Raw genomic sequence first — 226,453 nt, forward strand, 5'->3', positions numbered from 1 at the left:
ATACAGTCCACACTGTAATCTGACTTGCATTGTATAGACAGTTTATCATCCTTTTAGTGTATATTCTACTGTGTGTTTATCAAATATCTGTTATCCTCTTGAAGCTTGTCAGTCATTATGTTGATGCACATGTAGTCATTACTTGATCTATAGTTCCTGGACAATTCTCCAAAGACGTGCATTTGGTCTCAGGCTGCATCTCTGTTCGTCTTGTTAAATGGTCCTCCCTGACAACTGCAAAAATACCATTTCTAAACAACTCAGGCCTCGACAGAATGGGACCGCGCTGCATTGCCACAAATAGCCCAGATGCAGTTTTCGGCTGTCATAGCTAGGATTAATGAGCTGTTTTTAATTGTTATGGCTCCACTGTGGTGAGCATTCACCTTTTGAAAGAAAAGTAAGCTGACTGGTACAGACAAAAATCAGCAGGAGCGAATGTTCTGCAAACTTGCAATAACGTCAACATACACTCAAAACCTTTTTAGAACTAATAAGATGCATCCTGAAAAACCCATTTATTTTCTCTGAATTCAGAGAAAAGCAGAAACATTTTAAATGGGTCAGTAAGTTTCATTCCTCAATACTATTTTTTCCGTAACATCTACTGAAGGAACTGATCACTGAGAAATGATTAAATTATTTACACTTCCGTTGCATTTTTTTCTTTTTCACAGTCAGCGCAGACAACTGAAGAAATTGTGTGGCTGCTTTTCTCTCATGTTTTTTAGATTCCTGTCTTTCAGATGGACCCAAGATGATTTGTCTAAAACTTTGGAGATTTTCCAACTATCTCCCCCCACTACTTTTCTCAAGAAATAGGTTTCATAGGCTTGCACTCCTGGGTTCATAACAAATGTGTTTTCTACTCAGACTTTCCTATATCCTGGGCCTGACAATTCCCTGTCTGGCTCATTGCAGTGCTGTTTCGGTGAAAGAAATTCTACTTCCAAAACTCTTTCCAACATTTCATGCCTCCAAAAAATGCTTTAAGAATATGAAGTATGTCTACCATTAATAGAAAAATACAAATTATTGGATGTAAGTGTAAATAAAACTGAAAAAAAACGCATTTTCAGATAATTACCAAGACAGCCTCCCTAAATAAGAAATGTTGGGCATGCTACATGTTTGACTATACAGCATACATGCACACGCAAACTGTACATGTGTGAAAGCAAATGTACATCCACGCATTTGTGTGTTTCATATAGGCAAAACACATCTCTACCATGCCTAAACTTTCTCTAGTTCACCTCTCAAACACAAGGTTGTTATTCAACACCTACTCATTTTTCTATGAAATTCTTTGCCAGAGCTCCAGTTTCCTGTTTTTAGTCTTAACCTTGAACAAATGACTCAGGGAGACTCTGTGTGGGATGTCAGCGCCAGAGAGCCTTTCTTTAGAGACACACACAGTCTGAAGGACAGTGTGACAGAAAGATATACTGTCTCACAAGGTCTGACTTTATTTGCAAGTTGAGGCTGTGATGATGATCACAGCAAGAAGGAGGTGATGCTAACTGGTCGTTTAAAGCAGAATCCACACAATTCCATCTTGATCTGCAACAAATAATTATGTGGATGTTTTAATTTTGTCTTATTTTACTAAAATGAAAATATAAATCCATAAAGTTTTGTGAATAAATTAAAGGAATGATTTAACATTTTAGGAAAAAATATTTGCTTTCTTGCTGAGAGTTGGATGAGAAGGTCAATACCACTCTCGTGTCTGTCCGCTAAATATGAAGCTACAGCCAGGAGAAGGTTAGCTTAGCTTAGCATAAAGACTAGAAACAGGGGGAAACAGCTAGCCTGGCTCTGTCCAAAGGCAACAAAATCTGCCTACCAGCACCTCTAAAGCTCACAAATTAACACCTTATATCTCGCTTAATCCTACAAACACTTAAGTGTGGAAATGACCCATTGTAGTTTACGGGGGGTTGTGTGCTGGACTATGTCTTGGCCGGAAGCAGTAACTTCCTGGAGTCTTGTCGTAAGCTTATTAAGCTTATAAGCTTATTTGCCAAAATGTCAAAAATTCGTTTAAAGAAGAAGCATTTACCTTTACAACGGGACACAGTCTTTTTTCGGTTTATGTTCAACACAGTGTTATTTAATTCAGAAACTTAGTTTAGCTTGATTGTTGGTGCAACCGCAAACAGCGCAACTTCTCCTTGAACACAGTAACATTTTAGCTAATGCTAAGCTAATTTAGTTTGTAAGAGCTATCCGAGGTCACTTCTTCAGGTATACGGAAGATCCCTTGGTAGTAGCGGGCAGAGGTATGTTATTATCCCGTTGAAGGTGTGACAGTTTGGGTTATCATGTATTTCCCAAAAAGCTCAAAGAAAAGGCATGACACCTGTAGCATACCGCTAACTCGCACAGATGCCAGGGATAACCGGAAGTTGTGCCCATAATTCACGCAAGGTGTCATGGGGCTAGGATTAGCGTGGATAGCTCTAACTTGCAAAAGTTGTCCTATGACTACTTTACTAAAAGAAGTCACACCATACTGGACATTATAAAAACAGAGCAGAAACCCTTGAATTTACAAAAATACTGTTACTGAACATGCTGCCACACACACACACACACACACACACACACTCAGGTCCAATGTTATTCAGTTTGACTTTGGCGGTGGGGCCGCCTGTGACAAGGGCAGTGGGCTATTAGTCCTCGTTTGCACACTGTTTGGACAATTTAGCTATTCAAATAGAGCCCGCTTACTGGAAAACAGCTCCTTAATGAAGAGATGGCTGGGTAATATGCCATAAATCTATTCTTTTACTCTTCCCACACACTCATAAATACACACTGCTTGTACGCATATAGAACTGCTAAATATACCTACGCATATGCACTCTTAAACACAAACTTAAACCCATAGTTTTACTCACACACACACTTCTCACACACACATACAAGGGCAGACTGATATTATAATGTGTTCTGGAGGAAACTGGGAGCAATTTTCGCCACGTAAATCAAAAAGGTCAAAATGCAAATGTCAGCTTTTCCTCCTCCTTCCTTTTTTAATTATTCTGTCAGGTTCAAAGAGTCTTCATCAGAAAGGAGCTGCTCTGACAAAGGAAGGCCTGAGCTCACAGATAAGCTCAATCTGCGTCTCCTCTTGACACTTTCTTCTCTATACTTAGCCTATCTACACTCCTCTCACGCTCACAGCGACACTTAGCATTACCTCAAAGTAAATTACAATGTATCAGTATGAACACGGTGCCAAAGAGACGGTTAAGCAATTACCAGCTGACTGCGGATGTTGAGTCAATTAATTTACACTGTGGGGTGTCATCTTGTTAGCTGGTTTTGAAAACTCAGTTGATACAAGATTAAAATCCAGTATTGTTGGTTCAGATCATGTAGAATGGAGCCAGTAACAACTTATAGATCCGCTCTCAATTATTCTGCACAGACAACTACAAAAAGATCTTCTGTGCTGTTCTAGAAACAAGGAGACAGGCCTGTGAAAAACAGTTTTACAAGACGGACTTTGTGTGGCATTTTAAATCTATTTCATTAGTTTTTCAGCTATAAAAGAATTTTAATTTGATGTTCCCAGATGAAGGCCACAGCACGGCCAGAATGCATGTGCGAGTACACATGGACAATAAACTGGACTGGGCTAAGAACACTCAAGCTCTGTATAGGAAGGGCCAGAGCCGCCTCTGAGGGCTGAGGCCCTTCAACATCTGCTGGACAATGCTGAGGATGTTTTATGAGTCTGTGGTGGCCAGTGCTATCCTGTATGCTGTTGCATGCTGGGGCAGCAGGCTGAGGGTAGCGGACACTAACATTGTGGGGGTGAAGCTGGACTCTCTGTCGGTGGTGTCAGAGAGGAGGATGCTGGCCAAACTACATGCCATCTTGGACAGTGTCTCCCACCCACTCCATGACGTGCTGGTCAAACAAAGGAGTACCTTCAGTGGAAGACTCATCCCCCCAAAAAGCAGCACAGAGCGCCACAGGAAGTCATTCCTGCCTGTGGCCATCAAACTCTTTAACTAATCCCTCTAAGTGTCAGTCTGTATGACCCTAAGTCACTAAACTGGACATTGATCATTAACATCACTGCAATATTTTACATAATTGTGCAACATTCTGTGTTAATACTGCTGTGCAATATACTCTTTTCAGTTTAAAATTCCCTATTTATTGATATTTATTCATACTTCTATTACTGCTGTTCAATATCCACCGTCTCATTCTAATCTTAATAGGCTACACTTAACTTGACAGTACTCATTATTGCACTATTACTTATATTATTACATTGTATTATACCGTACATACTTATCAACCTCTAAATCCACTTTGGTACTTACACTTATTTTAGCTTTTATACTTTAAATCCACTTATACTTAATTTATCTGACCTGTATTATAGCCTAGTATATTTTGATTTGCTTAGCACTTCTATTGCTTCTATTCCTGTGTGCATTGATGTGATAGTGAGCAGCTGTAACGAAAGAGTTTCCCCTCTGGGATCAATAAAGTATTTCTGATTGTGATTATTTTTCACATTTTCTGTTCTAAAATGTCAACATTTTTTCCTAAACACTACCTTGGATTTTCTTTCCCTTTCTTTCTCAATCTGTTTTATTCATTGAGTGCTGTCAACACAATCAAATAGGCAGTTTCTTAGTGCAGAAATGCACAACATACACAAGTATCTTCAAATACATCCATAGAGAACAAAACTTAATTAGAATACAATTAAAATCAAAAAGAAAGAAAAGAAAAAAACACTGCCACCTTCAATTCAATAATTTATTTTTGCAACCAAACTGTCTATAAACATACTGTATAAAGCATAAAAGCCACTGGGGCTGCAATTGCTAGTTTTCCTTCACTCCATGAATTATCTTAACATGTAAAACGTTTCTTTTTCTTGTGATTATTAAATGTTTCAAAATCATAATTTATTTAAGTGTAACTGCCTGTGTACTAATGGAAAAAAACATATTTTCAACTGTGGAAAAAATGCTGTTTTATATCTATGTGATTGGATGGACCTCAGGCACGAATCTGCTGCAGTCTGTCCCACTGCAGCTCATTATGTCGCTCTCTCACTTTGTGGCAGGCAGCATCCATCTGTGTTCAAACTACAATATTTAGCTTTCATCTTCTATGAATTTTCCAAATTGATCTATGTTTTTTTTTTTCATTACCAAACTTTCAGCCGAGTTGATACTTTCGGAGCTGCAGCAGTGAAAACAAGCAGGCAACAACTTCCTCCATCACTGTACCTATCATGGCAGGGGATCAGCATGTCATTTTGTCATTTAACGGTGTGCTGTTTTCCATCTTTATACAGATGTATTTACTTTCTATTTAGTTCTTCTAACAGATAACTTCATTCTTCATTGTCAGCTTATATTATGAAACATGTTACCTCTCAATGGAAACATCAATTTTATTTTTCCATTTATAAACACACTTCTACCTAGAGACTCTTCACTTGTCTCTTTGCCTTCGACTCAGTGACAATTTATTATATATTTAAATATATATATATATTTATATATATATATATTTATATTTACAATATAAACTCTCACACACTGAGAGAGACACAAGGTCACAGAGGTACTCTAGCCAGTGAATAACAGGAGGCTGGAGCCGGCCGAGGTGGAGAGTGGTCTTGCCATGTGATTCGCCACATACATCAACTCTGTTGAGCAGAAAATTGAAATGGAAATGTGGGCCTTGAAAGAGTGTGGCTCCCATTTACCCCTGGACCAGAGCTAATGATTTGTCATTTCTCTCAGGGGCACAAGCTGCTGCCCCCACTCTCACACTCATACAGCACCAGAGGGCTGGGCAGCCTCAGCATCCTCCACTGTACTCTGTGTATTTACATATGTATGATTTAATTCCATATTTGTACTGTACTGTATATGGTTTTTGTTTAGTAACTCAAACTCTAGCATGGCGATTTTGTTGATAGTGAAGCTTGAATCTGGTGTCTAATTATAGAAATCTGTTTGAGGCTTCTAGTAAAATGTGTGAATACTTTAAATATTTATTGAAAACTGCAGTCAACTGCATTCATCAAGTGCTTCAGACCAGCATCCAATAATAATAAGTCAGTTTTTACTATGTTTGCTTTAGTAAACTTTAATAGTTTATTAAGCACACTATTACAGGCCAATAAAATATTATTGAAATATTTGATGTGCATGGCTGCTGTCTATTGTAAAGGGGATATGGTGTAAAATGTCACACTTTTGTCCTGATAGATGTGATATTATTAATGTTTATGTAAACAGCAGCGTGGCTGTTATGATTCAGCAGATGGGTTCTGAATTATTGAAGACCAGAGAGTTGCTAACATGTTCTGGTCTGAGCCGTGTTCTTTTATAACTGTTTGAATCTGCCTTTTCATGAGCGTTCGTCATATCAATGGTGTTGTGAGCACAGGGGCTTAGTGTTTAAAGCAAAGCTTGATGTGTGATTTATTATTGATCTGATGGCCGTATCTGCTGGGATACGCAGACACACAAACACGCTCGCACTGCATGTTCAATGTTCTCTATTGACTGGTTGTCCTCCATGGTTTCTACCATATCCTGTTCAAAATTTCAGACTTCTCAGATATTAATTAATGACTGAATCTGAGGATTGCTTGAAGGTTGGCGTTCAGAATGCTATACAGTGATAGTAGGCGAGGTAGTACACATTTTCTCGCACGTCTCTCAGATTGACAAAAGATCTTAGTATCATAAAAGTGTTGGTGATCATAAAACAACCAAAAGTTAAAAGTAATGTAAACACACACACACAGAGAAAAGTGGATGACCTGACTTCACTCCCTGTGTGAGTTGAAGATTAAAACCAGCAGTAAAATGCATGAGACGCTTCAGTCTGACTAATCCAACCTCAACTTGAGTCTGATTGACACCAAACACGTTGGCAATTTGTGTCTGCTAAAATTTTCCTCTCAGCAAGCAAAACAAGCTCCTCTACTGAAATGGGAATTTGACAACTACTAGAAACATATACACGATGTATATTTCAAACATACAAACACACATTTCAGGATGATCACTCGCAATGTACAAATGGATGAATGTTTCACTCAAAAGAAGCGAGAAGTGATTCTGAAGAGGATGACAATATGCAGGGGTGCTTTTAAAAAAGTATGCAGATAGTTTTTTTTTATCCAATTGCCTGCACCAATAGCGATCTTCAGTAACAGACTTTGCTGGATGAATATCTTCAGTCCAACGGTGTGACAGGTCAAAGATGCTTTACCACGCTGAACTTTCCTATAAAGCATGGCTACTGGATGCTTGAAATGTTTAGGTATGTACAGTGTGTACAGAGGGGGCCTTTTGCCAATGTACATGATTACTGTTGTATTAAAGCCATATTACCTTTCTTACCTTTACGTACAACCCACACTGGTTGTTGATCACTGCATCATTTGACACGTATCAAGTTCATTCTGTTCATTCCTTCTTTCATTTCACTGCGCAGCCCTGTGTTGTAGAATGACAAAATACATTTCAAATAAATGTACCTACCTTCTGGGGGAATGCATAAGGACATCCACTAGTGGAAAGTCAAGTACTGTACTTAAGTACAATTTAGCGTATTTCCATTTTATGCTACTTCATACTCCACTTCTACTCCCAACCCTTTAGGTTTGAGACCCCTTACAAAAATGTTGTCTAGTTGGGCCTCTTGTCACATTTCAGATGTCCATGAGTTGTTTTCAGTGACACCAGAGAGACATTTCCACTCTAAACTTCTGCTTTCATTTAAATAACTGTTCAAGGCCCAAAGAGGTATACTAGACACTAGAGAAAAGTCTAACAAATATGAAATTCTCTTTCCTACCCCATTAATCATCTCACCCCTCAGATTTATCTTGTGACCCTTTGGTAAAAATGTATCTCACTGAAAGAGGCAGAACAATCACTTTTACTTCGATACTTTAAGATCATTTTGCTGTACTTTTATTTAAGTAGGACTTTGAATGCAGGACTTTTACTTGTAACAGAGTAGCTTTACATTGTTGTATTAGTACTTCTACTTTAGTAAAGGATCTACATACTTTTCCCACCACTGAGGACATCTTACACTGCTTACACTAGTTCAGCAAATCAATCTGATTGGAGAGAAATGCATTTATTCTGTGTTCTTGTGGTAACGCAGCCCAAAAGCACCAAGATGATGATGCAATTCATTTAATTTAGTACACACGAAACACAGGTAATATATGTGGACATCCAGCAGTTTGATTTAAAGCAGCTTATATGAACCATTCAGTGTGCCAATTGTTTGAATTTTTTTCTCTCCTGTATCCATTCCTTGTACGGTTGTTTAACAGACACACAGAGACCGCCACACTCAGAACATGAAAGAATCACAACCATGTGCAAAAGTAAACTAAGAACTCTTTTATTCTTTTTTGTTCAGTTTATATATCTATCTTTAGTTGTTTTTTTTTTTTTTCTACGCGAGTCCTTTAAAAGTTTGTCGTCATGCTAGGTGCAGCTTCAGTGTTGGTAGTACATGCAAGGTTGTGGATTTTGTTGGTAGAGGTTTTCACACATCGGACAACTGGAGAGAGGGAGAACGGGGAGCTGTGGCTCTGAAACCCAGAGTGGACGAACACTGACCACTCTGGAGTCACCAAAAAAATAAAAAATAAATAGAAAGACAAAGCCCACAAGGGTTAAGCAGAAGCAGTTCAGTTCTTGCTGTGATAGTTGCCATCCAATCCATAAATGGGGACGGTTTTTTATCATGACATCATCAGTTGACATCTTTAGTGCAGTCAAAAGAAAAACAAAACTCTAGGAGCAGGCAGTCTTTAGGGGGGGAATATACAAAAAAACAAACAAAACTCAGACAATTTTGTAGAGAGAGAATAGAACAGGAGAAGAACAAAGACTGGGGGAGGAGAGGGGGAGGGAAACTTCATTCAGATCCTGTTTGTGATCGGGTGACATTAAAGGAGACATCAGGAGTATTGCTTGCAGCTTTGGTCTGGGTCTATTTGTCAGGGGGCACTGGATCCCACCGATTTCTGTGATTATTTTTTGAACCAAATTTCAAGGTTTCTACCTTCAAGTCAACTAAGGCAGATTCCCTTTTCCTGCGTTTCTAATACTGACTCATAAAACAACCAAATATAAGTAAAAAAGGTACATATATGACATCACACGTGCCAGCTGGTGGATGCCACTTTTAGCTGAGGCACCTTACAGTGCATATTTTTTTTTTTTAAACATTGTTGGCTACAATGGGGATGAAGCCTGTTAACCCCGGCAGTGTTAGTGCCATGCTTTATGGTGCCCAGTGAGTCACAGAGAACCACTAATACTTACTTAGGAACATTTACATCTCCACAATCCCAGCAACAGGGAAATAGTCAAAACAGTTTGTAGGATGGGATGAACTGATTGTACAGGGAACAGAATTTGTCATTTTTGTTGTTTTGTTGTTCCTTATATACACAGAACTACTATACTGCAGCAATAATAATTGCAGGTCACAAGATACACGTGGCCACCGACAGCTACAGATGCACTAAAGAAGCCTGACAATTCAATTTCCCCCATACTGAATGGAATACACAGTTTTTGTACAAATCAAAAAGTACATTGTTCAGTGGATATACAAAAGCCAAACAGTAAAGGGTTGATTCCCCCCCCCTCCCAAAAAAATGTGTGCGATATTTAAAAAAGAAAAATCTTTGTAAGGAAAATACTGGGGCAGAGACACACATGGGCAACATCATCTTTGGTGAAGACTCCACAGAGTATGCTTAAAGACGTCTGAGCACACATAGATTTGCGTACGCACACACGCATGCACACACACACACACACACACACACACACACACACACACACACACACACACACACACACACACACACACACACACACACACACACACACACATTTCCTACAGCTGGGAATAGGAATTCACTTCAGTTACTTGGAAATATGTCCTCACTTACAAATTTAAAACACAAGGACATTTATGCACTCAGGGTGTAAAGGTGGCAAGTCAGATCACAAAGGTCTTCTTGAACTACGCAACTAACGTGTTTTCTGCAGATATAGAAGAGAGAAAGCATACAACTTGTGAGTATGTTCATACAGGGACTCCGTGTTACTTCACTGCTCCTCTAGGTGTTTCCAAAGAGAATTATGTGGAGGGATTACAACATGTTTGCATTTCAGACTATCTCTACAGACTGGCATAATGTGGCATCTAGTGAATGTAACTTCATATACTGTATGTGGCACCACAGTACATACACCGAGCCTTCTATTAATAGTTCAACTGACAGCTATCATGGATCCCTGCCACAAAGTTACATAGTTACAAGATCTGAGAGGTCTGTTTATGCTATCACTATTTTCACTGCAGTATTATTCCCGATCCTCAAATGCCCAATCTTAAGAAGAAAAAAGAAAAGAAAAGAAAATACTGTCCCTCCCCCTCCCCCCAAAACAAACAAGCAATTACAAGAAATCTAGAAAATAGAGACAAAGATTCAAAGCTGCCTGTGGAGGAAGATGCTGGCATTCATTCAAAATCATTCACTGATGGACGCTTTCCACCACGTGTTTTCTGCTCTGTAGGCCCCCCAGTTCAGTTCCCATGCAAAGCCATGGCTTAGATCAAGGAAAAATACAACGTGCAGCACCTCCCAAAGCTTGTCCCAGACCCAGGCGAGGGGAGGAGTCGGAGGTGGGTGTGGGGGGATTTTTTGGGGGGGAGGGGCTGCGATGCTCTCAACATGACCCCCCCATGGTTCAAGTATGAAATGAAAGTGACATAAAATAACTTACAGAACATATGCACAAATGAATGAACAAGACATAAAAAATCAACAAAAGTGGACTAAACTGCTGCAACACCTGGCCTGTATATGTGAATCAAACAGGACCACAGTATTTTGTAACATTTTCATCTTTAATAAAGGGGCTAAGAACATGTAGTCTCATCTAAGGAACGGACCAAATAACACACATTAAAATGTTATATAACTATAAGTTCTCTTTCTTTTCAGTACTAGATTTACATCCTGAAGATTTATGCATCTTTAAATTAAAGTTTGTCATAGTCATTCATTTTAGCAAGTATATCTTTTTTTTTTAGGTCCATACACATTGGTTTTAGTTAACAAGGAGCCTGTGTTTCTAGGCTACATTTCACCCTAAACCGGCTACACTCATTGATCAAGAAAATAGACAAAACTGTATCATTTCATTTTCCACATCTACGGCATTAAAAACACGATTTCTCTGGGAAACATAAACAACTCAGTGGTGTAAAAACCATGGATTCCAGTTTTAAAACAGAAAACAAGTAGATGAAGAAACACCATCCATTAAAATCAAAGTACAAAGGACAAAAATCAATATGATGGAAAAGACATGGTGAGGCTGAGGTCCTCTGAGGAATGAGAATGATGAGCTATGGATGGATTGTGAAACTACGCACGTTTATTTCCACAAGTACAAAGTGCACGTGCGTGCCGACACATGGGACGGAGGTAAGTGTCTCTGTAGGCTCGTTGTTAATAGGGGGGCTCTGTTGCTTTCAGGCCTGGGTCAGGGGGGAAGGAGTGGGGGCTTTAGGAATCCCTTGGTCCCTTGACTCCCTCAGGAGCTGAGGGTGAACTGGTCTTGCTCAATGGGCTTTTTGACCCAGGCCCCCAGGCCGGCCTTGTGGAAGGCCTTGATGAGCGCCTGCTTGGCAGAGTGGTACTCTGTGGCTGCCTGCTTGGCTTCATGGTAGGAGCTGGGCTTGAGCATCTTGATCCACAAGATGGATGACAGCTGAAAGGGAGAGAGACACAGACGAAAAGTAAGTTACGCTGTATTAAGTTCTGCAGTTTAAGCTCTGGATGATTTTTCTAAATAAATATAAAGCTCATAACAGCAGCTCTGCTGCTGACAGACAGATTCTGCTTGCTCTAATTTTAGGGTTAGTTTTCCCAGATGTTAACTTATACTCACAGTGTCAATTGTTGATGTTTCAGTTATTCATATTTCACCAATCAGCTCTCTGTATGTGCTCAGGGAACCATTCATCATGCTACTGCTGGAATTCAACGTCCTGTTTGACCTCTACAATCTCTCATTGATGCCGCACAAGTACCCCAGCTCTTTTCCCTTAATCCAGTTTTTCAAGGAAGATTTTAAAGCTTGCTTCAGGCTGCTTAATGTGACATGAATCAAATCTGTCACAAGATGAATCTCAGTGCAGGAAGATTGACATCTACCATAACATAGCAAATAAATTCTCAAATTGTTATCCAAACATATGACTGATTCAACAAAAACCGGAATGGATGATGAACCAGTCAAATGCGACCAGCAGAAACAAAAAGCAGCCCGTACTACTGATGAATAGGGCTGCGTATCAAACTGCTTCATGTTACGGACGGAAATGCTTCAAAACAAAAGGGTGCAGTACGTCTACCTTGGAGTGTAGGCGCACCCAGTGGCTGTAGAGGGCATTCTTACAGAGGCGTGAAGCGCGACCCATGTCGTCCTTGCCTGTGGTTGCATTGATCACCTCCAGGGCCTGGTCACCCACCGTCCAGTTCACACTGAAGTTCGGTGCCTTGCCTGGCTGCCTGGCCTCTGCGTTACTTATACCTGGAATCAGAAATGAGGGTCAAACACTGAGCAGATAAACTTAGAACCCTTTCCCAACATTATGTTAAAACCCTCAAAACATAAAAAAATAAGTAAAACAAATATCTTCAAGCTTCAAGCAGAAAAGGGACTGTGCCAGTAATAAGATACTAATTTTCTTTCTCCTTCCTCCAAAGCTTCTGTGGGAGACCCACAGGAACTGAACCTCCTGCTTCCCACTGCATGGATGTATTAAACAATGGATGAGATATCCAAACCTGGCGGCCCATTCCTTCAAATGACAGCTTCTCCCACAGCTCTAATATCTTTCAACAGCAAGTTTATTCCTTGCTTCTTCTTCTTTTTGTTGTTCTACTGAGTGGAGACAAAGTACCATCCAGCCCAGGGGGACTCTGAGGTCAGAGGCTGCTCTCTTCCAGCACACTACAGGGCATCGGCCTCCACTGTGTCTGAAGCGTAACTGGGAGATATATGAATGCCATAAATCCTGGTGTCTTGTTCTTTGTGTGTGTGTGTCTGTATTAAGCTCCTTGGTTCCATTTGGCAGCACTTGTGGCAGAAGATGATTTAAAGGGGATGAAATCCTCAGTGTTCTAATGCCACAGTGCTTCACCGCTAAAAACTCTCTAAAGCGGAAAAGGTTAATAACCCCTACTTTTATCTCCTTTACCTGCCATTTAGAGAGCAACCAGAGAGGAGGAGCAGGGGGAGCTGCATATCGCTGCGGGCCCTGTGATATGATGCCCCTTGTCATCCCCTAGGATCTAAAAAACACATGACAACATCTTCACTTCGCCTGTTTGATTTTGAGTGTTGAAGTAGCTTTTGTTGTTGTCTGGTTTGTACTTTTGCAGTCATGGATTGGGTTTTGTTTATTCTTATTTGTTAAAAATGTTGATTTGCTAAACCCTTCCCCCAAAGTTCAGTTTTAGCCTTTCATAAACCAAAAACACAAGAGAACAAGTGTGAGGAATGGAATAAACAGCTTACGTAAGGTGCAAACGTTACCATGTCAAGCTAATTAGCTTACTACCTACAGTACTTACCAAGGAGGCCACTAACTACATTAGTTTTTGGGGTTATGTTAAAAAAACCCTGTAAGGCTGGAACATCTACTGTGTAGTATTTCCCCACTGTGTGGCAACCGATCCTGGATGCTATCAGAGTTCAGGCTAATGTTAGCAGCTCTGTCCTGTTCTTTACTTGTTTTGGGGGAAGTTTACACTCCAGCAACCGCAGCCCATGTTACTTGAGATAGTCATACATTTGCTAAACACATCAGTTAGTCGTCATCCTAAAAGCCTTTTCTTTTGTAACACTGTTTGAAAATACGAACAAGTATGTAGGCTAAGCAGCCTCAGCTAAATGAGAGTTAAGAACCAAACGTGGTTTATGTAAAAAAGTTTGGCAAATCAAACATTTCTTACAGGGGAATTTTACATGCTATCGTTTTGCAAAGTCCTCTGAACAAAAAGAAGACAAAGACTGAATGCTACATCTAAAAAAGGAAAGTCAGGAAAAAAAAGGCAAGACGAAAAAAGTGCAGGAGTCCTGGTCTATATGGCCTTTATAAAAGGTCAAGTCAATGCTGAAAATTTACACAAAATGATAAAGCTATTCAAATTTCCCAGGAACTAGGTAAATGTCAGCTCAGATTAAACAAAGGAGAAAAGCAATAACTGTCTTCCTGCTGTGGACTGACCAGTGAGGTGGATAAAAGTGTTTACCGTCTTCCGCTTTTAATATTTAGATAACTGAAGTTTGATTGGCAAAGATTCACAAGGAGATTCCCTCAAAACATGAAAATGTGAACTTCAGCTTGAACTCTTGTTGAAGTTAAAATTTCAGCATCTTTCAGCAGAAATCATATCTGAATATCTTCTTATTTCCCCATCTACTCCACATCAAAGCAGGCACTGACCACTGAGGAGAGGCCTGTTGAGGGTGAACTGCTGGGGCAGGTCCTCGATATCTGCGATGCGCTGGTACATGGCCCTGGAGAGGTGGTCGGCATGGTAAAGGCTGCCAAGGATGATGCTGGAGAAGTAGATTGGTTCTGTGAAGTAGCTCATCAAAGAGCCCTGAATGCCCACCACATTCCACCTGCAGAGGGAAAACACACACACATTAGATAACCTGGAATAGGGGCTTATTTGTTGGAAATGTCCTGTTTTAACCACGTGATTATGGAGAAATTTGTTTAAATGATGTTAACCTGAAAACACACTTCCATTTAGAGGTCTGTCAGTTATTCAGAAGATGATCAAACGGCCACATCAGACCAAACCAAACACCTTGCTTCACCTCACAAGACTTTATTCACATTCATAAATATCAGAAAACATCAATTACATTCAAATGATTTGCATGACGGACACCTTGATTCCATAGCAACCATTTGCATTAGCTGCCACAATCAGCAAACAAAGCTTGGGAATGTTGAACACTTAATATATGTGTGAGCTCTTTATGATTAGCGCAACAGCAAACACCATCTTTTCTACCAAGTTGTTATTACAAACTGTCATCTCCGCATTGTCTTAACCATGAAAATATGCTTCACAAAAATGCAGATGATTTTCAGTAGACGACATGTAATGATTGTAATCAGCCTAAAAAGTGCCTGGTGAGGACTGTGTTCTGTATGACAAACATGAAAAGGAGAGAAAGTTGCTTTTGTGCATTGCCAAGTTCAGAGACTGAATATGCAAAGAAATATAATAATGTGGTATGTGTATAAGTGGACACACACATGCAACCGCACAAGCAAAATATATTAGTACATAACCAGCCAATGCAATCTACCACACACGGCCACCCACAATCCTACTGTTGTGTACACTCTGAGTATCCAATTTCATTTTCTACAAACTTCTGTGTATTTCTACGCTGTGTTATTAGCCATCTCTCCCCAGTCATTTTCCCATTGACATGCTCTGTGAAGCATCGTCTGCCCACCTCACTGAGAGAAAGAGAGAGAGAGAGAGCGAGAGCGAGAGAGAGGGTGAGTTAGAGACATGAAGAGAGAGAGGGGCAGAAACAGACACGAAAGAGGGGTGGAGAGGGAGACAGTGAGGGAGGACATGAGGGGTGAGAAAATAGGAGCAAGAGGAAAGTAGAAGAAGGGAGAGAGCAAAAGTTAGAGATGAAAGATTTAAAGGCTAAGGTTGGTGTTATTTTATATATTTTTTGTTGCCAACAAATTCCATGAAAAGACCGAAACCAACCATGATTTAGTCTCTCAATACCTTTTCCCTGGACCAAACCCATACATTCTAAGACATACTGTACATGTTTAAAAAAAGGTCACAAATACATGATTTCATAAAAAAGGCTAAATTATTTCCTAGGCACCAGCTAGGCACTGTGTTTTTAGCAAACATTATTCAAAGAGGGGTAAATAGTGCATTTGCTAAGGACTATTTTCAGCTGCGGATTAATGCACATTTGGAATATTACTAAGTATTTACAGAAACAGGACGGTGTATGTGGGATTAGCTCAAAAAAAACTACAGCGTGTGTATTCATGGTGATGAAGGAGCTTTCCGTAGTTTTTGGACAACAACAGAGCTCAGTGGCACAGAGGAATAAGCTATAAGAGATTTCGGCTACACAGACAATACTAGCAGTTAGTAGGATTGTTGGGTTTGGTCTTTTTGTTGGACACTGACAGTGTGATGATGAGCTCTTCTCATTCTCCCTTTCACTTCAGACAGACTGTTGTGAAATTACCAACATGGACCCAGAACAATGAGGAATATGCAAGCATAAGACCCAAGGCTACCCAGAGGGACCGTTGTTTCCATATGCAATATTCTCTGTGTATATATGTGTGTGTGTGTGTGTGATATTGTGTGTGAAATGGAGGGAGGGCAAAAGGAAATCTCATAGCTGCGAGCAGTAAAGCACACATTCAGCACAGTCAAACTTCATAATATTATACACCTGAAAACACTTAAGGACACACACACAGTATAGAAAAAGAACCCACAAACAAGCAAGCACACGCATTTTGAGTTATGTTTTCAGAGGCATTCAATTCCATTCCTGTCAAACATCTCTGTATTTCTTTGTTGTTATCTTATTCAATATCATGCTCTGTGCATCCACACACACACACACACACACACACACACACACACACACACACACACACACACAGACCCATGAACAGGGTCAGAACAAGTCAGAAAGCACCACGTTATCAGCTGTTAAAAAAATAACGACAGGAGGAAACAGGGCAAACAGAGAGAAATAACCCATTAAGAACTTTGCCTGTTTGCTAATGTGCCCATTAAATAGCTGGTAACAACAGACACTAAGGCAGAGAACTGCTTGTTCTCGCTGAAGCCGTGGGGCTGGGCATGTAATCAAAAGAAAATGAGAGGAGAGAAAACAATGTGTAAGGAGGGAACATTACGGGCATGGTCAAAGTGTGCCAGTCAGTTGCTGTATTAAATAGCAGCCCCACAGCTAACAATCACTCACATGGGGTACAGAAGCAGGTGGGCAGCAGATTTCTCACCTAGCTGTGTCATGACAGGGCAGAGTCAGGCAGAGGGAGAAGCCTTGCATAGTCTTTTCCTCACAGTGGAAGAGATATACTCATAGTACCAATCCCTTATCTTAACTGTGAAGGGTACATTTTCTGATGCTCTATATCCACTCAGAACTGTAACTGGTGTCAACTTTAAAATATCTCATGTTTTTCCTTGTTATCCAGATAAAAACCCCACATGACTAAATGTACGGTCTGCAACCTATTTTGCCCTCTACTGACTTGGATCGCTCCACTTTGGACAACCACACAAAATCGGAATCACTAGTACCGGTACTGACACGCTGAAAGGGCAACAACACTTCTCACACAGTGCAAACAGCATCCGCTACACAGTCGACATCTCCCTCATCAAATACACACTCAGCATTCAATCACTCTGTGCGTTCAGGCAAGGTATTACAATCCTGGACGGAGAAGGAAGGGGAAGAAGAAAAGGGGCTCGTGAGAAGAGTTATGGAGAAGTTTTACCGTTCATCACCAAGGGAGGCACAGTGTTGCCTTGAACATGGACAGAGACTAAAGACGCTATGATCTGCCTGCAAAAATGCCCTAGAGACAGGGGATCCATCAATTCAGCTGTCCCTGACACTCCCTGAAGAAAATGATGGACTTGAAATGACAAAGCGAGGACAAGATGCAATTCATTGCAGTATGAGTAAATAAAACACAGCAAAAGAGCATCATGAAATATGTATACTATATGGCTAAGGAATGGGTTAAGTATAAAGTTACAACATGAGAATGAAACATATTTACTTGTAGTATATGAAGCAAAATGTACATTCTGTTTAAAGAAATAGTTTGACATTTGGCCAGTCTTTGTACTAAGCTAAGCTAACCAGCTGCTAGCTGTACACTAGCTTCATATTTAGCTTACAGACACAAGAGTGGCATCAATCTTCTCATCTAACTCTCAGCAAGAAAGTGAATAAACAAAACAGGTTCTAGTTATAACTGAATATTAACTATAACATAAATCACTGCAGTAATACTTTCTAAGGGCTAAGTTTGAACCAAATTACCTTGCGATCTTGTCACTGCAGGACATGGTGAGTAATCTCTCCCCCTGCAGCACCCCATCCCAGGTCTGGATGGTGTTGCTGGACCTCACAGGGATGGTGCCCTCCCCCGACTCAATTTTGGTCCTTAACTGGCCCCGTGCTTTCCGGTTGGGATGTCGGTCTCCTTGGTCTGAGTGAGGCAGCAAGGGAAGAGAGGGAAAAAAAAAACTGTAAAAGAAATCACGTACTAGCTCCCTGCATCAAGACAAATGTGCCTGACTAATGTGATTGGTTTATAAAACAGCTTCACATACGATAGTAAAGGACACCTGTGCTCGAAATTTTTGATCCCTATCAATATAAAAATAAAGATTCCAAGAAGAGAAAGCGAAAAATGGCTTCCACAAAAGCATGACCTATTATTTATTATGTTATCAATGTTTTCTGCTGTTCCACCAGCAGGCGCCATCTATTCAGTGACTAATTGAATGTGGCTGTTTTCTATTCAGTCTGCCATGTGCAACGGAAAACACTTTGACAAGAGTAAGAGGGAGGTTAATCAGACAGACAGTGTGGGTGGGCTGGGTGGGGGAAAGACTGATAGAGACAGACAGCGAATGACAAAAAGCTCTAATTACTAGAGCCTTGTTTAAATGTGTCTGTAATGCGTATTTGGACATCGGAGTAAAATTCTAATTAAATGAAACCAAGCATAAGAGGAAAACCTACAAATTTAATTAAATAAAAAAAAACACTGTTGTTAAAACTGGATTGTAAACTAAGATGAGACCAAATTAAAAACATGTTGGCTGAGCTGAGGAGGAGAGATGAGGCTGGTGTGAGGCAGCGAGCGGATGCTCTGCGATCGCTCTGTACCTTCCACTCCGGCCTCGTGGGGAGAGAAGATCCTGGCGTCTCCACAGGGCGAGGTGCTGATGTAGAGGTGGAACTGAACGTTGTCCTTTAACCTGTAGCCTCCCTTGTCACACTGCACGAATATCGACTTCTGGTGGTCCTCCTTGTTGTTGCTATGACGACAGACACATGGAAAATTGAATACAGGGCTAACAAACAGCACAAAACCTTTAGCTACATTTTTTTTCATTACAGCTCATTTGACTGGACTTAAAATAAATGGTATTAGATACAGAAAAGAGCAGTGTAGCTACATGTAATTAGATTATCAATACAAGCAACCTCCCAACAAAACATTGAACTGTGCTTGAAGAAAACAAATCTTACACCGTCCACTGACCTGAGGAAGAACTCCAGCTGAGTGTAGAGGTACCTGATGAGCGAGCGTCGGGCGATTATCTCAGCGTGGCAGTCATTGAGTGCCAGGCCACGGTCGCTCATGTACTCACCGTTGATGCATTTGGTTCCCGTGGAGACACAAATGACCTGTGCTTCCTTCACATCTGTCCCTGTTGGGGGTAGAGGGAACAAAGACATATTAGTCAACCCTTGAAGTACATACTGTACATGTGCTACTGGTCTAAACTGTGTTTTAATACTCATGACAGGACAGAGTTTTCTATTACAAATAAAAATTCAGCATTGAAGTATCGCTGAAGTATCATTGGCAAAATGCAATGTATGTATCCAAAGTCAGAACAATTATATTTAATTATACTATATATTATATTATATTATTATTATTAGATTATTAATAATGATGTGTTAATGTGTGAGTAGTATTTTGCTGTGTGTTTGGTTGATACGGAGCTAATTTTAAAGTCCCCCTCCACTCAAAAATGTGTTTTGCTTACTGTTACTTCACTTTGGCCTTCACTGTGCAGAGTTTGACACTTCAGGGCTGTTTTCACATTCATCTGCTGAAGGGGGAACATTTTTCTGTGTTCACCTTAAATCTCAAATGATTTTGTGACATCACAAGGTTTAGAAGCCAATCGTGGTTCAGTATGCAACTTACAGACACTGAGAAAAGACTTTTCAGTGAAGTAGGAAACATCTTGTGTCCAGCAGTTAAAGAAAAATATGTGCATATTCATTTTTCAATGAAATGAAAGAAATAGTACATGTTTTTTTAAGATTTGTTTTTAACTTTTTCATTTCTTAAAAAAAAAAAAGAAAACCTACACAAATGATCCTTCAAAGCAGAGTATTCTGGAGTCTGGAGGATATCTTTATTATTTTACATACTGTTAGGTTGTCTAATCTAGAACAATGCATCATATTTTATAAGCCCATCATATGTATTTGCATGTAAAATCTTATTTTATTGTGTCAAGTATAGGGTGGAGTGAAGTATAACATGGCAAAGAATGGAAATGCTCAAGTGAAATACAAATACCTAAAATTTGTACTTAAGTACAGTACTTGAATAAATGTATTTAGTTACATTCCACCACTGGTGATAGGACTGAACACAAAACTGTGGCTGTTCTTTAACTCATAAATGTTGTTGCATATGCTGCAAAAAAAGGCCATTCATTTTCTGAGGAAACATTATTAGACTGAACATATTGATACTTAACTGTAAATATTGTCAACTTTTCTCTATGAGCATTGCAACCTGAATCCTCCTTTGGATAGTACTTGAAAATTGACTGTCAGTGCCGTATTTTGTAAGCATAAAAGCATCAACCACCTCTTCCCCCGAATCTACCTGTTGTCATGACGACCCCCGCTAGGACTTTCCGTCGTGCATGAGGGGAGGTGAAGTTGTCTGTCAGCTCACTGAACTTATCCACCACCAGGCGAGAGACGGCATCAGCCAGAACCTGGAATCACACATACACATACACACACAGAGACATGCACACAGACACGCAACAGGAAGAAACACACACACATACACACAGCCACACAAACACGGGCTTGTGTCAGATGTGTCAGCTTACAAAGCGCGTCTGATGTTATCCTCCCCTAGAGCACCATGTACCTGTCACAGTGTTCGCATTCAGCTCCAAACAAAAGTCAGAGTGTTGAAACGGCAACAAGTGAAACTGGGTTGACCCCCTGAGGTATACCTAACTGTCTTTCAAACAACGCTGTTTGAGTTTGGCATGACAGTTATAATTTTCCATCTCCCTTCTGACTGTGAATCACAAAAAGCAAAAACCAAACCAGTAAACCTGAGCAACAGATGTGAACAAAGTGTTCGTCGACATTGCACAAGGTTTAGAACTCTGGGGGAACCTCAAGTGAACTTCACACATCTTTTGTTCTTGGACAGCCACCTCCTCTTGCTGGCTCTTTATCCACTGCTAATGTGATGGAAAATGACGACAACCAAGAGGAGAGACGACGGCTGGATAACCACAAATTAAAGAGATTAGTCCAATATTACTTCCCTGCTACTTTGGAGTCACCCACTCGTAGCCAGATCATTTGACTGTCGAATGCCAAGGTCGTCTATGGTGCAGAAATGACTGTTAATCTCTAGGGGCACAAAAAAGTGGAAGTACCAATTACTTAGACAAAAAACACCTATGTCCAATAAATATTTCCTTTTGGGAATGAGTAAAAGAACACTTATTTTTATGTTTTTATGGTTTGAGTGTCAACAAAACCAACTCAAACTATAAAATACAAAACTAAAGTTAACATGTTCTTTACAACAGCAGTGGACTCCAACCATTTTCTCCCATTAGTTCCTTGCCAGATGGAAACAGGCTGCAGAAATTAAATACCAAGCGACAGAGAATTAATAGCGCAATTAGTGGGGGCGCTATCGTTAAAATGGGGTTCTTGTTGAATAAATCAGTTGACAAGTGGAGAGAGTAAGTAAAGGGGAAAAAAGGCTGTTGATAGTGTGTTCTGCTGATTAGCTTTGCCGACAGTGTTATCTCTCTTCACACACAGGCATAACTATGACAGTCACCTCTACAGTGGCATCAAAAGCAACTATATGCCCTTAGTCCCTGCACACCTGATGTGAATGAGGTTTTAATGACAGTTTGGAGCAGACCACTTTACAACCCAAATCCAAGACAAATCCAGGGGAGGTCGACACAGACTACGATAAACAACAATGCTGTCCTGTTTAGTTCTGGCCACATCTTCTGTCTGTCTGTCAATCTGAGGAGTAACTGACCAAATTATACTATGATGATCTAATCTAATAAACCATTCATTTTAGAATACACTCATTACAGAGAGGGGCGTAATTAATCTGAAAACTTTTGTGCTTTACCAAGATGAAAACGAAGCAAATGAAGCAAATGAGAAGCAATATATGGATCAGGTACTGGCATCTTGATTATCTGCATGACAATGATTATCTGGATCCAATGTGTAGGGTTAAAAAAGATGATCTCTTGGAGCTTTACAGCTCCATGTGCTTCTAAAACCCATTTAGTCTTTCTGATTTCTGTTCTGAAGTTCTGTCATTTTCGACTCTCTTCTTAAATTCTAAGTACTATTTCAAGCCTACTGATGATTGACAAGTTTAAGTAAATGATGCAATGACAGCTTTAATGAAGGCAGAATTTGAAAAATGAAAATTATGTGTCTGATATGCCATTGCATTCTTTTTAAAAGCAAGGTGAAAAAACTGAAAAAAGGTAGATCTGCTGTTACTTCCCCAAATAAAATAAAAAACTCGTAACTTTGAGAGTTACTGCCAGTGATTAACATTGTGGTGTCAAGAGTTTCTTAAAAACTGAAAGATTATTTAAATGTGTCCCATATTGACTGTCTTGCATTGTATCTACAAATTCATGAACCCATATCCAAAATAAATATTATATAGCACAACAGTATGTGAGGAAGCACAAGTGCTTTGTGTATCCTTCTGTCTTTCAAGGTAACCTAGCAAAGCATGACTGTGTACATTTTTGCTTTTAATTATAAGAGTATTCTAACAAGCTAAGTCACTTTTAACTATTGTAAATAGAACTTTATTATAAAGAGCTTACAGGCCTGATGCATTCTAGAAAACCTGATACAGGCTGTAACTCAAGATCACAACTCCTAGGAAAGATTTCTTTGGCTTCTTAAATTCACAAAACAATATTCATTCAAAATAATTCATACTTTCAAGTCCTAAAGCTTAAAACAAGGTAGACCTTTAATGCACTGAGACAGAAGAAAGCATCTGGCTGATGCTTTGATGTCTTGGCGAAATAAATTAAATGGTTGAGTTTCTGTTCTGATTCTACAAGTATGACAATGTATAAAGAAAATAAAAATCTTACCTGGGGCAGGTGAAGCTGTAATCCCTCTCTTGGTATGGGTTGCCGGGATGGTGTCTGGTCTAGCTGCATGTTGAAGAGAGCTGAGAGGGCGGCCTGCGCTGCCCGGGCTTTAGCCAACTTCTTGTTGCGCCCTGAACCTTCAAACGTCTGTGAATCCACTGTTACTGACATCACAAAATTCTTGGCATGACTCTCCCCACTCTCTGAGACAAAGTCATATTTGAGGCCTGGCCTAAGCTCATTGAGGATCATGACTGGGTTTTTGCCACTGGAGGGCGAGCTGAAAGCAGATGGAGGGGGCAATGGGGCCTGGACAAGGTTGCTGCCAGGAGGTGTGGGCAGTGGGTACTCCCCTAGTGAGTTTAAGGAGCTGCTACCATTGGAGCCTACATAGAAGGATTCTTCAGGTGCGGCTGGTGTCTCAAAACCATTGAAGAGCATATCTGGGAAGTCAGCTTGGTCAGATGTAAAGTCTGTGTTCACCGTTAGTGTTCGACCCATGGCCAGGTGTGCCTCAGAGGCATTAGGGAACTGGACGAAAGAACGCAGTGCTTTCTCAGCTGCATTTAGTTTAGCCTTCTTCTTAGTTGGGCCCATGCCCTCAAACATCTGTCCATTGACCTCCACAGTCATGACAAAAACTGGTGCATGGACTGGTCCTGTCTGAGACAGCAGTTTGTACTGTAGACCTGGTTTGATTTCGTTCAACTGCATCAGAGCATTCTTGGGCAGGACTGGCCCTGGTGTTTTCTTACGCTTTTTGGCCCGGAACTTGGAGTGTGTGTGTCCATTGTTTCCCTCTTCTAGGGGGCGCTTTCGACTGCCCAGGCCACTTCCATTGGGGAGCTGTTCAGCCACTCCCACCCCGTCTTTGCAGGACACGTTGTCCAGGTTTCGGTTTTCCTTAACGTCGGTGCTGCTCGAACCTGCGGTGCCCAGAAAGAGTAACTTACAACGCCTTCGTTGCAGGATCTTGTAAATGCAAAATTTATAGATTCCTTTATCACTCTTTGGAACTGAACCAATGATTTGTGTTCCTTTATGAAAGCAAGAAAAGCTGGCTTTTAATTTGATTGAACATATTAACCTATAGTCTATTGATATTACTACAAACAGTAGAACACCATTGGTACATTTACTGTTCTTAATAATATGCCAAGTTCTTAGAAATGTACCTTGATCAACATTCAAAAAAGCATTTGGAATTCATTTTTTGGACTATATTTTGGTTACATGGTATTCAATTTTGAAATTAACCTTAATCTATCTTAATCTTAATCTATTTTAATATATCTTCATAGTTAAAGTTGTAGTTATGAAGTCTTGTTATTCTAATGGTCAGCGTGAGAGAAATATATTTTCAAGTAAAATAACTACTGTACACTTTTCAGGTTGCAGTGTTAAGGGTCTCAAACATAAATGCACACAAATACGAGCACACATATCAACACTCAACATAGACACACAAACACACAGAGAGCTGTTCCTCATCCACTCTATCAATTTTTAAATCACTTCAGTGCCTACAGAGAAATTAGGTACATTTTAAGTGTTCAGTTTTAAACTGCAGGGTCTGAAATATACTGTACTGGGGAACACATATCACTGAATCCAGTTAGCAAAGTGGATGGAATATTGGCAAAAATTTTCATTTATAACATCCTTCAGCAAAGGCTTGATAGGTTACTCCTTGCGGTACTCAGGAGAAAGAGAGGCCGCAGTGTGCATGAGAGGGATTGTAGGTTGGGTTGAGGGAGTGCAGGGGAGGAGTGCAGGGGGAGGAGCTGAGGACCAGGCAAACAGGAGAATACATCAAAGAGGCAGAAGGAGAAGACTCCACCTACTGCAGGATCCTAAAGGCTTGACTGGTGACACGGTGGGAGGTTAAAATGCTGTTTATCCGTTTTACATAAGATTTTGAAAAGAAAGACTCGTATTTAAAATGAAGAAAATCTGAATTCAAAATCTGTTTCTAATGAGGTGCCATTCATAAGACCCTGCGCCTCTGAGATCCCCCCCATGGAGCTTGTGAGAGAACACTCTGCAAAATGTACTGACATGCCGTTACCATCTGCATACTACAACTGACATGTCTAAAGGCAAGAAAAAAAAGACACTTATTCCTAAGATCAAAAACACAAACTGCATATCCTTCAATTCAGAGCATATCGCAAAACATGCAATACTTTTTGGTGTGTGCTTACATTCTGCAAACTGGTATTAGAGGTTTGCAAATAAACAAGGCAAAGGAGGGACAGCGTAACTGTGCACAATAGTAGCCAAGAAGAATTTATACCTATCAAAATGGTGATAGGTGAAATTTGAGTGTTGGGCAGGGATACAATCTCTGCCAATGACCTTTAACCACCATAGATACTGAAGCATTAGTTGAGTAATTTTAGCTGTGGTGGAAAATTGTACATGAGGACTTGGACTCTCATTCGGAATGAATTATCAAAAAATTTGCAGCATGTAGTACTGTAGTTCATTATGTTTCTCTGCAAAGGACAGAATGCATACAGGGGACTTAGGGAAAGTAGAACTTTCAGCTACTGGAAATTTGGGGATTTCCATTGAATTGAATAATAATATACTTAAATACACACGTTTAGATAGCAATCAATACCTCTCCTCCAGTTATATTTGTGGGGTATAGGGACCACTAAGCCAATTAATTTTTTTTTAATCACATACTGAAAACTCTAGCATGCTGCACAGACAAATACAATGAATATAATGGCACACAGAAAAAACTGGAGCTCCCTTTCTGCATTCCAAAAGGGTTAAAATGGAAACTATTCATTTTATGGTATATTGCAGGATGATGGATATCCAGTAGGACTCCAGAGCCTAAGACCACATCAGAGGACAAAAGCCATAGAGCAACAGCCATGACACCATGCACTGAATTATAGCACACACATGCAGTTGTGGTCATTATCATGCCAGCATCTGTGTAATCAGCACCCATTAGTTATGGAAAGACAAAAGATCCCATATGCTTGGATCTTCCAGAGCTTAAATCCCCTGTGGGGTTTGCATGAACCAAATAATGCAGACAAAAAATGTATTTTATCCCAACTTTATTCTAGTGCAACTTGTTTTTTGGGCTTTTGATTTGGAATGATTCATGTGATTAAAGAATTTCAAGAACTGCTAAGGTTGTCACATAAAAGTTAAAAATGATTTCATGTTTTTCTCTGGTGTTCCCTTGGTATTAGAAAAGCAGACTTGTGTGAGCTCCGACTGTGTTTAATCTTCAAATACATCATCTGACTAAAAATGTAAGAAAGAGGCTTCAGAGGCTTTGAAAGACAACAAAGACTATTTTGCAACTCTTCTTATTTGACTTAACACATAACAACATGCTTCTCCTCGGAGCAAAAACACTGAGTATGACACTACAATAAGAACTGTTCATTTGTATTGCAGGTTAGGGCACTGCTGGGATGACAGCTCTCTTTGAATGTGAGTTCAATTGTTAAGGTGTGGGGGGAAACACATTTAGTCATGTCTTTCCGTGCCTTCTGAGGCTCAGTTACTGAGTTCAAACCAAAATGTCTAATTAAAGTTCAATAAGCTGGAGTGGAGAGGATTTTCTAAAGAGAGAAATGGAGGTAGAGGGAATCTGTAATATGACCTGAAGCCTCTCAGATATAATGATTAGTTCTTCCCTAAAAAAGTTTCAGTAAAATCAGCGGTGTGTATTTGTGTGTGTACGCACTGCTCTGTGTCTTGGCTCAGGTAAGGACAAATGATGGCTCCCATGATGCTCATGGAGGGGCAACTAAATGAGAATATAATTAGCAACACAACAGATACAAACAGTTTTTTTTTTTCATTTTTCAGACACACGTTTAGGAAACATATTTGTATGTACAGGTTTTGCATGTAGTTTGATTTGTTTTCCGTTGTATTGCATGTTACGATATTTTATAAAATGTTGGCTAGGCACTATACTAATACTTGCGTAATATAAGTGAGCAAAATGTGTTCACACTGATTACACATCAGAGAAGTACAGGAGGATATACGGGCAGACAGAAAAGAGGGAAAGAAAAATACAGGCAGACATTTAAAAGTAGAGACCAGCTATTGCTCAGGCAGGAAGACAGACAGACTGGAGAATGAGCAAAATCAGAGCCTACTCACTCATATTCTCCTCCTCATCCACATCCATGGTGACGGGTTTGTTCTGACCTGAGAGCAGCCTTGCCCCCACTGCACCTGGGGATCAGAGGACATAAAGGTGGACTGCATAAGCACGGACAGAGTCATATGCATGCATGTAAACACATTCAAGGACCTTGAGTGGTTACAGTGATGATACATTTCTTGATGCTCCAGCACGCACACACAAAGCAACACACATATTGTACTGTGTAAGTAGCCCGTGATAAAGGCATATAAATATTCAGAGACTGAGAGATATCAAGGTGAGAGAGGAGGCCAGGGCTGACAGGCCTTAATAGCAGGAGCAGTCTATTGTGACTTTAATATCCCTCCGATTAGACCTTATTTCCCACTGCCTGCTGAGAGATGTACAGCTAGTGACATGGCCAAGTTACTCCATCGCCACACACACATACACATGCAACTTATCCCAAGGTGGAGAGTGCAATTAAAGCTCCATTAAGCAATGTTTTTCACACTAACAGAATCAAATGATTTCATGCAATCTGAAATGTTCGCTCATGCTGCCAATTACACTGACAATGAACACCCAACTCTGAGGCCATATACGTTTTTTTCAGTTTTCTGCAACTGGCTCTGTTTTGCCATTTGACAATGAGTGGCTAATTAAGAAAGCCTAACATCCAGCAAGTCTTCTCGAAGCTTTTGGTCAGTGTCTGACATGGCATAAGCCAACAATGAACGGGAGGTAGGAATGTCAACTTGGTCGTCTCTCTCCGGATGGGAAATGCCAGGGGGTCAAAACCAAATACGTCAAGACTGAACTTTTAGAACATTCTTTTTTTTCTGGACACTTGGGGGCAAAGGAACACTATAAAAACACAATGCTGACATGCTGTCACTTTATAAAGTAGCTGGTCTGCACCAACTTTGGAGGGCAACAATGCTAAATTCTCCACTATGTTCACCAGCTAGTTGGTAACTTTGTCTGTCTGTCTGCTGTTTGGTGTTATAGTGTAGAGTTGTTTATCAGAGATTTTTTTTTTTTTTACTGCAAACAGCTGCCTGCTACAGCTGGAAACAACATTAATGAAAGCAGTGAGGAGCGGGCTACAGTCTGGTAAGCTCACTTCTTTCAACTCCACCCTCCATCATTATGAGCCCTCCCCAGAAAAATAGTTGACAGTACTACAACAAAATTTAAATATGACATTCCTTTAATTTATAACAAATTGTTCGAATCACAAATTTCTTTGATGATTGATGTCAACCATAAGGTTTGCTTTTGATCATCCTTTCAGCCTGCTGGACATCAATTTAATGATCTCCAAAAATATCCTTTCAGAAAAGGTTGCACCACTGGCTCATACTATACTGCTAATTGCAGAATTAATAGTTCTAAGAAAGTTTTAACGGCACGACTTCCCCCATGTCTCCACACCACATAAAAAGGCATAGCGCGACAAAAAAATATTGCTGAGAGCAGGGCAGATGAGTGCAGACTGATGAAACAGACTAACAGAGTAAGTTAGATGAAAGAAAGGGAGAGTTAAAGCAGCAAAGAGGGAAAAGGCAGACAGGCGAATGACACAAAGAGACAGAGAGAAAGCAGGAGAAAGATGGCATTGTGATATAGAACAGATTGTGCTGATTCTACTCTCTCTCTCTACTCGTCTTCCATCAGTGCCCCCATTCCTCAGCCAGACACTTTCTTAAGCTAAACTAAATGGGCTAATTAATCTGGGCTAATGGTGGGTGACAGCAAATATGCTAGCACAATTATCACCCTATTAAAGATTCATATTCCAACCCATAATTGAAAATGAAAAGGTGGGGTGAAGGGAGGATGGGTGGGAGTAGGTCCAACAGAGTGGAAGATGAGAGTAATTTTTCTCAGGTAGCAGGAGCCAGGTGCCCCCAGCCCCCACACACTCATCCAGCAACTCAAAACCACATCTACACGCAAGACTAGTTGCACTACTTACAGGTAGTTACTTCTGCAGTGCATGCTGCTGTATGATTGCATGTTTCCAGACTTTAAATTTTAACTGGCTATAAATCATTTTAACATCTGAAATTGGTATTTCACTGTCAAATAAAGTCTACTGTCTCTTCATGTTAATGGTGTGGCTAGATGTGGAATTGGGCAATAATGCATAAATGAATTACAATCAATACATCCAAATGTAAAACTAAATATTAAACAAGACTGTGGTTTTATTCACACACTTCTGCCTCCTTCATACGTCCTCCAACACACACTGCTGTGTAGTTTAATCACAACGCAACGCAAATGTGCCTGTCAGTTTTGATTTTCAGATGAGACCGCCTTGGCCATAAATCTGTAACTATTCCCGAAATCAGGTGCAATCAATGGGGAGAGTCCCACAAAGAATTCATAAAATGAGTCTATGAGTGTGTGTGTTTTGTGTATGTGTGTGTCTTGAGAAGTAAATCCGGAGGTAAATGGCTACGCAGTCCTAAAGGGCACTGCGCTTCAGAAAAAAACACCATCAGCGCATTCTGTTACCTAAAATGAAAGCTCATATTTTTGTGTTGAGTGAGATTCATGATCCATCTAAAAATCGTTCTATAATCTTAAAAAATACACCAGTGTCAATGCGGATATCAGTGTACTCCAAATTCTCAGAAATGGAGACACATGATTATTAGGAGAGATCAGTGTTGTGCTAAATGTATAGTGAGTGTGTCCTGTAAGTGTGTGTGGATGTTTATGTTTCAATGTGACATTCTTCTCTTTGACAAGGTCATCCAGGTCATGTTAAGCCAAATGCTGAACAAAAATGACACATTAGAGTAATCTAAATCCAGATGTCCAAAATATATCAAGTTGTCTGACAGTTAATAAAGGAAAAGAAATAATGTATTGCCTAAAGGAATGCCTAATAAGCTTAAAAGTTAGTAACATTTCCTTTAATATGGTCCAATATTATTTTAAGATTGGTAGTACGGCCATCAAAAATACTCACAGGTATATGAGCTGCTTTGTTAAAATGGCTGGTAAATGATTTCAGAACCAAACAAAATGTGACTGAGTTGAGCCATGCATATACTTTTTGGAACAAACTACTGATGTTAAAGAGGAATATGTATCTCTGCAACTTCTGAAGTAAATTTCTCTACATGAGAAATTTGAAGGACTGTCAGCTACCTAATGTTGACCACTGATGAGAATATGTTATGCTATCAAACAAATACGATTTACACATCTCATGGTCTACATTTGGCAATAGGGAGATTTATAACACATTACGAGCACTAGCCAACAAAATTGCTCAAGAAACGTGAAGTACAGAACATCAAATATAGATGTTTTCTGAAGGCGTTTCAGCACTTTCTTTTTTCCATTTTTGGACATTAAAGCCTGCAAAACTAATTTGGACATTTGCATGCACGGAGATTTATAAGACATTGGTCAAAGCAAGGCAGGATCCTTGATAGATTTTGGTATTGACCATTTTTGAACACTCACAACTGAAGGAGTGGATTTAAAGTGAGTCAAAAGAACCAACAGTGAGGGCTGCCGACTATCTCCCTCTATATGCATAAATGATACTGCGTCATCAAGTTGTGAAACGGTTTGGTTCCAGGTAATTCTGAGTGGACGCCAAGGGAGGCAGGGAAAAGAGAAAGATGAGAAATAAGATGAAAAACCTCAAATTCAATCTGGCACGGTGAGAGGGACTGAGGGGAAATAAGGTGGTTTTGATTTGTCTCTCATCCCTCGCTTGTGCTGTGACGGAGCGATAGAGCATCGCCACCGTGTAGGGAGCACCAGCAGCAGCCAACTGACGGGAGGAGGTGGGGTGGGGGTGGAGCGAGGGATGGAAAGGTAAAGGTGAGGGAAGAATAGAGGACGAGAGAGATAGAAAATTCAATCCTATTCCAAGTAAAAGAGAATCATTATCTCCTCTAAAACAGAAGGCGATGGAAAGGTCTGCCCTTGGCAGGCTGTGGGGTTCAAACTGTCTAAAACAAACTGCCTATGAAGGCTGGTGCAGGAAGTCAGATTTCCCATCAAAATAATTTCAGACCAACTTCAGACCTTAAAAAAATACACTGAAAGCCAGAGGCATAAATAATTAAATAAATAATCTTGCTTGCATGAAGGGCTAACCTTTAATAATTAAAAAAAAAATAATCCAAAACTATTTTGGCATGCACGGCATTAGTAGCTGCATTTACAACTGGATTGTTACGAGTTCTACGCAAAAACTTAAAAGGTAACCCGCAAATGGAGCACAAAGCTAAAATACATCGAGTTGAAAGGTCCACTGGTGCAAAGACGCAAAACTTAGCAAAACAAAATTAGCACTGTAGCAATGCATTAGCGTACGAAGCAGCATTTTCCCTTGAACTGCACAACGCACTGGATCTATAGTTTCACACAGATCCCATTCTCTGTGCAGCTCTCTCCAAGATTCCTAAATGCTCTTGTTACATTCAACCCGTCTCCAGCAAATGGTCTAGGTAATTAACAACATAAGGATTTTAAGAAACTTATGTCCAGAGCTGATGCCAAAGGGCAGCTTGTTGGGGGAAAAAAACTATAGCTGTGCACTTTTTAACCTCTTTTAATTGCATGTTATATGCCGCGGCAGTGGCAACTCTTCAATCTTGGGAAGGGGATATCATTCCCTGTAACCTCACTGACTGTCTCAGTGGCATAATGGGATTATGGGATGCTCACTGTGCTTTACTCATAAGGTAAAGCCTGCTTTTAGTCTCTGTAGTACCTTATCTACCTGACCTTTCACTGCAAATGATGAGGGACGGCTCTTAAAATGCTTGGGATGTGGATCTGCCTTGACAACGAGGGTAGCTTTTACAGAGTGCGTACCTTAACTCTGAATAACACTGAGTGCCTCTTTTCAGTGTCCTGTAATGCTTTAGATTCTAGCTTTTTCTCTACATTCAGCCTTTTTATTTGGGGGCAAGTCAGCCTGAATTTGTGAAGCCAGTTTCACCCACTCCAGGCTGGTACATTACCTCCTGCTACTGCCACTGGTATCTTAGCGTTCTGGCTTTCATAACACTGAATAGCTTTAAACTGTCCCTATATTTTATTCACCCCTTTATATTTTTTACTTTGTAGTTTTTCTAAGTAACTTGTTGTGTTTCTCCTATATGCTTGATCTCTCTTAATCTATTTCAGTGTCAACTAACTTAACTTAGCATTTCCCCTTTCTGCTGCACCCTGGCTTATACTTTGTCCGCATCTTCTTTTTGTCCCTACATTTTCCTTAGTTGTTGTCATTTTGAACAATTACCTTTGACAAGCCTGATTCTATATCAAATGTATCCTGATGAAACAAGTTTAAAAGGCATCACTGTGTTTTCAGCATGGCTGTAAACAGCGTCACTGTCTTGTTTTTGTGGTTAAAACAAAACTTTTTCACTTTCAGCAGCACAACTACCACTTATCATTGCTTATTTTCTTTTGCTAAAAAGAAGATTCTCAGGTTTAAACTCGGCTATACGTCCGAGACATATCATCCCATTCTTCTCACTCACAATTATGAAGAATCCAGCCCATACTGCATCTGCCTTTATGTGGGCACTGATTGTTTATATGTCAACTTCCTGTATGGACGAGATGATGGCAACTCTGTAGTGCAAAAATTGATAAAAGACAATGCATTTTAGTTATAGGAGGCAATACTACCAAAAGGGACACAAGTCGACAAAGTTGTAATTTGTGTCAATAATAAAATGGCGATTGGCCCACTGATGGAATGATGGTGTCTAATTGGTCCCTCGACAAGATGATAGCCTCTGATTGGTCTGACGGTAACCTTGGGTTTCTAGTGTCATCTCACGTAAAAGGTTTGCTCTTTGGTGTGATTATACAGACACCGATGAAGGCACTTGGACTTTGAAAACACTTATCTCCTTTACTTTTACTTTAGTCTTTCACCTTTCACTCAGCTATGTGGGGTCCACTGTAATTGAAAACAAACTTGTATTAAGAAAAGGCCACAAATACACTGCATGCTGGGCATTAAATGGTATCATTTGACAGTAAAATGCAGACAGACCCATTTAACTCAACTCTATTGAAAATATTTCACTTGCATCTTACTTTTTGGATGAAATTACTTGTGTGCATTTCATTCAGCATGTCTTGCCTCCCATCATTTTTCAGCTGCGGTGTCGGCAAAGAGCGTCAGTGACACCACCTAATGCTTGGGCCCAGCAAGGGATTCTACTACTGTCACCCAGACTACATTAACAGCATATTAAAAGACAAAAGCCTCCTCTTTTAAATTTTCAGAAGCCTGACATGCTGCTGTGTTGACAGGAACAAGACAGACTCTAAAAACAGCCACCGCTTAGCTCCTGTCAAAAACAGACAGGCAAAAAGCAAAGCATGCATTGTTGCACAAATACAGCCATGTACATACTTATCTCTGTGATCTAGATGTTCCTCTCCATGCTGCTGAAGGAAACTCAAACAAAAACTCCCTCATTCCCAGCAATCGTGTTGCAGCCTAGACTACTGTAATCCTTCACCTTAATGATTTTCTGACTATTAGTTACCTTTGTGATTTATTTTCTGTTCTGTAATTCAGCTACTATATTGGTGTTTGCGTTTTTATCTGCATTTATACTTTAACTAAGATGATCCTCATGTTGAAATGAGCATGAACGCCTATTTGAACTAAAATCACTACATTTACTAAACCTGCCATTATAGTTTGCAGCTTTCTGTTAGACCTTTTAGAAGAAAAAACTACAAAAAAGCTATGCAAAAGAAGGTTAAGTTGGCTACTGTATTGATCATATTAAAGGTGAAAACGCATTCCTTAAAGATGCCAAGTGTCAGTCATTATCACATCCACATTACGAGTCCTCGGCCATTTGCAGCAGACGACTTACTTGCTTAACTGACTGCTTGGTGTGACAGGCTCTCTGGGGTGTTATCGTGGCTCGCAGTAGAATGCCAGGACTTGCTGAGTAATGGACCGGTACAGAGGCTCAGCTGGGAGTTAAGAGGGAAAAATGGGCACTGCCCTCGCACACACACGATCACTTGAGCCCAGACAGAACAGCTAATTCAGAGGTGCACTGCTCAGACTTAGTTTTAGTTTTGGTGTGTGTGTGAGATTTACCTCACAAAAAGTGTCCTACAATGAAAATACAAAACTCCAAAACATGACAACTAATTAATGGAAGTAAGGCTCCAACTAACAACTAATTTGATTATCAGGTAATCTGCTTTCTATATTAATGTGTGTATACTTTTTTTCCATAAAATATTAGAAAAGAGTGAAAATTACCAATCATAATTTCCCAGAGTACTAGGTGAGGTCTTCAAGTTACTGGTTTTGTCTGACCAACAATCTAAAACCTAAAGGTATTTATTTCATTTACTTCATATATGACATACAAAAACAGCAAATCCTCACATTTGAGAAGCCAGAATCAGAGAATATTTAGCTTAAAAAATGACTTAAAACAATTACTCGATGATCAAAATAGTTGTTAATCAACGGAGGCTGTTAGTTTACTACTGTTGTACTTTTTAGCATCTCAATATGGATAAGAACCTCGGCTGAATGTCGACAATGTAATGGACTTCTATTTCCCCAAAACATGAAAATTAGTCAAAACTTAGAAAACAGAACTGCAGGGATGAAGTGTGGAAAAAGCAGAGAATCAGTCTTTTATTATGTTCCAGACTTTAATATCCGACAGTCTGTCGTTTATCATCATGGACCGCTGATGATGAGAGAAGGAAAAAGGTGGAGAAAGCAGAGGCAGAGAGTATCAATATGAATTTTTTATTTGATAGGTTTTTATAGGAGATTGCATTCAGACGGCTAGCTGAGTCAAGGTTCATGGAAGAGTGAGTGAGAGGTCAAGTCATAAAGGCCAGGCAAGAAATAATGGTGTTCCTGCGCATGAAGAACACACACTGACGCTTTTGTTTGCAACATACTATGCACTATTCCCTACTACATGTGCATAAAAAGCTGTAAATCAAAAGAACAAAAACACAGCGCCTCACATTTGTATCATTCTGCTTGAAGTTGAAAACCCCCTAAAGCATTTTCCATCTTTTGTTTCTTTAAACCCACACACACCTTTTTATTATTACACTTATTTTTCTCTCCCACAAACATACAGTACAAACTCTTTCTTACTTGTCTTTTTTTTCTCGCTCCAACACACACACACACACACACACACACACACACACACGCACGCAAACATCTGAGGCTGGGCTGGCTTCAGGTGTGGTCATAAATCATCAGAGTGAGTGGCTATGATTCCCCCAGCGTCAGCAGAGCCAGGGGAGGGGAGGAGGAGGGGGGTTGGATGGTGGAGAGCAGGGCTGGTGGGCCAGAGAGGAGGCTGCGGCTAAATGGCTGCCCTCGCTTCCTGTGTCCACCAAGGCCAGAACGACCGATTGCTCAGCCCCTGGGCGCGACACATCGCAGACGGCCGACATCAGTGACACAAACACACATAACGGTGTGAATAAACACTTAGATGGACACAGAAACAAACACACACATGAACAGAAACAGAGGTAACCAGACAAGGAGATCCTTGCTAATGCAACAAATAACACAAAATAACACTACGTGATGTGTAGGGCAAGATATAAACTAGCCCCCCCGAATCTAATTTTAAGGGTTGATTTAGTTATTTTTAATTGGGCTATGTTGGCAATAACTTAATTTATACAAACATGTATATTGCAGCTAGTTAACAACAGCAGGCCTTTCAAAGAAGAAAGGTGCCACTTTCTGTTTTCTGTTGCTGTTAGATGTAGTTTTATTGTAATTTTATTTTGTAGTTTAAGTTTTAGTTTCAGCAGTTGTGTATGATCTGTGGCGGCAACATTTTCTGCAGCTTTAGTTTGCATAGTCTTTTGTCGACTGACCAAAATAATTACCCTCACCCTGCAAGAGTATCCAATCCTTTCAGCAAGTGCCCCTAAACGACACATGTCCACATTCAAGTGAGAAAGCCCTCTAGCGGTTTTTTGAATCATCATGGTAGCAAAGGAAGTTAGATGACGTTATTATAGGTGGATCAAAGGGTCGCAAAACATCGGACTTTGACCTTAACCATTAGTGTTGTCACATCCGAAAATTGACTATTTAAAAAAAAAAAAAAAGAGTGATTTGCAGCGGTTTTGGAAGACACAAACAAATGATACCGTCCTGCTGATAGGGGCGTCAGATCAGAAGACGCTTCTATGTGTCGTTCTAGAGGGCAAAGACAAACAACGGATTTGGTTGTTTAATTTGTAGGACTTGTTGCACCCTGCTTATGGATTTCAAATTAAATTGTCAACAGTATATATCAATTATGGGGGGAAGGTTTTGTTTTCTTGTTTTTTAATGTACTAATTTGAGTTTTTATAAACTTTCCAACATACTTTTGCTCCTAACCTAATCCCTACACATAATTCAAAAACAACACAAACCGTGCATGTACTGTACACACTTCCATACACAACTGCACATCCAGAACAAAAGACCACATTTTTACTGTTCTCCAACCCACAAACCACAGTCTCTCAGTTATTCTATTCATCATCCACTTTATTCCACTCTATTTAAAATGAGAAACAGTATGAGGCCAGACATAGTTTGAGGTGGAAAATGAGGTTAAGACCAACAACTTCCACCTCCAAGGAAACCAGAGGTAAACATCTGCTTGTAATGGCTTTATATGGTCTGTTTTAGGCTGTGCAGTTGCAAATGGTGTAGAGTTTTACACATAGTAAAGTGAATGCCAGAAAGATTAGATAACTGTGTTGTTGTCTGGTGTAAGACTACCACAAGAAAATATTGGAAAGCTAGTTGGGTAAATGTCCTATTTTTCTGAAACCAACCCATACTGTATGGTGTTCAACCCAGAGTGGGGAGGACTACTACATATGTGAAAAAAAAGTTGTACTGAGGCTCCAGAGGGAACTGTGTGAAGTGTAAATTACCTAAAGTAATGTCACTTTGAGTCGGCATTGGCTGGGGCTGAAGACTGAAAGTCTGAAAATGAAAATAAATCTGTAGCCTGCTCCTCTGCATGAGGCTAGCGGCTCCAGGCTACATTAGCCGCTATTAGCATCACACACCTGAATTTCTGACCCGAACTGTTAGAGGTTGAGTTGCATTGTGGGTAATGTAGGCGCCAGGTTTTGACAAAAGGAGAATGTGTGGAATAAAAAAGACGATTTCTCTGCTGCAAAGATTTAAATCTAAAATAACTTTTTTAATTTTTATTTTGGCGCTTATTAAAAATAATAAGGTGTGTGGGTTGTGTGTCTACTAGCCATTTATGATACCGATATAGTTAAGATTCAAGCTGCCAATAAATAGCAACAGGCATGTTTGCTCTGGTCTAACTTGAAGACACAACCCTGTTTAACATTAAACCAACTCGGTCACCAGGTTAATTAGTTGATTTAGGAAAAAAACTACTGCTTTCTGAAGAGTGACCTGATGAGTGACAACTGCAGCATCTCTCATTAAGAAATAACAAATGGTGGAAATCCTTCATTAACCAATCACAGTCGAGTATTAAACAGAATGAAAAACAAACACGAACAAAGGAAGTTGGCTAGTTAAAATGTGTCTTTTACAAAACGAAGGGCCTAAGAGGAAAAACAACTTGTTTGCCAAACAGAATAGTTGGAAACGAAGGAAAAAACAGGAGAGCTTTGGTGGTGACAAAAACCCAGAGCCGGAGTAAAGAGAGGAGAAACAGATCGAACAAGACTGAGAGACCAAAATGAGGAATCTAAGATGAGGGGGAGAAGTAGATGAAAGGAAAAAAGAAGGGGCAAGGAAAGGGAAAGAAACTGGACAGAGACAAATGGCCATGGGAAATGGCCGTTGCAGGAGAGCCCGCCTACGAGACAGCCCTCTCAGCAGCCCTAACACAGACTGATAGGCCCACCGGGCCGCGCTACCACTCCAATCCATTCCCCTTCTGTCTGATTCTTCCTGCGTTCTAAAAAAAATAAAAAATTATAATCACATTTCAAGCCATATCAGGCCTACCTAACTCACCAGAATGTGGTGTTGTAACAATGTAATGTTATATATGATACTGTTTTATTTTATTACTACAATTGTATTTGAAATTGAGAATTTAAGGAATTAAAAAATCATTTAAAAATCTTTTTTCCCCATGCGATCTTGTCTGTTGATATTAGTGTGATACAGAAACATTCTTGCTTTCACTGGCAAATAACCAAGTAGCAAAAACAGATTTTTAGTTTTCCTTTTTGTTATGTGCCGTTCTTTGTCATCAACAAAAAGAGGAGCGCAGGAAACAAATATTGCTGTATCTTTCTCTATTTACTCCTTCAGCTCGTCTTTCGACTCTGCTGACTCCACTCACTATTTTGATTTATTCTGACAATGTTCAGATCATACTTTTATCCAATCCGGAAGCTGTTTGTATTGGCTGGAAGAGATGTATACTATAAAACATAAAAAAAAAACCTGTTACATTTTGACTAATTTCCCTACTTCTTAAAAGCATGCATTTGATAATCTTATGTGTGCCAAGATGGTCCAGTCAATTTCAGACATTAATCTATATGCTCTCCAGTCACGCACTATAGCAAAGGAGTGCAGGAATTTTCCTGAAAAAGGAAAAAGAACAACGAAGAGATGGATGAATGCTGCAGATGCAGCAATGAGACTTAAAAGTTGAGAAGGAGAGAGTGGAACAGAAAATAAAGACAGAGAGGGATACAAGGAGGAATACGGGGATCAGTGTTAACTGTCCATGTATGTGGTTAGGTAAGTGAGTGCTACCGTCGCCATCCCACAATCCCATTACTTTCCCCAATAAAGATTTGGCAGTCCAGTGATTACCTCAACAAAGCGAGAGAGGAAGAATCTTAATAGAAATGGGATCAGGGTTTTTTTTTTTCGTGAAGTCAGAACCTTCCCCGTCTCTCTCTCCATCTCTGTTGCTTCCTCAGGTGATGTCTCCAGGCACTGACCAGGTAATGCACCGTAATGGAGTACACGTATGGGTGCTGGTGATCTAATGGAGAGGGGTCGTGGCAGAGAGGGGAGTGCCTGTCGTGCTGCCTGATTGAAACTGATGGGCCAAGGTAAGGGGGCCACAGAGTACGGCCACCCAACATGGCCCTCCCTGTCTCATCAGACAGACACACACATGAGCACGCACGCACACACGCACACACACTTACCTCAGAGTCCATTATTCAATTTGGCCCTTCTAATGACCAGCGAATTAGGCTGCCAGAAGCGATTTGCCTTCTGAGCCTTACTGCTGGACGTACATGCTTTTCTCCACTCTGCATATTAAGAGGCAGCCATTCAGACACTGACATCCAATAAGCCTCCTACAATCAGTGCATTTAGCTGGATGAGCTTGGATGAGGAAGGCGTCTGTGACAATGAACACTTGATAAAAACAGGGTACATGTAGCAAGATTTAGAAGTATGGTATCCACCATAAATCTGCATTGCCCTCACAACAAATGGCACAAAAAGACACTAGCCCTTTTCTAATACTAATGGCCACCACTGTTTCAGATCATTGATGAAGCAAATAGACACCTGCTTGGTATTTATGTTTGTTTTAGACAGAAAAAAGTGTCTCATATTGAGCAAACATGTCCCCAAACAATTCTTTCTGCAAGGCTAACTAAAGTGTCCTGTTAATGAATTAATAACCATATGGCCACAAAGAAGGTTTCCCCCAATCTGTGATACACTGCCCCAGTTTTACCATACCTGGCGCTAGGGGTGTGTATCGCTCCCTCTCAAACGATTCTATACGTATGTAGATACACAGGCCACGATCCGATACAAAAACGATCGAGCCATTTGTAACGATGCAATATGCTCGGATTCAAGGCCAATTCAATAAGATTCGATTCCGTCACAATTAGGATTTATTTATTCTACTTTTATTTACTTTTAAAATAATAAAAGTGTTACTAAAATAAATCAATTATTTCCTCAATTTTCATTTCAAAAACTTTTTAGCCACTTTCTACGGAGTTTTTTTTTTTTTTTTTAAACTTAAATGCTGCTGCGTAGGTATCGTTTACCTCAGTTCCTGGGACAGTGTCATCCTTCTGAATTTGGCATTTTCAATAAAGCTGTTTGGGCGCTTGTCCCTGTAAGCAAAATAGCTCATGGCTTCAATAACAGTTTTGCATTCAACCGGGAGGAGCTAGGAGTCAGAAGAAGCAATAACTGCTAACGTTAGCATTACTTGCCTTGTGGTGACTGCTTTGCATATGACACATGCCAAGAGAATGAAACATTATTTTGCTGGAGAGAAAAAAGGATCGACAAAAATCCGATTTTATGGATTTATTGTAAACCAAGGATTGTATAGATGGACTGGTCAGTGCAGTTACACATCATGCTCACTCCACCAAGAAACTTTCAGTTTGTCTCTCATGTACACTCCAAACTGTCCCGTCATTGATTCCAGGTATCAGGTTTAATAATAATAAAACTCCTCTACTTTTGCTTTCTTCCATCTTTTCAAGGTTGTTGGGTGGCTGCCTCTCCTTTTTTCACTAGGAGCTGTAAAATCTATTTGACAGCTCTGATTTATGACACAGCATAGGCACAGAGCGCCTGTGGGGAAAAGAGACTATGAGTGTGTTTGGAAGTTTGTGAATGTGTGTGTGTGTGAGGGTGCGTGAGCACGCCCGACTCACAGAGGACCACCACTGCTGTGCTCAATGTTCAAGCACCCAACAGAGCACACAGGTAGGCAACTCCCGAAAAACAAATGTCCAGATACATACACCTGTGATCGCATGCACACACAACATCAACAGAACTAGCATTAACAGACTGAGCACTATACACAGAATCTAAGAAGAGCTATGCTAACTTGGAAGCCAAAACAGCCTTAAAACATTACATTTCATATGATGTTAAAGTTTTATGATTGACTTAACTCCCCCCCCCCCCAAAAGGGTTAAACAGAGTTGTCTCCATTCCAGTTGTGTTGTTATGGAGAACCAGATAAAAGCAACCATCTAACGTAGCTAATGTCTTAAAGGAATTCGAGAATATTCCAAAGAGCCTTGGGAACCTTTGGGTGTGCATGCATGAGATCTTTTTTTCAATGCAGCTGTTTACTTTTAAAAGTTGAAAGTGTTTTTGTCAGTTCTTTCCCTCTGCCTTCCTCTGTCCATCTAACCCCCACACAATCCCCTCCTCTGTCCTCCTGTTCTCCTCGCCTGGATGCTCAGGGTGCTCACAGCTAACACCGTTTGTCACATTCAAGGCCAGGTTAGGCACACTGGGATCCCGCTCTGCAAGGAAAGGGATGTGTGCGTCTGCTCGAACGTGTTTATGTGTACATATGGAGGTGGGATGCTGTGCAAGGACATGAATGTATCCATGTAGGTTCGTGTGTGCCTGCGCCTGTGACACTGTCACCTAGGAGATGAATTTCACACCTTGTGCCTTTGCTATTGTCAGGCAGAGAGGTACCGTTGATAGACAGCAAGGAGAGGACAGGGTGGGGAACCTCCGCCAGATGAAAGAGGTCGTGACAGCTGACAGAGGGAGGGAGAAAGTGTTCATACACCCTAAGAAGATGAATGTCAGAGGTGGGAGGGGAGAGGACGAGGGAGGACAGATGTACAGTCCGAGACAGAGCAGAAGAACAGTGAGGGCTACGCTACATTACAAAAAAGCAATATGAACTGTGATTGAGCTCTTTCTGTGGTAAGATTCTAAAGTCTGAAATTAATCTTTCCTCTGTGTTGCTTGCAAGGATTTCAACATAACACATTTGGGTGGGAAAATCACATCACTATATGTCCTGTTCCATTATCTCTCCACCTCTGACATGAAAGCAGTAGAATAACCAGCTGCAGCAGCAAAACATTTCAGTACCCATATCCATTTGAATCTACACTGACTATAGATCTACATTAATGAAGTTTATCTCCGTGGTGGTGGAGGGAGCCGACACAAATCCCTTCATACATCTCTAGGGCTACGAAGTAGTAGTAGTAGTAGTCTCTCCGCCGGCTAAACACACCTCGGCGGTTTGTGCATTCTCGCTACAATGCCCCCCCCCCCTGTCAGTCAGTTACAGTCATTAGCAGCATGCTAATCAAGGCTAATTACAATGAGACAGGCAGACACTCATTTCTTATCATGACAGAGTGCCGCTGTGTTTGTGGTGCCTGAAAATGTTGTGCCACTAAATAAGGCACTGCTCACAATCAACAGCTTTTTGTTGGGTAAATGAATGTGACCATGTTTTCTATTTGTTTTCTATTGTTACTGTTGTCAAATGTTAATCGGTCTGTCTGAGCTTTTGTCTGTAAATCTATTTTTTGTGTCTACATGCCGCAGCTTAGATTATTCTAAAGGGAAAGGAAACAGCTAAATCAATTAAATAATTGTATTTAGTATTATGTCAGATTATTCCAATTGATAATGATAATTTCTAGATCATTTTAAGTCAACCAATGTATGAATATGTAAATAAGTGAATAATGAAAGGAGTAAATGAAGGAAAGAAAAGTAAGAAAAGAACAGGAGGGTTGTGGAAGAAAAAAAAGAGAGGGAGGAAAGTCTTGTTGTAGGCAAAGTCTCTTCCAGGGCGATGAATTGTAAGCGTCAGGGGGTGCTGATCCCCCTCTCTGCCCCCCCATTCAAGTTACAAAAGCTCATTTTGGAGATTTTTGCTGGCATAGCAGAAAAGGCCCCTGTTCCCCATTTTCCATATTTCATATACGGCCCATTGGAAAGCATCGTCTACGAGTGTCATGGCTTGGCACATTTATGAGAGATGCATTGAAGAACTTATTACTTGGAAGATATGCTTAAGTTCTGCATTTTGGAAGTCACTGTGCACTGTATGGTAATTCACTTATAAATTATGATCATCTACATGGTTATGCCATCATTAAATACGAGTCCTACAGTATACACAACTAAAAGTTTGGATCGCTGAGTCGCAGGTTACAATGTACATAAAATTACAATGAAAAACTAAAAGATTCATTAAAAAGCAATGTAACAAAATATTAGGACAAGACATACAAAAAACAATAAAAGGTGACGATAAAATAGCATTTATTAGCATTATGCAAGTCCAGTGCTAACATTACACTGGAGCGAGATATAAAGAGCAAACAGCCATCAATAGGCCGTTTTTTGACTTGCACAGGTATTACTAATGACAGTAACGAGGGATCTGTTGTGTTCGAGGGTCCCAGTAAGTCATGACAGTGTGGCAGTGAGCCAGCATGCACAATACCAGGACCCTGAAACTGAAGCAGCTGAACGGAAATACGCCAGCAGTCATTTCATTTTTTTACACCTGTGCATTTCTTATGCTGACATGTCAATATGTCTTCTGTGAAAAAGGCTTACTTTTGGGGAAATCAATTCATTAAAATTAGGTTTCAAGGTGAGGTTTAAAAAATCTGGTTAGAGGACGTAAAACGGGTGGTGGAATGTAACTAAGTACATTTATTCATATACTGCATTTAAGTACAATTTTAAGGTACTTGTGCTGGATTTCAATACTAAGCTACTTTATACTTCTACTTCCCTACATTTCGAGGGAAATATCGCACTTTACGACATTTCTTGACAGCTTTAGTTACAAGTTACTTTGCTGATTCCGATTTTACACACAAAACATGTTACATGGTTCAAATCAGTTTATAGAATATGATTAAAGACTGCCCAACAGCATATAACGTAGTTACTAGTAGCTTCACCTCCACTAACTACAACATGATGAAGCTGCTTAAACACTAATCCATCAGCCATTTTGCACAATGAATACTTACTTTTGAAGGACATTTTGCTTACATACCTTTACTTAAGTAAGATTTTGGCCGCAGGACTTTTACTTGTAACAGTGTTTTCAAACTGTAGTATTGCTATTTTAACTGAAGTATAAGATCTAAATACTTCTTCCACCATTCTGTGATACTACATGTAAGGCTCCACCACGAAAAAAGCTCTATCATCCCCTGATTTGAACCTGGACTTTATTGACAGTAAAAAGACCTTTACTGGCCACCCTGAAAGTAACAGTATCGAGCTGCAGGTCCTGTCAACCCTAAATTTGATTCTAAGAGTAACAGCCAACATGGTTCGACAAAGCCAAAATTTGGGGAACATGTGCAAAACATTTGGACGGAAATGTACAAGGTGAAACTGAGCTACAGATGGACTACTGAGGTAGGTAATCACTGCAGAAGGATATAAAAGCAAATATAACACACTATTTCTAAAGATGCTCTGATTCTGTAATGGGCCTGCACACCCATGAAACACCCAAATAGGTGACTTCACTTATTTATCACTTAAGACTTCTCAGGACAGTGTGACTGACATCTACCTCACTTTACAGTTAGCTTTGTTGCAACTGTTAAAATTACACTTTTATCATTCTCATTAGTTCACTGAGTCTGGTGACATCACCTAATTCCCAACATAGCTCCACCCACCTTTAACCTGGTCTAATTAACCAAAATAACTGAAAACATCTGTGCTGGTGTGCAGGGCCCTTCAATGTTCCGGAGCTGGGTAAAGAATGACTGAACTCCTTTTGCATGCGAGTTGTAAGTTAAAACTACACCTGCATTCTTAGACATAGACATGTTGATAGGATTTAAGGGTCACATTTAGTTTAAAGTTCTATGTCATCAGCTCAGTAGCCATGTACTTTAGTCCCATTATTCAGGTACTTTAGTCAAAGTATTCAGGTGATTACTGTAAGTCTGAATGAAATGTACAACTCCAAGTATGATCCATATTGCTCACACAGCTTAAGGGTAATGTCCTCTTCATGTTCAAATTTAACATAACATGTTATCGAACTGAACTTTGTCAACAAAACTAGTATTTTAAAAGCCCATACACAAGTATGAAGTGTGTTCAGGGCTGCAGTGTGGATTAGTGGTTGATGGCACCTCAAACAGCTGACCCTGGTCAATCCCTGTATCGACATGTGTAAGTGTCCTTGTGGAACACTCTAATCTACACTTAATGGACTTCCCAGTTCAGTGACTGACCTCACTGACAAGGAAACCGAGCGGAGAGATTTTCTTGAGTCAGTGTCACATTATTCTACTGATGATTGTCTTAAGTATGGGGCCTCATCCTCACAGCTAGCATTAGCTGTTAACCCACTGGGCACTAAAGCTGAAGTACTAAGCAACTTATCGGGAGGCTTCCTGCACGGGGCATTAAAGCTGACTGAGAGAGCAAGAAGAGCAACATTGGCCCAAAGTCTCGCTTAGTCATCAATTCTCTCAGTATGCTTAAAAAGTGCCACTTTCATTCCCATGGTGATAAGGGAGAGTGAAAAGGCCGGAAACAGACCTGTGTAATGCTGATGGACGTAGTCAGTCTCTGAGTGAGCAGGGCTCGAGTGCGAATCGGGGGCTAAAAATGCAGCATCAGCAGTGGTGGATTTACTTGGATGAATGGACTCGGCTCGACGAGTAGGGTGGGGGTAGTTTGAAGGGTGGTGGGTGTCAAAGCAAGTGGCTGAGACATGGCTAATACTGCCAGTGAGCTGTGGCCACCTAAGTAATTACTACCTTTGCTGTTAGGCTAATCCCCAGAGCAGAGCAGCAAACTCAGGAGAGTAAGGCTTAGAGACTCTATTGGGCTCCCGTCACCCGACTTCAATTACACAGAGACGCAGACCTGTCTCACTCAGAGAGAGAGAGAGGGCAAAGAAGAGATCGTCTCATTTATGATTCTGTACTCAATACATAAATTATTTTGACTTTCTTAGAGGATGGCTAAGCAGGACACACAAACAAAAATTTGGATTTAATCAAAACAGACTGGATATATCTAAAGCTTCAGATCTGGACTCTTTTTTTTTTTTTTTTTTTTTTTAGAACTTTGGCTTCCACTGAATGTAGAATGTTCATGCATGGCTGACATATAAACGAGAAGTTAGTCACATCATCAAAAAACAGAGGAGAGATTTGTAACCTCGTCTATGTTAAACTGATTGACTGATTGTTTTTAATACACATGCTAACACAAGAGTCAAGTTGTTAACGCTTTCTGATGGTGTGCCCGGTAGATTCAGTAATTGTAACGTCCACGGTTGGATTCCTTTGTTACATGTCTTCCCATTCTCTCTCTCTCCACATGTTTCCATAAAAGCTAAAATGCTGAAAAAACAAAACAAACAAAAAAACTAATGTTTTCTGATGGCGTTTATGGTTTGTTTACGTCAGAAATGTTTGTAAACATAGGAGTAAACAGGTCTATATTTTTTTATTTATGGTCATATAAGAAAAACTTGCTTGCTTAATTTAAATTTATAGGTATGTTTCTTTACTTATATATGTGAATACACGTGCAATTTATATGCTCAATAGTTTAGAGATTGGGCTGTGAAGTAACAAGAAGGCTAAATATCTTTGCTAACATAGTTTAATGATTTGAGAATTTATCTTTCTATGGTAAATAAAACATATAATAGAAATATAAGAAATTTAAATATAAGAAATTTCTATGGTAAAACAGAAATTAAAGGAAGACTCATAAAAATAAAAAAAAATCACATTTACAGCCATAGACTTTTTTTCCCCTTTTTTGGATCACCAATTACTCGGGTCAAGTATGATGTCCACTGTAACAATTGTCTTCTAGACATTATTGTGTGATAAAATGTTAACGTCATTTTGACATGACGCATTTTTGATGAAAATGCAAGAAGAAGAAGAAGTGCATTTCTTGTAAAATAGAAACAACTTTAAAATGCAATCAATGAAACTTCTTTACATGTAAACCACTAAAGAAAACAGAAAATAAACTTTACCATTTGTGGTGTCTGACGTTCATTTATAAACATACTTTATAGGGTTACTAACCACAGAAAAACATACTGTGGAGAATTAAAAGCTTTTTAACTATAAGACACCCTCAGTTCAGTGTTTGTATAAAGAAACAACAGATTTCACAGCAGTCTGCTGAGGCTATTAACAATTTCAAACTTGACAGACAAGCGAAACAAATGGTTTTTTTACAGCAAGTGCACAGCTCTCCTCTCTTGCCAGTTACTAAACATTACAAAGTCTACAACAAGCCAGCTCAGCATCACTCTGTCTGTATGAACTGCTGCTGTGAGGTTTACCTTTGCGTTCAGAGCGTTTCTTGCGCCTCCTCTTGAACCTGCGTCGGATCAGGCAGTAATAGGAGCCCAGATTCTGTGCGCCGTTGGTAAGAAGGGCCATGGCTTGGTCAGCACTTCCACTGTTATAAAATCAACTAAACAGCTCTCTAACAGCACTAGACTAACCTGGACCAAATACAACCTCAGCTGCTGGGATCTCACTGTGAACACAAGCACATGGTCTACCTGTCCTTCACCTCTGACAGCCAGTGCTCTCACACTTGTCCAGTTTGTGCTGTCAAGCTAATGATGAATGCCCAACTCCACACACCTGCAGCGTTTCTTTGTTTCTACTTTAGTCCTTTCCTTGTATCCGAACTCTCTTTCCCTCCCTCCCTTTCCTCCTCCTCTCGCTGTTTCTCTCCTCTGTTGACTCCATCGCTGCCCTATCAGTAGTCAGAGAGGAGAGGCGATGGAGTAGAGTGTGAAAAAGAAGGAGGGGACTAGCAGAGGAGAGAGACTCGTGTCTTCATGTGGTTGTGAATTAACACAGGGAGCAGAATCAAACTCTCTACCTGGCTAATCCCAATCTCAAAGTAACTAATGTCTCCAACAAACAAGAACAACATCTCACCACCCACCAGTGAAAACACTAAATACAACTCCAATATGGTCACACACACATTCACATATGTGCACGCGTAACAGCCCAACCTGCGTTTGACATTGCAAGTCTCACCCTTGCAATGTTGAAATCCGTTTCAGGTTTACATTCCTTGTGCTTGTATTCTCACTCTACCTAGGAAACTCACCAGGAGTGTAAGGACGAGAAGCATCTCAGAAAGAAACACTCTGCCATCCTCTAGTGGTAATCTTTTGTAATGACATCTGTGATGGTACCAAACCACATCTTCCAAGCACCACATTTTAAGCCACAGGGCCCACTAGTGCCTAAAATGATGTTGACTGTGGCTGATTGATGATCGTTATTAGAGGTTCTGTTAGTTTTGTTGACAAATGCTATACAAAAAGTCTATATTAGGCCTTTTCAACCCAAAGACAGAAAGAAAAGGAAAGAAAAGTGACTGAAACAACAGAAATGGAAAAAGCTGAGAAAAACACTCACCTTTGGCTCTGTTGTGATATCTGTGATCGGAAAAACCTGATGGAGAGAAAGACAAGATGTTCCAAGTAAGTAAATAGCAGAGAGAGTTTGGCTGATGTCAGAGTTCCCTCGAAGATCTGGATTACTGACAGTAAAGGTGTGTTGAGGACGTGGTGCAACCAAGTTAGTGGTAGATGCAGAGGGCTAGGAAAGGTACACACACTAGATTCATGCTCCATTAGTAGTGATTATTTAGCCAGGTTTTCACAACAGCTGGTCTTTCCCAGCCATACACTGGCTGAATTGTCCCAAAAACTGGTGTTTCTGGCCGGTCACAGCCACTGTTGGAATACAGGCTGTAGTGTGACTGGATCTATTTATTTATTTTGTCTAATTAATTCATCGGAATATAACCTGAACGCTTCAGTGCTTCCCTGTAAGCATTGCATTTGGCAAACACAACGCCCTTATTAAGAAATTTGACGTGGTAGTTTATCTGGCCAGTTGTTACACAGAACATTACACATCTCAACCAGACCAACTTTCCGAAGAACAAATAAATATTTAACTGAAATATGTTCCTCGGAAAATAAATAGGCTAAAGGCTTGCAAAAGCTCTAGACATCAACATACCCCAATTGACAAAGCTATCCCTGAATATACTGTAAAAACCACATTGTATATCTCTCAGATAATTGAATTGAACAATTATAGTGTTTAAGTCAACAGGGCAGACAACTTGGTTATTTTTCCTACTAACCAAAGTGACTTTTAAGTCCTATAGCATCCCATATAGCCAACTACAATTTTAGACTAGATAAATATTTACATTAAATTAGATTAATGGAACTGCAGTCTGCGGCATGTCACATGGACGCTCACGTAACGAAAATGGTGATGATGATCAGTATGTAGTGACTATGAGAGTGCTGTATATCCTGCACATTCCAGTCCAGAGGAGCAGTCTTATAGGATTTTGACAGAGACATGTTTCCCTTGTTCTTCAGCACACTGGATTTGAAATGAAACCGTGACTACACTGTATGAGTTAGGGTGATATTAGAGGGGTTTGACAGTAGTAGGAGGTGTCTACATCTATAGCTCACAGTCAAACACATTGTGGTGCAATATCTATTACACTGTGCCGCTTGTTCCACTATGTAATTATGCATGTAGGTAAGATAGATATCTTCCTTTACTGGTGTAACAAAGATGAACTTGTTTCCATTTATTATGCTTTATTAATATTGTTATTTAGATTCTGACTTAGGCACATGAATGCTCCAAAATGCAAGAGGTGGATTGTGAAAAATTACTTGAATCCCACAGAATGCTAACTAAAAATAAGTAAATCTACAGGCGGGTGTGAAAAAAAAATAAATAAAAAATACATCCTTAAAGTTCCATAGCCTTTCTGGTAGATACAGCAGCTAGGGATAAAGATGATAAAAAAAGGAATAAGACACGAGGAGGGAGAGAAGAAATAAAGCCATAGAAGCTTGAGAATGAAGAGAGTGAAGGATATCGAGAAAAACCCTTGAATGAGAACGTAAGAAAAAGAATGAGGCAAAGCAAACCAGAGACGTGGAGATGAAGTTGGATGAAGTGAGGAAAGGTAAGATGAGGTGAGGAGTTAGGTAAAAAGGAAAAATGTTCCCATATAAACCCCAAGTAGTTTAAGGTCAATGAGACTGTCTTCACTGCTGCCCAACTCGTCCACAACTTGCCCCCCCCCCAATGCTTGACATAAAACGTTCTTAAACAGCAAATTAAGAGGTTTTTGGGTTGAGGTTTGCCAGTTTAACATGAAGTTAAACTGAGCAGAGAGAGAGAGAGAGAGAGAGAGAGAGAGAGAGTCAGAAAGAAGTTTCAACAGAAAGAAAGCGAGAAAGCAACTGAGAAACTGAGAGAAAATCTGAAGAAAAAAGGCAGATGGTTAGAGCAAGGAAAAGAGAGCCAGCCAAAAGATTCGGGATAAGAGTTGCGGGGCAGAGAAGTCAGCCTGAGAAAGGAGATGGTGAACTTAAATATACTCCAGACGCAAATTCATTCATGCTTCTGTGTACAAGCCAACGATAACTATGGCTGGCCAAGTCTCACCACAACTGCCTTGGCTGGGTAACTGTTTTTTGTTTTGCTTTGTTTTCAGTAAGGAAGACTAGTCAGTCCACTTCCCTTAGTATTTGAATTTATAGAGACTGTGCAAAAGCTGCAGGCATGGGAGAATAGACTCACAGCATGTGTGCATGCCCCACAGAGGCACATGTTGTTTTACCCACTACTCTCTTTCTTGGCATCTTCCACACATACTGAATGGACAAGCGGAAAGAAAGCTACGGTTATGCAGCCAAAAGTCTGTGGTTATCCAGCCTGAATTTAAAGGCGTTCCAGACGCCAAATAACAACTCAACTTCTGGTGGCCTTTGCAGTGGTTTGACAGAGAAACACAATCATTGACAAAAACAACCTCACAGGCAAGCAATCCAGGCTACTGCGGTGAGCCCATCTGTTGGTTCATACGGTAGATGTACTCACAGTCAACTAAAAAGCACAAAGCTCTAAAAATAGACTCAGTGGGAACAGTTTTTTTTTATTTTTTTCAAGCCTTTCTAAAGCTGTCCATCTGAATTTATAAGCCAGTTCCAGGGATGCAGAATTTTAAGAGATCAGCAGTAGCTGATGAACTATGATTAAATCCTGGTTCACTAGTAGTGGCTTTGGAGATTTCCTAACTTGTGTTAAACTACCAAAATAAAAAACTATTGAGCAATACACAGAAATATACTGTAATAATGTAGTACAACCAAACACCAGCAAGGGGAGACAATTCAAAAGGGGTCAGATATCAAATCTGCAGCCTCATTAAACTGAAATGTTGACATTCTTGCTTCTACTATGAGCCCCTTCACGACACCAAAATATGCTCATTAGTATTTATAAGCATTCCTCATTAAAATTGGGTACCACAAACCAAAAGCTATCCATCTAACAAGCTATTTTGAAGCAAGCAAAAACAAACTAACAAGCTGACGAAGTAATAAACATCTGGAGAAGAATATACAAACATAGAAACAAACCTCACAGTGTTCCAACAGATGTTGATGAAATTTTGAAATACATTTTTTCCCTCTTACAGACAGAAATTTACCGGTGTGTTTCAGCTGCTCTAAGCAGTTATCTCAAATCACTGTGGAGAACCAACTAAAATCTAACATGTAGAGATATAAGCGAGTCCTGCGATGCCTGAATACCTGAATATGAAGGCAGATGAAAAACATCCAGGCAGGAGTGGAGTTTCATTGCCTTGTGAGGAAGTCACGTTCCTAAAGCAACACTCACTGAACCTCATCTTGTGCACAGAGTTTGGCAAGAGAGAGAGGGAGGGAGAGACTGTGTGTGAGAGATTAGTAGAGACAGAAGGGGAGAGCCTTTCAGAGCTTTTGGGAGCTAAGAGTAAGTGTATATGTGTGTGTGGTGGTCATATTAGGGTCGCTTCTCAGGTCTTCAAAGACCTGGGAAGAGCAGAGGGTGGATACAGGGGCTTCAGTTAATTTGACATAAGGGATCGGAAAAAGACAGCAGAGGAGTAAAAAGCCATTTAACACCAGGCTGGACAAAAATGTAATTCAGAGAGGTTGATTATGAAAGAGAGACACAAAGTCAGTCAACTGCATGTGATAAGAAGAGTGCGTGACTGTAAACCTCGACTCCCGGTCTTCAGCCAAAAATTAGGCCAATGGCTTGGTAGCCGCTACACACACACACACACACACACACAGGCTAGCCAGGGTCCTGATAGCCATTAAATGCTACCCCTCCCTCTGACCTCATTTTCTCACACATACAGTGGCTTGCAAAAGTATTCATACCCCTTGAACTTTACCACATTTTTTCACGTTACAACCACAAACGTAAATGTAATTTATTGGAATTTCATGTGATAGAGCAACACAAAGCGGCGCATAATTTTGAAGTGAAAGGAAAATTCTACATGGTTTTCAAAGTTTTTTTACAAATAAAACTCTGAAAAGTGTGGCGTGCAAAAGTATTCAGCCCCTTTACTCTGATACCCCTAAATAAAATCCAGTGCAATCAATTGCCTACAGAAGTCACCTAATTAGTAAATAGAGTCCACCTGTGTGTAATCTAATCTCAATATAAATTCAGCTGTTCTGTGAAGGCCTCAGAGATTTGTTAGAGAACATTAGTGAACAAACAGCACCATGAAGCCCAAGGAACACACCAGACAGGTCAGGGATAAAGTTGCGGTGAAGTTTAAAGCAGGGTTAAGTTATTAAAAAATATCCCAAGCTTTGAACATCTCACGGAGCACTGTTCATTCCATCCCCTGAAAATGGAAAGAGCACAACTGACATGGTCGTCCACCTGAACTTACAGGCCGGGCAAGGAGAGCATTGATGGGAGAAGCAGCCAAGAGGCCCATGGTCACTCTGGAGGAGCTGCAGAGATCCACAGCTCAGGTGGGAGAATCTGTCCACAGGACAACTATTAGTCATGCACACCACAAAACCAGCCTTTATGGAAAAGTGGCAAGAAGAAAGCCATTATTGAAAAAACGCCATAAGGAGTCCCATTTGTGGTTTGCCAAAAGCCATGTGGAAGAAGGTGCTCTGGTCAGATGAGACCAAAATTGAAGTTTTTGGCAAACCAACACTGCACATCACCCTGAACACACCATCCCCACCGTGAAACATGGGGGTGGCAGCAGCATGCTGTGGGGATGCTTTTCTTCAGCAGGGACAGGGAAGCTGGTCAGAGTTGATGGGAAGATGGATGGAGCCAAATACAGGGCAATCTTGGAAGAAAACCTGTTAGTCAGCAAAAGACTTGAGACTGGGGCAGAGGTTCACTTTCCAGCTGGACAATGACCCTAAACATACAGCCAGAGCTTCAATGGAATGGTTTAGATCAAAGCATATTCATGTATTAGAATGGCCAGACATAAATCCCACTGAGAATCTGTGGCAAGACTTGAAAATTTACAATAAAGTTTACAGACACTCTCCATCCAATCTGACTGAGCTTGAGTTATTTTGCAAAGAAGAATGAGGAAAAATTTCAGTCTCTAGATGTACAAAGCTGGTAGAGACATACCCCAAAAGACTTGCAGCTGTAATTGCAGCGAAAGGTGGTTCTACAAAGTATTGACTCCGGGGGGGCTGAATACTTTTGCACACCACACTTTTCAGAGTTTTATTTGTAAAAAAAAAAAAAAAAAATGGAAACCATGTATAATTTTCCTTCCACTTCACAATTATGCGCCACTTTGTGTTGGTCTATCACATGAAGTCCCAATAAAATACATTTACGTTTGCGGTTGTAACGTGAAAAAAATGTGGAAAAGTTCAAGAATACTTTTGCAAGCCACTGTACATACACAAGGACAAAATTTTAATTAATCAGAATCAGAAATACTTTATTGATCACCGAGGGGAAACTCTTTTGCTACAGCAGCTCGCTATCACGTCAGTGCACACAGGAATAGAAGTACTAAGCAAAAAATATAATACACTATAATACAGGTCAGATAAATTAAGTACCAAGTGGGTATAAGTATAAAATTAAAATAAGTGTGTCCAACATATAATTACGTGTGTGTGTGATTGCACTGTGAGTGATTGTGTGTGTGTGTGTGTGTGTGTATAAAAATTCAAGGGAGAGAGAGAAGCTGTTCTTTCTCCATGGAACCTTGTGAATGTGTGGCAGTGTTTTTGTTCTACTGACACTTGTCCAGCAGAGGGCAGCACTGCTACAAGATAATTAAACATTATGCAGTATGTACACACAGAATGGTGAATGTTTTTCATTGTCTTGGATATTTTAATCTAATTTTCAAGTATACTGCTGTAACTGCTCACATGTGTTATTGCTGCTCTATCCTTGAACCTAGAGGAAGGTCAAATCTGTAAATGGTGGGGAAATATGTGTGTCTACTTAGTACAGCTTTTGCCTTCCTTACAGTGACAGTAGTGGCCGACATAGAGATGCACAGTCAAGCTCCCACATGTGAATTTGTGGAAGTGTAAAAATAATGACAAATTTGAGTTAAATAGGCACAAGCCAGAGCAGAAGGTGCTGACTAAGAGAACACAGGAGATTAAGCACTCTCATCACATACTGTACACATGAAGATGACAACAGGGTTTTAGGCTGCCAGTGCTCTAAAAAAGTCACACTGTTCACTGGCAGTTTTCACTTTTGAAATAAGAAGCCAACAACCAACCCACATGCGCAATGTAATAAACTGTGAGTTAACAGAAATGAACTGTCTGTTGTGGACATTTTGTATTTTTTGTCAGTCTGTACTCTTCGAATGAAAATATGTTTTATAACAGGTTATCAGCAAGGATACAACATGATACCTACAAAGGTTGTTCGAAGGCTGTACTTGCAGCATGGTTCTGTGGTTTCCCTGCACTACTCTTCTGTATTCAGATCCACGTTCTGTGCACCATTTTAAGGGAAGGATTCTGTGATGGTGAACTCAATAATCGTGGGAAGTCCATGTTAGATTGCATATTTCAGTGTTGAAAGCATTCAGGTGATGGGTAGAATTCACAACGCAAGGGATTAGAAGTGGCTATGTATTTCTAGTCCTATTTGCATAAGTGCAGGGCTCTAAGGGTTTTGCAAAAACCATTTTGGTCACATGAGGTGTAAGGAGTGGCACGGTGTCTAGAAACTGCACTGCTTTGTTAAACTTAAAATGATACATTTCAAGGTTTAGCATTACAGAGAACTGTGTTCAATCCCCGACAGAGACACTGCCTGCTTGGCTGAGCACTCCATCAAACACAATAGGCTGAGTGGGAAGCCAGTGAGGGATAGTGTCCTTGACACTGCAATAATGACCCCTATGGTTGTTTGGGGCAAATGGAATCTGCAGATCTGATGAAGCTTCTCACTGGCAGGTGAAGAAGCAGCTCGTGGCTCCACATGCATCACCCTCACCAACAGTGAGCGTTAGCAGTGACAAAAACTGCCTTGCACGGGAAATGGCCATTCCAAATTTGGGAGGAAAACAGGTGAAAACTCCAAAGAAGAAATCAATTAAAACTTAAAAGTGCGAGGTTCTTCTGCCAAAATGTGAGCACAGACTATCCATAGGCCATTTGCCAGATAGCACCAAGCTGTAGTGTATTCTATGTGGTGTCATTGAACAACGTAAATATTGTGAGGATGCGAACAGCATTCATTGTCACTGAGAGCGAGGCCAAACAAGTAGGGGGTTGCCTTCTCTAAAAACACAGTCTAATGTGAGGGAACAGACAAAGCAAAACACACAACCATCCAAGAATTATCTATAAACAAACCAGACTGCCAAAATAATCTTGTGACTTCTAGTAGCTTCCAAAAATCTGAATATCCAAATGATTTCAGAAACCTCATTGCTTATTGCTGCTATATTTTACTGCTAGACTCTCTAAACAGGAGCCTGCTTCTGTTCTAAATAAGAGGGCCTGTAAATAGGAATGACTTAATTCTTCCTATGGGAGTTCCCTTTAGTTCCCAAGCCGACCATCAGCTCCCACTGCTGGGTGTGGTCCACCTCCTTTACCAGCCTCAAGCTCTCCGCCTGGGACAGAGCCGCTCCACTGCTTGTGGCTTTGGGTTTTTGGCAGGGGCTTGACAGGCAGTGGTGTGTGTGTGTGTGTGTGTGTGTATGTACATGCATGTGAGCATGTGCCATCAACGTAAGCATGAGAACAATGGCCACCTCTGTGTTAGCCCCTCTGGCAAGATACACACCTGAAGGGCAAAGCCAACAAGCTGTAACAACGGAAGGGTGGGATAAGGGCAGCAGCCACACAGTCTAGGTTCACACTGCAGGTCTTTATGAAGTGATACTCATAACCTTTATTTCATACCAATATAAACTGACGGGGATGTTGTTACACACATGTCCAGAGTACCCATAACAAAAGGCATCACACCCCCTCCAACTCCTTTGCTGCTCCACTTTCCTTTGAGATTTGACTAACAACCTGAGGTGCTCTTCTGAATACCAATCAAGCCGAGCTATTTTGATTTTGTTCCACAGTTGACATGTCGTTCCTCATGTCAACTCTGGCTCATCCGAGCTGCTGCAAGCAACATTTTGACAACAATCTCAGGGAAATCCTACACGATTTGCATATTGTCATGGCAACACTGACAAAATCCAAGTTGGGTTTTACCGTTCCAGTTGCAGGTGGGCTGCACGGCTCTGGATGGGATTTTTTTTTGAACATTCTGATCAATTTAGTGAAAAAACTTTCTCGCTGCTTATCAGATCACAGATTCAGGGGAAAAAAACATAAACAACAAACACAGAGATACTCCCGGTTAGAGTGTGAACATGACATACTTGGGCCAGGAAATGTCAACACAAATTACCTGGCATTGTAATTCAGAGCAACTGACAACGAGCAGTGTTTTCTCTCAAGGATGCTCGAGGACGTTTTAATAGTAAATTGATGTGATGATAAACAGAGCGTGGCTAGCAGTGTCTCAAAACAAACATAACACTCAAGTTAGATGCTCATAATCTACAACAGAATTTCCATCCTGCTTCCTGTCATGCTGAACCACAGTACATTTCTCCTCACCTTTAATAGTCCTCCCTCTCTTTATTATATGTTACGACACAGATGTCAGCATTTTCTCCTATGACGAATGAGTCTCTTTTCTCAGCCAATTTATCTTTCTACCCTGCTGTGTGCCCTTGTTGATGGCACAAGCGTCCATTTCCTGTGTTACAGAGAAGAAGAGGAACACTTGAGGTCACAGGGAAAGAAATGGATCTGGCCGGCGAGGGGAAAAGGACGGGGAAAAAAGGGGTATTTAATTAACAAGGCAAGGACAGATGTACTGAGGTGGAGTGAAATGGACAGAGAAATAAGACTGGGATAGACTGATAGGACAGTAAAATGGGTTTAAAGAAATATTATAGATGCTAGAAAATCTCAACTCAATCAGCTTTAAATTTCAGTACTACCATCAAATGTTGAAATACAAGCCTATGGAAGCCTGCCCTGAAACTGTTGGATTGACTATATAACATACACTTACTCAAAAGGTTTTTACTGCACTGCAATGCGGTGTGACATTGAGGATAATGACTGCACTCACACACACACACACACACACACACACACACACACACACACACACACAGACACACGTGACTGCAGAAAAACACCTCTGAATACACAAAGGAGGTGAGCAGACATGGTCATCCACAGGATTAAAAGGAAATTTGAGTCCCTACACAGTTGAAAAGCTTTGTGGGGTCATTTGTTATTGGACTACATGTCAGGTTGTGACAGGTGAGTGTTTGGGACTGCAGCAGACTTTGGTTGATGCTCAGTATGGCGGCCAATTAGCAATAGTACTCTTACCTAAAGGGCAAAATATATTGTTTGCCTTTAAAAATGACCCATATGAGCATTCTCAAACTGACTTAAATGAGTATTTTCTGATCTGCCACTGGTTAAAGGAAAAGTAGAGATTTTAGGAATATCTATCTATTTTATATTTGTAGCTCCGGGCAAACCGTTTTATTGGTTATGATAACACTGTACTCACCAAAGTAATTGCTGACATCTTGGAACGATGAACCAATCAGTGGTCATTTTCATTCGACACAGAAGCTGCGGTAGTTGTTGCTAGGAGCTAGTTAATGTTAATGTTTTTCTCGCTGATTAAAGAAATATGCCAATTTAAAGATTTTTGTATGTTACCTTCAAACTGCCTGTATAGCTGATCTGATCTCATCCATGCTTGTTGCCATTTTTCACTGATGTAGCTAGGCAGCACGACAAGAGGTCGCCTGTCTGGAAAACAGGATTTTTTTACAGTCTGAACAAACTGCTGCCGTTTCTCTGGTGAGGACAATGAACATAAAAAAAAAAAAAAAGTCATACTGTCACAGTGGGCTATTGATGCTGATGGACTATTGCTTCACATTTCATTTTAACTTGACACACTTTTAGCTTAGCTATTTTCTATGGAGAAAATCAATGCTATGGCAACATTTGTTCCTCAGGCAGATATCTACACCAAGGCAGAGGGGAAACAGCAGGGCTGAGCAATGTCAGCATTTTCACATCATGATTTTGACTTTACAAAGAAAAAAAACTATAAGGTATGAAAATGATGCGTGAGAAATATTTCCTCCTTCTACCTCATCCCATTTTACTTCCTCTTGTTCCCACTCAGCCCATGAATTTTGCGGTTTACTTTCCCATCCGGAGTAATTATTTCTCATGTTGACTAACTACTACAGCTTGGGGAGGACTAAACATCATAACAACGTTTTTCATTATTAAAGTTATATTGCTGACACTTCTGCATTGAACCTTTCTCCGCAGTAGATCTACTGATTAAGGCCCCAATTGTGAAAACAGGAGGCAGCGTATGAAATGACGGTCTGGTGGTACAGCCTTTATCACGTTCACTCCAAAGTGTTCGATTTCCTGTCTGGTACAGAGCTCAACATCCCACAGGAGCCCAGCCCTTTTCCAAATATGGTTTCCAAAAACTGGGCAACCATTACCGTCTAACACTGCATATATTCTGGACTTCGTGCAATACGCAAACTGTAGCAAGACTTGAAAGTTGCTGAACAAACTCATAATTTCCACTTACTTCTGTGTAGTACACCTTTTAACAACAAAGAGCCATATTCTGATGAAACTTTGCTGCATCAGGAAAGTTTGAGGTCATCCCAAAATTAAGCCATAAAAACTCTCCCTTTCCTCCTTCACCTGCTCTGATGGGACTACACGAGCATCTCTGTGCGAACGGTGCCCACGCAGGTGTACCTCAGAGTGTGTGTGTATCAAAGGGAGAGTGTGTGTGCGTGCGCCTCTCCTCTCTTGCTGTGTCTATATGGGTCAACCATCTGGGGAGTTGCCAAGACCTTGGTAAAGTGGGCAGCTGGCCATCACAGCTGGCCTGCAAACACAAACACACACACAGAGGAAAGCGTAGAGCCACCAGGTAACATCTGCATTGCCACCGCCCAGAGCAAGCATCCAGCACTACCACCTGAGCCCTCATTCTGTTATCTAGAAGCCGAGGAGTGAAAGGGAGGACTTTGTGTGCGTGTCTGCATAAGGGTAAAATGCTTGAGAATTAGTCAGACTGTAATTATGGGGGAATGTGTGACTGCGTGTTTGTGTGTTTATGTATGTTTGCATAAAGGGACATGTTCCTCCAACACTGGGTTCATTCTCATTGAATAGGAATGTGGAGTTAATTGGCCACTTCCAAGATGGAGACTATATTCAGCCTGCAGAGCTTCTCCAACCTCCTTTTCTTTCAGCCTTTCTGTCGTACAGCGGTGGTTCAGGCTTTCCCACACCTCTTCTATTCAGTGGTCGCAGATAGGATTACAACAGAGGTACTCGAAAAGTAGGCCACGACATGTTGTGTTCACATTTCTGTGTGCGTGGTGTACATTGTGAGTGTATGAGATGATACAACATAACAACAGGGTATCCAGTGAAGTAGGCTAAAGCTTACACCTGGTAAAATGAGAACCATTTGTGGGAAGCCTTTATAAGTAAGGCCTGTTCCATTCAATTTCCAAACCCAATAAATGGTCTTAGGACATTTTATAGCCTCTTTCATGGGCTTCACCTTGTAATATGACATGTCTGAGTTTGTCTGTGAAATCAATTAAAAGGAGAAGTGCAGCATTTCCAGGTGAGACTGGAAAAGGTAGTGACTGCTCTGTATAACCAGCCATTTATAGGCCAGGTGCAGGATGAAAGTACACAAATAGAAAAATATTTTCAAACGCTTAATAGGCCACAAATGAAGTCAGAGGGAAGTGAGGCATGGGCAGATCTGCCTGCCAGCATACTAATAAAGCCCTCCTCTCCTCCCCCCACTGAGAGGTCCTTCATTCTCAACTGCAGTAACTCTTGCTTTTTTCCTCTTAAGTTTTCTTAAGGTCTTTATCAACAATCTTGAAAGAATGGTCTTGGGAAAGCAACAAAAGAAGTGACAGCCTCCTGGCACAAGACAGCAGAGGGGAAACATGGTTGTTGCCTCGGGCCTTTAGTGCTTTGTGTGTGTAATGGTTGTTGCCTTTTAGTGCTGTGTGTGTAAGCCTTAAATTATTGAATGCAGAAGAGTATGGTTGTACCAGCCAGCTCTCAGGTGTGAGTGTGTAATTGTATCCTAAGTGAAGTCCCTAATTGATAAATGCATGTATGTAATGTTATGTAGCCCTGTTAAAACACACATGAGCTGTGAGTCAGTATCAATAAGATGGGCTGGTGGAACATCTTTCTGGGATTTCCATCTGGCCATAGCTGCCTTAAGCCTGCTCTACTATGGACCAGTGAACAAAGCTGGTCTGACGTGCTAACTGGCTGCTTGCTATCCGTCTACATGTCTGTTGATTTTTTATTTTCTTTTGCCGACTGTGTGACTGCCTGTAGCCTTGGCAATTCCAAAAATTGCGATGCTGAAAACTGCAATTTCCAAAAACACAAGAGGCTGCAGGAATTCTTTTACAGGGAAAAGGGCCTTCAGAAGAAGAAGAAGAAGTTCTGCAGAATCAATACTATACATGATGAATAATAAAATACATGTGCTAATAAATCAATGTGAGAACTTTCAGGGGAAAAAAATATAATATGATGTCATCCTTTTATCTAATTATCCAAATTATTCAAACTGAAAACAAGTTCTTGGAATGAAAAATAACTTGACCCCACTTCAACATGTCATACTTAGTCTCTCTTCATCTCTTACTCGGTGGATAATCATTTTATAAATAAACACCAGACCATTGCCGGCCAAAATGGCCTTTTTGCTCTCAATTCCTGTTCTCTGTTTGTTTAGTAGTTGTACTCTGAGAATTATTTGAAGTCATTACGCTGCAGAACTGCATTTGAAGTCTCTTTTCACCAGGCAAAGGCCATGGTTACATAAGGGTTACTATTTTAGTTTGGTAACGAACATGCCTCTGATGGAAGGACAAAACAGATTTCTGCCAGTACTGCATCCCTAATGGCCAGTTTTAAAGTGCACTTAAAAAAACAATAGAGACAATAGAGAGACAATAGTCAGGTTTTATTATCCAAGTATTCTTTCGTTTCATTTATTAATTGTATCCCTTTTGTTTTCGCCAGTGATGTGATATTCCCTTATTAACATTATTTTAGGTTTTTTTTTGTTGTCTGTTATACTTTATTGTTTTATTAAGCATGCTACACTTGAAAAGTATGCATGGAAACTGCCTTACTCTTTAATTAATAACTGTAAGGTATTTTCTTCTGCTTTGGTGGACTAATGATTCAATGTGATACAAACATGCTGACTCAGGAGGGTTTCAATGTCATTTGCCCATTGGGTCATTCAAGGTAAACCAGGCAGAGACAAAAATAGAGAGAATGAGGGGGCAGATAGCGAAGACAATGAGAAAGGCAGAGAGCTTATGATAGGGTTGGAATGGCACTATAGGAGCAAAAGTAAATGTAAAATTGAGTGAGAGATAGGTGAACAAATTGAAAAACAGTTCACTGCATTCTCATTCTTGTGACCCTTGAAAGAGTGGGACTTAAAAGCAGTGGCTCAATAGGTACAATTAGATCATTATAACACTTAAAATTCAGATTCAGACTTACAGAATCTACTACTGTTGGGTTCAATGACCAAACAAAGTGGCCTTTGATATAACAGACACAAAAAAAAGAGTATGTTGTTAAAGGATAATGTTACCAGAGATTTCAGGGGACATGCCACACCACTATGTTGAAAAAGTGACAACAAAAACTGCAACCCGATAGTTCCCAAACTGGGGAGCGCTGTAAAGGATTAAAGGTGCCCTGTGGAGTTCATTCAGTTGTTAATCACCAAAACGCATTGTGTCTATACAAAAGGCCGATTTTTGGCACATTTTAAATTCATTCATTCATTGTTAAAGTGTGGGACTTTTACACATAAATGAATGTCCGTTCCATTCAAGCCTTTGCCAAAGGAGTTCACATAATACTGATTAAGCCTATCACGGCCAGATAAATCTCTCTGTATTTTGCAGTATACCATTTTTAAATCTGGTCTGTGGCGACCTATACGTCATAAGCACGCATCGACAGCGTAAATACTCATTGCCTGAAGGGGGAGACAAAAGTTCCGCACTGCATGTTTAACATCTATGTTTTCTAGCTTAGGCTTCTTCCCTGCCTTTGTTGGTGCATTACTATGTTTCAGTGTTGCCACCACCAACTGTCAGTAAGCAGAATAGCATAAAACCTGCATACGTATTACATCACCCGCCTGCATGTGCGTACATGTACATTGCTCCTTAACTCTACTAGTGATCAGAAACTCTGTAGGGTACCTTTAATATAGATGCTGGTACATGGTAATATGGATGGCTGGGTACTACACTGAAGCACAGCAGGGAGAAGTTTGTGAAAGGTCTAAATAAAAGAAAAGATGATGAACCCAGACTGCTTCAAACACAACAGGTACAAAAACAAATACAAGTAAACATGATGAGGCTCAATTTAGACTGCTTTGTGTAAAGTGTATGTTCAGCTGGTGATTATCAAACTAATCAATTTAGTTACCAGATGACAGCTTTAAGATTTTACTCATTTGGCTTTGCTGTGTGATGCCTATATCTTTCTCCATGAAATGTTTCATGTTTAGTGGCATCTGGCAGTGAAATTGCAGATTGCAACCATTTGAATACCGTTCGCCTCACCCTCCCCTACCAAGCGTGTAGAAGAAACTACGGTGGCCGCGAAACTCACAAAAAACTGTCCGTTCTGGGCTACTGTAGAAACATGGCGATGCAACATGGCGGCCTCCGTGGAAGGGGACCTGCTCTCTATGTAGCTATAAAGGGCTCATTCTAAAGGTAATGAAAACACAACAATTCTTATTTTCAGTTGATTATACACTAAAGAAAACATACTTATAAATATTTTGCAAATTGCAAATTCATTCTATGTAGGAAGTTGCAGCAAATTATATGTGTGCGTTAATGTCTGTATGTTGGGACATGGGAGAGATTAAAAATCTGCAAAATTAGGACCTGACAGAAGAAGTTTGGGTACCACTGCTGTAAGAAAAAGGCTCGACTGCTTTGAAAAAATATGAACTGCCATAATGTTTACATTTTTACTGATGTGTTTCTTGAATTCACTTCAACAAATCCACACTGAAACCCGATCTATCATCTTTAGTGGAGCCTGCTCAATACAAACAGCAAATGAATGTTTTGAAACCTGCAAATTGCACCTTAAAAGCTACATTAGAGCCGCAATGGAAAAGTTCACCCTTCTTAACAGTGTCTCTGGAGATTCGTCTCATTTGCTCCAAATTCTTTTGTCAGGCATGGACGCTTCGCCACTGACAGGAAACAACATATTAAAATTAAAAATGCAAACTGTCTCCTGGACAGCACCAAGTACGTTTCTGAGCTCACTTATGCTCAATCCTTTGCCTTCTCCTCTAGTCAAAATATAAAGTGATCTGGCCTGGCATTTCATATCATGTTACATGACTTCTGGTTATTGATGTTTAATTATTTCAGTTGGGTGTTTCTGAGTTTATATACTAATATACTGTATATTTGTCAAATATCTTGTCTCTCTTCATCTTTCAGTTTGCATTGTGCTTTTGCTACTTTTCACAGTGCACATGATACTGATTTCAATGACGTGTCGTAATTTTAGCCCAATCTGCATGCAAACCAGATTGACTGGATTGACAGAACAATCAGTTAGAAAAACTTCCTTTATCATCTCTATTTAAGCACATCATCACTTCACTTATGACAGTCTAATCAATTCAAACAGGCCATCTCTTGGCTTTTGGTGCTCGTGTGTGTGTGTGTGTGTGTGTGTGTGTGTGTGTGTGTGTGTGTGTGTGGTGTCACGGTATTCCTGGCACAGAGGAGCAGCAGATGTGAGAGGTAATTTGGAACCCTGAGAGACGCTCTCTGATGTGTTACAAAGCATTATGGGTACATTTGCTGTCATTGAACTTGAGTGGACTTCAATGACACACTGTTCTGTTCTCTCCTGACACACACACACACACACACACACACACACACACACACACACACACACACACACACACACACACACACACACACTTCTTTTTTAGCTAGCCTTGACCTTCTGGGTCACATTTTTGTGTGATGGTCAGATTCACCTTTACTGAGGCAAAAAACAAAGCTTTGTTCCAGATACTGGTTCACTCTCAAAGCACTCACAGGCTTTGCCAGTCGCTTATAGAGGCTGCAGAAGATCTGCATAAAGCAACATTCACTCTTGCATTAATCTTTTTTGCATTTTGTGTGCACTCATTCATTAACATATACTCTAAATCCCAAATGAAAACTGACGTAGAGGCTGCACGGTGTGTTCACACTGTACACTGTGTGGGGCTAGTCACAGGCTGGCACTGGTGTGGTAAAATGCTCAAGGCCATGTTTATATAACTAGTTTCCTAACATGGGAATGGGTCACACTCATGCTGCAATTATGACACAATAGAAAAAGAGACACGGGGGGAAAGAGATATAAAAAAGTGTAGTTAAAATGCTGACCAGCTGAACAAGGCATGATTTGTAGCATAAATGTCCTCAGGCCAGAAGAGTGGGCATGATACACTGTTGATATTACCACACACAAATGGTGCTTGTAATTACAATAGAGTGAGAGAGAGGAGTACTGTATGTAGCAGAGTTAAAATGAAATGACATAATAGGACAAACTCACATCTAAAAGGTGGGCTGTGGCAAAAGCAAGCAGGGGCCAACAGACTGTTGGTAGCAGCATTTTTGACATGATACAACAGCCAATGAGGTCGGTGGCTGCCAAGGCTGCTTTTTGTTGTTGTGGTTCTTGTTCCTGCTCACCCAGGGCCTTTGATGGCACCCATCCGTAACATAGCTTTAGCCTTATTGATAATGGCTTACTCCAGAGCGGTGATACCAACTTGTTTTCAGCCTCTCTCGATTCATTCCTCTTTCACCCAAAGAGACACTAAGGTAATGATGTTCACTCCATACAAGACAGAGTAACACTCAGACAAAAAACACACCAGCGCTGGCCTGGGGGAGATACAAAAATGGGGGCAGGAGGGAGAGAACAAAAGAAGATGCAGTCATATCCACAGTGTTTGGAGGGAGCAGAGAGGTGATTCCCTCCACCGAAAGAAAGGAGGAATGCACTTAGTCCACAAAAACCTTCCCAGTGAGGGGTAGACGATCAACTCTGCCGTTATACATGTATTATGATCATGTTTATGTCAACAGTCAACCAACGGTACATAACGTCATCTGACTGCTTAGAAGAGCACTAAAACATGCCAGCAAATTTCTGTCATTTCCTGCATGCAACATTCAAGAACAGGCCATTTGTCGTTCTACCACATCAATTTTTCATATATTGACTGAGCAGTCACAAATGGCTTGGCATTAAACTACATCACGACATGCAGTACTGTACAGAACATGTGTTTTAAAGTGAGCAAAAAAACTATAGTGGCAAAGTAAAGTAGGCATGCTCTGCCAATCTGTTATTACTAAATAAAAACAGACAAATGTTAGGCATCTCTCGCAGAAAAAATAAATGTTCTTCAATAATTTGGTGTTTCCTCTGAGGGATGATCTGCTCCATTGTCCAGAGTTTGAAATTTGGATAAAAGTGATAATAATAGGCGTCTTCAGCCAATCTGCAATAGCAATATTCGGGCTGATCAAGGCATTATTTAATGGTACTGTAACTGCTACATAAAGTCTGACTCATCTTGATCCTTTGTTTATTGTAACCCATCCGGCTCCGGGTAAAACGGCTTGTCAAATCTGCCCCAAAGTGCTCTGTTAAAAAAAACCCTGAACATTTTCCTAATGCGCAGCACTGCAAGTGCGGAGCGACACGAACAAATAAACTGCAGGAGGCAGTTTCAATGAATGATAACCGCAGCCTGCAAAGTGAGCAGAGCTGCTTTGAGCAACAAAATAGCTGTTCTACTGTGTTTGCCTCTGTTTCAGTGACACTTTGTAGATGCAGCATGCCTCTAAAGTGCTACTGTTGTTTGAAATCCTGTCCAAACCCTCATGCAACAGCAATTCCAGACATTCCTGTCTCCACGGACACAATACAAAACATTTAGGGAAACCAAAACAGTAAAGCTGGCTATATTTTCGTAATTCAGAGCTACTCCGCTGTATTATATAAATTGGAAATTGAAATTGGCTTTACCAAAAACAACAACAACAACAACAAAAAAACCCATCTTAGCAGCAGCTGAAAAAAATCATCATGTTTCTACAGGAGAAGTCAGCAAGTTGAAAGCTGCAAAAACCTAATCATGACCAAAAACCTTCTCTTCATCATGAAAACAAACTGAAATTTCACACATATATTTTCTTTGTTTACAGCATTTGCTTTCCAGTAAATAGAAGACCTGAACAAGCAAAGCAGCCCACAACAACCCATGTTCTGCCAAAATATACAAAGCTCATGAGTGACTCATCAGTGCTAATTTGCTGTGCTAATTTTATCAGCACACTTCACAGGCTTGAATAAACCTTGCTATGGCAGAATAGGTGAACAGCTTGAAGCTTAACACCAACATGGTCACACTGTCAAGAGCTGCCATGTTGTGTGTGCACTGAAATATTGATGTCCAACATATACATATTTTTTGTTTTCACATCCCCACTGATCATTGTAAGGAAGAACACAATATACCTGTGTACATAGGATGATTCAGGGTACCTAACTGTGGTAACAGCAATCAAAGAAAGAATATGCCACCATCAACACAACACAGTCTTTACAAAATGACAAAATGTGAAAACTGAGGCTCACCACTGAACTCACCTACTCTTTCTCCTATCCACAGTAATCCTATAATAATGAATAATAATGAACTTTGCTATTAAAAACATGACATATTGGTAACCGTCTTGTCTAAGCAGTATGGCTCTGACTACAGAGCCAGCCAACCAGCTGGAACATTTAGAAATATGGGTGTGCGTGTGTGTAGCAGTATGTCGATTTGGCATAGATATTCCACTTATTTCAGTTCTTACATAATGGAGATCATTTCAGAAAAATGTGACAGCAAACTCATGCCATGACGCAGTCATGTTGAAAGTGCCCACTGCTGCAGGGAGAAAACAACATCACTACAGATCACAAATGTTATTCACTGAATGGATCCAATAAAATACACACACAAGCATGCACTCGTAATAGTCCCTACGCAGACTACTGAAACAACAAATTGATCTTTAGAAATAACTACAGATGGATCTGTAGAACTTGTATGTTTTCTTTTAGCACCCGTAATGCATCTGTGCTTGTTAGCATTCACTATGGTTGTGTTTTAGTTAATAAAGTTTCAAACATTGCAAGTCTAAAGGTGAATTTTTGCAGTAGGCAGTGTGTGCCTGTGTGAGAGAGAAAGGGAGAGAATGACAGTGGGGGACAGTGAATCATGTGGTTTCAGGCACTGTATGTTTTAACATCACCTCTGGAAAACAATCTGTCATGGTGTTAGGTTGGGATTTTCCCCGCCAATCTAAATCTAAGGTGGCTAAAAAACATTACTGAAGTCAGTTTGGGACCTCATGATTCTTCCCTACTTGTGCTACTGTTACACTTCATTTTACCACATTATCCTGTAATTGTCACAGGCAAATTCTCTATGCTTAAGCTAGCACAAGCATTGGCTGGAGTTCATGGAACTGACTAATGCATTAGCATTACTGTAGGCGGGTGAACATGTGACATTATCGGTAACACGCAGCATCAAATAATTATGTGTTGAATAAAAGACCAAGAGCTAAGTAGTTAACTATGAGCTCTGATATGAGGCTTAAGTTTTTTCGATTTTAGCTTTGACTTGTACAATTAACAGTGTCTAGACAAGCTGTAGCAAGTCTAAGATTAATTTACTGAAAATAATTGCAAATGCAGTAACACAAAATTTGTTATTTTATATTTCAAACATTAAGCTATAATATAGACCATATACTCACATAGATCGTGTTACATTTGGGACTGTTTTCAAGATAGTACAGAGGGATAGGTCCGTCTCTGATACGTCACAGGTCTTTTGGGAACGCGACAGAGAAGTTTAGATAAAGTAGGGTTCACCACTACAGCCCTGCCACCGAGGTAGCTGTAGCATCTGCGTTATCTATTTTAGCCATCCTGTCCATTTGCCTGCTCTTCCATTCTGCTTGGCTACCCTTGCTCTCTGACTGAGAGGTTTGCTGTGTGGCGGTAGGGGGTGCTAAGTTAAACCTGGAGTGCACACAAATAGCTCATGCATGCACAATGTCCGATATACACTTCATCTCTATTAATATTTGAAATCCTGCAGTTCAGTCTCTTATCGCTCCCTTTCTCCCCTTCCTCTGCTACTCTGAGAGCAGCTCCATACTTTCCATCTTGTTGGTATTGACTGCTCCCTCAGTGAGGCAGGGGATAGTCAGTGATTCATTTAAGTGTAAAGTGGAAATCTCAAAATCTGTCATCATCCATGGTTGCAAAATATTTTCTAAAACCCACCCTACTGTCACATGACCTCTCCTCTTCAGGTTAGAGACAGATAAAAAGATGCAAAGAAGTTGGTCACTCAAGAGAATGCAACTGCTGCCATTGAGCAGCAATGTAGGTTTGTAGCAAATAACAAGTGACAGCCAGCAAATCTTGATGACACTGTGTGTAAGATTTGCATGCAGACGGTGTCACGCAGCAATGGAAATACTTATTCCCATCTCAGAATCAATCATCCACAAACTGCTACAAGGATGAGCAAGTCATCAAACTCAAGTGACAACCCCCGATCCATCCAACAACCAACAATAATGCAGACATTTGGCAAAACAGTGAAATATAAAAGGAACAGTGCAAGGTGGAAAATCTGTACTTGCTTGTACATGCAGTGAAATACACACGTTTAATCATGTGTAAAACCCTGTCCCTTCCCGTCAAGCTGCTTTTATAATGTGGCTGTTTATGTTTATGTTTATATGCAGTATTTATTACTAATATTGCTTCTATGGTAATGATTTTTAAAATGACCAATTATACTTATGCAGACGACACACATTTGCCACGCTCTGTCACTTACTACACTATAGTTTCATAGATCCTTTCTGCAATAATTAAGTTTGCTGACCATCATCTTAAAAACATAGCAGAAATCACAATAAATAATAATAAAATAATAAAACTTTATTTATAGAGCACTTATCAAAACAAAGTACAAAGTGCTTCACAACAAGAGAAATAAAACACCACAGTGAATGAGAGAGAGACAGATATAAAGAAATAAAATACACAAAAGCAATAAAATAAACAGTAAAATAAACAGTCAGTTCAAGTAAATTCAGGATGTGCTTTCAGATAAAAATGTGTTTTGAAAAGAGACTTAAAAGAAGACACTGACTCAGACAACCTAATTTCTTCGGGCAAGTTGTTCCAGAGCCTCGGTGCCCTGATAGCAAAAGCTCTGTCCCCCTTAGTTTTCATCCTGGTCTCAGGAACAGACAGGAGACCCCTGCCTGAAGATCTCAAACTACGTGAAAGTTCATGAGGGATTACAAGGTCTAAAATATAATCTGGGGCCAGGCCATGAAGAGCCTTAAAAGTAATCAACAAGATCTTAAAATCAATCCTAAAACCAACAGGGAGCCAATGTAAAGAGGCTAAAACAGGTATGATCTGGTCGTACTTCTTGGTCCTGGATAACAATAGTCATGTCCAAGTGTGACATAAATAATAACATGTCCATGCTTCTATTTCCAGCTGGTTGGGCTATTTCTCAGGTCTCCCAAAAAACTTCAGTATATTCAGAATGTTGTTGCTTGGGTCCTAAAAAAACCCAAAAAACAACAACTAAACACAACACACCAGTTGTCAAGTTTCTGCATTGCTTTCCACTGCTTTCATAGACTAGAGTTTAAAATACTACTGCATGTTAACAGCTGTCTTTGACCAAACTACATCTCTGACTGTGTTTTTACCATATGAACCCCGCTGGCCTCTCAGGTCATCTGGTAGCTTTCTGCTAACTGTTCCCAGAGTCCAAAATAAACATGGAGAAGCAGCATTTTGTTTTTTATGCACCACATAGCTTATTAAAACTTCCTGAAGATTTCCCAGAGTCTGACTAACTTGAAAAAGCAAGGTTGAAAATATTATATTCTTCTCTACCCTTGACTGAATGTCACCAGCATTATCCACTTTACTTTTGAACTTTTGTCTATTTGTTTCTGTATTTTCAATTTGAGTTTTAATGCTGTATTTCTCATGTAATACTTGTATGTGCTATGTACAGAACTTTAAATTCCCATTGGGTATTTAATGTGCTCAATAAATAAACTATTGTCTATAGAAGTTGAATTGAGATATAAAATATAGCGCTATGCAAGAGACGGCAATCTCCATGTGCACAGCTGATTGCTGATTGTAATGAATAATGATAGATTCAGTAGGTAGGCCTGAAAGGTTAATAAGATTAACAATGAAATAATTGCACATTAATGAAAGCTTAGTCCTAAATATATGTGCTGGGTTTCCCAGCTCTTTCACTCTGATGTGTACACTGTGCTCTGTTTCTTTTCTGATGTTCACACACTGATTCTCTGAAGATTGTAGTGATAATGACTTCAGTATCATTATTTTTTTAGGCCTGAGCCAATTCCACTTTAAAACCAATTGAACTACTTCTCTATTGCTTTTACACACTATTGTTTACATACACATATGAACATGAGAATGCACATGTACAAAGTTGTACACACATACACATCAACAAATGCACAACCATTCTTTCTTCATCACACACACACACACACACACACACACTCACAGTCCCCTATATCCAGAGTGCTAATTATAGCTTGCCCATTAATCAGCAACAGCTGTAATTATACTAATTCCAGTGTGTAATCTGATCAAGGTGAGGAAGATCAAATCACAGCCTCTCTGTCCTGCTAGGCTTTAAGGGGGTTTCAGTAATGGCGGCGACAGCGGTGAAGTTGTAAGGAAAATTGGTTTAGACCAAAACAATCTGATTTGACTCGGTATGATTAGTGGGGCAAAGTACAAGCATGTGTGTAAATACAGCTATCTCTGTTGTCTGCAGGCCATTGCGGCTGCTAAATTGCTTTTATTAATTTAACAATGTTTATATTATTAGAATCGAATGCAACATGCAAGGAAGGAAGGTTGGCTACTTACAGTACCACAGTGACTACAGTTAAAACTATGTAGTCACCGACCAATGTTTGGCTGGGCTTTGTGCAAATTTGTGTTTTGTGTATTTCTGTGTTCACTGTCCACTGGAAACCTGAGTTTTTATTTGCTTCAACTACCAGAACTTCCCAGTATTATAGAAAGAAAAAGACTGTATTTCAGGCATATATCAGTCATATTTTATTCCTATCTATGCTTCGTGTCTAGTTGTAGACCCAAAAAATGATAATAAACTATTTCTACAAATGTAAAGGTTGATATAAAAGAAAAAACACTGAATCAAACAAAGGCTTGCTGTTCTAAGTTTGGATTTTAAGCGACGTACAATGCAAACTTCTCCAGTAGCTTGTCTGTTTCTTTCTCATGTTTTGTCCTTTATATTAGATTTCAGGACACCGTGTCAAGTGGAGGCAAACACTAAATGCAAGTGAATATCTCTATTCATTTTGTTTTTTACACACAAGTCTAAAGTAGAATTGATGCCAATCTGACAGTGATGAGCCTGACAGAAATGGTCTATTTTATCTGTAGAAAGGTAATAAGATATTTCTCACTGTGTTATATGGTCTGTTTGCTATTATTCAGTGACTGTATATGAATTTCAGTGCATTTTTTTCAAACGTGTCTGTGTAGCTCTGTGCGCACACATCTCTCTGTGTTCTGAGTAGAGTCTTTTTGTCTAGACTTGAATTCATCCCCTGACAATAATGCTTGTAACGACGGATAACTAATATAGACATGCATGATGGATTTTTATTAATGTGGGGTGCTTCCATAAGTAGCACTGCATTGTTTTATCTGTGCGCCTGTGTGTAATTAATGTGTGAATTGGGTGTCAGATCAGATGGGCTGATCTGAGGTAGACTCATCTGTAATCATCTTGCCAAGCTGGTGTTAGTTGGCAACAACACGTTCTGTTGAAAGACACTATGTGAATGTATGTGTATGAATGTGTGCGTGTTTATCATTGTAATATAGAGCAGCTCAAGTCTTCACCAGCTAAAGAAAAGAATACTATGTTTTAGGCATGTGCCGATCAAGTTTTTTTGGCCCCGATCCGAGTCCTTTAATTCTGCCCGATCCAATACTTATATTTACCTAAATGTTCATTAAATATGTATCTGATGCATTGAAATAATAGCTGTAGTTACTACTGGTTCAAAACTATAAAGTTGATCACCTTAAATTATTGATAACAGAATAAAAGAAGAAAGCAACTCCTGAAACCGACACGCTCAATAATGTCCCACTGATACATCAGCATTCATTAGTCTACAACTGGCTGATATCGGTCAATTTTAGCTTCTCACATATTTGCTGATATGGATATTTTGGTATGAGCATGTACGTCTGCTGAAAAAATATGCAGTACAGCCAAAGTTTTGCAGTAATGGCAAAGATATGTTTGAGGTAATTTAGAAACAGTGTCTCCATTATATAGTTTGTCCACCAGAGAGCACTGGCAAATTGATTTTTCAACTGTAAATGTCCTGCTCAGTATTTATCTTGTCCATAATTGACAGTTCGCTATGCCCCGCCCCCCTTAATTACTGCTGCTACTGCTGTCAAGCTTTCCATTCTTGCACTACACATATGTAGTTTACAGTAATAACGGTCACTCTATCATAACCGGTAACCCCACAAAATAATGCAAAGTAGTTATCTACTGATATAATCTAGTCTTGTAAGTACTACATTAGCATTACTCCTGTAGTAAGTTTGTTAGTCAGGAATGCTAAAGGTTTATAAACATACTATTTAATCAATTGCTTGCACTTTTGCTGTAAGTTCTGCACGTGCTTTTACTGCAGTTGTGTTTTTGAAAATGTGATAAAAAAAAGCACCACCCTCCAAACTCTTTATATAACCAGAATCTCTCTATGTGGAGATATTCAGAGCTTAACAGGCCTGCTTTGCCTAGTTACAGTCGTTCAGCTATGATCAGACAATTGCTGTTTGGAGGAGGGGTTTAGCGAACAGTCATTTCTTTAATAATCAAACTTAAGGGATATTATTAAAAAATGTTGGTTATGTTCTTTGTTCAAGTTAAAAAATAAATATTGGCCGCTTTATCCCAAAAATATTGCCATTGGTATGGGCCTCAGAAATCCAGTATCAGTCAGGCTCTATTGGACACTCTGCTAGTCACATAATCAAAATGCCACAAATGTATAATCATACTCATACTGACTATGTACACAACATGTCAGCAACAAATAATAATACCTTGGGCCATCATTTATCTAAGAAGTAAACAGAACTGATGTTACAGCAAAGATACGTAAACACAACCCTGCCATCATAGTAATATGAAGTTTAATCACTGTTCCAGATGCACCAAGTGCCATCAGTAGTTTGTACAGTGTAAAACAGATGTCACTGAGACAGTAAGCAGGCTCACTCTGCTGGGTCAAAGCTACCCTATCAGTGATAGCAGCCTCTGCTATGACTACATTGTTTTCGCATCTGGTCACTGCTTCCACTTCCAGGTTCCAAAACAAATGTGGTGCTTTGATACCGGATCTGTCCGTCTCCTGGATGGAGTCGGACGGATGGAAACCAGTGTACATGTACGATGTACTTTTGTATGACAGCTAATGAGGGTAAAAAAGAACTGTGAGAGAAAGTGAGAAATAGATCAACAGAGTGTGGGTGCAGAGCGTGAAAGAAAGCAGGTATTCTCCAGATGGATTCTTCAAATATAAATACACGCTAATCAGTGTGATACAGTGTTATGAAGCACTCCGGCTACTGGATCATACAGAACATATGGTGTTGGTGCATCTCAAGAAAGTGATGCCAAAATAAAGTAACATAATTCTATTAAAACGTAACGTAATACTTATTTTAAGATATTTTAGAATGCTGATGTTGATTTTCACATTAGACCACATGACTGTGGTCTAATGAAAAGAGAAAATAGTCAAAATCAGCAGCTTTCCAAAAGCAACATTAGAAGGAAATGATTAATGAGGATGAGAATATGAGAAGAGGATAGATGTTAGAAGCAACTTTTGAACAGACGTCAAATTAAGGCATGGCATGGAGGGAGTGAAAGGGGCATCTGCATGCCGGTGTTCTGGAAATAACGTTAGTTATCGTAGTACACACAGCTCATGGATGAAATAAGGTACAGTACTTTAAAACCCTTAGCGTCTGCTTGCCTCAATTTGCATCAAAAATGGTGCTCCCCTTCAGAGTCACAACTAAACACACAGACATGATACAGTACACGTATTGTAAGATTCAGTGTGACTTACACTTTCCAAGGATACCATTATCTCTTAATTTTTCGTCTGTATCAAAGTAATCCAGTGATAGCTGTCCATCTATGGGTACACTGCAAACAGGAACTGCTAATAGCTAATTCAGCATACTTTTAATGGTGCCAATTTGCTAAAAATGCAAACAAATACAAGCGCCATTTTGTCTGAGGGGGGCCCAAAGTGTATAACTTTAGAAACCCCTGGTGTGGGACATTAATTGCAGGTAATCTTTAATTGGCAAATATTTTTTAGAAAATTATGAAGCAGAGGGCGATATCAGTTTTTAATGAAAATTATTCTTTTAATCATTTGAGGGGGCTGGAACTCAAATGCTTCAGTAACAGAATCCTAAGCAATGTGGGGAGCACATGGTCCTTCACTAATGTGGGTCAGCCCAGCAGGTTTACTATCAAAATTTTAACAGAACCTCCACATTACTGTCCAGAGGGTCAGCCGAGGCATTAAATATGTAAGCTGAGGATTTCTCTGGTGCAGTATTTTAAAAAGAAATGCTTGAACTAAAGTGAGATACTGACATTAAAATGTTTGCAATGCCCCTGGTTGCTGCTGATTGAGCATAAATCCTTGGTGATAGGTTCAGAATATGTGTAGCTACACATACACTAAATACAGTGTGTGTGCATGTGTTTCCATGTCTGCGTGTGTGTGTGTGTTTAAGTCAATGTGTGTGTTTTCAAACAGGGAAAAAGTAAAGAGATAGATGGCAAAGTAAATTTAAATCATGATTCTTAGTTGTCCAGCCACATAGCAGACCTCTCAGTTTTATACATAACGCAGCTCTTTTTATGACAACACACAATCCTGAATTATAAGCTCCAGCTGTAGGACCAAAGGTCACCATTCCAGCAGTTCCCATTTCATTGGTGCACTGCTTAGACGCACAAATAAACTGTGTGCTCATGACACCGATGAAATATTGCTGCCGGTATGAGTGTTAAATCATCGAAGGCAGCCACCTTTGTAGCAGCAACAAGTAAAAAAATTATTGCACACATCTCTCATCTACCATCACTCAGTGAGGACCTGACACTGTAACATATGATGCATCATAGCCACCAATGTAACTGGCAACATTGAATACAAGCAAAATGTACTTAGGTATGCAAACATTAACAATAGCTATTTTACAGTGGATTTATAAAGTGGATGCTCTAAATGCTCAAAAGTACCACAGAAATTGTTGAGGTATTGGGAAGCCGTTTCTCAGTTTTCCTCTCCAGATTTTCCTAGCTGGTCCAGGTATTCATAATAGCACTTTGCCAAATGCTCTCCAACCTAAAATGTGAAAAAATTTGACTTTTTTTTTCTTTTTCTTGCCAACACTGCACTAAATATTCATTACAATAATGGTGGGGAGGTGGAAGCAGGAGGGCAGGACGCCACGGGTTGTGTTTCTAACCACACAGGCTACAGGAATGTTGCTGCCATAAACACACACAAATGTCAGCACACACAGAGGACAGGACATTGGCTAAAAATTCAGCATTATAACTTAACTTAATATATAATTATATGATGGAAATTAGTAGCAGGTTTGGCAAAACAAAGTACAAAGTGCTTCACAACAAGAGAAATAAAATACCACAGTGAATGATGAAATATAAAGAAATACATAAAATACACAAAAGCAATAAAATAACAATGTTTTGAGAAGAGACTTAAACGAAGACACTGACTCAGACAACCTAATTTCTTTGGGCAAGTTGTTCCAGAGCCTCGGGGCTCTGATATCAAAAGCTCTGTCCCCCTTAGCTTTCATCCTGGACTCAGGAACAGACAGAAGACCCCTGCCCGAAGATCTCAAACTAAGTGAAGGTTCATAAGGGATTACATGGTCTAAAATATAGTCTGGAGCTAGGTCATGAAGAGCCTTAAAAGTAATCAATAAGATCTTAAAATCAATCCTAAAACAAACAGGGAGCCAATGTAAAGAGGCTAAAACAGGTGTGATGTGATCGTACATCTTGGTCCTGGTTAAAAGCATAGCAGCTGAGTTCTATACAGTCTGAAGTCGTTTCAGAGTTTTTTGATTAAGACTAGAGTACAGGCTGTTACAATAATCGAGGCATGAGGAGATAAAAGCATGTACAACAGTTTCTGCATCACTTAAAATAGATCCGATTTGCAATGTTTCTGAGGTAACAAAAACATGATTGGACAAGCTTAGTGATATGTTGCTCAAAACATAAATTGCTATCAAACAGGACATCAAGATTTCTAACAGGCTTGATATGTTGTGACAGGTTACCAGCAGATGGCAGTATTTGTTTAGTGATATGTTGGGGCCCAATAACAAGGATTTCAGTTTTATTTGAGTTGAGCTGTAGAAAAGTTATTGACATCCATTTTTTTATGTCAGACAGACAGTCCTGCAGAGAACTCAGCGTACTAAGGTCAGTGGGCTTGACAGAGAGGTACAACTGTGTGTCATCCGCATAACAATGAAAAGAAATACCATGTCTGCGGATGACATCACCCAAGGAGAACATGAATAAGGAAAACAATATTGGTCCCAGAATTGAACCTTGAGGCACACCATACTTGATATGGGAAAAGGATGACATGAAGTTATTAATGCTGACACAGAATTTCCTATTGGACAGATAAGATGAGAATCAGTCTAGTGCAGTGCCAGATATGCCCACCCAGTGCCTCAGTATATCTAAAAGAATGCCATGATCAATAGTGTCAAAAGCAGCACTTAAATCCAGCAGCACAAGAATTGAACATATGCCTGTGTCTACATTCATTAATAGTTCAGTAGTGACTTTGAGAAGGGCTGTCTCAGTGCTGTGGTGTTGATGAAAGCCAGATTAGAACTTTTCAAAGGTATTATTGTTTTCCACAGCAGCAAGAAGTTTTTTGAGAATCTTCTAAATAAAAGGCAGTTTGGAGATTGGGCGATAGTTATCCAGGAGGGTGGGATCAAGCCCAGGTTTTTTTAGGACTGGCTGGACACAAGCAGTTTTAAAGTCATCTGGGACGCAGCCAGTAGACAGCAAGCTGTTAAAAATAATTAGCAAAAGGGGCGCAATACAATCCATAATTTCCAATAAAAACCTTGGGATTTTGTCCAGAGTGCTGGAGGATACTCTCATAAGAGACATGATGTCTGTGAGTTCAGGCAGAGTAACAGCAGAAAAATTGCTCAAAGAATCCTTGAGCGGATGATGCACATCTAAGAAGGCAGAATTGGGGGTGATATCAGATCTTATTAACTCCACCTTACCAGCAAAATGCAAAAGAAACTATTCACAATCAGCATCACAATCAGCAGGGGCACAAGAAGATGCTGGGTTAACTAACTGATCCACAGTCTTAAATAGGAATCTGGGGTTGTGCTGATGGGCAGAAATAAGTGCAGAGAAATGACATGTTCTTGCATCCTTCACCTTCCTATTATAAAGGAGGAATAACTCTTTCATAGCTACAAAGTAGACCCGGAGACCTAATTTTTTCCATCTGCGTTCTGCTCTTCTGCATTTCCTTTTACAGCTTTGAATACTGTTATTTAACCATGGCTGTTTTCTAGTCCTTGAGTTTGGTCTATTTTTCAGAGGAGCTATGAGATCTAAGGTTGAAGAACACAGGTAGTTAAAAGAATCAACCAAATCGTTGGTGTTGGAGGAATCGGGAAACACATTGCCAGGAGAATTGAACAAAGTACAGAATTTGGAGGCACTATGCTCATTAAGGACACGTGTGTATGTAGAGCGGGATAATTCAGTAATAGCAGCCTGTAATTCACTGTTAAAAAATAATGCATAGGTGATCAGATACACACATGTCCCTAGTTTCCACAGATGGAGTTTTCATGCCCAGACTAAAGATTAGGTCTAAGGTGTGGCCACGGGAATGAGTTTGGCCAGACACATGTTGTTGTAAGTTAAAAGAGTTAGTGATGTTTAAAAAATCAGCAGCAAGGGCATTAGAAGAGCAACATGAATATTAAAATCACCACAAAGAACAATTCTATCATAATTTAAAACAAGACTGGATAAAAACTCTTGGAGTTCCAACAAGAAGGAGCCAGCTGGTGTAGGGGTGCGATAAATAATACCAAATATGATATTAGGGGGCCACCAAGTTTCAACACGAGCACTTCAAAGGAGGAAAAATCATTGCAAGCTATGAGGTTACACTTGAAATGCTTCCTATAGTCAGTTACAAGGCCCCCACCTCGACCACAAACCCTAGGGCGGCTAATATGTGCTTAAATTGCCAAATGCAAAATATGTGTTGTGTGTGTATGTGTGTTTGGGGCTGATACAGAAGCTAATGCTGGTCACGGTGTCCGTGGTTTAAGAGTGTCTGCTCCACAGGAGTGGAGGATGACGGAGCCAGTATGATACAGAGACAGGCAGCGCTGACAACATTGTTTTATGCCTTTCTGTACGTTTTCTCCACCTTTGCCATGGGAGAAATAAGTCTTTACAATGACAGCATGGTGCTATTACCTGAGCGCCACTGGGCACAGCCCCCATGTAGCAACCTGTGGTTATCAGAATCTTTTCAAGGCAGACGTCCTTCTCTACCTGACAGTTCCTTCCCCCTAGCACCCAGCAGGAAAATAGACTATTTAAGAGGAGTGCAAGGAGGGCGGTAAATTTCTCCTCTTGTCAATAACACCACCAGTGCCTGAGCTGTCCCTGCCTCTCTGCGAACAATAACTGCTCCATGTCACTTAAAGGTGGGGTATGCAATTCTGGAGAAATCCAATACAATGACAAATACCATGATATAGAGCGCAAAACAACACAGCAAGTTATATAACTAACGTTAGCTAGGTTGTACAGTTGCTGCTGTGAAGCTAACAGCCAGAGAGGACGAGACAGCGATACTCACAACTCTCCTGCTACTATAGCTAACATCAAAACAACAGCAAATATTGGCAAACTAGAAAGTAAGCTGAATGTCCGTGGGCAAGTCATTTCGCGTTACCCGACACACAAATCATGGCTGGAATGGCTAGAATACTGTTGTGTGGCCCGGTCCGAGCCACTTTGTTTATTTCCCATTTACAGAGCCAGGGCTGTGTACTGTGTACTGTGTTATTTTCAGCGCACACACTGAACGGACAGCTAGCGGACCGTGAGCAGATATTCACTGAATTTGACAAAAAGACGTGTATTGGATTAGAATCGCACACCCCATCTTTAAAGGGTTTAACCAAAAAAAAGACAATCATGTGAATAGGTATGCAAGAGATTTACTATTGCACTTCAATAAAGCTGACAGACCTGCGAGAGACAAAATTTTAAAAGAATGGTCAAAATTGATGCAAAGGAGGCCAAGACATCCTGACTTTTAGTCCCTAGCTCAAGCTCCAAAAACACTAGATTCGCCATTTCCCATGATGCAACTTCATAGCGTCTTTCGTTATACCCTCCCTACCTGATCAACACCGACGTCTTTCAAGCTCTCCAATCACAGTTTAACAAAAGCTTTCAGTTAAAATTTTAAAATCTCAAGCCCAAACCGAGATATGACATCACTATGACATCATCAGGGTTATTGTTTTCAGACTTTAGAAAGCTCCTCTAGAGTCACAGAGGATATTATACAACCATTTTCACAGGCCAAGTAGTACTTCCAGTGATGAGTAATCTGTCCCTTCATGTTGTGGACGGTGACTCATTCACCCAAGATGAAGATCAAAGGGACATGGGTACATACTGTACATAAATGTATTTCCATGCCCTATAATTAATCATCCTTACACAACAGAGCAAGGGTTTTAAGATTCAATCAAATGGGGGTAAGTGGAGGAGACAGGCAAAGAGAGACAAAAAGAGAGGGAAGAGTCCAGGATCCCCTGATATTTGAGCCATTCTAAAAATAGCCACACTGGAGCAGAGATATGAATTGTACTCCTCAAAGTCTTTAAAGAGCAAAAGGAAGAAAAATAGAGCAAAAACTGCATATATTCACTTCTATGTAAAGGTGAACACTAGGGGTGATGTGAGTTTGCATCAGGTGCGTGTATGAGTTACACCGCTGTTTATGAACTCTGCCTCGTACTGAATATGAACCGTCTTCATTTCTGAATGATTGGTAACGTGACTCCTCATTTGGCCTCATCGGTAACTCCAGTTACTCCAGGGTTGAAAGAGTCATGTAGTCAGCACACTGCAACTTGCACACAATGCCAAATTTGCTTTGTTCTCTTATAGTACTCATCTCATGTTTGGTCATACTCTCACTTGGTCACTGTTGCCCCTGTAAGTCACAGTATGTATGAGTGCCAGCTAATTACCTGAAATATCCCAGTTCTGAACTCACCGTTCCACTGCGTAGTCAAGGGGAATGCTGTTTTATTTGCCAGTCCTTCCCCGTCCACAAATGCCACACACCACAACTGCAGGAAAAAAAGTAGATCATTATGATATGTGTGATGTGGCTCTATACATAAAGTATTCTAGACTAGATCATACAGTATACGGTCACTATGTTAATATCTTAAAAATAAATATTAAATAATAGCTAAATATTAATAAAATAAACTTCTTTCTTCTTTTTTCAAATATGCCAACAAAAAATATTTAATTAATTAACAGGAGTCTGGCTTAGAGTGATCCTGCAGTGAATCCTCTGTACCCAGTCAACAGGAACACCCTGCTTTTAATTGTAGTGCTGAATTAAGGCTTGACCTGTGTCATGCACAGGGTGTATGATTTCTTAAAAGGAGCTGACATTTGACTTTTTTGAGGAAATGCCGCACATTCAGCCCAAAGCAGCAATGAAAAGAAACAAGGCCAAGAATCTCTGCAGGCAGATGGTAGAACGTCACGGATCACCACGACATAAGAAACTGCTTGCCAACACCCTCCTGACCCTGCCCCGGGCAACTTGACTCTAACCAGCACCAACCACAGCAATAGCACAACAAAACAGCACTTAAAACAGAGTGGCAGTGCGCAGCCAAGACATCCACAGAGACGTTGGAAAAGGGACGAGATGTTGCCCCATTGTCCAATCACATTAGCACAAGGACAGAGGGTTATCTTAAAAACACAAAATGGAGGTGACACCGGCAAGGTTTAGGTTTTGGACTGAACCTGAGTTGCAGGCTTCTAAATAAATTATAATCAAGTTACTTGTCTCACACTGCCCAACCAGCCACTGCCTTTCAACAGTGACAAACAGAGAAAAGAGCAAAAGATATAAGTTCAGGCATCACAAGCGTTGCATCAGTAGCACATTTAATGATGGATAATCATTATGGAAGATCATGTAAATAAATTTGATTCTTTAAGCTTAATACCTTATACTCTAACAGAGCAGTTCCAGGCTGAAAAGAGTTGGCTTGTCCCTTAAAAAAAAAAAAAAAAAAAAAAAAAGCCTAGTATGGTGAGCGGTGCAGACCATATGGTATCTGCTTGGGCATATGGGCAACTTGGTTGGAAAAAAAGATGCTGTCCTTCTACTGCATCCTCCGATGTACTGTGGATATCTGTGCGTGTCTCTCTCCATCATCTGTATTCAAGGCATCCACCAAGGTGCTCTACACCTCTCTGAGCTGCCACAAGGATTTCTTGCACAGGAGTCACCTTCCTCAAAGTTAGCCTCAATTTACATATTTTGCCATGAAACATGTGCCTGTGCATGTTACTATGCATATATGGCTTATGTATGTTGTATGTAAGCATACAGTACACACAGCTTAGGTTATATCAGTCATATTAGCCCTAAATGTCTAAATACTGTAGGTGAGTACTGTTTCCATACCAATGGCACAACTCAATACATTCTTATAAAACATAAATTCAAACACCACCCCTGCCAGAAGCTTCATGTTATACCTACTGAATACAAGCCTAAAAATCACTTTTTTTACATTAATGGCCTTGGAAGGATTCTGTGAATGCAAAATACCAATAAATGAGAAATGCCCTTGACACAGGCTTTACTAACCCTACACTGCATACACCAGCTTTGAAATTACTTCATTTTGTATCACCATTTTCCAGTTGTATTGCTTGATGTCAGCTAAATGCAGCAATGGTGTGCTGTCAAAAGATTAACAAGAAGTCAGCGAGTGGAACATCTACGTACAGTATGTACAAGAGTTTTGGTTGTTTTTTGTTAATACAGTGTAAGATTTGTTACATAAGTCAGCTGTGAGTTGCTATGACTCACCTTGTGTTTTCTCTCTCTTATGTTTTGTGACCAAGTAATGCAACAGAAGAGGAGGACAGGCTGCGCTAGCACTTATGCAACCTAGTCTCTAAGGACACAACTACTGCTTATTTAGCAGTAGTGAATACATCAATTTGAGTTTAAGAACATTCAGCCACAACTATTATTTGCTCTGGAGATTCTGTCTTGCCTTCTCCATGAACTATCCAGAGCAGAGGGAAAACAATCTGAGGGCTAGTGGTGACAGTTGAAGGTTGCTTGCTCTTAAACCATGAGGATGTCTATAAAGAAACACAATACTGTAACAAGGTGAAATCTCATCATAACACTGCATCAAGACGCACTATTTTGCTGAAATGGAGGGGAATAACTTCCCAGAGCTGACCGTTGCTTCCCCCCAGCAGTAGCAGAGAATCTGCATTATGTGGTTCATCCTCAGTCGTCGGTTTCACTGTGATGCTAAGTCTGTTAAAAAATTCTTAGCAGCTGCAAATTCTATTGAATGCAGCTCCTGATTAAGGGGTTTTTGCACAGACTCTGCATTCTTAGTAACTACCGCTGCAGTTTCACATGAGCAACCAAACACGGTGACAGATGTCAATCGTGATACATTAAAGACAATAACTGCTAAGCAATTTAATGTTAATGAAGCAGGAACAAAATGCTTAGGTTGCTGATTCTTAAATGAGCTTTGCACGTCATGCCGATTCTTAATTTGTGAAACCTGAAGACAAAACCATTTTCCAAGTGCCAACTGCTGTTAATGGAGCCTGCCCTAAGCTAATCCAAACTTTCATCACAGTGCAATTAACCCTGTTTCCAGAGAGGGAGAAAAAATTCAGTTGCATTTCTGACATCACATTTCTCAGAGGCAGAAACCCCAAACAGTGTTCAATGATGTGTGTTTCTCTCTTTTAGTTAGTTAAGGAGGGCTGCTGTTGCTACCAATAAGATATTGGTTCATTATTGGGTTCATTATACATCCTCAAATCATCTGCATTCTCAGTTCAAACTATGGTTAAGCCTCTCGTCTATTTTTCTGTAAGGTTGAGAAAATTAATTCAAACCCAATCTCAGTCAGAGATGTTTATGGTATCCTATTATACTCTGGGTACACCAGCAATCAACCCCCTTTTACAGACAGTGTTATTGAGCTATCAAGTGAATTGTGGAGCGCACAAGTAAACAAAAACCAGCCTTCAATTACAATTAATGATGAATGACAGTGTAAGTTGGCAAGCGTAAACATCCTTTAATTTTACATGACCTTTTTTCAGTGACCTTCCAGTGCCACTGGCAGTTATTATTCACTGTTTAGACGTATTTCTTAGAGTGATCACCCTTTAAATGTTATTTATTTTATCTACTATATTACTTATCGGCTCCAGTTTGTTCTGCTTTTAAATCTCTCTGAAAGATGCTACCGAATTTGACATTGTATACTTCAATCAATCAATAAACTGCAAACTACATAAAGACTGTGCCTAAATTAGTGACATTATGTTTTAATTATCTTTGAAAAGTCTGACATATTTCAGCAGGTGAAACTGTCGGGCCAGATGATGCTGTGATGGTGATAGATGACTGCAACAAACGTCAACATGCTTCAGCATCATTATGCAGATGGTGTGACAGCTGATGGCTTTTTGAGCCTGTTGGCTGCCAAAAAGCCTTCACTTCTGAAAACTGAAGTAAGGAATTAGGATGGAAGTCACAGATTGGGGAAATTTGTGAGGTAGAAGCGAATGACTCACTCTCACTTACTCAAAATGCTGCTGCAGAGGTATCTTTGAAAAATTAACATCTAGTCAATCCAATGGAGCTATGGCCAATAGCTGAAAGCTAGAAATGTGAGTGGCTGTGTGAATGTGAATTGTACAGCCAGTGCTAAGAATAAGTGTGCATGGTCAGCAAACCTTCCCGGGTTAATAAAGTTTTTGAGAGAAATGTAGCAGGATAAACCCCTCCGACCTTTGAATTAAAGGCATGTGATCAAAGCTGCCCTGTTAATGTCAAAATGTGATATGAACGCAATACTGACGCAACACTAGTTTGAAATTTGATGTGTCAAGCGAGAGTCATAATGAAATACTTTAAGAACAACAAAGTACTAAGCCAAGTATTTTTTATTTTACAAGAATGAACCTTCCTGAGGCTAAAGTAAATGAGAGATTTAAAACTCTAATGCATGTTTTTAAACACTCTCCTTCCTGACTGTCTACCCACATCCTTTCTTTTTCCTTACCCATCTGCTTTTCTTGCTTACTCAAAAAAAAAAACTTTTGACTCTTTTGACACCTCTGTTGACAGCTTTGTGCATCTTGCCAGTGCACAAGGCAGCAAAAGACACATTTCAGCCCAACCCCCAGAAGGAGCTACAGTATGTTCAGTTTCTGCTGATCCTTGAATAAATGGCAAAAGAAGGCATTAACAATATTTAGGGCCAATAGTCAAACGTTTGGATGAACGATAAATCGTTTAAACATTACTATTGCAAATAAGGCTAGTAAGGCCAACCATGGAACACAACATAAACCATTAAAATGATTGATAACAAAGTGAAAACTATCAAAAGGTTCCTTTTCATGATTAATCTTAAAGAGAAACTGATTTTTTAACTCAAAAGCAATAGATCCCACGCTTGCTAAATTCAAATCACTTAAGGGCTGCCCACACCAAGAACGATAACTATAACAATAACTATAAATATATAATTTCATCAAGTTGTTTGCGGAGTCCACACCACAACTATTACGTTAACGACAGTGGCGAACGATATCGTTGGGATCACTTTCAGAGCGATTTGAGGAACGATAGAAACACTGACAGCCAATCAAAATTCATCCAAATTTACAGGGAGTCACGTTCAACATGGCAGATGGCATTGCGGAGAGACTCATCATTGAGGTTCCAAAAACCCCACCCCTGTTTGATAAAACAAACAGTGTTTATAAAGATGCTATCAAGAAGAAGGGCATCTGGGATGCAATCGGGCTCACCCTCGCAATCACAGGTGAGTGTTTTGCTGTTATTACTAACGGAATGAGGAGACGCTGAAGCTGCAGGACGCACTCTGGGCTCTCCCTCCCGCAGTATACAGCCCAGCTGATACGCTATCTAGCATTACCAGTCAGTGACACAGCTGGAGCGTGAAGCACATGCTTGGGGCCACTGTTTACAGAACGTTACCATTCATCAGTGTGGATGCTCACATAGTTATCGTTATACTTACTGTTAAAGTTATCATTCTATGTGTGGACGGCCCGTAAGGGGTTTTGCCGCTATATCCTTACTTGGTCTGGTGTGACCAGTAGCTTATGGTGGCTAATGTTGTTCTTTAAAGCACAACAGTTTGTCACACCTGGTGGGACACCTCAATATTAAAGAAGATTTCTTGACATTACAACAAAAGAGAAACAAAGAGACTTCATAAATAATTGTCAACCAATCAAGACAAATCATGTCTGAGAGCCACTTTGCATAACTCAATCTGACACGAGCTACACATACTGTACACACACAAACGCACAGACACACCATCAGGCTCATCAACCCTCCGGCTTTAGTACACAGTATAGATTATGAGTCACAACCACTCATTAGAAGGGGACTAAACAGAGCGGCTGCATGAAAAGAGGTCACTCTTGGTTGACTGACTCCATCACATACATTGTGACCCCATGGTGTCACTGTGGGCAAACTGTGTGTATCTGTGCGTGAGTGTACATGTATAACTGTTAACTGCTAATGGCATGAACAAGACCCATGTATTTTGCTTTCAGTCCAGGCCATAAACTTTTCAAAAATATCTGGACACCACTAGTCTGGTATGTGCTGTGATTGAGCCCCTCTGTGTTCACTGCAGAGTCTGCAGGCTCTGCGGTTTTAATTTATTTGAGTCGTGACTGTATGCTACACTATAGGCAACAGTTAGCTGGTAGTGAGGCACGAACACACACACACACACACACCCATATAACTCCACTCCAGATAAGTAAGTGACTGAGATGTGCACTCCATCCTTGTGTAATACAAACAAGTTAATTTAGAGATAAACACTGCAGATGATTTGATGTAAAAGACATGTAAATGTGAAAGTGGTCATTTATAACAAGTTGTTCTTTATTACTGCATCATTTCTCAAATAAGTTTGTTTTTGGTGCTTTTGCCAGTCCAGTCACATCAATGTGATGATGACACTGTTAAATGAAGAAAAACAACAATCTTCAACATTATCAGTTTAACTTAGAACAAGACTAAGACACTATTGCCATGTTGGCAGGTCTGTGAGGGTGTACTTAGGCACAGCGGTGCTTTGAGCTAAATGTTAATGGCAGTATAGCAACATGTTCACAATGACAATGCTAACATGCTGATGTTTAGTAGGTGTTTACCATGGTCACCATCTTAGTTTAGCATGTTAGCATGCTAACATTTTGCTAATTACCGCTAAACACAAAGTACAGCTGAGGCTGACAGTAATGTCATTAGTTTTGCAGGCATTGGTCATAAACCAAAGTATTGGACAAATGAAAACGTTGACCTGATGATGGTGCTTGAGGAAAAGTTAAGGGACCACCAAAGTTATCTCAAATCATCCTGAAGAGGACACGAATGTCTATACCTAATTTCATAGCAATCAATCCAACAGTTGTTGAGACATTTCCCTCAAAAAATAATGGTGCTAAAGGACAAGTCAAGGGATCACCAAAGTTCTGAGGATTCATCCTCTAGGGTTCCTGAATTTCTGTATTAAATTTAATGGCAATCCATCAACAGATATTTCAGTCTTGACCAAAGTGGCGTACCAACCGACTGACATTCCCATCTCTGAAGCTGCTAGCACGGCTAAAAACAATGCCACTCTATGACAGGTAAAAGCCCAAGCAGTGAACTTGTACTTTCACTTTGAAATTTAAATATTGAAATTTGTTCAGACTCAAAGTGAACACGTTTCTGTTTAGCATGGTGTACACTTAGTAAATACAACAGATGGGTTCAGTTAGTCAACATCCTCTGTGGCCTGGAGGGTTTAGCACTCGCTCTTCCTGCACCAGTAACACATGTAAACACAGACAAATGCGGTCCTGACCTAAATTAAATATAAAACAGACCTATTAGGTTGAAATCTGGGCTTAATCTTTGAGTGTGTCTGAGAAAACATGAACTTCATAATGAACAAAACCAAGAATACAAAGATAATGTGCTTAAAGCAAGGTAACAGGGAAAAGTTTGAATCCATCCATCCACCCGCCCGTTAGTCTGTACATCAAAAACTTTAATATTTCGAATGACTCGATGATTTACTTTAACCTTATTTAAAGTCCGGCCATTCATTCTGTACAATACAAACACATCGAATGTTGAAGGGCTGAAATCCCTTTAGAATGGCTTTTATTTAGTCACATTTCATTCACTGTCATCACTTTTTCCAGATGACACAACCCTCGAGAGTGTACATTACTCATGTCACTATGAAAACCCATCAAACTGTATTTTTAAAGTTGTGTGACAGCAGTGAACGGAGTAGCTCAAGCTGGATATTTGCTGAGTAAACTTTGTGCTGAACAGGTGAGCTAAGTCAGTTATCCAGAGAGCGGAGACAGGGTCACTTCTCAATTCGACAGTCAGAAAAGGACAGGGCAAGAGGAGAGCTATACCGTAAGCAGTGAAGCTACAGAGTTCTGTGCAGCAGACTGAGAAATAATGCTTGCATAATGCATTCAAGCTGTAACACTACTTAGAGGACACTTTTCTTTCTCTGTGCAGAACATCAAGTGTCTATATTTGCACAATTGTATATAATTCCAACTTCAAACAAATATTTTTAAGAGTCTGTGCATAAGAATACTGATTTATGGGCTCATACAGTATGAAGGTCTGGGTACATCTACTGTTGTGAGCATGACCTCAGCACCCTCCAGGAGTTGTATTCTTACTTGTTTTCCACCCACGTCCACGTAAATGAGGCAAGATATACCTTTTGCCTTTGATATACTAAATCACAAATGCACAGAAGTTATTTTTATTGTCAATGGCTTTTCTAAATGCTCAACTTTGGGTGGCTGCCAAATGCCGAGAGCATCAGTTGGGATTGAACTGTTTACTAAAGCTATAAGTCAGCACAAATGTCAGAGTAGAGGACACAGTTTGGTGTTTTGTTTTTTTCCCCAACAGGGACAACCTGACAATGCTGATTCTAAAAACTTATTTTTTGTGACTGAACAAACAAGGAATGAATCTTCACTTTCCATATGCAAGCTACTCCACAAGGCAGATATAAACACAGATATGGAAAAATTTAAGAATGACGTAAAGCTAATGAAAACCACATGATTTAAAAAATCTACAACCACAGTAACAATAATGATATCATTTCAATCCTATCCCTACCTGGACCATCCCAACCAACACTAGTAGGGCACATTCTCTAACAACAGACAGTAGGTATACTTCAGTGAAGTAGCTGACAAATTGTGGCTCAGTCTGGCTGCTGGATTTTGCTATTGACCAAACATACTATACTTCCATTACTGGTTAAGGTAAATATGATAACAAGACTAAGAGTCTACAGCCATGCTAGCGGCTCTGTGAGGCTGTACTTAGGCACTGCGGTGCCTTGAGTTAAAGGCTAACATCTGCATGCTAACATGCTCACAATTAGGGGTGGGAAAAAAAATCGATATTGCAATATATTGTTGTGCTCTCTGTCGCAATAAATAATCGATACACTAACGCCCAATATCGATATTTTATTACAACACAAAATGATTAATTTACCCGTTGTCATTGTCACTGTCACTACCCAATATCTACCATTCTGTTTTGGGGGCGCTGTTCGAGTAAATAGGGGTAAAGTGGCACAAACAGCGGCCGGTGAAGAACACAAGTTAACTAAACAACAGAGAATTGCAGAAAAAGAGAAGCGAGAAGAATGGCGGAAAACAATAAAAACTAATCAAAGACCCACCCGCTAGTTTCCACTCTAAAGTGTGGAGACACTTGGGTTTTACTGAGACAGTCGACGGAAAGGCACTGGATAAAAACTATGCAATCTGCAAGAACTGCTTTGCAAAGATAAAATATAACTGCAACACTACGAATCTGCAAATGCACCTCGTTCGCTATCACGGTGAACTACTCTCAGGTGATAATGAGGGTAAACCAAGTCAGCCGACAATCACTACTGCGTTCAAAGCAAAGCTCCCCTTTGGGTCGCCGAGGGCACAGAGTATCACTAAGTCCATCGCGAATTTATTTGCAAGGACCTTCGCCCTTACAGCGTGGTCGAGAATGATGGATTTTGCAGAATGTTGACAACACTGGAACCGAGATACGAGATACCGAGTCGTCGGCACTTTACAGACAAAGTCATCCCTGCATTCAATGCAGATACCAGAGCCAAAGTGGAGGGTGCGCTCAGTACGTTTCAGTATTATGGTTTACACATGTTAATGTTCATGTTGTTTTGTAATGTTCATGCACTTTTATCTGTCTAGATGTACAGTGTTTACATTTAAGACCAGGAGGCAGTGAGTTATGCAAATGCATATTTCTTTGCACAATGTTGGAAATGTTGGCATTAATAAATGCATAAAATTTCCTTATTTCCTTATTCCTTCTTTTTCTTTTCAGTCACATATATCGTGATATATCGTTGATGAAATTTTTTCCAATATATTCAATATCGTAGATATCGCGAATCGTGATATTATCATATCGTGGACCACATATTGCCACAGAATTGAATCGTGAGGTACCTGTATCGTCCCACCCCTACTCACAATGACAACTTGCTAATGTTTAGCAAGTATAATGTTTACCAAGTTCACCATCTTAGTTTAATGTGTTAGTATGCCAATATTTGTTAATTAGGACTAAACACAAAGTAAAGCTGAGGCTGATGGGAATGTCATTAGTTTTAGTGTTGGACCTGATGATACCGCTAGATGAAAAGTTAAGGTATCACCAAAGTTGTTACAATTCATCCTGAGGAGGACCTGAATGTGTGTACCAAATTTCATGGCAATCCATCCAACAGTAGTTGAGATTTATTTCAGTATGGATCAACCAACTGACCGACAGACCAAGGTCATCATCCCTAGAGCCAAGCTAGCATAGTAGTAGTATCTTAGATTTTAAAAAAGTTTCCACATGTTGTTGAAAGCTGATTGTGGCAAATCAAGTGACTGATTATTCTGATTCTGAAAAAAATTGTTAAGATACTCAAGGCAATGAGGTGGGTTTTTTTTTTTTTTTTTGCCATCTACATGCAAAACAGGGAGCTGTATGAGAGTGTAGAGCATGGTGCCAACTGAACATATGGAAACCAGTAAGGGAAAAGGGAGCAGGGAGCTGTGTTGTGGCCTGGCTGTGGTGACGCATGTCTGGGAGACTGGACTGTTTTAAAACAGCTTCCATTTACGACCAGCCCCACCCTCGACTTCCTTGCCAACTGCGTTGGCCACCAGTTAGTGACACAGACTCTCTTGACTAGGGTCCTGCACCCAGTCAACAACAGACCCTTTGTCATCATTAACGGCTTTAATTAAGCAATATTACACGAGAGGGTGTACTTTAACGTCATTATTGGCACGAGAGTGCATTTTCACTGCGGTCACAAAACTGTTTGCTCTCCGGCTTGCAGCAATAGCTATACAAATGTTTTTCCAAAATGTGTCAGGACACAAAATAGAAAAATACAGCGTTTTGCAGGTGACAGGGTAAGATTATAACCTGTGTATGTGGGCCACCCATGGGGTATGCCAAAGGCGAGACCATGGCTAGTAATGAATAATGCAGAAACACATTTACAAAAATAAACATGAATGTGCACTATGGGTAAAGGGGGTGGAGAAGAAATAAAAACAGGAAGTACGAGGAACAACTACAAATGGGCGGAGCTGATCAGAATGATGTAGATTTAATGAGAGATTTAAGCCTGGAGATATTTTATGTGTGTACGCTCGTGTCCACTCTCAGACCCTGCAGAATTCTCACAGAGATAATTCCCTTAAAGCAAGTGTAATGCAGCGAGTTTTCCTGAGCCATCAGCTTTTTTCTCCCTCTCCTCCCTTCTTTCTTCCTTTCTCATTCATTTGATGTGCTTCCTCCTAATCTTCCCTGGGCTGTCGACCTCACAGAGACAGAGGACACACTCAACCATTCAGCCATAGCTACTCATTCACATAGCAGAGAAAGCTTTCCTTGTTCAGTGTGCTTAAGTGTTTGCCTCTGTGTGCGTGTGTGTGCATTTTTAACAGTATAATTTGCAGCATATCAGAGTCACCAGCTGCTGAGGGAAGATTTTCTATATCTAATCCATTGTGGTACCGAATTACAATTCTGTAACTGAGTGCGGTACTCTACTCAGCTATATTTTGCTACCCATGAATGGGAACTCAGTGATTCAGCAATGAGTGTTGATGATTCAATAGCTTAAAGGGGAATGTCACCCATTTTTCGAAGCAAAACGTGTTTCCTCCAACCCCTCTAGGAGCTGCCAGGCCCGGCTGAAGCAGGTCACATGACTTCTTACCTTGGATGCCCATGTGGCATGTTCCATTTTCAATGCAGAACAAGATCAAAGGGAGCTACGACAATGCAAATATGAAGGCAAACTGTGAGACATAATTACTTTTTTCTTATGAAAAAGAAATAGTAGAAGTTACAGTTAACTTAAAAACTATTTAGCTCCCTGGGACATAAGGTTTCAAAGTTCTACTAATATTATTACTAATAATATTACTGATACTATTTAGCAAGTATTTCACTGCCATACTGTACGTGCATAGATAAACAAATCTGTGAAACGGAGGCCCCTCTGCCTGAGTCCTGAGAATTTAGTCATTCCCTAGCAGCCACATTTTTGTTTGTTGTCATCGTTATGGTTGATGTACCATATGTGCACTCATTTTCATCCCTTGCCATAAAGTGTAGCTAAAAGCAGAGTAAAATTGGTGGCTGTTTGTGAAACTAAATAAGCTTTTGTAAAACAGTCAATGGAAATGATTTAAGTCATCTGGATGGAGACACTCAAGCTCAATGTTTGTTTATGACACTGAAACGGTGCATTGAAAATAGGAACCAAGGTACATAAGCGGCTTGTGATCTGACACAACTAGGCCTGGTAATTCTGGCTCTGAAAATGATACAAACTTAAGCCTCTAATTACAATGCTCTTCAAAGTTCAGTGAAAGTAATAAGTAAATAAATGTAAGTAAAGCAGGCAAATAACCAGTGGTTAGAGTCTCAAGGTCAATCAGCAATGCTTTGGTGCCAACACTTTACGCTAACTGCTACAGAGGAACATTTAGAAGAAGGAAAAATACGCAGTAAAAGTGCATTATTGTATGAAGGGAGTTGCTGGAAAAGAGCATGCACATGGTATAAGAATGTTTAAAACACTTCTCCTATTATGGCCACAGGCTTTTGTGAATCCCAACATACAATGATAAAATGCATCATTCCTCCAAAGTCCAGTCAACCATGTCAGAGATATCACTTGTGACACATGGAAACACAATGGAGAAAACCCTTGGGCCAATCGGTGTAATTGTAAAAATGCCAGGACAGAGTGGTAGAAAATAGCTATCAGTCCCCACAGGTTTAATTAAAATATGATCAATAAAATAACACGTCAAAACTAATGAAAAGAAAGGCACACAATTTTGTTCAATTTAAAAAAAAAATCATGACTCACTGCTGTGTCATGCTGCGACGTGACCACAATATAACCTAAGATGAAAGTTGGAACACAAAAGAGGCAAGGAGAAGAGAGGCTGCAAGTGACAGAGCCCTCAGAGGAAAAACACACCATGGCAGCGCCAAACGCTCCATGTCATTTATGTCCAGCAACCATAATCAAGGCATGTTCCCCATCTGTGGGGCTGTGACACAGGGACAGCCATTACATTGGAATTACTATCCAACTATGTGTAGTGCCTTGAGTGTAAACACAAACATGATAATTAAATCAATTAATATCAATTAGTGAAATGCACTGTACACCCTCAGCCAGGAGCCATTCACATATAGAACTTAAATATGTGCTTCAAAGTAACATTTCTGCTCTCAGCTCCATGAAAGAACAAGTTTAACATGGCCGTTAACAGTATCAATAAACTGTAGCTGTTTGGATTAGGCTGCAGGGAATCATGAGCCCAAGTCTATAGGCTATGTCCGGGTAAATGAGACTCTCAGAGGACAATTCAAATTAAGCTACACTTGGCTGTCTATTGTTTCTTGCTGAGCCATTACAAGTGGCATAATTAAGAGGGTAATAAAAACAGAATATCAAATGGAGCTCTTGGATGTACGCCTCGCCTGCAACACAAATGCATGTACAGTAATGTATGAATTTGTATTAAAAGTTATCGTAAGACAGTAACTAAGTATTTAAATATTACTGCACCTTCCAATAGCAGAGCATTGGATCGCTTCATTTTCCTGTTTTTCCAAAAAGAAAAGAAACAAAAAACATTAGAAATGGCCCTCTCGTTCTGGACCATTTACGTAGTGCGAACCATTTAGTCTATGTTAGCCGTTACAGTACTTATGTCGAGACATGTATTTGGGAAATTCCACAACTTTCATCTGTTTAGGGCCAAAATAACCAAACCAACCGACATGCGGGAACAACGTTTTCATTTGAATTTACAATTGCTTTTTGACTGCTCTCTCCACATTTTTTAAACCAGTCATCATCCCAGACTTTTGCTTTGCAATATCCCTGCCCTTATGTACTCTGTACTGTAAACTGAAAGTGGTTGGGTTTCCATAAGGACACACAACTGACTGGTGTAAGAAAATTAACTGTATTCCTTCATTTTACTCATCACATTCAGCACATCCCGGCTACTGTACCTTGACTACTTCTTCTGTCTGTATGATGCGTCCAGAGTGCACTATGGGCATCACTTTTCTGATGATTCAAATTACACATCACTCCACACTCCAGCAGGTGTGTGTTGCACTTTATGTAATGAAAACCATTTAATTAAAAGTTTAAAAAAAATACACATTTATCTTTTTAAGTGTCAGTAAAAACTATGAAGCCACACAGAAGTTTTGTGCTAGCAAAATAACAGAAAAGCGGCAACGCTAAAAACAGCATTACTCCAATGTACTGTGGGTGGTTCCTTTGCAATAGGAGGGAATAAAAATGTATACAAATGGCCACCACACCTGATTTATAATGGCAGATTGACCACTGCAGCAAAGGAAACTGTGTTTTTTAGATATTTTGCAGCTTACAGCAGCTCTGTTTAATTGAATAATGATTGAAACATCCAAATAGATTCATTGTTTTTTCCCCAACTAATATTTAGAGTTTAGTGCCAGAAAACACACCTCCTATTGGGGACACATTTAATACGGTCCTCTATTAGGTCTTAATTAGTAGCATTGCATACAAATTAACTGAACTGCAGCTGTGCTTATTTACATCATCAGTCCTACTACTATAAATACCCCACTGAACTGACAACACGTGGCGGCATAAAATATTGCAACCGCTGTGATTTGCAATTGTGAAATCAACCCTGCGGTGTCTTTTTTTTTCTTGCCTGACAAGCTCTTTATTTCACAGCAGAGCGTGAGTCTTTCCTCTACTGTATATCATCTTACATTAGACAAGAGCTTGTCTTGCAGGTTTGAAAAAGTCTTAGGGCGTTTTCAAACCTGCGTCGCTTAGCCCTGTTGAATTGTACTCTGGTTTGATTACACCGTTGGTACGATTTGTTTGGGCAGATTTGAACCCAGCAATCGTACTCAGGTGGGGACCTGAACAACTGCACTGAGACCCGTTGGCGTAGAGGTTTTCAAACTGTGGGGCGCAGGAGAGTTGAAGCGGAGGGAGAAATGTGAGGCAAAGATACTGATTCTGTTCTAGAAACAGTTTGTGTTCTAGTTATTTCAGTTTGGCCCATTGATTTGGCTCGCTTATCGTCATAGTGAGCAGTTGATGCTGGATCAGTTGCTGTGACACACAGCTCATAGAGGCAAATAAGGTACTTTAAAACTATTAGTGCCCAATTTCCGCACTCTGCGTCAAAAATCATACTCCTTCTTCTTGGAGTCATAACTCACCAATTAATGGTGCAAATTTGCTAAAATGTAAACAAATATAGACTAAAAAAACCACGCTGCCCCTGATGGAGCCCACAGTTAACTAACTGACTCCATGGCCACATAATACTTCCTGTTTATATCTCAAAAGCCCCCAAAACTTAGAGCATGATTATCCCCCAAACAGAGGTAAGACAAATAATAAATATAGGTGGTCGGAGGCGGTGGTCTCTGTTCGGATTCTGGCTCCCGTAGTCAGGTGTGCTTTGCATACGGAGATACAGAGAAAAATGACAGTTTCTAGAATCAATCAAGGTCTGACCTGGACTAGTAACGAAGTACGCTTCTTGGTATTTGGGCAAATAGGACATTCTTCGGGACCTTCTTCCTGTGTTTACTTTCTCACTCCCGCCCCCAGACACATCTAACCAATGAGCTGAGCGATCGTTCTCACATGGCTTTTAATGATGCATTTTGTTTGCTTGAACTTCTTTTCTGTGTGAAAAGAAACCAAACCAAGGGGAAAACGCAGCAAGTTCACAAATGCATCCACAGATTCAGACCAGAGCAAACAAACTATAGGTCTGATAACGCCCTTAATGGAACAGAGTTTCTGGTTGTATATAAGAGAAAAAAGGCATAATGTGCTTTTTCTGTCACCCTTACAGCAGTGGTAACAATGCCAAACTTCAATGAAACTGGGTTTTCTCTAAATGTTGCCTCAACACACACACACACACACACAGACGAGGCCCAGTTCATTGGTTGACTAACCACAATACCATTTATCTCTGCCATAGAGTGATCAAACATTGGCCTCATAAATCATAAAAGCTGTCTGCATTGTCTGTGCTCCTGTAAGCTGCCCACAGACTACAGACGAGTTCAGGGAAAATTAATATTAGAAGAGTCATTGAGCTGTGGGCACGAGTCAGACCTCAGCCAGCGTCACCGAGATAAATATTTCATTCTCTGTGGTCTTTTCACCAATACAGCAGAACTTAACTCCATTCAGACATGTGTCAGAGGTCTGGAAAAACAATGTGAACGACATGCCAAAAGTCTAAAGTAGTTTGCAAATACAAAACTCTGTGTATTGACTTTGTGGAGGAAAAAAAAATCCATGTTTATTAAGAGCTACTTCCAACATGTCACAAAATGTCATGGCGAGAGCATTTCATTATCTAATTAATATAAGAATGTCAATGTGCCTCACACATTCGTGCGCACAGACGAGAGGCTGCGAGTGACACACTTTCTCTGCCAGGCTCTAAGTTTGTCTGGGCCCGTCTTCCCATTGTTTCCACGAAAAGTTAGTAAGCTAAAAAATTTGCAGCAGTAGTTCATCCTTGTCATGGTCGTACAGAAGCAGGGCAGCCAACATGACCTTTTCCTTTGCAACATTCTCCAGCTTGTCCTGGGGGATACCTCTGACCTGAGTGATGTAATCCCTCCTATGCACTGTTATAATAGGTGTACATTTTTTTCTGTATTCTGATGTATACTTTGCACAAGTAGTTGGTTTGCACACTTTACTGCTCATATACATGATTATTTGGGCATTTCCTTGTGTGTGCATCCAAACAAGAACGATCCTGATTCACAAAGGTTTGCACAAGGGTATAAACAAATCAGTGGACTGCACGTGAATGAATTATACGATGGTAGAATTTCAATTCACCAATGTGGATGACAATGCATTTTAGAGGAAATTCTGTCTTAATTTTTGGCTTTAAATCCTAAAATCCATCTCACAAAAAACATCTTTTACAAATCTGTGGCTGTGGTATTGAAAAGCAAGGTCTGTCCTCCAGAACCGCATGCAGTCATGATGGTGAACTGTTGAAACAGACAAATGGAAAACATGGGAAGACCAAGGTGAGTGATGCCTGCCGGAGGCGCAGGTTAAGTTAGAACGCTATGCCCTTGACATCTATAATAGGAGTCATCCTCCATGTAAAAAGGTCACTCTAACTCCACAGTTGGTTCAAGTTGAGCAATGAAGACTCAAGGCTCAAATGGATGACAAATGGCTCCAGTTCAACTGTCGCTAAAACTTCAGTTGAACTGACTTCTAGATACAAGTATTTGATTTACAGCATGCCATTCTCAAACAGACAGCAATGCCCTCAAGGCTGATGAGCGTACTTCCAAGTGATTGTACAATGAGTCAACACCAAATTTGATGAATGCCAAGGAATTCTCTTCATAAAGTGTAATTTAGTGGGTGGGGGAAACGTGCGTTTGGGCTTGCCAGGCCGCAGTAGTGTTTCCCCTTAAAAAAAAAATAAAAAGAAAGAAATTTGATATTAAATTCAATTTTAAATATCACGCATGCATAGAGAAGAAAAGCACAGTTTAGGATTAACATTTAGTAGGTGATAAAGTGATAGACTATTAACAATGCTGTAGCTAAATAACTCACTGTTCCCCGACATGTACTTTGCCAAAACACAGGAGGTGTTTTTTGTAACAGACAAGAAATTCCCCAGCATGATGCACATAAAACCAGTTACAGGAAGGCAGACCACAGCCTCGCATGAGCTGTATCTGACATTACAAAAGCCCTTTTGATGGGCTTGCAGATTTCTGTTGTCTTAATGGCATTTCTTTTTATTTTTGGTTGTTCCCTTTATTGTTTCGGCTTCCATATAGGGCTGTATGTCGATGTAAATGTCTTCATATCCATCAGGTTATTTTAAAATTTACATTAAAAAATAAAAATTTAAATGTAATTAATACTTTTGAATAGGCACTATTAGTACCAACAAGTAATTAATAGGGAGGGAAAACATAAAGAAAATTAAGCATGTGTCCTCCATTAATCGTTCAAGCAGCCCCAAAAGACTGCCCTGCTTCCAACTGAACTACTGTGTTTTGAACTCACCAACTTTGTCAACGCTGTCCTCTTTAAAGCCCCACAATCCTGCAAGCAGGGGGAAACAGCTTTAGTTTGTCATTTAAACTCTAGTCAAAGAATCCTTATTTACTCTGCTATGAACCCATCTCTCCTATACAACACAACAGCAGTCTGCAGGAGGTAAATATGAAACAGTACGCTCAAACAGAAACCCCAGCAGTGCCTGCGACAGTTAACATCACTGTATCTAAAGACAAAAACTAAAGTTGGGAATAAATTAGCCCTGAGATCTAAATTAATATTCCACCAGCGCATACCATAACACACCGTCGGGAAAGCATTAGTTTTCTTTTGGGACAACTTGTTTTTATATCATTGCAGACCAAATTAATAAAGTGAAATGAAATGGCTATCCAGTCTGATTATCAGGCTATGGCTGATACTCCTCATCTAAACCTTTAAAAAGCAACCATCTTACCAGACTCCAAACTGCTATTTTCACTGAAAATATTTTTCCACTTTATACTCCCTTTAACATATTGCATCACATTAAAGCGTTACCTGTATTATTTAATATTCTTTTCACATAGTCTAGTGACGATCAACACAAATTCTGAATTGTTTAAAATGTCTGATTTTTAAAAAAACAACTTCCTCAGCCATTCTATTGTAGCTACCATAATTTCTAACACTTGAAATATAAGCAGCTGGCAGTGTAGGAGACACTTTCTATAAGGAACTTGACTCTACATGAGCAGTGGATGAGCTGGATATCAGCTACAGATTAATTCCAAAATTCTGGAGGGATTACCCATTCTCAGCCCAGCCAACTCAAGACATTCAAGCATGCAGGGAACTGAAGACACTGACCAGGACTCCTCTGCAGATCAAGTTTCTAATTCTGAGAGCTCGCACACAGCAAGGTAGCAGACCAGTGTGAGCATCAGGAATGCAAGCCCATCAAAATGAATTGAAAAACAGGTCACACACTTCTCAAAGCCACATTTTTCTCTTTCCTTAAACATTTTCGACTACACTGTCTACCTTGAAGAGTCTTGAATTATCAATTCATGTGACTATATGAAATTGTTGTTTGTTATTGATTGATCTGACACAGTGAAATAACAGCTGTCACATGCTGACTTTTACAACTGATTTTCATAAACTACATTCCAGATAATGGAGTTCCTGATTCAGAACTATGATTGATGGTTATGGTTAACTCCAGTACAACATATTGATTTGTTATGCATAAAAAGTTTAACAGGGACTCTCCTGTATTTAACCTGCCACGTCTATATAAAAGAGTTGCCACGATGTGTCTTTTCACTCACAGATAATCTTTGGCAGAGTACAGTAGGAGAGAGCACATTAACCACCAGCCAAAACTTTCAGTGCAGCTGTTATGGAATTAACATTAATTAGCTACAGCTGATATAGTCTACCGCCGGTGACATTGGTCATTTTAACTGCCGAAAGCAACGGTCAGCGCCGGCTATAAATGAGAAGCCTGCTAACGTTACCTGCGTGTTTTCAACATTGGTCTTTGCTAATAAAAAATAACAAGGAGAAATGAAAGGTTTTATGAGAACGTTTTTTGCCAACCAGGCACCGGATCCAAAATGGAACGGGCTATCGGAACCCAACCCTATCAGTAACAGACAGTCATCAAAGTCGATGTCTCGTGAGTGCAGTTAATCCAAACCAGTGTTTGGAAGCATGTCAAGTGCTTCTTTGCCTCATGTATAAGTATAAATACCAAAGCCAGCTCTGATTTGCTTGTAGCCAGAGCCATAATTTGCAGTTCTTAAAGCCCTGAGAGATGTTGCTGCAGCAACACTTGATACTCAGTGACACAAAGTAAGTCCCCTGAAAATATCATTCCCCTTTTTTTTCTTCAGGGCAAGTGGCCTTCAATCACTGAAGGGCTGGTGCCCACTTGAATTAAATCAGTGGGTTTCAATGGGCTTAGTCCAATATTCAGAAAACATATTTGACAGGATCTTATAAGTTAGTACACATATAAAACATGCTTGATATTGCAAAACCTTGCTGATCTGGTAAATGTGGCCTATGAAATGTCACCTGTTTGTTACGTGTGTGTCTCCCTGCTTCCTGACTGCTGCTGAGTTTTACCTGCTGCTATTTTTAATTAATTCACCTAAAATTAAATAAGGACCAAATAAAGTTTCAGTTTCTGTTTAGTTTTACTTTCTTACTTGGTTTTGAAAGTTAAATTTACATCATTAGTTTCAACTTGGAGGCCAATGGTGAAACACATGATCTTGTTTTAAAGGGGCAATATGTAACATATGGCAAGAATTTTAGTTGAAAATATTCAAAAATTGAACTAACCTTATCAGCAGAATGTGAAGAATGAACAGTTCTGACGTTATGTCAAAGAAGTTTATGTATTGTGTTGCAGAGATATCTATTGAAATTTGCATGCTAACCAGCTAGCCCCGGCTCGTCCTGTGTTGCAATACCACTTGTACCTCGGGAGGCGATAGTGAGTCACTGTAGCGTCTGCCCTCAGACCAAAATGAGAGGACGAAGAAGTAGAGCTGCTCTGAGGGCTCGTTGTCAATCACAGCCAAAGATGCTATAACCCGGTTAGTGTCAAAGAAACACAGAGATGGCTGAAGCTCTTAGGAAGCGACTTTTATCGGCATCCCAACCACCTGCTCCCGGCAAGAAACCATCTTCCACAGCAAAGAAAAGAAGCAATACAAAAGACAAAACAGGAGTAAACATTGGCGTGGCTTTCCACCACTGGAGACAGCTCTTGGCTGAACTGAACTCTGAACTCTGCTGAACTCGCACCGTTTCTTTTAGACTGGTAAGTAACATCTAACGTTGGCTATTTAGCTAAACGTATCTTTAGTGCAACTAATGACAACACAATGGTCTTGCTAAAACTGAGCTAAGCAAGATCCCACAAGTGAAGATTATAAGATAGCAGTGTTATTTTGACCTGCTGTCAGAGCTTCAGCAGTTTGGTCGAAGTTTGTGATTCTTGCCCTGCTGTTAGTTAGTAGTTGGCTTTTATATATATATATATATATAACTGATGACTTTAAATTGAGATTGTATGGACCCAGTAGTAGACCGACTGAAAAAATGTCGATCACCATATTGTAACCACTTGTCATTACTGTTATGAGATGAGGCATGATAGGAAGTTTGGAAACTTCGCTGTACATTTTTAAGGGCATTGGTTTATTACGTGTGACTAACTGTACTATCTTTGAACAAGTATGTGTACCTGCAAAGCATCTACATTTTTTATGTGTTATCCTGTGATGTTAACATCTTTTCCTGTTTTCCCACTGTTCTAGCGTCAAGGCGTACATTATGTTCAGCAAATGGCTTCAGAAGAAAAATGGTTATAGTTGTCTGTTTTTGCACATTATCGTCCCTCTACAACTGGTAACTGGATCAAAAGCCTTTATAGCCTTGAGAGGGGATTTTCCTCTGCTGCCATCTCCTAATAGATAGTTACAGTATAACGAAACAGTGTTACATGTACTGTATATAATAACTGTATTTCCCCACGTACAATTTTCTGGACCGCCCATCCAAACAGATTGCTCCAACCTAAAAACATTTGCTTTAGTTCTGCATTTACTGAGCCAAGACAAGAAGAGAGGGTATGATCAAAACTCCACAACAAAGTGGTAAAAGGTTATAGCTCGTCTTTATTCTACAGATGGTAGTCTAGTTTTCAGTCAGCAAGGCCAAAAGCCTCCCCAAATGTAACAATGGCACTATCATAACCAATTCTTGTTTACTACATGAATGCTCCCATTAAGTAAGCTGCCTTTGGTAGTTTCGACTGTATCAATTTGTCTGGAGTCCTCCAGAATACAATACACCTGACCTTAGAAAAAGCAGCTTCTTGTTTTGCAGCTCTTCACACACCCACTTTAAATAGAATTGCACTCAAGCCATCTGTAAACTGCAGAGCCCAATTATCAAGGTATTATAGCTGAAAAGCTGGTGAACTGCAGACCAAACTGCATTTCATCTTCCACCGTCCTTAACGGACGACATATGAAGCTTCAATAAAGGCTGGTAGGCATGTGACCTCTGCTATTCCATCACAGTGTTAGAAAGTTTAACACGAAAACTGCCATGGGGTCAAAGTCTTCGTCTCCCCACAAGCATGTTCGGCCATTTTCACATAACAGCTTCAGTTGTTTCACACAAGAGTCATTTTATTTCTTCACAATTAGCCCACACACAGAGAAAAAAGCAACACACATTTAAACCAAAATAATAATAAAAGAAGAGGCGAAAAGGCAAGTGTTTGTGAATGATAAGCTGCATATGGATCCAGATTTTAGTCCCTGGATTAAAACACGGTTTTGAGCTCACCTGGTACCCTTTCTGTTTATTCAACACATTTACTAATGTTGCCAGGCTTGTTATCTTATTAACATTGAAATTTTTCGGTATATAAGGTTATGAAGCCTGCCTTTGTATGTGTTTTCTGCTATTTCTTTTTGTTTGTTTTTTCCATCTTCCCATTTCCCTGTGTGGACATAAACATCTGTGTTATAATTATTTTTTTATTCAAGAATCAAGAAATTAGAGAATCTATTGAGGTTCTAATATGTCTGAGTTACAGCTTCAAGCTTCAATTGTAATGATTTAGCTGACAAAGAAAAAAAGGGGGGAGACATTTTTACATTGTAGAGATCAAGATTATGTTATATATTGTCTACAAGAAATTCATTTTACTCAACTTTATAAAATCAAGTAGAAAAAAGAATGGGGGGTGAGATATACTTTTCACATCGATATTCAAATTGTAAAGGCGTAAAGATAATGTATGAAAGGGGGGTAGATATTGTGGTTAAAGATACAATACCACACAGGTTGATTAATTATAAAAGATATATTAATGTATAGTCTAGAATTTTTATTAATATATCTGTACGCATCTGATTCTGATGATCCACTCTTCTCTAAAGACATTTTTAATATGTTGCAAGATAAAAGGCTACATGATAAGAATTTGATAATGACAGGAGACTACAATACTGTACTGGATGTAGATTTGGATCAAAAAGGCATACACACTAAGAGTTACATTTCTAGAGCATATACTGCGATTTCTCATGAGCTCACTGAATTGACACATAGAGAATGCAGAATCCTAAGCAAACACGATATGGAGACGAGGAAATCAGGCAAGTAGATTAGATTATTGCTTAACGTAATTTTCATTGACTCCGAAAATTAATAAAGTTAGGATTAAAGAGAGATCTTGTATTTTTAAGTATCAGCACCATCAAGGTTCATAGGGGCCCAGGATTTAAACCAGTTATTAAAAGATTTCAAGATATCACAAATTCATTCAAGATTTTTTTGCACTAAATAACCAAATATGTTTTACATCCAAATAAAATACTTTGCTAAAAAGGTGTGCAAATATTTAATAGCCTACAAAGAGACGCTACCCACTGCATACTGACACCTCTCCAAAACCAGACACCACATGCTCAGATCTTATTGCAATGCTTGGACTCCCTACATTCATGCACATTTCATGTCATCCTAATTCCATATTACTATGACACTGTGCTGGAGTGTTTCAAAGCAAACAATAAGTGTCGCTAACACAGGAACTAAAATGCACACTGATTAAAGTATGGGGACACATTTTCATAGTACCTGTACCGTTCCATTGACCAAATACATTTTGAGGACTCGCTATGCCACACCTTTGTCCTGCAGGAAAAACATTTATAGTATATGCAGGTCAAAATGACCCAGTGGCGATTTTTGAATATATGTAATCCAGCCAGTTCCAGTGTTAAATGTGGGAGCACAGCCTGCAAGAAAGAACACTTCATACTTTGAGCAACCACATCCATCCATCAGCTTTTTGTAACCTATCCCTGTGGCACACTGGCTTTACCCTTCACCTCATACCCTGTGGGGAAGATTACATAATGCACACAGTTTTAATTCTTTTTTTTTTGAAGACACAGACACTCTTTGGCATTAGGCATATGCATCAACAGACCTGACAATATGACAGGGAAGACTCCAGATTCACAAGGTCATACAAGAGTACGAGGAGACAGATCGGGGAGCATCACAAATAGAGCAGCACAAGGGCAACAGGAATAGAGACTGACTGCAAAAGACGAGGAAACTAGTTGGCGAGGGGGAATGAATCAACAAAACTGTGCTGTCAGCATCCCCGGGGCCAGCAGGGAGCATTAAGTGAGTTGACGTGGGCCGCTGAGTCTCCCCCTTTTCTCCTTCCTCCTCTCCTTCCTTTGTCTTTCTCTCTCATCCATATGGCAGATTCCACCTCTTCCCCTCCCCCTGCCCTGCTACGCACTCTATTGAAATGGCCTCTCTCCCACACACAAACCCACACTTGCTTGCACAAGCATCCAACATCCCCTGAGCCATGTCTTATTTACGGTTCGATTACGGCCGACCGCCCTCCAGGACGAACGCCCTCCTCCGCCTTCTCTCTGCCTTGTGCCCAGATGTTGTTCAAATAATTAGGGGAAAACCTGTTTTGTCCACTGGGGTCATAACAACATCTGTGGCAACTGCAGCAAGAAAGCTGCAGCAGCATCATCACATCACTGGTGTCGGAGGAGGAGAGAAGGATGGAGTTCTGACATGCATACCTGTGGCAGATTGATCTAAAACACACAGGAGCATTTTTAGAGGTTGATACATTACAAAAATGCACCTCAACCAGCACAAATGCTACTGTAAATACAAAAAGCAAATCCCTGCGCAAGTTAAGAGCAGAGGGTTCTGCAGCAAGTGCACGCACACCTCCACAGAACAAGGTAATAAAGTGTGCGCCAATGATTGAACAGAACCCCTGGGAGGCACAACGCAGCACTATCCCTGCTACAGAGGTGAGTAATAGGACTGCTACATCTTCCTTCAAAAAACCACTAGCGCTGCCTGCCTGCTTGCTGACGCATTCCACTGGAGTCTGCAATACTCTGCTGCACTGTAGCCTGCAGCAAACTGTGAGGATGCAAAGCTCCTCTGCAGGATACAGACACCTCCTTCATATGGGCTGGTGAATGTAGCAGCCAGCCTTAATGTGACATGCTTTTGATGAATATTAACAGGTCTTTTTTACTGCTGACTCTGGGTGTACCACTGGGTCAGGGATTATAACAGATACAGAGAGTATTCACAAGTTACAACATATACCATGACTAATACATAAAGTAAATAAAAGTTGCAAATTAGCAGAGTGAGGGGTATGATTTGAAATTGATTCAGTTCAATTCAATTATTTTTATTTAGCGCTAATTCATAACAGAAGTTATCTCATTGCGCTTTTCCTATAGAGCAGGTCTAGACCCAACAAATCCCACCATGAGCAAGCACTTGGCGACTATACCATCGATTGATTTAATAAATCTTTAGAAGGCCGTCTTTCATCACTTTGTCTATACCCACCTAAGACTAAATAACATGAGACCTGTGGGAATGTCAAATCAATCGTTTATAGAATGAAGGGAAATACAAAAAAATTACCCAAGAAAAACAGCACATATTTGCATTTGAGAAACTGGAACCAGTGACTGTCTGGCATTTCTGCCATTAAAAAATTACTTAAATTCCTCGATTATCAAAATTGTTGCACATTTATTTTATATTTATCGATAAATAGAGCAAACAAGAATTGAAGACAACAGGGTCAGTCCTATGTTTTTGTGTGTATTAAAATACTCTTAAAGGTTTTGCCTATAAACAGACAGAAAATAGTGAAAAATTCCAATTATATATTCTTCTTGTTTGGCATCTTTGAAAAATGACTTAAATTTTTTATCGATTATCAAAATAGTGGCAAATTAATTTTCTGTCAATTGACTAATCGATGAATCGACTAATTGTCGAATTAGAAATTCCTACTTCACACAGAAGTCTATAACAGCACAGCTTTCTCTAATGTGATACTGTTGTCTTCATGGGCTCTCTTTGTGGTTTGTTTTGCAACTATGGAAAATCCAATGACTTAAAAAATGGGTTAAATTCAAGGATAAATGACCCTTTTTCCATGAGAGGTGAACAGACAGGGTCACATAGCTGTGGATGGGAAGTGTACAGTGGCTGGCCATCAAGTCCAAACAAAAAGCTTTGTGTTCTACTGGGGAAGGGAACAAGTTCCAACAAAAGCTACTCACGGCACAGCACGAAAACAAAACAGCCCAAAAAGCAAGTGGCAGACATTCCTTCACTTGAGACTAAGCACTCCTGAAGTGTGGATGTCCCGTTAAGAGCGGCAGATGTATAATCATGTCATGTTTGAAGCCTGCGCAGTTTTACTCCCTAACTCTTAATTCTTCTCCACCGCCCTGCTCTTTTTTAAAAAACCATTTAAGCAACAGAAGTATTTGTAACAGAATTGCTCGGCTATGGCTTTGACCCCTGCTCACTTAAGTAATTGTTGTTTATTTTACTACTGTTAGTCTCTCCAGACAAGTGGATCAGCAAACTGCCAAAAACGTAATTTAAAATGGGAGTGTACGGAGAAGCAGCCATCTGTCCTGCTAATCCCAAACAAACTAGAGTGTTACTGAAAGTGTTGTTCCCAGACATTCAAATGCCCCTTGCTGTTACACTGCCATTTAAAGGCAGGACAACACTTCTTGTGCATGCGTGTGTGGGTCATTGTTTCGATCCAGTCCGCCTGACAGCACTCCCTCTCCACTGTGTCTATTTAGGTCATCAGGTTGGGTTACGACACAGCTCAATAGTCTCACCTAATTGAAAGACAATCCTCCTGGTAAATGCATTTTGTCTGTAGTGGTTACTGTCTTCAGCACAGGGAGCATTACAGGATATTATTTATGGTTTGCCATACAAATAAGCCGGGGTGTATTCATCCTGAATCGTTCGGTACAGGTTGCTTCAGTTCGGTATGCGACTTCCTCGGATTGGTACGCCCTGTGACCCAAACTATTACTGTCAAAATAGTCTATTTATGTCTACCACTCGCACGCATGGACAGAAATTCTAGAGTGCGAGTTTTACCTAAAAACATTTTGGCAGTGCACCGGTTGCTGTCTATCAGCTGTAGCATGCTAGTCGGCTTAGCCCGGTTAGCCTTAGCGAAGCTCATGCAGTGTCACAGCCTCCGAATGACAAACACAGATGAGAGACCAGAGCAGGAGGATCCTCCCGTGACATAGATCCACATTATGGGGGCATTACGGTTTCCCAGTTAGTTACGATGGGCAACGATTAGTGTCAAACTGTATGCCGACATTGTTCAACTGAAGTCGGGTTTGTCTGTGGAAACACTTCAAACAAGTCATTTACGATGGCATCAGCTGAATGTGTTGATTAGTGGAACGAGACAAAAACAGACTGGAAGGCGAGTCCTTGTCCCCTCAGTGTTCAGGCAGCCTTTCAATGCAGATTCGGACTGTGCCATATCAATAACTAATGCTATAGGAGTATTTATCGCTGCAGATATGCGACCATACTCAGTTGTAAAGAATACAGAATTTAGGCATTTGGTCAAAGTGCTTGAGCCCCGCTACAATGTGCCTTCACATGTGCATTTTAGTCAGTCCGTTGTGCAGCTCTGTATAAACCAGCAGAGTCATACGATGGAGCATTACTGACATTTGTGTTATTTATTTGTGTTATTTATTTTTTCTTATTGACAATGACAGTATTTGAGTGCATTAACGGTTACAGTAAGAATCATGGCCAATGAGCCACTGTTGAATGTTTACATTTTTCAAAAATAATTTACAAAAATAAAGCAGTACCTACCGAACTGTGAATTTTGTGTAGCGTTACACCCCTACAAATAAGGCTCGACTCTGAGATACTCTGAATCTTATTGAGTTCATAAAGGTTTTCTCTTTTGCTGTTTTTGTTTCACAAAACAGCAATAAGATGGGTGACTACACTTCAAAATTGATGTTACAATATGTAAAACACAAGTGGTGAAATACTGTACATTTTTATGTAAAGCTGGTATTCCAGTTATGGCAGAGTCTTAAATAATAGCCAGGGGAGGGCAGCACAAACAAATAGCCTAAATGGTGGTCGCCAACAACAATGGCTCGCATGATGAATTCAGCATAATGTTCCACAGCACTAATTTTATCAGTACAACATTTAGGCCATACTCATTTTGCTGCTCTGAGTTTCTGTTTTTAACAGAAACAACTGTGTCATTAACCTACTCTTTCAATTTTTTTTACTTGTCCATTTTCTTGATCGACGTTAAGCTGCCGTCAGTGAAACTCAACACTTCCTGTTGATTTTTCACATTAAAAGCCTACCAATATAACTGGAATGCTGGAATATTTGTAATGTGAAAAATTTGCTGGAAGTGTTGAGTTGCATTCAGGTTAGCTCAACATCGATCAGGAAGAATGGAAAAGTAAAAGTGATGTCAATAATTGGAAACTGCATTTCTGTCAGAGAAGAGAAACTGAGAGCAGCAGAGACATGACTCTTGTTCTGATGGAATTAGTGCTGTGGAAATATAGATAATACTGAATTTGTCAAGACGACAGGTAAACATGGAGGAAGTATTGAGTTTGCATTAACTGTGAAGCAGGTGAAATTAGGAATAAAAGCCTCTCTCTAATATAGATTCCAAATAAAGGTCTGGTTCTCTCCGCCACTGAGGTAAATAAAGAAATTTAGGAATTAACGGTATGTAATTTTGTTTTTCTGTTTTGTTTTGCACAGGCATGTCTTTCTGAAATCCATACTTTTTTAAGAGCCTCCTTCAGCTACATCAAAGCTGAAATTGTTAAGTATCCAAATACTTGTTGGATTCGGGCCGTCAGATTGAATGCCAATATTTCTCACTACCCTTCCACTACATGACATCAATAAATAGACCACTGACTCTATGCTGCTAGCCTGTGGCATAAGAGTTCAATTTAATATTCACTAATACTCTCTATGAAACGCAGATTTTCACTTATGAAAAACAAAAGCACACAAAGGACACACTTGCAGACTTAATTACAAACGGCAATTCAAGGTGTTGCTGGAAATGTAAGCCTCTTAAAGAAAAAAGCCGCTAATGAAAAGTTCAGCACCATGCAGTGCAGATTTGAAAAGTGTAAGATTTGGGAGAGGTGCTAAAAACTCACACCTGCCGCTGGTACAGCAGAACATTCTAATTTAAGCCCATCTTTCATCACCACTTGGTCTAAGTGAGAGAGTGTGTTGCCTGGAGAGAAAAATTCTCAACCCTGGGAATAACAGCATGTGCATCTGTGAGTGTGTGTGCGTTTGTCCATGGAGAGATGTCTCTTAGGCATACAAGCAGTTGAAAAACTGACAGAAGGAAAAACCCAAAGTGACACTACAGAAGCTTCCTAACAGAGAAATAAAACACAAGAGCCCGACCGATGTGGGATTTTTGAGGCCAATACCGATTTTAGAGGGGAAACGTTCACTGATTACCGAGTGTGATCCAATTTTGCACCGATATGCCTATGCAAAGGTACTTAGAAAAATTAAATAGCTAAATAAACATCAGTACTGTTCCGTATCAGTCAGTTGCTGAAGTAGCAGAAAATGCCATGGAAATACTCAAGTAAGTCAGTAGTCCACTTCTAAATTGTACTGAAGTACAGTACTTAATGCACTTAGTTACATTCCACCACTGTTCTCTACTAAACCACATATTCTCTAGCTTACTCTGTCAAGCTATGAGATTCATGCTGCAGCCTTGTTCCGATTCTGACATTATTTCAATGAACTGAACTCCAATCAGAAATGCTTTTTTCTTGCTAAATCAAAACATGTCATCTGTAGCAATATTTCACTGTTGATGTAACGGTCACAAACATTAACTCATGGTTTGCTGCTGCCGAGCCAAGAGAAAAACAGCGCCTCTGCTGTAAACGTTCAGGGGAAACGTTCAGCGTATCCGGTGGAGAAACAGCCTCCTGTGACTCCAATATGGGGATGTTATTTATTTACTTTCCAGCATTGCATCTCACCAACTCTGTAACAATGTAGTGTGAAGTCAACACTCAACAGACTCAAACCACCACTGCACCGTCGTCTGCTGAGCTGCAGAATGAAGAAGAGATGCTTTGACGCTTACCTTTCAATCTGCTGCTGAATGACAAAGTAGCTGGCTAGCTACATCGCTAATACAGCAAACGTTATGATAAGCATGAGTGATGTGATGGTTGTCAGGGACAGGGTTATATTAGTTATATTGAAAGGGGACAAATGATGGGTTCATCGTTTATTAACTTTCCAGCAATGTATTTCACAAACTAGTTAGCAGCTTACCGTGAACACACCGCTTTGACGCCACTATGTCTGCTCAGCTGTGCACACGGCACTCTACTACATGTGCTGCGCGGTGCTGGGAGTATTGTAGCGATAGCGAAAGCCCACATTTCCCAGCATGCACTGCCTAGTGCTGAAAGCAGTTTGTTAAGTTAGCTGCCTCATGCTCCAAAATGCAGATGTTACTTTTTGTTAGTGTTTGTAATGTGTCTGTTCAGAACATGGTGGTTTATGTTGGTAGTTTGTACTCTGTGTGCTGGTTTATAGTTTCAGCTGTTAGTGAGGTGGCTGTTGCATTTCATGACACCGGCTGTATTTTAGTGGTAATGCGAGTTCTCGAGAGCTGCTTCTTCTCTGTCATGTGACACTGGTGCTACTGTAGTGACAGCACACTCTGCTGGATTAACTTTGTGGTGACACACATACATCAACAGGCCTTTCTTTCTGCCTAATATGTAAACAGTTTTGTATCTGCTCATCACGGTTAACATATACGCCGATACCGATATATCTGCAATAGGTCAATATAGGCTGCTAATATCGGTCAGGCTCTATAAAACACTGATGAGTCATGTGATTCACAAATAATACCAGTGTTTCACTGGAAGCTTGGCTGAACAAGCACCAACACAGGAAAAAAAGGGGACTATTAGTGTGAAGACTCTCATTTGACTGCAAGTGATGAACTTTGATATGATCCTACTACTGACACACTTGTCAGATGAGCACTCGAAGGCTGAGAGCCAGAGCTAAACTGACAACATAATGAGCGTTAACCCAAAACTACTCAACAGCAAAGCCACACTGGGAGTCCTACAGTGTTCTGTAATTATAACTTTATGAAGATTCTTCTTTTATCATGAGTGGATGTGAATTCAGTAGAGTCACACCAATTTGGATACCTGCAAAGATGTGGCTAGTATATTAGGATAAGCATTTCAATTATTAAGGTATATCGTATATTTGTGGCTGTGGTACCGAGTGTCAAACAAATGACAAAAAGCCAGAACAGTGATCTGACAGCACAGCAGACCCGGGCCAAAACTGACACAACCTGGAACAACAAAGCCACGTTTCTTACACAGACACATGCACACACTCTGCAGACTGTCCACAGGAGATGTGCAAAGGAAGTTAAGGCAAATTACAAAACAGTGGGGATGGGAATCTTTGGGAATTTTACAATTAGATTTTTATTCTTGGGGTCATGTTTCAATTAAAATATAAAATCTTGACTGTAATTGATATATAGATAAAATCAAATAAATCTATGTGCAAAAGGATCTGTTTTGTCATTTGATACTAAAGATTCTAAATGGGACAATATGTAACAAGATGTAATGAATAACTGTAATGAATGTCATTTCAATAATGTCGTTATTAGTGTGAGTAGATATATTAATATGTTGGAGTAGCAAGTCAAACTTTGAAAATAACATGGGTAATATTAAAAATGGCAACAGAGTGGAGGCTTTTGCAGGTTGCCTAAAGCTTTCTGTGAGGAATCTTAAAAAACTAATCAGTCGGTAATCAGTAAAGGATCAGCTGATTGCAAAGACATTAAAAATAGTCATCAGTATCAGTTCTTATCAGACTGATTGTCTGAGAGCTTCCATACCCACTGCTGTGGTCTATTAATTAGAGGGAAACCCCTCACTGTAAAGAAATAGCAAAGGAAATATGTGCATAACCAAATTTCCAAATATATAGTTTTTAAAGGAAAGCAGACCTAATCTAACATGACTATGTAGTTCTGTCAAAAATCATGTAATCAGTCCTGCATGAAATTAATGAAATGCAAGCCTCAGTTTTAATTTTTTTTATTTAAAATGGATACATAATGTGCTATGGTGGAATAAAATCTTGTTGTGATGATTTGCTTTTGCAGAGCAAATGACCTGCAACTTTAGGCACGCAGAGAGAAAACAGAGAACATTCCACTGTGGTGTACATGGATTTTCCACTACTGAAAAAACAATACTGTCGTTATCTGTCGCAAATGCAGGCTGCATGCTGAAAAAATACCAGCAATTAAAACACGTGTGTTAAGTATACTCAGAATGAATGAACATACATTAGATTAATATCATGTCTTCTGTATGGCATGGTGTCATTTTTTGAGTGTTCCAGGTAAGACAGATCCCACTATTGCCTGCTATTGACTGGTAGTGTGTGTAAAGACCGCCTAGGTGACCAAACAGTTCAATTATATGGAACACTTTACTAAGAAATTTCCAAAAACCGAGTGCGTGTTTTGATGACGCCTGAAAACACCTGGAGCTGCACCGCTCCTGCATCACTACAGCGGTTTCTGTACATGCACTGACACAAATTGCCCAGGGGTAGAACAAATCTTGACCTGTTTTATAGAAACAAAGGGATCAAATTAAAACGTTCCCACTGAGTGAGCAGAGTACACAAATATGCCCCCATGGGCCAGTAGCACCTGCTCCGCTCTGCTCCCGGCAACCACCCCATTATTCTGAACCGTGTTTAGATCCACTGTAGCATCTCTATCAGTTCTAAAAACACCTGGCCAGAGAGAGACACTAACTTCCTTATCCACAGATCAGCGTGGCTTATTAACATCAATAATGGGCTCTATAACAAAACAGGTTTTGCTCAATTCTTAAACTTCATAGACATAATAACAAAGGAAGCTAGGTGCCGGCTGTTCTTTCACTAAAGGTATTTAGCCAGAAGGTATTGTGGTTAATTGAGGAAGTCTATCTCAGACTGCCAAGGCTTGACCTCTTCACCCTGAGTCACTCCAGCACAGACAAAAACAATCTGCGGGCTAAATCTGAGCTTCATTAACCCCTTCAAACAGGATCGCTGCAGCGAGATCCCCAGGACAGCACACTAAAAGGCCCTCTATTTTTCTTAATCTTGCGCCTCCTTTTCCTTCTATATTTAGCCATATCACCAAGGGCTCTGTGCAGAGCTCCATAGAATATGAAGGACGACAAGGAAACGGAGAAGGTTGATGAATATGAAAAGGACAAGCAAGTGGATGAGAGGGGTACGTCATTCATTTATCCAGCTACAGACTCTCTTCAGACATTCTAAAGTTTAAAGAACAGTTTGTTGTTCACGGGCAGTGGATTTACTGTCTGACTATACCTTCTATTAAAGCACAAAGCCAAGCAGCAAAGTAGAGCTTACAGCTACTCCATGTGGCCTGCATTATTGATGGGCTTAGCCTAATCCACTGTGAATACATGTACAGCCACATCATGACACAATCCATGTTTTGGGGGTGATACGCACACAGTGAACTGCTATGACGGGAACCTTTGTGTGGATGTCTGTTCTTGTGCTTATGTTCACAGAGCCGCCCTGAGACGGTGTTGGAAAAAGCACACTGTGGCTATACTGAGTGGCATGGCCACTATAGCCATACCCTAGGGCAATGTGGCTTTTTCTCCAGTATGCTGGAGATCTACTGCAAGCTCATGTAAAGGCAATGAGAGGTACACTTCTGTCTCAAGTGTAAGTACATCTGGGAGATATGAAGAGCAGGGGTGTCCTCTCACAGCTTGAAAGGGATGTACTGTATGCATGCTTTCCAAAAGTTTTTTTTTTTCCAACTTAATAGTAAATGGATTGCGTGGACGCAAATGACGTTTCTAGAAAGGGAAAAAGGCTGGCCTGGTACAAGCTATGTGGTGTAAAAGGGCAAAACGGTTGTCCAAAACAATTTTGATGTAATTTTAAGAATTTAAGAATAGTATCTCTGGTGTTTGAATGCTGTATGATTTATATCTGGCAAGGTAAGGGTAGGCCTAATAATTTTGGTGTCAGTCAAACATTTAGTTTCACTTACTGTACGTTAAACCTTACCTCTAATATCAGTTGTTTTTATTGAATTCAGCTAGTTTAAGTTATTGGCTTAAGTTATTTCTAAGTTGATAGATTCACATTAAGTTCAACTTAGAAAGTTTTAGACTTACCATGCACAAAATGAAGGAGAGAGGACGTGGAAGGGAAAATAGCCTAGATATTAACTTGGGAAAACAGCGCAACAATAATCAGAGCTCTCTGTAGGACTATCTCTGTTTTCATAACTTTTCTATGTCCCTAATGAGTTCAACTAATAACCACTAAATTAGTATTTCATGTACACAACGGTCCTGGCAACACTTGAGTACATCAGTTGTGTACGGCTATTAGTTCAGCTATTAAAACTAAACAACTCACTATGGAAAGCAAGGCTGCTCTTTATGACAAAAGACATTTTATTATATTTTACAAATATTGATGATTTGGTAAAAAAAAATATTAAAGCATAACAGACGTTGTCATGGATAATGAAGAGTTTGACTTATTTCCATTGTCCCTGATGATCTTACAATTAGGGCCAACTTCAACTGTCATCTTCCAAAAGGTGTGATATGTAGGAAGAAATTGGAGTTTCCAGTGCTGCCACATGCTCAAGGAAATAACAATATAGATGCAGAGTCAGTTGTGTGATAGAAAGCTAGCATTTAGCACTATCAACCTTTACCATGACCAACATGCTTCCCTGCTCATAAAGTACCAATTAGATACCCTACATCATTGCATTTCACCCCCCCACCTACTCTAGTGGAGCAGCTATGTGGTTCATTTAGCAATAATATTTCATTGACATCACCTAAAAGCAGTGACTCCTTTCAATGCTGCTTCATGACAGCCTTCAGTGTGGGACTCCAAAAATGGCAACACAGTAATGGCAAATCAGTAACACACCCACACAAAAATGGTCTCATAAGGAGCACACACGTGATTTTCAACCCAGCAGGAACACTATACTCAAATCAGAGTGACTGAAGCATTTTCTCACCAATATTCTGTGCCATGTGCCTTTTCTTGCTACAGCAACACATCATCCTATAATGTTGCATATATTTGCAGTGCAATTGACTATTTTTTAGCATTATTGAAAAATGTTTTCTCAAAGAATGACAACGTGCTAGCCTACCTAAATAAGTAAACTGTTGGCAAGCTTGCGTAATCTGCCAATGAGTGGTCCTGTCAACTCTGACCGAGCGTAGTCCTGGTGGTTTCATGGAGGCCTTGTCCTGCCCTTTGTGGTGCTAACTTGTGAGTGTACGGCATTGACTCTTAAGTCACATTCACGCTCTAATGCTAACCTTTTCTGGCATGTGCATTAGCCCTTTCTTCTGTTTTCACTGAGAACTCATCTCCAGTAACAGTGAAAACTTTTTTTTTTTTTTTAAAGGAAGGTGTAGACTGTCCTCATATTCACATAGGGCTGTCTGTGCACACTCACAACAGTACATACCCCAACAGCTACACTTTTAAAAGTTATTGTTTTCCCCAAAGTAAAGAGTGACACATTATGCATTCACGAGTCGCAATCTTAATGTATACTGCATGAATAACGGCCACAACCCGCGGATTCCTGCTCACCGCAATTTGGTGACAGGGGTGATGGGGCGGCATTTATGTGGCCCCCCTCAGGGAAGTGCAGAATGTCTCAGTCAAGCAAGCTGGGGTCATGTTGCTTTATTTGCACAAACCCCTACCCCACACCATCATCACTCCATCCTCCAAAATTACAGCCAGTTATCCTGTACTGAAGTATATTTATCACTGGTCTAGACAATCTGATAAGGAAAAATCCTCTATTTGGGCTTCTGAGTCTGTATCTTATAGTGAAAAGTCTAAGATTGCTTTAGCAGAATGTCAGTGGCTACTCGGCCTAGTTTGGAAGTTTGATGTAGCCCCATAGTCGAGTATAGCATAAAGAAAGAGGTCGGATCCCCACGTGATCCACAAATGCTTAGACTGCATGAGACTGGCAAGGTGGAATGGGTAAACACATCTGCACATGAAGTGTTTTGTTTTTTGTTGGTCTAAAATGCAAAGTGCACTTAACATGGCATGCCTTGCAGGACAAGGGGAACTGTGTTGCTTTAGTACACTTTGTGCTTTTTAAAAATGGCACGATAGATAGAAAATGAGTCTTGCTACAAAATGCGAAGGCTCTCAGCAGATATTGGCTGACTTTCCCCTTTTCTCCAAACAAACTTTTAACTTGTACTGGAAATGGTGGTGAATTAAAAAAAAACAGCCTTGTTATAAGCTTGGTGCTATTTCTTTTAAAAGATATTACTACTGTATCTTTGGATACTATCTGGAGACCAACAGCAAATAAAGGAATGCGAACATTTGTAAAAATCGGTCAGTAATGTATTCTCTGAAGAGTGTTCTTTCATTTGGTAGAGGAATGTCTCCATCAAAGGTCATACGCCGTAGATATGTTGAGTTTTAGGGTGCTTCTCCATGCGTCTCCCAAAGGCTTCAATAGAACTGGCACCAAGTGTGGCACTAAGCTGAGTATTAAAATGTTATGATGATGTAATGACCCTTCCTTCTTTTTTTAGTTTCCTTGGTGGTGTGTAGTACTTTCCAGTGTTAAATTTCACAAACAACAATAAACCTGTAGCAACTACAGTGAATAGCGAAGCATCGAAAAAATTGGTTTGGTTATTAAACCAAACAATTTTAAACAATATCCAGTCCTTAACAAAGCTCAAGCTAAGGATTCTACAGTATGATGGGAGCACAACGCCTTGGAGACAGCTTTGTTCAAACAATCATTATATCTGTGCAATACACCATAGACATTTATACCCATAACCCTTTACTTTCCAGTGGTTCAGCAGAACAGTTTGTAATTCAAATTGATAAAGGCAACCACAACTGCCAAACAGAAAATGTAAAAACATCATAATATGCATCTTGTATAAATCCTGTACACAACTGTGAGTACATGATTTTCATGCTAACATACATAGATACATATTTAATATCACCCAGTTCATGCCTCTCCAAGGGTCTCTTTGAGACCAAAGCTCGTAGTTAGTAACAGTAGCCTTGAGCAAACATATATTACAGTATGTTTACACAGACTGATTCATTGATTGAAACTGGCCACTCACGTAAAATTAAGCAAAAATCCATTTCAGCTCTAATTTGAACTAGAGAACGGCAGCATTTAAGGACGATTTCTGACAGTCGCAGTGAAACATGAAACAGCGAGGTCATCTTGTTAATACTCCTGTGCAATATTTAGTTTTTCCTATTTATTATTCATACCTCCATTACTGCTGTTGCACTACTACTTAGTACTTATATTATTACATTGTATTATTATACCGTATTATCATCATCAACCGGTAAACCCACTTGGTACTTCACACTTATTTTATTTTCTACTTATACCCACCTGGTACTTAATTTATTTTCTGACCTGTTTTTATAGTGTTTTATAGTGTATTGTATTATATTTTTTGCTAGTACTTTCTCCTGTGTGCACTGACGTAAAGGCGAGCTGCTGTAACAAAGAGTTTCCCTTCGGGGATCAATAAAGTATTTCTGATTCTGATTCTGATCTGTAGGCTCATTAGTTTGTGGCAAAAAATGTGAAACTCACATGGACTGCACGGTACAAGGATTGTATTTAAATTGTGCTTTTCAGGCTGAGTAGGACAAAGCGCTTTACAAAGCCTCTTAATCACCCACACATCCACACACATCACTGTCACTTCAGAATTCCCATAAAAGAACAATAACAAATCAACATGTGATCAAAGAAAAAATATTTTTTATTTATTTATTTCCTTTCTGCCCTACTTCAATCAAATATCAGGGCACATGACTGCTGGGTACAGAGCAACAAGTGCACATGGTGCCACAACAACAGATTTTAAATAACTCCACAGTTGGACCACATTAGGTAAAGCCCCTGAACACCCCTGATTATTAGCAACAATCAAAGTTTTATAAAACATCTTTATTTATTAAGGAATGTCAACGGCATGAAATACTAATTGCTGTTTACTTAAATCAATAACTATGTGAGAGAGAAGAAAACAGGATGCCTGGTGTGTTTCAGGAAAAGTACACAGGACAAAGGATGAATAGTAGTAAGCCAAAAATGGCATGCAAGTGGCCACTGATAAGGAGCACAAGGGAAGTCAAAAGAGGGCCCCTCCTGTTCAAAAGCGCAGTTAGACAAGAAAAAGGCTCGATCAGATTATAGAGGGACTCCTGCTTGTAATTAGAACAATGTTAATTGGAGAACCATGCATTCCTGCAGACAGGCAGCTTGTGTTCATCCACATTACTGTTTATGGATTTGTTCATGACACCTTGTATAATCAGTCTTTAGCTAAGGGAAGTCAAATTAACTAAAGGTGGTCCTACCAACCTTGCGATAAGACTAGACTGACGTTTGTTTTTGCAGCACTAACAATATCCTGCTGGGGAAAGCAGCACATATGTTCAGGAAGGCATCCAGAGTTGAGGCAGCCAGAGCGATCGCATTTCATCCAACCTATGCATTCAAATATTTTGCTTGCAAACAATTACTGGCCAGTCTAGCAGGTGCTCCCTCTCGCCGAAGGGACAATTTGCCCAAATTTGGTGCTTGGCAGAAGTTTGTTTGGTCTGCAAACAGCTAAATTCCTGACAGTGTGACAATCATAAAAACATCAAACTAGCTGCTATAGACACTGTGAAGGGTAATCAAAGTTACACCAGCTGTCAAACAAGACATGTCCTTTCTCTGAAGGTTGATTATCAGTTTTAGAGGTCATGTTTAGGTCATCAATCATGTATTTTTATGCAGGATTATATTTGCTGAAGGTGAGCTAAAATACTTGCATTAGAGTAACAGATTAATAGGATGTTTATCCAGCAGCTTATCACGGTAACAACAGACATTGAGCCCCTGTGGTTTTCTTCAAATATGTGTCCTCATCAGCACCCTTCAGCCCGCAAATCCTGAGGAAATGCATTGTCTTTTGATAGTGCCTTATCCCCATGATGTAGCAGTGGTGTATTCATCAGGGCTCAAACAACGTCAGTGTCCTCAGGGCAGGGAACATAGGGATTGATGACAGAGGCCAAATGGGGCGAATGTGTGAAGGTGATGGCTATGATTTTTGTTGCCTCCAGTTATTCATTATAGGAGTATTAAAGGAGAGGAGGGTTCCCTGTTCTCGGACAACCTGCAACAATTTATCAGCATGAGCAGCAGCAGCAGCAGCAGCAGCAGCAGCAGCCTCTCTTCTGCTTCTACTGCTGCTGCATGGGTCCACTGACACAGAGCCAGTGCAGCATCTCAGCTGCATGCAGCTTCCCTGAGCTGGCACAATGCAGCAGAGTTGAATGAACTTTGCTCACACACACTCACACACACACACATAGCCACACGGTCAGTTTGACATGGTACCCTCAGCGGCTGGTCTAAGCTGTTTTCCCCTCTTTAAACTTGTCACCTCAGCAAGTGGAGCAGTACTGCAGCAGTTTCATGAAATATACAGTAAGGCCTAGTGTAGATAGCCCTTCAACTTAATTTTGATCAGTATTTGCTAAGGGTGCCCCTGACAGCGTTTTGTTTTAGCTGACTACTGCAACTGGATTTTGAAAATCCTCAATTACTCCCTTTAACTCAGCAAATCAGCAAAATTGCCTTTCCCACACAGCTGCAGACAGATTGAATCATTCCGCACAATTTCTTTAAACAAAAACAAGTGTTTGTCAGCAAAATGCTTCTCCTATACAGTCGTGTTACACTCACTCATTATTTCATAACAGTCTTTCTTCAAGGCAGTGGTGACACCAAAAACACACACACACACACACACACACACACACACACACACACACACACACACACACACACACACACAGACGACTGTGCAGTGCTACACAGTAGCTTGTGTCTCCACAGGTCAAGTGCAGTGCAAGCACAGAACTTTTTCCTGGCTTTTCTCTGGCTAATGTGACTCTATAGAACATCACAGAAAACAATTTGTAAGAAGTTGGATTAAAGTCCAGTTAGTTAACAGGTCAAATACTGGTTAGCTACAATAATTAGTTAGCATGATGAGATGCTTTAAACCAAGCACCTGCAATCCTCCTTTAGGCTTTTCAACTGGGACCCCGTCCTTAAAAATCCAAAGTTTACCCCTGCGCATCCCATATCACTCCTGAAGACATACAGTGTGTTGAAAATGAACTGTATTGCCAGCAGTTTGAGGAATAAACAGCCTGTTTAAGCTATGGCACTAGTGTCCCTAAAAACAAATGTAAGCGTGGAGCCCTGACAGAAATGCCAAAGATATGCCTGAATGTTTGAGGTAGTAACACCATTGCACAGTTTGTCCACCAGAAAGGACTTAAGACCCTTTCAGAAACAACAGTGTAGTGGGTTTTATTAAAAAGTATAGCACACCAACATCCTCACTTCACCAGTGGGTTACCGGCCGTTAGGCCTGTCATGATAACTACTTTTGTTGGACGATTTATTGTCCCAGCAATAATTGCGATAAATTATATTATTGTCATTTTAAGGGCTTTTGCATGGCATTCCATCACATTCATTTGCATAAAGCATAGGGGTTGTGTCAGTTGCAGCAAGGGAAAAACAGAAATCTTTAGCCAAATAATCACAAACTCACTACAGGGACATTGTATATTTGAAGTAAAAAAGGTTGTTCTTTTTTGTCTACAAAGGGAGGGAGAAGATCAAACGAACTATTTAAATATTTACAAGCTACAGGAACACTGTAATCCAGAGATCCGGAGAGAAAGAGTGAGAGAGAAGCTCAAACCTGCTGCCCCAAACGCCACACTGACTGTCTGCACACGGCGCAAGAGGAGAGGCGAGACCCCGGCGCTGTTGGCAGAAGAACCGAGGACTGCGATTACTCTGAGCAGCATGCATGGGAATGAATTACAGTATAATATATGTTCTCACCATTTCCCTGATGGTCTGGATAGGTCGCTACATTTGTTGCTAGTCGCTTTTTAGAAATAAAGTCGCTAAGAGGGTCTGAAAAGTCGCTAAATCTAGCGAGAAAGTCGCCAAGTTGGTAACACTGTTGTGTGTGGAGAGGAGCTGCCTGAGCTCCGCCCACGGCGAAACTCCACACAGAGGGCAGACAGACGAGAGGACAGAAGCAGCGCGTCCAGAAATGACAGCAAAACGTGTCTCAGCATAGTTTTTTCTGTTAAGCACTGCGCCCCAAGTCTTATAATGCAGGGAAAACCCAAGCTGTTTATTCTGGCATCATGTTGGCGACATTCTTATTTAAACAAACACGCATGTAAACACACATATTGAGGTCAGGTCCATATATCGTACAATAAGTCGATAACGTAAATATCGCGACAGGCCTACGGGCCGTGTCTTTTCCTTTAAGGAAGGTGGGTAACGGTGTGTGACGAGTCCAGCGGGTTTGTTGTGAAGAAAGTGTGTAGATAACTCAGGCTGCAGTAAAGTTATTATAGTTACTGAAAGGCTGTGTGTTGTGTTTGCTGCCACAGAAAATAAATAAAAAGTCCCGGTTTGTGTAAAGTTACTACGGCGTCTTCTTGTACTCTTCACAGCAGAGTTGGTCCAGACTGTGAACAGCAGCTATGAGTCAGGCTGAAGTCAATTAAAAAAGCCTAAAACCGGAGGTCTCCCAAAAACGTTTCGGAGCTGCGGAGCTGGAAGCTGTGGGTAAAGTAATCAGAGCGATCAGATGATTGCCACAGCGAAAAAAATCACAATGACTCGAAGCTGCTAACTAGCTAGCTTTTCACAGTCTGGACCAACTCTGCTGGGAAGAGTAGAAGACGTCATAGTAACGTTACATAAACAGACACTTTTTATTTCTTTTCTGTGCTGGCAAACACAACACACAGCTTTTCTGTAACTATTATACTGCAACCTGAGCTTATCTACACACTTTATGGCTGACAAAAGTAAAGTAACTACCCCTCGCCGGCAACCAGCAGAAACACTGAAAACTTGAATACGACGATATGGTCATCTGCTATATCGCACATTAATTGATATTCGAATATATTCAATATATGGCCCAGCCGTACTGTAAAGGAAGGAGTCTCTGTCTGTCTGTATGTGTATGTTCATTTATTGTAACACCGGAGCTGAGAGCGCCAGAGTCAGAAACACAGTCGCTCTGCGTTGCGCTGTCCTCCGTTTCCATCATCCCTCTCTGTTTCGCACGTTTTGAACGGGAACTGCACTGGTTTGACAAACGTGGAATTCAGACCAACCAGCCTATTATTATATTTTTTAGACCTAATTGCTTCTTCATTTAGCTTATTGTCAAGTTTGTTTGTTTTTTGATGGCTTGGAATGCAAAGAGACATACATTTAACGTAGGCTAATATCTTTACTTTATTAACAATAGCAAGGCTATTTGTTGTTTTATTGTTGTTGTTTATTGTTGTAGCCTATATAGCTCAGTTTGCAAAGTTTATTCTGCTTATTATTTAAAAAAAAACATTTGTTGGATCATAGGGTTTGTGTGTTGTGTGTTTGTATTGCTGTTTAAATGTAGGCTATTACCGTAAAACTTCAATTAAAAAACGATTGAAATTCAACGCTGAGTCCCTTTTATTGACCGGGTAACAAATAAATGCAGCTCTCAATTTGACGCCGGTCTGGTTTTTGTATTAGTTCCTCTTAAAGCCCACCGGGTCGCCCGCTTGAGCTAGTTCTAAGCTGCTTAGATCACACATATCAATATAAATGTCTAAACTTTTGTCAATATGGACATGTTAACATGTGAACACATCGTTAGATTGGTTAGATTCTCCACAATGAAATCGTTAAGTTGATTTTTCGGTAACCATGAGCACCAAAGTATAATTCATTCAGATTTACCGGCAGGCGCAGACAAGCCATCGGGATGTTCGGGAATTTTCCCGGTGGGCCGGTCTTGTGAGGGCCGGTCTTTTTTTCCCCAACCCCGGCATTATATAGCCTATTTACAGATATTCAATAGGTCATCTTAGCTGCAGCGACATGGCTGGTGCAATCCTTAAATACAGGCAGCAATTGCCATCACGACTGAAACTAAAAGTATCTAGCACTCGTTAAAAGTATGTAGCACTCGTTGCCGAAACATGGATAGAAAGAGAAAACCCGTGGCCGACGGTGCAGAGAAAGTGTGCCAAAAAAAGAAAAGGCCGTTGCTGATCATTTTCTTCTACTCATCAATTTGTTTTCACACAGCCTATAAAGCATATACTATTTGATAGCCAGCCCAGCAATAAAAATTCTTTGTTAAATACTTACTCACAAACATGAGGAGGAAAACCTTGGAAAATTTGTTTCATCGTTTTACATATAAGCCTAACACAAACAATCCAGATTGACACACGTCAGTTCGAATTTGGAATATCAAATTGGGGCCGCTTGACAGCAAATTCCCGGGTTGCTTTTTGTTGCCAGTCCGCCCCTGTTTACCAGCATGGTAAACAAGAGAGACGGGGAAAAAGTGGTGACTCCCTACCTTTGAAGCTCTCTCTCTCAATTCAATAGAATAGGCTTTATTGGCTTGACATTTGACATGTGTTGCCAAAAGACAATTATGGTTAATATCTCTCTCTCTCTGTGTGTGTGCATGAGGTTGGCCTAGATATGCCATCTCTCTGAGCTAAATCAAATGAATGATTTGTAATTGATATGTTATTCGATAGCCAAATTTTTAGTAATATTCATACTGGTTTAAACAATTTGATAGTATTTCCCATCTTTGCTGAGCAAGAGTTTTGTGCAAAATGAAATGCCTGTCCCATATAGATACCTGCCCCAAATATAGGCAGGTTGAGTTCAGTCATTAAAGCAAATAAAAGCATGGGGTATTAATTGAAGCCATATTGGCCATTAAAATAAAGTTTAGCATAAACTCTGCTGTTTAGGCACTGAGTTGTATTATGAGTACCCAGTGTAATGCATAGTTGGATTATTAAGGAAGTCGTTCACTCGAATAATAGCTGAATGACTGATGGCTGACACATGATGTTACGAAGGATTTTACTTTGCATCAAAAATGTGCCTTCAGAGCAAACTCGCAGAAGGCAGGACCAACTACTAACTTAAAGATTTCTCCTTTTTTTTTTTAAATAAGAAAGCAACTTTATGTTGTTTTTTGCAGCAAAAAGTTTGATAATGGTTTATACTGGTGGTTTATGACAATTAAAAGCCAATGAATTTGATAAATTGATGATCATTAAATGATCCATCTGGCTTTACTCAACACAAAGTAAGGATTATGAAGAGTAGTGCCACTTGACACGCAACTTAAACTGTGAGAATTTCAGCAGGACAAGGACCACTTCAAGAAAACTGATGGCTCCATCTGCCTTGGAGGTGAGCAAAGTGTTGGGAAAAAAGAAACTAAATACCTAAAATAAATAAATAAAATACCTGCGCGAGATGTGCACAGAGAATTGCATAGCAGGGCAACTTTGGCTACTTTTCTCACATGACACAGACATGCAATATTACCAGAGCATTCACAGGTTAAGGTGCAATGGGGTAACCTTCCCTCTCTGGATTCATTATTTGCAGAAATGCACAGTATGCACAATTATAGCAATATCATATTTCATCTTCATCATTCATGATTTTACTTTTTTTCTTCCCTTCAAGTTAACTAACAGGGGAATCAGATTAAGTGTTACTGACTTTTGAATAATCAAGTTGTTACACTTTTAGGCAGGAATTACTTCCTAAATAGCTTAATTCAGCAGCCTGAAAAGAGGCACTTCAAAATACCTTTCACTGTACTTTATGTATATGTAGCCTACATTGCTCAATCTTTTTTCTCTCATCGCTGTCCAACAAGGCTATTGCAAACGTGTGTGCAGACACAAGAGCAGATTTGAACACTGCAACGCATACCTGCATAACACTTCACCATGTAACGTTACCAGCAGCTAGCATGGCGTTAATATTTAGTGTATTTTTGAATTGTACATGATGCGATCTACCGGGCAGACCTTCACAGGCACCACTGACAGGGTAAAGCTGAGGTAAGATGACAGCCATAAATCCCACTGTCGCGCTTCATACACGCAAGGTAATTTCACAACGCTTACACAGGTAGAATTACATATTTTGGTTAACGAGTGATGTAATTTTGACCGATGAGCCCCCAAGTATGCGCTGTTCTAGATGATTACCAGCCTAATATTACATAAACACAACCGGAACCCAAATCATATTAGCAACCCCGTTTGTTTCATCCTCCGCAGCCCCAAAATAACACGCTAACAGCCTACTCACGGTTCGTGTTGTAACGGAAAGTTGGGGTTTCCGGATACGTTGAATATTCTCCGCCACTTCACTTCAAAACACAGATGAATGTTATCCTCCGTGTCGTCGGAGAAAAATGAACACAGGCTGAGAGCGGCTGTACGGTCGCATGTACTGCAGTGTTCAGTCTGCTGTCGGCCCTCTTCTTCGTCTGGATGTTTTGTCGCGGTTGGTACATGAAATGGTGCATTACCGCCGCCGAGTGGTGTGGAGTCAGTGCGGGTCGGTCAGGACTGTTCTCCCGCCGTCGGCCTCGCTTGACGGGTACTGTCGAGTTACCGTCAGTAAAATTTATTTCCGCTGAGGATTTTTTCGAATAAAACCGAAAATCAAATGAAGAATAAACGCTGACAGGGTGCAGGGTGAAAATGAACAATGTGGGATTCAAGGACCCTGGTTTCAACTCAAGTCAACTCACTTTTTAAAAACAGGAGTTGCTTTCCAAGTGAGGCAGAAGGTTTAGAATGTGCCTCAATACAGGTAGGCTATACCTGATTAAAGGGATAATAGGCTACATAAAAGACATAATGCATTACAATAATACATATATTGCAGAGAAGGCAAGACCAAAATAGAAAAAAAACACCTAAAACAACTATAATGATACAATCAGAATCAAAGTAATAAAATAGGAAGGTAGGAGAAATTGAATAAAACCAACAACAGATTAAAAATGCAGTAAGAGGATGCAAGGGTGTAGCACAACATTCTGGGCCCTATACATAAGCAGTCTCTGTGGCCCCCTTCTTCTCTTGATCCAGGTCTCTCAAGTATCTTTAGATATATATATATATATATATATATATATTTTTTTTTTTTTTTTACAAATAATTGAGCCAACTGTACACATGAATGTGTAGTGGTTATTAGGGTTCTCACTAATGAACTGTGATATGTGCTGTCTGCACAGTTTGAAATCTCACCACATTTCAACCCTTTTTGTAGCCAACAATTACTGTGTGATACTTTTACTATGGTTAAATGAGGAGTATCATGCTTAAGAGAACATTATTTTCTTCATGTATGTCTCATTCCCAAGGTATTAGACAAACTAAAAAAATACCATCTTAGTTTTCTAACCCCTACACTGAGAAAATGCTTACTATACTGCATAATAAAAGACATGAACAAGACTTCACTAGAGTCATGTTTTTTTTTTTTTTGCAGAAACAAGAAGACAAAAAACATCAGCTTTCCAATGCTAGCATATACATTGCTGTATGTACAATTTCAGTACATCTAATCTATTTTAGTATCCAGGCCCACACTGTAGTGGTTCAAAAGCATGTAGGCCTAAAAGCAAATTAATTAAAAGTTTAGAAAAGCTGAAAAAACTTAACTAGTTAGGTCTGCTTAGAATAATATGGTCAATCTTGCAGTGATTGAAAAAATTAAGTTAATAATAATAAAACTTTATTTATAGAGCACTTATCAAAACAAAGTACAAAGTGCTTCACAACAAGAGAAATAGTTAGCCTCACTTCAAACTTTGATGCATGTTAAGGTACTGATGCTGACACACATGGTATTAACATTACTGTCTTTTGAAGGCCGTCGCAGACTCCAAACATGTCATGCTAGCTTACTGGGAAAGGGTCTGGAGGCAAGGCAAGTTTATTTGTATAGCACATTTCAACAAGGCAATTCACATAAAACATAAAAGCAACATAGAGCAATATAAAAAGACATTTAAATACACTTCAAAGAGTTAAATAGAAAATAAAAAGATTAAACAGAGTAAAAGTTACAGTGCAGTGTTAATTAATTAATCGTTATTTGATTTAATTAAAGGCAGCAGCAAACAGAAAAGTCTTCAGCCTTGATTTAAAAGAACTGAGAGTTGCAGCAGACCTGCTGAGACATAAATCCTTTAAACCTGGATATATTATTAAGGTGGTAATAGGCTGACTTTGTAATTGTCTTAATGTGGCTGTTGAAATTCTGGTCTGATGTAGATGTTAAACAGAAGATGCCCCAGAAGGGAGCCTTGGGGAACTCCACATGTAATTTTTGTCTGCTCAGATGTGTAATTACCTATAGACACAAAGTAGGGAGGTTTGATAAAGGCCTATAATTGTTCATTAGTGACACGTCTAGATTGTTCTTTTTTAAGAGTGACTTGATGACTGCAGTTCTTAGGGCCTGTGGGAAGAAAACTGAGAGAAGAGACGTGTTGACAATTTGTTGAAGATCTGAGGCCATGCAATTAGAAACATTTTTGAAAAAGCCTGTTGGCAGAATATCAAGGCAGCAGGAAGATGATTTCAGATGTTGTATAATGTCCTCCAAGTTTTTATGGTTAATAGGATCAAATTGTATCTATGCTATTTGAAATGATTTTAAGTGGACACAGGGACAACACATATCCTGTACCTGACATGGAGGCACTGACTGTCTGTCTAATTTTCTTATTTTTGTCAGTGAAGAAGGAGGCAAATTCATTGCAGGCCCTGGTTGATAGAAGTTCAGAGGCTACTGATACAGGAGGGTTTGTTTGCCTGTTGACAGTAGTAAACAAGGCACGTGCATTATTATTGTTTTTGTGCATTTCTCAGTTCTAAATTATAAATGCAAAGTCTCTCTTTATAGTTGTCATAATGAACCTGGCGATTTGTTTTTCGATACCTGCATTCAGCTTTACAACACTCTCTTTTTTCTATTCTTACCAGTGTGGCATTTTTCCATGGAGATATTTTCTTACCAGAGAAAGCCTTCACCTTAGTGGGTGCAATGGCATCAATAACATTTGTAATTTTAGAATTGAAATTATCTACAAGCTCATCGACTGAGACCCAACAGAGGATGGGTGTGGAAGAGAAAGCCTGAATAAATATTTCACTGGTGTTTTGTGATTACCTCTGTTTGAACATTTGTGTGCACAGAGATAGCACTCTCAAAGAAAACACATGAATGATCAGAGAGAGCAACATCAGTCACCATAATCTTAGAAATGTTCAGACCCTTGGAGATGATGAAGTCCAGAGTGTGCCCCTTGTTGTGTGTGGGCTCCGTCACATGCTGATTCAGTCCATAGTTATCAAGAACACAACACAGTTCTTTAGTCCCTCTGTCCTGGGGGTTGTCAACATGGATGTTAAAATCACCAACAATGACTACACAGTCAAAGTCAATGCAGATTATAGACAGTGATTCAGGAAAGTCATCAAAAAAGTTTGCAGAGTATTTAGGTGGCCTGTAGATGTTTAGAAATACAGCTCGAGAAGAGGAATTCAACTGATCTGACATATTCAGAATAAGCAAAATCTGCTGAATCTCTCAACTCCTCTTCTGACTTGTGGTAGAGGGCCACTGATAAACACCTCAGCATTCAGAGAGCTGACTGTGTTCAACAGATCAATAAAATCCTGTTTCAACACTTCAGACTGTTGTTTCACAACATCATTGTTGTGCAGCATGATATTTTCCACATTTAGGTGTACAGCCACGGTATGCAGGATTCTTATTGTCATGTCAGATCCATATCCTTGGGAAAGCAGAGTATTTTGGTGTTCATACTGCACATGCTTCTTGCATCTTTTGCAGCAAAATCACCCACAATCAGAGTTTGTGGCCCAGTCGTTAGCTTTCCCTGTAGCCTTTTACTTTCTGATTGACTCTCAGTCCTTATCCTGCTGTATGAAGATGAGGGGTTATTCAGGTCATCAGACGGTGATCCAGGGTCCTGCAACAGTTTGTTCTGCAGTTGCACACTTGGTGGTTGTTAGGGAGGTTTGTTGCTAACTCTTCCTGTGCACTGTCCATGGCTGTGTCCTACTCAGAATAGGGGTTGAAGAGGCACCCAGGGAAATGATTTACTCTTAGGCTTTGCGCCAAGAGAGTTCCAGGGAGGACTACCACTTTTAGATTTATTACCTGGCACACAGCCATCCTGTTTCTTGGTAATCTTGTTGGTGCTAATTAGCCGCGTGTTAGCATGCTCTTGTCCACTGTTTTGAGTCCATGGTAAAGTGGTGTCGTTACCACATAGTCCATTCATTACCACATTCACTTCTAGCCGGTGCATTTGGGTTTCCAGCCCTGCAATTTTCTGTAGAAGTTTGTGGAAGTCGTCCGTGGAGAAGGGAGGCATCTTGCTGCTAATTAGCTTTAGCTAAGTATCCAGTCACTGCAATAGGTTGTGCTGTTGGTAGGCCGCACTCACGTAGTAGTACTGAGGAGGTCATAAAAGTGCTGAAGATATGGCAATAGTTTACTTTATCTGACCAAATTACAGTCCCCATGATCTACAAGTATCCAGGTGCCGCTGCTCCTAATTTCTAGCAGAAAAAAAACATGAATATCAGCAAAAAAATGCAAGCAGAGGCGAGAGCAAGCAGCAAAGTGTCTGCACTGTAAGAAAGCAGAAGGCAAAGTTGAACTGTCTTTACCGCTACACTTCAATGTCAAATGATTGCTTGTAATAACTTTTAGATGTTACTTCATGAGCTCACCTTGTCTCACGTCCTCAGTAACATGCTGCTGCTCCACTCTCGGGCGCTGTTTCTGAAACTCAGGGCCATGTGTTCATGATATTAACTTTTGCTAGGTAACATTGATAGATGTAATATGTAGTAGACATTGTAGCTATAATGATGATTAATTTATGATACTGATTAATTTATGTTATACAATACAAATATGCTCCAAGCTAGATTCCTGGCTAATTGCCTTCAATCTAAACAACAGCTGATATTAGCTTCAACCATTCAACTGTGTAAGTTGTGCTCACCTTTCTTTTGAAATAAATTCATCAAAAGCTGTTTTCCCTCAGTTTGTGTTCTTCCTCTTTCCTTTCTTTCTTTTCTGGTACCCCAATTTCCCTTTCTTGAGGAAAGACATGACTTACAGTGCATGTTGGTGCTCCAGCATCAGCAGTCACTCCTGATTACCTCAGATAGCCTCCACCTTAGAAATAAGTTAAGAGTGGACTTAACAAAAAACCATGGAGCAACCTCAGACTGAACTAAAAGCAAGAGTAAAAAGGTGGGTCTGCATAAAGCACTTTATTATGTAACATTGATAAATAATATGGATAAGCAAGGCGATGATGCGATAAGACCATGCCTACAAAATAAAAGGTAATTAAGCTTTCAGTGTCTGCAGTTAGGCTATTCGCAAAACGGAACACTGTCATCTTCTGTGACTGTTTGTTCTAATAATTTATTTTCAAATAATATGGTGTGAATATTTCACACCATAACCTTTCATTATTGCTTCACCTGCATCTTTTTTATGTTGACTTTTAATTCTATTGCTGACGCTAACAAGTCCATTTTTCACAAAACATTTAAAAGATAAAAATAAAAAAGTTAAAAGACAGGGAATAATGAAAAAGCAAAAACACACTAGATGCTACCACTGCATCATATTCTCCACTCGCACAAATGTTCAACATCAGGAACTGCAGTTTACTAGGCCTTTAACAAAATCCAAATAATGTAAGTATGCCCTGTGCTGCCACCATTTTCAGAGTACAGTAGTACACCCAGAATAGGCATTTATTTTAGCACTTTAAATCTCAGAATCAGAAATACTTTATTGATCCCCGAGCATCATAGCCAAGACTTTAGCTCTGAGTAGAGACATATGAGTTTCCTTAATTTGTAAGAGAAGAAATAAAGTACATATATATATTATTTAATTTGAATATTAACAAAACCCCAAATTCTGTTTTGAATCTTGGTCACTTTAAAACCATAAATTAGAGGATTCATAATAAGAGGTATGACAAGAAATTCTATTACATTAAAGTTTTGAAGGGTTTGAGGTAAATCTTTTGAACCATATTAAATATGCGTTATATGAAAAATATAATCACAAGAAAAATACATGTAGGACCAAACTATAAAAAAAACATGAAATACGTAAATTATTATTATTGTTATGTATGCAACTATGTTGTTAATAGTTTCAGCTGGGAAATGTGTAACAATAATCCAATTCAAAAGGTCTGCCAACATATGGGCTGCATAACTAATCTAGATTTTATAAAAATATTTGTGTTTATAATGCAAAATGGTGTTAACCAAGATAAGAGTCTTTGCTTTGACAAAACTGAGTGGTACTCCAGTGGTTGACATATAGCCACGTATCTGTCATATGCCATGACTGCAAGAATAGACAGATTACTGTAGGCAAATGTGTACATTACTAGAGTAATGTCTCCATAATAAGTGATAACATAACAGAAGAAAGCTGATCCCAGAAACATTTGGGGTAGAAACCTGTTGCCCCATAAAGTCCATTCATGAAAAAAGTGCACAATAGAATATACACTGGTTCATGCAGGTTTTTATCCAAGATGATGGTCACAATAAGAGAAACATTTGCTAGAAAAATCAAACAGTACAGTGAGAGAGAAGAGAGTAAATTGGTGGTTCTTTGTTTCAATTAGACCTGAAAGTAAATACATTGTTATTAGAAAAACATTATCTATCATGGTTAGAAAACTCTGTATTTTATATTTTTCCTGTGAAGGGTAGCTCATTCCCTAACAGTGTCTGGTCTCTTCGCACTGTTATTAATATTTTGTCTGACTACAGCAACACATGGGCTGGGGATTCAAACAAGCCAAACGCGTTGTGAAAGAGCTTTCTTTTTTTTTTCAGTGTGTTGCAATCTATTGTATGAGCAATGCATGAAAAAATAACATAAAACCTGAAGGCACTTGGAGAGTGGAATTTTCCACTAATGTTGAACATTTTTTATGCTTTTTGTTATGTCCAAATATATAATTTTCATCACTTGAACAATATGATTTCTTAAGCATACTTAAAATTTGTAAATTTTAAGTGTATTTATGCTTATTTCACAGTCATGGCTGACTACTATTACAATAATCTAGCTCCAGGGGCCGGTTTGACAAAGATATTTTAGATTTCTCTGTAGCATTAATTTTACTCTTAGATCAGTCTAATGCAAGTTATACTATAAAGACTGACTTATTTTAAGCGTCAAAAGTTAGCCACCCTACAGTTGTCTCTCATTGTCTTCTGCCACTCTGCCCCAGAATCAGTAACGGCCCAGCGCAGCATTATTACAGCAGCACAAGCAAGGGGGCACTTAAATTAATTAGCATTTTAATTCTAACACCCAGAAGTTGTTGTGTGCACCAACAGCCACCAAGTGGCATCTGTGAGTAAGGTGAAGCCCAGGAAAATGCCTCTGGATACCCCACTTACTGTAAATGGTCGTAGTCCTTCAGTAGAATGTACTTCAATGCAGAGTTTTGACTTCAAAGAGGGAGTACAGCAACACGCTAGGACAAAGTGAAGCCAAGAAACATGAAGTAACGTGCAGTAGGAGGGCAAGAAACGAACAAAAGTGTAATGCTATAAAACAGCAGTTTAAGAATAATTTTTATTATTTTTTTTACATAAATAAATAAATAAATTGATGTATTACATTTAATACAAGAAGGTACGGATAATTTAGGATTTGTTGTAGAGAGTACTTCTCAAGTATAGAAGAGTTCCCCTAACTCAACAAATAAAATAAATAAACTATCATAAAGGTAAATCAAACAAACACCTTACTGGCTGATCAGGGAACATAAAACTCAGAGACAACTGTACCACCAATTTTTCTACTTCCCTCTGATGGGGTGGAAAAAGTGACTAACTCCTGTGTCATTTCCAATAACTGTTGCAGTGTCATACTGTATCATTCTGTCAAGCAGTTTTATTAGGAAAGGAGAGCTGGCTAATCTAGGCATGCCAGACAAACTCTATTAAGATATGTTTTTTTACTGTTTCAGTTTTCGTACTCATGCTGCCTTGCATCTATGGGTTCATCTGTCTGGGATAGTGTATAGTCTATGTGGAAGTGTAGCACAGCTTAGCATTTCTTTGTTTACATGAGTGTCTGTTGGAGTGGGAGAATCCACTGGGGCTCTTATGCACTGGCCCACTGGTAAATTGAGTTTGTCGTAAAAATGTTCATAATTAATAGAGTTCATTTGAAGTTAGGGTGACGCTTATAAGTTCCTATTTAAGAGTGGCAGTGAAGAGATAAAATAAACTCATTCATTAAAACATATCAGGTAGTCAGGTAGTTTAGATAACATACAGTGGACTATGAAATGCACAACCAAAGCCAGAGTTGCTCCTGTAGGCCGTGGTACACAAAGTTAAGAAGAGAAGACAGTACTATTCATGTTCAAGGATAAATTTGTATCTGCTAAACCACTTGCTGTTAGAAGTTGAAATCTGCGGACCTAACAAAGTTAAACAATTAATTCATTTGTTGCCATCCAAATGAACTACAACAATCTTTATGTTTGTGACATCATCCCAATGTAAAGTCTATGGACCAAGTGCGGCAGAGCAGGTAGGAGTAACACACTAAAGCACATGTGCAGTGCACTACACAGTGGATAAGAAAACCAGAAAGGAGAGGAAGTTATAGCCAATTTAAACCACAGGGGCCAGACTGCGACCAGCTGTTCTTTTAGAGGTGTCAGTTATATTACCATGAAAACTAAGCAAGAGGTTGAGTCAGAAAGTTTATTTTATGAAATAAGGTAGGACAGTACTATGGAACAATTACAAACAAAAAAAGAAATACATTGAAATGCAATAAACATTGTTATATGTTATATTTCCTTTTTACGTATGCAGTTACTGTGTCATAATAAAATGAAAAACATATGTTAAATGACAATTATTTAGCTTTTTGTCTCAAATTGTTTTTCATCATGACGTGAATTTTCCATGTGATATTAAAATCAAATCACAACACAGAAAACAACATGAAGAGGTTATTTGTATGTCAGTGTTGTCCAGCATGTATAAAACACATTACTGTACTTACACAGTCATAGCTATAAGCTTGAGCATACAAAAATAGCCTACAAGTCTTATAGTATTCATTCAATTTTCTCATCCAATCTGGAAAATGAAAAAACTGATCAAAATGTATTTTTTCAGTTTTTTGAGGGCATCAAACTGGAAAATGTCTGTGTGTCTTAAGTCTGTTTTTTCGCTCTGCAGGCTCCAGTGAAAACTATCAGTGTTGCGTATTGTCAAGCAGGGAACGCGCGTGTGTGCCTGCTAACCCTCCTCCTCCTGTCACTCCTCTGAGAGGAAAGACAAGTAGACAGACAAAAGACATTCCGGAGATATAACTTGTGTGATTTTATTTTAAATATTTTTAATGGATAAGATTAATGAGGATGACATAAATTAAACAAGTTTGTCTGTTTGTCTGTGTGTGTGTGTGTGGGTCTGGGCGTGGCGCTCCGGTTTCCCTCCTGCTGCTGAGATCGCCGGCACACCTGCTGCTTATCACCAATCAAGACCACGAAGTATACTGTGTTTCTACCGTTCAAATCCTACTCCGTGTCCTGCATTTGGGTCTCTAGACCATGAACTCTAACAGTTTCCACTATTTACACCCTTCATTTATTATGATTGCAGTTAGATCACTAGTGTTAATGTTGTGTGAATGGATGAGAAAACAGTGAGTGTGCTACTTGTACTACTGTCACTTGATTGCTGAAGGAGCTTGTGGGTGCTTGGACAAGATTAGTGACTGCACTGCTCTCTATATGGCAGGGGAGAGAGTGCACTTACATTACCTTTGAAGAAATGGTCCAGAAGTATTAAATCATTTTTTGCAAAAGGACTATTCTATTAAACACAAAGGGCTCTATTTTAGTCACCCCACTATGCCAGAAGTTGGTTTACCTTTCTTTTTATTTGGAAAGTAAGTCTTAAAAGTTGTGCTGATAATAGATATATCAAAACCAGGTCGGTTTCTGGTTTAACATCACTTAGCTGGCAATTCTCTGTAAAAATGATTAGGAAAAAAATAGGTATGTGATACAGCAGAATTATAACTTATCAATGCATTCATAAAAAAACTTTACATAAGTATTATTGTTTTCTGCTTACACTTTATTTACACTTGCTCACTTCCCCTATACATTCAAATTATTACTTGCATGTAAAGTGGCACAGTCTACCTAGGCAAAACTTATGGGAGAAAAAATAGAGACCCAAAGTGTTCAATATTAAATATGTAAATATACCTTACATATAATGAATATATATATAATTGTAATATGTATATGTAACCATTTACTTACTTAATTATAATTATAATTTTATTTCATCATGTTTATTGTCACAATAACAGGGTATTTCAGGTCATTTTTATTTAATTACAGCAGCTTTTATTTCAAAATGTCCATTATCCCAAGTTCCCAATGCCATTTTTTCTCAGTGACTCTTTTATGTCATACAATAACACCACTTTTCATCACAAACTCTATATCCTTCAATCAGGAGTGCCTGAAAAATATTCAACTGCCTTGGAGTTTTTAGTTTTCTTTGGTTACAACATTGAATACAGTGAAAGTGATTAAAATTGATAAACAGAAAAAAAATACTTTAATATCAATGTTAAAATAAATCTCTACAAATTGATTTAAATTACAGATTAAATAATTGTTTGCACAAGTATTCACCCCCTTTGCTATGACACACAGCATTGCTGGAGCCAGATGTGTAAATAAAAGGTTTTAAAGTAATGATGAAAGAACTCTAGATCTAGATCAGAGCATTTACTTATAGAAACAGCACAGGTTAATTACGTTACTCTTATTTCTAAGGTTTAGTTAGTCAGGTTTTGAGCATGAAAACATTATTAATATATGTGTTCAAATTTCTGGTAACTTCAGGCCATACACAAGAGGATTCACAATTAGAGCAATCACCACAAACTCAAGTGATATAATTACAGCTAGAAATGGATTCAGGTCTTTGAGATCTGCTGAGAGCAACATCACAAAACACAGTAATGAAATAATCAAAAGCCAGGGGCAGAAAGACTGTGCTTTTGGACACAAACATGCCAACAAGGTTATTAATCACAGTAGTGACACATGACAATTTTACAGCAGGCCAGTTGGAACAGAATACCTTTGGTATCTTATTGCCACACAATGGTAGTCTGGAGGCCAAATAGACACAGGCTGCAACAGAAAAGGCTGGATAGATCAATGCTAAGGCGACCAACTTAGAGACCACCTTGGATGTTATTTTGCTGTGGTAATGTAAAGGTTGACATACAGCAACATACCGATCATATGCCATAATGCCTAAAAGGGTGAGCTCATAGGATGCATATGTATAAATGACATAGATCTGAGTGAAACAAGCTGATCGTGAGATCAAATGAGTATCAGACAGAAGGTCTCTCAGAAATCTGAAGAAGAAGCCAGCAGAGCCATACAGAGTTAATAGAGAGACACATAATAAAAATATACATGGGCTCATGTAAAGTTTTCTCTCTTGATATTACCACTATTATGACGAGATTAGCTGAGATAATAAAAGCATACAACAGCAAACACAAAACAAATGATGGGTAGCGGTACTTGCCTACGTTCACAAACATGGTGAGGTTGAAATAGGGGGGATAAGTACTGTTTTCCATTCTCCCCATAGATAGTACCAGATTGTTTGATGAATAAAGAAAATTCTACAGCTGGATCCTGTCAGCAGTTACCTACAGTATGCAGCTGCAACTCCTTGTTACCTGTTGGGTTAGTTTTGACTTGGAGAGCACTGAACCAAATGAGAGAACCAAAGTTTGAATGATGCAAAATGATTACAAGAAAGAAACATGTATTCGTAATAAGTCCTAACATCAACAATAAGTATGTTGAATCAAAATGGCCAGAGTCTCAGTTATTATATCTGTATAAATCAGTGGTTTTCACCACTTATAAATATTCCTCATGTTATCTGTCGTTTCACAGGAGCAGCTGAGAGCCTCTTTAACTGGTCACACATAATCAGGTCACCCCATGAGGAGTTTAATGTGTGCAAAACACATCAACACAAATTTGGCATGCACATAGCCTTTATGGCGAAGATGTAAACACTTTTGCTGATCATAATAAAAATTGCTCAGAAGATAAATAAGTCTTGAGCGTAAATACATTTCAAACAAACTGTCTAATGGCAATACCAGGCCAAAGTTTATGTCACATATTGACAACACGTGTTACCACTGAATTCTGTAGGTTAAGATTAGAATGTAGTCTGGTCAATGGCATCAACTACAATTTTGAGTTTTGTCAAAAACATATTGACAGCACAAGCTACTTCAAAATGCCCAAATCCTGGATTAAAACTGTTAAGCATTATTCTAGGGTTTTAATCATCATCTGTCTTTAAATTCTGATATGGTACACTTCAAAAGCTGATGTTTCAATTCCAACTACTACTAACTGGTGTCTTATGGTTGTTGAATTTATACGAGTTTACACTAATGATGATGAAAGGGTAATTGCATTTAATTAGTCAATTTAGTTTCTAAAATCTTGGATTTATTCAAAACATTTAATATTTAAACATTAATTTAACCATGCTAGCAGCATGGCTATTGGGATGGCAGTGTCGGTCGGTCGGTCCACCACTTTGGTCCTGACGATTTAGCTTTTTATCAGTCTCACAACCCTAGAGATGAACTTTTCATTAGCTTTTTAAAAAATGTCAGATGATAACGAATGGGTTCCAAGATTGCTAATCGGATTGTAAACAATGACTGGTGCAAGGAAGAAGAAGTCTTGGCGCAGATATCCGTTATCCGGATATCCACTGGCTACACTAGAAGCCCAGAAACACTGGCCGTTGTCCCCAGAGTCTAAATCGTCATCAGACGATAGCTTTTTCCAATACTTGATTTATGACCAAATACCTGCAAAACTAATGACATTCCAGTCTCAGCTGTACTTTGTGTTTAGTGCTAATTAATGTTTGCATGCTAACACGCTAACCTGTGCTAACCTGGCTGCAGACTCTCATTTTTCATGACTACATGCACTTCTTGATGCCATTAAGCTATATCCTGACTTACATGCCGTTGTGAAAGGAGTTTGGATTGCTGTTTACTTGACGTCACAACACCTATTTAATTAGGTATTGAAAGTCACACGGATCTCTTTAATACATCAGTTCAACTAGAGGAGGCTTGAATATGAACTTTACATGATTTACAGGGAAAGTTATGGCACAGAATCAGAGGACCTTAATCCATGCAGTGACTACATGAAGTGGGAAGTAAGAGGAGATGGGAGAGGCTAGACCAGAGTGAACTGCACAAATGAACCTGGCTCAGTCTCAGTTTCAGTAAACTTACAACTAGCTCTTCGTTGCAGTCTTACAGTTCTACTAACACTGACTTTAACCTGAAATTCTTTAATGTGAGGGGTGGCCAAGCACGCGGCCTCCTCCCTACTACCTTACTTGCTCCTTTGTTCCCATCATAATTCCTAGGGCCACTAGAGGGCTTTGTCATTTGAGCATAAACATATGTTGTTTCGGCATACTTGCTAAAATGACTGATGCTGTCGTTTTTCTTGGAGTGCTTGAGAGAGAACATTCAACCCTGTATATTTCTCACAACTCAGATTTCAGGTTTCATGATATGACAATCACTTCATTAAAATAAAAAAAAGAACATAAAAAACTCTTTATCTGTCTCTTATTGTTTCTAAATGTAGCACTTGAAGCAGTTCAGCATATTTGATGAAGTTGATGTATTTGCATGATTCTTGTAAATTTTGGTTGAATGCACTTATTGTCAGTTGCTTTGGATAAAAGTGTCCGCTAATAAACGTAGCCTTATGTGATGTCATTTTAAGCTTAACATTTAGCCAATCAGCATCCTCAAATCTAATCCGAAAAGGGCGATTATTGTATCGCCCCCAAGCGAGCCACTGCTAGTAGATCAGTAGATCTTTTATACAGTCTATGGTCAGGACCTCGACAGGTGCCATTTTAACTAACTAGTAAGACCCAACCCTTACTCGGGAAAATCTCCCCTCCAAGATCTGTTTGAGAGGAGAACTTTGACGAAGAAACTACAGGTGAAAGAGCTGGGACCAGATCAACCGGACAATCAGACGGCAGGTTAGCGAAAAATGGAAGCGGCGTATGCGAGTCTTCTCTCGTAGCTGGTCCACCAGACAGGCAGTAAGGACACACAGGCACACCCCGGCACACACGGATAATTCTGTCAAGCTAACGTTAGCCACATTAGTCAGAGTAAACATCGCTACGCAGCTGGACGACGGCCGCAGGACCACCGTGATCACAATTTTCCACCAGCCGCCACTGTGCAGGGGTCACTTTTCAGCGCATGCGTAGAGCAGTAGCAGACGTCAAAAACCCACAACACAAACGTGAATGATACACGGACCCGGCTTCAATAACTTCATGAGTCACGAACATAGACTGTATAAAACCGTGTTCAGCACTTTTTAGCGTCCTCTAGAAACACTTCCGTTGTCGTGTGTATTTGCCGTGCATTTCTGTATTTGGTTGTATCGTGTGTATTTGCAGCGCATGTGTTGTCCCACGGAATTACCTATTAACCTGGTCATCAGTCACAGCTGTCGCCCGCTTCCAGGCGCTGTCTCTCCCTCTCCTTGCAGTTCTCATGCATTAGTTGTTGCCTGTGTAGTTGCTGTGACACACAGTATATTGGTGTTCAGGTCTGCTCGAGCGTAAAACACTCTAAAACTGTTGTCAATTGCTGTTAATATCTATTAGATATAAATGATCCTGGCCATTCAAACTAAAGCAAAAACCATCGTTCATTATGTAGCCTGAGCTTCTCTCAGCATCCCCCAACTCTGACTGACATCCAACATCCCTGGGCTGGTGTATGTATGACTCAAGATAAACTACAGTTCATCAAGATGAAGGAACATGTCACCCAATACAACAGTGTGTTGTGTTTTTGATAGCCTTGGACAACAATAGAGTTCTGTGGCACAGAGGAATACTTTATATCAGATCTTGGTAGCACATATAATACTTGCATGCAGCATCAATTCATCCATTTTCATGGGATTTGTTGACAGTAAGAAAAGTATAGAATATCCTGCCTTATCCTTCAATAGATTATAATCAGACTCATAGACGGATTGTTCTTTATTAAGTCCAGTAGGTTCTGACATGATCTTTGATACTGACAGGCTTCAAATACTGATAAACAAATACTAATACAATTTCTCATCGAGGCAAACCAGCTCTGATGATTCAGCATAATGTTGACACAAGTCAGTACTTTGAACTCCATGAGTGTGTGTTTTTGTATATGCACCTACAGTGGTGTGGAAGGATTGTTCATCTAATAACACAAACTGGCTCGCTGCCGTAAAGAATGTTTGAGTAAAACAAACAAAATCTGACCGATTTAGGCTCAAGTTTAAAAAAGAAATCATGTTTATCAAATAATTGCTTAGACCTTTAGACCTCATAATCGGGCATTGGTGCAACCTCATGCAAGTGTACAACAATAATTTCTGTACACCCTTGTGAGTCTATTATGAAACGTGATGTAATCTTTTGCTTTTCTTTGAGACCCTGATATAGTTACATACAAAACAACTGGTCATACACACACACAGGTCATGAGTGATGTAAGGTTACTGTAATGACTTTTATTAGTCCCTCAGCCCTCCTTAATGCCCACCACTGCCATGCCTGACATCCCTAATGTATCTTCACCAGGTGTTGGAACACAGAGCTTTTGTGGAATAGTGTCACTGTGTACTGGCTTGAGATAAGTTTTAGCGATAGAAAAAAAGAAAAGAAAAGTCATTAGACATTGTGATAAATATGGGTTTAGCTCAAGACCTCTGATGCAATGTTTGATGTCAAGACTAATCAGAACCCATGGGAAGGGTCACTGTATGCTTTATTTTTCAAAGGTTACTAATGTAGAATAATTAAGTTGGAAATGGTCAACAGGTCATTATCTCCACCATCCCTCGAGAGCAATTAAAATACTTTTATACTTATACCCATTTGGTACTTAATTTATCCAACCTGTAGCATACTGTATTATGACAGTAGTAGTCGCTAAACTTTTTCTTGCACTTTTATGCACTAAAAGTGACCTGTGTTTATAGAGGCACTGGACTCATGCCAGAATTGTGATGGATGATATACCAGATTTAAAACCTAGTAAAACATGGCACCATATATGGGCGGGAAGTGGCTCACATTTGGTCACCTGAATGTAAGAACATAGCCAAATGCACTGACACTCAAGAATCAGACCCGCTTGGCTGGTTACATGGTATTAGGTGTTCTTAAATAAATGGGAGCCCCGCAGAAGGAATGAACTCTGTTCTCAGACAAAAGGATCACTGTCACACTATTGTGTAGTTGTAATTTAAGGCTTGGTTCAGAATGCTAACTTGACATTAGCACACTGAGGGAAGGATAATATTCTAAAAACTAAACCCAGAGTTAAAATCAAGATGAATTTAACAATATCCTCTCTAACTAAAACTAAATAAGAAACCAAGCTGTGTAATAAATTGCAATGAAAGTGTGTTGTATGAAAGCAAAAGACTGTTTTGTCATGACTTGAAATGTGTGTTACTTGTGACTGTGCTAAAAAGAAAAGAAACACTATTTTGTATTTGCCAGTGGTGCACACTTGTCAAACAAATCAAGTGACTTGTCACTTGAAAAATGTTTCTGAGCACATGCAGATATATTGGTGCACCAGCAGAAGTGTAGTAACTCAGATCCAATGTGTTTTCCACAATTTTACATTATGATTTCACAATATAATTATTATGTCAATATGCAGCTGTTAAAATACAATGTGCAGAAATGCTCTGGCCATGAAAGAGTTAAGCAAAAGGCCCTGCCTCTGTTAAACATGAACTAGTCTGCAGCTGAGTTGCAGACTCCTAGAATCAGTTGTAAATGTATTTGTACTCCCGTGTTTGAGACTGCTGCTTGATTTAATCTGTAACTGACTGTTTAACTGAGTGATTATTTTCCTGTGTGTCTGTTAGATATCAAAAAGATGCAGAAAAACTACACTTCAAGAAGTGGGTGAAGAGTTAAATGCCAGCAAGAGTGCAGAGCGTGAGACTGTCCGGCAGGAAGCTGCTTTAACAAAGGACGCAGCAGGAATATAAGAAGATAAGAGAGAAGATATATAGAAGGTAAAAGAGGCTAAAAGCAAGGAAACAAACCAAAGGCAAACAAAACTGGAGACTGAAGGAGAATAAAGACGAACAAAGGGAAAACATTGGCAGCAGAACACAGAGAGAGAGAAGAGTAAAAAAAAAAAAAAAACCCACCATGACACACCGGCTGTTTGAGGGGAAGGATCATGCCGCCATCTACCAAAAGTATCGCTTCCCGCCTCCAGATGAGGTCAAGAACATTATTCTTCAATACCTAGATAAAAAGGTATGTCATGGCCAAATAGCCTGTGAATATACAGTACATTCTGTTATCATAGTGCATATAGGGCCCTTTAATAGGGCATTCTGCCTATTTGGTGAACAAAACAAGAGTTTATGAAGCACACATTTGCAACATTCAACATATTGACAACAAGTTCTGCATATCTGCTAACATCCTCAGAAGGGACAGCCACATGTGCTGGCAGTGGATGTGGGATGCGGGACAGGTCAGAATTCCCGGCTGCTGGCACCACACTTCCAGGAAGTGGTGGGCATTGACATCAGTGAGTGTCAACTGGAGGAGGCCAGAGCTGTGCCAGGGTACCCTAACGTCACATACAGGTAGGAGTGTGGGAGTTACTCTGTATGCGTGGACGCAATTACTCTTTGGAAATATAGCGTGACTTTGAAATGATAATGTTCCAGAAGTATTTGGAGTGTGTGACCTGTTTGTTGCCCCTGCAGGAAGGGGACAGCAGAGGCGCTTCCTTTTCCAGACAGCTCTGTGGACTTGCTGACAGCAGTGTCAGCAGCCCACTGGTTTGATCAGTCGAGGTTCCTGGTTGAGGCAAGTCGGGTTTTAAAACCCCGGGGTTGCATGGCTCTGCTGGGCTTCAGTAACTCTATCACCAGACTTCACTACCAGGACTGTGGAGAAAGACTCAAGCACATCTATGAAGAGGTGGGTGGAGATTTAGACCCCTAGTTTAGTTGTGAGCCGGGTTAATCCTTATCAACAGTGCAAAGCTTTGTTGACACAGAGTGGCAGTATCACCAATGCCTAAACATAACACTAAGTTAATAACACACTGAAAAGGTGGGGCCACATAAATAAAATAACCTTCATCAGGGTTTAAAGGAATAGTTCAGCTATCTTTCTGAGTGTCGACTACACAGCTGGAGACAGGATGTAGTCAGCTTAGCTGAGCATAAAGACTGGCAGCAGGGGGAAACATAAACAGAAATGTTAAAACTACAATTTGTGTTTTTTTTAAAAACTATTTATTGGCGAATAACAGCCGGTCGCAGTACTGTGCATAGTCTCCCAAAGTCTAGTCATCATAGAGAGGTTGTCAGGTTTAGTACCATCATGCCTTCACTGAGACCTATATACTAAAACATGTGATCACTCACCAGATCTGGCAACTTGCACTATAGCTGAAGATGCTGCACAGATGTATTCGGCGGCTGGATACACTGTTGTTCATCGGGACATGGTTACAGCACGAAACTCCTAAATTCACAAATTGTCGTTATTAACACTCCTGTTTGTGTATGGACTAAACAAACAAGTGTGCTTTACAGTAGTTGATAGGCAGATTTTAAAACTTTGGACAAACCCAGGCTAGCTGTTTCCCCCTGCTTCCAGTCTTTATGCTAAGCTAAGCGAACCACCTCCTATCTCCAGCTCTGCACTTAACGCACAGGCATATGACATCAATCCTCTTATGTTATTCTTGGAAAGAAAGCAAATAAGTGTATTTCCCAAAATGCTGAAATATTCCTTCAAGATAACATTTCAGATCGATGTAGTTGCAATTCCCCATTGATATCTATCAGCATAGGTGGACTTCCCATTGTAGGCAATTGCCTATATTCTACAATACTGTAGGTAATATATGGGACTAATAGTACTGTGTACTATCACACTTTCAATATACTTTCAAAAGTACATTCTAGTCTATTGTGAGGCAATGAATGAATAAATGATACAGTAGCACAACTGCAAAAATAGAGAAATGATTCCTGACAATAACAATAATAACACCATTTAGACTGCAATTACTGCTACTGTTACTACTACTATTACCTAACTCACATACACATGAATATATCAACATCCCTCTGCTTCACCTGTTTGACTTTTATTCGGCATCTAAAATGATGGAGCAAATTAAATGTCAACTGTGCTCCACCGTTGCCTGTCCTGATCACAGTCTAGCCTGGTGGTCTGAATCTGTCCAGTTTTCTTCTGTCAACAGTGCATTGGTCAGTGTACAGACTCATTTTCCATCACCTACTTAATCCATCATCCACTCATGCCACAATTGCCTTTATTTGTTGGTTTGTTTCTTTCTTTGGTTATGCATATGTATATTATTGTATCGTTCATACAGGCAGACAGACAGACACAAAATACATGCAATACAAACTCAATGCATCATTTATATACATTCACTTCCAGGTGAAGCATGTGCTGTTGCCACACACTAGCAACCAAGTAGCTGTATCTGAGAGTAAGCTGGCAGAGCTCTACTCAGCCATCCCTTTTCCAGACAAAGAGAGGTAATTATCACACAAACACTTACTGTGAAACCTAAACACACCTCTGTGATAGCTAACTACAATACCGTTGTCTGCTGGCCCTTCAAAGACAGATGCAGTATTAAGTTGTACATCAGTAACGCAGGGCAAGGAGAAGTAACTGACAATTCAAAACCCCAAACCAGTCATTTTGCGCCCTGTTATCCCCTTATTTGTCAAAGACAGGCAATAACAAACTAGTGCAGAGCTGAAATCACAATCTAACCTTGTTCCTTTAAAACAAAAATGCAGCTATTATTGCTAACTTGAATTAATGCTAAATGTAAAGATTGTTTTATTGTCACAGTATTCTTGAATTATCTTTATATGTAATAACACATCAATATAATGATACAACAGGATCGAGTGTATTCAGGTGAACTTGTCAATCTCAGTGAGGAACCTGGTGGGTTTCATTGAGTCCTGGTCCATGTTCCAAGCTTACAAGAAGATCGATCCCCAGGCTGCTAAAGACCTGCTGCTCAACACTCAGAAGAGGTCACCTATCCACACACACACACACACACATTTTGTAAAATATTCACTGTCTGAATGTTTTTCTGTGGTGCTCTACTGAATACTAGGCTGAATAATCAATCATTGCACTGCTTCACAGGTTTCTGGAGGAGATGGGAGTCACGTCTCCTGACACTGAAATAGAGAAGGAACTGGAATATTTTTGTGTCCTGGCATCAAAACCACATTAATCAACAATGTGGCACTGAGAGAGAGAGAGAGATGTTTGTGAGTCTCAGAGATGTTGCAATTTACTTGAACTTCAAAACGTTTAATTCTTGGTGCATGAAGGAGTTTTCTAAAGGAGGACATTTCTAAATACACCTAATTTTGTCTCAGTAGAACTCTTGTTTTCCCTGTGATTGTGTATTGCAAGTGGATAAGTCAGCTGACCAGACTTACAATATAATCCTTAACACTGCTTTTTGTCATAGTGAAGGATGTTTGGACCAGTTTACTGGTATGTTGACATATCTGTCAATAGAGCATATACTAATGACTTCATATGTAACCTCTACTGTATTTTGCTTGTCTTAAAGTATGCTTAATTTTACAGTGAAACGTCAACCTCTCAAATCGTTTCCCAACAGAACAGTTGATCCCTTGCAGCCCTAAATGCACACTGAGAGGTTACATAACTTGAAAAAATAAATTATTTTGAAATATAACATGCCTGCCACTGTTATTTCACAGAAGGGGTGCTTAGATGCTTTGGTTTAAATGAGAAGTCAAGTTTTTTTAGCCAAGCCCATTTACTTGTTATAACTGCTTCAGTGCCCTTTCTTTATTCACTGCTCTTTCTCAGTAATTAGAAGGCAGCTTGGCGCTGCTGACAGTATTGAACCTGCTTTGTGGAATGTAAATGAAACTAAAGTAACTCATGTTCAAGGTACAGCTTTTTATAAAGAAATTGAAGGCAAACAAATCTGTACTGTAAAAAAAAAACAATACTATAGTTAACTTTAAATAACAAATAATAAGACATAGAATGTGCACGTGAATGGACACACAGTACATAGCAATATTTTTCTTTGGGAAACCAATGTGTAATGTTGAAAATTCAACTCCAAGTAGCAATTAATGAGGAATTTTCTGGCACTCACATAATCCATTTTGCCCAATTTGGAAAAACTTCACACTCAATTGATATGGGTTTTGCATTAAAATGAAAAGTTGTAGTGTTAAGGTAAAACAGCAAGACTTTAATTGATTATCAGCATTATCAGTTTGTACTGGTGTAATATCAGGTTTAAAATCACCATAAAATGTGTAGAAGATTCATTATCAACAAATGTCCTCTAAAAAGGGTCACTGCCACTTACTTAACTAGTACCTCATGGTGGCTAATGTTAGCAAACTTTAGATAGGTATTGCTGTGTAAGTGACATTGAATCATTTTGCTGACTTTAAGACTCTTCTGTCCTTATGCTACTGTTAAACTACTAAGCATGTCATGGGAAAACATTTCAATGGCTTTATCATAAAAGTAAAACAAGAATCTAACACAGCGAAACTCAGGAGAGTATTGTTTCCTATTTGTGGCCACAGCACTCGCTTTCAGACAGATTGGATAATGTTGATGTCTTTAAAGTAACTGACAGAAAAGAATGATGGAAAATGAAGGGAAATTTAACATGCCTTTATGCTGCAGTTGCCACTTGTTGCTGCTGTTCAGAAAAAGTTGCAGTCTCGCTTTAAGTAGGTTAACTAGATGTGAAAATAAAATTTTTAAATATGTGATGTATTAATAGTTAATAATTAAAAGTGCTTTGTGCTTGATTTGATTTGACCAGAGTGAGTTTTGGAGACTAACTGAAACTAATGGGAACTTAACTAAAACTAACTAACCCTGAAGTATGGTGATTTGGGATCACAATTGTATGGCGACAGTACACCAGGAAATAGACTGAATTCAATTCTGCTGTCTACCACATCAGGGCGTCACCTTTATACACTGACAATTAATAACGAACAGTCCTTAAAGAGTACCATGAGATTATAAAACACAAGAAATCAGCCAATACATTCAGACGGAGTGTTGCACACATGATGGCAATACCACACTTGTTCACATACCATTCGTACCTCACCCACATCATCTCCAGGGGTTTCAATTGGTTCTGACAGAAACACATACCATCAAATGACCCGTACGCTGACCCTTACTCACGCAGACCTTTGAGCTGGATCTTGATTTCCATTGAACCTAATTATCATGGATTGCATTCAAAACATAGCACCAATTATGCACAAAAAAAAAGTTAAAAACAGATGCCACATCATATAAAGAAAAATTGTTTTTGGAGCTGTCCCTTTAAAGGCCCTCATTGTCAAACATACCACATATCAGTGCAAGTAGTGGGACCTCCCAGTCCTCAGGCACTGTTTCCATGTTTTGTGTGTGTGGGTGTGTATCTGACTGCCTACAGAAAGGAATACGGTCTTTTCAGTGTGGAAGTTAGCTTCTCTTGTCTAGTAAAAAACACAAGATAAGATTGCTTTTATTTCTTTTTTGAATTTATGCTAGATCAGCTGTTCAGAGAGGCATCAACTAGTTATGGCTTACCGTCTGTTTGAAGGCAAGAAGCACGCTTCTTCCTACTGGAAGTATAGGATCTCTCCATCAGATCATCTAATACAACAGGTTCTCGACTTCCTGGAAAAACAGGTATGTACAGGTGGATAAATAGTGGGGGCCTCTGTGTAACTGATTAAAAAAGGAACTATTACAGGGTCTCATTTTCATTGGGTAATGGAAAAACTAACCTTACAGCAATGTCATATAACATGTTAAATATTTTGTCAGAAAGGTCGTCCCTTTGAGCTTGCAGTGGATGTGGGTTGCGGCTCAGGACAGGGCACAGTGCTGCTTGCCAAACACTTTGCTTCTGTGGTGGGGACAGACGTTAGTCCTGCCCAACTGGAAGTGGCTTTGCAGCATGCTAAAGAGCCAAACATTACATATAGGTAAGCATGGACCAACCACGAGTCACAATTAATCTTTGTTTTAAACAAAGATTTTAGATAAGATACACTAAGTAAAATACACAAATGCTTTCTGAAAGCACCTTGTGTCTCTTATTAGATTATTTTTCTTGTGTCTTAGTTGAAAGTCTGTGTGTTTCTTTGGGAGATCAAGCAAGCCTAATAAATGCACGGTGAGATCTGCTCTGAAAATCTAGTAAGCTACTTTATTGAATCTTGGCCAAAGCAGGAACAATGTGACCCTTGTCTGGTAAAAGTCGGTCATGCAGTGAGCCCCATGCAAATGGAACAAATGTATTGTCAACACAGGACAGTGAAGTCCTCACAAAATGTTTGACATGTCACACAGGGTGGGTTAAAGGTACAGTACTGTATGTGAAAAAAATCTCCGAAAACCTTAAAATTGATTTTAGATTTAATGGATTCTATAAAATTATTTTACACATCATATTTTTTAACTTAACACCAGATTTAAATTAATCTGTAATTCCCATTGCAGTTTAGCATGTCATGTGTCATTTTACTATTAATTCTTTACATTTTGTTTTTGGACAAATGTGCTGTCCCACATTATTTTTTATGAGGATGAGTGAATCATTTGTGTAGAGCATATAATATAATAATGAATGAATACTAATATAATATGAATAGAAGCAGCAAGTGACATTTCCAATAACTGAACCTAGAAGATATGAAAAAGAAAATCACAGTGCAGTTAACAATCACACCTGACATTCATTGTGCACTTCTAAATTTATTGTATATTGGAGCCAGTCTTTTGAAATTAAAAATTGCAGTCAGGTGCAGCAAATCACTGATTTGTGAACTAATTTGAGAAATTATTTAAACTCAGCTCATTATTATACAATGTTATTTCATCATTCTAATTTTAAAATAACAGTTTTATAGTTTTACTTTTTAAAAATAAAAAGTTTATATTTCATTATTCCCCAGTGACACTTTTCTTTCATGCCACTTTTAATTTCATAATGTTGTTACTGCCTTCTCACCATTCATCCTCATTCAACCACTTGCCCCCCTCCCTGACTGCCTCTGAAGACTGTATAAAATAGCTCTCAAGGAAGCAAGCTCAATGGCAGCTAACAGATTTAGCCAGTTAGCTCCTGTTAGCTAGATCAACATTGTCAAAGTAATGTTGAATCAACTATCTAGCTGCTGCTGACAGTACACAGAACCTAACATCTCCTTTTATTTACTTTGCTTAACAAGGCTGCATAACCTGCCAACCTAGCTAGCTAATTTAATTCAGAGTTAACTCGGCAGCGTTTTGATATTAAAGATGTTCCTCAGAGAAAGACATAGAAGAGTAAAAAGACAGAGAGTGGTCGCTGTAGCCAACAGGAACTACACCTGTAGCTCACACTGCTAAACCTGCTGAGTAAAAATCCAAGCTCAAAAGCTGGCCGAGCCAGTTAGCCTGTCTAGTTAACTTAGGTAGCATGAGCAAACTTGTTAAAGTAAGGCTTAAAAGCGAAAGAGGTTAGGTTACTGTGCCTGTCTACTGTGTTTATTTACAGCAGCAGCCATGGTTGATTCAGAATAACTTGTCTTTGCTCTAGCTAAAATGAGCTAACTGGCTAAAATTTGGTAGCAGTTGCTGAGCTTGCTAGCTTAAGAGAGGCGGGGGGTACGTGATGACCACAGTCATGAAACTTGACATTATGAAATAAAATGTGTCATAATGAAAAGTGACATTATGAAATAAATCTTGATAAGTGGCATTATGAAATAAATCTTAAAATTAAAGGAGCTGTATGTAGGATTTAGTGGCATCTAGTGGTGAAATTGCAGATTGCAACCATCTGAATGCCACTTGCTTCACCCTCCCTTTCCAAGCGTGAAGGAGAAACTACGGTGGCTCTATCTAGAGCCAGTGTTTGGTTTGTCCGTTATGGGCTACTGTAGAAACATGGAGATGCAACATGGCGACCTCCGTGGAATAGGATCCGCTCCCTCTGTAGATAAAAACGGCTTATTCTAAGGTAATGAAAACACAATGATTGTTATTTTCATCATACACTAATTATTGAAAACTATTAAAAATAAAACTGTTATGAAAATGAAAGGTGAAATAACATTTTATGATAATGAGTTTTAATAATTTCTACAAATATTTCACAAATTATTAGTTTGTTTATATGTTTTACACAATTTATTCATATGATTATTTATTTCATATTGTCTTTTTTATTTATTTAATATCGAACACTTTGGAGTTCCATACCTGATCAGATCTATTTTACCCGTGAAACTAAAGTGCAACAACCAGTTTACAAAACAATGGATCCGCTCACAAACAGTGCATGAGGCACTGGTTGTTGGGCTGCCTCGTCAAGCTGTACTGTTACTGTACTAACACATTTTTTTTTATGCACTGAGCACTAGACTGAAATTTAATAAGTGGGTAGATGATTCAAGCTGATTCGAGCTGGTACCTGAAAACCTCCTAAACTTTATACTGTCAGCAGTTGTGTTCTGGATCAGCATCATGCACGTTGCATATTCATGTTTGACTTGAAAAAAGCTGGATTTTCCAAATTTCGGGTCCTCAGCAGTGGTCAGAAGTTTGATTTGGCTGTTGCTACTGTTCCATCTTTAGACAGTGTGTGGCCGAGGAGCTGCCTTTTGCTGACAGCTCAGTGGACTTGGTGACAGCCATGTCTGCCTTCCACTGGTTTGACCGGCCACGCTTTCTCCAGGAGGCCCACAGAGTCCTGAAACCCCATGGCTGCTTGGCTCTGCTCAACTACACCATTGACATGGAGCTCGACTACCCTGACTGCTTCTCGCATGCACTCAACCAAGTCTGCAAAGAGGTGCTTACAAGAATATTCACCGGAGAGAAGTTATTGTGAATGTGCACTGATACACCCTCAGCCACTCTGAATAACAGAGCCATTGTTAATGTTGTGACGTGTTGGGACATCAAAATGTCCTCTGTGAAAAGGGCCTACAACTGAGGTTTTTTTTTATATTATTAATTACTGAATGTTTATTAAATATATCATTATATCACAATATAGTAAATTAGGTACTAAAGAAAAGGTACTGAATATGTTTTTAGACAAATTGCAGTAACCTTGTTATAAGTTGAAAACACAAAGAAAATGCTAAAAACAAACTAACAAATGAATCACAAATAACAACAGTCCCTCTTCAACATCAGACAAGCATTTCTGAGACAAAGGCATTTTTACACACATCTATCTTTGCCTCTGCTGGGGTTTTGTACCAACATCACCACCTGCCTCATCTGCCAAAGAAATGAACAACAGCACCATCTAGTGGATGTTGTTTGGTAAAATATATCTTTGCTGAGTGGCACAGTTATCTCAATTGCACTCTTAGGTTGCATATATTTTCAGCAAAACATTGTGAAAACGTGGATTATGAGTTGATGTCAGACACCATTAAAGTGTTAAGCTGTGTGTTAACTTTAACTTCCAAAAATTGTACAAACACACAGGTATTAAAGCTTTGTTATTGTTAAATTGCTTAAGCAAACACATCAGTGAGTAAAACACATCTGGTTCATGCTATATGTCATGCCATTATTAAAGTGATGTAAATAATCTTATAACTCCCTGTGTCTTGGTTTTATCAGTTTTATGCAGCCTTGCAACCTTACCGCAGTCCCCACCTTGGTCCCAGCTCTGCTGAGTTATACTGGGAGGCCTATCAATCCATCCCTTACCCTGACAAGGAGTGGTGAGTGACAGCAATGTTTTGTTTGGTCCGTAATCGTGTTCAGATTCATAGGTCACAGATCTGAAGATTTTCATTACCCGCTGCTATCAGCCATCAGCCATTTTATAATGTGAGTCTTTTTTTTCATGTAAAAGGTTTTTTTTTTTTTATTGTTGTCAGTCACTCCAACTTTCACCATGTAAATTTCATCCTTGAAAATTGCCACACCAAAACATATTACTGGGACTAATTTAACTGCTTAACACTGTCATATCAAAGAAGTAATGCTACAGTATGATCTGCAAACTGAAATCTAAAGAAAAATGGAAAGAATGATTTGTCTCTTCTGCAAATTCCATGTTTGGTTTAGAAAAAAGAATCATCCATTAGTATGATTGATGTGTACGTACATGTACAGTATGGGTACATACTGACACTGTGTCTTTATACTACAGGCAAGACTGTGTGTGGGTGAAAAGGCCCATGCCTCTTTCCAGCTACATGGGGTTGGTAGAGTCTTTCTCGAACTATCAGACCCTGCTGAGAGATGATCCGCAGAAAGCCACCAGACTCTCCCAGGACATCTCTCACAGGTAAATGCCTAATTGTAGCATGCTACAGTACAGTATACACATATACATATCGCACACACTTGACAATACTTTATAAAAGCAGTGCAGACCTTGATGATTTGAATTTACAGTTAAATGTTTCTCTACATTCAGTGTATCAGTGTTATGGCCATTTTGCAAATTAACCTGATGATCGTATAAAGAAGTTTGTTGGTTGCTTTCGACGTGCTGGAGCGAAGCATTCTCTGTCTCCTGTGTTCCTCTGCCCAGGTTGATGTCCGTAATGAGGGTGACCTCTTTGGAGACAGAGGTGGTGGTGGCTGTGAAGTATTTCTACCTTCTGACCTGCAAACCTCAGGAAGCCTGACTCCTGCCAGCACTCACAATTTCAACAAAGTCATGAATGTAGTTACGGACACAGAAACCTGTGCAACCCTCCACTATGTGATCAACTTTTCTCTGTGAATTCAGGACAAGTTAGTGTGTTGGATGTTTGTTACTAATGTATAAGCTTGAGCTCTCTGTTTTACCTACAAATGCCACTTATTTGAAAGGAACAGTTATACATTTTGGGAAATACGCTTATTCACTTTCTTGCTGAGAGTTAGATGAGAAGATCTCTCAAGTCTATACGCTAAATATGAAGCTAGAGCCAGCAGCCAGTTAGCTTAGCACAAAGATGGGAAACAAGGAAACAGCTAGCATATAGTGGTATATATATATATATATAAAACCAGCTTCATATTTACCGTACAAACATGAGTGTGCTGTTGATCTTCTCATCTAATTCTCAGCAAGAAAGCTTTCTGAAAATACTATTGCTAAGTTACAGCAAATACGGTTAGGTGAAAAAACATGCACAAATATTTATATTTACTCTTCAATATCTGCATCTAGCATTCCTCTACCTCTCCTTTTCAGGTGCTATTACTATTTATGTTTGCATCATATTAGTGATTTGGTAAAGTACACAGAACATCTTTATGTGGAGCCTACGTGAATACAGTATGTACACTTAAATGTTGTAAATGATCTGCTATATTAGTCATTGTCAAACAAATTAAAAACGTGTAGTATGTGGAGAGGTTTGTTTTACAAAACACCACTAGAGGGAGGCATTTGATCAAAACTGAGTATTACCAAGCGATAGTACAAAATTCAAAATCGATTAAAATTATTAAAATAATTAAAAGGAAAAGCAGCGAATTCTCACATTTGTGAAGTGTGACTTGACAATTATCAAAATAGTTGCCAAATAATTTTATGTCAATCGACTAATTGATTAATCCACTAATCATTTCAGTTGTCCTGGTATAAACTGTTGGGTAGTTTCATTTATAACAAAACGTCATATTTTATAAGCTCTTCACATAGCTCTTCATCCTTTACAGCCTTGAATTTTCTTTCTTCAGGTTGTCCTTCTGATTCCTACGATTCTTGTCAGCTTCACTCACCTGACAGGCACTTTTAAGGCTACATTTACTCCTGAGGTCGGACTGTTTGCCTATATCGAAGTGTCTTAAAAGTGAACCATATTCAAATACCCCCCCGCCTTCATATCTGTGAGGAAATGCACTCAGCAACCTTTTTCCACTTTTCCTGCACTTTTGTTCTTCATTCACTTTGTCACAAACAGAAAGATGCGAGATGCCCTCACTTGTGAGGTCCGGCCTCTTTCTTGGCTTCTGAATAATCTCATTCCATGCTGGAAACATTTGTTACAAACATATTTTAGTGTTGGCAGTGCAGAAGTGTTCAGCCTTCAGTCCTTTTGTGCTGTGGGTAGCCGCTGGCATGACTTGAGGCCGTGACCCGACTCTGACTGATGCAGGTGATCTGAGTGGGCATGTTTGTATTGTCTGCACCTGGTTGCACAGCGGCAGCAAGTTGTCAGCTTTTATCTTTTGGCCTCGAGCTATTTCGGTTTCCAACTTTGACCCTCCTCTGCTGTAAAGCCAACATAGTCATACCACACAATTCCACTGTAAGTGTGTGTATGTGTGTAGTAATTTCCTTGGTGAAACAGACAATATCACTGATCAAAAAGGGTATATTTTGTGGTTATAGCTATCACAATGTTTCTTACTATCTGTTTGATTCTTCTGTTGACCTGCATGCGGTGCAGTGCACCATATATTGGTATAAAAGAGCAAAAGTTATGTCTGTCGCTGAGTACCAAGGAGCAACTTCAGCTCAAATATTTCTTTTCATGATGGGATGCTCCCTTCTGTAATACAGTGTATCAGTGTCTGTCACTTTTATTCGCTGACACACACACACACACACACACACACACACACACACACAAACATTGGTCATCATCCTTATATGTTTACATAGAGTACATTTCAGTATGTATATGCCATGTTATAAAAGAGGAGCCACACACAACCCGAAGTCCACCACAAAGGGTTATCAAACAAAACTACTTTTCAGCACTCATATTTGAATATACAAGTATGAGTTAAAAGACATTTGCATACTCATTTGTATCAGTCACAAGAAACGTCTTTCCTCCTCCTATATTCAAATCAAGGAGGATTTCACTGATCAAACAGAAGTTAATAATGCTGAAGATAATTTGTAATTGTTAAGTGTGTGTGTGTGTGTGTGTGTGTGAGAAAGAGAGAGAGAAACTTCAAACAGAAGAAAATGGACTCTACCTCTTTAGGTCAATGATGCCAGGCAGTGATAGTCACTCTCGCTTTCAGTGTACTCTTGTTGTGTTCAAATACAGCAGAGTGAGTTGGACTGACTTCAAACCAAACGAGCTGTTCTGTCAAACAGTGAGCATGTCTGGTGTGTCTGCTGTACAGATGTTTCCATCTCCTCACAGAAAGTGCTCACTGCATCTGTGCTGAAACTAAAAGCCCTATTGGACTACTGTGGACATTTTCACGTGAAAATGTTCACATTTTCATGTGAAATGTTCAAATGAAACCATATTTCAACTTAAGAATATGGCAGAAGTGAATTATACTCATGTCATAAAATGTTTGCATTAACAAAGCAAATACTATATTAATTTTCAATAAAAATGATTTGACTTACTTTTATGGAGTGTTCTTCCATAACAAGTGGTAACAAGAGGCAAAAAGGGGGACATTCCTCCCATGATTCAATACATGAATCACATGGTGATATAAGCTTTTGATAGCTATGAGCCTGTGACTCTTGGTACTTGCATGCATTGCACATTACATCGGATTTCCACACGCCTGAGGATAGTACGACAAAGTGTTGCCACCAACTTTTCTTCTGTGTCAGTGCCTATTTATTGTTAAAAGATATCCTATTGCTATCAAGTTACACACTCTCTCTACATGTATTTCTGAGTCCCAACTAGGAAATGTGCACCTATTCTCAGGGACCCTGAGTGAAAACAGATGTGAGGACCCACTCATCTAGCAGCTGTCCTGTAATGTGTTATTAGTGGCTGTATATGTCTTCTTCTGACATGACAAATGAGCGCTTGGTACATGTTGATCTGATACACTAAACTGAGAGATTTACCCCTCTGAGAACCAACTGCAGTTAATTTAACTCAAGTTTAATTTAAATTTGACTAAATAAGGTTTTAAAAAAACAGCACTATGCCAGTGTGTGTTTGGACATCATTTTGGATCATGTGTTCTGCTTGCACATAACTAGCTAATTACTTTTCTCCAACAGCTCTTCTTGATTTTCTAAACAGCCTATGGTTATAGCAACAGTGCAGCAGAAGTAAAGCAAACATGCAGTCTAAAATGGGATTTGTGTTAGTCATGTTGTTGCAGAGAAGTTTTCTCCCTTACACTGAGTAGACAATAAGCTCACATCTGGGTCATGTGGTCCGGCAGGGAGAGCAGAGCGCCTGGTGTAACATTTTGTTTTTACATGATTAAGATTACAGCCACTGGGGCTACTGTCACTGCTGCTGCAGTCAGTCTGATCTAAATTGACAGATGTCACTTTAATGTAAATACAATACAGAGTAACTGGTGGTATAACACTGATTATTTTAGAAAATACATTTGAAGAGTGTTGTAAGTGAAAGATTGGAATGACAGTCCAATTCTTTGTGAGAATTATTCAAATTAGAACAAAGAAAACCTCAGTTGAGCTAAGTTACTGAATCCTTTGATCCAGACTGAAATATCTCAACAACTATTGGATGGGTTCATGGTGCCCAGAGGATGAATCCTACTGATTTTGGTAGCCCCCTGAGTTTTAATCTAGCGCCATCATCAGGTCAAAATTAAAAAGTGTCCAGCACTTTGGTTTATGACCAAATACCAGTAAAACTAATGGCATTCCACCAGCCTCAGCCGTACTTTGTTTTTAGCACTAATTATCAAATGTGAGCATGCTGACAAGCTAATCTAAGAGAGTGAACATGGAACAACATTGTACATCAGCATGTTTGCATTGTCATTGTGAGCATGTTAGCATGCCGATGTTAGCATTGTATATCTAATTACTTTAAGATTTGCAGGAAAAAGGAAAAAAAACACATCTGCATAAAAATAACATTTTGTTATTCGTAATCTGTGGTTTTATACTTGAAAATGTTTAAATGATTAGCATTGCTATAAATTAATATTAAGGTCACTTATTTACAACAAGGCAACAATTGGACTTAAAATGGCAACATTAATATGATGTTAAATCAAGTAGCCACACAGAGTAGCGTATGCATCGTGACGAGTGTGAACAACACAAACTTAGATTTTTTAGTGTCACTGATTGGACACAAAATTTGCACGACCTGTTCCATCAGTGAAATAAGCTGAGTGACTGAATCTCTGTCATGGACGGGAGGTGAAGATGAAAGTGAGGAGACCAGTTAATTGCACAGAAGGCAATCCAAACCCTGGATTGTACACAACATAGCAGCAGGAGACAAATCCTAATATTTGTGTATCCGGCATGCAGACAGATGTTTCTTGACTTTAGGTGAACATTTTCCCTGTTGGGCTGCAGACATCAAAGTTGACATGAGCTAATTCAACATTTTATTTTTCAAGAGCTGTTTGAGAAGATAAACAGAAGTCTGAAAATCCTTAAGGTGCATCCTTCGTTGGTTAATTGCTCCCTTTGGGTAGAAAAGCACGACAAACTTTTTTTATCCCCCTCTTTACGCTGCTGTTGAGCTTAAAGACCCAGAAGTGACAGAAATATTTCATTTTAAAGTGAATGCCTTCATCTTCAGTTCTGTATTTTCTCTTTTATGGGTCATTTGAGGAGAGGGTGGAAAGTTTGATTTTTCTTGATCCCATCTGGATTTCTGACCTTCTGTTCTTTATCTCTTCCTCCTGACAAGGCTTCACCTCTGATGCTGATTTTCATTCTTTCATTGTTCGGATGTTAATCTGCATAACGATTTTCACTTTTCAGCTGATCAAAATTTTTGTTAAAGAAATTATTTATCTGTTCTCTTCCATTTTGCTACTACTCCTCAACATAGTAATACCACTCCCGTAAATAAATACAGATGTACATGAATGCTTTGTCCTCAGTCGGCATCCATTGAATAACAAAAGCAATGTGTTAAGCACACCATGTGAAGAGGAGTGAGTGAACATAACATTGTCACGGGGGCAAATCCTTTGGTGTATGAGCATTACAGAAAGCCTGATGGCCAACACCTGTCTAAACAGATGTAGATGAAATACAATATAATCACCCGCTCCAAGATTAATAGACTCCTCTTTTTTAAAACCTTTATCTAACCAGGCAGGTCAGTCAAGAACATGTTCATGTTTACAGTGACAGCCCCCATGCTCCTGGGTCCATAACAACTGGCTGAGTGATTCACAGTTTTGTCGAAATACTTTAGGGGGAATTGGGTTTGCTCCAAGAAGTGAATGAGCTGTTCTGTCAAACAGCGAGTCTCAGTTTTCCATTTTGCAAATGGTGCTCTTTTCAAGGCATGTGTGTGTGTGTGTGTGTGTGTGTGTGTGTGTGTGTACAAGACAGGCAGATAGGAGGTTTCATCATGTGGATGCTTCTTCCTAATCATTATACTAGAGCTATTGTAAATGTTTGATTCTTTTTTTTAAATTAACCTGTTCATTTAGTTAATTTGGGGATAATTGGAAAAGCAAAATACATGAATGAGTAACAATAGTAAATGAAATAAAACAGTAATGTTTTACAACTGCTGGTCAGATTTATCACCTTGAACCCTGTTCTACAATGGGACAGAATAGCACACTCACAAGGAATAGGACAGCATACAGCATAAATATTGCTATTTATTCTGCAAATACTTTCTCTTTTGATTGTAGAGAGCTCTTTTGACTTTTGGTTTAAAAAATGTCATGTTAAAAAAGATTGGGGAATTGGAATAATCTTAATAATCTGGACTGTTGTGAGGTATAGGTTTTTCTACGTGTAAGTCAGACCCTTAGTGTAATAATTGGAAAATAAACAAAATAACATAAACAATGATATTAATGTATGCTACAACACTCAGTACCAACAAGTTTATTGACTGTATGTTAATTTTCAAACCCGAACCTACTCGAAACGACCAGAACTCGTCTACTGCTCTGCGGAACTCTTTATCTGCCGCTATGTCTACACGGACAACAATAACGAACGGCATTCACTGCGCTTCCGTTGCCCATGACACCGGAACGAAGTTCTGACAGCTGATTCTCCAATCAGTTTATATCCACTCCGAGCCCCCAAATAATAATTTTAGAAGTTATTTAGAGTCGGGCGTGCCTCCTATAATCTCCGGCTGGAGTTGCAGACAGCGCCTTGAACAGAAGAGGGCAGCTGATTATGGTGTAGCACGGAGCGCTAGCTCTGAGACAGCAGGTAAAAAACAACGCTCAGATATCACATAAGCTAACACTGGCTGGCATAGCTACTTTGTTAACAGCTTAAACGTGCATCTTCACTGATTCAAACAAGTGACATTTCTTCGTGTACTCAACCACATGTGTGAGGATGATAGCCTGAGCTGAGGCTGGTTTTAAGCTTGGACATTGTGTCTAGCTAGCTGTGAGTAGCAGTGTTAGCGGTTTTTTTTAAAATTACTGTTAGTTAACGAGCTAAAAGTACAGTGAGGAGGCGGTAACTTAACTTATAAAAGTATTTACATTAGCAGTAATCCTAAGCCTGTTGCACTTCCCTCAGTACCACAGGAGGTCTTGTGGGATACGCACTTGCTTTGTGTTTGAGTGTCATACTAAGTTAGCTGGACTCATTTAGTTTTTGTCAGCCGTGAGTTACAGGGAACATTTTTAAACTAAAGACAGGCTCTACCCTTGTTTGTTGAACAGGCGAACTTACTGTGTGTCTTACTGCATGTCTGTTTGCTACTTGTAGCAACCTGTGTGTATGTATGTTGTCTGCCAACTGTGTTGTCTGCTTGTGCTGCCTGGCCCTATCCCTCTCTATCCCTACAGCTATTTGACTAACATCCAGGTAGTCTCTGTGTCAGTGGGGCAACGCCAGGGTGCAGTGACTGACAGTTGAGGCTGGTGGGTGTTGAATCAGGCTCACTGACACACATTTTATGAGCTCACAGATACCTGATACTTTCACTCTCTGCTACTGCTGCAGTGCTCAGACTTGACATACACAGTCCAGAGATGCCAGTGACCTGCTCCCTTAGAGGTTAAAAGGTCTGTGAAATTGTACAATAGTAAAAGAGTAATAGTGGGCTTTAGCAGAAAGCTAGAGGAAACAGAACATTTTCAAAACAGAAAAGATCAGTGGGATCAGCAAGACCGAATTATATAACATAAAGTGAGTGATGCTAGCAGTGTGTCAAGGTGGTTTTTAGGCTGTACAGATGCTGCTGCACTAGGCAAGGTGATTGCAGATGCCCTTTGAAAGTTCAAAATTTCCTGAAAGTTGCTTTAATAGTTATTTATTGGGGAGTTTTTGGATTTAGTTTTGAATTTAAAGTCGTGTTTCTCATCATGATCTGTATTTAAATGCACTGACTTCTGGAATGTGTGTAAAACTTAACATTACTTTCTAATTCTAAACTTCTGAATGATTCAATTTTTAGGTAATTTGACTATTATGTATAAAATTCTTTGATACATTATCTTTGTCAGACTGAATAGGAGTCTGTCTTTTCTTGATTGAAATACTTTAATTCATTACAGTTAGTGTTGTCTGATTTTACAAATGCATATACAACAAATGCCAAATTATCAACAATTAAAAGGGCACTCTCAGGAAATTAGCAAACAACAGCAAACGCAGAAACCCACTCAGGCGGTTTGCTGTTGCATGGTATTGATCGTTACTGGAAGATGTGTTTACAAAGAGTGAATGCTTTCCTCTCTGAGTTTAACAATGTCGTGCCATAGAAAATGGCTTCCTGCTACATCATTAATAGGAAAGTTGGCAGAAGCATGACACTGAAGTACTCTTTTGTCTTCCTGTTACTTTGCTGTCAAAGTGAGTCTGTTGAATATTATTTAGCAATGACAAAAGGCCGCTCATACTGTCAAAGGGTTTGTGATGCTTGTCTCTGTAGGCTCCCCTCTGTCTGGTACACTCACTTTTTTGAGATAATTAAAAGAGAGTGTCATAGATAACATGTGTTTTCAATCTTCTGAACATCCGAGTTCCCCGTTGCATACAACAGTCCCATAATTGAATAACTACCATTGAAGACCACACCAGTTAATGTATGGGTTTGGCTTCTTTCAGCAGTGGTGAAATGTTCATGTGAAGGCTATGCTTATGTGTCTCTCAATAGAAATTCAAAAAAAGCATACAGTGTTCTCCCTAAATGAAACTCCCAAAACTCCCCTCATTTCTCTAACAGCAAGCTTGAGTTTGATCATGAAGGTTAAGAGCAGATAATCAGAATTCAGCTCATTACCTTGATCTTTTTGCATACATTTGATTTGTTGTAGAAAATAGGCTTTTGTGTAAAGGGAAGTTCCAAAGGCTGTGTTGTTGTTGTTATTATTACACTATTAGACAACTTGTAGCCCCATATATCTTTCCACAACAGGGAGTCTAATTGCAATTGGCTCCTCTAATTGATATCAAGGACTTTATTATTCCACTGTAATTAACTGGTGTCATAGTACTCAGTTTATTGCTATAGGAAGTACATAGTTGCCATGACACCCCACACTGTTGATAGCCTCAATATGCGTGGGTTGAAAATAATTTATTTGCAATACTTGATGTAGTATTACTAGCTTGATATGAAACGATCTCAAGATCTATCATTTCTAAGCAGAACTGAGCTTTGACTTTAGATATAATTTACCTTGAAAGACCCTTCTCTGTAGTTCCAGCCCTCCATTATTTATTCACTTAATCTGTGCAGTGTTGTGGGTGGCTGGAGTCTATTCCAGCACACTGTACTAGAAACCAGAGTGAATTTATGAAATGATTATTTTAAAAATGATAACATATTTAACACAGGCTCATTGTGTCCACTTTATTATTAAATATTAGTGTGTCTGCAATATTGAAACAACATGCAAATTTGTGTGCAAGAGGACTTTAAATGTTGTGCATTTTTTTCTTTTTTCTGCAATGATATAATGAATATGATGAGATCGACTGATTTGTTCTTGTTAGGCATTTGAGCAGCGGTGCAGCACAGTGCAGCGTGGGGCAGACCGAGGCACATCACAGCAGTGTAGCCATGCTTACATTGGCCAGTAAGCTGAAGAGGGACGATGGAGGAAAAACGGGCCGTGCCTCCGGAGCCTCCGACTCCACCCACAGGGTCTCCATCAGGGACCGCCTCCTTACCAAAGGTACCTGGGTCATTGTCCACTTCGTCCGTCGTGTATTTCTTCAGTTCAGATTGCTTTTTTTCTACAGAAGCATAACAAACTACGTAGCTAAATATTTGAGGACTGAAGCTGTAGGCCAAGATAGTTGTTTCTTGCCTATGTTTTCTTTTTAGTCTGGTTTATTTCAATACAGGAATATAAAATTGTTCAGTCATTCAGTCATTGTTCAGTGGATTTTCAGTCTTCTTCTATTTCTTTGTCTCCTTGGTTTTTATTTATAGATACGTCTCATTACCTTGAGAGGCAGCTTCCAGACACCTGCCTCCTCTCTCCTCCTTTAAATTTCAAAGGGTTGTCCTTATCCTTCTCAGTTTTTGTCATTTTGTTTATATTTGTCTCATTCTCACTTCTTGTGCCTGCCACTATTTTCCATAATGTTTTCTCCTTTCTGTGTTCTCACCTTTCTTTGCTTTAGTCCATGCATTTACTTAAAGGTATCCCTTTACCCAATTACATTGCATTGTTTCTATTCAGAGTGGATTCAACAATGGTTTGTCCACCGCACGTCCACTATCATTCACAGTTCTGTGTAAATGTGGGTGGACAAAATCTTACAAACACCTATCAGCATAATGCTCTCCAGTACAACATCTGAGTGACTTACTTTTCCATCGCTTGGATTGCCTTGTGGAAGTTATTTTTTCCTTGAGGTACTGAAGTAGTATGGTTTGATGCTCACAGGGATGATAATTACAATGTCAAGTTCTGAGGCAGGAAACCGCTAAATGAGCTGGCTTGGGACCAGCAGGACGACCGGCTTGTTCTAACACACTGATGTTTGAGTAAAACGTACTCCATCTTGCTAAAGCAAAAGTAAACCTGCTCCCAGATGACATCTTATTATTGCCTTTGTTTCCTGCTCTTGCCAGGGAAGCATGATTGTTTTATTATTTTGTTCTGTTTAACAAATCAAATCTTGCAGATCATTTCTTTTCAAAGAACTTCAATGGCCATGTAAAATAAAAGAAATTCAGTGCTTGTCGAATAAACCGTGAGACCATTGAAAAAAATGAATTGAAGTACCTAATTATTACACTCTGCACATCTCAAAGAATATATTTGTATAAATGACGATGGGAAATTCTTAGCATGACGCACCAGTACAACAACATAGACTGCCCAGAGAGACAAAGCAATTTCCCCTCCCTCGTCTTTTTTGTAGATTTTGAAAGGGTCAAACCAGCTGACACAAATAAGCAGTGAAAAGTGTCAGTGATGAGAAAAGAAAACAGAACCAGAGAACTTTTAAAAAATCCAACCACGCTTCACCCAGAGGCAACGGCAGCTGAACAACCCTCTACTTGTTACATGTTTTCCTGTTGGTTCTCTTCTTGCCTTCCTCTTTCTTTTTTCCTCCTCCTTTTTGTCACCCACTGATCGAGTCATTCTGTTTTTTCTCTGCTACATGTACATTGTGTTGTATGCACAGGACAAGTCATTTTACATGTTGCATATTAGACATTTTGCTTTTATACAGACCGACTTTCCTGATTGAGCAGGTAGCATTTCAGTGCCTCATTTAAAAAGTGTGAGTGCGCCAGTGTCAGCTCTCTGTGTGGAAGCATCTTTTGTGTGTGTGTGTGTGTGTGTGTGTGTGTGTGTGTGTGTGCGTGCGTGCGTCTCTATGGCTTTCTGTCTTTACCCCCTTCTTTGCTCCCTTATTAGTTATTCTTTTTTCTCTCAACAGAAGTTGCAGAACTTGAAGCCAATCTCCCTAGTAAGTATGCTTTACACATCCATACACACTGATCTCATTCAATTAGTTGAGTCAGACTTATTCTCTCTGAGTTCATTGGATTTTGCATTCCTCCCCATGTCTTCTAGTCAATACATCTGAAAGTGTGACAGCTGAATAATTTACTTAATGTACCATAAATGCTTATAGTGTCCTCCTGGTTCTTAAATTTGCTCAGCTAAGGAAAAAAACAAGCTTTTGATGAGGCATTTGTCAATATATTTTATGTTTTGGGAACAAGGCGGTAGGGTTGGACGATGTCTACCAAATTTGCATATGACGATATCCACAGTAAAACATTGCTATGGACAATGACATCGTTGTCACCTGGTCTTTCTTTACTTTCCCTCCCTATTTGTTATAAGAGTAGCGAGGCTCCTTAAGGAACAGGGCAGTGCGTAGTGAGTGTGTGGGTGAGCAAGAGAGAGAGTGAAGGTGAGAACAGACAGGTGTTGGCGATTGGAGCGGAGGGACAGGTTAGCAGTGAAGTTGTCTAGTGGCAGTAAATGTACAGTGAAGGTTACAGTTTGCCCATGAATAAATGCTGCAGCTCCTCAATACCCAAGACGCGCCCATGTCTTGCTTCCCAGCTGCTGGGTAAAAGTGAAAGTGGTTAGCCCCGAGGTTAAAATGGGTGGTGGGGGTTTAAATCATGATGGTAGAGGGCTCAGTGGTCGATTGTTCATCGGCCCAACCCTACAAGGGGGTGTTGTTTGAGAGGAGGCAGGATAACAAAACCAAGCCCACAGACGTGCTCCATGTTCTGATTTTTGATAAGTTGCTTTGATCATTTTAAATGTAGGCTATTTGTAACAATACTTTAAACTGTATTACAGTGCCATAAAGCTATTCAGCCAGAATCTGATTATTGTTTTCACAGTAAGTTTGGTAAATGTGTCAGATTTACGGTGAACTTATAAATGTCTGTGCACATCAAAAGTTATTCATATAAGGTTCGCTAGTCTAAATTATTGACTGACTGATTTTTAAAGGTTCTATATGTAATTTTCAGAAAACCCTTATTAATAATGACACCTTTGGTCATTAAGTGAGCTGCAGTCAGCATCCTGTTGCTGGTGCTTGCGCTGGCACTCTGTAGGGCATCATCCTGGGCATTGGCCAAAAGTGACATACACGAGACTGAATGCTGAAACAAACACTGAATTCTGGAAAATACATTAGAATCATATTTAGAATAACGTTACTATCTGTAATGTTCCTATATTTTATTTGGACCATTGGTTTGGCGAAAGTTTCACGTGTAGTTATAACCCGTTCACACACTGGCAATAAAAGCGAGTAATACATGTCAAAAACTACATACAGTACCTTTTAATGGACTAGAAAAATCCGTCAAGCCATTTCATCAAAGCCTAACATTATTCAGATTTTCATTTTTAGCCAGATCGCCCAGGTCTAATACATAAATATTGCTGTATTAAGCTGGAAATGAGCTAAGTATAAACACATGCACTGTGAGCCTTGGACAGGTTTCATGCTTTTTATACCCCCAACTACTATTTGAGTTCTGTCTTTTATTTGAGAATTTATGCTGCAGTATAGACTGAATTACAATGTTTGTTTATAATTACTTCCGGGTAGAAAACCCCTACATCACATAAGGTTTTTGCGTACAATTCAGTTGCAGAAACGTGTGTATACAGTGTACACATCTAATTAATCTAAAATGTTTTCACATCTCATTAATAACACTTTCACTAATGTTAGCTTGGAGACCTCATTTACCTGTTGGGCCACAGACTAAAGAAAACCAAAGCACTAGCTTACCCAAAACTAGTCCGACTGGCGGTGAGATGACGCTGTTGGGTAGATTTGGTTTATCAAAGGCGCTAGCTAAGGAGCACAGTACATAAAATAAGCACAGCAGAAACGTCAGATAGGTCTGGTCACCGTGTTTAACTATGTATCTTTAAGCGTTACAGTTAAGGCTGGAAATGACAACAGAAATGTACAGATTTTACATATCTCCTCAATTCACACCAACTGCCAGCTGTCTATCTGGAAGTGACTGTTGTTGTTAGCCCAACGTCACGGTGATTCGGTCTATATCAGATCTTCATTAGTAACTTATCTGGTTATTGTTATGCATGAGTGCTGATTAATTATGATTGCTTTAGCTGAACTCAGCATGCCTGTTTTTGTTTGTGGTCTGGTGAGTTTACCCTCGCAGCTGAGGACCATGAAAGATAGAGAAGAAAATCGTGTATGTGTCATACAGTGTTGTTGACTAGAAAGTAAGCTGACTGGTTTGCTGGGAAATATTTTTGTGTCATACATCCTCTAGGCAAGACACAAACAAATGATAATTCAGCAATGTTCTATACAACATTGGTGAAAAAAGACTATAAGCCCATAGAAAACATGGTTATTTAGTTTTTGGGGGGATGTACGGTGCATGCATCTACTCAACAGCCTGTATGTTTGCTGCATACTGGAAGCTGACCTGCACTTGCTTGTGTATTCAATAGGGTTGGGCCAATGAACGATGTCATCATCCATTCCATCCCGATGTTTCACTGTAGACATTGTCATATGCAAATTTGGTAGCTATTGCCCATCCCTAGTATACGATATACCTCTGATTCTCAGAAATACATTCCAGACAAACATCACAGTTGTCCTGAGGTTGTTGGCCTACATCCTTAGGGAACTGAGGTGAACAACTGGGTGAAGGAGTAGGTGAATGAGGGGGGTGGAATTAGGACACTGCACTGTTAAAGAAACCATCCAGCTCTCATGGCTATTATGCTCATCCGATCTGTGCTTCATTACCAGCAACAATGATGAAATATGGTCCTGTGTAAAGTATTCTTTTGATTTTCATGAGGCTTTAACATTATGCTTTATGGAAACCTGGCTTTGTGCCGTGGATCTGGACTTGCTGAAGACATTGATGGATTTTCACCCTTAAGTGCATACAGGAACTTAAAGAAAAGGAGGAGATCTGTTCATATGTACTCTAAAGGAGCAGCAACATGTGGTCCAGACCTGTCATACGATACGAGTCATGTACTCTTTTTCCACAGCAGAAGAAACACAACATAATGCTAATGATGATAATGCCTGAATCTGAATGAATTTGGAGTTTAAGCATAGACTATGTTACAGAAATAAAAAAAAAAATTACAATAAAATGAATGCAAAACTATCAAATGTTTTTTTTTTCTGTTTTTTAATTTGATCATTTTACTGGATAATTTTGGCACTTTATAGGCTACAGTTCAGTAGTTAGGCAGTTAGACAGCTGCCTCATTGTCTTTATGCAGGTCAGGGGGAACATCCTCAGCTGTATCAGACAGTGTACTACTGTATAGGCTAATATTTCCTCACCAGCCTCCCATCTATGTCATGGACCACTTTGCCTTAGTGAAATGTTTTATAGCATCTAACTTCATGTCAAACTATTCCCTCTTAATTTCTCGTTGGCCCCTGTATTAACATTTTCGAATAGTTTCGGGTTCCCTAACACCGCTACTGACACTGCTACATCTTTAATGTTTTCATCTGCTGATTTCTGACAGCACGACTTCAAGCTCCGCAGTGTGAAATTGTTCTTTTTACTCTTGGGTGACATTTTCGTGATTGAAATTCGTTCACAAACAGAGCAGAACACGTAGCCTTATTTAGCATTTTAGGGTAATTGAATATGCAAATGACAGAATCTCACGCGCCCCCTCACGAGCAGGTGGTATTCATCAGGCTGAAACGAGCGATTTACGACGAGACAATAAATAAGAAATAAGAGACAAACTGAAGGCAAATTATACAGACAAACACAGTATATACACAAAGCTGACAACCCTGCAAGAATGTAGCTTCGCTGTCCAGGTGAAAGCCAGGATGCAGCATGTCAACATGTCAGCATCCTTGTATAGCTAGAGTCTGGTTTTACACAGAACAAAAAAGGAAGGGTTATTCAGTGAAAAGAGTGTGATGTCAAGTTTGATTAAAAACATCTTACACATGAACATGGTTAAAAAATGTTCTCCCAGGTGATGTCCACTGTCTTGAGTGCAGTACATGTCCTTGAACACCAGGGGGGAATGTGGTTCCACAGAGAGTCCCAAGGCATAACTCATGCTGTCTGTGTGCCACAGTATGAAGATAGGAAGGATGAAGTAGACCTTCATACAGCTGGCTTTAACTTTTGACTCTAATAACTAATAACTCCCTCATTTGCTCTTGTTCAGGTACATGCAAAGCCAGTTTCCCAGATGAGGACAAGCTGCATCATTTTCAGCTGGCAGTGTCTCCTGGTAAGACAAAAATCTGTCTCTCCCCATTTCTGTTATTACATAAATAACTGATTTGATAATTTAATAACTGCTTTGTCACAGCTAATGTCATTTTGTCTTCCACCCTTGCATTGCTAATATTATATACACTGCAGTATTTTTGGTTGCTTAAGTCAGACTCAGTTGAACATCAGAAATTCGCTGGTGAAGTGTAAGAGATTCATTTAGGATTGTGATTTTATTAACCCCTTATCAAAGCCTAAGAAAACGCAGGATACAAACGGGTAAAGAAGCCCACCTTAAAATTGCTGAAAGGGGACACCCAAAATCTTTTAAGTAAGTGGGGAAACCTCGCAGAACCCTGATGCGGGATACTGAAACAACAATTTACTTACTTCTAATGTAGATTTTACCGAGATATATTAAGGTAAAAAAAAAAAAAAAATCAGTTTAAAGCCAGAAAAATAACCTTTCTGTTCATTATACTAATTTCACGTCATGTTATAATTTACAAATATATCGAATAGGGCTGCCCGACGAGTCAATGATTCAAACCACTGCAATTTCTTTTTAGCTTTGGCTTTGTTCACAGAGCAATGCAGGAGCAGCAGCATGGCAGGCTGTACATTTTACAAACACGGTCTCAAAATGACTTATCCACAAAACTAACTGTGATGGAAGTAGAAAAGGGTAATGGAATTGAAGGGAAGTGTAAGCCAGGGCAGCGCAATCGTGTCTGTTTGCTGCTCCCAATGTTCTCAGCTCCGGTTCTGACTGTCAATGAAGTCCGCTAAACCACATTTGAACCAGCCACTGAGAGACGCTCTGTGTATTTTATAACTCAACAATGACACGGACGCATACTTTTACTTTTTCTGACTGTGTGGAAGTCTGATGTTTGCACATTAAAACATTAAAACGTGTTTAAAACATGAGAATACTTTACAGCAGGCTGTTATAGGAGTTTATTGTGGGGCAGCAGCTCTGCAGGTGAACTGAACTGACACAAACTAGGCAGGGGAGTGAATATATACAGTATATGATATATAATATATACCTCATATTTGTAACTAAGGTGTATTGAAGAAAAGACATTAGTAATAATGTTGAGTGTTTATAAAACGGAAAATATCTATAGATAAGAAAAAGCATGAACCAATGAACGACAAGCACATGACAGCCCCCCAGCCCTAATGACAACTGTAAAAACTGGAATGCAAATGCTCAGCTTAATGTGACACAGTTCCCTGAATACAGAGTGCTCAGCAAAATGATTTTCTTAAAAAAGCCTTAGCCTCCAGTTAGGACATGCAGCCGTATCCACTGCTTTCTCATTTTGTACCATCTTACTTCCAGATACTATGCAGGGTTTGTGTGTGCAGCGTGTGGGGGAGGAGGATGTCATGTATGATGGAGTGGGATACTGCAAATGTTAGCACTTGGTTTGTAAGTCTATGTGTGTCTTAAAGTATTCCCTTTAAATGGCACTCCAGTCTTCTCTGTATTTCGACATTACCACCGAGTCATTATTCCCCAAGTCCAATGTGCTTGCTCAGCAGTGTTCCAAGCTAACTTGTCGAATATTGTGCAAACCGAACACACTGGTGTGATGTGGAAGTATCTGGAGGCTCGCTTACCTCTCACTTCCTGCTCCGTATTTGTCATACACACACTTTCTCTCTGTCCTCAAGCCCAATGTCACCTTCCCATTTCTCTCATTTAGAAAATGTGGAAGTCTATCTTCATCTCCTGTTTGCAGATACACGACAAGGAGAACACAAGCCAGAAACGACGAGAAAGTGAAAACATTTGTGTTTGGGTGTGTGGATGAGTAATGGAAAGAGAGAGACAAAGAAAGAGACTGGTAATTTAGGATAAAGAAACATGGACAGAATATTTTCAAACACTATTTAGACCACACGAGATTTAAATTCAGTCATCTGACACAATTGTTGGCTAATCTCAAATAACTGAATCCAAATTTGTGCTATTTTTTATTAAGTTGCGGTTTACAGTGCATCCGGAAAGTATTCACAGCGCTTCACTTTTTAGACATTTTGTTATGTTACAGCCTTGTTCCAAAATGGATTAAATTCATTATTTTCCTCAAAATTCTACAAACAATACCCCAAAATGACACCGTGAAAGAAGTTTGTTTGAAACCTTTGCAAATTTATTAAAAATAAAAAACGAAACAAATCACATGTCCATAAGTATTCACCATATTACTTATTTTCAGTTATGATAATGTTGTACTCACCAAAGCAATTGCTGAGATCAGAGAACACAATGAAATTGCTACAATGAAACCACTTTATTTGGACAAAAACCTGAGAGCAATAATCCTGTTAATAATCTCTTGTAGCACAGAAAAAATGTGTGCACACAACTACGGCAGGTCAAGGTTTAACCAGGAAGTCTATTTGTAAACTGATAGATTCTTACAACGAACACTTCGGCTAATTTTACTGTTTTCCTTCGGTTTTCTCCTTCAAATAAGTCTGACTAAACTGTTGGCTTGTAGAACTGTAGTGGCAGGCCAGTATATACTGGAATATGTAACTGAAACAATTCTCAAATATGCTGCAGCAGTTCTTATTCTTATTCATTTATACTTTGTTCAGATAGTTCATAATTTGAATTACAATTTTCTACTTTTTAAGATGGAAATTATTTTGGCAAGATTCTTTGTGTCGAGATAGCGTTCAGTGCTGCATTTGTGACAGTTGATGGAAGTCACTGCATCAATTTTTGTCAACTAAGATGTTATGATATGTTTGAGTTTCTTTAAGTGGTGAATTTATTTATAAGTTTTCAAGCTGTTCCAGGCCGTGTGTGTAAGTGCGTGTGTGTCTGTGATTAATTCGTCTGCCTGCCATCCGAGTAGGCGCTGTAATGCCAGCTTAGTTTTCACAAAGGCCTTTGCCAGCAAAATCTGCAGAGAAAAGCAATGATCAGCAATTACAGACAAGGTTTGGTGTCATGATCTTTAAGAGGAGTTGATAAGGAGATTGAGTTCTCAGAGAAAGACTTGCTCAATTATTCAAAACCTTTGTCTCTCCTGATGCCCCCCCCCCCACCCCCCCACATACGTCATCCCTCCTTTTCACTTCCTTTCACTTACTCTTTTCTCTTTTAGTGTTTCTGTTTCGCCCCTTGTTTCATCTCTCTCTTTTTTGTTCTCTTCCTTTTGCCTGCTCTCTCTGTGTCCCCTCGACTAAAAGCTATGCAGTAGATGCCTGTTCACCAATTCTCGCAATTTGTGACCAATACATCTGGTATTTTAATACAGCGGCCTCAGTTAATCATTTTAGTACTACAGCCAGGGCACCATGCTACTCTGGAGTCAAACCTAATACAGTACATTATCAAAATACAGTGTCAGATACAAAGTACTAAGGCATATCAATAAGCATGTGAACACAGAAGCCTATGTTTGATCTCTACAAAGCATGAATTCAAGGGGGATTCTGTGAGCATATTTTATTGTTTTATGGACCTCTCTCCTTTCTCCCGCTTTCTACCAGCTGGCTGATAGTAAAAAAAATAAAAATAAAATTCTAATTTCTAAAAACACTAATCTGGTAACGAGTTTTCTTGACATCTTTTTTTAAAAGCAGTGCAATTAAGGATTGCATGGATTGTGCTACTTTACAGTACATGTCACAGAAATTAATCAGAAATGCTACAATATGCTTCTCTAGGCTTTTTTGCATAGAGTAATTCTAAGTGCACAAAATGAAACTAAGTAATTCCAGTAATGCAATACAAAACTATAAAGAATATTTTTGCATGTCTGATCCATCCCAGGCAATCTTCTGCAGATATGTCCAGACATCCAGCATTCATTGTGTCCAAGAGGGACGTCTGATCATGTGGACTGTGGTCAAAAACTTTCCACCTCCACGAGGAAAAGATTTCCTCTGTGGGGTTGAGGAATGGAGAGTATAGGTGGAAGGAAAAGTGCCACCATCCTTGGATGGGCTGTAAATACTCTGTGACTGGAAGAGATGGTGAAACGCCACATCTCCCCATACAATTACAAAACCTTCTGCATTCTGCCTCATCTGCCCCCTTTCCTCACCTGGCGCAAGTCTTTCATAGAGGTCATCGAGGAATGAAAACAGGCGCTCAGTGTTGTATGTCCCGATTAGGAGTTAAAGCATTTTATTTTTAAAATTTTATTTTTATATGTAGATGTAGTGGAATGTAGCAAGTTGCAGTCTAATTTACAGTAATTTTGTGTTTGGTTTGGTTTTGAATGTAAATCTAAAAGTTTAAACAATAGTATGTAAACATGGAAAATGGACTGTATGATGTAAGATGTGTTCAATGAATGCATTTTGTGTGAAAGCAATGAAACGTGATCCACAGTTTAGTCCATACTGACTCCTGTTGTGCTGACTGTGAAGAGTTTTGAAAAAGTGAACTCGGTATTGAGAAATACGTGTTACCAATTGTAAAAAAACTGTAGTAGGTGACTCATTTTTCTATTGTCCTCATGCTGTGCTTGTAGTATAAGTTGGATATTATACGCACAGAAGCTTTAATTTGCACGGCAGGCAAGGTAATTGTGGTCAGTCAGGAAAATGAAAAATACAAAGGGAACTTGCCTCAGGATGCAGGTTGTCCAATATCTCTTATATCCACACCAGTGTAAGGTAAATTCATCTGGACTTATGTGGAGAATTTATAGCTCAAGACTTACCTAAGTGCTTCTTTCCTTTCCTTTTCTTCTTTTCCTTTTGTGTTTTCTTCTGTTTTTGTTATCTTTTAAATTTCTCATGGGAATGGTAGGCAGTAGCACTATTTACTCTAGATTAACATTATTCATACTACAGGTAATGCCCTAATTTAAAATTTTGACTGCTATTGGTCCAAAACACAGAAGGCCCATGTCTTAATGGGTCCAGCTACAAGACACATTGCTCACATATTGTGTCAAAACAGAACAAAATACACATGCCCAGAAATTCAGCTTTTTGGGACTTGAGGAAAAAACATGCTTAATCCATTTTTTGCTGAAACTGTAATTCATGTTCAGTGGTTTCACTTAGTCCTGTGCTCATTAAACATTTTGTACACACAGATTTAAAAGTTTTATAGAGCAACAATAATAAGAAAATACTAAAATTCTCATTCAGAGACAGGTAGTCATCTTAACACTATCCACATGTGGTTCTCACGGCCATTATGTCGTCTCAACAACAGTGCACACTTTCTTTTGCTGTATTAGAGGCATGCGACGCAGTATTCATCCAAGTGAAGAAGGCACCCTGCATTATTTTCCTTTTTTCAGCTGTAATTCTTTTTTCTGAGACGATCGAACTCGACCAAAGAAACTAAATGAAACTTAATCAAGAACGAATTAATATGCACGCACACACACATCGACAAACATAGTTTGTCAGACTGCCCAGATCTAATTGATGCAGGTGATTGAGAGGGGATTATTTTATGTTGTTGCATTTGTGATTATGTTTTTAATATTATTAACTATATATTACATCTAAATATTTTATCAAAATGTATTTTTACCAAGATGACAACGCGGAATTAGTGATCTTTTTCCAACTCAGATCAGTTGGAATGTCTCTTTAGCTACTATTTAGTTTAGTTTCCTTTTCCCATGCAACAGCTCTGTGCTGTGACCCCGTTGCCCCAGACCCCTGTGTCTCTGAGGAATGGGGACAGCAGCAACACTCCAGGGTGAACACATTCTCACATTGTTTGGATTATTAGAAGTACAATAATGAAATAAAATGCCGGACAAATTGCATTGTCTTTGTTTCAGATGTGTACTTTTTCTGCTTGTTTTGCAAATGGATAATTAATGTATTGTTGTGCGCATTGCTGCAGAAACCAGTGTGAGAGACATGCTCTTTTTAAGAGTGGCCATATTTTAGTGACAGCCAGAGGTCATACTGTGTGTACTGAATTAAGTACATTTATGGTAAAAATGTTAGTTTAGGATGTTTCTTTGTCAAAATGCAATGATCCCTTATTGAGAAAATAATAACATGTTTTTACAGACTTATTTAAGTCCTCTATAAAAACTTTGTAGAAGTAATCATATCTTACAGTCCTTTTGGATGTGTCTTTAAAACCTTGGATGACTTTGTCTTTTTGCTTGTTTGCTCAGACGTGGTGAAGTTCAGTCTTCTGTTAACAGCTATTCCACAGATTGTCAGTGTGTGTCATGTCTGGGCTTGGGTATAACTCCTCCTCTATGAGTTTGGCCTAATTTGGTCTTGTTAGCTCCCAAACTGCTTTTGGTTGTCTCAGATCCTTCTCTTAAATTTAGGGACACTTCCTTGGTTGGTCTGTTTTAGTAAATGTACTTTTTTGGAGCTGAGTAAATAGCATTTGAATTTTGGCGTACATAGTGCACTGGTTGGGTTAAATACCCTGCACATTTGGGTTGCAGTAATTATGCCAATGTTAGAGCTTGCTGGTGCTTCTCCTGAAGTTATTACAGAGATGAACAGGGTGAACAAAGGATTAAGCTACAGCAATGGTGAGAAGTTCTTTGGGGTAAACAACTGCATGTTTTTTTTTTGTTGGTGGACAGCCAAGAAGGCCACATGGTCATCAGAAGTTCAACTCTGCACAGCAGTGTGTGTGCATGTATAGCTTCATGCACATGTCACTGTATAGCTATAGGGGAAATCCTGTTTCATACTATAGTAGCCCTGCTGCCTTTCAGTATAATTTGTATTGTAGTTCCCTGTACTGGGATACCATCATCATCGCAAAAAATCATAAAGCTCCTCACTTTATTCTTTCAATTACCTTATGTTTTTAGAATCATGAAAAGCGGAAACGTTCTTGTTGGTTGATGTGTTTCAGATAAGCTGTTATCTTTTCTGTTGTGCTCGCAATTATGGATGTGTCTTTCAGAGCTCTGTCAGAAACAATAATTATCTGTCAACACCAACCATGCCCGGTACCCGTGACTGTGCTTCACCCTTTATTCCTACAGTGGAAATCACATTTATGCTATTTAATCTAAGCACGATGGCTAATTCCTCACATGATTTTTCTTTGCTGCAGTCAGGTAGTCAAAATTGTTGATCCAGACAAAGGCTCCATTTATATTTTAAGTAGGGGTGCTTTCACACCGCTTCAAAAAGTGGGTCGAGTTCTGCTTTAAATTGAACTCTGGTGAGGTTCGCAATAAGCAACATACTATATAATTATGCAAAAATCATTTAGTAACCATGGCAACTTGATATGCATCAGCATGTGACTGCGGGGATTTTTCCTGGTACATCAGGAAATAAGCGGGAGTTATGGCAGGTGTGTTGTGCTTGTGTCCTCCTTGTGTGCATTTTAGTAGTTCCTCATTAACAAAGTGAAATTTTGCAACAATGCACTGCAACTATTCATCCCCTGCATATGGCCAAACGCCTACATATGGCCAGAAGTAAATAAGAATCTTGTGTTCTATATTTTTGGACAAATTTGTAAGTTACCCTTCATCAGCCAACTAACCTAGCGTCTTCCTGTCATTTGAACATTGTGACTCCCTAACATATTATCTCTAGAATGTATTTACCCAGAAGATTTGGAGTTTAGTTGTAAGGTTGTGTGTGTCGGTGTGTATGTGTTCGAGCCCAGTGTCTTGTGACAGTAAAGACTGATTGTTTCAGTGTACAGAGACTGTCATGAATTATTTATGACCTCTCTGCAGCTGTTAGTCAGTAATTTCTTTTTTTTTGCTTTGTTTGTTGCTTTTTATCCTTTTGTTAATCTCTCTTGTCCCTTTTGTATCCATCTATCGCTTGGTTTTGGTGCTGTAGCTGTTTCCATCTTCCCTCGTCTTTTCTACTTGACACTTGTGCAAGCTGTATCTTTCTATTTAACACAGCATTTCACTCCCACTGTCTCTTCTCATTCATAATACAGGGGGGACTGTTTGTGCAGTCTAATTAAATTGTACCTCTGTCTTTGTTACAGTGAATGGAATTGGGTGAGGTTTAGATAGCCCTTTTGCGAAGGCCTTATCTCAAATTGCTCAGTGTTGAGTGTTGAGTACACAAAGAGGGGGAGAGAGCGAGAGAGCTGCTTGTCTTTGCCAATTTTGAATGTGTGTGTAAAAAAACAAACCTCTACCCCTGAAACATAATTTTAAGTATTATTGATACTGTGTCAGTATCATTTTTGTGAATTTGTATTGCATTATATTGTAAGGGGTACATAACATTTTTGCCTCTCCATAGATGTAAATGAAATGGTTCAAAATATTCCGCAGAAGTTTATTTTAGTATGTGCGACATACGACTGCTGAGCAATTTTTAGACAGAATGTGCAAATCTGGATGCTGGCTGCTCAGTCAATCGAGCGCATACACATGTTCACGTGCACACACAGTTAGATCATTATGTGGCTTATTACCAAGTGCTTTCCTCTCAATCTCTCTCTCACTTTCTTGAGTTCAATCAGAAGTTGCCAGAAGTATCAGTTCACCTGAGTGAGCTCTAACAAGGCGTGAGATCCATAGGCAGTTATTTCTCTCTCTGTCCAGATCTGACGCTCTTCTCCAACTTCTCTTCCTCGAATCCCTGAAAGTGCTGTAGCCATTTTATGCTCGTCCTCTGACCATGTGGCCCCCGTAAGATCACAGCAGAACTGTAAATGTTATCCAACTAATTAAAAACATCTTTTAAACAGATCCGATGTCCTGAACAAGACTTTAATTGGCTTTAAAGGCTACATGTGGGGAGAGAGAGGAAGAGAGAGGGACTGTGTGTGATTGGACAGCTTACAAAGGTAGATAGATATATAAGTAGATAGATATTTGTGATGTGTGCATATGAGTGAGCTTACATGTTATGTGCTTGCCTGTGTGTATAGCCCTCTCTACATTTGTCTGCTCCCAATAATTGTGGTATAATAGATGTGAGTGTGTGTGTGTACTGTAATCAGCCGTTGCGAGATGGAAAGAGAAAATTAAGCCAGTGTTATGTTTTACCTACAGAATATAGTCAAACTGGAAGGTCACACATTAGGCATTTACTCCCGTGAGATAACCTCCTAGATTGAGATTCAGTTCTTCCAATTTGGTCCTCTCATTTACTCTCCTGTCGCAGAGTCATTGATCTTGGACCTCCTTCTTAATTTCAATGAGACCACTGCGTTGCGTCTTAGCATATGCATTTTCAGAGATGTCCTCATTGTAAGAAGAACTATTCTATATCTAATCTATACATGTTTTAATCAAGTAATCTGATCCTTTGGGTATTTTTTCCATTTAAAATTGGTAAAAAATTAAAATGCATATTTACACTAAAATCTTAGTGCAAGTATTTTGTTCAAATATTGTGTTGTTAGGTTTAGGTCTTTGTGTTAAAGACGATGTCTCTAACGTTTTTGATCACTGTCCTGTGCATGATACTTAATCCAGAGGGTCTTGATGACACTTTTATACACCCTGATCAGCAGTGTATAACGATGATTGAAGGCCCTCTTTCCACAGGAAACTGTAAATCTTTGTCATAAAACACATATGCTTGTGTATACATTATTGAAAACCCTTGTCCTCTGTCTTTCTTCCTCTATCTGCTTCCAGATGAGGGTTACTACCAAAGTGGAAGGTTTCAGTTTGAAATAGACGTCCCCGAAGCCTATAACATGGTGGTGAGTGTTATCTCTCATCGTTTGGTCTAAACAGTCCATGTGTGTGTATGTGTGCCTGCCTATGTATTTGCGTTGTCAGCATTAGTCGGTAGCTTCCTGTTTTGCCTGTTAAAATAATGACCCTTCCAGATTTGCTGTCGGATTGTGTTGTTCTGCTCTGTCCTGTTGTTTTGTGTATGAAGCAGTCTTTAGAACAAAGTAGTGGTGTCCTCAAATAACTAACCACCTAAAAATATATCGCATTTCCTTCCATTAAAATTCAGTAAAAGTAATTATTACAGCAGGTGGGTCTTAGTAGACAGATCTCCCTGCCTGTTAGCCTACACATAAAATCAGTTGACAAACGCAGTCTACAGGCTAGTTTGAAATCTGACTCTCTGAACAGCATTTCATTGATTTTTTCTTTAGGTTAGGATTGTGGTGTAAATGGGTTTTAAAACAGGTTTTACAAAAAATATTTTTAGTTCTGCAGTTACTCAGCAGAGAACGTGCTCAAAGCTGATGAAATTCAGTAACAGCAATGAGTAGTGACTCAGATATCCACCTAAAAAAACAATAGGTGTCCATTTGGAGGGGGCCATAATTGATGATAAACCAACTGAACAGGTATTTTGGGCTATAATTAATAATATAATTAATATATGGGGAGAGAAATGTGTGCCAAATAGAATTGAAATGACTGAAAACATGTACACAGTTACTTTACCTTCTGTAGAGAATAATATCCATTAACTATAAACAAAAAAAAAAAAAAATGCTGCTGTCCACATTTCCAACTTTTCTTTTCTGATTGTAATAAATGAAGTCAAAGCACAGAACAGTCAATCTGAATGGCCCTACATCTGAAAATGTCAGATGTTAGGGGAACAGGACTATGTCTATTCACTTCATTATCAGGCTAACATGTCATGTGTTTTTGAAAGAAATTTGAGCTATTTTGAACTGACATGCTTAACTACCTTTCTGTAGTGCTACAAACTCTTGGTTTGCTGAAACAGCCATTTACTAATTTCAAATAGTTCTTATTTGCGTTCTTATGAATTACAAATAGCTTGACTTTGGTTGACTGGATGAATTGCTGAATCTTCGACCGACCATGCCTGTGTAAATGTAACCCACACTTTATATTTCTCATTCCTTTCAGACACAGCAGTGGTAGTAATATTCATACTTATAAGCCCTTATCCTGGTTTTGAGAAACCCGAATATGCTAGCTGGGGGGCTCCAGGTTTGGTGATCACTGGCTGCCATATGTGCAGGTGCGTACTCAACTGGAGTTATATAGTTGTTAGTAAAGAAAACTACCAAAAAAAGATTATTGAAAATGCAAAAATAAACTTCACACTAACTCAAGAATCACAGTCTGACACAGGTATTGTTAAGCATAGTTTTTATCGCTCGCTGCTATTGTCTTCAACTACTGGTGAAACTATGAAGAACCCAAATCCAGCGGAGTTGATAATGCAGCAGAGTCCAGGCAGCCAGAAACCAAACTGAGTCCATTTTCTACTGTTGAGTAACTCAGTCAGTAGAGAAATAACAGAGTAGCTGAATGTGAAGAAGTCACACCTGCACAGAGCCAGATCATCAGAAACCTGGATAATGTTAGAATCATAAAGGAACATGAATAACCAGGTTTCTGTGTTCTGCGTAAACATCATATCCCCAACATGATCAAAACCATTAAAAGGCTGAAACCCAGAATACAGATAGGAGAGAGAAGGAAAGATAAGGTGCACTTAAATTATTGTTCTGCTTTGCTGAAAATTGTCATCTAAAAACATGTGATGATGTGGTCGTTAATATCAAGTTGTTTTGGGAATGAGGGAACATTAGAACAATTCTACAAATGTTTGAGAGGAATCAGGGAAACAAAATTAAGTTCATAGATGTCAACTTGATGATTTCATTTTTGGTCATAAACTGCAGCTTCTTGTTGCAGTGCTATGCAGACACCATACTCAAGACATTGTAAGTCACAGCGTTTCATCAAATGTCAACTGATTCAAACATCTCCAATACAGACAAAAGTAAAAGAGAACACCAGCAGTGTGTAGTGTGCCTATGTCTCTTTATCTGTAAGTGTTGATCTGTGTGTCATGGTAGTTTACTCATGAACATTGTCAGAAAAAAACCCATGAAATCAGCCAATCAAACACCAAATGCAGTGACTTGAGTTAAGTTGAGAACAGGTTGTCATAGCTTACTGAGAACTGCCAGGAGAAAAAGGGGTCCTGTCTCCTTGACCATTGGAGCTCTGTTGTCGTTGCACTAATTCTTAGTCTCTCCTGGCAAATTGGGCCCCAGACGAGGAGCATTTTAGAGCATTTAGAGAGGCTAAAAAAGAATTAGCTAGCTTGATCACATGGATTTTGAAGAAATGGGTGTAGTGTTTGTTTTTTGGTGACTTTCATTGATCACAGGCAATGGTTCCAAATTGAGGGAGCACTGCAGGAGAAAGAGATTTGGTCTGCGTAAGAGGGAGTCCACTTAGTGTGAGTATTTGTGTGTAAGGAAGAAGTAAGCAGGTCTGAGATGTATTGAGGGGCAAGGCCATTTTTTGAAAAAAGTATAATTTGCAATGATTTCTTGAAGTTATTAGGATCAAGTGAAAAGACTGTATGAGTATTACTGCAGCAGGGTTTCGAACAAGCTGAACTGAAGGTGGAGTTTGGAGTTTGAGCAATAGGAAAATAGCATTTGCCGTAAAGAGGCATTGTTGTATGGCGTCAATGCAACCTTTTCTTCCTAGCTTTTCCTCAGGTCTCTCTTTATTACTTACTTGCTCCTTACTTCTCTCCATCCCCAGCTTCTTCTGTTTAACTAAGAGAATTGAATACTTTCAAATGACATGATTTATAGTCCTTTTACAACAACTTATGTGGCATTTACTAGTCAAGATAAATGACAGCCAACTTCTCTTTCAAACCATCCCCATTGCATCATACAAACACACACAGCTCTACAAATACCATATCAGCTGAATAACACCCGTCACTTGTTTATTGCAGTATGCAAGGCTAATGTTAACAGATGTTAATGTTAAAAATTATGAGAGCAAACATAGCAGTTCACACATTGCATACTGGGCTGACTTGACAGATTTCAGAAATTGTTAATGAGGGGAGCCAGTCAAGACTGATTGTCTTCTCAGAATTGTAAAAAGTTAAAAAGTACATTTTATTCGAAATGTACAGTGGAGTCAAATCAAGTTTATTTATATAGCACATTTCATACGACAGGCATAGACTCAATGTGCTTCTGAATAAAAAGAAAAAAAATACGCCAAAGATCATACGTGACAAAAGAAGGTATTATCAATAATAATAAAAAATATTATTTTTAAAAAGGGAATAATAATACTGATTCTAAAATAAAAGTTTTACCCGTTAACCATACACTTTAAACCTAACTAAATGTTTGCGACAACAGGTATGTTTTTAGTCTGCTTTTAAAAGAAGACACTGTTGTAGCAGATCTTAGTTCATGTGGTAGATAATTCCAGAGAGTAGGACCATAATGACTGAAGGCACCATAAACTGATTTAGAATGTATTCTAGGTATAGTGAGGAGACCTTGATGAGCAAAGGGATCTGTCCGGTGTGTATTCAGTGAGCATGTCAATGACGTAGGAAGGAGCTAAGCCATTTATAGATTTAAAAACAATAAGTATAGACATTTTGAAACATATAAGCTGGTTTTAAATAGTCAAACTCTGAAAACGAGGTAATGATGAAGCCCTGTGGGGGCGAACATTGTCTAACTAGACAAGTTAAAAGCCCAAACCACAGTGGGACATGGAGAAGACACAGACACAGAAGGCAGAGGCGTCCATGTTGACCAACAACGGTGAATAAACCATCTGTGCTCACGGTTGAAGAATCTCACAAAAACAGGCAAAATGGGAAAATACACAACACAAAACATTTTAACCACATCATCACAGAGGCAAATGCTGTAGTTTAGGTCAAGGCCTTGTTGCATTTTCTTGCATTTGTCTATTTGTGTGTGCGTCATGTGTGTCATTATTGAAAAGAAATAGGTTTGAATGAGATGCTTTGAATTGCATTAGCAAATAATTGAAACTACCAATGAAATGGTTTGGAGAGTACAAAGAAAAGAAAAGGTAACCTTGGGGAGTCAATGAGGATTGTACGTTGGTCTGTTGATTGTGAACCTTTTTGCTATTTTCAAAAGGGATGTTTTAACCTCAAAGAAAATTGCTTCATAACTGGTTTTATATTGAAGTAGCTTAGTAATCCCCAAAGCATTTAAGTGTTAATTATAAAACTGTTAAAGGAGAAGCAAAATGTCTTGATACATCACTACATAATACATAATACTTACATAATGTTGTACCTGAGGCCAACAGGTCAGCTAGTAAAACACATTATTTTGCAACAGCAGCATAAACACAGAGTTATCTCCTGCTGCAAAGACTTTTATCTTGTAAAGATTCTCTGACTAGTAAATACTGGTTATTAAAAGTTTGTTTAAAGTTAAGTAATAAAATAAATAAAAATATGTCTCTCCCTTACTTGCTTTTCTCTCCATGTTACTTTCCAGCCTCCTAAAGTGAGATGTCTGACCAGAATATGGCATCCTAACATCACAGAGAATGGAGAGATCTGTTTAAGGTAATGCACTACACATCCTCACTTATGCAACTTCTTCCTCTCTTTATCTCAAGTTAGTATTGTTCTTCCTGCTAAAATAAAAAGATAGTATTCCCTTCGCTAGACACCCATTCTCACACACACGTTACCTGAATTTAAATGGGCAAACCCTTAAACGATGTAGCCAATCACATTCTCCAAAATGGTTTATAAACAGTGGTCTTATGAGCTTATAACCTTTGGCATTGTGGCAGGAGCATAAAAAGGGGTTTACAGTATATGTACTGTCCTCGACTGCCCTCTAGATTCCATAGAGGTGGTGGGTGAGAGGAGGATGTTAGCCAAGCTGACGTCAATCATGGACAACACCTCTCACCCCCTGCATGACACTGCTGTCCTACAACAACAGCCTGTTACACCCACAGTGTGAGAAGGAGCGTTACCGCAGGTCCTTCGTTCTGACGGCAGTCAGACTTTAGCATGACATAATGTAACACTGTTTTCTCTGTCAGATCACCCACCACTTACAACATCACAGCTACTTTGCACTATTTATCTCAGGTTATATATCCCATTTGTTCATATTTATACATATTATATTATACAGCATATCTTTGTATGTATACTGTGCAATTATATTTATACTGTACAACTAGCCTGTGAATTTCCTGCTTGTATCCTGTGCAATTATCCAATTTACAGGGCAATGTTTGTTATATATTTTAGTACAATGCCTACACACCATGTGTGACATTCAGTTGAGTGTGCATTTATCCATGCTCATATCTGTAGAAGTGAAAGGTGTATATAGCTTTTATTTTTATATTTCTTTATCACTCAATCACTCTTTTCCTCTACGTTTGACTCTTGTGCTGCTGTAACAAGTGAATTTTCCAGGTGTGGAATCAATAAAGTGTATCTTATCTTACATACTCAGAAATAACAAACAATGACAAGCTTCCACACAGTGTCTAAGATAACATGGAAGTATTAAAAATGAATAAATGACTCTGTATGTCTTTCTTTTTTTTTTAATGCAGCTTATTGCGGGAACACTCTATTGATGGCACAGGCTGGGCCCCCACCAGAACATTAAAGGTAAATAAATTGCATTTATTTAAGAGAATGTGCCTTTATTAAAGAAAATTTTGTTCTCTTTTAGAACTCTGATATTTCAGGGAACAAGAAAACAGGAAAGTGGGTGTAGTATGTATTATTACTCCACATGTGATAGCAATCCCTATTTGAGCCATGTTTAGTTTCACAGTGAGGGTAAGAATTGTTTTTAAGGCACGCACAACCGTTCTGTACCAGAATAAATCTAAATAGAAAGCAAATATTCCAAAAGAAAAGTCTCCAATGTCAATGCAAACTCATTTTATTGTTTTACTAAGTAATTTTATTGACTTCAAACAACAAAATGCAAACATAACACCACTAGACAAACACAAGCATTTAATTCCCCCACCCATTCTGCACCCTCAGACGGAAAAACAAAGCATATACAATCAAACCAACACAAAAGCACAATAAAGCACAATCAAACAAGCGAGAGAAAGTATGTTAATTATTTTATTTGACAAGTTTGGGACAATTCAAGGACACATTGCAACATTAGCATGTCTGGTCCAAGTAAGCTTTTAATCATGATAATCTCCACTGGACCACTTCTTGATTATGTACACTTTGATGTATTATTTGTATCATCACATGCCTTGTGTATTTTTTGAACACCTCTGTCTCTGTCATATATCTGTAGTGACAGAAACATGTGAGCCCAAATTAGACTATCTGTAATCTTGTAACAATGTCTACATTGTGCTCAGATCCTGAAAGAGTTGATAGCTATCTGATAGATGGATATTGTAAAACCCTGGTCTCCATACAGTGGGTAATTTAGAACACAAAAGACCTGAGTGTGACAGTGCTGGACATGAGCCATTTTCTACGTTCAGCCGCTTTTTCACTTTTTCTTAAACTGACAAAATGGGGGTGCAAGAAATACTTCTGAGGGCTGTGAAAACACTGCTGAATCCTCGCAGGACACAATGAAAAATCTTTTGCAGAGCCATGTAAGGTAAACTTCTTAAGGTAGACTTCTTATGCTTTACCCTTCCATCAGTTGAGCACTTTTTACAAGCTGTTTAGAAACAGTTACTGAAGTTTAAGGCAAGGACGCCCTCTGCTTCAAGATTTGAATAAAATTATGTTTGATAGCAACGACGGTGTGGAACTGAATGTAGTCGTATGGTGAAGCTCTGCCTTCCATGTTAAAGTTTGACTTTAACATTCTGATCCAATATGTGTTTCTCTGCAGGGATTCAAGGCTAGATCAACATTCCTCTCAATCACTGGGATGCACTTGTAATTATGTAGATATGTAAATGTATGCATCTTGGGTGCAGTTGCCTTTAGAAGTAGAGGGACAGGGATTTTTTCACAGGCCTTGGATGGCCCTCCTACCTCTGGTACCAGTTTTACAAGTTTAGAGGATCATCCAGTAAATCACCTTGGTACCTCTTGAGTTTCCTGCCAAGACTGCTCTTGAAGTTATTGTCAGGATTTGTCTTATCCTTAAGGGTTTTATTCCTATTTTTTTACATTTTATAAGTTTGTGTCAACCCAAGTTATCCCTCTCATTCTGCCTTATTTCTGGTGTCGTCTGCACACATTAGCATACTTCTTTCTCTGCTTTCAGAACAAGCCATATTCTGCTATTCCTTCTTCAAAATGAAGAACATATTCCACATAATTGAAAATTGTCCAACTAGATAAAGTTTGTTTTATTGCAATGTCATCATGACCGGTTGAAGTGTCTCCATATCACATAACACATTATGTTATGCTCTGCATGATGTCGATCACATGATGCACCAAGAAGAAATGGAAGTCTTTGCCAGGAAAACATAGCTCAAAAACAAATTGTTGCAGACACTTGAATGATGCAACTGAAACCTTTATGTCACATTTCTTTTCCCCCATACTACACTTCTATATCTGCATTTTGAACTAACTTAGCCTTTTGAACCCACTCAGCCATAATATTTAGGCAAACAAATATTCAGAATTTCCTCCACCCATTAATCAACACATAAAAAATACAGCATAGATATCTAAAAAGAGATGTATTAATTATTAAATTGTAATTATTGCAATTAAACTAGTTTACTAACTGACCATTAGCAAGCTCGGAAAACTTTATTTTCCCTCTTCAGTAACTTCTGATTGAATGAAATGTGCAATGGTGAACAAAGAGACACGTTCCATTATGGATGACCCCATGCAACCCCTGCTGAACAGGCTAAGATCAGCTTTCATGCCCGACATTCAGACAAGATACTAATGACAGCTAAGGATTGGTATGACTTTAAGTAATAACACAAAGTGAACAGTGTAAAATAGAAAATTTTATGTGGTGTGAATGTTTGTGTGGTTGGCTGCTCATTCCTGGAAAAATGATTTGCTTAAGCGATCAACCACTGGTTTTGCATCGCAGCCAAAACACACTGTGGTTTACTGTGAAAGGTAGGATTGTGACAAAAATGTGGTTGTAGCAACACATACAGTTAAGATAGGCCATCTATTGACACACATCTAGGTATTAATTTCCACTATGAAGAAACTTCCAAAGACGTTTCACTATGTTCTGCCAAAACTAATTGCAAAAATACATTATTAAAATATTTTTTTGTTCTACTGTACAGTATGTGAAAAGAAAGACAATGAGAGAATAATAACTTTATTTGTATAGCACTTTTCTAAAAACAATGTTTACAAAGTGCTTTACATACAGTAAAACCCAAAACAGTAGCAATGCAGAATAAAAATAAAGGTAATATATGAGGTAAACAGATACAGCTAAAAATACACCAACAAACAGAGATACTATTAAGAATTTAAGAGATGAAACGGATTTAGAAAAAACAGAGAAAGCTCAGTCACCTTTAGTTTTGAGTCTGGACTGTGGAACAGCCAAAAGGGCCTTGCCTGAGGAACTCAGGCTGCGTTCCGGCTCATAGAGAGTTAAAAGGTCAGCAATGTAACTAGGGGTTCGATCTTTCTGTGCTCTATAAGTAATCAGTCGGATCTTCAAATCAATTCTAAACTTTACTGGTAGCCAATGCAGATGTGCTAATACTGGGGTAGTATGGTCTTTACGTTTAGTGCCAGTTAAAATTCGAGCTGCAGCATTCTGAACAAGCTGGAGACGTGAGGTAGATTTTTGACTGGGGCAGGAATAGAGAGAGTTGTATTAGTGTAGATGAGATAAAATAAAAGCAACCTTCTCTTCCTTGGTCTTTATTCTAAGACGTCACTGCAAGGAAAGCAGCTTTGCATACAGTATAACTGCTTATCTTTGTGTGTGTACGTGTTCATTATAGCAGAACTAACCAGCGAGCACTCAGGTTTAAGAAACACACTCTCCGGTATTGTAGCTTTCAAGTAATTAGCATGAATGCAATTTGTGCAACGTTTCAATGTATAGATATATGAATTTAAGCTAATGTATCTGCTCACTGTAAAAGTAGAGATAGAAGTCAACAGTGCACAGCTAGCAGGGTGAGGCTTACAGAATTAGGGCGAAGTCTGGAGCTTCAGTGCCTATAAAAATTATTACCCACTTTGGACTTACCCACCTTCATATTTGATTTGAAATCCATTAAAATAAAAAAACATGTCTCAGTTTTACCACTCAAATTGGTTTTCAGTTTGTTTTTATGTCACTTGCAATGCATAATTGTTACTTGCAGTTGCCAGCTGTAACAGCACAGAATTATGGGTATATTGTAACGTCCTCTGTTGCTAATTTTCTGGTGCAACAGAGCAGTTCTCCACCTTGAACATATAGATTGTTATGGCATGAAGCCTGCAACTAGATGCAGCCATCTAGCTGTGAGTTAGTTAGTGAGCCAATGAGTGTAAAAGGAAGCCATGGCATGGAACGATCAGGCATAGGCTGACATTATCTTTCGGTCAGCCACTGGGAGTTCACTCTGAAGGAAATGTATAGACTTCCAGTGACCTTTTGATGTTGCTCATAGATGTGTTGGTTCGCCTATTGTGCTTTTTTTGTGACCATCCATTTCTATCCCCAGCCTGTGTCTGACAATTGGTGGATGTTTGTTTGTGTTGCTGGTCCACAGTTGAAAAGCAGTCTGTCACTGTTTACCTAAATGTACATGTGGATGAGGTCATATGTGTGAGAGTGGCTGGACTTGGGTTCATGTGTGTCACTGTGAGTGCACAAAAATATGTGAGAAAAAGTAAGTGCAAAAGCTGTGAGTCAGAAAGGATTGTGTTTTTGAGTGGGTGATGATGTCCCTCTTCACTGGTCACCACTCTTCTCCACTTCAGCCCACACACACACACACACACACACACACACACACACACACACACACACACACACACACACACACACACACACACACACACTGTCACATAAAATACCTTTGCAATAATGGCTTATATGGTAAATTCAGTACAATGTACATTTGCAAAGCACTGAGTACAAAAGCAGTTTTGCTTTTAAACAGAAATGTTCTGCTTATGCACAATTTAAATGTGGCTGATTCTACTTCCCTGTTTCTATTTTATTATTGTTAAACCACTGGAAAAGTGACAAAATAAAGTATACTCAACCAGTTTGCAAACTAAATATGGATCTACAGATTTTTGATTTGCACCCTTTTCTCCCACAATGCAAAGGAAATGGAGGAGCAGCTCACAGCTGACAGCTAAACCTAACCAAGTAGTTTTATTGCCTAAACCTTGCGAGATGCAAGAGTTTTCGCAAATCCAGGGTTACCATCTAGACAGGGCGACATTTTTTGATAAACTGTAGAGGGTGGTGAAACAGCTCCAAAAAAATCTTGTAAAACAAAAAAAAAGTATTAAAATGTTTTGATGTCTAGCCTAATTGTGACATTTAATTGGCAGTGACGTTCCAAAATTGCAGTTTGATTCACATTCTTTTTGTATCATTTCCTGTTAGTTTAAAATGGCAAAATATGTAGATTATTTTGTATACAAACTGCTACAGTATACTATGACCATTAGTATGTAGTACATAGTGTATAGAATTCACTGAACTCCTTTTCAGTTTCGTTTTCTGTTGCTGTAAAAATAAGCCAGAGCCAGTTCGAAAATACTTTTCTTTCTCTTGTATTATTACCTACAGTTATGATTATTTATGGGATCATACATTTCACTGCAACTCACAAACGCTACGTTTGAAGGACACACCTCTGGCTGCAGTAAGTGTACCAGCATTAGCACTGAATTTGACATCCTTTAAATTACACCAAATTCAATTTCGAAAAGAGTATACTTTAGAAATGAAGCCTGACCCTAACAGGCTGGCTCTAATAATAGCTGCTAATAGTTTGGTTTTAGTTCACCAGGAATCAAAAAAACACAGTTTGGTTTTTGGGTTTGGTAAACCTATTGGTACATAGGAGACCGAGCAAAGCAGTAAATTGTTCTTTGTGGTTAGTTCAGCCTGGAATTCTCTGCAAGATTATTTTCATTTGCTTTTATCATACAGTTAGCAAAACAAACATTTTGCTTATCTAAATATTCAAGGTTCAAAACTTCATTTCAGTAAATGAAATAAATATGTGTGTGGAATGAGCGAAAGATAATTAAACCGAAGCCCTGAAAGCATTGACTTGAAGTTGTCAGTCAGTGGACTAACAGTAGTTTGCAGCAGCTCCCAGTGAAATAAAGCTTCCCTTTTTAGTTGGTCTTTTTGATTTGATGATTTTGAACTTGCATCTTTTGTTGTACTGCTATGCTACTGCTTTGTCTTGAGAGAAATGTTGAAGAAATTCCATATATGTATATTCCGTGTGTGTGTGTGTGTGTGTGTGTGTGTGTATATATATATATATATATATGTATATATATATTAGTATCTTAGAGACTGAAAGTTGAAAAGCTTGCATTTGAAAAGCTTGCATTTGAATTTCAGTGTATGTTTTAATTTATATTCAAACTGTGACACAATTTGACTATTTGATCATTAATATTTTTTCATTTGTTTTTTTTTTCTAGGACGTAGTCTGGGGATTGAACTCCTTGTTTACTGTAAGTTTTGCTTGTTTCTACTTTATTAACATGGATATGTTGTTAGAAAGGAAATACATTTTGATTTCTCATTACAGTGACTGGGTAAATGGCCAGTACATAAGTAGTTGTTGTAAATAGTAATGATAAACGTATGTTTGTACACACAGTTTTCCCTAAAGTTTGTTGTTCAATAAGGAAAGCTATGGCCAGAGATCTCCTTCCTTTAACAGAAATGACTGAACTAAATCACCCTCTGTGCAAATACATCCACATTATTGAAGTGTTTTTAATTTGCTTACTGTATGTAGGTTACACCAATGACATTAGTCCAAACTCAGATCAGATTAACCAAGGCCATTGTTTATCTCTCTTTGCAGCTGTAATAAGACCATAATTTTTGACTTAGGGGAAATTATCTTTCTCATTATGAAGAGCACTTTGAGATAATAGGGAAATAAAAACAAGAAAATTAGATTACACATTATGCTTGTGGAAATGGGTCTCCAGCTGGTTCTGGATGTCCTCTTGTGTCGTTTTCTTGCAAGGATACTTAGAGTTGGACAGTGATTCTTCAGAAAAGGAAATTTAAATTTAAATTAGACAATAAAATACAGGTTTTTTAGTTTTTTTATTTCAAGATTTTGGATGCCAAAGCAAATAAGCAGCAAGTAAGCAGCTGATTATTTAGTTCATATGCATACTTGCCTAATTGCAAACTTGGATAAATCTATCATGGATTCCATTTTGAAAGTAGCCACACTTATCCCGAGGTCAGCACTGTGTCTATGATGATAATGGTGATGGTAATCTGCATTGATGCGTGGTCATGCCCTAAATTTGCCCTCTTAATCAGGAAAGAACCTCTCAGGCTATTCTCCTTTTTATCTCTCTAATAACACTCTGCTTCTTGCCTCACTTGTTGTGCATGGCATCTCTAAGGCAATGGCATAATTATGCTGTTTTGTTGGTCGCAGTTGCAGAATCCAGGGTGACATTGCAGACAGCAGATAGTGCTGAAGTGGGCAATATATCCCTCAGCGGCTTTTTTTTTAATTGGGAAACAAAATTTGACCAACAGATAGAAGTATTAAAGAAAAGTTCTCTAATAAGAGGACCAAACATTTGAGATCTTCTGGCCATGATGAATCACTTGTGTTTCTTGACTCATTTTTGCACTCTTCTCCAACTTTGCTGTTTTTGCCTTTTTACTCTGTATCTTTTTTTAATGCCTCCACGCTGGCGATAGCCGTGGCTGGAGGCATTATGTTTTCGGGTTGTCCGTCAAATGACCTTGACAAACACTTTGACAAAACTGAAGAATTTATGCTGTAATTATGACACAAATTTACACAGATGCTTAACAGGATGCAACAATGAAGTGATTTTTCACCCAAAAGGTCAAAGGTCAACTTCACTGTGACATCATAATGTCCCGGAAAAACACTTTTTTGGCCATTATTCAGAAACAGAAGGGGAGAGTGTGACCGTATTTCACAGTTGGTCAGACACTGAATAGTGCAACTTTTGACTTAAAGGTCATTGTGACCTCAAAATAGGTTTTTAGCCATAATTTAAGAACACAATGGGCGATTACACACACGTTGACTGGGACGACACAATGAGTAAACAATAACAAGCACAGTACGGGCTTTCCACCATCTCGTCCATTCTGCCTTTCACTTCCTGCCTCATTCTGAATCAGTCATCGGAATCACGTGACTGCAAACAATGTAATCGTGATCTTGTGAGTGAGTGAGTTTCACCTACAGCTCATAAAGAGGCTTCACATCTAAAAACGCCAGGAGAAAACAAAAGCACCACATTTTGTGTAGCTATACTCTAAGAATCCATCTTTACATAGTAATCAAGTGCATGTGTACCTGTTTAGCCAATACATCTGTGCTAATCCTTCATTAATCACTTCAACAATGTATATTCACTGGAAGCATACATATATATCATCAATATAATGAAAACTTACATTTAGCCAAAAAATACACTTTATACCTTTTTATTCAATTCCTATTCACTACATATATTATATGAGTCTGGACAGGTTGGCGGAGGCATACAACCGCAGGGAGGTAATTCTAGTTCCCTCATGTGTTCACTCTCTTTGCCTCTGCTCCAGGACCTGTTGAACTTTGATGACCCGTTGAACATCGATGCAGCAGAACATCATCTGAGAGATAAGGTGAGACTTTACTGCTTTGATTAGTGCAAGATGATCTGTGACACATTCAAGGTGATTCTAACTTCATCTTTAATTCTGTTTTATCATCAGACATCATCAGGTTCAGTGCAAACAGTGACTTTAGTCATTGACATGCAGATAATTCATTTGTGAAGCCTCTCCATAGTGTCTCAGATGTGCTTATAGTCTCCATAATCATATTCATACCCTAGCTTCTGTTTATAGCCTGTATAGAAAATGTGTTTAGACAAGACATACAGCTGCTGCAGAAACAACTTTTTCTGCCGCTGCTTTCAGTGACTCCATGTGTGCACTGCTTGTTTTGGTAGGTGGGATTATGTGATAATCAGCTGAGAGTGCTTTAATCTGGTATAGTGGGCTGAAGACAAAGAGCACACAACAGCCTTTCTGAGAGCTGTATACATGGAACAAGGGCATACATTGCATACAACTTTTTAATTCTGTGCCTCTACAGTAGACACCAGGCTCTACAATTTGTAAGTCAAATCAGCACCCTAAACCAGAACTCTGAATCCCCACAAACCTCACTACTCTCTCCTTGGTGATGTGTATATTGTGTGTGAGTGATTATGTGTGTACACATCTTCATGTGACTTTGTGTGTGTGTTTTTATGAACTGTAACTTTAGTTTTACTTTATCTAGGATATCCTGGATGGCATTACTATCCAGCCTTTTTTGTATACACTATTATAGACAATGAGCTGGCGTGGGAGCGTTTGAATGCCAGCCTTCCTCTTAGCAAAACAAATCATCGAGATGTTTCCAAAAGATATGCACCCTGGCAAATTGATTTTTAACTTATTCCCTCTATCTCTCGCCATTTGCCCTCTCCTATTCATTCCTACCTTGTGCATCACCTCTCTTCCATTCAGTTCTTTTATCAGTACATTACGCAGTGTCAAAAAGTGAGAAACTGATGTCCTCAGTGTTTTGCTTACAGTAATTGCTTTCCTGGATTGCCAACCGAACTAATGTAACTCTGCAGGGAGCCTGCTGACCAGGGAAATAGTTGTTAGTTCAGCCTGAGCTGAGGCGAGCTGAAAGCATTTTAAAGTACAATATTTGACCTTTGACACTTTGCACATGCCCTTTCCCATGTTGCATTGGGGTATACCCAGCAGTGCGTGATAATGGTTGCCATGTGACGCCATTACATGTGAAAGAGTTTGTCTGTGTGTGTGTTTATGTGAGAAGAAGAGAGAAACAGAGTGAGCAGTGCAAGAAATGATTGCTGGTTTGTGGCAGGGGTTATGATTGTTTAGATGAGTCAGTAGTTCCAGGTGTAGGAGGGGAGTGTCAACTGGGAGCCTTTTATGGAGTAAAAACAAAGAAGTCCTCGTTTTTGGTGTCAGAAACCCAGATTAATTTGTCAGTGAGTCAAAGGCTCTCAGAAATTTCAGGAGCAGCATGCATTGCCCAACGTTGTTGACTTGTTGTCCTTTTTCTTTGACTCTTGTGCTTCTACCATGGATAAGTAGGCTACGTAGTTAAATAGTTTCTATTTTTGTCTGTTTTAGATGTTTGTTATATATGATCGGGTTTCTGCATGAGGTGTTTTATTTTGAAAACTGACCGGATTCTCTATGCTGATTCTGTGTCTGACTTCCTGCCGGTTCATCTGCTCTGTGTAGCTTGACGTGGCTTCCGTCAAAAATAGACTTGCCGCGTATTCAGAGAGCCGCTTCTGGGACGCACTGCGGCGCATCTGGTGGGATCAAAAGCATTGAATTGCCTCGATCAGCTTCGGCGGCCGCATCGCAGCCGTGCCCGGTAGAATCAGATTTCATTTACCAAGGACTACACTTCTCTTATGCCTTCCTGGATGTGCCTTTACCTGTTGAGACCAGGGCTGTGTCCAGAATCAGTCCCCTATTTTCTATTATATAGTGCACTATATTCACTGCCCCCCATTTTATTTGAGTGTGAAATGTATCCTCTATATAATGCCTAGGGCTGCAGCTATTGATTATTTTAGTAATTGAGTATTCTACCGATTATTCCATTGATTAATTGAGTAATCAGATAAGAAATATTTTTGCTTTATTAAAGAGCAATAGTAAATATGCAAAAGAGAAAATAAGACAGGTCTCTTAAAGTGAACAACTAATTGGTTTAATTTTTAGAAAAATCTACATTTTTATTGCTTAAATTGCATACAATAATATGTGTCAAAACTAAACCCATTTAGTGCATTTGACTGCCAAATGCATTCTGGGTTTTAAAGAAAACATGTATATATACTTATATATACTTAACTTTCAGAACTACAAGTTTCAACCTAACTACAGCTCAGGCATAACGTAAGCCATTACTGTCTTCTTTGTGACATTTGTAGCAGGCAGTGGAGTGGAGTGGACAGAAACTGACTATCATAATAATAAATAACATGAATGAAGCTCAGGCTTTCACAAATTGACCGCAGCATTTTATTTTCTGTTGTTAAAATCTTGAACAAAACCTAGCTAACTTAAGGACATCATAACTAGCCACCACAGTGATTTACGTTGTTAGCTAGCCATTACATATAGCCATAATTACGTAGCCTACATTCTTTACTAGCCTTCATATAGCTTGTTTTGGGTCTGCTCTGGGGACTGGATGCATAGACTGTACCGTTATGCTTTCTGCAGAATGCTGATGCATAGACATGATGCTATTGTGGTAGGCTTGTTCGGTTTTACAGTAGACACACTGTACAGAGTTTTTGTGGACACTTTCTCTCTTTCTCTGGCCTGTCTCTTCTCTGCGCCCCTTGCTATTTTCTCTCTTCCATCTCTTTGTAATCTGCGCTATCAAATCACCCAAAACACTCTCTGAACCGTCTCTGATCACACACAGTGCTTTGTGTGACAGTAATAATCATCCGTGCGAAACACAGTGTGCTGCATGGAGTTATATGGATTAAACAAAGATTTGATGCAAATAATTTGCATCGATGATTTTTAGTAACCGAGTTACTCAAAGAATCGTTTCAGCCCTAAGAGTGCCCCCAAAAATTCCTACAATAGAAAGGAAAAAGTTGTGTCCATGGAATGTACACTACTTTCTGTTAATCCCACAATGCAATGCATTGCATTTTATAGATGATAAGGATTATTAACTATACTCTGTGGGTGAAACAGTGAACGCATGAACAACTATTAGACACCAACAAAAAGGCCACACTGATATATGGTGTGGAGCTAAACATTTTTTGACATTAGATGTTACATAAACAAACCATATATACATTCTTCAACCAGAAGACTGGTTAAATGGTTATAGTTAATGGTTAAATGTATGTCAAAAGTATGGTTATCATATGGCACACAATAGGCAATTGTACAAATTTGGAAAATTCGCCACAGTACTGCAAGTGGTTCTTAAGAGTATTTATCTTCAGAACTTCTTTATTTCCTAAATGTGGTGTAGTTCCTCTTGAAACAGGCTGTTGGAGTGGAACATTAGACAGCAAAGGATTCATCTTAAGTATAAACCAATGGTCTATCAGTTATGAAGAGAAAGGCAATTTTTTTTGTAATACCTAGTCTTTCAGCATGACTTCACCACTGAAGTTAATTTCCAGAAGTAATATTTTTTCAGAAAGTTATAGTACCCATTTAATTCCTTACAGCATCTAAAGGCAAGAGGGCAGGTACTGTATTGTATATGTGTTTCATCCACAGCTACTAATTTATAGAATGCAGTATCCTCACAAAACTGTGGATGTACTCTAGTAAATTAATGTTATACCCAAAATAGTGAACATGAATCTTCACAGTACTTTATCAAAGATCTAATCGAAACTTTATTTTCAATTAGATCTTATATTCAGTTTACAAAATACAGTAAGTTTGTAAATTGAAGTAGGACATGTAAAAGCAATTAACATTATTTTTTACTTTTGGCATGTATTATAAAAACACATTTTCTAGAAGTGTTGGTGCTGCTTCACTGCTGCTGTGGTTCTCTGGAATCACAACAACTGAAAACACAAAGTCATCCATCCATGACCCACTCCCACTGAGTCACAGCCTGCTGTAATCAACTTCGGCAGTGAGTGGGTGAAGCTGTGGAGTGTGTGTTTTCAGCACACATGCTTGTTTATGTGGATGTGTGTGTGTGTTGAGGCTTTTGAAGTGGAACTCCTCCTGTGGCTGCTCTCTGAATACATTTGCTGGTTAAAGTGGCTGAAAGGAAGCATCCCCATGGGCAATTTAGTGTGCGTGTGTGTAGTTAGTTGGTGACTGTTGTAGTGTATTGTTGTTGGTTGTGAGTTGTGTGTGTGTGTGTGTGTGTGTGTGTGTGTGTGTGTGTGTGTACACCTGTATAACGAACACGGTTGGTAAGGATGACACTAAAATGGGGTAGGCTAATCAGCTTGGAAGAGTCTGAAGCACCATCATTAGCTGTGTTTACATGTGCAGAATTATTTGTGTAATACTGAATTCCGAAATATTCAAATTGTTAAATTCCATGTACTATTTTTAGTAACCCTGATATCTCATATCCCTCTTACAAGGAATCATAGTGGACATTGCAGACTATCTGGTTGAAGTCAGTACATCCTCTAACTGATGTCCAGGGATTGTTTCAAAGCACCCTCTTTGTCTGTGTGACTCCCTCATTTAAGTTTGAAGCTTTGTGAAGACTGCTGATTGATTGAGCTTTGACATTCACACACCCTGTGGCAATTTGAAATCCTCAGTAGAGACTTTTTTTTATCTATAAATACTAAATAAGCTTCTCCATAGCATAAAAAGAATGTGTGAAATATATTGATTGATACTGACAAATCATGTTTTAACAAAATGAGTGTCATCTGGTTTTTTGGTTAATCATTTGCCTCGGTAGACCAGGAAGCATTTGACAAAAGGGGTGTGCGTTTCCCTTAGAATGTAAAAAATTGCTGTGTCCCAATTCCATACTACATACTAAGGTTTTGAGTCTGTGGTGTGGTCAGACTGAACATACTACAAACAGCTGCAAAAAAATAAAAATGAATAGCAAATGGTGGTAAGATGGCATCAGAAAGATACTGGAAAACAGAAAAGTAAGTATTACACTTTTAGACAGACATTTTGTGATGTTTAATTACAATAGGAAGTAGTGTTGAAGACAGAAGTGTTGAAGAACTCTTGTGCTCCAGATCTTCTACATGTGCAGAGAAAATACATATTTTTCCCCACAGCAGCAAGGTAGACATTGTAGACATTGTTAAGAAATACATACATAAGGGGAGCAGGAGATTAGAAACACCACTCACTGTAGTCCCATGCAACCTCACCACTAATAATGGCCTCAAAAAAATACTATGGAACTTAGACAGGATTAAATAACGGGCTTTTGTATTGGATTGCATTAGATTGTACAGGTGACGCAAATAAACTGGAAACATCTTTCAGTGCATCTACAGTGCATCACAACATATACTGCATGTGTTACTGAAGAGGAAAAGAGGAAAACAGAATTTTCCTAAAAATCAGGAAATAAATCATATCAAATACAGTATCTTAAATATATCCTGCACTCATATGTTTTTTTCAGAAAATAAAATATTGGTGCCAGAGTATCTGGGACATACTGTATTGCAAGAGATTTTTGCGGTATACTGTAATGTGATATTGACTACTACTAAAGCACACAGAGTGACAGAGTGGGTCCTTGGAGGGTTTGTGACTGGTTAAGCTCCAGAGTTCATGCGTCCCATCGTCGCCCTCGGCATACTAAATTCCCTTAATCCACACTGATTGACACTCATCAATGTGAGAGAACAACTGTCTGTCTCTCTCTCTCTCTCTCTCTCTCTCTCTCTCTCACTCTCTCTCTCTCTCTCTCTCTCTCTCTCTCTCTCGCTTCCTCAGGTATCTCAAATGGTTCAGTCAATAGTCAAACATGTCAAGCGTGCGCACACACACACACAAACACACACCATTTACTGTATCCTGATCTGGATTCTGTCCCCGTTATTAATTTTCTGCCCTGAACAGTGATCGCTGTGGCCCTGTAGGGTCTCTTTAGAGTACCGAAGGAAGAAGTGACATCAAGGTTGTTCCTGAGTCACACGAGATCCTGAAAAATTGAAACAATAGTGTTCACTGATTATCAATATAGTTTTGTTTTCTTGTTTTTCACGCTGAACAGTTTGTAGCCTGATAATCTGGGCTTGCTGTTATAGTCACAGTCAATTCTTTATGTCATTGGGTCGGGTCTGAACAGATGTTTTTGTTGTAGTAGTTTTTGTAGGACATAATGAAACATGTAGCTGTACACCCCAAATGTAGCCGCATGCTTATTATGGACTACCTTATACATCCAGCTCTGTACCTAGTTTGTTATAAGGAGCAAGACGATGATAATGATGTGATATCAATCTGTGTATGTGTGTGCTGAGGCATGGATAATGTTTGACTCCTTCAGTATTATATGTGCATCTTGGTCGCAATAATGTCCAATCTGTCAAATGGCAGGACAGTAACAAAAAGAAGACAAGGTAGTTGATCATTAGTGTCACATCTAGCGAGGTCAACATATAAATAATACAGTTAAATGTAGCTCCATTCACCTCGTTATGATGTGTACCTGTTCTGTCAGTTTAGTGTCAAAGTTCTGCTGTGGCAGCGAGGACAGTCTGGCTGGTCTGCTCTGTGCTGCAGTCTGTCACAGTTTTCTGTGTGTGATAGTAGCTGCCCAACTGTTGTGGATGGAGTTGATGACTTACCGGGCAGGTGATGTTAAGTAGTCCGATAAAGATTGGACATTGTTGGGATATTCATGTCTTTTATTTTTGTTATTTGCCTTGACTTGCTGTCGCCCAGTAAACCTGCCAATTGAATGGAGAAGTGGTGAGCCGAAACCCAGATTATACCAAAATACACTCACCAACTCTTGATGAGGTGGAAGACAATTCAAACAAATTCATTTCCTGGAAAGACTGGGGCCATGGTATTGTTTTTGCAAATTGTGACAGAGGGCAATGCAAATTAAGGTCTGAAGGTGAGGCACATTTTCACTCCTTGTCACAACAACCTCCTCCCATTCTTTCTCCAGCCTGCTGCTATATTTTTAAGTCTAAGGCAGACTATTTTTGAGCTGGAGGAGCCTGGTATAAGGCCTTGGTTCAGCAAGCATCCACACTGCTGAAGTGTGCTTGAGATAGACAGTGAATCCCTGTTCCTTCAGACTCTGGTGATAGCATCTGAGCTGTGCTGTTATCTGTAGTATCGCACTCCCTCTCATGTTGCTTAAATGGCTGTTGAAAGATGAAATGCATCAGGCTGTCGCTATTAACACCTCTTAAGAGAGATGTTTTGTCCATCATTATTTGGACTAGCTCAGCTGCTATTTGGCTTTGAATCTACTATGTTTATCAACGCCCCTGTGTTCAGGACTTTAAGTGGCTGTTCATGGCTACTCTTGTTTTCCTGCAGTACAGTATTGTGTGTGTGTGTGTGTGTGTGTGTGTGTGTATAGGTTTCTCTAGTTTGTATTTGTCATTTAAGAGCAAAGGTTGACAACACCTTGAGATTGATTCTCTAAACCAGAAAATAAGTCAATATTCCACAAAGGAGGTTAATTTATGTAACACGAGTTCCTAAGTATTTCAACAGTTATGCCATGGATAATTCTCAGAACACTCTCTTTAGTTTCTTTATCATTAGTGCTCAGCCAGTCACATAATTCAACTTTGAGTGTGGAGTGGAAAGCTTTGACATCTGCCGCAGACCCCAGTGGACCACACTGGAGTTCATTTAGATGAGCCCCACACCATTTGGAGGTAGAATCACTTTTTTGGACCACACCCCCAGACGTGACAGGGCTTTGACATTTTTACTAAACTTACAGAATTCTCAAGAAATTCCAGCCCAAGTGTGAAAACGCCAGAGACTGTTGAGTGTTCTCATGGCCTCCACACCTCTGCATCCCTTGTCATCTCTCTCTTCTCTATTCTTTCTCTTCCTTTCCCTGTTCACACTTCTTCTCTCCCCTTCATCTTTCCCTTCACAATCTGTTTACCTAATACATCCCAGGGCTTTCCGTCGCTTAGTTTACAACTTTTAGCAGATTTTAAAGTAACTGTTTGTACTCGCAGGGTTTAATTAGCATCCCCTTCCCTCTGTTGGTGGTACATATTTTGAGTACCTGTACAGATCGCTGGAGGAGAGGAGAGTTAATTGCCTTCCTCGGGTGAAATAGTGCCAAAAAAAGTAAGCTGTAGCCTTTTTAATCAACCGCAGAGTTTACTTGGAGTCTTCAAACTAATGAACGCCAAAGTAATATGCAGCCTCAGCCAGTTTTCTGCTGTAAGAGAGAAAGTGGGTACAAAGTAAGAAAAAGTACATGGTAAATTTATGTAAATTTACCTTGTAAATTTGTGTGAAATGGCATTAAAAGGGTTGTTACACTCATCCTTCAAATGTATGTGTGATACCTAAGACATTTTGTTTTTTTCTTTCACCCATCGAGATATGTATTTGCCCTAAAATTCAAATCTGTGTTGGACATCTTAATTGGGGCTAGTTTAAACACAATTTTGAAACTACATTTAGTGAGTTCTCTGTCTGTCCGTGTGTTTGCTCTACTCTTCAGGTTGATGTGAAGTGTTCTAATTGGGGCAAGCTTAAGCTTCACATATTTTAAGACTCCGCTGCTGTGTTTGTGTCTCTGCTGTCTGTGCACCCTGCAAACCCTCTTCTCTCTCATTTCCACTCGATGGCATACTGTGACACACCATGTATACGTGTGTCTGTTTTAAGTTTTTGTTTGTTGCAGTTTTTCCCACAAACATTTACAGAAGCTTGCAAGAGACAGCTGGGTAGACAAAAGATTGCAGAGAGACAGGCAGGTGGATGAGCTGTGACAGACGTACCAATATACCATATTTACAAGTGCTGTCCACTTAACACAGAACAACATGAGACAGACAGATGGACAAAATGTGGTATTCTATTGAGGCGGACCATCTTTCTGCATAATTTCAAGTTTTTTTTCCAAATGGGATGTTAGAAAAAATGATCACCACCTATAGGCACAAAAGCAGATTCTGGTATACAGAACAAATACCGTATATATGGATAATAAGTGGTCTGTATCCCTTCTCATCTAAGGACATCTCTGTAGTGAACATTGCATTAACTAATCATCATGATGGTGCTCAGGTCAGTCTTGAGATGTAGGATTTTGTCTGTGTTGCAAATGTGTTCAGTGCAGTACAAGATGTGTTCAATGCATCACATAAGAAGCCCTTAGTTGGATAGCTTACTCTACTGATGCATGCTTACTGTCAGGATCGCATTTGTGAAATGGAAATGTTATCCTATACCTTCAACTGCGTAATGCATGTGAATGCAAGCTAGCTTGAATGAGTTAATCGAATTGCAGAAAGTGCCATCAGAGCTACCTAAATTTAAAATTAGCAATGTCTGCCGGTCCACCATTTTGGTCCAGACTGAAATATCTCCATAACTGTTCTATGGATTGCCATGAAACTTTGTAGAGACATTCATGGTGCCCAAACAATGCATCCTAATGCCATTGGTGATCCTCTGGCTTTTCCTCTAGTGCCACCAGCAGGTCAGAGTTTTCACTTTTTTAGTGATATATCTCAATAACTATTGGATGGATTGACATAAAATTTGGTTCAGGCCTTCATGCCCGTCTCAGGATGAATTGTAATCACTTTTGTGATCCCTTAACTTTCCATCTAGCACCATGATTGGGTCAAAATTCCATTCCATATTTAGCAATGTCGAAGACTTTGGATTATGACCAAGTACCTGCAAAAATAATATAAAAAATAAATTCCCATTAGATTCAGCTGTAAGATAGTGATCATGGTAAACATTATACCAACTTAGTATCAGCGTTAGCAATCATGGCTGTATGCTCTTAGTCTTGTTTTCAGATACAATTTAGATACAATCCCTCAGGGACAGGCTCATGGTTTTTTTTTATTTGATACTTCATTTGAGCTCATCACCTGGGTTTGATTAGGGCATGGGTCATTTCTTTATAATTCATCAGTTCAACAGAAATAGAGACTAGTAATGTCTTATTATGGTGCAGTCCATTTCAAGTTATTTGTTTGATGCTTTGAGATATATGTTTGACAGTATTCGAATTTTGCTTGCTACCTTGCACATGCACACAGCTTGGACTATACGTCTCGCCTCTGAGCTCAAAGTTTAAAAAAAGATTGAATTATTTCAACCACTGACTGTTCAAACTGCATCAAACCAGATTATTAGAAGCTTCAACATGAAGAGAGCACCTCTGAGCTTCCAGTGGTAGAATATTAGTCTAATTTAAAGCGGTACTTGGCCATTTTCTGAAGAAGTCGTCTCTTCATTTGTGAAGCCTAGCCTTTTCACACATACTGCCACTGCTCCTAAAAAACCAAAATAGCATGTGCGCTTGGAGATTCCCACACAGTCCTTGCATCCAAAACCCACTGCTTTGCGATCGTCGTTGCACTTGTGGCATTAAAATAGGGCCTAGAGGGAGAGATCCCTCAGCTGCAATAGAGTCAGTCCATCATCCCTCTGTGGACAGAAACTCAAACTGCTGTCATCACTGCTGAGGTTTTTGTTGCTGGCAGCTTTTTGGCATTCCTGTCTGTCATCTGTGTTTCCACACACACACACACACACACAGACACACAGACAGACACACACCATGCCGGTTTTTCCCTTTTCTCTCCATCTCTCTTCCCTCTGACTCGTGTTTTTTCTCACGTTCTCTATCTCTTGCTCAAACACAGAAGCCCAAGCAATGCATGCGTGACTAACTGACCACCGGAGTGGTGGTGTAAATCAGTGCGCTGATGTCAGTGTGGGACACTTGTATGTGAAATGTTATGTTGGACAGCGGGACACGGGAGCGTCACAGCATTTAATGGCCCAGACCCCTGCGCTGATGGAGGGGTGATGGGGGGGGAAAACAGGACAGGAGAGGGGGGCCAAGGAGGGGTCCTGGACTGAGGACGGAGGGTGCAAAGCATATGATACCCCTCTATAGTACACGCAGCACACTATTCATTTAGCCACAAATAAAGGGGTTAAATATTCTAGTGTATTTCTAGTGAAGTGAATAGTAAGTTGAGATGTTGGAATCAAGTTAACCATTCAGCATGCATGGGTGAAGCCATACAGCCCAAGTATATTTTGTCTGGAGTGACTTTGTGCTACTCTGGAAAAAAATATTATGCACTCAAATGACATTTATGTAAAATCCATGTAAACGTTTCTTGTTTCTCATTAGAAATCTGATTAAACAAAGTGAGCTTAACCTGCAGTTTAATGCCAAACCCCACCCCACATTCAGAAGCTATATGAAATGCTTTAGCAATCTTTGCATGGAAGCCATAGTTTATACAATTCTCTACATGACTGTGGGTAATTTGGTGCTGCCGACGCAATTTGCCAATCCCTATACCGACTGCATAATCATTAATCCCAGTAAAGAATGTCCCCTTAGCTGTGATAGTGTGCGAGCAATTACAACCGTTTCTATAATTTGCAATGTGTCCAGCTAAAGTGCAGTTTTGCTAAGCCATGCACTTTCTTGTATAGAGAGAATAAAGGAAATCCTTTCAGAGACGAAAACTGCTGCAGCTTAAATTAATAGCAGTCTACGGCCTTTCATTGAAATTCATGGTATTGTGTGTGTGTGTGTGTGTGTGTGTGTTGTAATGCATTCTGCCTAATGTATTAAAGAATAGTTTGACTGAAATATAAAGAGACACAAGCAAACCAACAAGTGTCCCCGAAACAGCCCAGGTGGTTGAAGAGAAAGACACGGAAGGCTTGAAATGATGGACAAAGCCAAGGAAATGAGAGAGGGCTGTCAGAAGAGGAAGGAGAGTAGAGGTCACACAGAGCTCGTTCGGGCGAGATGTAACCGGGAGGGATGGGTCAAGGGTGCAACAGAGTGGACATTACAGGATGGAGGGATGGATGGTGGGTGGGGTTGGAAAGAAGCCAAGCACAAGTAGGAGGAGCATGATCAAGAGGCGAGACAAACATGGAAAGATGGGAGGAGAGGGCACACATGACCAGAAGGGATTTGATAGAGGCAAGCCAACTCGAATGACAGACATCATAAATAAGATATAATGTGGTTGTACTCCTATATACTAGACAAGATATCCTCTGAATGATTAAAATGTAATTGTGAATATAAAAAAAACAACCCATAATCAAACATGCAAAAACATACAGGCATTTAGATTTAAAGCAGTTGCGAAGAGCACAAAACTTCATCCTTTTGTCTAGAGATATTTTTGAATCTCTGGAACAAGAACGTAATTTATGGTTAAATCGACTCACTCAACTCATAAATTCTGCTTAAGCCAGCTGAGGTCAAGTCAAACTCTTACGTCAGAGGCACTGTTTAAACTTGGCATTGAATGCTTCTTATCCAGTCCAGATAATAACCACACTGGAGATGCACTGATCCAATCAACTGGTTCGGTATCGGTCCCAATACTGACCTTATGAAACGGATCACGTATCAGCCAGATGCGATCAATTCACATAAAATACAGTTTCTTCATCTATATCTTCATAGAATTCAATGTTTCCGCTATCAGCTACATTCATTCAGTCATGGAGGGCTGCCAAACAAATGTTTTTTTTTTTTTGATTGCCAGCAATGCCGGTTACCTTATTTATCACGATATGCCAGTTATCAGTTAGTTATTCAATATTGGCAATATTGGTATCAGTAATCAGTAATAGGCCAAAAAAAGTGCATCCCTAGATACAGTTAACTTATATCAGTGCACTATTATTGGCCTGCCAGGAAACAAATTGGATCTATTGAATAGTTGTGGTAGGGAGCACTCATCTGTTTACATTTGACTAACTTCAGATCACCTCAGATTGGTTGCATTTACACTTAATTTTTTATTTGCTCAGTAGCTTTCAGCAGAAGCAACATGTTAACATATAGAGTGGCATAGACAAAGTGACGCATGTCAGGATGATAGGGTCTTCGTAGATGTGTTCAGCAGTTGCATATGGGCAGTACAGTTTTCTAGATTTTTAAGACTAGTCCAGCAAAGTTAGGGAAAACATTACTGAAAATCCAAAAAGAAATATACTGTATATTGGGTTAAATCTGTGTTGATGTGCTTTGTATTTATGGTCTTTTTAACATGGTGGATCATATTAGTTTGTCATTCTTGATTTTCTTTCAACTACTTGCCTTCTACAAATGTTTAATATGTCTTTTCTATCCAACTCTCATACTCTCTCTTTGCCTCTCCCTGTCTCCAATCCAGGAGGATTTTCGGAATAAGGTTCAAGATTACATCAAGCACTACGCCAGATGATAGAAGCATCGGCTACCTACATCAGCCTGCACCAACCAACCAAACTGCTCTACCTTGCCTCTGCTTATCTTGGCCAACACCCCCACATGTGTGAATCAACAGCTGACTCTTTGACTCTTACCACTCCCCTCCTCTTGACACCACAACCCCGCCCATGCCCTGCTGTTCACCTGATTGCAATAAACTCCACGTTGCAGGAGCGAAATAAAAAAAGAAAAAAATGATGCGTTTCAGGAAGGGCTTGCACACAAGAAAAATATGCTTTGATTATCCTAATCGATTAAGTGTTACAATGACCACAATGTCTGCTCATTGTGGCAAGATCACTGAATGACGCCGCCGCTGAAGTGTCCCTGAGCCTGTCAGAAACGAGAAATGGTAACGAACGGCAAGGGATTTGATGTGACGATTCACCGGAGGGAAAAAAAAAAAGAAAAAAGAAAGGAAGTCACATTCAGCTGTTTTAAAATTTGACGAATCAAGAGAAAGAATATGTTACTATCAGCTCTCTGTTCCAGTGCCTGCCATGTTTGTGTCGCTAAAGAGAAAATGCATGTGAGTTCACAAACATATACACAGACACACATACAGTGTCACATCCTGTAGTAAAAGGTGAACACATACATACATACACAGATTTCTGTACATCTGTCTATTACTCACACGCACTCAAGTTGGAAAGCCTAAAGCCCCCACAAGACAGCATGTGAATGAACACATTCTCCTGTTCTGTTGACATTCTCCTTGCATGTGCGCACACACACACAGGCACAAAACTCACACACAGACCTTCTGTGTGTTTTAAGCTCCAGTTGGATAAAGTACGACTACTAAAACAATGGCCAAATGATGTATTGTACTGTTTTCAGCTTCACCTGCTCTCGGCGCCCCTGCTCTTCCTCTCCTCACTGTCCTTTTTTGTCCTTCCTCCAACTGTCTCTCTGTTTCACACAGACACACGCACAACCACATGTATTTTTCTGTTGAGGATGGAGAGGTTTATTCATACTTACAGTGCAATCAGAAAGTACCATGACAGTGACACATTTTTAATGTGTTCACTCTGTACTTTAGCACAGTGAAACAATGACTACGAGTTTAAATTAATGATTTAGATTTAATTTTACATCCATAAAAAATAAACAGTCTAGAAATTGTAGCTCATTTTGCACATAGTCCCCCAGGTTTAATGGACGAAATGTTATTGAACATGTGAACATAAACTTAAACATATAATTAATATTTTTTTTACAATAACAATACCCACTTTACCTGCACAGCACCAAACAGCTGTTAGCAAATAGTTGGTGAACATAGTGGAGCATTTAGCAGCTAAAGAGTCAGATATTTCCCTCAGGAGTTGGTAGAGACTAAATGCAGAGCTAAAATAGAGTGAATATTGGACTTACATTCATCAGGTGGACAGAAACAGGACTCCAAATTAATGCTGATGTTGCTCCGTAACTGCTTGATGTGTAAATAAGCAACAGCTTTCTAATAAGTTTGCCATATCATCTTAAAAGGTGATGATATGTCAATGTTGTGTGCACAGCTTGTTTCCACTGCCACCAAGTGGCCAAAAATATCAGTTATTGCAGGTTTAAATAAAGTCGTCATAAATATTTTGTTGCAAATCTTTTGCAGTCAATGACGTCTGATGTCGAAGTCTGTGGCCCATTGACATCAGCAGACACTTGTTTTCATCCCTGGTGATGCTCAGTCAGGCCAGTCATGCAGCCATCTTCACTTCCTGCTTGTTTAAAGTGATGCACACACTCAATTGGATTGATGTGAGGTGACTGACCTGACTGCTGTTTGTCAAGAACAATAAACTGGCCATAAAAATGATTTTGTCTGTATGTTTAGGAACATTCTCCTAAAAGTTGGGTCCTACACTGAACGTCAGCACTTTAGCCTCACAGTCATGGTTTCATTTCATTGTCACTGTGCTGCAATACGGCATAAAAGACATTTTACTATTCCAAGACTTTATGACTGCATTGTAAGTACCCTCTCATTTTGGCTGCAGTGGGAGATTTCCCAAGCAAACATGTAGAGTGTGTCTTTCTAGAAGGACAGTACTCCATACTTTCTCTTTGTGTGTATGGACTGTATGTTTTCGCTTTCTGGATGTGTTTGGAGAATTCAGTAGCAGAGGTTCATAAAGGCAGTTAGATAGCAAGCTAACTAGCTAGCGAGCAGGCTAGTGAGGTAACACGCTAGTGAGTGAGCTTACTAGATAGCTAGCCAACTTGTGAGTGGTTTTCACTTTGTAGAGGGACTCTTCAGGGACTTTTCATCAGGTATGTGTGATTCTTGACATCCTTACAAAGTAGGCTAGGCTAGGTTACATTCAAAAAGCTACTTTTCATGGCAATGGAGGCGTTGCCCTTGTTGCACTCTGGACAGGACTGGAGGACTGGAAAGTAAACATGATGACGTTGCTCACTCTGTAGCCAGTTGACATGCTTGCCAGTGGATTAGCTTGCTCGCTACAATGCTCATTAGCTCACTCGTTAGCTAGTTAGCTTGTTAGGGAACTTGTATATGTGCTGCTATTCCACTGCTGAATTGACTAGAGTAGATGATGAGGTACAGTGCACTGTGGGACACCTCTGGTGATTCTGAGCTAACCAGATAACATCAAACTGTCTTTATGAACCTCTGCCATTGTGGATTTTGGCCACAAAATGCATATTTATTTTGTGTGTGTGTGTGTTTGCGTGTTAGAGAGACAAAGAAAGAGAGAGACTGTTACTCGGTTAGCCAGTGAGGGTGTGGTGTGCGTATGCTTGTGTGTGTGTTTTGCTCGGCCCTGGCTAGCGCTGTGCCTCCAGTTTGAGTCGTACCTCTGAACATCAAGACTGTTCTCACTCCATTCAGCTTTGTGTTCACACGTCTGCATGAGGCAAAGTGTATGTGATCAGCCTGTGGTGCATTTTACTAAGGATGTTAGAAATGTAGTTGTTGAAGACTGAAATTTTGTGCTTGTTGAGTGTGCGTGTGTGTGTGTGTGTGTGAACGCATGTGTGTGTGGGCAGTTACAGTATGACGTGTTGAAATGATGTGACCTGTTAGCATGCTCTGGTTCCCTCTTGCCCCTCTTTTCTTTTCTATTGTTATTCTGGCCCAGGGTTCAACAGCTCAAATGTTTGTTTTCCTAGTGAAAGAAAACAGAACAAGAGACGACACTGGCTTCTGCCAAAATAAAGGACCTGAGAATATGACAAATACCAGGTCCACTGAAAGCAAATGTGAATGTGGGCGTTCCATGGCATTTTCTAGAGTGGTTTTGGTCCACCCAAACCTTGAAGGCTACTGTAACTGCCTATTAGTATGAAACCATCCTGTGTAATGGCCATGACTTTAATTGTCATGGTAGTAGTTGCCTCCAGGATATGGTAGCCCAATACTCTGTACTTAAGCCTAGCCTTACTAATACTCTGACTTTAGCTTCCTATTGGACACCTTGTCACATGTCCTTTAGTTCGTCCTTGAGTTTGGCAGTTGGCAGTGTTTTTTCCCCAGGACGTTATTGGGAAATGTCTCTGTTTGGGCTAACTCCATCTTTGGGCCAGGAGAGAGGATTAACAACTTGTTCTTCTTCAAATCCTCAACCTTTTCTTTCTCAGATTGTATATCCATTTTTTAAGATATATTAAAGAGAATATAAATAAAACTAATGCATCTTGTTTGTTTCATTATGTGCTTCTTTCACTAATGCAATTGTAACAGTTGACAATCAGCATTGCAAAGTAGAAGTTTCATTAAGGTATTATTTTAGGACTGCAAATGACGATTATTTTCATTATAGAAAATAATTGGGGGATTAATTCCCAATTATTTTCTCCATTAATCTTTTGGTATATAAAATGTCAGAAAATAGTGTAAAATGCCACTTGCAATTTCCTAAAGCCCAAAGTAACATCTTCATATTGCTTGTTTTGTCTGACCAAGAGTCCAAACCCTAAAGATGTCCTGCAGGATTATGGAGGGTTAAGGACATCTGCTGCATGTGGACAGTATGGATTAATTTATTGAATGCAGCAGCAGACTAAACCCACCTGGCACACTCACTAATCAGCATTCGCTCTCTCTTATCTCTCAGATCAATCTTGATCCTTAAAGACATTAAGTTTACAGTTACACAAGATAAAGAAAAGTAGCAAATTGTCACAACTGAGATTTAATGTTTGACATTAACGCTTAAAATGATTTAACAGATTAATAGATTATCAAAATAGTTGTAAGTTTCTGTCGATCAACTGAATGATTAATCAGCTAATCATTTCAGCAGTAAACAACTACATTATTTGCAGCATGTCAGAATGCTTTTAATACAGACTGTGGGGGGGTCTTCACATGCACCATTTGGAATCATCACTGGACACACTTATTATTATGATCATTTCTTTTGAAAATGTGGCCTTTTGTAGTTTGAAATTATGCTTATTGTGGTTGAAGTTTAATTCTTGACATCTGAAACTGCATTTTGACCACAATGTCATACCCAAGAAAAGCTCCAGACTTTAAGCCACATCTTGCCACCTGTGGAGTTGCTCAGTTATCACGTGACCAACATTTCATTCTTGATGACAATTGAACTATCTCCATGACATCTGAGCTCACTCACTCTGCTGATGACGCTTATCAGATGTGGCTAAAAGCTCCAGAATAAATCTAGTAAGTAGACCTTGAGTTAAGAATTTTTTGTCAAAGGACCGCTATTATTTTCTTTTCTTTTCTAATTAATCAGTGGTCAGCTGGTTGTTTCCCGCGTGCTGTTTGTAGCTATACAGTAACAGTCTATTCCTCTGCTCTTCACCGACCTACAGTAGAAGTGAGCTGTACTTGCACATGCATGCACACAATGTTTAGCGCCATTGGACACTGTCAGCCATTCACACTTTTGACTTGGCTGAGGAAGACACACACACAATGCACAATATTATCCGACTATAACACTGCGCTCCCAGGATCCAGGGTTACTTGTGGTTCCTAGAGTCTCCAAAAGTAGACTGGGAGCCAGGGCCTTCAGTTATCAAGATCCTCTCCTGTGGAATCAGATCCCAGTTTGGGTTCAGGAGGCAGACACCATCTCCACATTTAAGAGTAGGCTTAAGGCTTTCCTCTTTGATAAAGCTTATAGTTAGGGCTGACTTGGGTGAGTCCTGAACCATCCCTTAGTTATGCTGCAATAGGCCTAGACTGCTGGGAGACTTCCCATGATGCACCTTTTTCCTCTCTCCACCTCTCCATCTGTATGCATTTTTATCCCATTACTGCAGTTACTAACTCGACATCTTCTCTCTCCCGTAGTTTTGTGCTTTCTCGTTTCTCTCCTCTCTCCTTCTGTCGCTTTCAGCAGGTATTTCTGCCTCTGGAGCTGCAGACACTGGATTGGTTGTGGGCCACCTGCTGCCCCCGTGTTCCTGCTCGACAACTGCTACTACAGTTGTTATTACTCGCTCTGTTACTAATACTGACATTATTTTTCCTATAGCTGTCATTCCTGTTATTACTAATTTATTATTATTAACACTACAATTACTATTCTACTATTTAAAAAAAATAATAATAATAATAATTTGCATTACCCTAACACGGCAGCAGTGGATGGCCACCCACCGTTGAGTCTGGTTCTGTTTAAGGTTTCTGCCTCTTAAAGGAAGTTTTTCTTGCCACTGTCACCAAGTGCTTGCTCATGGTGGGATTTGTTGGGTCTCTGTAATTAATATTATAAAGTGTACGGTCTAGACCTGCTCTATAGGAAAAGTGCAATGAGATAACTTCTGCTATGAATTGGTGCTATATAAATAAATTGAATTGGAAAAAAATTGAAAATGCCAACATCTGCCAGTCACCCACTCAGCTCAGTATTACGCTTTGTTTTGGAGGAAGCACAGTCATGGTGTACACTCGCCCTGTGGCTATACTAAGTTATGAATGTCCTCTGTGTGTGTGTGTGTGTGTGTGTGTCTGCGTGCAATGACAGCTGACAGGTGACAGCCATAGCCAGGTAATGAGATGGTTGAATGCTATAAATCATATTTCTGCAGTTATTTAGATGTCCTTTGTCACAACACACCTACCTGCTGAGCCCAAATATATTCCTGAATCAAGTCCTCTTTAACTAGCCTCAATTAACTTAAAGTGCATATTTCCACTTCCATTAACAGCCTTGGGGAGGAGGTGAGAAAATAATGAGGAGCAGCAGAAACCGTGTCCCTCCAGATTTCCTGTCGACAGCACACCTGCCCGCCACATTAAGGAAGAGATTAATGGATTTAAATGATGGGTCATTTGTCACACAAACTGGCTGCAGCCAACGCTGTTACCTGGGAGCTGATTTTGATTGGTAAAAGAGGATCATGTCGAAGCCTGAATCTAAGTATGTGTTGTATCTGTTTCTGATAGCTTGCAAATTTAACCTACTGCAGCTGTGAAACTGAAAATATGTTTTCCTTGGGACTAGAGTTTTAAGAGAGACATCTTTTAAAAAGACCAAGTTCCAAGAAGACAAAATATATGAGAGTAATTTTTGAAAATAAAGGACAAATGTCTTTAAAAAACATCCATACTCTAATGTAAGTGGGGAGATTACTGAGTTACAAAAGCTGATTTAATTGAATAAAAGATTTTCTTGAGCTGCAGATGGAGGCCTTGTAAATTGGTGTAATTGCCACTAGTCTCACCATGATTGACAGTCCTTAGCTCATCTGTCTGGATGACTAGCCTACTCGTTTTTTATCTTATGACTCATCTCCTGAGTCATTTCCTCATATAATCTCATGGGACAATCAAAGGGAAGCAATTAATTTTGGAAATTTATATTTATGGTATCTTTGTTATGGTTCCTGACTGGAAGTACACATGATTTTGCATTTCCACTACTGCACTTCTTTTAAAATACACAAGTAATACATTTCATACATTTTAGCATTTAAATGAAAGATTTTACATTAAAATGTCATACTTATAATTGAATCTCTCTTTTGTTTGGAAGCTTTTGCTTGTATCCTAAACAAAATTAGAATGTGTCCCTCTTTCAAGTGTTTGGACCATTGCAGCTACCAGTGAACAAGCTGCACTTTAAGTTGATACAGTATGGTGAAAGTGTTAGCAAACAGTTGCTTATTTACACATCCAGCAGTTACGGCGAAACATTAACATTATCATTCATTTGGAGCCGTCTTTCTGTCCAGCTGATGAATGTAAGTCTAATATTTAGCTCTGTTTTTGGTCTCTACCAACTCCTGAGGGAAATATCTCTCTTTAGCTAAATGCTCCACTTTGTTCACCAGTTAGTCCCTAACTGTGTCTGTCTGCTGTTTGGTGCTGAGCAGGTAGTGTACAGTGGGATTTTAGAGCTTTTTCTCTGAAAACAGCTGTCTGCTACAGCCGAAAACAACACTATGAGAGTGGTGAGAGTGAACAAAAACAAGGCTGAACATCGAAACAATGAGCTGAACTCACTATAAAGCTCTGTAAAGTTGAGGGGATCTCCAGATTCTGGTGGTAATCCTCTTTGGGTTCGTCACTACACGAGCGACCCCTTCACCTTGTCACTGTTTTCACATTGTCATTCGATACATTGTTATTATAAAAACAGCGATTATAGCCCGTTTAAAGGTGGGGTATGCAATTCTAATCTAATACACGTCTTTTTGTCAAACTCAGTGAATATCTCCTCACGGTCCGCTCGCTGTCCCTTCAGTGTGTGTGCTGAAAAAAATAATCCGGTGTTTGCACACAGCCCTGGCTCTGTAAATGATAATGACAAACAAAGTGTCTCAGACCGAGCCACGTGACACTATTCCAGCTATGACTTGTGTGTTGGGTAATGTTAAATGACTTTACGGACATTCAGCTTACTTTCTAGTTTGCCAAGATATGCTGCTGTTGTGATGTTTGCTACAGTAGCAGGAGAGTTGTGAGTATCGCTGTCTGGAGCTGCTGTGCTGCCTCTGGGAAACGTCTCGTCCTCTCTGGCTGTTAGCTTCGCAGCAGCAACTGTAGGGACAGTTTGCTAACCCACAACCTAGCTAACGTTAGTTACATTACTTGCTGTGTGGTTGTTCGCGCTATGTCATGGTATTTGTCATGGTATTGGATTTCTCCAGAATCGCATACCCCACCTTTAAGGCCTTGTTGCCCAACAGCTCCAGATAAAGTTCAAGCCAGCTTTGAGGAACTGAAAAATTCCAGCTTGTGTCAAATAATCAGCACATAAATTAATTCAGTTATCCACGTATGAAGAACAGCCCTGGTATGTGTGACAATGCTTGTCTATAGCCTATATGAAATGATAACTGAAGCCAAGGGAGTGTGTTTATCTAAACTGAAACTGAAAGTATTGTCAAAGTGGAAGTGAAGTTATCTTGCTCATCCCTTCTCTCCCTCTCCGTCTTTCAACCTTTCTGACACACACACACACACACACACACACACACACACAGAAATGTTTACTTTCCCTCTCTTTTTGATTTTTTTCCACATGACAACAGACTCGATCTTTCAATCCCCAGATGCAGAGTGAAACCAGTGTAGCAGAGAAGATAGAGACTGTAATTTGTTTTTTGATGTTAGTTTTTTTGAAGTGCACCACAGGTTCATTATCTTATCCTCTCACTTTCTGCTGACACGCAGATCAGGCTATCTTCTTATTATGGCATTTTCCTTTCTTTTTCCTTCCTTCTTTTTTGTTCTTTCCAGTAATAACGACGGAAACATTGTTCCTGAGCTCTTCCGGTGGGCGTTTGGTGCTAGCTGCTTATTTCTCCCCTCCTTCTCTGTCTTTCCTCCTCTGTCACTCAGCTGTATTGAAACTTCATCTCCTCCGCCACGCTTCCTGATTCAGGCTGTTTCCACCTCATTTCTGCAGCTTTTTACATCCCTGTTGGTTCAGACCAAAATGTCACTGTGGAGCTACAACCCATGCAGCAAACACCCAAGGCAGAAAAGTTATAGGAAACGTCCAAGTCAGAAATCGCAGGGGTCGTACCACAGTTCCCAACACTGGGTTGATATGTTGAAGTGGCTGACAGCAGTTTCAGAATGTGTGTGGGATTGAGGTCCTGTGGGTTAATTGGGCGGAGAACTCGGCTGGATATTGCTTGGAAAATTATGATACCACGTGATATTGACACCAACTAACCATCTACATCTTTTGTTTTCGTTGCTGCTGTTCTTTTTCAGTCCACTGCCGCCAGACATTTACCCTTTCTGTACCCTCTCTCAGTTATTCAGTTAAGTTACTTAAGTCACCAAACCTCTCATCTTCCATAACCTCATGATGTATGCCAAAGCTTTTACCAAGCAAATTCACCTGTGAGAATAGCAGCACACACATTACACTTTAATAATGTCTGACAATATGGTTGCTTGTGTTACAGATATAGTAAAAAAAAAAATCCAGGAAGTGAAGTCTTAATTTTCTCCAAGATGGAGTTTGAGTGGTGGCAGGGGTAAATGGTTGCTGCCAGATTAACAGACAATCAAAACTTATAGACACCTTTTTGTTGCTTGCACTTAATTTCAAGCTGTCATTGTCCGATCTTGTTAGACCTTCTTTAGGTTAATTTATTTTTCAGTGAATGCCTCTCTCCGTTGTCCCTTGTGTATATAAACAGTATTAGTTTGTCTTATCAACAGCAGTCGTTCCATTAAACACTTTTGTTACATACAGGTGGACACATGTATATTTGGCACCATTTTCAATAAGTCAAGATGTGAAATAGAAAGAGGATGTGTACTTTATTCCTTTCATTGATGGCTGAGAAGCTTCATGAAGGAAGAGTCAGAGTTTGTGCGTTGTGTCTTGAATATTTTCTCTGTATTCGAATGTGTGTGTGCAGGTGTGTCTCTGTGTGCCCAATGAATGGACAGATGTATATAGGCTCACACATGTCCATGTAGTATGTTCCACAGTGTGTGTCTACAAGTACCTCTCTATTTGCTTTGTTCCACTTAAAAAAGCTGCCCACACGCTCACTCCAGCCGTGGGAGGCATTTCATTGTGCTGTGAGATTAGCTTGGCAGGCTGCAAACCATAATACATTTAGTCATGCCAACTTTTACAAAAGCAGAAACAATGAGTACATCACTGTAATTAAAAAAAGCTCCATCTCCACTCTCATTGCTTTGTTGGTTTGGAACAAAGTTAATGTCAGATGAACATGCATGTTTGACATTTATCATTTAACTGTGCTTTCAGTACAGAGCCCTTGGGTGGTGGATGTGAGGCCGTGATCATTGACATGCATGAATCACACTGCAAGGCACGAAACTAATCTAGTTCAAGTGTATTTGTATGGCACGTTTTCAAACAAATGCAAGTCAAAGAAGATATGAACAAGGAGAAAAAGGGACGGCACCAACAAGCTGCATGTCTGAATTTTTAAACATATACTACTGTGATATGCATATCTGACACATTATGCAAGCCGACAATAACATTATGCACACATAAAAGAGCATTATGGATGTCAAACAGCATTGCACACATCCAGCAGCATTATGTACACTGACTTAGCTCATCACTTGTTGATGAAAAATACTGTCAGCTGTTATGTTGTCAAGTTACAAACAAATGAAATGGACTCACCATACATGGAATGAAACACATAAGAGTTGCCAGCTTGGATTCAACATTTTTTTTTTTGTATGTATAGAATGGCAAACCAACATACAGTCATCTGGGTCACTGATGTGTGCAAATAATTCAGTTCGATTTTGTGTCACAATTTTGCGCACATACAGAATACAAGAAAGAGACCTGTCAGTGTTTTTTCACAGCAAGCAGATAGTTTGTTACACAGAACCATCTGAGATACCTTGGAAACTGTTTGGAAAAGGGCAGGCACTTTCAAAAAAAATACTTGGCAGGTGATTGGATGAACCATCTGTCTATCACGGGCTAACTTCAACCAATCACATCAATGAACCATATGACGTAGTAGGAGAGCCGAAGCCAGTCGGGAGAAGAGGGAAAAATATGTTTTCCATCGAGAAAAGCCTTCAGTGCTCCTTTTTAATGAAGAAATACTCCAGTTCTGATATGACTGATGCTATGGCAGCATCTACGCTAACCTCTTAAGGAGCCGCCACTGTTGTTTTCTCGCTGTCGTCACACCTAAACCACACTCGTGGCTGCCAGTAGTTCCTCATAGGACGCTGATTGGTCCGAGCCACTGGTTCAGCCACAACGATGTGCTGCAGAGTCACAGCAGCACATCGTTGATTCTGTGGCTCAGTGAATTGTAGAAAAAAGGGTGAGAAAAAATCACACTAAAAACAGTGCACTTATTCATTGTTTAAACAATGTTTCACTTTGTGGACTACTGTTGCATCTGGGTCACTAAACTTAATTTCAAAGATGGACTCAAATTTCCCAAAATGAACATTTTTCTCTCCTCTGCACTGTTCTGTGAAATCTAACACACGTGTATATTACACGTGTATATTTTGCTGTCAGCTACGTCCCACACCAATGACCTCATGAGCAATTTCAAACATAGTTAGCTTGCTAATTAGTTTCAAAAGGCAAAGTAGTCTCAGTTGGCTCCTTCCAGCATCTTCCTACTGTACTCATGAACCTTGTTGAGGATACTGCAATCAGTAGAGATAATGTTTTTGAGAGTATTAAATGGGGCTGCTGAAGTCACTGGGGAGGAGACTGTTAATAATTTCCATTGTTTACTAAATGAGCAGTTTATGTTTGATGACAGTGTTCACAGAGAATGCATGTGTTCACACAACGTATAGAAAATAAGTGGCGGACAGGATGGTGGATGGACATATTGGCATCCCGGCTTTGTTTCTTGTCCCATACTAGTACTGTAGTCGCTGTTTTTTCTTCTTCATGATTTTGACCTCAACTTTATAGATCAGTACTAAAGATACCTTGTGGTGTTTTCTTGTAAACAAACAAAGTTATGTTTACACTCACCAAAACACACTGCGTATCTTTGAGATCTAACAAATGCGTTGAATGCATTTCCTTCCTCACAGAACGTTTGTAAAACCGATCCATTTTTTAAGATTTTAAATCTTGCATTGTTTACGTCCATGTTTGCTAGCTAGCAGTCTTTTTTCTTCTTTGCCTTTGCTGGCGCATTGCTACATTTCTTTGCACAATTCCCTGACTGCCTAATTTTCGATCAGTGCAATTGAAACAAGCGGCAGGAACCTGTATTGCGTCATTGTGCGCGTGCACAGCACAAACACAATGGCACCCACTCGTAAAAACATTCTGCTCCATAGCGTCACTAGAAGTCAGAAAGTCCACAGAGTACCTTTAATTTTTTAAAGTGTAAAAAAATCAGATAATGAGCCAATATTCATGTTTTACATTTAACATTTTGTTTTGTTTGTTTTTGTGTCCGAGACTTGTACTGAGCTGAATATTTTACAATTGAAAAAGTGATGTTCCTGTAGGGCTCATGGTGTGATTACCCCTGTAAAATGATGATGTCACAGTAGCGTCTAACCGCCAAATATTCCTTACACATACATACACATACTTCGACTTTTCACTATATCAAATAAATTAATTTAATTACTCTCAACCCTTCTTTCAATTACTTTCTTCTGATTTTGTTTTTTGTAATACCTCCTCGTTTCCCCCTCTCCCACCCTCTCTCTCCTTTTCTCTCTCTCTGTCTCTTGAGACTGTAAGGCCTCTGAGTGCAGAGCGTGAGACGGCTCTGATGAAACTGCTTAATGTGACTGAGAAGATAAATTGGCGCTGCATGGCTCATATATGCACACAACACCACCCATGCACCGTAAATCATTTTTTCACATGATTTTTTTACTACATAGACCATGCTGACATGGAAATGATGGCTAAGACCACAATTTAACAAGCACAAGCAAAATACTTTTTTCTTTTTTCTTATTGAGTCACCACAAAACTTAGACCAGTTAATCTACTTTTTTGGGCAGTTCTCGTTAGGGTCTCATCTCCCAGGCTGCTTGTTGGCAGATTGAAATGTTGCTCGAGGTTCCACTGGGAAATTGCGAACAAGACAGAAATACATCAGAGCCACTTGGGAAGAGGAGGAATTGAATTCTGACACACATAAATAGTACTGAAAATAACATGTAGTAACATTAACAGTAGACATCTGTGAATGACATTACGAAGTCTGTTATTAACCTGTGGGGACATCAGGAGGAGTCGAGTGGGAGCATTTTCTGACGTCAGGCACTCAGATGTGTCTTATTCCACCAACCACTTCCGCCATTTTTTAAAATTTCCAACATTCTCTTCAATTCCGACCTCACAGCTGGTGGCAGGATGAACTGTGGCTGCAGGAAACTTTCAAATTAAATTGTGTTTCCCATTAAGTGCAGTGTGAACTGTTGGTTCACAACACACATATGGTCATGGAAGTACAAAGTATAATACAATATAAAGCAGGAGATATACTTGCTTTTTAACCACACGTTCACATAGACAACCGGCTGTGGCGTAAACGGAATTGTTCACATATTTGCTTATGTACTGTGCGTATTTGGGCTGTCTGAGACAAAAGTTGATCATTGTGAGAGAAACATGGTAAAATATTTCGTAAGCACCATTGTTGAATAAAGTTTAGGGGACAAAAAAAGCGCAAACACACAAACCAAACTGAGGTGTAGGTGTAAAATGACATGCCTCTGCTCCCATATGCTTTTTTCTGTTTTCTTCGTAGAGCTTCGATTCACCATCATCGCACAATCTGACATGCCTCAAATTGATATCGTCGGACACAGATGGCGACCAATATTTAATTAGACCCATCTCGCACAGTGTGACATGTAATAAAATGTAATTACATGGTCGTTGTTGTCGCACAGTCTAAAGGTGCCTTTCCACACACAACACATTTAGCCCAGTAAAACCAGTTTGTGTCTATATTAAATGTTTTCTGAGTAAAATTAGTCCTACATTGATGAAGATTATGCAATATGATTAAAAGCACCAGAACACCTACTAAATGGACCTCGTGGGGAGATGGTTTGTCAGCTATTTCAAAGGCCACGAATGAACTTTGAACCTAAACTTTTAAGCCAACATAGATAAGAAGTTCTTATGTATAAAAAAATGGAAGTTTGAACATCTAAAATTCCACAACAATCAGGAAACTCAGTTTGCTGATGAGGATCATGTGATATGGTTGAAAGCTCCAGAACAGCTACTAATAGACCTTGATGTGAGAGTGTTGTGTCTCTCATATAATCTTTGGTTAATCAACTTTTCAACTGAAAAGGTAGACGTGGAGACCGTAAAAAATAGCATATAATATTAACCATGAGATTTGAAGAAGGAAGAACTTTTGACAATGTCATAAAAAGCAGACAACATTTGAACTAAAAAAGGAGAGAGAGAGTGAAGATACATCACATCTTTCTTGTCCCTCTTTTGTCTTGTCGGGCCACCTTCATGAAGGTTGTTTACTTCTCCAAAGAGGAGCTTCCGTTTACTTTCTCTGTCCAGACATGAACAAACCTGCTCTCATGATTTGCAGGGCAGACAAACTGCATACAGTAGCAACAGAGCGACTGTGAGAGGGAGAAATTCATAAGGCGGGAGGTTAAAAATCTGTGGATTATTCTTCAAAGACAAGGCACAATTAATCCAGATGAAAATTACCACCGAGTAAAGCCCTCAGTGTGTGTGTTGTCAGTGTGGTATCTGGTACTTGACTGAGCTCGAGCATCTGTCTGCAGTTAAATTGCTCTAGAAAGAACATGTGCATGTGGGTGTCCTCATTCCCATCAGGTAGTGCTTCCAAGCCACAGTAAACACTCTCACCAGGTCAGTCTCACGCTCTGAGCCAGTTGCTTTTTTCTCCAGAGGGACACAGATTCCCTTAGCTGCAGAGGTGTTGGAGAGAAAACTAGCTTGAACTTGTATTTTACATAAGACAGCAGTAAACAGACCCCAATTATTCAAATGCCATTCATGTCCTCCTAAGGAAAAGCATTGCTTAAATGTACATAAATTATCTTTGTACTGTAGGTAATATAATAACGTCATGTACAGTGTATTCTACTAATGTGTAAACATGTATATATGTAAATATTTCTATGTAAAATAAACCAAAACTATGTCTTCCCTTACGGCATAGGTGAGAAAATTCATCTCTAGCCCAGCCCGGCCCTGCAGTGTGACATATTAATACCCATGTGCATACTGAGTGCTTGGGACTAAAATATAAATATTACTATTCAACATTTAACTTTACAATTAAGTGTTAAGTACATCCAATGTTTAAATTACAATAATATGTTGATTTCACTGCATACTGAAATATGATTTATCTTGTCTTGCTTCATCTTACATGCACCGCCCTGCAGCAGAATCATTCTGTTGCATGCCAGTTTATCATTATTATTTTAAATTGTGCTGTCAGTGGCAAAGGGTTTAAAGATTTTTTCCGTGTGCATGGTGATGGCTAACTAATGCATGGTGGCAGCTTATAACGTCTATAGGTTTGTACATGTTTTATATACACTGGAGAGTAATGGTGTCATTAAGACATAATTGTTGCTTTAGTTAGCCGAGCAAGACAGAAATACAGGGAACAATGACACAAAGCTGAGAACTAGAAATAAAGTGTCAGCGTGACTGACCTAGATAGACAGGGTGGATAAGTTGTGTGCCTTTGTGTGGTAAAATGGGTCGACTTGTGCACAATTTGAAAAACGTTGACACCTAATCTTGCAATATCAGATTTCTCTCAAGCATTCTTTGGATGCAAATGAATACTTTACAGGTAAGAGAAGAGAACTAATTTCCACTGAAGAAAGCACATTTTATACCAATTTCATACTAAGATTTAATGTATCTGAACAGCAAAACAAGCAAAATACATTGCGGCAAGTATTTTGGACTTTTTGCATCTTTGTGCCTGATCTCGCTGACCTCAACCCACTCACTGTCCTTGGTTATTATATAATAATTAACAGTTTGGTGCATTATTGCTTCTGTCAACATATCTGCTGCCCTCGCAATCACATGTGGCTTCAGCATCTCAATATCCTCAGGTTGCCTTTCTCCTCCATAAATAATTCACCAGGGAAAGTCAAATCTTTAATAAGAGGAGTTAGCGTAGGTGGAAAAGGTTGTGGCTGACAGCAAACCCTCTTATTAAATAAATTGTTTTAAGTATTTGTATTATTTTAGCATTTTTTGTAGCATATTTTTTTGCATTAGATTCTCTACTTAGGTTATTAACCTTTGTCATTTGTGCTAATGAAAAGATGCCGTGAAGTGAATGTTGTACAGTATGACTGTGAATTGATTTGTAATTTGTCATTCTTCAAATTTGATCACCTGTCCAAAAGAACCTAAGCTAAGTACGTAAGCTGACTGATAACTTCCTTGGCGGGTTGATCAGACAAGGGTGACTAACTGAAAGAGGAGCATCTGACAGGCAGGTTTTCAGGTTGGACAGATTGTGCAGAGGATGGTAACACATGCTACATAGAGCAATGACTTGGGCAGACACCGAGCCACAGTTTAATGGGAGCTTTAAGTAAAATCTGACACACAGTATTGATAGAATTGCAATGGCAGAGATTAATATGGACAGTGTGATCATCAAAGTCACCCAAGAGCACAGAGATCGCAGCCTCCAACGTCAGGAAAAGACGCTTGTTGACTGTGACCTGCCTTTCAACAATGATATGTTGTAGGCTAGCCTGTCACAGCTTGTGGATGTTATGAACATAGAATGAAAGATTCTCCCATTGCAGCTCAAAACTGCTACCCAGTTAGCTTGCAAGCAAGTTAGCCTTTGACTATCTGTACCAAGTTCCACTTTGGTACAGATACTCTTGTCAACACGACACACATTAGCAGTGCCTCCATTACATGACATCACAACTATGCTGGGTGCTCAGCAAACTTGTTAGCAGTAGTTTTATGTTCGTAGCCTGAGTCAATCTAATGCCCATTTATATTTTATTTTCAGTCTGTGTTTTTTATGATTCCAGTCATCCTGCTAGCATTTGTGGGAGGCCAGTAAAAATTAAGCTTGTGGTTCTTTGAATTTGCTAGATGAAAAGGTATAGCGGCAGTGGTTGACCCATTGACCCCTATTGATCTCAGAATGCAACTCGCTGTGTACACCATAACATCAAATTGTCTTTATGAACAGCTGCTGTATCTAGAAACCCACACTCTCAACTCTTTGTTCACTCTTTGTTTTTCAATGTTACCACAAGTGGAAGGATGCTGCTACATGGAGAGTGATGTGGCTGAATAATATGTTTCACAGCAAAAAGGCACTTAGTGAGAAATGATGGTGCAGATGACAATTAATATAACAAATAAGGGCTTTTATTCTTTATCCTTGGCAAAAAATAAATAGAGGGACCGCTGAATGAATGAAAAGCATAGAAAATGCCAAATTAGAAAGGGTGACAAGTCAATTACCAGTGGAGTCCTGCACACCCACACAGGTGTTTCCAATCACTCTGGTTGGTTAGACCTCTGCTCAGGTTGTAGGTGGGTGGAGCTGTGATGGGAATTATGTGAGGTCACTTCTTATGCTAATAAGAATGATCAGTGTTAATTTATCCTGCCCTAACAGGTGTTACGAAGCCAACAGGAGATTCAATCAAGCAGAGTCTGCACACGCCCACACAGTGCTGTGAAGAAACTAATCAACCAACGTAATTCAGATCACCTGTAGGTTTACTTTGGGTGTGCAGTCCCATTAAAATGTTTCATGGTGATTTACTGGGTTGCTCTCATCCTGCAATTTTTTATCCTGACTTTTTTTAAGTATGCATGAAATTTAAGCAGTTTTCTTGAAATCAACAGAGGACAAGAGTATTTTTTTTAACATGTCAGTGCTCTTTCTACCTCTGTTTACAATGGTGATCATGGTGAGCCCAGCGGGGAAAAGACTGCTTTTTCTTGTATTGGTTTTTATAGGTGCAAGGACATGTCGACAGAGTGAGTAAAACTGTCATGGCACAAACACTGAGGGGCGAATTCACAAAGAATGAACCGCATCCGCTGATAGCACCATGAATTGCGCATCATTTGCAACCGCTATCTGCGTCGTCTTAAGGTTCACAAAAGATATTGTGTTAATGATATTAAAGCGCAAAAACGGCCATAAAGTTTTGCAGCTGAGTGACAATTTGCCATTGTTTTGCTTCTGTTAAATGTGCATCTGCAATTTTCTGTAGTGGCTCCAGTAATATTTGTTCTTAAGGTGCACTGAAGCAGCATATCACATGACATGGTTAAGCAACGTTTGAGTCAGAAAATGTTACTGTCACAAGGGCTGTTTTCTGAACCCAAATGCAGAACACATGAACCAGAAGGGAGGTAAGGTTGGAATAGTTTTATTGTGCAGATAGTGGTAGGCATGCGAGGAATCCGGCATGGTTTGTGGCCGCCACAAGGACTCGACTGGACCAGGTCGAGGGAGTTTACTGGTGACGCTGCGGACAGGGACGAGGAGGGCTGGTTCTGGACTGGCGGGCGTAGTGGGAAGGGCTGAGCCGACTGAGTGGTGGACACTGAAGCCTGGCGTTTGGTCCTGGAGGAGGTCAGGCTCCGGGAGGCGAATTTGGCCAGATGGCGAGGGTGGCGTGGCAACTGGTGTGGTCGCGGAGATCCGGGAGACCCAGGGACAGACTGAAGCTGCGATCACCGGCAGAGTGAGAGTCTGTGGCAGAAACAGAAAAGAGTTACCACCAGGACCGAACAGAAGAACGAAACTTCACTTACTTAAGTATAGCAGGAGCCGTTACGTAGTGCTCATACGCATGTACGGAGACGATCTGGCGTCGGTAGTGTGGGAGAGCCCGGTAGACAAGCGGAGTAGATTGGCGATGATTGGAGTCTGGTGTGCCGGTGATCAGCAGGGGATGCTTTTCCTTGGGCGCAGACGTAACACGTGACAAAGGCCAGGGTGTCCGCTTCCATTGTGACCCACCAAAAGTGTCTCCTGAGCAACGAGAGCGTCTGAGTCACCCCGGGATGGCAGGCGAAATGCGAGTTGTGTCCCCATTGGAGTACCTGGGAGCGGACTGAATCTGGGACAAACAAATGATTAGGGGGCCGTGTCCCAGGGTCTTGTTGGTCACGCTGGGCCGCTCTAACGGCCGATTCTATCTCCCAGGTGACGGCGGCCGCCATGCAGGTGGATGGGAGAATGGTGTCCGGTTTGGGGGAGCTATCCAAAGTATAATGCTGCCGGGAGAGGGCGTCAGGCTTGATGTTCTTGGATCCGGGGCGGTAAGTAAAGGTGAACCTGAACGACCGAAAAACAGGGCCCAGCGTGCTTGGCACGAATTTAAGCTTCTCGCCGTCTGGAAGTACTCTAGGTTTTTGTGATCTGTCCATACGATGAACGGCTGTTCAGCTCCCTCCAACCAGTGCCGCCACTCCTCCAAGGCTAACTTGACCGCCAGGAGCTCTCTATTCCCGACGTCATAGATCCGCTTGGCTGGGGAGAGTCGTCAGGAGAAGAAGGCGCAAGGGTGGAGTTTCTGGTCTGTGGAAGAGCATTGCAACAGAATGGCTCCTATGGCGATGTCCGAGGCGTCGACCTCTACGATAACTTGCCGTGTGGGGTCAGGTTGCAGGAGGATAGGAGCTGAGGTGAAGCAGGCCTTAAGTTGGGCCAAGGCCGCGTCTGCCTCCGGGGTCCAAACAAAAGAGATCTTGGGAGAGGTGAGCTTCGTCAGTGGCGCTGCCACCCGGCTA

At 39.6% G+C, this 226,453-nt stretch overlaps 4 protein-coding genes and 1 pseudogene across 18 annotated transcripts; 3 read left to right on the forward strand and 2 right to left on the reverse strand.

Annotated features, from left to right (window-relative positions):
- Positions 1-8,409: 8,409 nt before the first annotated feature.
- On the reverse strand, positions 8,410-126,979 carry adarb1b (adenosine deaminase RNA specific B1b). Of its 12 annotated transcripts, XM_044216077.1 has the most exons (14): positions 126,762-126,979; positions 99,392-99,430; positions 81,554-81,655; positions 48,768-48,803; positions 27,539-27,613; positions 27,111-27,173; positions 23,387-24,359; positions 20,854-20,968; positions 19,480-19,648; positions 19,101-19,252; positions 18,246-18,414; positions 14,584-14,765; positions 12,484-12,662; positions 8,410-11,837 (listed from the first exon to the last, which is right to left on the reverse strand). In XM_044216077.1, exons 6-14 carry the CDS (start codon positions 27,161-27,163, stop codon positions 11,661-11,663), a joined length of 2,169 nt encoding a protein of 722 aa, XP_044072012.1. In that variant the 5' UTR covers positions 27,164-27,173; positions 27,539-27,613; positions 48,768-48,803; positions 81,554-81,655; positions 99,392-99,430; positions 126,762-126,979; the 3' UTR covers positions 8,410-11,660. The 12 variants fall into 12 exon arrangements, with proteins under 12 accessions (XP_044072012.1, XP_044072010.1, XP_044072013.1 ...); XM_044216075.1 differs by lacking the exon at positions 99,392-99,430; XM_044216078.1 differs by lacking the exons at positions 81,554-81,655; positions 99,392-99,430.
- Positions 126,980-136,935: 9,956 nt separating this feature from the next.
- Positions 136,936-140,398, reverse strand: LOC122885254 (annotated as a pseudogene).
- A 135-nt stretch (positions 140,399-140,533) lies between these two features.
- On the forward strand, positions 140,534-147,512 carry zgc:162396 (uncharacterized protein LOC555292 homolog). Of its 3 annotated transcripts, none has more exons than XM_044216090.1 (7): positions 140,534-140,670; positions 143,626-144,028; positions 144,206-144,366; positions 144,490-144,706; positions 146,210-146,310; positions 146,689-146,826; positions 146,945-147,512. In XM_044216090.1, exons 2-7 carry the CDS (start codon positions 143,918-143,920, stop codon positions 147,033-147,035), a joined length of 819 nt encoding a protein of 272 aa, XP_044072025.1. In that variant the 5' UTR covers positions 140,534-140,670; positions 143,626-143,917; the 3' UTR covers positions 147,036-147,512. The 3 variants fall into 3 exon arrangements, with proteins under 3 accessions (XP_044072025.1, XP_044072023.1, XP_044072024.1); XM_044216088.1 differs by having other exon boundaries at positions 140,542-140,713; XM_044216089.1 differs by having other exon boundaries at positions 140,548-140,776.
- A 1,705-nt stretch (positions 147,513-149,217) lies between these two features.
- On the forward strand, positions 149,218-157,160 carry zgc:162780 (uncharacterized protein LOC555377 homolog). The gene is made up of 6 exons (XM_044216087.1): positions 149,218-149,512; positions 149,651-149,811; positions 152,450-152,666; positions 153,455-153,558; positions 153,993-154,130; positions 154,380-157,160. The coding sequence occupies exons 1-6, from the start codon at positions 149,402-149,404 to the stop codon at positions 154,474-154,476; spliced, it is 828 nt and encodes a 275-aa protein (XP_044072022.1). The 5' UTR covers positions 149,218-149,401; the 3' UTR covers positions 154,477-157,160.
- Positions 157,161-160,682: 3,522 nt separating this feature from the next.
- On the forward strand, positions 160,683-210,413 carry ube2f (ubiquitin-conjugating enzyme E2F (putative)). 2 transcript variants are annotated; one of them, XM_044216092.1, is made up of 10 exons: positions 160,683-160,916; positions 163,665-163,846; positions 165,573-165,602; positions 169,832-169,897; positions 179,448-179,515; positions 184,082-184,152; positions 185,172-185,229; positions 191,188-191,220; positions 193,334-193,396; positions 206,680-210,413. In XM_044216092.1, the coding sequence occupies exons 2-10, from the start codon at positions 163,732-163,734 to the stop codon at positions 206,728-206,730; spliced, it is 555 nt and encodes a 184-aa protein (XP_044072027.1). In that variant the 5' UTR covers positions 160,683-160,916; positions 163,665-163,731; the 3' UTR covers positions 206,731-210,413. The 2 variants fall into 2 exon arrangements, with proteins under 2 accessions (XP_044072027.1, XP_044072028.1); XM_044216093.1 differs by lacking the exon at positions 179,448-179,515.
- Positions 210,414-226,453: the final 16,040 nt, after the last annotated feature.

This window comes from Siniperca chuatsi, linkage group LG12 (assembly GCF_020085105.1).
Source record: "Siniperca chuatsi isolate FFG_IHB_CAS linkage group LG12, ASM2008510v1, whole genome shotgun sequence".
NCBI lineage: Eukaryota > Metazoa > Chordata > Actinopteri > Centrarchiformes > Sinipercidae > Siniperca > Siniperca chuatsi.

Coding starts and splice junctions, on each gene's coding strand:
- ube2f (XM_044216092.1), top strand. CDS start 163,732: ATGCTTACATTGGCCAGTAAGCTGAAGAGGGACGATGGAGGAAAAACG. Junction 163,847..165,572: donor GGACCGCCTCCTTACCAAAG/GTACCTGGGTCA, acceptor TTCTCTCAACAG/AAGTTGCAGAACTTGAAGCC. Junction 165,603..169,831: donor ACTTGAAGCCAATCTCCCTA/GTAAGTATGCTT, acceptor GCTCTTGTTCAG/GTACATGCAAAGCCAGTTTC.
- adarb1b (XM_044216074.1), bottom strand. CDS start 47,762: ATGGCCCTTCTTACCAACGGCGCACAGAATCTGGGCTCCTATTACTGC. Junction 20,969..23,386: donor TACAGCTTCACCTGCCCCAG/GTAAGATTTTTA, acceptor GTGTGATTCCAG/GTTCTGGCTGATGCCGTCTC. Junction 12,663..14,583: donor CAACAGGCCTCTCCTCAGTG/GTCAGTGCCTGC, acceptor TTCTGATTCCAG/GTATAAGTAACGCAGAGGCC.
- zgc:162780 (XM_044216087.1), top strand. CDS start 149,402: ATGGCTTACCGTCTGTTTGAAGGCAAGAAGCACGCTTCTTCCTACTGG. Junction 152,667..153,454: donor TCAACCAAGTCTGCAAAGAG/GTGCTTACAAGA, acceptor TGGTTTTATCAG/TTTTATGCAGCCTTGCAACC. Junction 153,559..153,992: donor CCTTACCCTGACAAGGAGTG/GTGAGTGACAGC, acceptor TTTATACTACAG/GCAAGACTGTGTGTGGGTGA.
- zgc:162396 (XM_044216090.1), top strand. CDS start 143,918: ATGACACACCGGCTGTTTGAGGGGAAGGATCATGCCGCCATCTACCAA. Junction 144,707..146,209: donor TCAAGCACATCTATGAAGAG/GTGGGTGGAGAT, acceptor ATTCACTTCCAG/GTGAAGCATGTGCTGTTGCC. Junction 146,827..146,944: donor CTGCTCAACACTCAGAAGAG/GTCACCTATCCA, acceptor ACTGCTTCACAG/GTTTCTGGAGGAGATGGGAG.